Source organism: Corvus moneduloides, chromosome 18 (assembly GCF_009650955.1).
Source record: "Corvus moneduloides isolate bCorMon1 chromosome 18, bCorMon1.pri, whole genome shotgun sequence".
Lineage (NCBI taxonomy): Eukaryota > Metazoa > Chordata > Aves > Passeriformes > Corvidae > Corvus > Corvus moneduloides.
Window position 1 is genome coordinate 1,910,082 of NC_045493.1, and position 247,066 is coordinate 2,157,147.

Below are 247,066 nucleotides of genomic sequence, written 5' to 3' on the forward strand. Positions count from 1 at the left end.
AAATCCCATGGGTGATAAACCTCAGCACGATGGGTCCTTCCTCCACGTGGCCAAGCTCCCTTTTGGGATTTAACCTCCTGAAACTCTTATTCCCACCCTTCTTGCTCTGTTCATCCCCAATTCCAGCACCCTGGATGGGGATGGCTCCTTGCTCACCCCTTCCATGGGGGGGTTTGCTGCTGGAATGATCCCTCCCACGTGGGGATCAGCCCCTGAGCCCCCCCAAACCCCAAAACATTTGGCTGCTTCCCAGTTCATTTTGCATTTCCAGCAGTGCGTCCATGCTTTGGGAGCAGCTAGACCACGGCTCTGCCGGGTGGGAATGGCTCTGCCATCTGGATCTCCACATCATGGATCTCCACAGGGGTGCAGGGAGGCTCCGGAGAGCTGGGAAGTGGGAGAGATGGGAATTGCTTGGTTCTGGCAGCGGGAATTCCTTGCCCCATGGCCGGGCAGGCACTACCAGGGGCTCTCCCCAGGTCCCACCCCCCGGGCTTGGCTGGGAGCAAACCCTGCCCGAGGCGCCGGGAGGGAAATGGATTGATGGCCTCATTATCCCTGCTCCATCCCAGAGCTTAAATACAACACACCTGGCCCCGGGAGCTGCTCCCACGCCTCCCACGGAGCAGCACCCCGGGAGCGCTTTTCCTGGGAAACAACACCGTGGCCATCCCTGGATGCAGTGGTGAGTGGGATCCGGGCTGTGCTGGGCTGGGGGGGATGCTCCGGGCTGGATCCGCGTGTGCCAGGGGTTTGGGATGCTGCTGGATGGGGTGACATGCTCTGGGGTGGCTGTTGTGGGGAGAATTTAGGGAATGAGTGGCTGGGAAGGTTGTGCTGCGCTCCTGAAGGGAGATGGGAATTGTTGTGGATCCAAATACCACTCTTGCTGTGGGAATAAGGGGGGAAAGGTGAAGGGTTCAAATATTTGGGAAGCTGCAAAAACCAGCAATTTCCCTGGTGGGAGCTGCGTGTTCCTGCCTGGCTGCAGCTCCAGGGTATCCATCCGTCCATCCATCCATCCATCCATCCATCCATCCATCCATCCACCCCTCCACTGCTGCTGGAAATGTCCAAGCCCCTCACAAATTCAATTATAAAACCGGAAAAATGGCCTGTCCATCAATCACAGCCCCTTTTCCTACTGCTCCCTCCTCGTTTCCATGAAGCTGGTTGGTGTGTGGGGATGGATCCTGGGAATCTGGGATTGGGAAACCCCAGCTGGGGCTTCAGAACCACTGAACTGCTCCAATGCCACTGCTGGGAGGTGGCTGCTCAAAATTCCTTCCCATGGAGACTTGTTGGTTAAATAGCGCTGGGGCAGAACAGCAGGGATGGATTCTGGCTTTGGGAAAGGAAAATTCCAGATTCAATGGCTCCCAGATGGATAAAAGTGGAGTTTGGAGTGAGGGCACGCAGGGTTCCTGCTCTCAGGAGCTGTGTCCGAGTCACCTCGGGATGGGAAGGATTGTGTGAAGTGTGGCAGGAACCTGCTCTGGAGGTGTTGACAGCAGCGATGTGACACCCAAAACTATTTTTATTTGACTTGATTTGGCTCCTCGGAGCTGAACTGAGGCTTTTGGGCAAGAGAGCCACGGCCGTGTTGGTGCAATGGGCAGGTCAAGCTCATTTCTCCCTGCTCGGGGCTCTCGTTGGGGTTAAAATCTCTTCACTTTAAAGAAAAATTGTTTCTGGGGATGTTCAGGGGCTTTGCAGCAGAACCTGATGCTGAACTGAGGTGCAGCTCATCCTGCTGGGTGGACGCTGGATGGGACAATTGGAGGGCTTTAAAAAGGACTCCTTTAATTAATGCAGCAGCCCTAATTGTTCGGGCACGCCTGACTTTGCAGCACACGGGGCGCTGAGGTCGCGGTGAGGAGCCTGGATGTGCCTTTCTGCTCTCCCTCCCTTTGGAGCTGAGAAAAATCAATGGAAAACCCTTCCAAACGCCGGGAGAGCGCCGTTATCTCCCGATCAACCTCAAACAAAATCCCACTGCGGCGTCAAGGACTCCTTGCCCGCTCCGCTGGGGGTGGGTTAAAAAATCAACCTTTCCGTACAGACGGATAATATTCCTGTGGTTTAGGGCAGAAAGGCCTGGCCTGGCCCGGCTGGGGGGTGGAAACGCCCTTTTCCCTGCTCTGCACCTTTGGGAAAAGCATTTTGGGGAAGGGAAGGTCCCGACCGCCCGTGCCCGCGGCCCTGAGGGGCTGCTGGGCTCTCCCTGCTTTTCCCGTGGGTTGGATGTTTGGAACCGAACCCCAAAGCGTCTCCCATGCTCGCCCTCCTTCCCAACCCCCAGTCCCCCTAAACGCCCGAAACTCGTCTGGAAGCTGTGGTTAGGCAGGCGTGGAGCAGCTTCCAGCTGGGGAGATTAAAAGTTACTGAATAACCCAACTCCTCCGCCGGCCGCGGTGGCCGCGGGGGCTGCGGCCGGTGCCAGGTGCCCAGTGCCCGGCGGGCATTCCGGTCACCCCCAAGGCACCAGCGATTTCCCCCCGTCCCAACCCTGGCGAGCCACAGGGGATGTTCCGGCTGGGCCGATGAGCAGGGTGAGAGGACAAGGACACAGCCGGACCCGACGAGGGGCAATGCCACCGTGGGAAAGCCGGCGGGGAGCGCGCAGCCGGCTGGGCACGGCTCACGCAGCCCTCCCGCAGCTCCAGCGCCGGCTGAGCCCTTTTCCTGCCGCTGCCCAGCGCCTCCTCCCCTGGCTCCGGCCAGCCCCTGCCTCTGGGCGAGCCATGGCCTCGGTGTGTGCCTTTTGTTTGCTCTTCCTTTCGGGACCCGGAGCCCGGGGCGGAGGGAGCGGGGCCCCGGCCAGGCGGCAGCTGCGGCGGGGGCGAGCGGGGCGCGATGCCCGGTGGCCTCTCCGCGGCTCTCTCCGGACACAAGTAAGGCTGGGGGCGGCGGGGACACGCCGTGGGGGTGGCTCTGCGCGGCCCGGAGAGTGGGAATGGCTCTGGTTGCCAGCGAAGCGGGAGTCGCAGTTTTCCAGGATGGTTTGTTCGGGATGGGATCGGGGGGGTCTGTTCATCTCCCTGCTGGTCTCTCAGCCTGGGAATCCCAGGGGGATCATTCCCAATCTCCAACCCTCTGCCTGCTCCACCTGTTCCTCGCCTTGGACGCACCTTTGGCCCTGCCGGGGTGGGCTGGGGATGCCGTCAGCACCCGGAGCAGGTCGGCAGCTCCCTCCTGGCTGGGGTCTGCAGGACCCTTTTAGGCACCGACAGCCTTAAAAGCCCCTCCCAGGTCCACCTTGCTGCGCCTGGGGGACCTTCGGCGTCTCCTCCGTGCCACGGGCTGGCAGGGCCGTGCTGTGCTTTGGGTAAAGCACAGCAGATTTCGGGCACCTGCAGGGATGTGGGGTGCGGCTGTGGGGAGGGGAGGAGGAAAAACATCCAGAGGGGAAGGGAAGCATCTCCTGCGGGGACGCGTGCGCTCCTTCCTCCAGCACGGAGCTCATCCTGCGAACTGCGTCGGCACCGCAGCTGCTCCGGCTTCCTGGGAAGTCCTATTGATGCCAAAGCAATCCTGGAGAGGGAGGGGGAATGACTAAAGTTATCCGCGGCCGTGTGCGGCTGCAGATGCGGGGGTCCTTCCCCCCCTTCTCCCTGTTTTTTCGGGGAGGGGTTCCGAGCCTGTGATCAAAAGCTGGAGCTGGCGTCCATCTGCTTCTGACAACCTGAGCGCTCGCTGGCAGCTTCTGCATTCAGAGCCTTGAATTCCTCAATAATTAGGGGAGTTTTTTCCGAAAAAAATCCCCATCTGGGCTTTTTCATGATGGGAATGAAAAGCCAAGGTGGGTGTGGGAGGGGGCAGGTGGATTTTCAGCCCTAGCAACCCAAATCTTGAAATATTACATCAGCAGCGAAGAGGTGTAATTAAGTAGGAAACAAATGAGCCCAGCTAATCTGTTTTGCTTGTTTGAGCTTAGCGGAGTGCAGAAAACAAACAGAGGCTGAATGATGAATGAGACTTCTTTTTATTTATTTTTTTAAAGGGTTTTTCTTTCCCCGAGCCCCGAGAGGGGGTTGGGATGTGGGTCAGGAAACGCGGCCGCTCTCCCCCGCGGCTCCGAGGTCACCCGGACGTGGCAGCCGCGGCTCTGCGCCGCCGCTCGCCCGGTCCTGCCTTTAATTGCCCGCTCTGCCAAGCCGGGCTCCCTTGGACGCCTTCCCGGAGGGATGGGGATGGATCTCCGCTCTTCCCCGCGCCTGGGGTGGCATCAAAGCCGCGGCCCCGCGGGTCGCCGCGCGAGTGCCCTTTAACGGGGCACTGCCACCTCAGCCCGCCCTCCGCAGCGCCAGGAGCTCCCGCAGGTCCCCGGGGCATCGCTCGGCGCTGGGGTTTCTGCAGGGAATTGCTGCTTTTGGGGCACCCTTGGGTGCCAGAAGTGGGGGAGGCTGCACGGGGACCCCCCAGCCTCCTCCCCGCCCTCCGGCTGTCACCCCACGAAGGACAGGAGGACACGGCCCTGGCCGTGAGGCTTTCACAGCTCTTTAAACATCCCGGAGGGCTCCAGCAGCTTGAATGTGTCCCCGCCCGGCCGGGTCGCGGCATCTCCCCGCTCGCTGCCCCGATTCCCCCGGCGGGGGCTCGCGGGGCTGGGGCTGCTTTTGGGGCTGGCTGGGCTTTGGGATTGTTTTCTCGCCGCTCTCGGGCGCTGTCGGGCTCCGGCAGTGACACGAGGTGCCAGGAGCAGATGGCAGCCATCGGCCGGGCCGGCTCTCAAATCCCTGCGGCTTCTGGCACCGTGCTGGGCAGCGGCTCCTCGTAACCCCCTCGCTCCCACGCTGCTCTCTGGGAAAAAAATGGGGGGGTTTGGGCCTCTCCGTTGAGTATTTTGCATTTAAGGCCAGGAGTTTCTCGTTGCTGTCTCTGGTGTGATGCCCTGAGCTGGGGATGGCAGGGGAAGGAGTTTGTGGGTCTGAACCGCTGCCCATCAGTCAGTGGTGACAACGACCCTGTTCCCCCACCGCCCTCCTGCCAAACCTTCCAGAAATGGATTTAAAACCAGAAGAAATGAGCGGCTTTTTTGGCCTCCGAGAGGGCAGGGGGCTGCGCCACGGGCACGGCTGGGTGGGAACGGGGAGCCCGGGAGGGCTGTCCCTGTCAGCATGCGGGGTCACCGCGGGATGAGGAGCCTGAGCTCCTTCTTGCCCCAAAATCACGCGGCAGAGGAGAAGCTCCCCAAATGGGAGAGCCCCAAAACGCTGCACGGCAGAGGAGAGCCGCTCCCAGTGCGCCCGTCCTGGGCACAGCGTCCCCCCAAATCCCCCCTCGCTCGGTCCTGCCCCTTTGAAGCCTCCTCGATGGGGCTGTGCCCCACCAGCAGCACCCCCAGCCCTGCCCCAGCCCCCCCTGTGCCCTCCCTCCCCTCCCACCCCCGGAGCGGCCGGGAAATTGGGAAGCGGCCAAAATGAAACAAGTTTTCCCCTTCCCTCCTGGGTGACAATTTCAGCCCCGCGGGAGCTCGATGGCCACCAGCCAGCTCCCGAATCCACAGCCCCGAGGGGAGCAGCAGCCCCTGCCTCCCGCCAGAGCCAGCACAAGCACTTCTGTTGTTATTATTGCAATTATTATTCTATTTCTTGTCAATTCTGTTTCTCCTCGGCGAGGGAAAGGCTGGAGCGATTTATTCGCGGGCGTTGCAGTGGCTGCCTGGTTTCAGCAGCGCTGCCTCTTCTCTCTCCGAGCAATCAGAGCAGCTCTGGAAGAGAAAATTGAGCAACTCGGGAGCGGGCGGTGTCTTCCTCGCCGAGCGAGGCTGTTTATCCTCCTCGTTTGGGCTTCAGCGGAATAAATTTGCCAGACAACAATGATATTACCCTCGTCTCAAAGACTTTATCAATTTGCAGTTGTCTCTCCGCTGATAGTTTTTTATTGAGCTGTCTGAGATGATTTCCAAAGAGAGGACTGCAATTTCAACTATTAAGTAATTTGGGAGAGCAATTAGTGTGAATCTGGAAACTCCCTGTGTTGCTCCTGAGTAAATCAACCTCTCTGCGAGAGCGGTGCTGAAAGAGCCTGGGCTGATTTATGGAGAAGGGAGGGGGTTTGGCCAGGGAAACAACAAGGAGAGAGATCCTCGCCTGGAAAACTTTAATACTTTGGTGATGCCGTGGTTCAGAGGGTGCTGGGGATTCGTGGGAGCTGGGATTTGCTCCGGGGGCGTCCCCTCCGTGCACCCCCATCTTCAGAAGGATTCTCCGCTGCCTGGAGAGGTCCCGGTTTTGCTTCTGACTTGGTTCTCCCAGGGATGGGATGGAGAGGAGGGATGGAAGGGATGGGGGCAGGGAGATGAGGGAAGGCAGAGGAGATTCCATTTCCTCTCCTGGCCCAGGATTCCATGGGACTGGACCCAGCTCATATCTCCCAGATTTGAACTGGGAGAGGGTTGATTTGGATGAGATACAAGGAAGGTGCTTTTTAGGATGAGGGTGGTGAGATGTGGCTGCCCCTGGATCCCTGGCAGTGCCCAAGGCCAGGCTGGACATTGGGGCTCGGAGCACCCTGGGATAGTGGAAAGTGGCCCTGCCCATGGCCGGGGTGGGATGGGATGAGCTTTAAGGTCCCTTCCCACCCAAACCGATCCAGGACTCCATTCTCCGACACTACAGGACTCTGTCCAAGGCCTGGCTTAAGTGAGGTCTCACAGGAGCTGCTGTTCCTGATCCGCAGCACCGTTCCCCTCTCCCGGGAAGGGATCAGCTCCACTGGCCATGATTTCCACCTGATAAATCCCTGCTGGCAGCTCCCAGTGCCTGCCACATCCCTCACGGGTGGGATCAGCTCCCAGGAGGATTTGCTCCATCATCCCTGCTGGATGACGGGTGACACCTCCCTTTTCCCTGGGCTCGGGGAGCTCCCCTGGTCCCCAGCATCACCCAGGGGCAGAAGCAGCTCCGTGAGGGCAGAGCCAGAGGGGTGAACCATCCCAGCCCTCCTCTCCTGCTCCAAGGTCATCCCAGGGAAGGTGTTCCCGGCTGCAGTGAGCACAAGCCTGGAGAGCCTCCAGACGGCCGCTCCTGTTTGGAGCTTTTTCCCGGTGGCCGCCGCTTCCCCCTCCGAATCCCTCCGTAATCCACTAAGGGACCTCACATCTCCCTTTCTTTCTCCTTCTTTTTTCTGCCCCTAAAACAATTAGCTTGGCTCAAACCCTCTGCAGTCCATCAATTAATACGAGCTGCGGCAGTAAATTAAAGGGAAACAGGAACAGCTATGCTGGGATTAGGTCACTGAAACTATAAACTTTGGAACAAATCAGATTTCCTTGGGAAGGGAAATGGACAGCGGCGATATGTCAAGCCCTGAGATGAGACAGGCTCGGAGCAACTTTCCAGAGTCTCCCGACTTGGCCGCTGGATGCCAGAACTTCTTCCCCAGGGGAAGTTTTGGGTTGCCAGACCCCGTGGCTGCTGCTGGAGGCTCGGATGGCCAAATAAACAAACAAGGAGAGAGGGGAAACGGGAAAGGGGTGGGGACGAAGCCGCAGGGACGCTCTGGGTGTCAGGAGCTGCTGCCCCCTTCTCCCCCGGGGTGATGCTCTGGGTTGTCGTGCCCTGCCGAAAGGTCGGATTTGCCCATTCCCAGTTCTCCCAGTGCCATTCCTGTCCTGCCAGTGGAAGGAGGGAGCGGTGCTGGGAATGGTGCTCAGGGGGCCCTGCAGAAGGGCCGGGGGGAGGCAGCGCACTCACAGCTCTGGGCCAGCTCAGGGAAAAGGGGATGAAAACCCTCCCCAAAGCCACGGTGAGGGGTACCACGGGGATTTCTGGGCTGAGGGAATGAGATCCTTGGGCTGGAGCTCTGGAAGGGCTCAGGCTGCCCCTTCCCTGCCCATCCTCGCTGCTGGACAGGGGTCATCTGTCCTCCCCTCTCCAGGGAGGATCCAGCTGTGCTGGAAGGTCTGGAGCAGGGATTTGCACCCTCCCGGCAGGACAATCCCAGCCGCTGTGCTCCCATGAGCTCCAGAAACGCCTCGTCCCTTCTGGCCTCAGTTCTTGGCTTCAGGAGCTGCTGCGAGCTGAATTCCAGAGTGTCCGTGAGGGAAACTTCCCCTGCTCTCTGCATCCTCCCTCCCTCCCTCCTCCCTTCCCACAGTCTTCACCCCAGGCTTTGCCCTCCGGGATCCCTGCTGCCTTCACGGGGAGCTCCCTGGCGCCCTTCGAGCCCAAACTCCTCTTGCTGCTGCCCCCAGCACTTAACCCCTGCCCACACAGCGATTCCAGGGCCAGCCCATCCCTGCAGCTCCAAACGAAGTCTTGTTAACGCTGGAAAACCTCGGCTGGAACAGCGTGGGAGCTGCAGGGCTCATCCCTGAGAAAAACAACCCACCCTGGCCTTTCATTTCCTCCTAATGCTGCGTCTCAGCCATCCCCAGCTCGTTCAGAGCATCAAAGGTGGGAGCGCCGGGGCTGTGGGGGCTCCAGCACCTCCCGGGGCTCCCACCCCGCGTGGGGTCCGTGGGCATGGTCCTCAAGGAGCTCCATGGGGTGGGGAATCTGCCCTGGTGGAATTCGGGAAAACCGGGAAATAAATTCACGTTTTAACGGGAACCATCGGTTTATAACAGTGCAGGAATGCCGGGGGAAATGGAGCTGCTGCTCCCTGGATGGAATGGGGTCAGCGTCCCCAAAACCTGTTCCGTGATGGTTCCCCACAAACGCAATCTGCAGCCTGAAGCACTCTCTCGGGATGGAGCAGAGAGGGTGGAGCAGAGTGGGGACACCAGGCCAGGCTCTGAAATCCCTGCAGGGAGGGGAATTTGACGGGACCCTGGAGCTGATAAAGCTCAGAGCAGCTCTCACACGAGGGATGAACTCTCCAGGGGTGAATTCAGTTGATTTTAGCCTAATTATAATTAACACCCCCCTTCCATCCCAGAGTTATCCACCCCAAAAGTGTGGCCACCCCTTGCCGAGAACACACTTTGTATTTTATTTTATTATTATTATCAGTAGTAGTAGTAGTATTATATCAATTTATTTATTATTATTTCTTAATTATTATTACCATTTATTATTACTATTTACTATTGCAATTTATTATTACCATTTATTATTACCATTTATTATTACCATTTATTATTACTATTTACTATTACCATTTATTATTACCATTTACTATTACTATTTATTATTACCATTTATTATTACTATTTACTATTACCATTTATTATTACCATTTACTATTACCATTTATTATTACCATTTACTATTACCATTTATTATTACCATTTATTATTACTATTATTGCTATTTATTATTGTCGATAGATCCCACTCCGCGTGTGCTGAAGGATTATCCCGAGGCAGACTCGGGGGCTCGGATCTTTGGGTGCGTTTTTGCAGTGGGTGGCAACCCTTGAACCTCAACCCTTCAATTAACGTGTGCATTAATTATGTCGTTTCCTAACCTGCGCGTGGGCCCCGTGGGGAACGCGCTCGGATAAAAGCGTGGAGATCTGGGAAGGGTCTCTCTGTGGGTTTTGGGGTGTCCCTGGACACCCTAAATGGGTCCTGCCCTGATCCAGAGGCTGCTCCATGGAGAGTCCCCACAAAGTGACCACAGGGAGCGACCCCAGAGCTCTCGGCTGTCCTGGGGCCCTGCCGGACAAAGGGGTGCAGGGAATAAATCCCCCTTTTTCCCATGAAAATTGGTGCAGTCAGCAGAGGAGGGATGGGGTGAGGATGAGGAGTGATGGAGTAAGGCCACGAGAGGCCAGGCTTGGCCAACTTGGTCAAAAAATGTCCTGTTTTAGTAATTAATAGGAGTATTCCTATTTTATAGGAATATTCTATGGTAGGAATTTAATAGATTAGGAATTTCATGGGAATATCCCAATTCCTTTTGATTAAACCTCTCCCTCCTCTGAAAAACAGACAGTCCAGGCGAATCCTGCTCCTGAGTTTCTCGTTCTTTTGCCCACTTTTCCTGGTTCTAAGTGGGGACGGGGGTGGGAGGAGCAGGGAGGTTTCAGCCTCACCAAAGCCAAAGCTGCTCTGGGCTGTTCTGGCCCAGCATCATTTGGTGTTTTCCTCACCTTCTCCTCTGGATTAGATTTTCCCACCCTCTTAGCAAGAGCTGATGCCAGGAATTGGTGTGTCCAACCAAAAACCGCGCAGACTCCAAGACTGATGCCAGGAGAAGCTGAAGCAGCTTCCAGGAGCGGCACTTGTGGGATCCAGGGTGTTCCTGGTGTGTCCCACATTGACCTCCCCAGTTCACACCACTGCGGGGGAATGGACAGGTTGGGAGAGGTCGAGACAGCAAAGCTGAGTGGGATTTGCAGCTGGAGAAGCTGGGGTAACTCTGGGATAACTCTGGGGTAACTCTGGGATAACCTCTGCTGGCAGTGCCCACCTTCACACCAACAAATCCTTCGGCTCCCCTCAATCTTCCCTTCCCTGCATCCACCTGAATCGTGGTTTTCTGTGGGGTTTTTTTGGGGTTTTTGGGGCAGGGAGATGCCTGCAGGGAGAGCGGGAGGTTCAGACACCGGCTAATCCTGTTAGGAAGCCAGTGGTTATTGCAGGGCTTCCAGTGGGACCTGCTAAATGAACTGTAATTCTGTAATGAGATTTCCTTTTCCCGGCCAGACTAAATGTTCTTGGCCACTGGGAATAAGAGTTCGGGGAGAGAGGCGGGGGGGAAGAAGGAAAAAAATAAAGAGAGAGCAAGAAAAAGAGGAGGGGGAGCCTGGTTCAGCCTCCTCTCTCTTGGTTTCACCGAAGGTTTGAGGAGCTCTGGTTCTTGTGGCTCATTCCTGCACCCTGGGAGAGAAGCTCCGGGCCAGAGGCTGCCCTGAGATGTCCCAGGATGGGACCCTGAGAGCAGGAAAAGCACCTCTGAGGTGGTGTTATCACTCCAGAGTCTGGAGAAGGTGGGAGAGGCTTCTTAGGAAGGGGAAACAGGGAGACACGGAGAACAGCCTCTGGAGACGCAGGGATTTCTTTGTGGGAGAGTGGAATTAACACCGAGAGGCGTCCAAAGGGGGTTATTCTGGTTTGTAACTTCAGCAGGGAAAAGTCAGCAGCCTCCTGATGTGTGGTCATCACTCGGGGCTGGGGCAGCTCCGATCCTGTCCCGGTTCTTCCCTGGGACACCTTTGGCACTGGAGTGAGGCCAGGGCAGAGGAGAATGTGACCCCTGGCCTGGGCAAACTGGGGGGTTCAGGTGAAAATCCAGGGCAGGGATTGGGGCCAGCTCAAAGATCATCAGGACCCTAAATCCCATCCCATTCCAGACACCTTCCACTATCCCAGGCTGCTCCAAGCTCCAATGTCCAACCTGGCCTTGGGCACTGCCAGGGATCCAGGGGCAGCCACAGCTGCTCTGGGCACCCTGTGCCAGGGCCTGCCCACCCTCCCAGGGAACAATTCCTGCCCAATATCCCATCCAGCCCTGCCCTCTGGCACTGGGAAGCCATTCCCTGTGTCCTGTCCGTCCATGCCTTGTCCCCAGTCCCTCTCCAGCTCTCCTGGAGCCCCTTTAGGCCCTGGAAGGGGCTCTGAGCTCTCCCTGGAGCCTTCTCCTCTCCAGATGAGCACCCCCAGCTCTCCCAGCCTGGCTCCAGAGCAGAGGGGCTCCAGCCCTTGGAGCAGCTCCGTGGCCTCCTCTGGACTCCTCCAGCAGCTCCAGGTCCTCCCGGTGCTGGGATCCCACTGGATGCATCTCTCCCACAGTCCCAGTACTGGTCCCAGCGATGCCCCAGTGCAGTCCCAGTCTCTGCCATTCCCACATCCCTCCCTCCCTCCCTCCCCCATCCGCTCGCGGGTGTCCCCGATGGATTCCCAAATCCGTCTCTTTTCACCCTGGCGTGCGAAGCCTCCCTGGGGAGCAGAGTGGGGCTGGGAATGCTCCGTGCAGCCCGAGGAGCAGGGAGAGATCCAGCATTTTGTACCAGCCCCTTTCTTGCTCCATCCCGGTCGTGTCCGGGGTTTGTTCCTTTCCTTCCTGGTCTCTCTCGCTCGGATTTTGTCTCTCTCGGCGGCAAACAGGAGCTTTGGTTTGGCAGCCCCAGGCTGGGCTCCTCGTGCTCTGGCTGCTCCATTGGGGTGAGAGTTTGCCAGCCTCCCCCTGCTCCTGGTGGTCCCATGGAACCCCTGGGCTCTGCCTCTCATCCAGCAGCCACGTGAGGAACAACAGGGAAGTGCTGGGATATTTTTATTTTTCCCTTGGAAGTTCGGCCCCGGGGGTGCTGCGAAGCTGGGGGCTGACCCTGATCCTTTGCTTCCCATTTTTAAAATGGGAACTGGGGAGGAATTGGTTGTTTTCCAGCCTTTCATGGGGCAGTGCTTGGCTGGCCTGGTTATTTGTGAGGTTGTTTTTCCCGTTTTACTGCATTTTTACCTCCAATCCCTCCCCTGGGCTGCATGGATGGGCACCTCGCAACTCCCAACTTGCCAGCCCTTTTCCAGCCCATCAGCTGCTCCTGCTGCAAAACGCCCTGGGATGAGGAGGGGAAAATAACATTGCTAAAAATAACATAACAGAAAAAAATAAAAATAAAATAAAATAACATTTAAAAAGCATAAAATGAAATGAAATGAAATGAAATAAAATAACATAACATAAAATAACATTTTAAAAAAACATAAAATGAAATGAAATGAGATAAAATAAAATAAATAACATAAAAATGAAATAAAATAAAATAAAAAACATAAAGTAACATAACATAAAATTTAAAAATAAAATAAAATAAAATAAAATAACATAAAATAACATTTAAAAACCCCACAAAATAAAATGAAATAAAATAAAATAAATAACATAAAATAAAAAAATAAATAAAATAAAAAACATAACATAACATAAAATTAAAAAATAAAAAAAATAACATAACATAACATAAAATAATAAAATTAATTAAAAATGGAGTGGTTTGGATGCTGGCTCTCCTGAGCACCTCTCCTCCCTCCTGTTCCTGATTCTTCCAGAAAAACATTGTGGGGCTGGGTCTGTCCAGCCTGTGGGGCTCCACCCTCCCACCCAGGCTTTTCCCCAGGAATATTCCAGCCTGGAATGAGCCATCCCCAAGAGCTGGAGGGCGTTAAGGTGCAAGGAAAGCCTGGAAATCAAACCAGGTGGGGCCCCTGCCGTGTTTTCCTGGCATGGAGAGCCAGGATATCCCAGGATTTCACCTCCTCCCGCGGCGAACTGACCCGGATCCAGGTCCGGGCAGTGGGATCGGGGAGATCTGTGCGTGCCCAGCATGGAGTCATGGAATGATTTGGGATGGGAGGAACCTCACAGCTCATCCCGTTCCACCCACCCTCCGCTATCCCGGGTGCTCCAAGCCCCGTCCAGCCTGGCCTTGGACACTTCCAGGGATCAGGAATGCTCTCCCTGCCTAGGATTTATCCATGGCTGGAGGAAAACATCTTTTAGTCCCCCCCAAAAGCAGCTGTTTGGGATTTCTGGGCAGCACTTCCACCCTTGGTGGAGTTGCCACCACCCTGCGGATGTATCCAGAGGGGGAAATCCTCCGGATTTTAAACACAGGCACAATCTCCCTTCTCCAACAGCACCAAGATTTTGGAAGGTTTTGGGGAACTTTCTTTTTGGGGATCCCTTTGGTGTCCCTTTCCTATGGGAGCAGGGCGCATCCAGCCGGGCTTTATCCCTCTGCCTCATCCTGACAAATCCCGCTAAATTCAATGGGAGACCTCAGAAATAGGATGGGTTTGGGAGCTGTGGGAAGAGGGTGGCTGGAATGGGTGGGATAACTACAGGGAGCTGCGATTTGGGCTGAAATCCACCCGTGGGATCTCACAAGGGCATGTCAGGGATGCTTTGGACAAAATCTCCATCCACCTCATTAGAGATCCCAACCCTGCGCAGGGATGGGGTGCCCAGTGCTGGAGGGGCTCCCGGGGTGACCTCAGTGAGCTGCTGAGCCCCAGTTCCCCCCCATAACTGGGACCAGTCCTGCTCCCAGGAGCCTGGAGTCCCGGGGGCTGCACATGGGGTGGGATTTGGCTGTTGAACCTCTCCCAGGTGAACCCCTGAGCTGTGCCTGGAGGTGGCCAAAAAGCCGAATGCTGAGTTTTAAAATATTTTTTGGGGCCTGGCGTATCCAAACCTGCTGCTGGGGCTCTGTGCCGAGCTCTCCTGGCCGGGCTGGCGTTTGTTGGCTCAAAGCAGAGTGGGTTGGGACAGGGTTTCCTTCTCTTGGCTGGGAAGGAGCTGTTAAACACCTTCAGATTCCAGCAGTTTCAGTATCCCATAAAAGCCGTGCCAGAAATAAATCCAAATTCCTGGAACAGCACCTGCAAACCTCTCCTCAGTTGGTGGGAAGGCTGAGCAGAGGGTTTTTGTCAGGTTTAGGGAAGAAAAGGGGGGAATTCCCACAGCTTTGTCTCTTGAGTTCTTGTTTGTCCCCCCTTTTTTTTTGGGATTTGGGCTGGGAAAGATCCACGGCAGCTGTTTGGAATCAGCCAAACGGGGCTGAGTTAGAGGTGAGCCTCACTCAAGGCTTTTTTGTTGTTATTGTCATTATTGTTATTATTTTGCTGGGCTGTATTTGGGGCTGGGATTCACCTTCCCCCCCGTCACCTTCTCCTTGCTCTTTGCTGCTCCATCCCGGCTGGAAGAAGCCAGGATATGGAATCATGGAATGGTTTGGGTGGGAAGGGACCTTAAAGCCCACCTCATTCCCATGGGCAGGGACACCTCCCACCATCCCAGGGTGCTCCGACCTGGCCTTGGACACTGCCAGGGATCCAGGGGCAGCCACAGCTTCTCTGGGAATTCCATCCCAGCGCCTCCCCACCCTCGCAGGGAACAATTCCTTCCCAAAATCCCACCTAACCCTGCCCTCAGGAGGGGCTCACCGCTCTCTCCTCCCTGTGGGGTGCCTGAATTCCCTGTTTTATTGAGGTGGGAGCAGGGAACTGGAGCCTCCTCCCACCCCCACCCTGCGGGGCTGCACCGAGGGGCTTTGCTGCTGCGGGGTGGATTATTTTTGTCCTATTATTTTTGCCTCCTTGCTCCTCTTTAGAAACGAAGGACTCGGCAGCAGCTGTTCCCGTGCTTTTGGGTTTGCTTTGTGCTGGTTTTTGCAGCGAGGGCTGTGCAGATTTGCCTTACCAGGCTCGCCAGGCTGCTCCAGCCCTCGCCTCTCCTCCCCGGCCCTTTTTACCCACAGCCCCGGCTGACGCGGGGCCCTTTCCTGCGCTCGTCACCACCCACCCCGAGGTCCTCCAGTGAGAACTTTTCACTTCAGATTAAGGATTTGGAGCTTTTCAAAAGAGTCTTTAACCTACAGCCCTCAGAAATGTGTCACCTCATTGGGAAAAAAACCCCCACTAATTTAAATCTCTAAATTTCCTGTTTAAGGTTGACTCGAGAGTGATTTTCCTGGTTTGCAACTATGCCAAGAACGGATCTAAAGGTACAAAGGGGCCGATCGGGGGGCCCGATCCCACTGGAAAAGGAGCGGGCTGGAAATAGGGACTCAGATGGCACAAAATCCTGGGAACTGGCTGGTTTTAGCTGGCTTTAATGATCTCGATTCTGCTGATTCCAGTGGAGCCGCGGAGCTCTGCTGCTGCTGCTGCTGCTGCGAAGCATCTGCCCCGAAATTCCAGCTGCTGGGGATGGCTCAGCTCACACACTTGTGCTTCAAAACAGGGTTTGCATCTGAATAACCAAGGAGTGTCTCGAGCCCCTTTTCAGGCTGCCAGGCGAGGTTTTAAAGCAGGGTTTTTTAAAAATCTGAATTACACCCCGGGTTTACAAGGAGTCCTTGAACTTTGGGGCGTTTGTCAGCCCTTCAGCACGTCCTTAAAATGATAATGAGAGCAGTTCGGGTTTTGATGGGAAGGTGGTGGGGCTTGGGGCTGGAGGAAATGTGATTTTGAAGGGAGAGGGTTCGTATTTTGAAGTAGAATTTTAAAAGAAACGCGAGGGAAGACAGACGGGTCCTTCCCCGCCCTGTAACAGCGATGAAACATGAATTCATCCCCCTGGAATTTCTTGTTTGTGTGCTCCCATAATCTCATTTCTTTGGTGTCTGTATGAAGCTCGAGATAGTTGAATGCCAGGAGCCAAATTCTCTCGGACTAATATCTTTTTATTAGATTTGCTGCGTGCGTGTGCGCCCACGTGTGAGAGAGAGAGATCGCCCTTCATCGCCCACCTCGTGCCCTCGGCAGGGGGAGAGGAGCTCCCGAGGAATCCTTCCAGCAGCGTTTCCCAACTCTGACCCCCCAGGGCGGCGAGGTTTGGGACATAAAACTGGCTTTTGGTGGGGTTTGCAGGTGTCTTGTTGGATACTGGGCTTTGTGCTGGGGGATTTCTCGTTGTCACAGCTCCGCCTGGTCGCAGAGGGCTGTGACAGCTTCTGGAAGTGGGGGGCAAAGAGCTCCCACCCCAAAAATGTCACGGGGATGGACAAGCTGGGAGCTGGCCCCGGGATGTTTCAAAAGCGAGCTGCCCTGGCCGTGAACTCCCAGGTTTTAAGGATTTGATCAAAGCCCAGTTTTGCTCCAAACCTGGCTTTGATGAACCCCCGACCTTTGCCCCGTGCAGGGGGGACGATGCCAGAGAATCCCCCGAGCCCGCAAAGAGGGGATTGCGGAGGGGCCAGCGGCTCCCAGCCGTGGTGACGGTCACAGCAACCCTTCCCCAGCCCGGCAGAGCGCCCGGGACTTCCCAGGCTGTGCCGGGGGCTGGGGAAAAGGAAAGAGCGAAGGCTCACTGCCACCTCCAGGCAAAGCCCAGCATCGGCGCTCGCTCTAAACTGGAGCACAGACAGACAATCCTGGGATTTGTCCCAAATCGCCGCATTGGCAGTGCCAGACCCCCCATCAGCTGGTGCGCGCGTGTGCGCGCGGTTCCGCGGCTCCGAAAGCTTTAGTACAAATATGTTCAGCCCTTGCTTTAGTCCGCGGGCTTTAATCCCCCGCACGCATTTCCAGCCGCGTGGAAATAGCAGCCCAGTAACTCCCGAGCCGCGGCTGCCGGGGAGATTGTGTGTGTGATCCGTGCCGAGGCCACGGGTTCCTGAGGATCTTAGGGACAGCCGAGCATCCTGAGCGGCACATTCCCGGCGGATCCCAGCGGGCTGGGAGCTCCGGCTGAGGGATCCAGCTCCAGCTCCTCGGCACGGTCCCCAGAGAGAGGTGGGTGAGGGAGAAGGGCGGCAGGAGAGGGGGAAGAGCGAGATTGGCGGGGTGGGAAGGAAACTTGGGCGTTAAATGCTGGGTTTATGTTTGGTTTCTATCCCTAACCTCTGGCAGCATATGGCCGGCAGCGAGCGGCGCTGAGCGGCTTCCAGAGGAGAGGGGGAACCGGGCAGCAGCGCTGTGAGGGGCAGGGAGGCGGCTCTTCCCTCTCCCGAGCAGTTTTGGAGGACAACTCGCCAGGCAGCGCCGCTTGAATTTGCTCCCAGCTGTGGGAAAGGGGGAAGCAACTTGTATGGACGGGAGTGGCTCGGCTGGGCTGGGAATGGGGGGGCTTCTCCAGAGCTGGGGGCTGCTCCCTGGGGCTGCCCAAGGGGGATGAGGCGGGACGACAGGGACACGTTCCCTGGGGAGAAATCCTGTCCCCAGGCGCTTTTTGCTGGAGGGAGGAAGGTGCAGCCCTTTGCTGTCGCACCGGCAGCCGTGTCGGGAAGGGGCTCGCTGGTGCGGGTGTGCTGGGGAGGGGCTCGCTCCACCTTCCCTATTCACAGCCCAACCTCTGCCTCCTCAGTTGTTTATGAGCCTCCAAGCCTTCCCTTCCCGGCTGACTCACGGCTTCCAGCTGGAGGGAACGGCTACCTGGGGCTCCTCCCTGGCGCAGGGGGAGCACAGGACACGCACAGGCCGCCGGCTCCCTTCCAGCAGGGACACTTCGCTCCTGGCTCACCCGGATTTCCGGGCAGCAGCAAAGCTCCAGATGATCCCAAACCGAGCGTTGTCCCACTCGGTTTCCCGGGGGGAAGGAGGCGCTGCCGTGCCCTGTGGGGATGTGGCCCAGGGATGAGCAGGGCTCTGTTCCCTGGGATTCTGGGTTGGTTCTTGGGCTGGGATCCCGCCGAGGGTGGTGGGTGGGAGAGCTGCGCTTCCAAAGCCGTGTCCCGGAGCGGCACGGGGAGCTCTGCTCCCCTGGGTCAGCGCTTGGCTTCCTCTGATGGATCTGCCTCGCTGGCAGGAGGAGCAGGAGGTGCTGGTGGCCGGAGCCCGTGCCGTGTGTTGGGGTGGCTTTGGCGGTGCAGAGTCCCCTCAAACAGGCGACATCACAGGCACCAGCCCTGCGTGCGCCTGCATCCGCCCGCACCCCTATCCCAGGAAAACTGCTCCAGCCTCCCTGACCATCACCAGCCCACAGCGCCCTGCAGCTCTAAGGCTCCGAGCTGTGAGCCCTGGAAGGAGAAGGGTTTGGGCTTTTCCCAGCCCAGGCTGAGCTGCCCGTTGCCAGCCTGCGCCTGGGTCACGAAGTCCTTTGTCACCGGTGTGTGCCCACTCCTCGCTGCCCGGGGCAGCGTTCCCTGCCCGGTGGATCAGAGCAGATGTCCCTGCTCTTAGATGAGTCCTCCTGGCCCTAAATAGGCAGGATCGCGTTTTCATTAGCCCCAGACTAATGGGGGGCTACAGCCTGGTCTCTGTGAGGAGGGGCGGAACGGGGGAGGCAGCCCCAGTTCCGCTGCTGCGTTTGCCCGTCCTCTCCACCTCTGCACAGCTCCTGGTGCGCCGGGCAGGAGCGGGGCCGCTCCGTTCCCCCCTCGCCGTGGGAAGTTCTGTAATTGGATCGCCCGCTGTGCCGTGTGTTGTTTGCCTGCCTCTGGTGAGGCGCTGGGGCTGCCCGGGCTGGGTGGCACCGGAGCTGCCGGGCACCCACGGGCTGGGCGTCTTCACCAGGCTCAGGACACCTCTCCCTGCTCCAGTGGGAGCTGTCTCCTGGGTTTGGGAGGAGGCTGGAAACAGGTGAAGCTCACACCCCTGCCCGAGAGCCCGCTCGGTTTATATAATATTATATATCTATAATTGTGTGTTTGTTGTTACCATGGGAATGAGCACAATCGCAAAGGCTCGAGACTGATGTCAAGCCTGGGTCTGCTCTGGGCCGTGCTGGGGGCAGATAAAGAGTCAGGAGGGGAAATGAGGTGAGGAGACCCTTTGTTCTCTGCCACGTGTGCAGCCCAGGGGCAGCTCCGGCAGCTGAGGCTGTCCCAGAGCCGCCTGGATCCGGGCTGGGACGATCCCAAAGGAATGGTGGTGTGTGCCCTGGGCACCGAGCAGCCACGGGGGGCTTCCTGCTGGCAGGAAAAGAGAGGGGTTTTCTGCAGCATAACCTGCCTGGGAGCAGGAATGTGGGGGGCTGCAGCAGGGCTGGGCAGGGACCTGGGGACCTCTCAGCCCCTCCGTTCCCCCCGGGGCAGGCAGAGCCCCCCACTCGCCCGGGGCAGGCTGAGTCAGGCCCGCGGGGGGTGAAGCGGAGCCTGCGAGCAACAAGTGGGGCCCGGGGGGTGTCTCTGAGCTCCTTAATTGGTGGGGGAGTTGGGGGGGAGGTGGGCGATGCTCCCCGGCAAGGGAAGGGAGGGAGGGAGGGGGAAGAAAAGCCCCGCTGGAAATGAGGTTATATAAAAGATGTATGATTTGGAGAGCAGAGTGGCTCCTAATGAGGGCTGCACCGGCTCGCTCCACACCCATAAAAACCCTGGTTGGACGTCAAAGCGGATTCGTTTCGGTGATGCTGGGATAAAGGGGCGCAGCGAGGACTGGCTCCCCCCCTGCCAGCCCTGCCGAGTCCAGCGCCGCGCCGGGCTCCGTCCGTGCCGAGCCGCCGGGAGCGATGCGGGGCCGGCCGCGGGGCCGGGGCCGGGCACGGCTCCTCTCCGCCGCACGGTAGGTGCCCCCCAGCCCCGCGCCGGGCGCCGCTTCTCCGGGAAACTTTGCAGGGGCTGCGGGACCGTGCGCCCCGTCGGAAGCGCCGCCGCCGCCTCCGGGCACCGGGGCCTCGCCGCTCCGCCGTGCCCTTGGCCGGGGGAAGGGGAGGCACAGCGGGACCCCAGCCCTGCCGGTGCGGGCGGCCGGGCTCTGCGGAGCGGGGCACACGCGTGGGACCTGCCCGGTGAAAGCCGCTTTGCTGCTCCGGGTGGCCGCGCCGAGAAGCGGCTCCCACTCGCCCGCCACCCCCGGGACACGCTGTGGGTGTCCCCCCCGGTCCCTCAGCACCCCGCGAAGTTCCTCCAGCGCCTCCGAGCCCGGCTCGCCCCGTGGCCTCGCTGAGCCGGCTGCGGGAACCAGAGCCTCCCTCCCCCGCAACTCGGAGCAGCAAGTTGGGATGGGGCGAGGGGGCTGCACCGGCGGAGGGCACACGGTGTGCCCGGGCCGGGGGAGGGCAGGCAGGGACACGGGGACGGAGTGCGGGCGTGGCAGGCGGGCAGCGAGCCCGGGTCAGCGGGCACTTTGCCCGGGGAGGGCAGCGAACGGGGCCGGGGCGGGCGGGCGCCGGGAGCGGCGGTTTTCCGAAGTGGGATTAGCAGGGGCGTTTATGGGGAGGGCAAGGGGGCAGCTTCCGCAGAATTTCCGCCTGCCGGGGTGGAGGGCAGTTTTCCCCGGGGATGCCGTTTCCCGGGAGAAGGCGGTTTGGGGGCGGGAGGCATTGTCCCGGGGCAGCGGCGGTGTCCCGGGGGGATGAGCCGATCTCCCCGCCTCGCCAGAGCTGTCCCGGGTGCTGAACGCTGCGGCCGCCGCCGCCCGCCCCGAGCGCCGCGGCCCTCGAGCCTCCGGACCCCGACGGGGAGAGCTTGGGATTGCAGATGCCACCAAGCCCCGTGCTGGGCTGGGGAGTGGCTCACGCCACGTCCTGCCCTCGCTGTTTGCCCTGTCCCTGGGGGCCGGGATGTGCCAGCTGTCCCCAGGGTGTCCCCGCTGTCCCCGGGGCGCTGGGGTGGAAGCAAGACCCCCATTCAGCCCGGGTGGGGGGGAAGAGAGTCCCCAGCGAGGCTCCAGCCCTCGGGGTGTCCTCTTGATGGCTGGCTCCTGTCCTTTAGGCAGAGCGGGGACTCAGTCTGGATCTTACCCCTTCCCTCTGCCCGCCTGCACACCAAGGTCGCTCTGGATGAGCCGGGAATGCGGGCGGGAGCTGTTGCCGCAGGGATCAGAGGCGACGAACCCCGCTCGCCCTGTGGCTGCCTCGGCTGGGTTTGCAGCCGAAAGCTTTTGGTTCTCACTGGCAAAGCAGAGGGAAAAGAGATCTTTGTGCAGGCACATCTGGAACAGCTGGTGCCGGGGTGGGTGTGCGCTGCCCCGTCCTGCGCCGGGTCCCTGCCTCGGCTCCCCGGGCACCCACAGCCCAGGCGCGGACATTTTCTCCCAACGCTTCCAAGTTATGACTGTCGGGAGGGAATTCTGGCAGGCGACTTGACAACGCTCTGCCGAGTCCCCGAGGAGAGGATCCGCCTCTCACCGAGATGGAGGGGAAGCGTCTCCTTCCTTCCTTCCCGGGGGAGCAGGGGCTGTCTGGCGCGGGAGACGGGGAGATCGCAGGGGCAGCTGCAGCGGCCGGGGGCTCGGCTGCTTTAAACACCAGCTCCTCTTCCTCACCCACATTCCCGAGTGCCAGTGGCTCTGGCAGACGGGAATCTACAGGGATGATCACACAGACGCTGCAGGGAGGCTTTGGGAGCAGGGGGGGAAACCGCTCACCCGGCAATTTCTACCCGCACCTTTTGTCGGTTATCATTTTCTGTTCAAGGTCTCCGGTGGGGAAGCCTTATTTAAAGAATTCAGGTTTGCATCAGCGATTTCCTCCTCCCTCTCTTTCCTCCCAGCTTGTGTTTCCCAGAATATTTCCTTAAAGACGCCACAAACTCAGGCACAGACTCTGCAGTTCTGAAACGCGCCGATGTTTGCAAACAAACTCCCGGTGCGGAGCCGCTTCCCCCGCGGCCGTGGGGTTGGAGGGGGCAATTCCCTACTCCCGCTCTGGGAGAGGCATCACCCCCACTCTGGAGCCCAGGAGAGGGACAATTCCTGGTGCCCTCTGGATTCTGCTTATTCCCTCTGCCAGCGCGACGGCCGTGAGGGAGAGGCCATCTTAGGCAGAGGGGTTTGGGCTGAATCCTCCTTGGAATCCTCACTTGGAATTAACGTTGTGTGGCCGCTCATGGGGAGGGCTTGGTCCTCCCTCGCCCTCGGGGCCATTTTGGCCCTGTCAGATCTTTCCTCCCTCCCTCCCCCGCCCCGCTGCTTTGCTTGTGTATTTTGTCTTTTCCGTTTCAGTGGTGTGTCTGTACAAAGGCTTAGGAAATCTGCCAGATTCCCTAAATCAGTGCCTGAAAACAACTATTTTTAGTAACTGATAAGTCACATGAGCTCAGCTCGCACAGATTAGCATTTACCTTTCCCGAGTAACGAGGATATTGTTTGATACTTGTTGATACCATAAAATTTTCCCTAAAGATACCCAGCCCCGATAACGAGGAGCCGGCTTGGAGAGGCGGCTCCGAGCGGAGCTCAGATGCCTTTGTTCTACTCCCACTGCTCTGGTCGGTCGTATCTGTGCATTCAATCAAATCTATAGATGCAATCTGATCCCTCCAAAAATAAATGTATTGTGTCCTGAAGAGGCCTGGGAGCCACTGTCTGGCTGAGGCTGGATAAATCACGCTCGTTCCAAATGAGCCCTGATGGGCCGTGTGTGATAAGGGACCCTGGGCTGTCACCCTCCGTGGGGTCTGCCTCGGGATGTGGCTGTGGGAAGCCCAGATGTCACCAGGATGGTGGCTCTGGATGTGGAGCGCGGAAAGCTGCGGGTTCTGTGTGTGTCCCTATGAAAACGGGGGCAATGGTGCCAAGGAGACGCTTTCCGTGGCTTCTCCTCTCCGTGACGATCCCGAAATGATAACAAGATCTAGCAATGCCCTTCTAGGGGAGGCTTGTCTTAATCCCATTTTCCAGAGTTTCAGGCTTGTGTTTCCAGACGTGCTGGAAACGTGCGGCTCTTCCCAGCTTTCAAAAGCAGGGGAGCTCAGTGTTTTCCGAGCAGGGATTATCCTTCGTCCCCAAGGGGCAGCAAAGTGGAGCAGCACGGCTACATCTGGGACACCTCCCAGCTGGCCCTGGGGTGACAGCCTGCCCCAAATGGCAGCCGTGAGGAGCAGGGGCTTGAGCAACCAGAATCCTCTCTCGTGGCACAGGGAAAAGCTGTTTTAGGATAGGGGCTGGGGCTGCTTCGGCCAAAGGAGCTGTCCCATGGGGAAGGGGAAAAACCCCTGGTGGGGTGAGGATGATGTGGCTGCTGCTGCTTCCGAGGAACGGCCTCTCTCCCACCGGCAGCCCCTTTAGCAAAATCCAGGAGGCAGAAAATTCCACGTCGTCTCCCCACCTGAATCCTGCCGGAATTAGAGTCAGAGCCCTTGTAGGACAAGGAACGGGTCCCAGGAGGCCCCTGGAGAACTTCACCACCGTGGTTGGTACTATGGCAACAAGTGCTAGTGCAAAGCATGGACAGGAACTCGGGGGAACAAATCATCCTCGATTTTCCCCTGGCACATCCCTGAGGATGCCGAGGCAAAGAGGGCGAGAGCTCTGCCTTGGCTGCGTGTGCTGGATCCATCCGTGGGGGAATGAGGAATCCCGCACCGTCCCGCGTTGGAGAGGGGTGGTGACCACGCTCAGGAAACCCCAGAGCTGTCTCAGGGGCAGAATTCCACCGGGATCTGGCTGGGGGTTGGGGGCTTGTGCCGTGAGGAGCCCGATCTTCTCCCGAGGGTTTTAACCAGGGACATGAGTCACTCCTTAGAAAACCAGTGGCAATAGGATTTGCTGGAAAATTTAATGCCGTGCAAGAAGGATTTTGGGGTGTCAGCAGCAAAGGAGGGGACGTGAGTAGCTGAAAAGATCCAGGAGTTTATTCCTGGATGAACTTGGAGCCGGGAGCTCCGTCCCTGACTTTATTGATGCCGGCTGGCAGCTCCGGAGCTATTACAGCTCCAGCCAACCTGCTGTGATTTTTAAATTTTCTTTCTCTTTGTTTTTTTCCTAAATGGAGCCCCAATTCCCCTCTCGTGCTGCGATTGGATTGCCAGACCATCCATCAAGTGCCATTTTCTCATTTATTTCCTCCCTACCTATTTTGTCTTCCAGGACAAAGTGGCGGTGTGTTAACACTGCTCCAATTTGTCACACTGGAGTCACTGGTGTAATTCTCAGCCTCTCAGAAAATTGATGGTGGCAGAATCGAGGTTTTACAGATGGGCCAAGCCCTAATAAGAACATCAGTTTGATATGGGGCGAGCGGCAGAATTGACGCTTTTATCTAAATTCCGTTGGAGCCGCACACCACAGGAGCCGGGAAAATATTGCAGGAAACAGCAAAAGAGGAATGGCAGGCGTGGTGCAGAAATCTGCTCAGCCCTGAACTCCAAATTACAACAAAACCCCGGTTCTGGCAGCTAAAAAAAAAGGGGATTTTTGTCAACACAGTTGTCTTGGCAACATTAAAATGCATTTCGGGCGGTTCTGCTCGGGTTGTGTCGGATGGGGCGAAGGGGAGTGGGGTGAGGGGGGCTCCAGTAAATCACAGGGAGGTTTTGGGGTGGCTCTGCCTCCTCCAACGCTCCATGGTTAGGAGTGTTCAGGATGCTGGTCCGAATGGGATGGGATAGGATTGGATAAAATAGGGTGTTTGTGTTGGAAGGGATGTACAGTGATCATTTCAGCTGCCTGGAAATTCCAGTGGCTGCTGTGCCATCAGGGCTGGGCTTTCCTTGGCTGTTTCACTCTCTGGAGTGGGGATGGACACCGAACCATCCCAGGAGCTGGGTAAAGGTGCAGGTCCTGGGGCTTTGGGGCAGCTTTGTCCCCACAATGTGGCCGTGAGCAAAGAGCAGTGGTTTGTTTTCCAGTTTGTTTCCCTGATTAGAGGCCAATGAAGCCTCTCGGGGACTGGCCGTGGATTTATTTCCACCAGAAGCAAGGATTTATTTGATTAACTGCCCTTCCTGCAGGAACAGGGATGGTTTTGGTGGAGACATGAGGGGGTCTCCAGGGTGGAGGCCTTGGCATTGCATCCCTTTGGCAGCGTCCTTGCGGAGCCTGCTGGTGTCCAGCTCAGGTCAGCGGGCACTGGCACCGGGGCGGTGCGCAGATGGCAAAGTGCCTCGTTCCGGTCACTCCTGGGTGGAAATCAGGTTTATTGGGGGCAAAGTCACAGCCCAGCTGGAATAATGATTCCCAGCCAGATGGGAATGGGAAGGGAGAAGCGGAGCCATTGTTTGGCTTCGAAGGGAAAAGGTGCTCGCCCATCCTGGGTGGATTTTGGGAGGGCTGGGGGGAGGTGGGTAATTAGAGAGCGCTGGAGGAACATTGTGGGTTCCCAGGATTAAAGGGCCACGACAAGGGGACACCGGGCAGGGATGGAGCACGGAACTGCTGGCACCGGCGAGCTGCCTGCCAGGGAATCACTGGAATGTTCCATTTTCGGCGGCGCAGCCACGCAGGTTTACAGGAACTGTGCATATGTTGCATCCCAGCGCTCCTCATCCCATCCACCGATGCTCCGTGGGTCGTAAAAATTAAATGGGCATAAATCCATCAGCGCCGGGGTTCTTCCTCGAGCGCTATAAATCCCACGAAAACTAATTAAAGAGGACAATGGTGCCCATTTAAAGCTGGCACGCGGATCCAGGAGCCATTATCACCGGGAAAACAGGGCTCCAAATGGATTCGTGAGGCCGAGGGCAGCCCGGGTGGCTGCGGCGAGGGGCTGGCGTTGGGCACGGCCCAGCCTGGCACAGCCTGGCAGAACAAGGAGATTGTGTTAAAGCCCCCAGGACTGACTTCTCATCCACTTCGCCTTGGAAATCAAATCATCCCATTAACCTTTGTGCCGGAGTTTGTTCTTGGAATGTTGTCTGGCAGCTCAAGGAGCTTCTCGTGGGGTTAGTTTGTCGCTGCTGGAGGGGAGCCTGCTCTGCTGCTCTTCCCTGAAAGCCTCCACAGGGGGGATGTTCCCAGGAATCGGTGTCGGGATCGGGGTTCAGGCTTGCCTGGGGTGCTGCCCCTCTGCAGGGTTTGTTGCTCTCCCGTCGCTTGAGTGGGGTTTGTGCTTTGGAAAGGGCAGGGAAACTGAGGCAGGGGTGGGATGGCACCATCCCTGGAGTTTTACTCCAGCAGGGTGTCCCAACAGGGAGCTGAGCCCGGCTTTGCCGATGGATTTGCCATCTCCTGGCTGTCCTTTGGGGTGAAACAAGTGTTCCCACCCCAGTGAAACCCCGTTCAGTGCGCTCCTCTCGCTGTTTTAAGGAGTTAGACCTGACATCTCCAGCAGCTTTCAATGTCTGACCTGGCTCTGGGGTCCATAAATCAGAGTCCTCGTGGTGCTGGGAGGGAGATCTGGGAATCTGTGGGCTCCCAGAGCCCAGCACAGCTCAGCCCCCCACAGGGTTGAACTGTCTGGGTTCCATCCAAGCGTGTCCCCTCTGGAATCACACCTGGGACACGCCAGGAGCTGGGATGGGAGAGCCTCGACCCTCACTGGGGGAGTCTTCCGAGCGCTCCCAGGTGCCTCGCACCTCCCTGAACTTCTCCCTCTCCCTCCTCTCTCCAGTCTGAGTTTGTGCAAGACTTTCCAGCTGGAAAATAATCCGACTCAACGATCTTAAGATAATTGTCCAACGTAAATGATGCCATGATTCTGCGAAAATCCTTATCCAGCTATTCCCTAAAGGAGCAGGAGGCTGAGGGGCTTAGAGCCCCTGGCTGTCCTCACTCTCCTTGCCTGTCCCTCTCCTTTCTGGCCCTTTTCTGGCCTTCCTGACTCTGAGGAGCAGCAGGGAAAAAGGACAAATCCCTGGATGGGTGCTGAGGTAGCACTTAAAATCTGCTTTTTTCTTCTCATCCCTTTTGTAAGGAATGCTGAGGTGTTGGTGGGTTTGGGGACAGGGAACAGTGAGCACCTGGAAGTGCCGGTGTTCCCTGGGACTGCAGGGACACAAAAATGACAAGCTTTTCCCTGGAAATAGCTGGGAATGATCCTGGTGGGAGAAGAGCAAGGCACTGAACGCCGGGGTTCCGCAGCTCTTTCCAGCGAGCCGAGTAAGTCCCTCTGTAAGGTCGAGCAGGGCTGAAGGACATCCGTGGTCCCCTCCAGCTGTGCAGCATCTGCCCGTGTGCGCGGCTAGGAACGCCTGGCGGTGACGGGGACCCGTGCCAGGCCGTGCCCACGAGGGCTGTGCCCCCTGGGACGGGCACGATGCGGGCACAGACCTCGCCCAGGGTGAGGAATTCTGGAGCGCTGCGCTGCCGGTGGCGAATCCCGGGCAAAGAGCGGGGCTGGCCCGCCGCAGGAAGCTGGCATTCCATGCTCCCGTGGCGCTCCGGCTGCTTCCAAAGCCACCTTTGTCCCCACCTCGGCGTCGGGCGAGGCGTTGGGAATGAGTTTCTGTGTGACTCAGTGCCGTGCCTGCGTGTCAGGGTGGCGGTCACCTTGCGGCGGGGCTGGGGGAGTGGGGTCAGGAAAATCAGACCCTGGCAGGGAGGAGGGGGCTGCTCCTGTGATTCCCAAAGAGCCTGGGAAAGAGGGGAAGACTCGGCTGGGGTCTCTCTGTGCAAGCGGGGTCGGGAATGGGAAGGGATGGAGAGGTGGGGTGGAAGGAGAGGAACAGGATCTGTCGGGTAGAAGCAAATTCCCGCTTTCCTCCCCAAAGCCGGACCCTCCCTATCCTGCCCTGCTGCCCGAGCCCTGGGAGGGGGCACAGCCCATCCCGGGGTCCTGATCCAGTGTCATTTGCAGCAAGTAGCCTGGCAATTAGGGCGTTAATTAGCTCTTGACGCTGTGACTCGGTGGCATTTAACCCTTTTCAAGCTGCTGCTGCTGCTCTGCGGGGCCGAGTCACAGCAGGGGAAGGGCCACAGGGGTTAAACCCATGGGTTTGGGGCATGGATCTCAAATTGTTTTATTCCTAACTCGCCGGTAAAAAGCCCAGCCTGGGGTGAGCAACATTCCTCACATGGGGATTAAAGTGCCCAAGCGGCGCTGGTGTCACCGCCCTGCTCCTCAGATCCCCGTTTGTCCCATGCGGGAGCTGGAGGGAGAGTGGGGCTGAAGGTGCAGATGCTGCCCTGAATGCGGGCAGAGAGAAGAGCTTTCCTTGCCATGTCAGTGCCTCCAGCAGACCAAGTTCCCTCTGTTCTCTGCCCAAAACTCAGTCTTAAAAAAGAAAAGAAAAGAAGGTGCTGGCTCGATGCAAAGTGTCAGGGCACAGTCCTGGAGAGAGAAACGTTCTCCAGAGCATCTGAGAAACGCGAGGGGAGCGCGGGGAGGGCTCGCGAGCAGAAGTGATGGAAGCCGAGCGTGGCCGGGTAGGAACAAGGGTCCCATCAGGAGTCAATGGGATGTGACTCCCCGAGCCCTGCAGGGCTGTTCACAGCCGTGCCCAGCTGCACGGGGCTCTCCCGAGGGCAGGATGAACTCCCTGCGTGTTCTCCACGCCATGGTTTCCCTCCGCTGAAGCAGTTGGTGTGGGAACAGTTCGGAGCCGGATGGCGGGGCTGGGCCCGGGGGAGTGCGAGCGATGCCTCCTTCTCTCCGTGCCAGGCTGGAAATATGGGGAGAGGAGGAGCTGGGCGGTGATCCCTGCAGCCAGCCTTAAAAGCAGCTGCCTTTGGAAGTGTTTTCCTAACTCAGAGGGAGCTGAGAGGCCTCTTCCGCTCCCTCGTTCTGCTCGTGGCTGCTGCTCCTGCTCCTGAAGCCACCTCGGAGTGACAGCACGTACGGAACAGGTTTCCTCCCGGGCAGGGGTGCGCGTCCCCTGCCTGGTTCTCACCCATCAGCTTGTTGGAGGCTCTGGAGAACACATGGAGACGGGGATGCTCAGCCGGCAGAAATCGCCCCCGAGCTCCGCGCGGCTCCACCTGTTCGTGAGCCGCGCAGGGTGGGCAGAGCAGGGAGTGTCCGAGCCAGGCTGCCCAGCACTGCCCGTGCCCAGCGGCCCTCGCCGGGGCTCCCCCGCTCCCCCCGCGCCTCCCGGCCCCCGCCGAACAGATGGTGCCGATTTTCGCAGGGGGAGGTGGAGGAAACAAAGCCCGGAGCGCTGCGAGGCTGCAGCCTGGCTCCCAAACGCCGCCCGGGGGGTGGCATCTGTGGGGATGGGGTGCCTGTGGCGTGCCGAGCCCCGCGCTGAGCAGGCACTTGGCACCTGCCCTGCCTCACTTTTCTCCCTCCTTTGTTGTTTTTTCCCCCTCCTTTCCAGATAAAGGAGCCCGCGCACCGTCGGCGGGGATGCCGGTGAAGCGAGCGGGCTGCCTCCCCCTCTCTGCCCAGCGCAGGACCAGCGGCTGACTGGAAGCTGGAATGTTTCCCACTCCACGCGATGCCCAGCCCTGCCTGCTCTGCCCCTAGCCTGGCTTCCCAGGGGTGACATTCCCTGTTTTCTCCTGTTCCGAGAGCAGTGCCACCGAGCATGCCGCAGAAAGCCGCCCTGCAGCCGAAGCCCAGGGGAGCTTTCCAGTGAGTCCAGCTCCTTAAAAGCCAGAGCTGCCCCTTCCCACCCCGGCGTTGGGAAGCGTCTCCGACAGCGAATTCCCCTGCGCCCAGCGGGTGTTGAGGTCCTGGGGTGCAGGCTGGAGGAGGGGGCTGCCATGGAAGAGAATGTGCTCAGCGTGCAGCAGATCCAGCCCAACGTCATCTCGGTGAGGCTCTTCAAGCGCAAGGTGGGCGGCCTCGGCTTCCTGGTGAAGGAGCGCGTCAGCAAACCGCCCGTCATCATCTCTGACCTGATCCGGGGAGGGGCTGCCGAGCAGAGTGGCCTCATCCAGGCTGGGGACATCATTTTAGCCGTCAATGGCAGGCCCCTGGTGGACATGAGCTATGAGACGGCGCTGGAGATCCTGAGAAGCATCGCCTCCGAGACCTACGTGGTCCTCATCCTGCGCGGCCCCGAGGGCTTCACCACTCACCTGGAGACCACTTTCACGGGTGACGGGACGCCCAAAACCATCCGTGTCACCAGACCCCTGTGCCCGGCTCCGAAGGCGGTTGACTTGTCCAACCCAAGCATCCCCAGCAAAGAGCAGCCACTGCCAGCAGCCATGGGCTCCCTGTGGAGCAGGGAAACGGGGAAGGAGGTGGAGCCCATGGTCCACGTTAACGGCGTCGTTCCCGGCAGCAAAGGGCCGGACGCCGGCAAGGGCAAGGACGGGGCTTGTGGTCACTCCTGTCTCAACGGCGGCGTGGAAGACAATGAGCTGCTCAAAGAAATCGAGCCCGTCCTGGACCTGCTGAAGAGCAGCAGTAAGGACAGCGATGGAGATGCGCCCTCCAAGGTAGAGACACGGGATATAGAAGTCCAGGTGGACTGGTAGGTCCCTAAATACATTTTTTACCTTTGGTGAAACGTGCTGGTTTTGGCTCCCCGAGGTGCTGGTGAGCGCCTCTGCCCAGCTGGGTGCTGTCTGGCACAGCGGGGTGGAGATGGAGAGGCAGGGATGCGGAAAAGGGGGAAGTGGTCGATGAGGGGAAGATGAATGAAAAATTGGGAGGAGGTTGTGGAAGAAAGGTGTAAGCACGGGAAATTGGGGAGAGCAGGAATAAGGTCTCATGGAAAGCTGAGCTGTGGGATGTGGCGGATCACGGGCTGGGCTGGGATAAATTTCTGCTCCGTGTTCTCAATCCCAATTGTTTCAAGTTGATGCAAAATCCCGTGCCTCAGTTTCCCCACCTGTCAAATAAGGTCCATGGTATTCCTATCCTGGTGGTCCTGCTTTAGAGCTCTCCTGTAGAAATCCACCTGGATGAACTGCGGGAGAGGAGGCAGGAAGGTTGGACTGGCAGGGCACGGCGCTTCCCAGGAGAAATGAGTTTCCAAACCTTTTGGGAGAGGAGAGGGGAGCCCCGGTCCAGCTCCATCTGAAGCCAAGCCAGGGCAAGGGCAGCGGGACCAGCCTGCTGGGAAGGGGGGAAAAGCTTTTCAGGGAGAGCTCGGAAGGGCCAATCCCTGTTGAAACGCCAGGATAGATCTGCCTCTGCTCCTCCTAGAGCCACATCGCTTTTCCAGCACTTGTGAGCACGGGTGGGGACGTGGACAACGCTTGTCCCCCGCTCTCTTGAAGAGGCGGAAGTGGGACAGCTCCCGATTTTCCCCAGCGTTTCCCTGAGCAGCCCCCGGAGCCCTTCCTGCTTTACAAAGCTGTTGTTCGTAGCTGGATTTTTTTCGGTACCAGCTCCCTTTGCTCCTGGCCGTTCATTAGCACCCATAGGTTGCCTTTTCCTGTTGCTTTTCCCCGAGTCCCCAAACACGTTTTAGCGGCGTCAAGTGCTGCAGCAGGTTGTGGCCGCCCTCGCTTATCGACCGGGCTGGAAAAGCCCCGAGGGTTTGCTGGAGCTGGAGATCCGTGGCTCAGCCACGGAAAGGTCTGTAATTTCGAGTTCTCTGTAATTCCAAGTTCTCTTGCCGCAGGCGCTTCTTAGGAAAAGGGGGAAAAATAAAAAACGTGTTCATTTTTCTTGATCAGAAACAAGAGGGGAGAGCCACAGCGGGGTCCCCCCCGTGGGCTCCCAGCCACAGCTGAGCTCCCGCTCACTCCCATCCCAATCCCACCCCCACCCCCTGAGTTTCCCACTTTCCTTGGTTTATTTTCAGTTGTTTTCACGTCGTTCCTGCTCTCCCAAATTATTCCTGTTTCCCGTGGAGGACACGGTACCTCAAAGCTCGTTAGGGTGCTCGCACTGAGTCAGAGGGAAAAAATATCTGCTGTGCTCGGTGTCGGTGTCTGGGCGCCCTTCCTGCCATCCCCCCCCTACAGATACCTTCCAGGTCTTGTTGGCTTGGGAATTGTTGGGATTTGGAAAATCTGGAAATCTGCTGTGCAATGGGAGGGGATTTAACCCCCCGAGCCCAGCACGCTCTCCAAAAACCTGTCCGGACTGTGCATCCTTTAATCCAGCACCAACCCATCCTGGGAGAGCCTGGCTTAAGAACTGAGACCTTGACAGGGTCATGATTGGGTACAAAATGTGCAGGGGGGGCTTAAAAATCCCCTCTGGTTTAGCTCAGGGACCAGCAAAGCCCCCGGCGGACACAATCCCAAACACTGGGACTTTGGGCGGGGTGCAGCCTCGCCCTACAAACCCTGCTCCCCATCCCACCCCTGCAGGGTCTCCGAGGAAATTCCGCTCCAGCCGTGGGGAGGGATGAAAAACGTGGTTTTACCTGGAAGTTTTTCTCTTCAGGGATGAAACAGAAATGCTTTGATTTCACTTAAACTGAAGGACCTTGAAGAAGCAAAGTGAGGACTTCACCGAAATCTCAATCTCTTCTCTTTTTTTCACTATCCTAGCAAAAAAAAAAAAAAAAAAAAAAAAAATCTTTGTAATCTTTATACCTTGGGGTTGAAAATCCACTTTTCGGTCAAATTCTCCTGCTTGATGAAAAGCTGCAGCCTGGATCCTGAGGGAGAGGACCCAGGCTGGAGCAGAGATGTGAGAAAGGAGATTTACTGCAGGGAGAAGCCGTCAGGAGCTGCCGTGCGGGGCAAAGGGCATTTCTGAGGGATTGGGCTGCGCGTGATTCATCTGCTGGCCTTGGGCTCACGCAGAGCCGGGGCATCCCGAAGGTCTCCTGCACTCTCAAGTTTTCTTGGATGGCAGGAGAAGTGCAGAAAGGTCAGGGAATAACGGGGAGTGGATAGCTGGGGAGAGTGTTGGTCGGTGCCAAGGAAATGCCAAACAAACCCCAGCAAGCCCTATCAGATGGATGCAGCTCCCAGGCTTAGGCTGGGACTTCTCCAGGCAGGAACGGCGCAGGAATTGAGCTCTACCTACACCCAGGAGGGTGCAAAACCTTGCTCAAGGTTGGGCTGGACACCTCCAGCCTGGACCATTTGGCTGTGGATCCAGCTGGAGATGCTGGGTTTGGGATGAATGCTGGTTTGTCTCCTCTTTGCCTGGTGCTGACCTTCCCAGCCCGCAGCTCTTTGCCAGAGCCGATCCGGCTCACGGAGCTGCGGCAGCGTTCCCAGGGAAGGGCGCAAGGCTGAGGTTGTTCACAGGGAGCCAGAAAATTCTTGCTCAAGATGGGCTTTGGCAAAACCAATTCCAGCTACACCTGGTGCTTTGGGCTTCCAGCTCCTCTCCCCAGTGCCACTTTCGAAGAAAACTGGAAGGGAGTGTACAAGGAAGATGGGGAGGGACTTCTTATGGGAGCGTGGAGGGACAGGACACAGGGAATGGCTTCCCAGTGCCAGAGGGCAGGGCTGGATGGGAGATTGGGAAGGAATTGTTCCCTGGGAGGGTGGGCAGGCCCTGGCACAGGGTGCCCAGAGCAGCTGTGGCTGCCCCTGGATCCCTGGCAGTGTCCAAGGCCAGGTTGGACATTGGGGCTTGGAGCAGCCTGGGACAGTGGGAGGTGTCCCTGCCCATGGCAGGGGGTGGAACAAGTTCATCTTTAAGGTCCCTTCCAATCCATCCCGTGATTGATTGATTGATTGATTGACTCTAAGTTTGCTGTGGGGACACAATCGCTTCCTCTCCACGCCCTGCACCCATGGTCTGCATTCTCCAAGGAAATTCTCCTTGCTGCCTTTTCCTGCCACCCTGTGCCCTCGGTGCCTGCCCACGGCACGGCTGCGACCGCGGCTGCTCCTCGGCTCAGGCCATCCGCAGTCGGAAAAGGGAGCGTGGACGTGGGGCCCAAGGTATGATGAGAGCTGGCATTTCTGCCACGAGGCTCACCGTGGGCTAGGAAGCAAAAATAGAGTTTGATTCACTCCCTGCCAGCCAACCCAGGTCTGTTTTTCCCTCGGAGCTCTGGGGAGATTGTCAGGTCCCATCTTCCCTCCTTCCTCCCCCCCTCCCCACCGAGTTGCCAGGATTTATTTTCCTTCCCAGGCCTCTTCCATAACATGAGCAGCATGATGGAAACATGGCAGTTTCAGTCCAAACAGCAGCCCCGAGAGGAGAATAGTGCTGGGAGCAGGAATTCAGTTCAGGAAAGGTTTCGAGGTTTCAGGCTCCATCTTGCTTTGGAACAAACTCCATCATTTCTCTCCCTCCCACCTTCCTCGGCACCGCCAAAATCTCTTTGTGTCACTCAAAACATTTCATTTGCATTTCTGATCTCTCTTCATTCTTCTGCGCTTGGACACAAAACTTTAAAACCTCGGGAAGGAAAAGGTTCCCTGGGATTAGCACGTTTGTGCCATTCTGGAAATGGATGCAGGGAGCTCTGGCAGGGAATAACCTTCCCCTTCTCCCTCGGCCGAGGCTTCTTCCTCATCACCCTGACTCCGTCACTCTGACCCAGAGAAGCATTTTGTGCCTGCAAACCACGTATTCCACCTTAATATATCCCATGTTCCCCCCAAATATATCCCATATTCCCCCCAAATATATTCCATATTCCACCCAAATAAATCCCATATTCCACCCAAATATATCCCATATTCCACCCAAAATATATCCCATATTTCCCCAAAATATATCCCATACTCCCCCCAAATAAATCCCATATTCCCCCAAATATATCCCATATTTCCCCAAAATATATCCCATACTCCCCCCAAATAAATCCCATATTCCCCCCAAATATATCCCATATTCCCCCCAAATAAATCCCATATTCCCCCCAAATATATCCCATATTCCCCCCAAATATATCCCATATTCCACCCAAATATATCCCATATTCCCCCAAATATATCCCATATTCCACTCAAATATATCCCATATTCCCCCCAAATAAATCCCATATTCCACCCAAATATATCCCATATTCCCCCCAAATATATCCCATATTCCACTCAAATATATCCCATATTCCCCCCAAATATATCCCATATTCCACCCAAATATATCCCATATTCCACTCAAATATATCCCATATTCCCCCCAAATATATCCCATATTCCCCCAAATAAATCCCATATTCCACCCAAATATACCCCTCCCCCCAAATAAATCCCATATTCCCCCAAATATATCCCATATTTCCCCAAAATATATCCCATACTCCCCCCAAATAAATCCCATATTCCCCCCAAATAAATCCCATATTCCCCCCAAATATATCCCATATTCCCCCCAAATATATCCCATATTCCCCCCAAATAAATCCCATATTCCCCCCAAATATATTCCATATTCCACTCAAATATATCCCATATTCCACCCAAAATATATCCCATATTTCCCCAAAATATATCCCATATTCCCCCCAAATATATCCCATATTCCACCCAAACATATCCCATATTTCCCCAAAATATATCCCATCTTCCCCCCAAATAAATCCCATATTCCACCCAAATATATCCCATATTCCACCCAAATATATCCCATATTCCCCCCAAATAAATCCCATACTCCCCCCAAATAAATCCCATATTCCCCCAAATATATCCCATATTTCCCCAAAATATATCCCATATTCCCCCCAAATATATCCCATATTCCCCCCAAATAAATCCCATATTCCACCCAAATATATCCCATATTCCCCCCAAATATATCCCATATTCCCCCCAAATATATTCCATATTCCACCCAAATAAATCCCATATTCCACCCAAATATATCCCATATTCCACCCAAAATATATCCCATATTTCCCCAAAATATATCCCATATTCCCCCCAAATATATCCCATATTCCACCCAAATATATCCCATATTTCCCCAAAATATATCCCATATTCCACCCAAATATATCCCATATTCCCCCCAAATAAATCCCATACTCCCCCCAAATAAATCCCATATTCCCCCAAATATATCCCATATTTCCCCAAAATATATCCCATACTCCCCCCAAATAAATCCCATATTCCCCCCAAATAAATCCCATATTCCCCCCAAATATATCCCATATTCCACTCAAATATATCCCATATTCCCCCCAAATAAATCCCATATTCCACCCAAATATATCCCATATTCCACTCAAATATATCCCATATTCCCCCCAAATATACCCCATATTCCCCCCAATAAATCCCATATTCCACCCAAATATATCCCATATTCCCCCCAAATAAATCCCATATTCCACCCAAATATATCCCATATTCCCCCCAATAAATCCCATATTCCACCCAAATAAATCCCATATTCCCCCCAATAAATCCCATATTCCCCCCAATAAATCCCATATTCCCCCCAAATACGTCAGACCAGTCCCCAAAGCACCCTTCACCCGCTCAGCCCTCCCTGCTGCTCCTGCATCCCGTGGGGTGGGACAGCCCCTTCTCCTTGTGTGTGATCCCCCGGCCCCGGGGTGATCCCGCAGGAGATCCCAGTGGGACTCCCAGCACACCTGAGCTGTGCTCTCCCTCCGGAGAGGCCGGAATCCGCCAGGAGCCCCTCGGGAATGTTTGGGAAGGGACAGGAGCGGCGGTCACAGCTCGATGCTGGCGCAGTTCTGAGCCGTGCTGGTGGGATTTGGGAATGCTTGGATCTGTTCCCAGGTTGGATCTGTCAGTGCCCCCTCAAAGGCACTCTCCAGCCTCATTTTTCACAGACTCCCTGAGGCTCATTAGGCCCTGATCCCAGCACTGGGCACATCCCAGCCATGTCCCGACTTTCTGAGGCCACAGGATCTTCTCCAGATCATTCCACAGGTTCTTCCCGAGGATTTTGTCCTCCTCCTTCCGCGCTGTCCCACGTCCCCTCTCCCATTTCCCCTTGCTTGGATCGCCCTGCAGTTCCCACCCTGGGCACCCCGTCCCTGCTGCCTCTCCAGGGAGTGCATCCCAGCGTTTGGAGGTATTCCTTCTTCCAAACTCCCGCTTCCTTCCCGAGCTCTGCTCCATCTCCTGCGCCCTGCAAATCCCTTCTCCTGCCCCATCCCTCTCCCTCTGCCGGTGTCCAGACCTTGCTTAACCCTCCAGCGCGTTTTCCAACTGCCCCAGGAAAGGAATTTTCCCTTCTGATGATGCCACGCCCTGAGGAATGGGGTTTCCCATGGGGAAAAAAAAGGCGAGGCCAGAGCCGCTTATCCCGGCCCCAAGCACTGGAAGGAGGAGCACTGCAAGCGCAGCCATTCCCCAGGAAAAATCAGGGAATGAGGCAGGAAGAAGGAATTTCTCGCCTGAGGTGCGAGCTTCCCACGCAGCCCCAAGCTCAGGATTTTCAGGAGAAGGGCCGGGAAGGAAGGAGCCCATCCCTGGGCACAGCGCAGGGTGATGTTATCGGCGTCACCGGAGCGTCACCGGAGGTGTGTGTGGGCACTGCCATCCTTATCACCCATCCCAGCTGGGATGGCAGCAGCCAGGGCTATCTCTGCTCCCTGCCTGGGAAATCAGAGAGATCCTTGTGCCCAGATCCAAAGGATCTGGGTGACAAACTGACAAACTTCCCTTTTGCTCTTTTTTTAAATTTTTTTTTATTTTTTTATTTTTTTCCCCTTTAATTTCTTTTCGGAAAAGCTTTGGAGAAATTTCTGAAAGGGCTGTCTCAGCAACTTCCCTTCTGCTCCATCACTCGGAGCACTGCAACATCATCAAATTAGTCAAAAGAAAACAGTGGTGCCTCTCATTTCTCCAAACAGCCAGATGCTCTTTCCAAGGGGAGCAGCATCCCAGGCTCTGCTGGGCACCGGAGGGGGAGGGCAGGATTCCTCTTTCCTTTTTAAAGCATCCAATTTGGCTTTCAGAACAGAAAAAAAGCCCCTCAGACTGGGGTTTGGATCTCTCTGGATCCAAGAGATCTGGCTAAGAGGATTTAATGGATCTGGGAGTGGTCAGAGAGGGATACCTGGATCCTGGATGTGGCTTTTGGGAGGGTTCAGCCACTCGATGGCCTCCAAGGACACATCGTCAGAGCTGCTTCCAGTTCCTCAAAGACATCGAAGTGGGGATATTAAAAATCTCATGGAATGGTTTGGGATGGAAAAGACCTTAAAGCCCATCCCATTCCACCCCTGCCGTGGGCAGGGACACCTTCCACTATCCCAGGATGCTCCAAGCCCCGTCCAGCCTGGCCAGGATTTCTCCAAAGAAGAGGAGCCAGCTCCTCTCTCCCTGGGAAGCTCCCAGGGCAGATCCAACCGGGGCTCCCTCGAGGGAGCTGTGCCCTCCCCAGTGCCCACCGGAACGGCTCTTTGGGTTCTCCTGTGGATAAAACCCTTTTGGAAACCCTATCCAGGGTGTGAGCTCGGACACGGCGTGGTGGCTGTCCCCTCAGCCTCCTCGAGTGTGAGTGACACGTGCCAGGTCACCCTGTGCCTCAGGGGGCTCGGAGCAGCCACGTCAGGAGAGGAAAACAACTCATCCCAAAAAACCCTGTCGCTGTCCCAGCTCGCAAACAAGGCCCTCACAAGCAAGGGGCAGGAAATATTTGTAAAATGAAGCAATTGATGGGTTTTATTTTTACTTCCCCATCTGTGCTGGGGCTGGGGTGAGGCTCTGGCTGCTCTCAATGGGCTTTTCTCTCCCTGCCTCTCTCCGAAAGGACAGAGCCGGATCCTTCCGGGCAGCCTCATCCGGGGGAGGTCTGCGCTGGCTCGGGGCAGCCCCTGGCCAGGCACAGCAGCAGAACCCCCCTCGGCCCCCAGGTCACTCTGATGGCTTTGTCACAGCCACGCTTGGCTGTGCTTTTCCAGCAGAGCTTTTTCAGCTTTCCCAGCAGGGTCAGCCCCTCACTGCCGTGCTCACGCAGCCGGAAATCCATCAGGACCAGCAGCAGGAATCCCGCTCCTGCCACACCTGCAGACACGCGAGGGGACATGGAGCATCCAGGTAATTCCCACCTGGATGTCCCAGTCCCTCGGGATGGGGCACCTCGCTGTCAGGTGGTGCTCGAGGCTGGGGAAGGGGAGCAATCCCTGCTCCAGCAGAACTTGTAAATCCCAACCCACCCAAATTAGCACCCAGCTTAATTCAACATCTGGGATTTCTCCAGCTGCCAACATTTACGGCTTTGCTGCTGTGCACACAATGAGATCCCACATTCCAGCCCCTCCAGCTGCTGCTGCTGATGGATGGATCCCGGTCCCAGCTTCCCTCGTGCTGGCAGTGGCCCTGCAGACACCTCCCTGGGAGCAGCAGGTTGTGCCAGGCACCAGCATCCTTCTGGAGCTGCCTGTGGGACCTCTGGCTGATCCCCAGCTTCTCCTGTGCGCGCAGAGGCAAAGCCCGTGCCCCTGGAGAGGCCTCGTGGTTCTCCACTTCCCTCTGCTAAGCCCCAGGTTCCGGGAGAGCCAAGGGATTTCTCCCTCATGGATTTAGTGCTTCTGTCTGGATTTTGGGCCCCTTGTGAGGAGCAGCAGCTGGGGCTCGTCAGCCGCTGGAGGTGACTTGGTGCGCTCGGTGTCCCTGTGCTGACCTGGCCCCGCGTCCGCCGGCACGGTGGGGATCAGGGCAGGAGGGCAGGGATGTGCAGCCGTGGAAATGAGAGTTCTCCGGGAGATTTAACAGCTGGGCCTCGCTCGAAGGGGACAGCCAGGCCGGCTGCGTTTTCATCCTGCTAATTCTCCTCCGCCTGGCTGCTGGGGATTACTGGGATGGAGGGACTGGGCAAGAGAGCCTGGGCTTGCCCTTTGGACTGGGCACAGTGGGGTTGCGTGGCTCCTGGCAGTCCCTGGGATCCGTGTGGATTCTGGGATCTCTGTGGATCACCACCACCGCAGCAGAGATTGGGATCTGCTGCCTTGGGCCTCGGTGCTGCGGGTGGGGTTTCTTGTGTTTTATCTGATTGAAACCCTTTCAGGTGCTGCGGGTGGGGTTTCTTGTGTTTTATCTGATTGAAACCCTTTCACATCCTCCCAGGAGCCAGGTCACCCAGGAGCAGCTTTCCTGGCCTGGACGGGCACAGAAATCCCAGGGAAAACGGCCTCAGGGCACCTGTGCCTCCTCCCTTGCACCAAGGTGGCCACTTTCCAGTGTTTGGAAGGTGGCCAGAGCCCAGGGAAATATTTTGGCAGCTGAGCATGGCTCTGTAAAAGCAGAAAATGACAGAAAACTCAAAGCACAGGGAGACGCTCTTTAAATGAAGTCTTTTCCTTAAGCCAAAGGGCTTCAAGGACTGTGAAACTGAATTTATTTGTATTTATTTGTCTCCCTGAAATGGAACCAGGAGCATCCTGCTGGCGAGATTCATGCCCTGGGTGCAAGCGTCCCGCTTTGGTGAGCGCCCAAACCCTGCCACCATTAATGAGAAGCCTCATTACGGAATCCAGGGGCATCTGGAAAGGCTTTTAAGAGCTGACAGCAGGAGCAAAGCAATTCCAGAGGGCATTTCTTCAGTGCCTGTGCCCATCCTGGCATCCCGTGCCCCTGCTCAGCCCGGCCCAGGGAGCCCCTTCCCTCCATGGCCTCTGTGGTGCCACCTCCTGCCTCGCCTGAATGCCACGTCCCTAAGCCCCGCTTGTTTTCTCTCCTTGGCGAGGGCTCACATGGCAGAGGTTTTTCAGCAGCTGCTCAGGTGGCGTTTCAGAGCCTCTCCCACACCCCGAGTCGTGCATGGCGCAGTGAGTTACACCCGAGTTACACCGGAGTTACACCCGAGTTACACCCGGGTTACTCCGGTGGCACCGCGTGGGCCGGGGCAGCCGGCGCTGGGTGGGATGCCCTTGGTTCCCAGCCTTCCCCGCATCCCCAGCAATTCCAGGGGCAATCCATCCGTTTGCTCGACTGAAATCACTTCCACTCACAGCATCTGGAAAGGTCAGGGAGAGGAGAGAGAGCTCCTGGGAGCCTCCTGTTTGTTCTGGGGCTTTTTTCTCCCTCTTCCCTGCTCATAAACACCGAGCTGCTCTGCAGGCTCCTTCTGCCACGAGCTTTTCCAGCCTCCTTTCCCCAGCTCCTGTTTTCCCGGGGTTCCAGCTCGGGTTTTGGGGCGCAGAGGCTCTGTTGTGGAGCCAGTGTGGGCACAGGGTTCTCCTGCTGCTCCGAGGTGGAACTTCCATTGTGTTTGGGTTGTCCTCACCTCGCTGATTCATCGCCTTGGCCAGGGCTCAGCCTTTCCTTCCTTCCCGCGGGGCAGTGGCCAAGTTTTCGCTCCTGTGGGAAGCAGCGGGAGCAGGACCTGTGCCCGTGGTCCCAGCACCCAGCGACCCAAATGATTTTTAACCCTTCAGTTTCAGGGAAGGGGAGAACAACCCCCAGAAAGCTGTGCCGGCACGGATGGAGAACGAGCGTGTCCTGGGGGACCTGTGGGGGAAGAGCACCGTCCCCGTGGTCCTGAACAACCCCTACTCCGAAGCAGAGCAGGTAAGAGGCCATGGCTGGGGCTGCTTTGGGTGGGAAAACCAAAATTCCCAGCGTTGGTGGGAGTGTGACCCATCCCGGTGGGTTCTCAAAGTACAAAGACCCTGTGGGGACAATGTGTGGTTGATCCCAAAAGCTGGAGGTGACAGATCCCAGAGCCCCTTTGGGCCAGGAGCTGAAGCCCACAAGGTTCAGGCAGGGAATGGAGGTCACTGGAGAATGATGCTCTTCATCCAAGGGCTGACGTGGGATGGGAGCCCAGCCAGGGACCAGGACGCTGAAGCCTCCCTGGGGAATGTGATCCCTTTTGGTGGCACCAGGCCAAGCTGCATCATGAAAGGCGTTTGGATTCATCTGATGGTAATTGAATAGAGCACTTCAGAGAACGCGTTCCACGGAGCCTTTTCATCTCCTCACACTCCACGGCCATCAATTCTCAGGCTCCCTTGCCAAAGGGAGATTAACTCCACGTCTGTAGCACAGCCAGAGACGTCAGGCAGACCCTGCCAGGCCACTGAGATCACCTCGGGGAAAACATGACGTGCGTGAGCTCTGCCAGTGCTCGGGCAAAAGGGTCTCCCTGATGGGATTATCCAGGGCAGGACACGGGGAACGGACTGGGATCATCCCATCCCACCCCCTGCCATGGGCAGGGACACCTCCCACTGTCCCAGGCTGCTCCAAGTCCTGTCCAGCCTGGCCTTGGGCACTGCCAGGGATCATGGGGCAGCCCCAGCTGCTCTGGGCACCCTGTGCCAGGGCCTGCCCACCCTCCCAGGGAACAATTCCTTCCCAATATCCCATCCAGCCCTGCCCTCTGCCAGTAGGAAGCCATTCCCTGTGTCCTGTCCCTCCATGCCTTGTCCCCAGTCCCTCTCCAGCTCTGCTGGAGCCCCTTTAGGCCCTGGAAGGGGCTCTGAGCTCTCCCTGGAGCCTTCTCCTCTCCAGGTGAGCACCCCCAGCTCTCCCAGCCTGGCTCCAGAGAAGAGGGGCTCCAGCCCTTGGAGCAGCTCCTTGGCCTCCTCTGGATTCCTCCAGCAGCTCCAGGTGCTTCCTGTGCTGGGACCCAGAGCTGGATGCATTTTTCTTGGAATCCTGCATGGAATGATGTTCCCATGCACTTTTGCAGCCTCCCAGTGTCAGACACCCATGGGGGGGGTGGACATGAGACCCTCTGAGCTGGTGCTGATGCCCACTCAGGGCACTGGGATGTTCCTGCCCACGCTGCAGGGCTCTGACCAGCCTGGCCGAGTGCTGAGGTGCAGCTGGGATCCATTTCCACCCCGCTCTCAACTCAGGACCGTGGCCCTCAGGTGTCCCAGCAGCACAGCCAGCCTCAGGGTGGGCATCACCCCACACGAGTGGCAGCACCCCCGGGCCGCAGCAGCCACTGGAGGGATGTCCCTGGGCAGCCCCACGTCCCAGCACATGGATAATGCGGTGTGGCAGGAATCCCGAGCCCAGGGACAGGTCCGGGCTCCTCCCCCTTTGCCCCTGTTCTGGAAAGGCTCCGTCTCCCTGCCTCCTTTGCTAAGCCCCGTGCGTGTCCGTGTCTGCTGCCATAAGCACTTTATAACCTTCTGTGTGCAGAGCTTAATTTCTCTCTGTGTTGGGGCTGCCAAAACCGCCAGTCTTAAGCTGCTATTAAACTCTTTATTATTTTTTTTTTCCCCACTGGATGCGCAGCTTTCTTTTTATCCTTCTTATCCCCGAATCCTTACGCCTGCTCTTCTGGAAGCGGCGTGGCTTTTCCCCCAGCCGTTCCCCGGGGCTGTGTGCAGTCAAGGCTGCTGAACTTCTTTCAAGCAGCAATAAATACTATTAACACGGGGGAAAGTCAAGCCAAGTGGGAATTTTCCTTGCTTTTTTAGAGCAGGATTGGGTGGATTCACTTGGCCAGGTGCTGAATGCTCACTGAGGCTCGTAATGAGGTGCTGAAAGCCCCGCTAGGCATCGATCCCCATCCCTCTGTTGTTTTTTACGAAGCCACACCGCGTTTTTCGCTGCTTTCCCAGGAGCCCGATCCCCCTGGCCCTAAACCTGAAGATGCCGCGGCTGCACCAGGTCCTGCTTGAGTCCTCGGGGACTGATTTGTGAGCAGCTCGAGGGCAACCGGGAGCTTTGCGCCCGCGTAGCTCTCGGGGGAAGCGACTCGGAGCAGCTTGCGAGGGTGATTTGCAGCTGTCTAAAGGCCACACTCTCAGCCGAGCGCAGTTGATGCAGCCTGGAAGGAAAATGTCAGCATGGAAATAAATCCACGACCCGGCTGCTGCCGCTGCCGCTGCCCTCCCGCAGCCGATGCGGCTCAGCCGAGCGGGTGGAGGCAGGGTGAGGACCTGTAGAGCCCCGAGCGGGAGGTGTCCGCTGTCGTTCCGTCCCCACGGAGCCCCCAGGGCCGTGGGGCGCGTTCCCCTGCAGGAGCAGAGAGCTCCGGAGCCGCAAAGCGCCGGCGCTCCGCTCCCGGTAGATGCTGTTTGCATAACGCGTGTGCGCCCCGGCTGCCGCAGTTGTCGCCCGGTTTGTCCCGCTCCTGAGTCACCGATATCGCAGCTGCCTAATTAAAACATGAAAGGATCTCGCACAGCCTCCCTGGCACAGCGACGGGGAATATTTGGCTTCGGTTTCGGCGTGCAGGGAAGGCGCGCACACACACACACAGAGACTCACACACAGAGCTCCTTCCCAGCCTCCTCTGGGTTCTCTCTCTCCACAGCTGCTCCGGGATGGGGTTGTCAGACCTGACACCTCTGCTCCAGCCTGGCTGGCATCCCAGGATTCAGCATCCCTCTGCTCCGTGGCCCTCTCCCAGCAAGGGTTGTCGGGCACTGGAGCAGATTAATGAGGTCCCGTTCGTCCCTGGAAGTGTCCAAGGAATGTCACTCAGTGCTCTCTCTGGCTGACAGCTTGGTGCTCACTCCAAGGTTGGAATCAACCGTCTTCGAGATCTTTCCCAACCTTAAGGACCCTGTGATGCCAAGATTCCAGCTTGCCCTGCTCCTGCAGGGAGAAGACAAAAGGGAAAGGGAGCAGCTTTGAGGGGGTTTGAGGCAGAACATCTGCAGGCAGACGTTCAGCAGGCAGTGTCTCCCCGCTTGCTCCGAGGATGGGGACACTGCTCCATCCGCATTCCCAGCACGTTTTTGGGCCATACCTGCTCCAGCAAGAAGTATTTTAGCAGCACACCCTGTCAGGAGGTCAGAACTCCGATTAAAAAGTGCTGGACACAATCAACACTTCCCGCCTGGTGTTCCTGGTTTCTGTCTGGCAGGTGGAGCTGCGGGTGAGGATTGGTTCTGGTTGCATCTCTGAGCTGTTCTCAGCATGTTTTGCCCGTCTCAGAGAGCTGCTCTGAGCAATCGGGCTCACAGGGAAGGTGGCAGATTGTGCCCCTTGGTCCTCAGGGTGGGTCAGGGAGCACAGGATGCTGGTGGTGACTAAAGAATGATTTAATTCTCTTGGAAGAGTAAAACAAGCAGGGGAAAAAAAAGACCAGGAACTGCCACTGCCTTCAGTCAGGTTAGATTGCTCGAAATGGAAAAAAAATGAGCTTAAAAATAATGTTTTTCCAGGACTACATTGAGGAGGCTTTTTATTTACTGCTGGGTTTGAGCTCTAAATGAGGTTTTATATTTGGTTTCTGCAGAGAGGAAAGGGGAGGCCGAGATGTGGTTTGTGCTCTTTTGGCTTCAGGGCGTGGACTTGGACACACTCCTTGGGAAAATCATGGGATTTGTGACATGAGGAATGTCGGAGCCCCATGGCAGCACAGCCTGAGGGGCAGGGAGCAGCTTTTGGGAACTGCCAGGGCTAAGGAAGGTCCTGCTGAGGGGTCAGGCTGTAAATCCCTGCCTTCTCCTGCAGCCTCTGTCCCTTGCTCCCAGAATATGTTTTCAGAGCGTGGCATTACACTGTGAGCCTCAGGCTGCCTGAAATCCCTGTTTTCCGGGGAAAAAATGTCAGGAGATTATGGTAAAAAACAAGAACTGAACAAAAAGTCTGGCCAGTAGTGACAGCAGGGCAATGCCGAGGTGTCTGCTCAGCCCAGGCTGTGGAATCAGCCAGACATTCCCCGTGCTTGGAAAAGCAGAGCAATCCTCTGGGAAAGTGGGAACGAGTCAGATCTGGAGCCTCAGCTGCTCTGTCATCCCTGTGGCTCCTGCTGCTCTCCCTGCTGAACCAGGAGCTTCTCCTACCCTGGGTTGGTTCTTTGCCTGGTCCTTCAGGCTGAATTTGTGCTGCTGCTGCCAGTCTGTGACGTGAGCCCAGGACCCTGAAAAGGAGAGTGATGCTGCTGAAGGCAGTGCCAGCTTCAAGGAAGCTTCAAGAAAACCTCGCAGATTAATTCAAAAGGGACACCAGCCCCAGGATTCGTGTAGGAAGGGACAGCAGATCCAGTCTGGGCAGAGCCTTGAAGAGGTGCCAAGCACAAGCAGGTTTGGCCAGGACGCTCTCAGGCGTCCCCTGGAGAGCTGCAGCGACAGCACCGTGGTGCCAGTGATGGAATTCCATCCCTGGGTGAGATCTGATTCCTAGGAGAGAGATCTCTGCTTCCCAGAGGCACCACAGCCTTCCCTGTCCCCACTGGCAGGCACCGGTGGCTCCTTAAGCTTTGAATGCTTGGGGTGAGTAAGGGCCATGGCAGAAAATTGCGATTTTATCTGTGAAAACGTGCAAAAAGAAGCACCTGTAACCAGTTCTTCTCCTCACAAGTTCTGTGCTGGCTGGGGCTCTCCCCGTGCTGGCACAGAACTCCAGGAGTGCTGGATGGGCCCATCCCAAGGCAGAGAGTCAGGGACAAATCCCACTACTCGTGATTCAGCAGCACCCCCGCTGGGATAATTTATCCACCCTCATTCCTACATCTTCCAGCGTTGGTATCAAAGGAAAACTTGAACACAACATCCTCCCAAGTCACTTCCACCCCTGATTTCAACTCATTCGCCACAGATTTGGCCGTCCCATAACCAGACACCACTTCTTAATTCCACTGCTCCATTGTGGGATCCCAAATAATGCCAAATACCGGGATAATGCACCTCGCCTGGCTGTGCCAGCCCCGGAATTCCAGCACAGGTCCTGTGTTGCTGTGACCTTTTCCTGGATTTTGCCGGTGTGTTCTGACCTCGTGCCGGGTGTTCCCTCTTTTCCAGCCGCCGCCATCCGGGCGCCAGTCCCCGACCAAGAACACCCTCAATGGGAGCCCTTCCAAATGCCCCCGGTTCGTGAAAATCAAGAACTGGGAGACGGGCTCCGTGCTCCACGACACCCTGCACCTCAAGACTGCCATGGTGAGTAGAGCTGGTAGGACCGGCCAAAGTTCCCTGAGCATCGTTGAGTGGATGGCGGCGTCTCCGAGATGGGTTTACCCGGGAATGCAGAAGTGGAGGAATTCAGTCTTGTCTCCAGGAGGGTTGGAATTTCAAACCTCTGGTGCAATAAACAGGGAGAGAGGGAAATCAATCTGGGATAAATAAGGAAAAGCATTTGACTTCATGCCAAGCCGGGGTGTGAATCCCATCTCTCCAATTGTCCGGACTGGGGGGGCAAGAGGTGACTGCACCCGGCCTGGCTGTCATCCCACAGCACCCCCAGGGAGCTGGGAATGTCCCTGTGTGTCAGACACCCCCCCCCTCTGTGTCGGCCATCGCTGGCTGCCCCGGCCCAGCTCAGGTGACCACCGGCGCCGCGGTGGCTCCAGAACATTCCTGTTCCCTCCTGTCCCCTCAGGCCACGGCGTGCACCGAGCAGATCTGCATGGGCTCCGTGATGACCCCCAGCCCCCACATCCGCAAGTCAGAGGACACCAGGACCAAGGAGGAGGTGCTGCTCCTGGCCAAGGACTTCATTGACCAGTACTACGCCTCCATCAAGAGGTGAGTGCTGGTGCTGGAGGCCTGAGGCTGCTGCGGGGGCCGAGATGTCACACGTGTGGCCTGCAGAGCTGCCTCCAGCCCTGGGGCCCAGCACAGGGAGGACCTGGAGCTGTGGGAGAGAGTCCAGAGGAGGCACCAGGATGATCAGAGGGATGGAGCAGCTCTGCTGGGAGGAAAGGCTGGGAGAGCTGGGATTGTTCAACCTGGAGAAGAGAAGCTTTGGGGTGACCTCACTGGGGCCTTGCAGGGCCTGAAGGAATCGACAAGAAACATGGAGAGAGATTTGGGACAAGGCATGGAGGGACAGGACACAGGGAATGGCTTCCCAGTGCCAGAGGGCATGGATGGATGGGATATTGGAAGGAATTGTTCCCTGGGAGGGTGGGCAGGCCCTGGCACAGGGTGCCCAGAGCAGCTGTGGCTGCCCCTGGATCCGTGGCAGTGCCCAAGGCCAGGCTGGACAGGACTTGGAGCAGCCTGGGATAGTGGGAGGTGTCCCTGCCCATGGCAGGGGGTGGAATGGGATGAGCTCTAAGGTCTTTTCCAACCCAGGTCATTCCATGGTCCCATGATTCCATGATTCCATGATCTGGTCTCCCACACCTGCGAGTCACAGCACGGGGACACTCTGGTGCTCCTTGAGCAGCTGCTTCTTCAGTGGGGTCTCACTCCTAGTGTTTGTTGTGTCTCTGTGCAAGTCGCTGCCCTCTGCCCCGGCTCCTCGCTCCCCTGTTATCCCAAAGCTGGGATAACCATCCGCACAAGCCCTGTGTGTGCAGGAACAAGGAATTCCAGGTGGAGAGCAGCAGCATTCCCTGCCCTCCGCCTGACCCGCCACCTCCTCTGCTCCCAACCTGCACAGATCCGGCTCCAAGGCCCACATGGAGAGGCTGGAGGAGGTGACCAAGGAGATTGAGGCCACTGACACCTACCAGCTGCGGGACACGGAGCTGATCTACGGGGCCAAGCACGCCTGGAGAAACGCGGCGCGGTGCGTGGGCAGGATCCAGTGGTCCAAGCTGCAGGTGAGCACCAATCCCACTGGAAATATCCAGGAGATTCCTGCCAAAGGGTTTGCTGGAGTTTGGGAGAGGCAAATCCTGCTCTCCAACCTCTGGGAAGCACAGCACAGGTACAGGGGCAGGTGTCCAGCACGCACGGCTCCCCTCGGCAGATTTGGGATGTTGGCAGGAGCTGGAAAAGCGTCTGTGGGGTGGGTGGAGATGAGGTGGCTGTGTCTGAAATGGAAGCTGGTGCTCCCAGGGGACGTTTTCCAAAATCAGATCCTGCTCCAATCCATCTCCCTTGCTGCTTCCAAACCTGTTGCTCCACCTGGAGAGAGGCAGCAGGACACATTTGTCCTCGGTACTGAGATCCAGCAGGAGAGGGTTTGGCTCAGTGCCCTTTTGGCAAGGGAAACGCAGAACAGGGCTGGAATCCGTGATCCCTAGGGAATCCCTTGGTGCAGGGATGTCCTCTCCTCCCATAACCTGGAACAAATCCAGTGCTGCTGAGCAGTTCCTGTGGCTGCTCCACACAGGGAATGGGCACAGCCCCTTCTGTGATCCTCCTTCCTGACCTCCCCATGCTTTTGTGGCTGCCCCTGGATCCCTGGAAGTGTCCGAGGCCAGGTTGGACAGGGCTTGGAGCAAGCTGGGCTAGTGGAAGATGTCCCTGCCATGGGCAGGGTGTGGAATGGGATCCTCTTTAAAAGTCCCTTCCAACCCAACCCATTCCATAATTCCATGATTCCCTGTCCCCCAGAGCTGTCCTGTTCCAGCTTTGAGTGCTGATCTACAGGAGAAGCCGGGCAGAGTCCGTAACAGTGGGGGGATAAGGCAGGCATGGCAGCAGGTTGGGAGCACGGGAACGAGGAGGATTTTGCCTGAGCAGCAGATGAGTCACCTCTCCAAAGCAAAAAGGGCAGCTGGATCTGATATCCACATGTTCCAAAGGCAGGGAACACATAATTATGGGGCTTTAGATCCCTGAGAAGCCACGGTGGTGCCTGGAGTTCTCCATGTGCTGTGTTGCCTCTGCCTGGCTCTGCCCCGGGAGCTGGAACATCCCGCAGGATCCCCACGACTGCTTCCCTGTTTCAGGTGTTCGATGCCCGAGACTGCACCACGGCCCATGGGATGTTCAATTACATCTGCAACCACATCAAGTACGCCACCAACAAGGGGAACCTCAGGTGAGCCACCAGGGAGTCCCAGGGTTTGTGTCCGAGGGCCTCTGGGTGTGTGACAATCCAGCTCTGGGCCAGCTGGAGTTGGCTCTGGGCCACCACACAGCCAACACCATTCCTGGGAAGCATTAGAGGGACCTGATCAGGGCTGAAGGAGTCCTGCTGGTCCAAGTCTCTCTCTTCTTGCTCCCTGTGGGACCTCAGAGGGCAGATTTCCCCGTCATTTCCCCTTTCCCTGTATTCTGCATCCAAGGCAGACTGCGGACTGCTGAAACCCCTGTTAGCAGCCAGGAGCTGGCAACACCCCGTATTCTGGAGCCGCGACGTCCTCCAGTGTGACAACTCTTTGGGGCTCACTCAGGCCACACCCAGAGGTGGTGGCAGGTGGGGACAGCACCTTTTCCTCCACTCCTGCTGCTCCTGGCATTCGCCAGCGCTGCCTTTCCCTTGCAGATCCGCCATCACCATCTTCCCGCAGCGCACAGACAGCAAGCACGACTTCCGCATCTGGAACGCGCAGCTGATCCGCTACGCCGGCTACAAACAGCCCGACGGCACCATCCTGGGGGATCCCGCAAACGTGGAGCTGACCGAGGTACCCAACCTGCCCTTCCCGGGGCTGCTGGGGACACACAGGAATGCAGAGGGACGAGGGGCTGGGTCAAGCAGGTTGGGATTGGCCAGCGCGGCGCCGCGGGGTGAGGTTGGCTTTGGGTCACCCTCAGATATTTTTCTGGGAATAAAGGCTGGGTTTTGTTACTTTTCTGCTTTTCTCACCCATTTCCCCATCACCGTTACAGACACAAGCCGTGATCTACTGGGGTTCTGTTCCAGGCTCATATTTAGCCCAAATTCCCCTGACCTGGCTGTGGGTGGGCTGGGACGGGCCACTCCCTGTTGTAGCTCCCTTGGGTGGAGGTTTTTGGTCAACCAATCCTGTTGAGATCCATGCCCAGGAGCGTGCAATTCCCTGCCCACAGTGCCTGAAGAGCAGGTGAGCTGCTGGGACATCAACCCTGCCTTTATTTTCCCCATAGATCTGCATCCAGCAGGGCTGGAAGGCGCCGTACGGGCGCTTCGATATCCTGCCCCTGCTCCTCCAGGCCAACGGCAACGACCCGGAGCTCTTCGAAATCCCGCCGGAGCTCGTGCTGGAAGTGCCCATCCGGCACCCCAAGTGAGTCAGGGGCAGCCCCAAAACTGCCAGAGGGGATCAGCAGGGCTGAGCTCCTCTGGTTCCACCTTTGCCGTGGCTTGGGGGCTTCACCCAAGACCCTCTCCCAGGTCCTCCCTCCAGGAAAGCTGGCAGGGCCGGGAAGGAAGTTGTGTCCACGTCTCAGGGCTTTCCCTCATATCCAGATTGATTTTCTTGGAAAGTTTCCCTTTCCTTGCTGTCTCCCAGGCCTTACACCACTCTGTAGTCACTTTGTCCTCATAAACAGCCCCAAAGGGAGGTACTGATGGAAATGTTCTGCTCAAGTCCTTCACCCTGGCGGCAAAGTGACCGCCCCCATCCCCCTGCCTGCATTGGGCAGGGAGTTCCCGGCTGGTTGACGTTTTTCCTGGCAGGTTTGAGTGGTTTAAGGACCTGGGCCTCAAGTGGTATGGGCTGCCAGCTGTTTCCAACATGCTCCTGGAGATCGGGGGCTTGGAGTTCTCCGCCTGCCCCTTCAGTGGTTGGTACATGGGCACGGAGATCGGCGTCCGTGACTACTGCGACAACTCCCGCTACAACATCCTGGAGGTAATTCCTGGTGCTCCTGGAGGGTGAGGAGTCACTGGGGAGCAGGCAGGACACTGGGAGGGCGTTGCCTGGAGTGGGAGAGCGCAGGATATCCCCTCTCCTGCAGCCACGTGGGCAAGGGTTGGAAAAACCTCTGTGTCCCATGGGGCCAGCAGGTGTCCGACACACAGCCCATGTGATCCCTGTGGAGATTCCCAAGGAATCTTAGGGATCAGCAGGCGCCTCGGTTGAGGTCAAGTGCTGAAACATGAAAGGGTGCTGAGATGCTTGGTGGCTCCTCAAGGACCACCTGAGCCTGCCCTTGGGGAACCTCCAGCTGGTCCCACGGCTCAGGGACTGCCCACACTGGGAGAGACCAAGCCAAGCCATGGGAAGGTCTCCATGCAGGGGATGTGGATCCATCAAAACCTTCCAAGGAATGCTGAGTTATTCTTTAGAGGGGCTCCATCCCTCCCCAGTCTCCTGAAACCCAGTGGGGTGGGAGCAGTGTGAGTGTCCAGCTGCTCCTGGTGGCCTTCTCAGCAGCGTTTGGCCACCTGCCCCTGCTCGGGGTGGGGGAACGGCCATGCTCCTGCCATGGAGAGGGAAAGACAGGATTTCTCCCCAGAGGAAGGCACAACATCAGCCCTTCCCTGCCCCGTGGGTGCCGTGTGTCAGCCTGGGCCTCTCCTCTGGGTTCCTCTGCCCAAGCAGACATCTCCAATCGTTGGGTTTTGGCCATTAAATGCCTCCCCTCCTGCCGTGTGTTGTTACAGCAAGTGGCCAAGAAAATGAACCTGGACATGAGGAAAACCTCGTCGCTGTGGAAGGACCAGGCCCTGGTGGAGATCAACATCGCTGTGCTCTACAGCTTCCAGGTTCCTCGGGACGCTGCTTGGTCTGGGCCGGGCTGGAGGGACACGGGGAGTGGGTGGGACCAGCGTGGAGACATCCACCCAAGGACGACTGGGCCTCCCTAATGTGGGCTGCTGCAGTGAGATCTAATCATCTCCGTGCCCTGGAGGTTGTAAAACAACTCTGCCAGCACCTGAGTTCTGCTGGTCCAGAGGGAATATCCCGATACAGGGAAAACCCAGCCCTTCTGGCTCATCCATGAGGCAGGAATCAGCCTGGGTCCTCCTCCAGCCTGCACTTAAGGGCTGAGCAACAAAACCAGTCCTTGGCAAGCCAAGCTCAGAGGGTGGGAGTCCTTCCCAGAGCTGGGTCCGAGCTGCCCCATTGGAAGAGCTTCCCAAGGTTCTGAGCAGAGGATGCTCCATCCCATTGATCCCATCTTTGCTCGGCCCAGGGCAATTAATGGGGGGAACATAGGAGCCTCCTTGGGAAGACCAGGGTCAGCAGCCACCTTGGATAATCCCCAAAGGTCCTGTACGACCATGGGAGTGAGGAATATTTGGGACAAACAGCTCCAACTGTAAAACTTTGGCTTTTGCCCTCTGGGGTGCGTTGACAGCTGCTGGCTCTGCTCTCTTGTGCCCCGACAGAGTGACAAGGTGACCATCGTGGATCACCACTCGGCCACCGAGTCCTTCATCAAGCACATGGAGAACGAGTACCGGTGCCGGGGGGGCTGTCCCGCCGACTGGGTCTGGATTGTGCCGCCCATGTCGGGCAGCATCACCCCGGTGTTCCACCAGGAGATGCTCAACTACCGCCTGACGCCCTCCTTCGAGTACCAGGTGCTGGCCCCGCCTTCGCCTTCCACCCGTGCCTTGTGGCCACGGGCGGGGTGGGCGTGGGAGCTCGGGAGGTGCAGGAAGGAGAGGGACACCACCCGATTCCTTCCCAGGCTGTCCCTCAACTCCGTGACGAGTCCGATTGACGTTTCACCCTAACAGGGTGTAAGAGTGGGGTTCTGCCCCTCCCTGGGAATGTGGGACCCCTGAGCTCCCAACTTTTTAATCACACGGAGCTCCTTCCCTTCGGAAGTGCCTAATGGGTGGGGGAGGGAATGGCCTGGAAAACACCTCGATCCCTGCCTTTCCAGGCTGCAGGACTGAGGGGATGGCTCCTGCATCCCTGCCTTTCCAGGCTGTATCCCTGCCTTTCCAGGCTGCAGGACTGAGGGGATGGCTCCTGCATCCTGGGGATTCGGCAGCGGGACAGGAGCTCCTGCCCAGCAGGCCCAGCAGGGATCAAATGCTGCTGCTGGAGCATTTAATGCTCCAGCCCACGGGAAGAGAAGTCCCCGAGCAAACCCTCCCTGGTTATGCAGCCATCCCTGCTCCGGTGCTTTCCACACAATGTGACCTTTAGTCAAGAACCCTTAAGGAATAATCACAAAGCAGGAGCAGTCTGTTCACTCCTGTAACCAACCCACCAGGCCCCCCGGTGCTTCCTGGCCCTGATTGCAGCCTGCAAGGGCACGGAATGAGCTTCTGTGTGCTCACTCCTGGCTTCAGCTGCCTCCCCTTCCCCAAGGGCCTCTTAGGGGAAAAAAAACCTGTGGCCAGGGTGGAGGGAAGGATCTGTTTCCATCACCTCTCCCCTTCTGGCGTTGCTTTCTTTTTGCCTGTGGCCTATTAACGCTCCTCTCGAGAGGTGACAGAGTGGTTGGCCAGATGCTGTTACCAGCCAGGAGGCTTTATTAGATTGCAATTTTCCTGGGCATGTTCCATTGCCCAAAAAAAAGCCCCTTGAGGCTCCGAGGATCAGAGGGGAGAGGGAAAGCAGTGGAGTGGCAGCTTTTCCTCCCCTTCCTGACTGGAGGAATTTAACTCTCAGTGCCGTGGATGCTGCATTTCTCTGAGCTCTGAGCACTCCCCACCACCTGATCCCTGCTTTTCTCTCTCCTAGCCGGACCCCTGGAACACCCACGTCTGGAAAGGAGTCAATGGGACACCCACCAAGAAGAGGGCCATTGGCTTTAAGAAGCTGGCAAAGTAAGTACCAGCAGGCTCTGCAAAGGCCTGGAATGTTTGGGGCTGGTCCTGGATTTAAGCACCCTATGGGTGTGTGCCTCACCCCATGGATGATGGGCTGGACTTTGGGCCACTGGAGGCTTTACCTGCCATGAGGGACATCTGGGGACACAGGCAGCCCTTTGAACACCCCCTTAGGCCACCGAAAGGGCTGTGAGCAGGTGGATACCAGATCTTGGGCATTGTCTGTTCTCCCGAGCTGTTCATTCTCCAGGAAGGAGGTCTTAATGCTGGGGGATGGCTTTCCCACTCTTTGGGTGTTTCCCACTCTGTGAGGGAGTTTTGCCTGTTTGTCCTTCCCTTGGAGCAGGAAGATCCCTCCCGTCCCTGTTCGGGGCTGTGCTGGCACCAACGAGATGAAACTCCCGTCCATATTCCTGCTTTTCCCAGTGACTTTTCCCCTACTTGAGGAGCACCTGCCTCCAGTGCGTGCCCAACCCTCCCAAACACCTGCTTTGGAAGGAAGGGGGGAGGTGGGAACGAGGAATCTCCCTGCAGGTAGCAGATGGATCAGGGCTGAGCTGGGATTCACACTTCATGGTCAGTTGACCCCTGGCAAGGGGCCACACCAGTCCCTCTTCCGTGCCAAGGCTCCTCAGCAGCAGGGACACAGGAATGAAGTGCAATTTGGACCCTTTGGCTGATCCTGGCCCAAATTCCTCCCCTGTGGGCCATTGGCAGAGAGGAGCTGCTGGTTCCGTGGCAGCAGAGCCCTGGGCCAAGGCGGGAGAGGGCTGGGTGTGCCCTGGTGATGGTGGCCAGGCTGCCAGGTGGCCCTGGCTCGTCACAGCATCTCCCCACGCTTCAGTTTCCCCGAATCTCTTCCATCAATTTGTTCCCACTCTTCAGCTGTCACCTCCTGCGAGCTGTTTTCCGTGGTGCATCCATAAAAAGGCTCAGCAGCTGAGGAATGTGCTCCTGCAGCTGACGCTGGGGCTGGGTGAAGAGAGGAGGATTCATGGAGTTTGGAGGAAAAATGCTTTTATTGCTGCGTGCCCCGTTGAGGGATGGTTTTGTAAAAACGTGAGCGTGGCAGGTAATTTAAAAAACAAAAAATCCCCGTCGTTCCTGATGTAGGGAAAGGAATTACCTCGGTAATTCACCATTAATCCTGTCTGGATCTGAGCTTATCAGCCGTACAAGAGGCAGCCAGAGCCCAGAGCCCTGAGCGTGATTTGGTGCCTGCTCAGACTCAAAATTCTGGCCAAATCCGAGCCTTCAGCCCTGCCCCTCCCGCCCCATCCCTGCCCTGGTGCCAGTGCGGGTCCTGGGGCCAGGGGGCACTGCCACCGTGGGGAAGGAAAGGGCAGGACCGCGCTGAGGAGCGGGGACAGCAGCAAACAACTATTCCTGAGGCTGACTCTGCCGTGGAGAGCAGCTGCCGGGGGCGGGCAGGATAAACCAGCCGGGGGGAGTTTCTACCTCTACTTTCCTACTTTTCTTCCTCCCTAAATGATTCCCCAAACCCAGAGCATTCCTGGGCAGGCGGGGCAGGGGGAAGCTGAACTTCTCCTGCCCAGTGTGACCATTCCAGCTGCAACCTCCATTCCCCACAGCTCATCTGGAGGGGATGCAGGAGTCCTGCTGAACTCAAAAACGCGGGGCAGGGGCTGTCAGAGTGAATCGAGCAGCCCTTCCTCTTGCAGAGGCCACCAGAGATGCTCGGTGCTCCCTCAGCCTTCCAAAAATTGCCTCCTTTTCCCTGTTGCAACATCAGCCTAAATCCAGACCTGATGGAGTTCTGCCTTTCTGGTGGCCTGTTTAGGAAAAATGAAGATGTTCTGCATGCAAGGAAAAACGGTGTTGAAGTGATTATGAATGTCCCTAAAATGACAAACCCACAACCCTTGTCCCCATCACGGCGCTCCCACTGGTGCCACCGACAGGGAATCAGCGTTCCTGGTGCTGCATCACCCCGGCCAGGAGCAGAGAGAGGCTGCTGACCTCGCTGGGCTGCTGTCAGAGCTGAGCCAGTGGGGAAAACTGGAGGAGAAGCAGCCAGTCACGGCTTCAGGCTGGGGGAACAGCCAGCTGGGCACAGCCGTGCCAAGGCTCGGGTAAAGGTGGCACCCCCTGGCCTCGGGAGAGCTGCTCCTGCCAGGGGACTTCACGGTGTCACCGCAGTGCGAACCACAGGCACCGAGACAGCTCGGTGTGACCTCGGTGTCCCTGGGCTCTGGGGGATGTGTGGAGCAGGACTGGCCAGGGCGGCTCCTGCAGAACCCAGCTGGGTTTAAGGGATGGAGGAGCTGCTGTTCCTCCTGGAGCTCCAGCTCTGCTTGGTTCCAGCTTTTCCTTCGGCATTACCTGCCCCGAGTTCTTCTCCTGCTTCTCTGCCCCTGCAGAAATACCACCCCCGTGCCTGGTTGAGCATTTTCCTCCTTAAACCCATTTATTTGAGCTCTGTGTGCAATTTCCCTCATCTCCTCTTCCTCTCTGACAAGTCAAGCTCTTCCAGAGCTTTCCAAATTTCCCAAAATTGACGGTGCAGCTTTTTAAGGCAGGCTGTTCTTTTAATAAGGAATGAAAAGGTCTGGGGTAGAGGCACAGCCGAGGACCAAGCTCTGACTGGGATTTGTTCCTGCTTCCCAGGGCTGTGAAGTTCTCAGCCAAGCTGATGGGCCAAGCCATGGCCAAGAGGGTCAAGGCCACCATCCTGTACGCCACGGAGACGGGGAAGTCCCAGGTCTACGCAAAAACTCTGTGCGAGATCTTCAAACACGCCTTCGATGCCAAGGTATTGCACCAGCTCCCGACTTGTGACGGGCGTGAAATCATGGGTGTTCCAAGGAAATACATGGAAAACAGCTGCCAAGGGCCTTCAGGATGTGACCTTGTGGGTCTGGGTTGGAGCCTGCACAGGGATTCTCCCAGCTGATTTCGTGCAGCCATTGCAGCACCTGTTTGCCCGTGGTCCCTTGGGTGGCAGCTCCAGGGCTGCCCGTGTCCCTCAGGGCTCCAATTCCCACCCTCCCCATGCAGAGATCTCAGGGATGCACTGTTCCCATCCCCAGGAGGCTCCCAGCTCTTTGTAACCTCCCTGTGCTCCCAGGTGATGTCCATGGACGAGTACGACATTGTGCACCTGGAGCACGAGACCATGGTCCTGGTGGTCACCAGCACCTTCGGCAACGGGGACCCCCCTGAGAACGGAGAGGTAGGACAGCAGCGAGGGGTGGCTGCAGCAGGGGACAGCAGTGGCACAGCAGCAGGAACAGCCTCTTTCAGCTCAGACTGAGCTGGAGTGACCCAAACCAGGTCCGGGTGCTGTACCTGCCTCCAGCCTGCCCTGGAGCAGGGACATCTCCTGATTCCCTGCTGGGAGGCAGCCAGTGACCCCCTGCCAGTGTCATGCTGAAGGTGACAGTCCCCTGGCAGGGGGCTGCCACCTCATGCAGCCCTGGGCAGCTGGGAACAGTGAGCAGGGAGCAGAGCCACGGCCCAGGCTGTGCTCGGGGCTTTGTTTCCTGCAAAACCTGGCAAAACTGATGGCCTTTTTTACTCTTTTTCTGTAGAAATTTGGCTGCGCACTGATGGAGATGAAGAATCCCAACTCCAACCTGGAGGAGAGGAAGTAAGAGCACTCCAACCCCTTCCCCTCCCACTCCAAACCCCAGCGTGCAGAACAGGTTCCCTGCCTTCATCCTCTCCCAGGGGAGTGGGAAATCCTGAGGCAGGTCTCACATTTGCAAATATCCAGGAATGGGGCCTGCCTGGAGAGCCAGGGAATGGAGAGGGTGGAGGTCCCAGGAAGGACAAAAGCACAGAGTCAGGGGTGCCTGTGGATCCCTGCTATTCCCTGGGATGGCACCTTAATGCTTCTCTCAAGAGGCAGGAACCTATGGCAAAATAAGTAAAAGTAGGAATTTCCCCCAAGTCATCGATTCTGAGAGCCAGGGCCTGTCCAGGAGACACCAAAATAGTACGAGTTGGAGGTAGAAGGGAGTTCCCAGCCTTGCAGATGTAGGTGGGGGAGGGCTCGAGAACCAGATTTAGCTGCAAGCATGGTGTGAAAAGATTTCCAGGGAAAATAAAAGCCGCGATAATCCTGTGATGTTTGTAACCGGTACCTTGGAGACGGAATCTGGGATTGCAGAAAATCCCCCTTCACGGGAAGATGAGCTTTGAGCATCTCCGTGCGGATCCCCAGGGGGCTGGGAAGGGAGGGCAGTGTGAACAATCGTTTGGGGTCTCCTTTTAGCCGTGAAGGATAAAATATTTCCCTGAACTGGGACACAGCTCCACCCTGGAATGTCTCCTGAGCTACCAACTGGCACAGGGCTGCTCCTTAATTAAGGACGGAGCAGCCCTGGCCGGGGATCCAGGGCGATTCCAGCGCCCTGGCCTGCAGCGGTGTCACGGGGCTGTGGAGCGGTGACAAACACGGCGGGACCGGCCCGTGGCTCTCTGGAGCTGGCCCTGCTGCAGCCCCAAGTGCTGTCCTGGCCCAGCCGCCGGATGGGTCCCTGCAGGGCTCCCCAGCTGGAAACCCCTCAGGTTCCTGATGGCCTCAGGGGGGACAGTGATGGAGCAGGACGTGCAGGCTGCCCTGGAGGGCTCTGGATGGAGATAGGGGCAGTCCACACGTGGTTCTCACTCCAAGGATCTTCTCCTTGGGTGCTGCCCAGGGCCAGTCAGGAGATTGGAGGAGTTAAAAGCCCCTGAGCTCGGTGCTTGCTGTCCCAGACACGCCAAAGTGTGATTTAAAGGCTGGCAGGAGGTTCTGAGAGCCAGGCAGGGACACCTTCCACCACCCCAGGGTGCTCCAAGCCCTGTCCAGTCTGGCCTTGGGCATTGCCAGGGATCCAGGGGCAGCCACAGCTTCTTTGGGCACCCTGTTTTTGCGATTGCCCCAACCAATATCCAGCACCTTACTAACATCGAGCACGCAAAAGTCCTTTTGCCATGAGAAAAGGAGACCTGGAAGGGACTGTGAGGGGAAGAGGGACAGTGTCAGCCTGGCAAAAGAGATCTGGAGAGAGCAGTTCCTGTCCATGCACCTGCCCACGGACTCCCAGCTCCACCAGGGAGTGCTGAGGCCCCTCAGGGTGGGGTGGCCTCTCCAAACCCCAGTGTCACAGGACCCTGCCAGGGCTCTGCAGCCCCAGCTCTCTGTCCTGAGCCCTGAGGCTGTGCTGGGGTTGATATTTGGCTCCTCACGTCTTACAGTGAGGGTTTTCCAAGGGTTTTCCGAAGCATTCCTAAGCTATTCCTATTCCAGGGCCTGCTGTTCAAATGCAGCCCAGCCTTCAGCAGCCATCCCGCACCACAAGGACCTTCTCATTCCAGAGCAAGCTGCTGCTGCCCCGACGTGGGGAACTGGGGCTTTGTGTCCATCTGATCCAGGGGCTTGTGCTGCCCTGCACAGCACCTGGGCTTGTGGAAAATCCCCCATCACTGGAAGATGAGCTTCGAGCCTCTCCACGCAGATCCCAGAGGCTGGCGAGGGAGGCCACGTATCCCGGGGTAACCCGGGGCGAGGGCACGGCCCAGGGACAGCGGAGTGGAGGAGCAGAGGAGCGTGGAGGTGTGGGAAGAGAGGGGGAGGCTGAGGGGCAGAGGTGGCACCGGGGGCGCTGTGACCCCGGCTGTCACTCGGCTGCGGGGCCGTGCCGGCTGCGGGAGCTGTGCCGTGACTCATGCACACACCACTGCTCACTGCTCTGGCTGTAAATTTAGAAACTCTTGTGTGGAGCAATTTTGGAAGATGGTTCAATTCAGAAATACTTCTGCTGTTGTCAGATTTTTTTTTTTTTTTTTCTCCGCTCCCCTTCCCCCTCCTCATCCCTTCTTCTCTCACTGTGTTTTTTTTTTCTTTATTTCCCACTTCCTGTGAGTGAAAAAAACCCTCAGAATATCTCTTCAGACACACACCCGACCTTGTGTGCTGCCAGGGAAGGACAGGTAGAGCCAAAGGTCCTGGCAGCTCTGCGTCACTGGGGACAAGGTGGTGGCCAGCACCTGGGTCAGCACAGGGGGAGGTGACAAGGACCTCCTGGAGCATTCCTGCTCCGGCTGGGGGATGCACAGGGGTTGCTGTGGCTTTACCCGGGCAGGGAACACATTCCCCTGCTCACGGAGTGGTGAGCCCTGAGCTCTGGCTCGGTGTCCCCCACATCTGGGTCCCCTCTGAGCACGAAGCCAGGGGAGAGCCGCGCAGGTGACACCAGGGTAACCCTGGGTGCTGTCGCTGCCCACAGGAGCTACAAGGTGCGGTTCAACAGCGTCTCCTCCTACTCGGATGCACGGAAATCCTCCAGCGATGGCCCCGACTCCAGGGACAACTTTGAGAGCACGGGGCCCCTGGCAAACGTCAGGTACAGGGGACAGGGTGGGGGGACAGAGCAGGGGCTGGGGCTGCACAGAGCCTGTCGCTCCCACCTCACCCTGAGGTGTTTTGGCCATGTGCACACCCCTCCAGGCTGCTGTGGGCGGTGGTGGGACAGGAGGGGACACGCCAGTGTCCCTCCCAGCTGGGCAGCCACAGCCGTGCCCCCTCTCCGCAGGTTCTCCGTGTTCGGGCTGGGCTCCCGCGCTTACCCCCATTTCTGCGCCTTCGCCCGCGCCGTGGACACGCTCCTGGAGGAGCTGGGCGGAGAGAGGATCCTCCGCATGGGAGAGGGGGATGAGCTCTGTGGCCAGGAGGAGTCCTTCAGGACCTGGGCCAAGAAAGTCTTCAAGGTAAGCGGGGGCTGCCCTGGGGCTCCGGGGAGAAGCAGGGGGCAGAAGGGCAGAGTTAGAGCTGGATCTGAACCCAGCCTCCTCTTCCCTGCACCGGGACACTCCAGCACCACCTCAGCCCACAATAAAGAGGTTTCCACATTTTGGCGGAGCTCTGGTTTGTGCTGACCACCCAAAGCCACCAGTGTGTTGAGTTCCTGCGTTATCCCAGATATCAGGGAAGGAGAGCACCACGAGACGTGCCTGTGGTATAGCCCTACAATTCTGGGGACTCCTTCTCCACGAGGGTTGGGACAAGGGGGGTCAGCGGGGGTCAGGGAGGTGCCTGAGGGCCTGGTGTGTGCTGCAGGCAGCGTGTGACGTGTTCTGCGTGGGGGACGACGTCAATATTGAGAAAGCCAACAACTCCCTCATCAGCAACGACCGCAGCTGGAAGAGGAGCAAGTTCCGCCTGACCTACGTGGCCGAGGCCCCGGAGCTCACACAAGGTACAGGCGGGCTCACCTGGAGGGCTCTGGCTGTGGGGCAGATGGGCAAGACACAGGGGCAAAGGGGCCAAACCCCCTTTTTGTCTCTGTTAAATTCCCAGCATTTCAGCCCCACCTTTCCCCCCGTCCCAGGCCCAAGGAGTTGCCTGTGACAGTCCCAGGCCCCTCTGGCTGGTCCCTGTCTGTGTCTGTAACAGAGATGTTTGGATAGGACCTGCTCTCCCTCCTCCTGACCCCGTTTTGTGAAGCGAGGAGCTGGAAACTTGGGATCTTTCCAAGCTTATTTTGTCCAATGCTGCTCCATGGAGCATTGCAGAGCAAAGGCAGGTCCGGCCCATGGACACCTGGCCCCTCAGCACGGCTCCTGCAGCGCAGGATCTGCCGCACCGGCTCAGCTCTTCCCAAATCCAGACGCTTTGCTGCCAGCCAGGTGGCACTGGCAGCGAGAGGAGCCTGTGGGCAACGTGAGGCCACAGCCCTGAGTCTCATGGGGGTGGTTTCGGGGTCCTCCTTGATCACTACAAAAAGGGACCCGTGCTTGGTTCTCCCTGGGCGTTTCTGATCCCTCGGGCTGGCAGGAGGGAGGTCAAACCCCTGTGGTCAGCTCTGGTCTGAAGGGCTGAACCCACAATGATCCTACAAAAGCCAGAAGCGTTGGCCGTGCTCCGCTGAACTCCTTCCCCGGCTCTTTTCCTCCTCAGGACTGTACAGCATCCACAAAAAACGCGTCTATGCAGCCCGGCTCCTCACGCGCCAGAACCTGCAGAGCCCCAAGTCCAGGTAGGAGATGCCGCTCTCCCGGGAGCTGAAGCCACACAGGGTGCACCCAAAACAGTCCTACAAACGGCCCTTGAGCCCCGGATGCTCCATGGGATCCGCTTTTGGGCAAATCATGACTGGAAGCCACTGGAGGGTGTTCCCGGCCTCCATGCACGGTGAAATCCCTGCTGGTGCCTCCCTCAGCCTGTGGGGAGCTGGCTGGCGTGGCAGCAAAGGATGGATAAAATGGCTGTGCAGGAGGTTAAACTGGTTTTTCCCCTTTTAAAAAGGGAGGTGAGTCAGGGGGTGCTGCAGTGTCCCTTCTCCCTGCTGTGACCTTGGTGACATGGCCACCACAGCTTGGACGCGCCACCACCGCTGCCCAGCGCACCCAGCCAGGGCTCAGCGATTCCCTGAAGAGTTCCCCCAAACCTCTTTTTCCTGCTTTTCCTCCTTCCCCTGCAGCCGCCTGACGATTTTCCTGCGCCTGCACACCAACGGGCACCAGGAGCTGCAGTACCTGCCCGGGGACCACCTGGGCGTGTTCCCAGGGAACCACGAGGACTTGGTCAATGCCCTCATAGACAGGCTTGAAGATGCCCCTCCGGCCAACCAGCTGGTGAAGGTGGAGCTGCTGGAGGAGAGGAACACGGCTCTAGGTAACCAGGGAGTGCCCGTGGCCTCTCTCCTCCTTTCCCAGCTCCTGAAGTTCTTGTAGCTCCTTAGGGAGAAATCCCCAGGGGGGATAATTTTCCGTCTCCCTGCCGTGTTGGCCCAGATTGGGAGCACCTCTTTCATCCCTGCTCTGCCCAGAGCCATTGCTCGTCTGCACTTGGGAGGTGGAGCAGGGGTTTGAAGGGTGGGCAGGCTGCTGGGGGAGATACTCCATGGAAAAATTAGAGGTGTTTATGTTCCCTTAGAAAGGGCAATGTCTAGGACTGGGAGGAAGAGCAAGTGGATCTTGGGGGGCCATCCCAACACCGTATTTCCAGGATAAGTCCAATTCCCTACTGCCACACGCGGTGTAACTGGAGATGGAAAACCCTAATCCAGTGTCTCCAGGGGGGAGGAAAACCAGGATGTGCCCACCTCGGCCCTGCTGCTCAGCTGATGCCAGGCTTGTGCTGGATTCCCTCCGGGCAGGTGTCATCAGCAACTGGACAGACGAGAACCGTGTCCCACCCTGCACCATCTTCCAGGCCTTCACGTACTACCTGGACATCACCACCCCTCCCACGCCGCTGCTGCTGCAGCAGTTCGCTCTGCTGGCCACCAGTGACAAGGAGAAGAAACGTCTGCAGGTCCTCAGCAAGGTAAAGAGCCCCAGGTTCTGCGAGGCCCTGGGGACAATCACAGCCCCAGCCAGGGCCTTTTCATCCCACACCGTGTTAGGCTGAGTCCCTACCCCTGAGCAGGGCTGGGGGTGCCTTCACCGCCACCCAGCTTTGCCACGGACCTGGTGGGATACCACTCGAGGCACCTGGAAAAGGTGGATCCGGCAGCTCTCTCCTCCCTCCCTCTTTCCCAGGGCTTGCAGGAGTACGAGGAGTGGAAGTGGTCCAAGAACCCCACGATTGTGGAGGTGCTGGAGGAGTTCCCCTCAGTGCAGATGCCCTCCACGCTGCTGCTCACCCAGCTCCCCCTCCTCCAGCCTCGCTACTACTCCATCAGCTCGTCCCCGGAGATGTACCCAGGAGAGGTCCACCTCACCGTGGCCGTGGTGTCCTACCGCACCCGAGGTACCGTGCCGGGGTCGGGGCTCTGGGGAAAAGCAGCAGCAGCAGCACAGGGGCAACCCCACAGAATCTCCAGCAGGGAGATGATGATATTTGAAAGCCTTTAACCAGATTCCCTCAAACCATGGCACTGCTGTCCCATGTCGTGGAGAGTGGCAGTGCCAGAGATGTCACTTGTGGGGCAGGTACAGAATCCAAGCTCCATGCGGGATTCTGTTTGCCCACCCCAAAATCCACATTCCTGGTAGCCAAACCTCTGCAGTGGTGCAAGGACTGATGTGTCCAAGCATGGCCGTGGTGGAGATGGACACAGCACTTGTGTGTCCAAGCACGGTCATGGTGGAGATGGACACAGCACTGGTGTGTCCAAGCATGGCCATGGTGGAGATGGACACAGCACTGGTGTGTCCAAGCATGGCCGTGGTGGAGATGGACACAGCACTGGTGTGTCCAAGCATGGCCATGGTGGAGATGGACACAGCACTGGTGTGTCCAAGCACGGTCATGGTGGAGATGGACACAGCACTGGTGTGTCCAAGCACGGTCATGGTGGAGATGGACACAGCACTGGTGTGTCCAAGCATGGCCGTGGTGGAGATGGACACAGCACTGGTGTGTCCAAGCACGGTCATGGTGGAGATGGACACAGCACTGGTGTGTCCAAGCATGGCCGTGGTGGAGATGGACGCAGCCCTGGTGTGTCCAAGCATGGCCGTGGTAGAGATGGACGCAGCCCTGGCACACTGCAGGACACAGGGAGGACAGAGGAGCTGCCATGGAGGGTTTGGGTCAGGGAGCATCACGATGCTGCTCCTGCCAAAAAGGTCCAAAGGAGAGCTGGGTGCTCCGTAAGGATTGTGGGGGTCCAGCTATGGCAGGCTTGGGTCCTGGGTAGCTCCACAGAGGGATCCAAGCACCAAACTCTGCCACGTTCCTGGAGAATGGATGCTGAGATGTGGAATGTTTCAGGGAGGGGTTCACGCAGGATGTAGCAGGGAGGTAGCAGGGAGGGCTTTAGGAAGGAAAAGGCTTTAGGAAGAAAAAAGTCCTTGGGCAATGTGCCATGGACAGACCTACTTCCCTCGCTTCCCAGATGGAGAAGGACCCATCCACCACGGAGTCTGCTCCTCGTGGCTCAATCGGATCCAGACAGATGAAGTGGTGCCCTGCTTTGTACGAGGGTGAGTGGCCCACACAGGGCCAGGGCTGAGGAAGAGGGCGTGAGGCCCCTTTCAGCATGAGCGCTCTGCCCTCAGGTGTTGTCACAGTGGGAGAGAACAGGGCTGGGTTTGTGAGCAAATGGTTCCCCTCTGGGAGAAATTCCACACGAAAACTTCACATCCTGGGATTTCACCTCATTTTCTCCCCTCCCTCTCCGGGAGGTGGCTCAGCTGGCTGCGGGCAGAGTTGGGGGAACACCCAGCTTGTGTTTAACTGGATCTCTGATGCATGCAGGGCGCCCGGGTTCCACCTGCCCCAGGACCCCCAGGTGCCCTGCATCCTCATCGGCCCCGGCACCGGCATCGCCCCTTTCCGCAGCTTCTGGCAGCAGCGGCTCTTCGACATCCAGCACAAAGGTGGGGCCCTCCTGCTCCTCCCCTCCAAGAGATTTTGGGAACCCTGGGCTTGGGGTGGAGGGAGGGGGGTCCCATCCTGCCAGGGGTGTCCCAGCGGATCTGCTGGCGGGTCTGGAGGGCGGTGGCTTGTGGGAATCAGGTATTGGGGTGCTCTCCAGCTGACTGCTGTCCCCATCCCGTCCCCAGGGCTGAAGCCTTGTCCCATGGTCCTGGTGTTCGGCTGCCGGCAGTCCAGGATCGACCACATCTACAAGGAGGAGACGCTCTTTGCCAAAACCCAAGGTGTCTTCAGAGAGCTGTACACGGCCTATTCCCGGGAACCGGACAAACCAAAGGTGGGCACAGCCCCGGGAACGCCAGGCAGCGCTGGGTGCCCACGGGGAGCCAGCAGGGTGTGGAGATTCCTTGGCACAGCCGTGGTCACTCACCCCCAGGGCACATAAATGTGCAGGGCTGTCCCTTCCCAGTGATCAGCATTCCCAGGGTGTGTCCCCATCCTGGTGCCAACCTGAATGTGTGCCCAGGCTGCTCGGGAAGGGAAGGGAAGGGAAGCGAAGCGAAGCGAAGCGAAGCTGTCGCCCGGTGGGGTGGCCCAGAGCCAGTGCAAATCCCTGCCCCAAATCCCCGCTGGGACCTGAACAGGCCTGGCAGACATGGTGCAGGTGTGCCCATGCAAGAGCAGAATGATGCTTCACCGCTGTCCCCATCTCCTTTTTGTCACTATGGGTGCTGTGAGGCACAGCCATGTCCCCCAAAGAGGGGTCACCTCTCCCTGCTGCCCCAGGGCGGGACAGGGCTGAGAAACCGGAGCTAATCCCAGCTCCCTCCTCCTCCTCCTCCTGGTCTCTCAGAAATACGTGCAGGACGTGTTGCAGGAGCAGCTGGCCCAGACGGTGTTCAAAGCGCTGAAGGAGCAGGGAGGCCACATCTACGTGTGCGGGGATGTCACCATGGCCGGGGACGTCCTGAAGGCCGTGCAGCGCATCGTGCGGCAGCAGGGCCAGCTGTCGGCGGAGGAGGCTGGAGCCTTCCTCAGCAAGCTGCGGGTGAGTGGCGTGTGCAGCGTGACACGGCCGCCACCTGCGTGTGCCCCGCCGGCACCTCCTGCCACGGGCACTGCACCTGCTGCCTCCTCCCGCCCGGAGAGGTGACGGCTGCACCCAGCCAGGCTCGGGAGGGTGACACTCCGGAGGTTTGCGTGCGCAGAGAGGTCACTCTGCTCCCGTGAGGAGCGTGCTGAGCGCTGGTGCAGCGCTGCTGGGCACCCCCGGCACGGCTCGTTCGCCCTGCAGAGTCCCTCCGTCAAAAATCAGATTTGTCAGGGCGTTTTGTGGGTTCCCTCTCCGAAGGTCTCTGTCTGTGTGCCCCTGGCCAAGCACAGATGGTGCAACTGAAGCTTAAATGAGCTCAGTTTGGGACACAGGCCCGAGGAGGGATGCTGGAACAGCTCTGCTTCTCCCCAGGAGGAGAACTCAGCACCATTCCCATGGGATTACCCTTTCTGAACCATGTTCCCAATTCCATCCAGGCCCCACGGGAGCCCAGAGCCACTGGTTGTCCACAAACTGGCTTTGGGCTGCTCGTGCCCCTGCCAGCCGGGAATTTCCAGCAGCTGAGGGGGTCTAACACACGGAGCAGCTCCACTGTGCCCCGGAGTGTGACCTTGGCAAGGCCATTCCACCTCCTCCGTCCCACCCGTGACAGACCCCAAACCCTTCTCCGTGCATTTGGTGCCTCCCCACCACACGGGGTTTTGCTGGGGCCGCCACCAACCGCTCACAAATTCCTATTTTCCCCTGTGCCCCTCTGCCACCCTCTCTCCCAGGATGACAGCCGGTACCACGAGGATATTTTCGGAGTCACCCTGCGCACGTACGAGGTGACAAACCGCCTTAGATCCGAGTCCATCGCGTTCATCGAGGAGAGCAAAAAAGACACGGATGAGTGAGCGGACGGGTTTATTTTAACCCCTGCAGTCGCCTCGTGGGCTGAGGGATGGGGAAAGGGTGGGAAAGGGTGGGAAAGGGTGGGAAAGGGAGCTTTAACTTTTGTGCACATGTGGTCCTTAGAGCAGAGGCTGAGGAAGGAATTTTGCTCTGGAAGCCTCTGGAATAGCTGTTGCCTCTCTAGGATAAATCCCCCCAGCTTCCCCATTTATTGCAGCGATGTGCTCAGGCCTGCCAATCCCATCCAAAGGGGATGTAAAGGAAAACAGCCCTTCCCACTGCCTGCTTCCAGGCTGGAAAAACCCATGGGAAGAGGTGACTCTCCCCAGCTGCAGGGAGGCCTGGCTGGCTCCAGGTGTTCAGCTCTCCATGCTCGTTCAGGAAAGATCCAGAGATTTTTCTCCCTGCTGTTGTAAAAACAACCAGAAGTTTAAAAAGAAAAAAATAGAAAGAAGAAGAAATCTTGACATTTGCTGTGTTTGTTTCTGCTCTACCAAGTGCTGCCATTTGCTCAGCTTGGTCATGGTGGGATTTTCCCTGGCTGAGCAGAAGGATTATTTAGGATAAAAGCTGGGCAGCTGCATGGATCTTGCTCCTTGTGCTGGCCCTCGGTAGCCTGGGGTGAAATCCCTTCCCTGTGTAGCGCCTGCAGTGGGTTTCCCCACGACCCTGAGGTTTGGTAGGAATTTTTCTGCAAGGAATCACATGCTCCAGGGTCTGGGCTCTATCAGAATGCCTCAGTTTCCCACCTTCCTGCCCACCTCACCCAGCTCTGTAGACTCCTGCCCAGCACATGGAAAGTCCAGGTCGGGATGATCCCAGTGCTGTTCGCTGCTCCCTCTAAAGCTGGCCTTTCTCCCCTTTCCCTTGCAGGGTTTTCTGCTCCTAACTGGACCCTCTGCCCCCCGGGGGATGCCAAACCAGTCCCAGCACCTGCTGCCCCCTCCAGCTGGAGGGCACTGGGTTTTGTATTTCACGGACACGGTGGCTCCTTTTCCACGGGGAACTGCCCATGGAAAGCGCTCTGTCTCTCGTCCTGTTGTTGTGTCCTGATGATGATGATGATGATGACGACTTTTATTTCCTTTTCTTCCTCTTCCTCTTGCTCTTGTCCTGTGGCCATTTCTTTTCACCTCCTTCCTTCCTCTTCCCTGGATTTCCCCACTGGAGTTTGATGGCTTTATAACCTGCAGTGGCTCTTTCCAGAATTCCACATTTCCCCTCCTTCCCATGAGGGTATTTCGCAGCTGCATGAAATCACCACCTTTGTGATCATTTCTGGGCATTTTTAGGGGTGAGCAGAGGTGGCAGGGGCTGGGCAATGGTGAGGTCTTGTTGCTTGTCCAGAGCTGGGGGTTGTTCCTGCCAGGCTCCCTCTTTCCGCAGCTCGGGGCTTGGCTGAATCCTTGTGTTTTCACGGCTTTCCTTTGGATTTGGACAAACCTGGGCTCATACCTGAGGCTGGGGGCAGATGATGTGCAATGCCCTCGTGCCCATGAGTTATCCCCCCCCAAGCAGCCCAGGTACAGCTGTGTGGTTTTTGATCTGATTTACGCCTCACAATTCCTCCTGAACGGGCTCTGCGCTTTGTCTCCCTTTTCCTGCTCCCTTTCCCTGCCCCCTGTGAGCCTCTCCTTTTGCTCAATCCCCAACTTTTGCTGCCGTGGAAGTTCTCCCACACGCTCTGAACGCACAGGCTGATGCGCAGGCTAAGGAAAAGCTCCTGGCAGTGACTTCTCCAGAGGGTTTGTCAGGGAATATTCCATCTGCAGCCAAACTCCGAGGGCCTGGCTGCACCCAGAGCTCTGCACGCCATGATCCCTCTCCCAGCCATGAGGATGGACAGAAGCAGCTCCAGCTGCCAGAGGAACCTCTTGGGAACAAAGGCAGCCCTTGGAGGGGGATGGAGGCTCCAGGTCCTTGGCGAGGATGTGCCAGCGGAGCATCCTGAAATCCCAGAGCCATCAGCTCTTAGCACACTTCATCAGCACCTCTGGGACAGCAGATCCCAGCCCCTTCCACATTTCAGGGAGCAGAAAGTGCCACCATGGAGCGACCTGCCTGCCAAGAGAGACACGTGTGGCATTTTGGGGGTGAGCCAGCCCCCTCTGTGCCACCTGCCAGGGCCACGAGCTGTCTCAGCCAGGACACCTCATGTGAGAAGGGAGGTGAGATCAGCTGCAAAGGTGCCGGGCTCTGACACGCTCACACCTCAGCCCTGCTGCAAAAACCTGGCCCCAAAAGCAATTTGTTAACACAACCACAGGAAGGCTGGAGAAAACAGAAAGCCTCTAACAGAGAAAAGCTGCCTGCAAGGGAAAGAAAACATGACCTTGTGTGTCCTTCCTCCTGCTGCACCCTGAAGCATCACAGAATATTCTGAATTGGAAGGGACCCACAGGGACCAAGCCCTGCTCCTGATGGAATGGCCCATCCAGTGGTTGAACCTCGGCGTTTTCAGCACCCAACTAAGCCAATCCCAGGTTTGTCCTCCCTCGCTGCCAGCACAGGGACAGCAGGACGTGCCCGCAGCTCGTGCTGGGGGCAGGGGTGCAGGGTTGGCATCTCGAGGTGGCAGCTGCTGATCCTGCCCTCCTGCCCCGCTCCGCTCAGCTGTGCACGGACGCCTGGATGGAGCCGAGCACCTGAACTGGCAACTGGCAGATTGTCCAGGAGCTTTCCCAGGGCTGAGATCACCTGCCCTGAGCCAAAGGCAGCACAAAAAGAGCTGCAGGAGGTTTGCTGCTCTCCCAGCCCCTGGAACGAGCCCCACTGGCTCCCCCATCCCAGGCTGTGCTGTTATTCCCATCCTCAGTCAGGATCTCCTGCCCTCTCCACGGGCTGTGACACTTCCTGCAGTTTCGAATCCCTGAAGCTTCTCCAGCCCAAAATCCAGGAGCAGAAGGGCTCCAGGCATTGGAAGAATTTGAGATCCTGCTCTGCTGAGCATCCGACACGGGATAAAACGAATAAATGCTGCCACAGTGTGGCCGGAGCTGAGCTCGCTGCGCTGGCAGGGCTGGGACACTCGGCCGGCTGGGTGGCACTGCCTGGGGACTTGGTGACCTGGAGGTGAAAGCGGGAGAGCACCGGGCAAAGGGCAGCTCACCCCTGCGGGTTGTGCCCCAATCCCGGGGCGAGCAGTGGCATGGGGGAGCTGGGTCCCTTGGCTTGGGATGTGTGAGTTTGGGAGAGGTCCTGTCTGGAAGAAAACCCGCTGGCCCCAGAGCTGGGAACACGCAGCAAGCTTGGCCCTGACCCCCCACCCTGCGGCTGCAGAAACAAAGCTAAAATCAGAAGAGAATCGGATTCATCCTCTTCGTTTGGGAAATTCTGGCTCCGGCTTTGTGCTCTGGTCCTCCTTTAGAAAAGGGGTGACCTGAGGAGGAGGAAGAAGAGGAGGTAGTGCCCAAAGAAGCATCCCTCTGTCTTCTTCCCAGCTCACGCCGTGGCGCTGGCAAGTTTCTGCCTCCTGTCCTGCCTCCTGCCCGCTCTGCTGAACCATCTCCCATCGGCAGCCCGTGCCTCAACTGGATTATCCCGCTTCTCCGGCACCCCGAAGCTCGCCGCCTCCGTCTCCCCCCAGCCGGAGCCGCCGGGGAGCCCCGCAGGGAAGCGCAGCCCTGCATCCCGGGGCTCTGCCGAGGGCTCTGGGCCGGGCGGGCAGGCACAGCTCCACCAACACCGTGGGGCTGAGCCCGCCGAGCCCTCGGGATGGGAAATGCTGGTCTGAGCCTCCTCGCCTGGAGCCGGAGGAGAAACCCCCTCCCCGCCAGGAAGGTCCATGAAGCTAAAGCCCTCCAGGGCTCCGAGCTGCCTCTGCTCCCGCAGCCTGAGCGGGACCGCTGGCTCCTCACAGGCTGCACCGCTGGGAATTTCGAGTCACTGTTTGCTGTTGAGTCAGTCTCAGACGTCTGAACTGCTCCCCTTCATCCCCTCCACCTGCAGGGGCTTCGCACTCCCCTCGAGCTTCATTTTCTCCCACGGCAACGGGGGAAAGAACCTTGTGGATGTGCTTTGTTATTCCCGAAACGCGGCTCTTCCAGCCCGGACTCTGCTCGTCTCCTGGGGCATTTCTGACGTGGGGGCACAGCCACGACATCTCTGCTGTAAACACAGAGTGAGGAGGGCTCTGCTCCCGCCCAGTGCCCTGAGCAGCTCCAGGGTGTCACACACGGAGGGCTTGTGCCTCTGGGGCACTTGGGTGACAAATCTGTCCCCTCTGGGTGCCTGCTGCCCACCCCCTCCTGTGCTGGACTGATGGACACCCAGCCTGGCCACACTCCTGAGGATCTCCCCCACCACCACCTCCCTTTTTGAGCAGCTCTGCTCCTTTTCGCTCTCCAGGTGTTAAAGAGACTCTCCTCTGAACAGGAGGTTTGATTTTCAAGACGCTACCAAGTGGATTTTTTTGCAAAGATTTTAATTCCTAGGTCTTTCAAGCATCCGCTGAGAGTCCTTCTACGGATTTGGAAACCCATGGGAAAAGGTTCCGTGCGTTCCCGACCTGCTGTGTCCACCAGCAGGGAAAAACCACTCAGTGCAAGGGTATCCAGTGCCTGTGGTGTTGGTGATTTCTGAGGTTTCATCTCCCAGGAAGGACTGGCGGGGAGTTTGTTGTTGTTCTGCTTATGAGAGACAACGGGAAACCAGTGAGACAATGGGAAAACAATGGGACAACGGGAAAACAGTGAGACATCTGCCTCCAGGAGTGGCCTCACAGAGCTGTCAGCTCCCCGTCGTGGCCTGAGCTCGTGGCACGAGAGGAACTGAGCCAGTCACATCCAAACTGGCCAGAGAAATGGGGCCTGACCCCGGGCTGCCCATGCTCCCCACCCCCTCTGTGCCTGTGTGTCCCCAGGGGGAGCAGGGACGCTGTTCACACCCTGAGCAGTGGGATCTGACGTGTCTGGGCATGGCCAGTGATCCTGCAGGGTGTCCTGGGCCAGGAAACCACGGCCCCGCAGGACAGGAGGTGGGAAGAGACCGGACAATGATCCCGTGTCCAGCCTGTGGCTGCTCCCGTAGATCCTTTCCTGTCACCCCATCCCGGCTGTATCCCAGGCTCTCTCTGCCACTTCCCTCTGGAGATCCCTCCTTCTGGGCCCTGCCTGCCCCGCTGGAAGTGCTGGTGCTGGGCATGGACACGGACTCACAGTGCCTTGTGCTGGGGAGGGAGCGTGGCCCTGCTCCTGCCCCTGACTCCGTTTGGCACGGGCAGGGAAATTCCCCCTGGGATAACTGGGAGCAGACTCAGCCCTGCTCAGCCCCATCTCCCCGAGGTGGGCTTTTACAGGGGGCTGGAGGTGGGGAGAGGTCACAATGGGGGTGCAAACCGGGCCCCACGGGGCTGGGAACTCTCCCTCATCCCGGAGAGCCCGTATTGGTTAAACTGTGGGGGGAGAGGTCGTGTTTGTGCTCGAAGCCCCATGGACTTGCACCAAGCCCAGGCCAAAGCTGCTGCCTCCTGAATTCTGACTGAAGCCGTTCCATTGCCCTCTGAGGGCTCCCACCATTTTTTGGAAGGATAATTTTATGCTCGGCACTAAATTCTGTTGCTGCTTTCACCAGGGACTAGCTCTCAGCTTCAGAATTGCTCTGGTAACTCTGCAGTTGCATTGATAGTTCCAGAGGGGAGCCCAGTCCCTTCACAGAACAGATGGAGACACATTTTCAGGACCATTCCACTTTGCTGTAACTCCGTGTCTGTTGCAACAATTCCTTCTGCTGTAACAGGGGGAGCAAAATTTGGCCGGTGCTCTTGGAAACCTGTAACCCTGAACTCGGACAAAACTATGGAATCCAAGTCCTCCCAGACCCAAAATGCCTTCCACACCTGCTGGCTCCAGTGGCACTGGGGATTTTGGCAGCTCGCGCAGCAGCAAATTCAGAGTATTTCTGCGTGTGTCAATCCGCGCTTGCACGTGCCTGCGATGCATGGCTCCAGCAGCCCCCGGGAAATCTCCCCTTTCCCAGGGAGATCCCAGCTCCAGCTTCTTCCATGTGGCTGTGGGTGCTCAGCAGGGAGTCAGGGGAGTAGGAGGAAGTTGCTGCTGCAAAGCACTTGGTTCCAGAAGTGAAACGGAATTTAGGAGAGGTCAGAAATCAGCCTGCTTTAGCACAGGGAAACTCGTGGAACATCCAAGCATTGCCATGCAGATCCACCTTTTTTTTTTCCCCGCTGGGAAAATCAAGCAGACTGGAAACTCCTGGCCTCCACCCCTACAGATGTTTGGCTGTGAGGAAAGTTTGAGCCCTGGAATCACAGGAATAAAACCCCAACAGGTTGTGAGCCCACAGCTGGGCAGTGGCAGCTCTTGGGCTGATGCTCTCCTGCCACACTCATCCGTGTCCTGCCCAGCCAGATTTTGGGGAGGGAGGAGGGAGGAAGCGCCTCAAAGTGAGCAAATCAAACCTGTGGGTCAGGCCCTGGGAGTTCCTGGTTTATCAGGAGCCTATAGGGTAAAGTTTTGCAGCTATTCCTCATCAGTGTGGTGAGGAATTGGGCAAGGCACCAGGGATTTCTCTGGCATCCATGGGCCAAAGCTTTCAGAGCTGTTCTGGAGCTGTGGAAAAGCAGGAAGGCAGTGCTGGGATGCGGGGCAGCTCCTGCCCAGCTCTCTGCAGGGCTGGCGCAGAAATCTGTCGGTGAAAAGCACCAGGCAAAGTATTTTCCTTCCAGGGGCGTCCTTAACACCTGGAAAATTGAAAGGCTAAATACTGGAAAAGTTGATCTAGGAGAGGAACTGATTCGGGGCTTCTTTTTGTTGCTTTGTTTTCATGTGTTGGTTTTGGGGTGGGCGAAGCAAACAGAGAGCAAACAGCCAGTGTATCAAATTGGGATTAAATCAAACGTTCTGTTCCTACAGTAACTGCTAGCGGAGATTTTTAAAATTTATCAAGGGCAACGAAACAGCCTTAATTAACTGAGACATTAATGCTCCTTGCTTCTGAGCCTGCTTTTGCGTTCTCCTCTCCGTGTGATCGTGGCGTGGAATCCTGTCTTAACCAAACCCACCTGCCAGTAGCCCACAGGATGCCCAGGAACGTGAGATGGAGTTGGAGAATCTCCCTGCAAGTGAGGTTCAGTGCGAAATCCCCGCTTTGCTAAAATCCTACAGCACAGGCAAATCCCCACAACTCCCAGGGTTGAATTCCCACACTCTGCTGCCTCGAAATGCCTTTAAAAACCCCGGGCTCTGTGTGCTTTGTGAGTAGTCTGCAGCTTTTCCAGAGTGCACACACAATTCCCCAGGCAGAGGATGAGCGGAGCGGGATGACTTTCAGCCGGGCCTCGTTGCTTTTTCGATTGCACGGAGTTAAAAACACGGCTCCTGCCAGCTGCCCGGGGAATTTGATATTCAGTGCCAATTAATTTTTGTAATAGGAGCAGGGATTTATCCCCTCGGCTCCCTCAGTCTCAGACTCAAAGGTTGGGGGTGGATTCTTTAATTTTCCGGTGGCCTTTTCCTGAAGAGCAGCGGTGCCACGATGAGGACGGGGACTGGGCTGGGAAGGGTGGCAGCGTTGGGGCAGGCAACTCCCAAATTTCCCAGTGTGAAACCTTCAGCTTCGGGTAAATCCTGCTGGGCTGCATGGGACTCCAGGCCCTGGCTGCTCCCTGCTTCTCGCTCCCCTCAGCACCCCTCACGTCACTGTGCCTTCATTCGCTCGAGGAAACGATGCCATGATTTGAGCCTGGCACTCTCACTTTGCATCCCATCAAACAGCTCGGTGTGTGTGGGGCAGGGGGAGCTGATTCTGTAGCTGTTCGTGTGCGATCCCGAGGTAGGTTCGTGCTGAGGAGCCATGGGGTGGGCCGAGCCCGCCTTGCGTGTCACCCTACCAGTGCTTTAAGCAGCCAGAAACGTGGTTCTTCCCCTACCTCTGAGCTCTCAATGCTGCTAAAATCTCTGCCGTTCGTCCCCTGTGCTCCAGCCCCTCTCTCAGACTGACTCTGGCTCTGTTTGCAAGATACCCACGTTGTTCTGAAGCATGCACCTTCTCTCTGTATAGTCCCAATCTTCTGATTTTATGGAATACTTATGCCTGTTTGCATTACAGTCAAAATAAAAATAATTAAAAAAAAAAAAAGCGAACTAAAAGCTGGCAGTCCCTCTCTTCTCTCTGTGTTTTTAACACCGGGAGGCTGCTCGAGGTCTCTGCTGATGCCTTGGCCTCGCTCTGCTCTGCCGCCTGCAGTGCCAGGGCAGAGTGAATAGCGGTGGCAATCAGCAGCCCCTGTTCCCCTGCCAGCCAGAGACGCTGCCTTGCGAGGTGGCCTGAGTCACAGCCCAGCCAGGAGGGCTGCCTGTGTGCAACCCTGGGCGAGTTTTGGAGCTGGAGCCTTGGGAACACGGCAAAAGCGCTCCGGGCAGGGGCTGAGAGGCCTGGAAATGGCAGAGTGGCCAGGGAAATGAGGCAGAAATACGGACGTGGCTTCTCCCGTGGGAAAACGATTTTCCCGTGCAAGGGGGATCCTCCCAGCACTCGAAGGGGGCTTACTGAAAAAGAGGGAGAGCGATTGTTTTACATGGGAATGGCTTCCCACTGCCAGAGGGCAGGGTTAGGTGGGATAGTGGGAGGGAATTGTTCCCTGGGAGGGTGGGGAGGCCCTGGCACAGGGTGCCCCCTTTGGGTACTGATACACATTGATAGATCTCCTTTGATATTTAAATATTCATAGCGACATTTAATCTCTTTAGATACTTGTACCTATTGATGAGGTCCTTCTGGCACCTCCTTTTAGATATTTATACCCATTGATGAGGTCCCCTCTGTGCACCCCTTTAGATATTGATACACATTGACAGATCCCCACTGTGCCCCGTTTCCGATATTGACACACATTGACGAGGCCCTTTTTGGCACCCCCATTTCTGATCCTGACACACATTGATCCAATACTGATACACATTGATGAGGCCCTTTTTGGCACCCCCAATTCCAATATTGACACACATTGACGAGGCCCTTTTTGGCACCCATTGACACACACTGATGAGCCCCTTTTTGGCCCCCTTTCCGATGCTCACACACACTGACAGATCCCCGCCGTTCCCGATACCGATCCCACCACAGACCCCTGCGGCTCCCCCGTCACTTGCCAGACGCTCCCTTAGCCCGCTCTGCGCTCGCCGCGGCGGCCGCACTTGGCGGACGCTCCCCGGGCCGCCCCTCCCCGGAAGCGCCGGGCGGCCCCGGAGCGCAGGTAAACAGCCAAGATGGCGGCGGAGGCCGCGGGCCCGCCGGGGCCCGGCAGCGGCGGCGGCGGCAGCGGGACGGGCCTGACGGACCTGCCGGGAGAGCTGCTGGAGCTCATCCTCTGCTGCGACGTGCTGGGCGCCGCCGACATCGGCCGCGTGTCCTGCACCTGCCGCCGGCTGCGCGAGGCGTGCCAGCCCCGCGGCAAGGTGTGGCGGGAGCGCTTCCGCCTCAGGTGGGCACCGCCGCACGGCCCGGCCCGCCCGGCGCGGCGCGGGCTCGGACGGGAGGGAATGGGCACCCGCGGGGTTCAGGGGCACCCGCGGGGTTCAGGGGCACCGGGGGTGATCGGACCGGCCCGGCCTGGGAGGCTCGCGTGTGTCTGGGGTGGTGGAAGTGCCGCCGCCACCTCCTGATCCCTGCGTGTCTTCCCGGCTCCGTGGTGAGCTCCTCAGGGGCTGGATGAACCTGCCGCGGCCTGGGTGGAATCATGGAGGCACAGAGAGGTTCGGGTGGGAAGGGAGCTTTAAAGCCATCGTTTCACCCCCTGCCATGGGCAGGGACACCTTCCACTGTGTCCTGCTTGCTCCAGGTTCATCCAGCCTGGCCTGGAACACTTCCAGGGATGGGGCAGCCGCAGCTTCTCCGGGCAGGTGTCCCACACTTCTATAAGGACTTCTGCAAGGCTGCCTTCCCCCCTAAATGCCGTGAGGAGGGATCAAGCTGAGCGTCCTGCTTGCAGGGGATCCCCCTTGGCCAGAGATCCGTCTTGCAGCCCCTTCCACACCCGGGCACGTGGATCCCCTGCATTCCCAGGCCCAGCCTGGGCTCTGGCAGTGGAACCACGCACTGGGCTTGTGCATTGGCCTCCCCGACCCCTCCAGGAGCTTCCAAAACAAAGGCCAAGATCTCTGTGGTCCCAGGACTGGTGCTGGACAGCAGTGAGGTGTTTATTTGTGGGGATTTGGGGAGAACTGTTCTTGCAGATACCCAAATCCTTGGGATGGGGTTTTGCTGCTGTTGAGTTTTGTTTTCCCCAGGGGCAGCCACAGGGTGCTGTGCTCTGTGAAACCGTTCATATTTTGGCTGGGGATGAGGGCTGGGTGTGATTCTGTTGATGCTGTGCTGGTTTCTGCAGTCCTGGAGGCACCTCCACTCATCCCCGAGGCTGTCCAGCATAGCACCTGCTGATCTGTTACCTGCTTTTGTCTGTTTTGGCACAGGAAAAGCAGCAGAATTGCTTTCTCCAACTGCCAGTTGGCTCCTGAAATCCAGCACAGCCCAAATGAGGGGATTATTCCCTTTTCACGGGGGGAAACAAAGCTGCTGAACGATTCCAGCTTCCCCAGTCCACCAAGCCATGGCTCTGGCATTGACTGTCACCGGTTCCGTGGCTGGAATTCCTGCAAGTTTCACCCTGGTTGGGATCCAGCAGCTGGAATGGGATAGGGTGGGGGATCAGCACACGCTGCTCTCCTCCTCTCTCCTTGGTAATGGAATTTTTGGCAGGAGGTTTCACCCTGACCTTGCCATCCTGGTTGGATTCCATTGTGAGCAGTGGCACTTTGTCTTCCTGAAATTCTCACTGTCCTTTCAAGCCCTGAAATTCTCCTTTCTCACCCCAAAATGAAGGACGGTGAGGGTTATTGTGAGGTGGCTGCATCTCAGCAGTGGCTGAAAGGCCAGGGATTCGTCAGGAGAGAGGTTGTTACATAATGTGAGGTTATTTGACTTTGTTTTGGGAAGGAAAATTGCAGGGGAGTTTTATTATTAACTAGCAGTGAAATATCTCCCAGGTGTGGTTTGGGCACTGTCATAATTTTTATACAGGATGGGTGATTTCAGTATTTGGTCTTTTATCTATTTAGCAACTTAAATATATACATATAACCTGAAAAAAACCTAAGGCAATTTAGGGATATAAACGTTTGGCCTTCTAATTATTTATAAAATTAAATACATATATCAATATATATTTATATGATCTGAAAAGAACCTGAGACAGCCCATGGAGCTGAAGGAAAATGTTTAGTATAAACCAGTAATGATGAACAGCATTTCAAAATGTGGAATGAATGCCCCAGCAAATGAAAAGAAAACCCCTTTCTCTCAGCTTTCTTTCCAAAATATTTCCATCTGTGCTGATTCTTGTTCATGTTTCTCACACAAGTGATCTTGGTGTCTTCACAGCAGCAGGAATTGCAGTGCTGGCACATATTTTATGGCACAAAGCTGTGTTGTGGCACCACACACCCACTTTATTCAAAAAGGTGCTGCTAACAGCCCCCAGAACATGCCCTGAAGTTGGATTTTCAGCTGAACCTTGAAATTCTGAGTAAGCTGTGAAACGTGTGGACTTCTGAGTCTAAGTAAAGGAGGGTTTTTTTTTTGCAATAAAGCTGTGAGGTTTGGGTTGGTTTTTTTTTCTTCAAACAATTATTTCTTGTCTCAAAACCAAACTGCAAAAGCATTCAGCTGTCACGATTTGACTTCAGGGTTCTGTTTTCCTCCAGTAGATGTTGCCACCAGCAAGGGCAGTGGAGGGAGCTGTGTTTAGTGCAGCCTTTTAATGAGCTCCCCGAGGTGGTAGGAAGAACACAGGACAAAGAACTCCCCTTCTGTTCAGTGCCAGGTTGGCTTCCACATGATGCTTCTTTGTGGTAAACTCTTTTAATTATAAAACTGAAGCATTTAGGATGTTTAGATATTGCAGTCCTGGAGTGGGAGCCTCTGAAGGTTTCAGGAGAGCTTGCTTTTAAATAATCATTAATGCGCTTTGATGTCTGAGGTAATTCTATACAATTCCTTTAAAGCTGGGCAGTGTCTGGGCACCGGCTCAGCTCCTCAAGTGATGTGCTTACTTAAGTTTCACATTCTGGAGGTTCTCAGGGATGTGAAATGTTACTGCTGCTGTTAATTTGTCTCTGTTTGTGCAGGTGGCCGTCCCTGCTGAAGTACTACAGCCACAGTGACAGCGTCAGCTGGCTGGAGGAGTACAAGGCACGGCACAACGCGGGGCTGGAAGCCCAGAGGATTGTGGCTTCCTTCTCCAAAAGGTTCTTCTCAGAACATGTAAGTCACCCTCTAGATATGTGTGTGTGCACCAACCTGGCACTTGTTTAATGTAATCATTCATGGAATCATTAATTGAATCATTAAGGTTGGAAAAGACCTCCAAGATCGAGTCCAGCCACTGAACAGTGTCCCTAAGCACCACATCTTCACATTTTCTGAACCCTTCCAAGGACAGTGATTGCACCATTCCCCTAAGCAGCTTGTTCCAATGCTTGACAACCCTTTCAATTAGTCAGTTTTTCCTAATACCCAACCTAAAGTTCCCCTGGCACAGCTTGAGGCTATTTCCTCAACACTGGCCGAGCATTCACATCAGCAGGGGATATTATTCTTTAAAAATTCCTAAACCATTCAAAAGTTGTTTATTTCTCAGGGGGTTTCGCCTTTTTAAAAATGTGTTTATTTAGTCTTTGTTATTATTCATAGTAGGAAAAGGTTTTTCTTCCCCCAGAGGGTGCTGGGCACTGCCCAGGCTCCCCAGGGAATGGGCACGGCCCCAAGGCTGCCAGAGCTCCAGGAGCGTTTGGACAGCGCTGCCAGGGATGCCCAGGCTGGGGTTGTTGGGGTGTCTGGGCAGGGCCAGGAGCTGGGCTGGATGATCGCTGTGGTAGCTCAGGATATTCCGTGATTCCACAATAATTCAAAGATTCACCTTCCTTGGTTGTGATCAATACTTTCCATTAGTTTCTCTTGCACTGCTCTCCACATGAACCGTGCAGTCAGAGCTTTTGTATTTCCAGACTTTGTGTGAAAATGCTGCCCAGGAGGGGGGGAAGAGAGTTCCAAATCCAGAGGTGTGTAGAGTGCAGCATGCTCTGGGATTGCATTGAGCCCTAAAAGCTCTTTGCTTTCTGCTGGGAGCTCAGCCCTGGCTCTGGGAATTCTGAAGGCCGCAGAGTTTGTTGACACAAAGCACAGCTGCTGAGCTTCTCTGCAGCCCTTGTGCAAGGACGGGATCTGAGAGCTGCCACAAGCCCTTTGAATTCAGGAGCAAGGCACAACAGGGCCACTCAGTTGCAAAGTGTGTTTCTGAAGTTCTCCAGCCGGCCATGACCCCAAGATAGTTTTGTGTTCAGTGGGGAAAAGGTGAAAATGTGGTGTCTCACACTGACTTACACATGAAACAGGAGTTACTTGGCTGTTTGCTTAGTAGGTGCCTGTAGATTTTGGCAAGCTGAACAACTGGGTCAGCCTGGAATTCTGTGGAAAAAGCATAAATGCTGCCTGTAACTTTGGCTGAATTCAAAATTTCACACCAGAGCCACTAGACAGCCCCCCTTTTATGGCTCCTGTGCCAAAATGGTGTGCAAAAGGAAGGCAGTGGGGCCAGGTGGGTGTTTGGTGTCTCCTGGCTGTTCTGTTTTGCAGCAGGCAGGCATTTGTCCGTGGAGAATTGGCAGAGCATTCACTGGGAGAAGAAGCTCCTGGATTCCTCCTGTTTTAATCACATATGCAATGACTTTGGAGAGACCATTAAGCAGTGCCCAAAGGCCTCATAATGAGAACCATCTCCTGTGGGGCCAGAAACTGCAGCTTGATTCCCTGCTCAGAGCTGGGAGAAAGAGCCTTTCAACCCATATATGAGCCCATATCCTATAGCGAAGAGCTTGAAAGGCAGGGCTTTTTTTACAGTTCAGCCAAAGTTTAAAAAGTAATTCTGAGTTCTGGAAGAAAATAGCTGTTCTGAATATGGATGCAGAAGTGGTTGTTGCAAAAAATAAAGGCTCCTGCCTCTTCATTCCTTCACCCAGGATTAATCTCCTGCACAGGGCGGGGGTATGGAGAGGTTCAGTCAACCACAAGCAGAAGTTGATTCCACCTTAAAATCACTTCCAGCTCGTGCCCACCCTGCATGAGATGTGATTGTGCTGGTCCTTAACTCAGCATCAGAGCCCTAAATGCTGTAGAATTTGGCTGAAATTGCTGTAGGATGTTCCTGGGGCTCTCAGTGGAATAATGAATCCATGAGGACAGAACTGTGAGTTTGTGGCGGGCAGGACATTTTTAAGATCTTTCATAAATTAAAAAAGAAAAAAATTTGGTTTTGAGTCTTTTAGTGACATTCTGGGAGAATCTGTGGTGCTGTGCATAACTCCCTGTCTGCTTTGGCAGGTCCCCTGTGACGGATTCAGTGACATTGAGACTCTGGGCTGCCCGAGCCATTTCTTTGAGGATGAGCTGATGTGCATCCTTAACATGGAAGGAAGGTAAGAGAGGGGTGAGAACTGGCAGGGATTTCCCTCTTTCACCAGCTCCTGGAGAAAAACACTGTGCTTAATGCCTGACCTCAGCTTCTGCCCTTGGTCACTCATTAAACAACACCCCCAGGCTTGCCAAGGCCTGATTTCAGGACAAATTGAGTGTTTCCAGAAAAAAACATGGAAACCTTGTCCCACAAGAAGAAAATCCTCTGGCTTTGTGTTGCTTTTTGTTGTTTATTTCCTTGCCAGCTCATGGCATTTCTTGGGACATGTCCCATGTACCCTCATCTCTGCCTCAGCAGTTCCCTCTTGTTCCTTTCTGCTTTAAGCCTGGATTAGTTTGCTGAACTAATTTGCAGAGTGAGGCCAGAGCACCAGAGGGAAGCAGGAATCCTTCAGGATCGCCACCATGAAATTCCAGCTTTTTCTTTCCTTTCAGGGCTGGAGTAGGTTGGTACAGTTTTTGTCCCCAAATAGGAAGAGAGTTGAACTCGGCCACTGCAGAATTTGCAGGTCTGTAAATTACTCAGACAGCTGGTGAATAAAACTCCTGGTTTGCATCTGCCTGGGTAATCTCATCACCTTGATTAACACTGTGCAAGATTAGTAAATCACTGCTTTATTTGAAGGTTTTTCTGCTGGTGCCACCTAACCATGCTGGGTTTGGTGTGGTACTGGGCTGTGATAGATTGCTCTTAATGGGGTCTAATAGCCTTGATTAGAGGGACTGGTAATAGAGCTTGAAAAAACCCAACTGGAATGGCAATCATCTCATTTTTGCCTTTTCCCATCCGTTTTATTGCCTTCTCTATTTGAGCTGGGCCTGAGCATCTCTCATTTGACAACTGGTTCAAAAGCTTTTGAGGCTTTGCACTGGCCAAATGCCTCCCCATAAAGCAGAATTGATGCTAATTACACCCTGATTAAGCTGTAGTCATTGCCATTCAGGAGCATTAGGCTAAATGATTTCCCTGGAAGATATCCCAGTAAAGCAGTTGTCCCTATTGAGGATCCCAGTTTATTGGAAGAAGATAAAGTGTTGTGAGGTTTGATTGCCCTGCTGTCCAGGAGGATGGAGAGGCCTTAGAAAGTGACAGGGCTTTCCTATAAAAAGTTGTGGAATTGTGTCATTTACAGACCAACTGTTGATCTCTTCCTGCTTTTTCTGAGCTACAGAGTTGGTTTTCCTCTGGGGAATTGTGTTTTTCGTCTGAATGCTGTTGGACTCACATTCATGTCCCTCATCCATCTATTTTTAATGCTGAGAGGATGCGTTAGGGTTGACTCTGGAGAGATGCAGTCAGACAGAGGGTAATGTTTTATGAATAAAGTACAGGATTTTAATCAGATATTCCTGAGCTCCTTTAATTAGGATCTGCGTTGTTTCCCATGATAATGCGTCTTCTCAAACTTACATCTTGGTGATAGGATGAGAATTGGAGATGATAGGAGCAAGGTTTTGCAAGCTGTGTGGCTTTTTATGATAAATTCCTCTCAGCATTCCCTGTTGGGTTGACTTTCAGTGACAGTGCTTGTGGAGCAAACCAATAATTGAAACCATAAACTTGTGTTCGCTGGAAAAACCAACTGTTCACCTGTTGAGGGCAATGCTTCTTCTTGTGTCTAACTGTGCAGGAAAGGTCTCACCTGGAAGTACTATGCAAAGAAAATTCTCTATTTCCTGCGGCAGCAGAATATATTGAAGAACCTGAAGGAATATCTGCAGCGCCCCACGGAGCGGCAGTCGTTCCTGGAGGGTAAGTCCTTGGCAGAAAGCCCAGCTAGAACACCTAATGACAGCTCTCCATCATGGTTTGACTTGCAAGGAGCCTGCCCTGCTTAGATTCCAGCAAGCCCTTGGCTCATGGCTCAGAATTCAGGCTGGATTTTGGGAGTGCCTGGAATCCTTCCCATCCCGTGGCAGCGTTGGTTAAAATGTCAGGATGGCATTAGGTGCTGTCCTTGCTGTGTGTGTGAAGGATCACCCATGGACAGCTGAGCTGGGAGGCAGGAAATGGTGAAACACTGGAATCTTGAGCAGGGTGCTGAGAAAAATGAGCTGTAGCTCGACATCCTTCCTAATTACTGACACTGCAGCTGTGGCCCCTGGGCTGCGTTCAGCCGAGCTGGTTCCCAGTCAGCTCCCTGCTTTCCCCTTTCCCAGGAGCTCCTCAGATCAGAGCAGGGAGCAAGCAGAGGGAATTGCTGAGCACTGTGAGTGTCTCAGGAGCTGAGTGCTGGACTTTGATGGGAAACAGATCCAAGTCCAGTCACGTGGTGGGAGGGCACTTACACCTGCTGAGAAGGAAGAAAAAGCTCTTTCTTCTGCTTCTTCTGCTCTTTGTGTCCTCAGTCTGGTGGATTATTCTCCTTCTCAATCTTCTGAACAGCTCTGAAGCTGCAGGTGGCTGTGGAAGAGTCCCTTCCTCTTGCTACACACTCCAAGATGTCCCAGGAAAGAGTAACACCAAAGCAATAGACTTTGAAGAATGGGCTGTTAGGGCAAGAAGGGACAGCAAGAAGTGGCCTTTTCTAGAAAAAACCAAATTAATTATGAGGCTTAGTCATGTGTGTCACAAATACGTGTAATTTGTCCGCCGTGGAGGTGCCTTTGGAGCACCAGCTGGTAGTTTTTTGGGAATTTTCACCTGGTCAGAGCACAGGGAACACTTCGGGAGGACAGAAAGGAGCCACGGCTCGGGGCCCTGCTGAATTCCTTGATTTACAGGCCTGTCATGGACATGCTGACAAAGCCCTGTAGGAGGCTGGAAGAGGTATGATCCGTGCAAAATCCTTACAGCTGATCCCAAAGATGGAACGCTAGGGAGGCTTTGGAAAGAGCAGTGGTGCCAAGGAGAAGGTTCTGTGAAAAGGAAGTTTTTTCCTGCAGAGGCTTGGGTAGGAGGAACATGAAAGTTTGTTCTGTTCTGGTTTGTGTTGGGAAGATGGAGAGCAGGTGTGGAGGAGAAAGATGGATGTAGCAGACGAGGAAATGATGAACAAGGATGATACATGAGGACATGACAGGGAGAAATCAAAACTGAGGCAGTTTGAGTGAAGCTGGGATTGTGTCAGGCTCTGAATGAAAAGCTCTGTAGGTTGGGAAGGTGCCAGGGGCTGCGGTGTGAGCACAGAGCTGGTCAAGCCTGGTCCAGCAGCATTCCTGCTCAAGGTACAGCTCCCTTTCAGCGTGGGGGAGAGGGGAATACTGAGTTCAGCTGGTGATTTATCGTGTCAGCTTATTCTGTGCCTTTTGTGTGATAAATCCAGTAGATGACTGCAGGTTTCAAACACAGAGCACTGCCGTTCCGCTGCAACCGCTCGCTGCATGCCTGGAATGTGGAGCAGGCAAAAAACCAAGCAAAGGAAAAACTCAAGTCCTGTTTCTTATGTAGTTTGTTTTTTCCAGGTGCTGTTTTGATTGATCAGTACTGCAACCCCCTGTCAGACATCTGCCTGAAGAGTGTCCAGGCTCAGGTGGACGATATCACAGACAAAGTGCGCAAAGTGCTGCGGACCAAGAACCCCAGGCACCCCAGCTTGGCTTCCAAGGCAGGTACTGTACAGAAATGTGCTTTCCTGCAGGGCTCTCCTGCACCTCTGCACGGCTGAAACAGCTCTGGAATTGTGGCAGCTTAAAGAGCTGTTGTTTTTATCCCCTAGCAAACAAAATTCTGACATTTACTTAAGCCATCATTCAAGAAACAGCTGTTCAATAGCCCAGGGTTCAGTCCATCTGATGCTAAGCAAAAAGAATTGGGAGGGGAATTGGGTTTTTTTTTCCTATTTGTCCCTGAAATCTTAATAGTCCTGTTATTTGTAGTAGAGCTGTGGGACTGGGAAACAATCTCTTTCCTGCCAGTCTCAGAAAATCATGAATAGGAAGGTGCATGTTTATCATCTCCAAAGGTCAGGCAGCATCTTGCTCCTTGGTTTTATAAACTGCGTCATTTCTGGCTTTCGAGGAAGGACTGAGCCTGTCCATGTGAAAATTGCATTGCATAAGGGTTGAGTGCTCTTGTTTTCTCAGTCTTTATTTCACTGCATGTGTGTTTCCAGGAGAGGTTCTCATTCCAGAAGTGGAACTTCAGAGGCAGGTGCTTGATGCCATGAACTGTGTCCTGTATGAGCAGCTCAAATACAAAGGAAATGAGCTGGATTACTACAACTCCCTGAATTCCTACATTCACCAGGTGTGTGTGTGTGTGTTAGGCAAAAGCTGGGAGGCTGCAAGGCTTTATTTGTAGCCAGACAAATAATTCTCTGTGAAGAGCAACTCTTAAATAAATACGTCATTCTTCAGTGCATAATCTGTCGAGTTCTATTTTCTTTTGTGAAATCCACCCTTGAAATTGATGTTTTTCTTAAATCCCACCTGTGTTTTTGTCACATTTTTCTCCCGCAGGTTCTGATCCGCAGGACAGGAATTCCCATCAGTTTGTCTGTGCTTTATTTAACAATTGCCAGGCAACTGGGAGTCAGACTGGAGCCTGTCAACTTTCCCAGCCATTTCCTACTGCGGTGGTGTCAAGGGAAAGAAGGGTGAGTGACCTGCTGAGCTCTGAAATTGTGCCCACAGTGACAAAAACCAGAACACATTTACAGCTCCAGACCTGTGTGAGGGTGTTGAATTATTTTCCATCTGCCTCTACAGAGGGAAAAATCAGACCTCTAGAAGAGTTTTCCTAGAGCTCAGCTCTGCTGCTGCTGAATGGTAACCGATTTCCTGCTCTAGACCTCTGTGAGAATGTTTAATTGTTTTCCATCTGAAATTAAACAGAGGGAAAGATCAGATCTTCAGGAAGGATTTCCTGAGCTCAGCTCTGCTGCTGCTGAATAAGAACAGATTTCCTGAAGTAACAGTACCCATGAGGTGATGTGAGAATTATGGGAAAGAGAGAAGGTACCAGGTAATCTCTGTTTAGGAGGGAGCTGAGGAGTGAAGGACCCAGGGAAGAACAGGAACAGCAAATCCTGCTCTACCACGAGACCCTTGATCACAGTTTGGCCTCTTTGTTGCCTCTTCAGAAGCACAGATATTTTTGACTACACCTACATCGATGCCTTTGGGAAGGGGAAGCAGCTGACAGTGAAGGAGTGCGAGTACCTGATCGGGCACCACGTGACAGAGGAGTTCTATGGAGTGGTGACTTCCAAGGAGGTCTTGCAGCGGATGGTGGGGAATCTCCTGAACCTTGGGAAACGGTGAGTTGAGGGTCATCTGGGGGGAAAAAGGACCCAGGGTACAATGTCTCCATATCCAATATTGCTGCTTGCAAAAGGTGTCACTCAACCCAGGAGATCCTGAAAATTCCATGTGTCACAAGGCATTGGCTGGGTGCTTTTAATCATCTGAGTGGAAACAACAATATTTGGTAAAACTGGTTCTCTCAAGAAAATAGAAAAGGTGTTTCATTTTCTCTGTGAAAAGCTGACAGGGACCATCCACCATCGCTTAAAAGCAGAGCCTTTTGTTACCTTCTGGTAAGCACAACCCCCATGTTCCAGTGAGCATTTTCAGAGATACTCTTGGTGTGTAGAACATTATGTTTTGTTTTCAAATGCTCCTGATAATCCCTTTCCCAAGCAGCCGTAGACAGACTGACAGGAGTGAAAGGATTGCTCTAGGTGTCAGGGGACCAAAAGGAAATGGCTTGGGGAGTGAATTCTCTGTGTGGGATTATCTGACCAAGGAGAACAGCAGTGGGGTGGGAGGGCAGAGTTCAGGGATCAGTTGTGGATCGCTTTTCCTTGTCGCAGGCTGGAGTGGTGAGTGACAATCCATGCTGGAATCACTGTTGTGAGCATGCTGTACCTGCAGCATCATTCTGGGGACTCCCCCTGTCCATGGGGGTCGCAGAGCCTCACAGCTGAGTTTCCTTTCTGCTGGCAGAGAGAGCACTGACCAGTCCTACCAGCTCCTGAGAGACTCCTTGGACCTGTACCTGGCCATGTATCCAGACAATGTGCAGCACCTCATGCTCCAGGCCAGGTTATACTTCCACCTGGGAATCTGGCCAGAAAAGGTACCTGGGCACTCAGGGGAATGTTTTTGGGTAGGCTGAGCACTATTAACACTGGGTTATTGATTTTGCGCTGTGTCAGCCTGCATTCCAGTCTGCCACGAGTTGTTTCTGTAATAAATGCAGTTGGAGGAGTTCTCACATTGCAGGGAGTCAGTTTGAAGCAGGAAGGGTGGATGATTCTTGCCTGCTTGTCCTAGGGGAGACTTGGGGGCAGCCTTGAGTCATAATTTATGATTTACAGCTTGTCTTGCCACCAAGCCCGTGGACTGTGAGTTATAAGAGCATCCTGTTTGCTCTGTGCCTAAATTGTGGTGAAGCTCTTGCTGGGCTCCTGGAAAAGGAGCAATTCCCTTATCAGAAAACTGCAGGAAGTTATCTTTTACAAATAAAACCAAAGCTGTTCTCCCAACCTTGGCCACGCAATCTGTGGCTCCTGTGAAAAAGCAGCTTGATATTCCTGACCTTGGAATTCCTTTTCCTTCAGGGTGACAACTCCAGTCCTGTTATCTTGGGAGTGTGGGAAAGAAGGTGCTGAGATTTCCAGGTTGTCTGGGTCATCCAGGGCTTTCTCTGAATCAGGGGCACAGCCTGTAACTCAGAAAAATCTTAATTTCTTTAGTGTGTCACGGCAGCAAGGAGATGTCCCTGCTCAGAATTCCCTGTGCCAGTTCCACCTGTGAGGTTTGGGAAGGGGACAGGAATATTGGCTGGACAGCTGAGCAGAAAGCAGAGCTCTTCCCACCAAATCAACCGGAACAGGACTGCTGGAGAAGCTGCCTCCTTCCCTTTGAAGATCAAGCCGTGCTAAGCTTGGCCTTCCTTTCTTGTGGCAGCAAATTTTAGGGTCACCACAGAAATACCAGCACCAAGAAAATTGTGTGTGGGAGGGACTCACTGAAATGGCTGCTGGACATAAACAGGGAACTGGAAGATCTTCCTGCCCCTTTCTGGCACTCAGGGATGTGTTTGGAGAGCACCAGACGTGGATTTACTGCCCCTCAGAACACATAACCCAACCCCAGGGCTGAATGCTACTGAGTTCTCTGCACCAGCTGCAATGGAAATGAGCAAATTTGGGTTTTTCGGGATTGCATCCAGTCATTCCAGGCTGTCAGGCAGGATTGCAGCTAACCAGAGAGAATGCTGTGTCTGACAGGACAGAATGTACCAGCTTTGACAGGCTCTGCCAGATTTATGGACAGGAGTAGAAAATCTTAAAAGACCTGCAGAGCTGCACGTAATGTTGCCCTAAATGTTTGTAAATAACAGTAAATGAAATTCCCAAGAATCTCTGGCAGCTGTGGTTACTTCCTTCCCCTTCCTTTAGGATTTTTCAGGATTTTCACATCATTCTTAATAGAATTGAAGTGGCCAAGGTGCCTGAACTGTGTTTCTTCTCATAAATTACTCACCTGTCCCTTATTTAAATTGATTTTCCTCAGTTTTTGGCTGCTGTTCATGCTGAACAGCCTGAGATTTCTATTCCTCTTCTGCTGCTACTCTGAACTTAATGATCAAACCTGTGATCAAGGAGACAATCCTTTTGCCAGGTGCCAAACTGTGGCAGATTTTGGGACTTGAGGTATTTGTTGTTGAGGCAAATGTGTGTCTTTTCCCAACATGTTTACAGGACAGATTGGGTTTTTTTTTCCTTGCTTTTACCAAAAAATTAAAGTTTGCATTTCCTACCTCTAACAAACTCTGCAGCAGATGCTCTGATGCTGTGCCAGAGGGTGTTGGGAGGCTGGAATTCTGGATCTGCAGGGCTTGCTGCTTTGTGTTCTTCAGTCATCCTAAGACAAGCAGCTTTTCTGTCTTGTTCACCATTCCCTGGGAAAGCATCATGGAGGTTACTTTCCTCCTGTGCTGCCCTATTTTTGCACCTCACAGAAATGCTGAGAAACTCTTTTAAGTTAAAATATTACTTCTCAAGAGCAGCAGAAGTCACCTGGAATCACTTCCCAGCAGCATTTTGGGACATGGAAACTGCATTCTCATAGCCAGAAACCTTGAGAGATGGTCTGTGGTCACCAAATGGGACATGATGAACTCACAGGGCTTTGTTTTAAGGAGCTGCTGTGCTCTCCGGTGCCTTTCCTTGGAAGCTGGGAGCTTTACAAAGAGAAAAGTAGAAATGGGCTGTGAGGAAGAGCTCCTTGGGAGAGTATGGGGATCAGGAAGCAGCTGTGTGTAGGGGGATCTCAGGCCTGGGCGCTTACACCCAGCAATGTATCTGGATGTATCTATAGGTGATGTGCTGCTGCAGGGCTGTGTCCTGAACCTGTTTTTGCTGTGGTTTGGAAGGTCCTGGACATCCTGCAGCACATCCAGGCCCTGGACCCATCCCAGCACGGGGCTGTGGGGTACCTGGTGCAGCACACCCTGGAGCACATCGAGCGGCGCAAGGAGGAGCTGGGCCCCGAGGTCAAGCACCGCTCGGATGAGAAGCACAAGGAGGTTTGCTTCTCCATTGGGCTCATCATGAAACACAAGAGGTGAGCTTGGGGCCTTCCCCGCAGTCAGCTCTGTACCAGCAGAGCAGAAGGGTTTGTGCTGACAGCAGTGAGACGTGCTTTGGTGCCAAGGAGGAGTGGGAAATGCCAGGCATGTGCGTCCGTGCTGTGCAGGAAAATGGGAGCAGCTCTGTGAGTGCCTGGAGAGAGCAAATGTTTGCACTGCAGAGAGCTTGGCTTGTCTGAGTCACCCTGTGTCACACAGGTAACATCCCCACAGCACAGAGCTCTCCAGGAAACAGCAGCAGTCACTTAATGAGGCACTGCAACAGAGTCAGCTTCAAAATCGATTCTGATATTCCCAGGACAGTTTGTGGATGTTTCCCTGTGCTCTCATTCCCTGCTCCTGCACTGCACAGAGGCTTTGTGCTCCTGCCTGCACTGCTCTGCCAGAGAGCCAGGCCAGACATCCAGAGCATCTTTTAGGGGCATCAGCAGTGACAGCTGTAACACGTCCCAGTTAATCCCTTGAGTACTCTGTGATAGCAGTGGCTTGGTGTCCCCGTCTGTGTGGTGAGCACTGGAGTAACTGCACAGCCCAGCAGGGTGGGTGAGCCCTCCTTATTTCTTGCTTCCTCCTCTGTCTGCTGACTTCCAGGCTCTTTCCCATTCTCTTTTCTTGCTCACATCTGGTTTTCCTTTGTCTTCAGCTGTTTATTCCTGTCTGTTTATCCAGTCATTCATAGCCATTTCCCTCCACCTCAAAATATAACCTCAAAGTCTTTCTGAATTGTTTTTTTTTCCCTCTTGTTCCTCTCCTCCTTATGCCAGCTCTCAGGAGGTTCCTGTCCTGTTTGTGCTCTATTAATCTTGAGGAGAAAGAGCTGGCTCTGGACTTTTCACAGCCTTTGTGTGCCATTTCTTGAATCAGGTATGGCTATAACTGTGTGATTTATGGCTGGGATCCTGCCTGCATGATGGGACACGAGTGGATCCGGAATATGAACGTGCACAGCCTCCCCCACGGCCCCCACCAGCCCTTCTACAACGTCCTGGTGGAAGATGGCTCCTGCAGATACGCTGCCCAAGGTGAGCAGGAGCACTCTCTGTCCACATCAGGACAAAGGGATGCTTAATGGATTCATTAAGTGTGATTAACAAGGGTTAGAAAGGTGGAGGTAGGAAGGAAATGATCCTGAGTCGTGGCCTGCTCTGTTTGCTCTGCAAGGAATCAGCACTGCTGGGAATGGACATGAAGGACCCACTCTGGTGTGATCTCCTCTTACCCAGAAGTGTTTTGGACACTCTCATGGTGTGAACCTTGACTGCTGCTTTGAAAGAAATAATTCAGGCTGAAGGTCTGTCAGCAGCTCCTGACAGCTGTGCTTGGACAGGACCTGGAAATGGGGTTTCGTGAAGGGAGCACCGAGGAGCTGCTGGTCAGGACATGGTTCTGGCCACTGTCACATCCCAGGGAACACAGATAACGTGGCTTTTAGTGCCACTTTTAGCCAGAACAAAAATTAATGTCTCTTCACAAGTGCAGAGAGCTTTAGAAGTGTCTGTGTCACGTGTGCTTTATGCAACAAACCATAACGGGAAACTCTTGTCTGATGGTTAGAGTGTGTGGTTGGGAGACAGGAAGAGGTGTTGAACTGAAGTTCTAAAGAAAATTACAGAACAAAAGCACGCCTGTGACTCTGTACATTGTAAAAATGTTCATTTTTCTCACGTTTGTGTTCCCCCTGTGACACGGAGGTCTCATCCAGGCAGGCCAGCTCCACAGCCCAAGTGTGTTTGGCTCAGGGGAGATGTGGAAGCTGCTGGAGGGAAAATGCTGACCAAAATGCCCTTCCCCTGGGTGCTCCCTCAGGTTCTGGTCCCCTGGGTGTGACAAGGGGTGTGACAAGAGGTGGTTTTACAGGCAGGGACACTTCTCCCTCGGTAGATTTAAAGTGCAGGTGTTTCCCACTGTCCTGAGAGTGGCTTTTTTATATTCAGCAGCCCAAAAAGATGAAGTGGCAAAGCCTGATGGCTCAGATCAGGCAGGGCTTGGCCTCTCAGAGAGTCTTAAAAACCAGAAATTCTCGTGTGCTATGGGTTGATATTGAAATACTCATCTTGGTAATTACCTAATCAGGTAATTGTCCCCAGAGCTGCTGGGGCTGAGTCATCACTTATCTTTTATCTAATGATGTGTAAACAAACAGAAGCCTGGCTGGTCCCACGGTGCCTTTCAGGGTAGGCTGACACTGTTATCTCTGTGTAGGAGACACTCTTATCGCTGGATCTCTGGGGCATCCAAGAGTCCTGATACTGCTGGGGGAAAGTGAAGAGTTTGTTCTTGCTGCCTATTGATATCCCCTCTAAAACACATCCTCAGGTCATTTGGGAAGGATTATTTCATATCCTCCTGACCTGACTTTGGGGAGGGAGGGAGTGAGAGTTTTTTGCTGAGAGAATCCTAAACAAATCTTCATGTGGAGTTTAATTTAACCAGCTCAGAAATAACACCAAGCTTATTATAGCTAAATGTACCTCGGTTTGAGGCCTTCCTGTAAATCTGTGGGTTGAGTGTAGCTGGTTCCAGAACTCCTGTGTCATGCAGGGAGTTTGGTACCTGTCCACTCTTGTCTCTGTTTTGTTTGCTTTGTGACAGCACAGGAGAGAGGTCTCTGGCTCCAAACTGCTCGTCAGCACCCTTGGGAGGCTCCCACCTTGTGCTGAACTCGCCTGTGTCAGCCTCTCCCCCCTGCCATCCCTGCAGCTCCATCCCATCCCTGCAGCTCCATCCCATCCCTGCAGCTCCATCCCATCCCTGCAGCTCCATCCCATCCCAGCAGCTCCATCCCATCCCAGCAGCTCCATCCCTGCAGCTCCATCCCTGCAGTTCCCTGAGCACAGCTCCCAGCTCAGCCATGCTGCTGCAGAGCACTCAGCAGTGCAAATTGTTTTCCGCAGTGGTGCAGTATCCAAAAAGGTCCTTTGCAAGCCTCCAGGACTGCAGCAGGCTGCTGAGGGATGGAAAGCTCTGGTGCTGCTGGCTGCACACCCTGACGTGCAGCAGCTTCAAAGAGCCTGCATGGATTAACAGGAATCCTCTGCTCCCTGTAATGAACTGGATTTCAGAGACAGATTGTTCCTGAATGACATTCTCTGCATCCCAACTTGTTCCTGCCCTGCCCAAAGTCAGCCTTTGATGCTGATGCAGCTTTTTTTTTTTCCTAGCTTATACTACCTGTTTTATCTGGCACTGCTGGAAAAAAAATGACATCATTTGGGGAGTGCTGCAGGGCTCCTGCCTGTGGGATTGACTCCCAGTCCCTGCTCTGTGCCGACACTGCGGAGCAGAGCAGCCCTTGGCCAGGGTCACCTTTGGGGTTCAGTGTTTGGGGGTCACCTTTGGGGTTTAGTGGAGTTTAACCCTTGTGCCTAATCAGGTTATCTTGTAGGACAAAGGGGGAAAGAAGCTGCTGTGGGAAGGAATCAACGTGTCCTTCCTAGGGACTTGCACTTGACTTGGGGAAGTTTGGACTTGGGGAAGTTTATTTTGCTGGAGGCAGGGCTGAAGACCAGGCTGGGCCTTGGCATGGTGGTGAAAGCACAGGCTGAGGGAGGAAGCTCTTGGCTCCTCTGCCAGGACAGCCTTGTGCAGGTGGGCTCACCTTGGGGCATTTGAGGGGAATCTCTCCTAAAACTGGTCCCCCAAGGGCCTCGTGAGGGATCAGAGGAGCAGAGCTCAGTGCAGCAGCTTCTCCCTGTGCTCCCAACCGAGTCCTGGGAGTAGCAGAGTGGGAGCAGCATCCTGCTCCTCCAGCCTAAAGCCAGGCAATCTCAGGCATAAAACACTTCCCACATCCCTGGTAAGTGGGGTCATCAGGAGGTGAGGCTCTATGTGAGCACTCACACTGACTTGCTCTGCACATTTTCCTGGATTTGGGTTTTTTTCTTTAAAGCACCAGGAACTGGTGTTTCTAGAGACAGAAACAAGGCCTGGGAGAGGCCCAGGATTGGCTGCCTTGCAGCAGCTGTTCCTGTGGTGGTAACTGATTCCTTCCTTCCCTCACAGAGAACCTGGAGCACAACTCTGAGCCTCGGGAGATCCCTCACCCCGACATCGGCCGCTATTTCTCCGAGTTCACCGGCCTTCACTACCTGGCAAATACCGAGCTGGAAATTCGGTACCCAGAGGATTTGGAGCTCACTCGAGCCACGGTGCAGAAAATTTACAGTTCAGGCAAGGAGTGAGTGCCAAAGGCAGCCTGGGGACAGAAGCAGCTGGAGTGTAGCTTTACCCTCTTTGCAGAACTTGCGTGGGAAGCAAGTTTGGTGACAATCCTTTGGCTTAATGCATTGAAAACTGCATTGAACTTGGAAAGTGGTGCTACAGCATCTTCCCGTTGTCTGCCTGCCCAGCCTGGCCCAAAGGCACAGGGACACTTTGGTACTTGAGGCCCAGCAGGAGGTTCTTGCAGGGACAGCCATGCCAGGAGTGTTGTCCTTCGGAAGGATCCGCACGTTCTGCTTGTTCTGTGGTGGCCTTAGAAGGTCAGCACAGCGAGATCCTGGTGTGGAATATGGAGGACCCCCCTCTGACAGGAAGTTGCTTGTCCTTGCAGTATTGTGGGATTCTTGTTTGGCTGTGTCTGTCTGGTTTGGTTTGAGTGTCTATCCCATGCAGGCGATAGTTTTTGAAGTCTCTCGCGTTTCACTGTTGTCTTCTCCGGTCTGAATTTCTGGGTCAGGTATTGCTTCACCTCTGTAGTCTGATTGGTCCTACCTAGAGCTACTGTCCCAGTCCTAAATATCCTTCTGGGCCTGGCAATATCCTTATGGGCCTGGGAGAGAGTTCCAGCCACAAAACCAGCAGCAGTGAGGCTCGTGGTGACCCTGAGGGCCAGGTGGCCGCTTGGCCGATGGCAGAGACTCCGAAAGCAGAAGAGGAGCTCCTGGCCCTTTTCCACACCTGCTGAACACACCCAGCCCCTGTTCTGACCTTGCTTTCCTGTCTGTCCATCGTGTGTGTCCAGGGTGGGATCCGTGGCACAGCTGTGAGTGTTCCCAGGAGGATTTGAACCCTCAAGGGAATGTGTGGTGGGACCTCGAGGGCAGCGCTGGAATGACTCCGATGGACGCGGAGCTGCCGCTCGCTGCCATCTCCAAGTTTTTTCTCCAGTAGGTATTTATGCAATAGAGGGGAATGATGACTGGAGCCTGGCCATCCCTGGAGTCAGCCAAACCATTATGGAAGCAAGATGTTAATTCCTGCAGCTTGAGGCCTTCTTCCTTCTTGCCAAAAGAAAACGGGATTCTGAGGGAGCGCAGACTCGGCTGCCTGCGAGGAAGGAGCTTTAGCAGCTCGAAGCACATGAATTTTTAACCTTGACTTAAAGGCCCCGACAGAACCACTGCAGAAGAGGTTTTCCTCTGGGCTCAGGGGCTGTGGGGTGCAGAGTGACACGGTGTTTGTGCATATCTTTGTGGTTTCTGAAGCAATGTGTGTAGAGTAGCTGCAGCTCGTGTCTCCTGTCACTGTCCACTTGCAACACGGTAATTCTTCTCTCCGAGCTGACAATTAGGGCCCTGTAGAGGTAGGTGGATGCTCTTTAGTCTCTTATGCACTACAGGTATCTCCACATGGAATCACAGCCCTCCTCTCCAGCAATGCCTGCCCTGCATGTCACCTCCTGCAACCCTGAGCACTGGTTTGCTGTGGAAATAAATGCTGCGAGCCCAGCGCTGTGGTGGTGGTGGTCTGCAGGGGTCTGGGGGCTCCAGGAGGAGCAGCCTGTGGGGAGAGTGTGAGCAGTGCTGAGGGGCTCTGCTCCAAGCAGAGCTGTGTCTTTAAATAGAGTCACAACCCCAGCATGGTTTGGGCTGGAAGGGACCTTGAAGCTCCTCTTGTTCCATGGACAGGGACACCTCCCGCTGTCCCAGGTCTGCACTGACATGAACTTGGAGTGAGGGAGGAATTGCCATTGTGAATCAGGGTAGGGAATCCTCAGGCAAAAACCTGAAAATCCATCTCTTGTTCTTGAGGGTTGGAGTAGACCCCAGCCCTCCAACCCGTTCTGAAAGCAGATCCCAAAAGATTCCTGGCAGGGATGCAGGGTTGGGAATGGGGGTTGTGAGTCCCAAGGTAGCTGAGAACAGGCAGAGCAGAGCCTGGGTGCCCCATTCCCATTCCCAGCTGTCAGCAAGATTCCTGGGGTTTTGTGCTCCCTTCTGTTGACACCTGGGAATCGCAGAGCTCGCGGGAGCCCTGGCACGAGGAGGAGCTGCCCGAGTGCCAGGTCCAGCTGTGCCATAAAAGAGCCACAGGAGCCACAGAAAGCACCCAGGGCTCCTCTGAGAGCTGCTGCTGCTGGCCAGTGCTCACCAAGCCACCGGGAAAGCTGCTGGCTGCCCCAGGGGTCCCAGAGCAGCCACCAGGGCCCTTCCCGTCCCTCTTTTGGGGCCACTGCGTGTCCTTACCCTGAGAAGAGCCTGGCCCAGGAGGAAGTGGGGAGCTGTTGCTCACCACAGATTTCCCCACGGCTGGTGTGGCCTGGGGTGCAGAAGGGGAGCGTTCTGTGCAAAGGGGATAGGCTTGGCAGCCCAGCAGCCCTGGAACGAAATCCTCATCCCTCTGGCAGGAGTTTCTGGAGGAACTGTGCCCGCAGACAGCTCTGCCTGCTCTGGGTGCTGCCCATGTCCACAGCCCGGGCTGTGGGTGCTGGGGTCACCCAGAGCACCAACACAGCCTGGATGTGCCAAATTTGGAAAAGACTGGGCTGTTTCCATCTGTTTTCCACACAGCCTCAGGGGCCAAGTCAGATTTTGGGATTTGAGACCAACCCGAAGGGAATGGTGCGTTCCCTTTTGTTTCCCATTTGGGGAGGGCGTCCCTGCTGCCTCCAGTGCTGCTTGCCGTGGGTGGAGTCTTTGGTTTTGGTGAGCAGAAACTCCCCTGTGAGCACCTGCTGCTGTGGGAGGAGGCCTCAGCCCAGCGCCCAGGGTGGCCAGGGAAAGCTGGAAAGGCCCCAGGATCCCTCTGTGTCCGTGCTGGAGCAGCCTCTTGGAATGCACAGGGGTTCCCACAGGCTGCACATCCACGGTCCAGCACGGTGGGGAACACCTCTGTGAGGTGCTGGGGTGACATTTGGGGTTTGCCTGTGCCCCCTCCCCTCCTGGCAGCACAGGCACAGTCAGCTTCTCCCCAAGAAGACAGCAGTGGATCCCAACAGTTCCTTGTGTCCGTGAGTAATGGGCGGATCCGTGATGTCCGTGTTAAGGATGGTGCCGATGCCGTCCGTCGGGATTTGTCCTGTCCTGTCTGTGGAGCTCTCCCAGGAAGGGTTGTGTGGCTTTCTGGAGAAGGTGGAATTGCCTCCCTTCTCTCCCACCGAGTGCAGAGCCTGGCCAGGTTCCTCCTGCGCATCCCTTGGGAGCAGGGGGTGAATTCCCTGCAGTTAATGCCGTGCTCTCCCTTCCCTTTCTGTGTCACCGGCCACCTGTCCTGGGGACAGAACAGCCCCGGTGTTGTCATGTAAAAATCCGGAGGGTGAAGGAAAAAAATTCAGAATGGGGAAGAGGGGGCTGGGAAGGGGCAGGAAGTGAGGAGTGGTCACTGGATCGTAAGGAAAAGCCAGGGCTGGTTCCCAGCTTTGCCACTGGGTGTTGGCACTCAGGGATGTTCCAGGCAGTGCCATTCTCAGGTTTCCTCCGGCAGGGAGCGAGGCCCGGGAGCAGCAGCATCCCTGGGAGCTTTGTCCACCCTCGGAGGCTGAGGTCTCGATGTGCTGCTGCTCCAGGCCAGGCTCAGGAGCTGCTCGTGCCCTCCAGCAGCACAGGGGCAGGGAGGGACAGCTCCTGGATCCTCCTGGGAAGCGCTTCCAACCCCTTCGGACCTATCCCGACACACAGGGACACACTGAGAGCGCCCTGAGCCAGCCAAGGGCAGGGGGTGAGGCCTCTGGGACAAACCACGGCAGTTTGTCTCCAACCTTTGCAGGGAAACCAGGACCCTCCAGGCCAGGCAGCCCTGCCGGGGGGCAGGGAGAGCTGGGACATGAGGGGAGGGGAGGGAAGGGCTGGAGAAGGGTCCCTGGGATCTCCTGGTCCCTTCCAGGCCACCTCCACCTGCACACAGCTGGCTCCAGGTACTGTCCTGACTCCTGGGCATCCCCCAGGGATATCCCGGCTCCAAGGGCCCTGCCCCACTCCCTGGGGGCTCTTCCCCCACGGAAGGGAACAGAGTGCTGCATGTCTAACCCCCCTCTTACCCTCCTCCTCCCGCTGGAAGTACCTGGGCTGGCCAAAATTCCACATTGGATGGAAAACTGCTGGCCCAGGAACGGAGGGTGAGGAGCCCTGAGCCCCAGGGCCCCCGACACTGACAGCTGAGGTTGCAAGATGGGGACATCCCTCCTTTCTCCGTTTTTATTTATAAACAGGTATTTTCCTGGACAGCTGGAGGCTGGAAATGATTTCATTCCTTTCCTGTTTGTATTTGGCTTTAAACAAATAAACAACACTGACTTGCTACCTACTGCCGCGGTGTGCTGTGCTGTTTGAGCTGCCTCCCAACCCTCTCCTTCCCTCCTGGAAGGGCTTTGCTCTTCCCCGCGCCCGTGGGAGGGTGACGTGTCCCTGCCAGTGCCAGTCTGGCAGGGAGGGCGATGGTGACAGAATCCCCCCCCTCTGCACGGGGCTCTGCCAAAACTCCCTCCTGGGCAAGACCCTCCCCCCTCCCTTTGGGGGTCCTGGGTCTCCTCTGTGCATCCTCCTTTGTCTGTCCCCATCCAGGGTGGCACAGCCCGGGCAGTGCCAGGGCTGGGGCAGCCGCGGGGCTCAGGTGGGAGCCGCTGCAGGGGCTCCACGGCGAGCCCCCGGCCCCCATTCCCGCGTTGGGATCCAGGGGGCAGCTCCGTGCCCTTCTCCCAGGGACCGCCCCAGAGCCGCGAGCGGGGCACAGCCGGGCTCCAGGTGCCACCAGCCGCTCCGGGGCTGTCCCCGCTCCCAGCGGGTGCCACCCCCGGCGCTCCCGGCGCTGCCTCTGGGCGGGGGCGCGCAGGGACCCGGGGCCGCCGCGCCGCCGCCGCCTCCTCGCCGCGCCCGCCCTTAAAAGCGGCGGCGGCTCCGGTGCAGCGCCCGCGGCGCCGCTCCCGGCACGGCCCGGGATGGGCTCCGCGCACTCCGTGCCCGCCGAGATGCGGGAGCTGGCGGACAGGACGGGCTGTGAGTACCGGGGACCCGCGAGCACCTCGGCCGGGCGCTGCCGCTGCCGCCCCCCGCCTCACCCCGGCCCGGAGCCTCCGGCCGCGCTGCCGGAGGGAACGCGGGGTGTCCGGCCCCGCAGGGGACACGTCACCCGCGGGGGTGCAGGAGGTGTCACCCGGGGAGGGAGGGAGGGGGGTGTACAGGAAATGTCACCTGGGTGGGCGGGGGGCTGCAGGAGGTGGCGCTCGAGCAGGGAGGGGGATGCAGGACGTGTCGTGTCACCCGCGGGGAGGATGCAGGAGATGTCACTCGGGGAGGGTGCAAAGGTGTCACCTGGGGTGGAGGGAGAGCAGGATGTGACACCCGGGGGATGGCGCGGGGACAGGGGATGAGAGGAGAGGGTGTAGGAATGTCACCAGAGAGTCCCCGGCGCCACAATGCCACGAGCCGGGACGTCGAGCGGCCACACGTGCGAGCCCCGGCACGGCTCTGCCCACCCGCGCCACCGGGGCAGGGAATTGTCCCCGCACGGCTGCTCTGCCCCGGAGCCACCGGGCCGCGGCACCTCGGGGCTGTCCCGGGCCGCAACCGCAGGGGAAGGAGCAGGGACACGGCCCAGGGCTCCCCGCAGGGGTCGGGACGTAGGGCGGGGTGGTCGTGTCCTTCCTGGGAAGCGTCACCGCTACAGGACGTGGCGAGCTCCGGGCACGGAGATCGGGGAGCTCCCATCCGGATCCTCCGGCTCCGGCCGTGCTGAGCGGCTGCGATGGAGCGAGGGCTGAGGGGCCGCTCTGCCCACGGCCAAAGCGGGGGTCGAGAGGGTCCAGTGCTGCTGCTGCTCCTGGGGTCACATCTCCTTTCATCCCTTCTCCTCCTCCCCCAGGAAGGGCTGAGCCCCCCGCACCCCACTGAGCACCCCGGGCTGGACTCAGGAGCTTGGGGAGCCCGCGGGGTGCCAGCCTGGCAGCCCAGGATGGGAGGAGGTTTTTGGGGTACCCCCTGGCCCAGGGACCCTGCAGCAGCCCCTCAGGCACAGGTGGCACCTGCCCCGGTGCTCCGTGAATCAGCCCCAGGAAGGGTTGGTGAGGGCAGCACCTAAAAATCTCATTGGAACCAGAGCAGGGAGGGCAGAGGGAGTCCCTGACTCCAAGCCACGACTGGGGTGCACGTCCTGTGCTCCCGGTGGGATTCACAGAGCTCCCACCGTGCTGTGGCTGCTACCAAACCCCCTGGGAATTCAGGGCATCTACAGCCCTGCTGCTGCGGTCCAACCTCGTGCGGGGCATTGCAGCCACCCTCGGTCCCCTGGGAGGAGCAGGGACAGGGCAGAGCCACCTGGACGTGCCCATGGCCCGTTCCTTTGCCTTGTCCCTCCTGGAGGGGCACCCTGAGGGGCTGCTCGGGGCACTGGGGCCGGTTCCCCTCCCTCCCTCCCTCTGTGTGCTCCATCCCAAAGCTGCAGCAGCGTCTGTCGGGGGTGAAGCGGCTCTTCCCGGGATGCTGCGGCCATTCCCTACACCCAGGCTGGTCCCACGGGGAGGGCTGAGCCCCCCAGTGCCTCTTTCCTGTGGGATGCCCTCTGCTCAAGCAGCACAAACCACACAAGGCTGGGAACAGCTGGCCCAGCTCCCTTTGGTTTAAATCCTGTTCTCCCCCCATTAGCGGAGACTGCCGTGCTTGGACACGGGCCTGTAGCATCAGGATGCTTCTCAGGGACACGAGCAGCCTCTGCTGCCCTTGAGCCAGCCCTTCTTCCAGCAAAGCTTTTGCCTTTTGTGCAGATTTTCCCTTTTTTCCTGGAAAGTAGCCGAGCGCTGCCACCTTTCACAGGACAGAGCGATCCTGAGAGACCTGAGAGGTAGACCTGGGATTAGGGAAAGAGGGAGGAAAAGCCTCAGCCAGCCTTGCAGGGCTGGCCCAACCACGAGCATCCAGCCACTGACCCCAGTTCTTGTTCCTCTTGGTGCCTGGGACATTTTTCTGAGAGATCAAAGCTTTCTGGTGTGCACCCACATCCCAGATGCTGAAGGCTCGGTGGCCCAGCTGCTCCCATGGTGACAGCGATGTCGTCAAAGCAGGAAGTGAAAGGTCACTGCTCCATGGCCAAAACTGGAAAGCAAAGTCCGAGAAAAGTTCCCATGAGTGCAGCAGAGCAGCAGCCAGGAGAGATTAGGGGAGAAAACATCCAATGGATGAATCAGTGAGGCCTGGGCATCATCACCTGGGGGCCAGTGGGGTTAAGGGGGGTTGAAGAAAGGGGGTTTGAAGCCCGTCCTGCAAAGGTGCTGCCGGGGATCCGGGCAGGCCCAGGGCCCCAGGACCCGGCCCAGATGGGTTTCCAGGCTGTTATCAGAGGTCTGTGGAGGCTCAGCCTCGCTGATCAATACCGTTGCTATTTCCAGGCTGTGAAGCAGCAGTCAGGAATGCAAAGGACATTATTTAAACATCATAAAAGGCAGCTCGGGAGGCAGCGAAGCCCAGCTCCGACCCTGCTGTCTTGCAGCAATTAACCCTTTGCAACCCCTCAGTGATACTTTAATGTGGTTTTCTGTCTCTCCATGATGCCAGGGGTGGCTGATTTCCAGCAGCCAGGGCAGCCCTGCTCCGTGCCGGGCCCCAGCCAGGGCTGCAGGAGCCTGTGGGTCCAGCTGGTGCCCAGACAGATTCTCCCCCAGCTCCAAAGCACTTCCCTGGCTCCTGGGAATGGCCCCTGTCAATATTTGCACAAGAGTCAGGCCCTGGGGGGGTTAGAGCTCAGTTACAGCCCCTGGGGAACAGCTGGGGAAGATAAACTCACATGTGCCGGGGCTTAGGACAGCGAGGAGGTGCTGCTGAGCCTCAGGCTGGAACCCCAGTGCTCGTGGGGCTCAAAGGGAGCTGCTGGTCCCCCCTTCCGGCCCCTGCCCCGGGATGGGGTTAGTGCATCCCTGCGGCAGTGCCCACCGCGAGGCTTTGTGGCTCACCCCAAGCAGTGGCAGCAATTTCAAAGCCAGGCGTTGATTCTGGGGTGCTGCTGTGCCCCCTCCATGTCCTTCCCTCTTCTCTGGCCAGGGGCAGGTCCCTGCTGCCAGGATTGCTGATCCCAGAGCTATTCCCTGCAGCAGCCATGGCAGTGGATGTCCCGGGGCAGGTCAGGATGGTGCCGACAACCCCAAACAAAATGGCCAAGCCAGTTCCAAGGACTGACCCCAAGGATCCTGACCTGGGGACTGGGATCCCTCTGTGCCATTCCGTGCCATGCTGGGCCAGGGAATTTCCTGCAGACCAGGACAGGGGATAAAGCAGCCCTTGGCACCACCCTGCAGCCAGCACGGGGCATGCAGGGACACAGCCGGGCCTCGTGGGGCTGCATGGGGCCACCAGAGGGGAATGGGGTGGCACAGCTGTGCCCAGGACCCTGCCTCGCTGCTGGGGGTGTGGAGACAGGCACAGAGGGGTGTCCCGAGGGTCCCCTGGGGCTCAGCCCCTGTCACCTCTCTCCTTTGCCTGGCAGTCACCTCTGAACAGATTGAGCACCTGCACCGGCGCTTCAAGCAGCTGAGCCAGGACCAGCTGACGATCCGGTACGGCAGCTCCAGCCCCACGGCAACTCCAGCCCCACGGCAACTCCAGCCCCACTGCAGCTCCAGCCCCACTGCAGCTCCAGCCCCACAGCAACTCCAGCCCCACAGCAACTCCAGCCCCACTGCAGCTCCAGCCCCACTGCAGCTCCAGCCCCACGGCAACTCCAGCCCCACTGCAACTCCAGCCCCACGGCAACTCCAGCCCCACTGCAACTCCAGCCCCACGGCAACTCCAGCCCCACGGCAACTCCAGCCCCACTGCAGCTCCAGCCCCACTGCAGCTCCAGCCCCACTGCAACTCCAGCCCCACTGCAACTCCAGCCCCACTGCAACTCCAGCCCCACGGCAACTCCAGCCCCACTGCAACTCCAGCCCCACGGCAACTCCAGCCCCACTGCAATTCCCGCCCCACGGCAACTCCAGCCCCACTGCAGCTCCAGCCCCACTGCAATTCCCGCCCCACGGCAACTCCAGCCCCACTGCAGCTCCAGCCCCACGGCAACTCCAGCCCCACTGCAGCTCCAGCCCCACTGCAATTCCCGCCCCACGGCAACTCCAGCCCCACTGCAACTCCAGCCCCACTGCAGCTCCAGCCCCACGGCAACTCCAGCCCCACTGCAACTCCAGCCCCACGGCAACTCCAGCCCCACTGCAGCTCCAGCCCCACTGCAATTCCCGCCCCACGGCAACTCCAGCCCCACTGCAGCTCCAGCCCCACGGCAACTCCAGCCCCACAGCAACTCCAGCCCCACTGCAGCTCCAGCCCCACGGCAACTCCAGCCCCACGGCAACTCCCGCCCCACGGCAACTCCAGCCCCACTGCAGCTCCAGCCCCACTGCAATTCCCGCCCCACGGCAACTCCAGCCCCACAGCAACTCCAGCCCCACTGCAGCTCCAGCCCCACGGCAACTCCAGCCCCACTGCAACTCCAGCCCCACGGCAACTCCCGCCCCACGGCAACTCCAGCCCCACAGCAACTCCAGCCCCACGGCAACTCCAGCCCCACTGCAGCTCCAGCCCCACTGCAATTCCCGCCCCACGGCAACTCCAGCCCCACTGCAGCTCCAGCCCCACTGCAACTCCAGCCCCACTGCAGCTCCAGCCCCACGGCAACTCCAGCCCCACTGCAGCTCCAGCCCCACTGCAGCTCCAGCCCCAGTGCCGGGGCTGCCCAGAGCATGTCCCCCCTTCCCTGGGCTCCCAAGGGTGCCAGTCCAGGGCTGTGATTCCGAGCGTCCTTCCCCGGCCGTGCTGAGGCAGCTCTGGCAGCGTGGCCTTGCAAATAATCCCAGGAAAACCACAAGGACGCAGCGGCCTCGGAGCTCTGGCAAACACCTCATCACCCCCCAGCTTTAAAACCAGTTTTGGGGAGGGAGCAAGCGGGACCTGCCGCTGCTCTTGTTCTCTCCGGGGTGGCTGCGCGGGGAATTGGGCACCTCGGGAGAGCTCCGAGCCCCCGCTGCTGCTCCCCCCCTGCCGGGGGTGATTTCTTGCCTCATTTGCTTTATAAATCGTGGAGAGCAATGACCAGCACGGGCTCAGCACGAAGCCGAGGGGAGGCTGGACAGCAGGAGCTCCTTCCTGTGCCTTGCCGAGCCCTGTTTGAGGCCTTTAGCCCGGGAAAACCCTAAAAATCATGGCAGAGGGAGCCATGCAAAGGGCCCCGGCGTCATCCTAAGGGCTTCCCAAAGACCCGTTTTAGTGGGACAAAATCCCTGAGCACAGACTTACTCCCAGTGTGAATGGCAGCAAAAAGGGGTTTTTATCCAAAACCTCTTTGTTTTTCCACGATTGCTTTGGAAGGAAGGGGTGGGGTCTCCCGGTGGCTGTCGGAGCCCCTCCCTCCTCCGCGGGTCCCTCACGCTCCGGGCTGTCTCTGTCCCTTTCGCAGCAAAGAGAACTTTGACAGCATTCCCGACCTGGAGTTCAACCCAATCAGAGGGAAAATCGTCCACGCCTTTTTTGACAAGCGGTGAGAACCCCCCAGCACCCGGGGAGGGATGATTTATCCTCTGGAAGCAGGATGGGGCTGGGCAGGGATCTTCTCCCCAAAGGCTGGGGTGGAACCGGGTGGAAAATCAGACATTTAAGCTGAGTCTTAGTGACAAACCAGTCCTAAAGCTTTGGGGGGGCATGTGATGGGCTTGGGAGTGGGTGGCTGGGGGATTCCCATCACCGTGGGCTCCGGCACCCCCAGGAACCTGCGGCAGGAGTCGGATGGGCTGGCGGATGAGATCAACTTCGAGGACTTCCTGACTATCATGTCCTACTTCAGACCCATCGAGATGAACATGGATGAGGAGCAGCTCGACCGGTTCCGGAAGGAGAAACTCAAATGTGAGGCTTTCCCAGGGCCTGGGGTTTGGGGCTGGGGTGGGAAGGGTCTGCCCTGACCCTGCCACGCTCCTCTCGTCCCTCCCAGTCCTGTTCCACATGTACGACTCGGACCACGACGGGAAGATCACGCTGCAGGAGTACAGAAATGTAACGCGTGGCCCCTCCTGCCCCGTCCCCCCCAATTCCCTGGCCTGGCGCTGACCCTCTGCCTTGCAGGTGGTGGAGGAGCTGCTGTCGGGGAACCCCCACCTGGAGAAGGAGTCAGCTCGGTCCATCGCCGACGGGGCCATGATGGAGGCAGCCAGCATCTGTGTGGGACAAATGGTGGGAGCCTGTGCTGGGAGCTGCTTCCCTGCTCTGCCAGGGCCCCACTGAGGGGCTGTGGGGGCATCAAGAATGGGGCTGGAAGAGGTCCCTGCTTCCCAGGGCACCTCCCCTGTCCCAGAGCTGCTTTGGCCAGGGATTGGTTTTCAGGCAGCAGCTTCCAGGGTGGTGTTTTCTCATGAGAAGAGCCCAAGGGGGATCAGCAAACAGTATCCCATAAACTCCATCCTTACTGCTCATGGAAAAGGCTGTTCCTTGCAGCCTTGGGGGTTTGGGGACCAATTCTGGGCTGGCCATGGGGTACAGGGCAGGGCCAGCACTGGGAACCCACCTGTCCCTCAGCCCCAGGGGACAGCCCTGGGCCACCCCTTCCCACATCACCCGGGGCAGCCTCAGTGTTTCCTCTCTCACCACGACAGGGCCCGGACCAGGTGTACGAGGGCATCACCTTCGAGGATTTCCTGAAGGTCGGTGATGTCTCCACTCATGTCCCTGGGAGGAGGGACTGGGGTGGGCAGAGGGACCGGGGTGGGCACAGGGAGCTGGGTGGGCACAGGGAGCTGGGCTTTGACCCTGGCGCTGCTCAGCCCCTTCCCCTGGCAGATGTGGCAGGGCATCGACATAGAGACCAAGATGCACGTGCGCTTCCTCAACATGGACACCATCGCTCACTGCTACTGAGGAGGGCAGGAGGAGGAGGATGAGGAGGAGGAGGAGGAAGAGGACCCAGCAGCAGCTCCATGTCCTGGCACCTGGCTCCCAGCTCCATGGCTCTGCCTGTGCTGGGGCTGCCCTTTGCTCTCTAGAAACATCAGAGGCTTTTATCTGTAATAAAAGATATTTCTCTTTTTAGTCCTCGCTGAGAAATACTCAGTCCATCCATCACTCCTTGGTGGAGTGTTTCCCTGAGCAGAAAGCCTCCACAAATCCTGGTTTCCCCACAAATCTGGATTTTTTAGCCTCTGCCACACGCTGCTCTGGGGAAGGAGCTGCCCAGCTTGGACTGATCGATCCCAGGCCGTGGGGACAGGCAGGGATGGGGATGCTGAGGGGCAGGAGGTGAAGGCAGCACGCTCAGCCCCTAAAAGGACAACCACATCCCACTCTGCATCCTACAGTGAAGGTGATGGCAGCGACACAAGGAATATTCCCAGTTTAATCCCAAACCAGCACCCCGGGCTGTGCCTGCCGGCCAGAGCCAGGCAGGAGGAGCCCGGAGCAGGCAGCAGGGACGCGGGGACGCGGGGACGTGGGCTCCTGGCAACCAGGTGGCTCCTGCCCCCACATGTTCCCGCTAGAACAAGGCACCGGAGACGAGGGGTTGTTTACTGGTATTAATAACTGGATGGCTCCAGGCGGGTTTCTGTCTCTAAGGCAGCCTGAGCTGGGGAGGGAGGGAGGGAGGGGGAGAAAAAAGGGCAATGGCTATTTTTAGAAAAGCAGGGAAGCTTTATTTGTTTTATCAAAAAATAGCTTCCCCCGGTGACACGAACACGCGGTGGGAACAGCCCCGCAGCGCAGCCGGCAGCGGGAGGGGCTGCAGGCAGCGATGGGTGCGGGGCCACCCGGCCCTGCTGTCACCCCCTCCCTCCATCCCTGCCTCAGGGCAACAGCGCTTTTTCCCTCTTTTCCACCTTATTGGGGGTCTCTGCTCGGGCACCCCCACACCGAGGGCGCAGTGAGGGCTCCCCTCCCAGGCTCTGTCCCCTCCGAAGCCCCCGGTGTCGGTTCGGAGCTGCTGGAGCTCGGTGCGGAGCAGCTCCCGGAGCCGCGGCAGCGGGACAAGGACCGCGCTTCCCTGCCTGGAGGGACCTGCTCTGCTCGGCTGCACCGCGGCCGGCCCGGGGCTCAGCCCGGGGCCGCGGGGACGGAGCTGGGAATGTCCCACAGAGCCGTGGGACGGCGCTGCCGCCGCCTGTGGGGTTGGTTCAGGGGCTGAGGTGCTGGCAAGGGGAGCTGGAGCCGGGCTGGGTGGGAGAGCCGGGGATTGGGAGGGGATGGAGCTCCCGGCTCTCCCAGAGGAGCCGTTCGGGCCCTGCAGGGCTCCTGGTGCTCCCCATGGCCCGCTCTGCGTTTGCAGGGCTCTGGGATCCCCTCCTGCTCTCCTCGGGCTCCTCTGGGCACCCTCGGGCATCCCCATCTCCCGGGCGCCACATCGGCATCGCCCGGGCAGGGGAACCTCCTCCTCCTCCTGCTCCTGCTCCTGAATCTCTCATCCTGCCCCTCCTCTTCTCCGTGCCAGACCCTCCGTGCTCCCTCCCCACCCCGTGCACACGAGGGCACAACATCCAGCTCCTCCCCAAATCCTCAGGTTTCCGCAGCCGAGCCAGGCTCCTTTCCCTGTTTTCCCACTGAAATTTCCACACAGACACTGCGGGACCATCCCACTCCCTAATCCAGCTGCAAGCTCCGTGCTCCCAGTCACAGCGCTGGGTGTCTGAAAGGTCCTTTTCTGGCCCTAGATCTCGCAGCTGGGGCTGCAAGGGTTGCCACAAGATCAGGGTCCCACTCCCCCTCCACACCCCAATTTCCTTGGAGGAATCATCCAAGAGGATCCACACCAGCAAGGGCTGGGTGTGCCCTGCAGTGCAGGGAAGGAGAGGGCAGGAGGAGTGAAGGGGATGGATGAGAGGATAATTATTATCCCTTGAGCTAATTAGCTGCTCCCTGGATATTCTGTTAAGTGGCAAGGAAAGTGTGGGAGTTTGGGAAGCAGAGGAAGGGCCCAACACAAACTGGCTGCGGCGTTCTCTCTTTGCTTGTGTTGGGAATTCTCTGCGGGAAATGGGATGAGGGGAGAGCAGGAGGGAGAGGGAAGTTAAGGCTGATCCTCAGCCCAGCAAAGGAGCCCCAGGGCTGGCCAGGAGCATCACTCCCACGGCAGGCACCAACACGGTGTTGATGTTGCACACAGCAAAGCCCAGCGAGAGAAGGAGAATAATCCTGGAAATCACAGGAAAATCTGGCAGAGCCCCGGGAAACCTGGCAAGGGCGACACTTCTGCTGCAGCAAAATCCTGCAAAGTGTTCCATAAAGGATAATGGTTCTGCTGTGGGGCCAAGATGCCAAGCCCTGGGATGTGGCACAAAGCTCCGTGGCAGATCCCAGCAGTGGTCAGCAGAGGGTAATTGGAAAATTGAAGCTGCTTTATTGGAAAACTCCAGGGAGGCTGATCAAGGCTGAGCAGCATCGGAGAGAGCGGCAGCTCCTGGGATTGGAGAGGGGGACTGAGTGACCCCAGCACTGAAGAGGGACACTGAGTGACCCCAGGACTGCAGGGCAGGGCCTCGGGGCAGGTGGGCATTGGAACAGAGGGGACACAGCTTGACCCATCTCCCCACTGCTCCCCCTCATCCGTCAGCCACGCTGGAGCTTGGGGATGGCAGGAGAGACCAAACAAGGGGACACCTGCCCAGGGAGGGAGGGAAGAGCAGGAGAGCAGGAGGCAGCACAGACCCCACAGCCAGGGAGCCGGCAGCCACTTGCAGCTGGTATTTCTAAGCTGAATTTTGGGGAGCTCCTCGTTCCTTTGAGGGCACTGTCCGAGGCAGTGACAGAGGAACCCCCCACCTGAAGCTCTTCCATGAAGAGGAATTTGGCCCTGAGGCTCGAGGTCCACATTTCTGGATAAAACTCTGCCAGTGGTACAAATCCTGACTCGGAACAGGCTCTTTCCCCCGGTTTCTCTTGCATAATCCACCAGTACTTCATCTGCTTATGGGGTTTGCAGTCACTGCTGCCCCACCTTCCCCTCCGGCAGCAGGGACCAGTCCCAGAGGTACCTGAGGGGACAGGGAGGGGCTGGGAGGACACCAGCTCCAAGTACCTGGAGGTTTTAGGGCCATCCACAGAAGCTGGAAATGAGCAGGCAAATGCCACTGGAGGAAAAGAGGGGGCAGAGAGGACATGAACAAGTTCTTGCACCACTTCAGTGCCCCTGCGTTCACCCCTCTGTGACAGCAGCTGGGACAGGGAGTGACAGAGGAGGGCAGGGCAGGAAAGCAGAGGCTCGGTGGGAAAGGCCACAAGGTGGGAGAGAAAGGGAGTTCAGAGTCCCTCTCTGTACAAAGAGCACCCCCTGCTCCTCCTCCCACCACTCCCCAGATCAGGAGAGGGATGGCAGCCCCCAAAACCCCGAAATTGCTCTTCCCGCATTGCCAAGGTGATTGAGGACACAAAACAGAGGCAAGAAGCACTTTGTGGGGCCTGTGCTGCTGGATTGACCCAGGGTCAGAGGAGGGGCACTGGGGATTTTCCAGCAGGGCTCTGCAGCTGTGTCCTTCCCACCAGGATGGCTGTGCCAGACGCCCCTGGAGCTGCTCCTGCGGCCACAGCTCCGGAGCCGGGCACGGCTGGGGGTGTGATACACACACAGCTCCCCTTTGATCCCACATTCTCTTTGGAGCAGGGATCCTTCTCTGGAGGACACAGACATCTCTTTGTAGCTGAGGATCGCTGCCACCAACAACAGACACTAGAATTCTCGAGGCTTTTCATGCCGAACTCTGATGCCTTTGGACTCTTTAGCTGTCCCCGAGCACCTGGCCTGTCTGAGGGCCACCAGCCTGGCAGGTGGCACCAGTGTGAGCCCGACCTTCAGCCTGACCTCTGCCAGCTCAGTCCACACTGGTCCAACGTGTCCTGACTGCAGCTCCTCCACTCCAGCCCGAGCCCATCCAAGGCAAATTTGTCCCTTCTCAGTGCCCACCCCTGACCTGTGGGACACAACACTGGGCCCCTCCCGGCCACTGACCCGTACCAGTGGGCTGGGAAGCTCCAAGCGGCTTCTATCCCCAGTAAAGGTTGGATGGCGACCCCATTTCTGCTCTTGAAATGAAGGAAGAGGCTCCATTTCAGTGCCCCCTAATCCCAAATCTCAGCGGCCTCGCTGGTGGTTGCTCCACTCCAGCACAACACTAATGAGCAGCCAGGGAATTGGGACAACATCCCTTCCCAAAAACTCCCGACACTGGATACTCTCCAGCAGCCTGAGCGCCCTCATCTGCACGAGGAGTGCACACAACCCTCTGCCATGGTGCAACCTTCCTAAATTAACTCCACACCCAGGGAAAAGGCCCAAGGGACCACAGCCCTGGCAGAGCTGCATCCAGACTGTGAGCTGTGGGGACAGAGAGTTCCACCTCTGCTGGAGCTGGACTTGTACCCAGAAAGCAAACACCTGCTCATGCAGGTGCTGCAAATGCCCTTCCCAGCAGCTCCAGGACCTCCACATGAGCAGGAGCAGAGGGAGAAGGAGGAATGTGGAGGTTGACTACGGGAAAAGGGGCTCACGTGGGCACCACACGAACTTATCTGTTCCTTGCAGCAGGGAGATGAAGGAGGAACAAAGCTGTTCCCAGATAATGAGGCGAGATAAGGAGAAGGGAGAACAATGACATGGGAGCTCTCCCGGCTCAGCACATGGCAGAAGTCACAGGGTTGGAGCAACCCCCAAAGTCATTTATGCTACAGAAACCATTATTTATTTGTCAGGTTTCGGCTGAACTCTTGTCCAAACTGTGTATCCGTGACACTTCCTGCTCTTCCAGGAATGGAGGGAGGGAGCTGGCTTCCCAGAAGGGCAGGGGAATAAAAAAAAAGAAGATCAAAGCTTTATGAGAGATCAAATTTATTGGTCAGACAGAATAGCTTTGCCCCTTGCACTTTTTGCATATCCTTCACATGGGAAAAGGTAACTTAAATACCTAAAATGTGAAATTTTGGCTTAGGGGTCATGGGAAAGGAAGGAAGAGCTGTGAAATGCAGCTGAGGGCTGCCTCAGTGACTGGACAGGGCTGAAGTGCCAGCCCAGCCCCTCTCCCGCAGGTCTGGGCACATTCCCACACCTCTCCCCAGTACTCGGCACTGATTCCACTAAGCCAGGAAAAAGGTGCCGAGTTAAAACTCAACCTCAACTTAAACAGAAGTGACACAGCTTTGCTTTGCACCAGTGAGTTTTACAAGGGCAAATCACAATAAAATCATTTTACATCAGTAAAAAGATCCATGCAGGACTGGAGCTCTTGTTCCCCAAACTGGTTTTACCTGTCAGTACTACTTGGGCTTAAGGCAAAGCCTCACTCCTCACTTCCACCTGAACAGCACCTCCTGCCCTTCACCTGCCGCTTCCCCACAGCTTTGGGGCTCAATACCCAGGCACGGCACTGCAGCCACGTCATCCCTGCTGTTCCATGATCAATTCCCAGCTTGGAAGCAAGGACAGCACTGGAAACCCTCCAGGTGCTGTGGAAGGACATGATCCAGCAAAGAACACACCTGACAACCTGAGCCAGCCCTTTGTCCCAGTGAACAGGGGGCAGTTCACCCGAAAAGGCTCAGGAACAAAATCCCACAGACAGAGGTACATATACAATTAGAAAACATTTAATCCAGGATTTTAAAGAATTAAAAAAATAATTTACTCTAAAATAATTTTGATGTGTGTGTGGCCTGCTGAGTTCCCAAGCATCCAGCCTGGCCTAGGGAACCTTCCCCTCCCTCTCTCCATCCCAATCCCTCTCCCAGCCACTGTAACCTTTTGTGCATGGTCCTGTCCTGTTCCCAGGCACATTCCAACGCACTCCAAGGAAAACAAAAATGAGCAGCTCATTACCAGGAAAGACATTTCAAACATGTGGCTCAGCACATGCTTTTCCCGAGTCCTTGGTGATTCTTTTCCCTCTTGGGGTAGGCCAGAACTCCTCAGAGAGCTCCCAGCCTCCCACCCCTCCAGTGTCCCACTCTGGCTTCCCGACCAAGACGGGACCTGCAGCATCTTTCCCACAAGCAGCAGGAATACTTTTGTTTACCCTGCAGTGCTCCCTTTCCCTCCTAAGCCTCTGCACTCCACCAGGCTGGACCCCTGGACATGTCCAGAGAACACCACATTCCAGAGGGATGCTCCAGAGCAGCCACGCTCTGTTTGGGTTCACATCCCCAGGCCTTTGGCAAATCCCAGCCCACTGGTGCAGCCAACACCAACTTTTGGGTGCTTGTCCCACATGGATTTTCCTTCACCCGTGGCCCTGACTGGCCCCAGAAGCCGAGGGGTCCCCTAGATGCTGTCGTAGGGCACCGCCAGGCCGATGTTGTAGTTGTAACCTGTCAGCTCGTCGTAGGAGGAGCGGCAGATGGGGAGGACGCTCTCCACAGCCAGCTGGTCCACGGAGAACTCGTAGCAATAAATGATCCCTCGGTACCTGCACGGAAAACAACCAGCACACACCATGTCACCTCAGTGGGAAAGCAAACAGAGGTGGAAATCACCATAAAAATCATCTGAACTGAAAAAGGCTGAAAAAACTGATAAAAACCCCCATCCCTTCTGCGGGAGGCTGAGCACTTTTAAGCAGGAAAACTCCCTCCTGTCTCCTCCCAGGGACCCAGCAAGGCTGGGAAGGGCTGGTGAATCATTCCCTCCAGCCCTGCAGAGACGTGACTGTCATCTGCTGAAACATCTCCAGGCTCTCCAGCACGGGGGAAGATAAATACACTGGTATTTGATAGTTCAATTAGCACTAACAGCCATTTGAGATGCAAATACCAAAACCTGCAGCTTAAATGCCAGCAGTTTTCCTTTAGGAGGAGACAGCATTACTAATATTTCGAGCATGGAGAGGGCTGCATTCCCTGCCTGGCTTCAGTGGACTTTATGTTCCCCTGCTGAGAAAAAAAAAACATTTTTTTTGTGCTCAAGCGAATCAAGAGCCAATTCATCGCTTGTTTTGTAAACCTTACCCTTCAACTTTTGTTCAGTTTTATTTTTTTGCTGCTATACCCCCTCTGTAAGTGCTCTGCGTGATGACTCAGGTGCTCAGGGCGCTATTTAAAAACAAAGCACATTGCTGAGGGCTGGGTCCTCACTTGCGGTGCACGCTGGGGTCGTCGTCAGTGATGCTGGAGCCTCGGGGGTTCTTCTCCTCGGGGATGTTGGCAGTGATCAGACTGTGGGAATTGAACCACACGTAGCGGACGGGATGTCTGGAAAACAACCCAGAGCACGGGGTGAGGGGCCACCTGCACCGGACTTCCAAAATCCGAGTGCTGGGAAAGGAACGGCTTTGGATTAAACACGGAGTGGTTGAAATCAGCGGCCTCCCTCCGGCCGGAGGCTGGGAACCCGCACCTCTGGCTCTTCCCGCCTGGAGCAGATCCCACATCTTCTATCCCCATCTAGTGGGCTCTTCCCAGAACACACGAGGAGGCCAGAAAATACGCTGGAAAGCTGACAGGGAGGGATGGATGCGGGCTGCGCTGGCTGCTGGCTGCCCTAAGGACTGCAGCGCTCCCGGGAAGGGCAGGATGCTTCCCAAAACGAAGGGGAAGGACACCCCACACACCCATGCGCTGAGGTGGCTCAGAAATGCACCACAAGGCACAAGCTAAGAACCACGGAGTGGGAAGGGACCCACAGGGACCATCCAGCCCACCCCAGGCCCTGCACAGACACCCCAACAGCCCCAGCCTGGGCATCCCTGGCAGCGCTGTCCAAACGCTCCTGGAGCTCTGGCAGCCTCGGGGCCGTGCCCATTCCCTGGGGAGCCTGGGCAGTGCCCAGCAGCCTCTGGGGGAAGAACCTTTCCCTGCTCTGCAGCCTGAGCCTGCCCTGGCCCAGCTCCAGCTGCTCCCTGGGTGCTGTCCCTGCTCACAGAGCAGAGATCGGAGCTGCCCCTCGGGAGAAGTTCCAGCTCCCTGGGGAGGATCTGAGCTCAGTGTTCTCTGCTCCAGCTGAACAAGAGCCCTCAGCTGCTCCTTGTGTGGCCCCTCCAGACCCTTCCCCATCCTCGTGTCCCTCCTTTGGACACCGAGGTCAGGTCTTCATTCCTTTCCCTCTCAGTGGTGAGTACCTAACCCCAAACCCCAGAACAGCACTTTCTGTTCAAGCAGGAGTCACTTCTCTCCTCACATGAGGATGGCTCATCTCCACACCCCAGATGTGTCTCCTGTCACCTCCCTCAGCTCCTGCTCCTGTTTTCCATCCCTGCCATGGGGATAACAGCACGTGCCTTATCTAGGAATGCCTTTTGATTGGAGTGATCCCTTCTGATTCCTCTCTAGATTAAGCAGTGTTTTCTACATGTTTAATCGAATGGCTTCGCTTTGAGCACACCCCCGAGCTCAGCCCTGCCCTGCCTGCCCCCTCCTGGAGCACCACTAATGAGCATGCCAAGGAGACAATCAATGGAATATTGTCCTTAATGCATCAGCCACATCACAGCAGCCTTTATCATTCCCAGGGTCAACACAGAAAGTGATACCTGCTATTAATCAATGACAACTCCAGCCTGAACTTCCCTGCCTGTAAATACCTCATCTAGCTCCTCTTTGGGGAAGATGCATTAAAAAAAAAAAAAGAAATCAGGATTTATCTGTTCATTTTATGGATATCACTCAGACTTACAAGGGGCTAAATCCTCGAGTCTTTATCCAGACAAAGTCCGGGAATTGTGCTTTGATCAGGAAATCTTCATTTAGCTGTACAAAGTGTCAGCTCCAGGATGCTGATCTCTGCTTGTACTTTCAGTGCTGTGCTCCTTGTGCTCGGTACAAACTGGTGTTTCAGTATTTAAATGAGTGTAAATGCTTCAATCCTCACCATTGAGGGAATGTGTGGATGAGGTGAACAGAAACGCAGGGATTGTGCTGGATGCACTGGATGGAGACAGCCAGAACCAGTCGTTCTCAAAACAGCCAGTCCAGCACTTTAAAATCAAGGTCCAACAACTAAACTGAGGTTGGGGATGGGGCAGGGAGAAGTCACTGACTGAACTTCATGGAAAATCCAGGGGAAGCAACTGAACACCGACTGAAACACTCAACTAATGAGCAGAAAGGCCATGACAGCTGAAGGGCCCCCACAGAAACACACAGCGCTCCAGGCGGGGAGGCACCCTGTCCCCAAACCACACAGAACTCCCAAAAAGTCCTCTCATTGCCACACTCCTGCCAGCCCCGATAACTCCCAGGGCCCAGCTTCCCCCCCAGCCCGAGTTACCTGGCGTGCATCTCCCAGAGCTTGGTGCCCATGCGCTGGTCCCACACGCACACCAGGCCCTCCTCCCCTCCGCTGATGATCTTCCACTCGTCCATCTGCACCGCAGACACCCCCAGCTGGTGCGCGTACAGGGAGCACGCGGCCTCGCCACGGCGCACGTCAAACACCCTCACCCTGAAGGGAAAAACAGGGATAAAACCAGCTCTGGACATGCAGCCTGTGGGTTCTGAGAGCACAAGGACTTGGGGGTTATGGAAATCCATCGGGGACAGCAGCGGTGCCACTGCTGCTCCAGGGCTGGAAGAGCAGTAGGGCCCATCCTTCTCACCACTGGATTTTCACCCTGACTTCTGTTACAGAGATCTTTTCCAGGCAGATTTCTCCCACCACACAGGAGCTCTCTGAGTCTTTACAGCTCCTAGGACCTAAAGAGGGCTCTGGGCTCTCAGCACAGGAAGGACCTGGAACTGCTGGAGGAATCCAGAGGAGACCACGGAGCTGCTCCAAGGGCTGGAGCCCCTCTGCTCTGGAGCCAGGCTGGGAGAGCTGGGGGTGCTCACCTGGAGAGGAGAAGGCTCCAGGGAGAGCTCAGAGCCCCTTGCAGGGCCTAAAGGGGCTCCAGGAGAGCTGGAGAGGGACTGGGGACAAGGCATGGAAGGACAGGACACAGGGAATGGCTTCCCAGTGCCAGAGGGCAGGGCTGGATGGGATATTGGGAAGGAATTGTTCCCTGGGAGGGTGGGCAGGCCCTGGCACAGGGTGCCCAGAGCAGCTGTGGCTGCCCCTGGATCCCTGGCAGTGCCCAAGGCCAGGCTGGACACTGGGGCTTGGAGCAGCCTGGGACAGTGGGAGGTGTCCCTGCCATGGCAGGGAGGGGGACTGGATGGGCTTTAAGGTCCCTCCCAAACCACTCCATGATTCTATGAGTCCACAATATGAAATAAAAGTGAAATTGGAAAAAGCTCCTCCCTCTGTGCCTCCCAAACCATCGGCAATGCCATGAGGCATAAAACACCTGTTTTGGGCACACTGTTAACACATCCCACCCCTGGTACAAATCCACATCCACTGTGGAGGAGGCGTGGTATTATCAGGATCAAGGAAAGGATGATTCTTGCCAAGATTTCAGAGGAGATTAAATGTGTGGCAATTCAAAAAAGACAGGGAATTACAAGTTTGACTTAATCACCAATACTAAAACAAAGCACCCAGCAACCAGGATCTGTTTTGACTTCAAAAATGCAACTGACTGTGGGCAGCTTTTAGGACATCTCATTTTCAGATATTATTGACCCCTCAGACAAAGCATTTTGAAAGAGAAATTAAGTGAACACTCAGCCAGAAGCAGAACTACAGAAAAAGAGTTTAGGATTCCAACCACTTCTACAAGGCCACAATACCAGTTAGAGCTAATGGTGTTAAGTTTTAAACCTGGCACATATCACAAGGGAGTGTGGGGTTTGATCCTTATTTATCACGACTGAGAGCTAAAGCAAAGCACATAAATGAATAAAAAATGCAGCAAGTGAAAACAGAAGGAAAGGGGAAACATTGAGCTCAGATTTGAGAAGAAGCCAGAGCAAGTTCCTCCCAGCTGATGGCTATCAGGAACAAACCCATCAGGTCCACATTAATTCCAGAAAAGGCCAAAACACACTTGTTCCAACACATTAACTGCACTTCGTTCCATACCCCTGCTACGATCCTAATGGTGCTGCAAGTCCTTCCTTTCCCCTTCTCCAGCGCAGATTGCATCATATGATTTTACAAGTAACACATTTCAGGGGCTGAGAGAAAAGGCAGCAGAGCAGTCCAGAGCTCCAGCAGAGCAGCATCCATCTGACACAGAGGAAAACACGCTGGAGCAGGGCGAGGGACGCGCTCCGCGTGGAACGGCCCAGCCCAACAGCGGGAGCAGGGCAAGGATTCCTCGCTTCCCCCAGCTCCAGCACAGAGGAGCTCTGGCCACAGCCCGGGGCTGTGCTCTGGGTGTTTGAAGGGCTCACTCCTGGAGCTCTGGCCACAGCCCGGGGCTGTGCTCTGGGTAAGGACAGGGCCTTTGGAAGGGCTCACTCCTGGAGCTCTCCCTGATGCCCTGTGTGTATTCTCACAGCAACCAAAGCTGCTCCTGTTTGGAAAGCACAGCTGGAAGCCAAGATCTGAGCCCTGCTTATTCCATGAGCAAGCACCCAGCTTTCAGGCAGGTGTCGGTGCTGGCACAGCCCTGGAAGAACCAGAGGCACTTGTGCTGCTCAGATGTGCCTTAAAGGAAAAAAGGAACAGTGTTTTGCCAATCCCACGTGATGCCCTAACACAGACCTGGCCCAGCATCTCCTGCCTGGACAGCTGGGCTCAGTAGGAGCACTTCAGACTCATCCCAGCTCCAGGGAGGTGCTCTCATGGCCAGGCTTGGACCCTGCTCTCAGACTGCCTTGGGAGTGAGCTGCCTTGCCTTCAGGAGAGCGTGGAATACGTTTGGATCCACACCTTTCTGGGTTTGCCATGTGTTTGCTGTCCCAACACTCCTCACCACTCCAGCTCCCACCAAGGAAAAGCAGGATCAGCACATGCTCCCTGCTAGGAGGCCTCTTGCCAGAGCAAAGCACAGCTCAGGAATCAAATCAATCAGCAGTGCTTCAGCAGGAATTTCTGAGGGAAGGACAGATTTTACAGGTCCTACCAAAACCACTTCATGAGCATTACTTATCAAATTCATGGTTTTGAGTAGAGCAGATTCAAGGGAAACTGGGTATTTAATTCAAGCAATAAGTGTTCCCTCTGGCCAGCAGCAGCCTGAGCTCCCATGGCAAGGTCCCTGTTTAATAAACCCACTCCATAATATGGCCGTGGAGATCCCAGTCTTGTTCCACGTGTGGATGCCCAGCACATCACACGAGGATTTGACCTCTGAAATACTCTGGTTCTGCCTCCTGGATGCCAAACTTGTCTTCCAAACTATTAATCCCTAACTCCTTGCTGTTCTAGTGACATCCTTGAACTCAGTCAGTGCTTGAGCTGAAAGGCCCAAAAGCTTTCCGGAGGGGAAGGGCACAGACATCTACTCTGCTATAAAGGGGAGGGATATCAACTCCAGCTCCTCTCCTGTCACCATGCAGGAGATCAAAACCAGAGGTAGTTTTACTGGGGTGCTTTGGAAAGCCAATTATCTGCTTTTAGAGGGAAAAAACCTCCCAGGGATTCAATTCCACTTGTCAAACTTCAGCTATTTCCTTTCTCCTCCTTGCTGAGAGTGCGAGGTTTGCTCGCACTCCCTATTCACCGGGAAGGGAAAAAAAAAAAAGCTGTTTGACAAAATAATCATTTTTGCAAGCTGCTGCACTGGCGGGACAGAGGCCTGGGATTTGGCAGAGGGAAGTACCCGCCTTCCAATCTGATCCCAGCACCAGAGCAGAGCACCACCTGCAGCCTGGTGCCCAGTGTGGAAAGGAGGAGGGAAGGAAGCAGGAGCCATTAGAGACTGGCTCCTGGCCATCCCACATCTCCTTTGGTGCACTGGATCAGACCCCACAAACGACTCGCCAAAAAAAGGAAATCTAAAAATTGGACTCAAAGGGTCTTTTTAAGCACTTTAATCCTTTCGCACTGCCTGTTCCCAGCGCGGCCATTCCTGGCACCAGACACTGAGCTGGGAAAATCCTACTCCCCAAGCCAAGGAGTTAAAGAGAAAGCTGCTAATCAGCTAAATAGAAGCTGGAATCTGTTCATATGAAAGTCTCTTTTTTTCTCCGTCACCTGAGGGACATCACAGTGTTCCGAAATACACTCTTGACATCATTTGGCAGCCGGGCCCATCTCATCCTCTGTGATTCATCCCTTAGGTTATTTTTTTAATATCAGAAAGTGAGCTTTTAAATGCCAAACTCATTTTGCGGGTGGCGGCGGGGAAGTGGAAGATATTCCAAGTGGTCTCGCTGGGCTGTGCACCAACTGCGTCCACCAAATGGCTCCGAAAGCTCCTCTTCCCGTGGAGCTTCCCCAGACAAAGCACACTGACAGCCACATCCAACTATTACCTAATAGTTTGTTCCTCAGCTTCATGGAAACATGAGAGGAGAAACCGATTCCAGCAGGGCCAGAGGTAGGACAGGAAGCTGGAGGTGGGAGACCGGAGATGGGAGCACCTACCTTCTGTCCTTGTTGCCTGCCACCAGCATGTTGGGGGGACTGTTGTGGAGGTTGACACATGAGAAGTCACCTATGGAGTTGCCCACCTTGGTCACGCACTGGTTGGTTTCCAGGTTGTAAAGAAGGATCTGGCAGGAAGAGAATAAAACACCTCAGAAACTGCGCAGGAGCACCATGACAATGTTTTGCTGCAGCACAAAGCAGAGGTGTGACCACCAGAGGTGTTCTGCAGGACTTGGTGTGTAAAACAGAACCAAGAGACAGAGCTATCCCCATGAAGAGAGGCAACAACACCCTCAGAAATAAGGAATTTATAAGCCCAGTGGGATCCAGCAAGAAGCAGTATGGCCAGGTACAGCTCCCAGGCAAACCACACGGGACAAATCTCTCAGGCTTACAGGAAAAGCAAAGAGTTTCCTCATCAATGTTAACATTTGACAGAGCAGTAAAAGCAAACAGCAGCAGCCCTGGGGAGGTTTGGACAGATGGACAGTGAGAGGCAGATCCGGTCAAGGGCAGCAGGAACTGCAGAGCAGAGCTGACCACGGCCCTGCTGAGAGCCTGGGTGCCCTCACACACACAGGGAAATGTCACATCTGAAGTGGCAGCTCAGATGGGAAAGGCAGAAAAACAACTCTGATTTTAGGCAGCATCCGAGATGATTCAGTCAGAGCCTGCATGCGAAGCACGAGCTGTTCCCCGGCCGTTCCCACTCCTCTCCTCAATCAGTTTAATCACAATTGCTGTCCTTCCTGTGGGGCCAGATGAGATGTGTCTATTTGGGCCTTCCAATTTAGGAGAACAAGTATTTTTAGAAACAGAAAAATGCACTGGTCAAAGCCCAGTGGAGCTCAACGCTGCACCTGGTCTTCTATAACTTCATAAAGATGATTAAATTTCATGGTGATGCTCGTTTAAATTAAAAGAAACCTTGTGACCATGAAAAGAGTTAATGGTATTGGAAACATCAAAAAAACCCTACAGCTTCCATGGCAACATCAGCGTGGCCATGTCAACGTCACATCAATATTCTTTACTTCTAATTTGCTGATTACAGCCACGTGCAGCTCAATAAATATTGCACTATCTGGATGTATTAGCTCAACATTTGCCAGAACAGCAGCACTGATGCTGCCTGGCCTTTTATTTCCTATCTGTGCCATTTTAGAGATCTGAAAGGTGAATTAAGAGAGCAGGAGAGGATCATTTGGTGATGGAGAGCGAAGCTTTAAAAACCTCGAGGAACAGGGCAAAGAGAGGCAGAGAATTTGCAGGTTTCCTCCACCTGCCATTTCTCCCAAGACCAGGCAAATTCAGACATATTTCAGCACCCTATCAGGATCAACACATCCACATCCAACTTCCTTAGGTGTTCCTAAGATTTATAATCTCCAAACTAGCTCTTTGTGGAGCTGTCGCAAAAACCATGGCATTTTTCATCCTTAAGACCCAAAAAAACCAAAGCAAGGACAGGGTTCCCTTTGCAGGGAAATTTAGGACATAAAAGTAAAATTGAAATAAAAATTAATTTAAACTTCCACCCCAAGGAAAAAGCTGCTACAAACTGCATGGAAATGTTAGTGTCTGAGCTAAAAAGCAGTTTACAGCCTGTTCTCACTTCAGCCCAGCTCCCAACAGCTCAGTAACCAAACCCACAGATAATGATGTTCTGGCAAAGGCACCTCCAAGGGTTTTCAGTGCAAAGGAAATTAATATCTGTGCCTGGCAACCCAAACTTCTCCTTGGAAAGTCTGGAACAAAAGACAAAGTCAATAAACTGCTGAATTCAGCTGAAGAACAATAAACGATGGGGTCAGGAGCGATGGATTCCAGCTCCCAGTTGAGCCCTTCCCAGCTGGATGTTAAAACTCCAGAGGGGAGAGGGCCAAAAGCTGCTTTCTTAAAAGTCCCCTGGGGCTGATACTTGCAGTGAACATCCACAAACTATTAATTTATCTAAACGACCAGAGCTCCCATCCATGCCATAAACACAGGATACATACTTGAACATCCAGTCATGGCCATGAAAGGCTGGAATGAAAAATTGCTTCCACGTAGCACTGAAAGATTCCCCTGTTTTCCACATCTTCTCCTGCCCACAGCCCTGTGGCAAAGCTCACAGGTAACACCAGGTGGAAAAATGACTTATTTCTTCTCACATTGTAGGTGGCCACCAATTTAAAGTGTTTGCATCTCACAATCTATAAGAAAATAAAAGTTCACACCCACAAAAATGGAAGAAAAGCTTTTATCATCTTCTCCTACCCCCTTTAATTCCTTCTCTCCTCATGCCCGTCTCTATTCCTTTAAAGATTGTTTATTTTAACAATCAACAGGATTGGTGGTTAAAATAAAATTTATTTTCAATTTTATCATGCACAAATATCTTACTAACCAATTAGCTCCATCACTGGAAGAGTCTCTTTGTGCTCTTCAGTATCCAGGTTTTGTCTATCTCAAAATTCAACCTGTCTTGAGCAGTTTTATGGCCTGCAAATGAATTTCAAACCTTTATCCTCCCCAGCTGATAAGTAAAGAAGCTAAAAGCACTCAGAATGCTGAAGTCTGAATAATAATTTCCTGGAGACAGGGCTTTAAAAGCACACTGATGACAATTCTGAAGTTGCTGGAACACCTCTGATGGGCTCTCCTGCAATATCCCAAGGCAAGAAGGATTTTCCTTACAAAGGCCAAGGAGAGAGAATGGAAATACCTGGTCAACAGGGACTTGAAATAAGGGCCTGTGTGTTAAAGGGCAGATAAAGCATAAGGTCTCTGGGAGGTTTATAATCCTATAATGCACACTGCAAAGGGATTACCCTTTTAAAGGTATTTATAATCCTATAATGGACACCCAAGCCCAGTGACCTAATAGGTACCAAACTGAGGGAAGTGAACCAAGAGCATTTGGGTGTGAAATGAAGAACCCTGGGATAACACACTAACGAGCAGCCCTGGCCCCACTGGGATCTCAGGGAGGAAAAGCTTTAAAGAGGCCGTGCAGCCAGCACCGGGATCCGATGCCCCAAATAAGAAGTGTCACCTATTAACACCGGCCAAATGAAAAGTCCAAGTTGTTGGCCAAGAGCCAGGCAATCTCCCTGAATGCTTAATAATTCAACAAGCCAGGAATAGCCAGAGCACCTTCAGCATTCTGTTTAGTTAAAGACCACAGAGATTAGCAAACACATTATCCATCTCCGAGGCGATTCTCTCCCTGTTACAAGTCCCTTAACGACCTTTACCATCCCTCCCTCTCTCTCTCTCTCTTTTAATAAGGCTGAGCAAATGGGACTTCATTTTAGCCCACTGCCACAGACTGGGGGCATTAATTATTCATGCCCATAGTCTCCCCTTTGTTAAGGCAGTGCATTAGACTAATTCCCCTCTTTACTGGGCAACTTGGGCACGGCTCAACCTGGGCTGCTCTTCTGGGAGGGCTGCGCCGGGAACGGCAAATTCACAAGCCCAGGCACGGCAAGAAAGGAAAAGTTACTGTTCTGCACAGAACTGCAGAGCAGTGGGTACAGGGCACTCTCTTTAAATGCTGTCCAAGAACTCATGAAAGATGCCTGAAATTAATTCCCAAAGAATTAAAGGCTCTGGAGCCAGAAGAGCTGAGCTGTGAGCTTTGTTACATCTCGCAGCTAAGTGAGGTCAAGCGTGGTCGATGCACTCTGCTTGAGATACTTCCAAGAAAAACCAAGGAACTGAAGGAAATGCTGCTGATGGAACTCTTCCATGCGTGTCCAAAGCCCCAGCAGGTGTTCTGGGATGCTGCGTTGTCAGAGATGTCTTTTTTGGATGGAACATTAAAACAACAAATCCCTGAGCACTTGTTATCAAAGAGCCTGTGGTACTTTCAACAAGAGCTGGGGTGTCCATCCCACTGTCCTGGCTGGGAGCCAGCACACGCCTGCTCTGGGGGAGAGCTGCTTTCCCTTTCCCTTTCCATCCCCTTCCTGCCTCCTGTCCAAAGGAGCAGCACGGAGAGTGAGCTGTGGCTCAGAGCTGGGTGAATCCCTCTGTGTGTGGGGTGTGTTTGGTTCTTATTTCGATGCAGTGTTGCAGGGAGGATCATAAATATCAGCAAAAAGCATTTTGTAAAACCACATTCAAACCCTACATCCTTCTCCCCACTGAACAACACACAGGATCCATTAAAGAACCACTTTTTCAGAAAGAACTGTCCAGGATTGAGGTTTCTGTCATTTTAACTAAAATAAAACCACCCTGAGCTGCTCAGAGTGGCAGAGGATCAAGCAGCAAGCCTGAGAACAGAATTTACATTTATTTTCAGATTATGTTTCTCCCCCTTTCCTTCTGTCCAGCCCTCTGCCAGTTGGAAAAAACACTGCCTGAATACACACAAATATTGCCAATGAAAAAAAAAAAAAAAAGTCGTGAAATTCCAAGTCCACCATAAATAAAAAGGGATCTGGTTTCTGCTCAGGTCAAACCCATCCAATCCAGAGGGTACCTACAAAAGCAGGAATATGCATTTGTGAGGGAACTCATCAAATTAACGACAACATATGGTCCACACTGCTGCAAGTTTGGATTTTATTTCTAAAGGAAAAAAAAAGAGTATTTTTAAAGTTTACAAGCCCCAGGGGCACATTTTCCCGGTGCAAATGTATTGGATTGCCTACTGTAAATATGGCACATCACGCTGCAACAACAACAAAAACAATTTGCCTGCTAACAAATGCAAGGTCAGCACGCTGATACTTGTGCACACAGATAAGTGTTCTGGCTCCATAAATTTCAAGATGAGCTAAGATTTAAAAGGAGCAGCTGAGGGAGACAGACAGACAATCAGAGAGGAAGAAAAAGAGTAAATCAAACACGAAACAGCCAGTTAAAAAAATAAATAAATAAATAAATAAAGCAGTTAATATCCATGAATAATGGATGTTTGATTTAAAAGCAGTTTACTCCAATATGATGTAATTTTTGACAATCAGCCAGAGAGACTATTTTGCAAGTTCTTGCCAGATATAAGTCATTGTGGGGAGCTGAGAACACAAGCACTTCTCTGAGCATGTGGAAAATTGACTTTCATGCCATCCGAGAGGTGACTTTTCCCTGGCAGACGCATGCGCTGGGCACCGCCTGAAAACCCAAAACCAGCAGAGCCCGCACAGCTCCCGGCAAATCCAGCAGGAAAAGCAGCTCCCTGCTCCTCCCCATCCAACACCTGCTGCACGAGTCACACACAGAGCTACAGACAAGTGGAGTTTGCTTTTCCCTTTGAAGTTTCCCTGTGCCTGGAGTTGCAGAGCGAGGCTCCAGGCTGGTGGCAAGAAGGGGAGCCAAGCGCTGTGCCGGCGCTGCCAACGCACCTGCAGCCCTGGGCACTGCCAGCCCCCGGGGCTCTGCCAGCCTGGGATGGGCTGGGATGTGGGCAGATGTCTGCTAGGACCTGGAATGGGGTCACCAGGCTCGTTTGACTCGTGGCTGAAGCCTGGGCTAAGAGCTCCAGGGCCCATGGGGAGCACGTTGTGCTTACCCACTGAACCACCCACGCACTCAAAAAGTCCCTCTAGCCCAGGGACAGGTTTTCCCTAACCTCAGAGAAACCTTATCCCGTGGAGAAGGGAGGCAAGTTGAACCTTAAAAACTGAATTAATTCCCTTGGTTTCATCACCTGGAATATTCGTGGCACATCCTAGCAGCTGTGTTTTCCAAACCTGAGGCACCTACCTAGGCTGCCATGCCAATTTTGAGGCACTCCCACTATTGTACAAACAGGGGAAAAAAGCAGAATGTCATTCATGTCAGCCAACAGAAAGGGATTTGTTGATTATTTAGTTCGTTTTTTATTCATTTATTTATTTTAACTTGCAAAATTATTCCTGATCATTTCTTCGATCAATAAATCATGCAAAATTTCGACAAGGAAAAGTTCTGAACTCTCTGCTGGTCTCTTTTTCTTGTAGTGGCCAACACAGCTCAGCTCCTTGGAGAGTTTTACCTCTCTGAAGTGGTACCAAGAGTTTATAAAGAAAAAGGTATTGAAAACACCTTTCAACACCTCCAAAGATCTGCTAACACCCTGCAACTCCTCAAAGAGAGACATTTGGGCAAGTTCCATCTGTTCAGGCACCAGTAAGCCCTGCCCTTCTACTAGTATGAAAACAAGAGTCCATAAAGATGAATTTGTTGAAAATTGGGCTATATACAACGGTCACAGGGGTTAACAGAAGCGAAAACCCCCACATTTTTAAACAAGGAAAAACTACGATTAAAAAAATGGAAGTCTCTGGAACTCTGTGAGAACTGGAGACATTTGACATCAGGAAAGACAATGCAGCTTCTCAGTCAGAAGGATTTTAGTTAAAATAAAGTGCAAAAAAGATGTTAAAGCTTCTGTAAAGAAGCTATGACCTAAATATATCATCCAAAAATGACTGTAAAGTATGAAACTCAATTTAAAGGATTATTTACTATTGCCAGAGAAGCTGGGGATGCCCCTGGATCCCTGGAAGTGCCCAAGGCCAGGCTGGAAGGGGCTTGGAGCAGCCTGGGACAGTGGGAGGTGTCCCTGCCCATGGCAGGGGTGGCACTGGATGGGCTTTAAGGTCCCTTCCAAGCCCAGCAATTCCATGATTTCAAATTTGTTTTCACTCGTTATCAGTTCCCAACAGTGGTTAATTCCACTGGATGCACTCACACTTCCAAGCAGCTGAAGAATTCCACGGAAACACCAAATCCAGGAGCAAACCCAGGCAGTGTTTCACGGCTGCTGAGAGGAGCCAGGTGAGCTTGAACACCTTTCACCAAGTACAAGCCAACCAGCAGCTCCAAAGAGCTGCAAAAGTGACAGCATTGACAAGCAGCACCCAAGAGAGCTGATCTCGACACATCCACAGCCTTCTGCCTCTGAGCTGGAGCTTTAAACCATCCCTTCCCTCCTCTCTTCCCCATCCACCAGTCCTGGGACCAGGTTCCACAAAGCAACCAAACCCACAGCTGAACTGTCCCTGATAATAGCTGTAATAGAAATTCTCATGCATGCTGTATGAAGCTGCTTTGGTGGAAAAACCTCCAAATCCTCCTTGGTTCATTATCTTATATCCCCCCCAAGAACTGCTGAGTACGTTAAAAATTTTGAGCAGAATTTGAAATACAGGAGAAAGTTGTGTTTGAGGGTTTTCCCTCCCATCTCAGGAGAATAAACACCTCTAAATTTCATAGAAATAATCCACAAAGCTCATCTGAACTACAGTAGGAGCCCAGACTTACCTGACAGCAGATTCAGGGAAGGTTATAAAGGCAACAGCTATGAGAAAAGCTTCAGCCACATCCAGATTGCATCAGAAATCAGACGAAGTCAAGCCTAACGTTCATCCTGCTGCCTCCTTACGAGGGTTAGATCCTGACACAGAGAGGACCAAGGCCAGTCTGTGGATTTAATCTCCCCCATGGTGTTTAAACCCAAAATTCCAACAGGTGACTGCCCAGCCTTGGTGCTGGTGCTGCAGCAGCTCTGTGATCACGGGGCTCCCAACTGCCTGACATGGGGGATGTGTCACTGGCCTGACATCATCCCTCAAGGAATGTCCCCTGGATGCCCTGGGAATAAGGATTTCCCCTGTGGGTCGTTATCTGGGTTATTTAATTAGCCCGGCACAAGCCTAGATGGGAACACAGATCTCAGAATTTGGAACTTAAGGGAAATGATGTATTTCATGTTGAATTAACAGAGCTGAAACAACGAAATCTTTCACAGCTTGACTTAAAAAAAGAGCTCCAGGAGCACCAAAGCAGAAGAACTTTCAAGAAACAGCATCATATTTGGGTTGTCTGGTGCTACTAAAGTGCAAGCTGAACTTCTCAGGGATGAAGCATTTCTGTTTTCCCCTCCATCCTGCACGGGTGTCTCTCATCTGACAGGAGCCAAGTCTAGGCCACGGATTTGATGTTTTCCTCCTCTCCGACATAAAAGTTCTCACAAAATTTATGCCTCAGATCTCAGCTCTGCTGTCAAACACGGCTAAAATTAGAAAACGATTAAAAAAAGAGAGAGGGAGGGAAAAGATGGTTTCCCTAAGTGTTTTCATCGGGAAGCAGGTTACTAGGCAGGGATTGCGAGAAGAAAAATAATAACCCAGAGGAAAACAAAGAAAGCCCCAAAGTGGGGAGAAACACAGGCAGCAGCCAAGGGGGCTGGAATCCTGCAGGATTGCATTTCCAGGAGGGAGAGCTCTCCCAAAGACAGATTGTCACCGTGTGCCCAGCGTAATCAGCCGCTGCAAAGTCCCTTCACGTCTGGGCGAGGCCGGTAATTATCATAATAGACATTAGTAATTAATTTCCGGCGTGATGTCAGCTGGAGCAGCAGTGCCAAGGCAGTGTCCTTGTCACACCCCCCGGCTGTCTGGGCCCATCTCCCTGATTAGGATGCACCAGGCTTAATACAATCTGCCAGCAAGAGCAGGGCAGCTCAGGACTAATTTAGGAAAGATGTCCGGCTTTGCTGAGCGGCACTCGGGGCCTGGGGAGGTTTCTCTGTTCCTTTAGGAGGCACAGAAGTGATCACTGGGGTAATGCCCACAAATGAGGAAATTTTACCTCCTGACCTCCCACCTCCGGAGGGAAAAGAGCTGGATTAGGGCAGCAAAGGAATTAATAAAGACAGCACAGCTTGCAGCATCTCAGCCCTCGAGGTATTCATGGTGAACAGGGATTTTAAGGGGAACGAGATGAGCTGGACACATTTGTTCCTAACTGAGGAAGTCCTAAATAAAGCTTTCCCTTTCTAGTCGCTTGCCAAGGAAAATCCTGCGTTTTCACACTGCAGACCACACTCCTTTCATCTGGGTGCTGCCCTTCTGCTTCCTTCTCCACCTGCCTGAAGCACCCTCCTTCCCTCCCTGCTGACAGCCTGAAGTGTAACACAACAAGGGAATGCAAAGGGAGTGGAAAAGGGAGGCAAGACGCAGGAAAGGGACAGGAACTCTTCCCAAGGCATCTGGAAGCAGCTCTCTTCACAGCCTGGGCAAATACTCGAGCACACAACACAAAAAGCATCTTCCTCCTAAGGGTGTTCATATGCCTGACACTGCTCAGCATGTCCTCACCAGAAAGGCTGAGGGATGCTTTGGGCTTTTGGGTTGTTTATTGGGGTTTTTAGGTGGGTTCTTTGAGGTGAGTTCCCCTGATGCCACTGATGCAGCATAAGCTGACTTGGGCCTTGCTGAGGAGCAGAGGTTGCAAAGTGAACTCAGCTGGCTGAACAAGAATCCCTCACTTCAGCCCACAGAAGAACACAAAGAAGCATGAGATTATTGCCTTAAATTGTCTTCTCTCTCCTGTCAAAAGCTGGAGAGCGGGGAAAAAAGCCCTCAGCACGCACTCTTTTTTCCTTAATTACAAAGGTATAAAAATCTTATCAAAAACCAATTACAATACCTGGTTGGGCTCATTCAATAACCAGCCAAAGGTTTTGATGCCAAAGGCCGCTTCATGAGCAGACACATCGAGGCAGGTGACAGGCTGACCATAGACAGAGTGGAGAACTTTGCCAGGATCTTCTGCTTTCAGGAGATAGACAATGTCCTCTGCAGCTGCCACTGCCACTGGGCTCCCCGTGACATCTGGAACCAGATTAAGGAAGTTGACCTAAAAAGAGCAGACTTTTTATTTCTATTACAGTCAAAAATTCTTTTGCATCACTACTGCCACATGCTGAACTGAACCAACTACTCACGTGTGTCCTGAATCACCTCAATTATGGATTAATTCCACACAAAGACCAAGTACCAAGCTCATTTCTGAACTTTTGCAAGTTTAGCTCCTAGGGTGAAATTCAGCTCACAGTCTTTCGAACGAGCCCATAAAGAACCCAATTAATCAGAGCACATTACAATTAAACATCCCAAAACATCACCTCAAAGAAAGGAGCAAGACCCAATGGCCTCATCCTGAAGGACAGAAAGCCTCAAGGTTAAAGCACACAAAGCAAATATCATGGCTGGAATGTGAATAAGGTGCTCCAGAAGAGGAAACACATTGATATAACTGATGTTTATTGTGCAATCATGTAAATACACCCTAAATTAACACAGAGGCATCACAGCTCTAGGACAGCCCAAATGTCAGACCCTAATCCTCTGTCCCAAGAGCACGCGGATGGTGCTCTTCCCATTTCAGTGAAGATAGGGCTGGAAAGTTTCCCCGTGGGAAGGGTTTAAACTTCGTAACAGCTGATTTCTAACCCAGCCTTGAAAGAGAGTGTGGGGTCCTGAGTGTCTGTGCCATGGAGCAAACGGACTTGTCACAGCACACAAGTTAAATGGATCCAACTACAGTGGAGTGGGTGGTGCTTTTGCTAGAAAATCTCTTCAATTAACAAAATCCCCCAATATTTTAAGTACTGACTTCACTTGAGGGGGGATTAATCAGGAGTGGTTAAAATTACTTCACACCCTTTAACTGCACAGCTTCTTCCTACAGGAGAGAGGCTGCAAGACTCAATTATTCCTACACACTTCCCCTTTCAAACAAATGTTGATACTCTGAGACAAAATAAAACTTCAGAGAATGAGTTTTAATTACAACTCTCAAAACTTCAGTGACAGAAGGTGCAACCTAAAGAAGCTGCACGAGTAGTTACAGCTTCACAAGTGCCACTATTAGGCTGCCTGCAATATCCTGCCTCAGAATTAATCAGATAGTGTGGATCTGGAATGAGACCTGGAGTTTCAGCTCCAATTCTACGCGAGAAAACTGATTTACAAAATGAGCCAACTTAGTTTACTGTTGACAAAAAAACGAAAAAAAAAAAATTAAACCCAGCCAACCTCCTGCACCATATGGACTTGTGCTCATTTTCACTCCTAGTTTAAGCCAGCATTTCACCCTTGCTCTTCAGGGATGGAAGGCTCATCCCTTAACCTGCTCCGAAGTCAGAGCCTCAAGCTGACAACGCCCTTATCTAGTTCAGGCTGGAAGACTTTCATAAGATCCATCTTAACCCTACCAAAATAATTAGTGGAGCAGGAGCTGCTGGAACGAAGCAGAGTAGCCTGGAGACTCACCAATTTCTGGATTTCAAATGTTCCTGGGGTTTGCCAGAATCCTTTGTCATCGGGGCTCTCCACCTTGACCTCGAAGCCGGACGCCGTGGCCACCGCGGTGCCGCCCGGGGCCAGGGCTAAGGCCTGGATGCGCTGGTTGTGCTGGAAGTGATGGATTGGCTCCCGCCCCAACAGCAGGCTCCAAACACTGACAGTCCCTGCAAAATGGGCACTGGGGGTTAGCTCAGGCTTTGACACAACTTTCAAACAGCTGCAAATCGATCTGGTGGAACAAAGGGAATAGACAGGGAAGAGATGAGGGCAGGAAATCGGAACTTCAGGATGCTGTGGTTCCTCTGACCACGGAACAGGTTCTGAGGAAAATTCATGTGCTCTGGCCTGAAGCTGAAGGAAGAGATGTACAGATCGGATACTGGGAAGGGATTGTTCCCTGGGAGGGTGGGCAGGCCCTGGCACAGGGTGCCCAGAGCAGCTGTGGCTGCCCCTGGATCCCTGGCAGTGTCCCAGGCCAGGCTGGACATTGGGGCTTGGAGCAGCCTGGGACAGTGGAAGGTGTCCCTGCCCATGGTAGGGGGTGGGATGGGATGGACTTTAAGGTCCTTCCCACCCAAACCCATCTGTGATTCTGTGATTCCAGGCTCTATTGCTCTGTAACTTATTTCTAATTTTGGACTTTCCAATAACATTAATACCCACCTTGAGGAAGACTCTTGACTTCTTTCACACTTCCATGTTTGGAGATCAGATGTAAACAGACACCTGAATTTTTGTTCTATTATACAGAGGCCCTGAATTACCCCAAAAACCAGTGAGGAAGAACCCACACTCAAATTTTAAGTCACTTTGATGCACAATTCACAGAATCACAGAATATCCTGAGCTGGGAGGGACTCACAGGGACCACCCAGCCCAGCTCCTGGCCCTGCCCAGACACCCCAACAACCCCAGCCTGGGCATCCCTGGCAGCGCTGTCCAAACGCTCCTGGAGCTCTGGCAGCCTCGGGGCCGTGCCCATTCCCTGGGGAGCCTGGGCAGAGCCCAGCAGCCTCTGGGGGAAGAACCTTTCCCTGATATCCACCTAAACCTCCTGACACAGCTCCAGTCACTCCCTGGGTCCTGTCTCTGGTGACCACAGAGAAAAGCTAAAGAATACAAATCCTAAAGAATAAAGGAGTGTAAGTCAAAAGACAACATATTTGTAATTGCATTTTTGCCAGCCTGGCTCCCCAATTCTCCATTTAAAAGCATCATAATCGGAGTAAGAGCAACCTGAGGCAATCAGGAGGGAACAGAAGGGAGCTGGAGCCTTCTGGGCCACCTTTGCACTGAATTAAGGAGAAGCAATCTTCCAACGTGACAGGCAGGGCTGGAGAAGCCTCCCTTGCAGTGGAGCACGTTAATGATGAAATGATTAATGGCAGCTCTTCCTTCAGAAGGAGACATAAAAGCCCTGACAGACAGCTGTGGATGGGCACCGCTGCCAGTTTGCAAACACTCCTCCTCAGTCCCAGAGGAGGTGAAGCAAGAGTGTGGTAATGAAACTGCACATAGTGAAATGGTAGCTAAATGAGTTTAAATTGATTTATGTTAGCTTTTGTAAAGATTATTTGGTATCTGGAAAGTGCTACCCATGTGAAATAATGCAGATAATCCTTAAGATCCCTGTCTAATGGCACTCCCACTGAATATTTATATTCCTCACCATGGGAATGAGTACCATAATGGGGACCATTTTTGTTTTATTAGGGATGAATATTTAAATTAATCTGCTATTTGCCTAAACAATTAGCCGCCTCTGTTTGTTTACACAAAGCCAAAACTGCAATTAGGCTTCCATCAAAAAGATAAGTCCCGACTAAAACTGTCCCGACGGAGTCGTAAGGGCTCAGAGCAGAACTTCCCAAAATTACTTCTTAGCATAATGGTAATTATGTTAATTGCTTGAAAGGTAAATAACTGCTGAACTGGGTTTGCAAAGCAGACTGGTTGCACACACTCAGCTTAAAACCAGTTAACAAATCCAAATGGGCAGCACAGGCTCCATCCCCTCCACCCCACACCAGGGCTGAGCTGAGGCACCTCTTCCCTAAACAAAGGGATGGGTAAGAGAGAGATGATTGAACCAGGCAAAGATGATTGAACCAGGCAAAAAGCCCCACGAGCGATAGAGTGACAGCAGAACATGGGTGTTAGAACTGGATTTTCGTGTCACACCACGGATTTGGCTGCCAGGCTCCTCCAAGCAGGAGGATTTTTGATTTTTCTTCAGCAGTATGTTTATCCCAGTTCAAGACCAGGTTCATGAAGGGGGAAAAGCGAAGCTGATTTGTTTTCAGTGAAGCCTTTTGTTTACACATCTCTGTGCTGAGCATTTCAAAGGTCTGACAGTGTCTTAATGGATGAGAGTTCTGGAAAATAACAAAAATACTCTGACCACAGGAGCAAACTGGGAAACCCAGAGCTCAGGGTTCTGCTCTCTAACTTTGGGCAACAAGTCACTAATAATTATTATCATTACTATTATTACTATTACTGTTATTATTATTATTGCTGCACCTCAAACATGACAAAGAGGTGACAGAGAAATAATAAAATGCAATAATAAAACTGCTTCAAGACAGGTACTTTTTTGTTTTTTTAACCAGATATTCAACAGCAAAATCTGTCCAAAATAAAAGGTTTTAACCAGGCAAAAACAGAGCGTGAAACATCTGATACATGATATGGGCAACACATTCCTGGTAATATAAGAAAAAAAAAAGTGACTTGTAAGGTCCCAAATTCACATGTAATGAAGGAGCACGAAGTAAAGAGTAACAAGGAGAGTTCAAAGAATATCCTGAGTTGGAAGGGACCCACAAGGATCGTGACAGAAGGAAAACAGAAAAAGCAAACACTCCACTGGATTTATAAATAGGTAAAGCTGCTACGAGGGCTAAAAGTGCTGCTCAGAATATTCTGCATTTCACTACAGAAACAGCAAAAGGTATTTATGGGCGTGCAAGTCTTTGCAGCAGTCAATCATGTTTGGGTAAGAGCAAAAAATCCTCCACCATTCCAGTTCAGGTTATTAGTGTGGCAGCATAAAAAAAAATCAGGCTAAGATTTAGCAGTGCAGATGAGATCACTGCTCTCCAGAGTCTGTCTTCCTGCCTCCAGCACTGCCCAGTGCCTCATTTCCACAGCAAGTCCTCTGCTAAGGTGAAGTTAAGGTTGCAACCATACGTTATCTGTTTTTTATCTTGAATACTGGAATCTTGAAAGTGTTAGAAGGTCATTAAATCAAAATTATAAGCAGCACTTTCACGGCACGCTAAAATCTGCACCATAATCATGATTATTCCAACTGAACTCCAACAATAACTCCCCAAAATTACTCAGAATTATGAGCAAGCTGGAAAATCATCCTGGCTCAAGAGAACAAGGGCAAGAAGCTGCTGCTGCTGCTGTAATGCTGACACTCGACATGACAATCACTGCACCAGCCTTGTTTATACACTCTGCCCCAGATCCGACAAAAAAGTCAACTCCCAACCCAATATATTTTTGAACTGTGGCCTGATGAAAGGTCCATTGATTGCAATTCCCTCCAGGTTGGAAGGTACTTGGAGAAAACACTGAGCATGAGCCTGTTGTGCCTCAGAGAGTGCAGTGCTGATCCTGACTGATCGCCCAATTTCGGCAGCACCAGCCAGCCTTGCACAGCTCTTGCTGTGTCAAAGGTGGGGGGCTGGAGGCTCCTCTCCCTCCATCAGCAGGGCTGGGAGCACAAAAGGCATCCTGCAAAAGCAGCTGTTACATCTATTTCCCCTCAGGTTTCTCTCTGCATTTGCTACAAAATTAAAACAAAACCAACTATCTCTCTTCCTGTAAAATCCCCTAATCCTCCGACAGGGAAAGGCAGCACAAACACAGAGGCAAACAGAGTTAAATCTCATTTGTAAATATTATCCTGGCTGTGTCTGGCAGCGTCACAGAGCCTGTCTGAGCCCCTCCTGAGCTGGGCACAGCACAGGGCACTGCCCACCTGAGCTGCCTGCTCCAGGAGGTTGGGATGGGAGGGCTGGATTTGGGCGTGGAGGATCCCAGCTCAGATCCTGAAGTCCCATTGCATCAGCTCTTGTCTGTTAAAACCAGCATTTGCTGTCAGCTAGGGGCTGCTGCCAGCTTTGGAAAAGATGTAAAGCAATTTACACGTGCGTTATCTGAAAAATAAATTTAAAGAACCAGAATTTTGTCTGTGCTGGAGCACGGAACCCAAACGTGCTCGTGGTTTTCACACTCATTCACTTCAGCTTCTAAACACAACTGCGTGGGAAGGCCAGAAGCTGCTGAACTCACATCATCTCCACGATGTTTGTCCTGTTTCAGAGTTGTGGTCTTGCCACTTCTACCCCGATCTGAACAAAATAAAACTCCTTTTTACCTTTTGAAAACTCTTGGACTTGATGATCCTTGTGGGTCCCTTCAACTCAGGCTGCTCTGTGATTCTATGGCTCCTTAGAGGTGTTTTTTTTTTACTCCAAAGTAGGAACATTAATTTATTTATAATTTTCAGCTATATCATATCTCTATGAAGTACAAGCAGTATAAGAAAAGCATGGGTGGAAATGAGCAGCGGCCTGGAGTATCGAAACTTCTTATTGTGAATTCTGAGTTTTCCCTAAAAACATTTCTACTCAGAGGAGCCAATTTAACCTTAGCAGACACTTGAAGTTCATTAACCAACAGTTTACATTTAATTTTTACTTCCAGCAGGTACTGAGGGTACAAAGCAGTGAGAGATTAGTGATAAGATCAGTGATAAGAGCCTTGCCTTCACCCTACCATTACCACACCAGTTCCCACCAAACGCCCCCAGATTTTACCTCCACCATGTGATACCAACCCTGGGCAGTCCCTCAGAGAAGGCACAGACCCTATTTCATTCCCAGCATGGGGAATGGGATGACTGGGATGGGAAACCACACTCTTGCTCACCCAAACCAAGAGGTTTGCACCCACAGCCACCAATGGCAATAAATAAATAGCCCAGCCCCTGCTCCTGTAGTTTCCTTGTAACACTTTTTCCTTCACTCCAGCCAGCCTAGAATGCTCCCGCTCTCTAGGAGCACTCAGGGCAAGGCACCAAACCCACCACTCTGCAAAGAGGGTACAGAAGGGACAACACCCCCAGGCAGCTTTAGGGGCATCAGAAAGGACAAGTGCACAGAATTCCAGTCCCAAAAAGCAGCGCTGCCAGAATTCCCCTCCTGGAGCCTGCGGCAGGCAGCAGCACTTCTGATCCCTGCAGCAACCACCTTCCCTTGCTCCATGGAGTGGCTCTGCAGCTTGTGAAGGGCCACCAGCTCCTCACAGTGGGTCTGAGGGGGCACGAGCAAGGCAGCAGGACCGTGTCCCCTGCCGTGGCTGCACCAGGGTGGCCGTGGCATTTAAAGGACAGCAGGAAAAAGTTCTGTTCTCCTGTTGCTGCACGTTGTTTTCAAGTCAAACCATGAAACTCCAGAGCGCAGGGGGGAGAGGGGTGGCTAAAGGAGACTGCTGTTTCCCAAAAGCTGTGGCTCCCAGCCAAAGGCAGGCAAGCATGGAGCAGATGGAGTCCTGGCAAGGCCTCTCCTGTCCCTGCATTAGCAGCATCTGCTCATTACCCAGAACCCTCGCCTGCTTTATCTAATGCTCCAGGAAAAGCATTTTGATTTGATTCATTTCAGTTCGGTAACGTGCAACACAATTAGTGGTAAAATCAAACTGGAGCACTGCCAGTGCTGACAATAGGAAACAAGGCAGAAGAAATATGAGGCCAGTGGGTTGGAATTCAAAAATCACAACTGTGGCTCGAGTTGCCAAGTCCCGTTGCCCCAGGTGTACATCCAGTGCCCCCACTGAGCGCTGGCACAGGCACAGGGAACTTCATTTGCTCCCCATCCATTTCTCCCTCCTTCCCCTCTCCTTGCAGCCTGTTTCTCCGAGGCTGGCGCCGTCAGGAACATTCACCAGGAGCCACAATCCCATTTTCCTTCAGTGCCACCGTGGAGTGACAACCCACTTTGGATAGGGGCATCCCGGGAAGACAAACCTGTCTCCTTGCTCTGCTTGCTGTGCCTTGGGAAGGGAGCTGCAGGAGCAGAGCAAGGCAGGCTGTGCCTGTCAGCCCTTCCCTGGGATGGGGTGCCAAGGGCAGCGCTGCGGGAGCCCTGCTGGACCGGGAGGAGCCGATGCTATCGCAACGAGCCAGGGATCCGCCAGGGAAGTCTAGACTCTGCCTGACAGCACCACCTCCAACACGAGCAGATGGTTTCTCTGGGTTAGTCAAACTTACAAACAAAGAGGAAAGGGAGCTGGAAAAGTACAACAAAGAACAATCAAACACATTATCTTCAAAGCCGCCCGCTCCCTCCCCAAAATTTAAAATAACTCTCTGCACCAAAGTGTAAATATGTGCTTTCGGCTTGCAGTTAGTAAACACTGCTAAAATGGATCTTTTTATTTCCCTATTCCCATAGAAACTAATCTATTCTGACCAAGGCTTCTCAAATCAGAGTCACTGCCATATCAGAGAGCCTATTAAAATTTCTACCCAAAAGAATAAAAGATGCCGAGCTTTATGCAAACTAGTTCAGTCACAGCACTGACAGCAAGGGATATGACAGGCAAAAAACCCAGACAAATTATTAGATTAGTCAGTGGGAAACTAGAAAACAAACAAAAGACCCTCTGCTAGTCATTGTTTGGCTCACTGGAAAAAAAGCCAGCACTTAAAGCTGTGTTATAATTTCCTATGACTCAAGTAAATAATATTAATAACACCAGATTTGCTGTTGTCAGAAAATGTTGCCTATACACAATTTTTACCCACAGAAAACCATCCCAGTATGATCCAAGCTAGAAAAACAGCTAAGGATGTTGAGAATCTTAAAACACATGAAGCATTTAATTTACTTTTAAAAATAAATGTGTGGAATAGGGATTTTGTTTGGATTATCCACCTTCTGCTTTGTTTTCACCTGTACAAACGCCAGGATCAAAGACAGTATGTGTACAAAGCTCTCTAAGTGTACAAATATTCTTTATTTATACCCAAGGAGCCATTTTAAGTGTTAAATTATACATTTTAAAGAAAGATGATGGGACTTGAATTCTGCCTGAGCCCCTCATCTTAGGATCCCAGTCAGCCAGCACTGTTCAAACCTGGCTTTTTTAATTGCTGCTCCCACATCCAGAAGATGTTGGTCTCTGGCTCTTGTTGTCCATTATAGAAAACCTCTAAGGATATTTAAAACAATGCATACAACCAGGATTTTATGAGGGTTTCACTAAATATTAGGTCAAAGCTTCATTTCTTTAAATCCAAGTATATAATAACAACCCAGCACTGCAAACCAACACTTCAGTGCATGCACACACCACGCCAAGAGCGAGAGGGACGGGGATTAATCAGACATCCAAGTTTACCACCATCCCCATAACAAAGCTCTGCAGCACCCTAAGGGAGTTTTGGCCAGAGGAGAAGGCTGGTGGAAGAATATTTAATATTTTTATAGCAAAACAAGTTATTTGCTTAAGATAGCTTGGCTGGACTACAGCCTGGCACTCAAGCTTTGTGCAGCAGCTCCAGTAGGAATTAAAGCTCAGTTTTAATGGGTGCTATGTTCCAATGCCTCCTCCTAATGCATTTAGGGTTATTGGCCAACTTTCTCACATAAAAGCAAGTGTGTGCGTGTGTGTGGATACACAGGATTACAGACACACAAAAAGCTGAGCACAGCTGCTTCATTTTCGTAGAGCCTTTTTTTTTGTTGTTGTTGTTGTTGTAATAGGGAGGAGAGTTGTGGTTGCTCACCGTCCTCGTAGGCTGCCACAGCCAGGGAGCTGTTTATCCTCACAAAGGAGACGTGTGGCGGGGCTCCAGCCCCTCCAGGGCCCGCCACTGCTGCCAGCACGGGGGCTGTGTAGTCCCAGGTGCGGGTGTCCCACAGCCTCACCTCTCCCGAGGTGTACCTGCAAAACAAGGGCACTGCTCACCCCACAGCATCTGAAAAGAGATGGCTGGAGCAGAAGGGAGGAAGACAAACGGGTTAAAACAGCTCCCAGACTGATCCTCCCCCCGTCCTCTGTGCACAAACCCATCAGCTTTGCCCATTTTAGTCCCATTTATTCCATGTGGCACCGGCTCTACCAAGGCAGGCAGGTGAACTGAAATTGGAGCTACAAGACCAGGAACAGCATGGCCATCAGGACCAGAGAAGTCATCCTTCCCCTGTACTGGGCACTGCTGAGGCCGCACCTCGAGTGCTGTGTCCAGTTCTGGGCCCCTCAGCTCAGGAAGGACGTGGAGGGGCTGGAGCGTGTCCAGAGAAGGGCAGCAGGGCTGGTGAAGGGCCTGGAGCACAAGCCCTGTGAAGAACGGCTGAGGGAGCTGGGGTTGTTCAGCCTGGAACAAAGGAGGCTCAGGAGTGACCTCATCACTCTCTACAGCTCCCTGAAAGGTGGCTGTAGCCAGGTGGGGGTCAGGCTCTGCTCCCAGGCAACCACTGACAGAATAAAAGGACAGAGCCCTGAGCTGCGCCAGGGGAAGTTTAGGTCGGACATCAGGAAAAAATTCTTCACTGGAAGAGGGATTGGGCACTGGAATCGTCTGCCCAGGGAGGTGGAGGAGTCGCCATCCCTGGAGGTGTTTAACAAAGCCTGGACGTGGCACTCAGTGCCACGGTTTAGCTGGTGAGGAGGTGTTGGGTCATAGGTTGGACTTGATGATCTCGAAGGTCTTTTGCAGCCTAGTTCATTCTGTGATTCTGTGAGCCACACAACTGAGCTACCACTATCAATATTGCAACTAACACACAAGGAGAGCCAGGCTCAAGAGAAAAAACATAATCAGGAACAAGCCTAAACTACGTCATGGCAAAACTTCAGATTGGTTCTTTTCAGTCTTTCAAGATTTGTGGTGCTGGTTGTGTTGAACCAGAGCGTTTTCCTATGTCCATACAAGCACCCACCCAACCTATTGCTCTTTATAGAAAGAAATTTCTTTTTACAGAAGAAATTTCTTGATGTCTCATCAACAGATCACCCTACTTACATCTCTGAAGACTAATTAATTAATTCAACTAAGTGCTCTCATTAGAATTAAGGCAGCAGTTCTTTCATTGCAGAAGGCTCACCAAAATATCACAAAAACTGTAGTTAAACATCAGCTTGTCAATGAGGAAATAAAGAAGCAGAGCTAAACTTTCCAGATAATAGTGAATATATCTGAGTGAATGAAGGTTGTTACACAGCAAACAACACATAAACTGCCCTGGGCCATCCACGCCCTCACAAGAGACTATTAAAGGAAAAACAATCACAGGCAAAGCAGAGAAGAAGCTGCTTCTACAACAGGTCAAAGACCACAGGTCAGTAATTATTTAAGGCCAGTTTTGACAAAACTGTGATAATTAACACTGTCAGATGTCTTCCTCTGCCACAGCTCACACTTGGATTCTTTTGGAAAATCAAAGGTGCTTCCTGCTCTGTCACCTTTGTTGTTCCATCCTGCTTTTTGGGGGCAAAGTATTATGAAAGAACAATTCTTACAAGCCTGAGAGGTCAAGTGGTTGGGAATCTGGCTGTGCTGCGCTTAGAGGAAAACAAAGCAGTTAATTACACAGGACAAGAAGGAAAGGAAGGTTCAGCAGATGTGGGACTTGCACACAGGTTTCCCAGTTCTCTGGGCAGTGCCATGCCCGGGGCTCCAGGTACTGGGAGCAGATCACTCCCAACAAACATCTCCTGGTGGAAAGGGTCCAATCTACAGAAGGGATTAAAGTGCCCAGGGGGGTGGGGAAATCTGTCAGGCTGAGAGAGATGCACATTAATCCCCTGCACCGCTCAGGAAGAGAGGGAACCGTGTCCTTGTCACCTGCCTGCTCTGCTGGGCTTTACAGGGGAACACGCAGGGAAATGAGAGAACAGGGTGGGACACTTCTCCCTCTTCCTCCCTCTGCAAACGAGGCCCAAACCCCCCTCTGAATCCTGCTTTCATTTCCAATTTACAGCAGCACAGTCTAAGAAGAACAGACCATGAAGGAAACTTCCCCAAAGCAAAATGCTTCACGTTGGATCGGACACGGAGTGCGGATCAGCTCACAACAAATATCTTCAGTTTGCAAAACTAGAAAGGGCTCGCTTTGCTTCAAAATCTGGAGAAAACCCACAACAGGACAGGTGATTGCACAGATCTGCTGCAGTCCCCTTCAACAAGAGGCACACAATGTTTTGGAAGTGTTTCAATTTTGAGCTGAATTTTGTTTCCTTATGTTAGGGTTGGTTGGGGTCGTGTTTTCAAGCTTCTCCTGACTGCCAAGAGCAGCAGATTCCTCCCAAGGGAAGCCAAAATACTCTTGTCACTGAAAAGTGAGTTTCAGGGGAGACATAAAACACTGGTAGAATGGATAGAACTCAGTGACACAATATTTGTTTTCATGTCTAAATAAACAAGGAAGAACAGCATCTCCTCCTAGTGTAGCTCTCACATAGTCCAGGCTGGAGATGTAAAAAGAAAGAGATGGACAAAATGGCAGGAGAAGAAGAGAGACCCAGGGCTGGATAATTCTCAGGGCACACTGCATCTGATTTCCCTACACAGCACAGAACACAAGGGACCCACCAAAAGTAACAGTGCAATGACTGCAACCCTGGAATTAGAGATCCAACATCACAGTACCACAGCAAACCCTTCAATTAATTTTATCTCAAAATTCAATCAAGTCAAAATTTAGTTTGAACCGTTCTTTGTTCACTAAGAGCCACCTGAACCACCTCTAAGCCAAGCTCAAACTGGAGCAGCACCACCAAACACTCCTGACCATTAATTTGAAATCAATGTAACTCGAATTCTGATGTGTTTGTGCTGGGACCTGTGTGTTTGGCAGGCTCTGCATCAGCCCACCCTGCAGCCTCCTCCTCCCTGAGGGCTCAGCACATGCTGGAGAGCTCTCCCTCCAATGCCACAAAGCCGCTGTGCTCTCCCAGCCCTTGCCAGGACCTGCAGGACACCAGAGCTTGTCCACTTGTGCCCCAGTGGGCTCAGACACTGCCCAACCATCCCTGAGAGCATCCTGGCCTTGGTGCTCCCTGCAGTCCTGTCGTGACACAGACCAGGGAGACTCCATGTGCCAGGAGAGCCCTGCAAGAGCCCACCAAACCTCCCCCGTGGCTGTCCAGAAATCCCCGCAGTGCCAGCACAGGAGAAGCTCCTCAGGAGGGTTCCTAAGGCTTCCTGCATCCCTCCTCCCTCATTTCCCACCATTCCCACCCTTTCCAGTGCAGTCCCACGCAGCAAAGCTGAAGGATTGGGAGAGATGTTCCACAAGACCATGGTGGGAACACAAGTGGAGCTCCAGGTCTGGGCAGGGAACCAGCCTGGGGAAATGGGAGACATAAACCAGCTCCTCCACTGCCCATTTCCAGTGTGCACTGGGCCTGCACCAGGACTGAACTGGAAGAATTTCAAACACAGATGAATCCAATTCAGGAGGAGAAAAAAAAAAATTTAATGGTTCAGCTCGCCGCTTTTAATGCTGTTGTAAAGAGCACCACACTTTCAATTTGTAACCACAACAAAAGGCTTTCAAACTATTAAAGCATTGCCTTGCTGTAAAAAAATAAAAAGGCTGCTTTATTGCAGATAATTGGCAAATCTGCCCTATCAATAGAGATGGCTGGAGAGAAGAACACACTGCACTATTTCTAGGTAATTTCAAAATCTCTATTCATTTCCCACCACAACTTTTACATTTTGTCCTGAAAACTTCATTGGGATCACTCAATGAAATAACCCCAGATGCAAGTCCTGCCCAAGAACAAGCACAGCACTCCAAACCCCCTCAGTTACTGATTTTTCTACCAAGATGGCAATGAAATGCCCACTTAGCTTTCTGCTGGAGTGAAAAAAACACCCAAACCACCTCAAAGCTCCCTTCCTGTTTAATACAACAATGAACACACATCCTATTTGCTCTGCTACCAAGAGCTTTCAGCTGCTGCTGTTTTCCCCTGATGGGTGCCATGAGCTGATTATTGCAGGGGCAGGTAAATACTCCAACACCTGATACAAGACACTTGCACTGAGCACACCCAGCAGACCAACCCCAAACCCTAAAATAACCCCCATAAGAGACCACACCTGCTTCATTTCATTTAGAAAGGCTGTCCAAAGCCTTGCTCTCCTGAGCGCAACAGGGAGCAACAAGAAGCCTGTTGCTCACAAGGCCAATCTCCCCCTCTCCTGATACCCCTTCCCTGATTCCTTCCATCCACACCACACCTGGCTCCCAGCTCTCCCTACTCACAGACACATTTCTCCTTCTCTGATGTTCAACAGAGCCTCTCCACCCAAGTAACTCAGCTTCTTTGATGGACTCACATTCCACTCTGCCCACGTTCTTCGGAATATTTCAGTATAGACACATGAGAAGCAGGAGCAGCAGGAGAAAAGACAAGCTGTATTTTTCTAAATATACTTCTCCTCAACGAGCCAGTTCTGTGGTTCTGGACAGATATGGATCTAGCTGTAAAAATTAGCCTGGAGATTCAGCTTAAGCTTTACAGAGATGCATCAAAACCTTGCTGAAATGGAGCAACAATAGGTGGAATGCACATGGCACAGAAAAACTGGAGAAAATTAAATTCATAGACAATAAAAATATCTACTCACTAAGCAAAAGCATTCTGACTACTTTTTACTGGCAGTAATGACATGAACATTTTGCTCGTGCCCTCTCACATGAGTGGAAGCAGAAGGAGCTGGGGGTTAAAAGCTGCTGCTGCCCCACCATGAGTATCTGGGAAGCAGGTGGTGGAGTGCAGAGCACATGTGGGAGGAAGCAGAGCTGGAGGCTGGGCACGGCTCTAATGAAGTGGTGCTGAAGAGGCAGACGATTTCATAAGGAGAAAAACATCAGGAAACTGGTCAAAACACAGAATCTCATCTGAAAAAGCTCCACTGTGTTGGATAGCAATAGCCAGAACAAATTTGGGGAAGAGGAGGAGGGGGAGGCTGATCTCTCTCCAGAGCCCCAGATGTCTTTATGGTTGCCTAATGACAATTATACTCAACCAATTAAGACACTGCTATCACAGTTGCATTGTTAGTAAGCCTTTGGCCCTGAGTGTTGATGGCTGTCTAATTAGTGTTTGTGCAAAGTACAACTGCAACTAATATATAAACTGACAAATACACAAAAGAAAAACTGTTAACAGGAACATTTTCCAAACAGTCGAGACTCTGCTCGTTCAGTCCACGGCAGCAGCAAAGACAAACTGCTTTCCTTCATGGCTGGGGTACTGCTGGCACTGCAGAATTTCACTTCCAACCTGAGGGTCAACGAGACCCTCACTGGGTTTCTGTTCAGACAGGATGCTGGTGCCACTCACTTTTGGTGTTGCCTCAAGCACATCCCTCCAGGGCAAGGCTGGCTGCACCAAGTTGGGCTGGTCACCAAAGACTTCTCATAAAGCACATCAGAAACCAGTTTACATTTTCCATATTTTCTCTAAAGAAATTATAGCAAGGAAAAGGAAGGAGAAAGAACCCCCTTTGTTTCACAGTCAGGTCTGATTTCCAGAAGGCAAAGTCTGTTCAGTTTCCAGATACCTGCGGTGATCAACAAACCAAAAAAAAAAAAACCCCAACAACTTTGTTTCAGGCAGTCAGTGACCATCTGTTAATACTCAAAAGATCTTATTATGAAGTCCTTACAATGTCAATGCATTTTATTGAAGTCAGTAGGAATTTTGCTCCAGTAACAGTCTCTGTTTAAACAGATGCCTGTTGATAAGCAAGTCAAATAATGAGTATTTTGCATTGTCTTGCTCCAACAAGCACCTCAGAGCTTTCATCCTTATTCCACCAAAAGCAACTCTCCAGTCCTTCATGTGTTTAATTAAGGTATCAGTCAGTTCCCCCCTCAGCAGGATCAAGAATAAAGCCCAATTAAACATGCAAACCCAAGCCCAAACGCCTTCAAGTCGGTTCAAATTGCTCCTGAGCTTCATCTTCTCTCCAAGGCCCAAGTGAGGCAGTGGTAACTCAAATGTCCAATTTCAAAACACCTCTCCATCAGAACTGTGGCACGTTGGGAGGTACCTCAATCACAATTAAAGATACTGGAATTAAAGGGATTCTAGCACCTTCTTTGTACTCCTCTGAAGTGAGGGATAAATGATGGACTGCTTAGAAACATCTACCACAGGATGAGGTGCCTCAAAGACTGGAAGAGGTGAAAGTTCCCAATTCTCCCTGTGTTCTCATTCCCAGGTATTTGGATACACGTATTTTGCCAACTGTAACCAACAGGTAGCTTGGCTGAGGGATTCCTTAAGGAAAGGATTCAGGAAAAACAAATGGTAGCAGAAAAGAACTACTTTACGTGGCAGAAAGGAATATAAATAGAACAATGGCCAAAAATAAAACACAAATGGAACAGGGAAGAGAAAATTTTCTGTTACATAGCAGAAAGCTACACCATAAAACACAAGGGAAAACAGATGGGGGTAAACCAAAACCAGAGTTTTAAACAATCCTAATGCTGGTAGAAGAATGCAGAGTAGAAAATTAATCTCCCTGATTTCATCCAAATGTTCTTTTGGGTTGCTTGATATACGAGTGCTGCTATGAAAAATGTGACTAATGTGTCCCAAAATGGATCTGGAAGCACTTTTAGATTTAGCATGTAGGAAATCCATTCTGAGCATCCTCATGATCAGTTCCCAAACTCTTCTGCTGAGAACCCAACTTTCCAATTTACCAACCCACGCCCATCTGTGGAGCCCTCACAGAAATGGAGCTGCAGAGAGCTTCTACCTTCGTTTTCAGGGCCTTATTTAGGAAATTATCACTCAAAAAAGTGGGTTAAGCTGCTGCAGTGTGTAGTTCTGTTATGTGTAACAAAATTAACATTTCACCATCCTCACTGCCTCTGCCTCACCTTCTATATTAAGTGCATGCAAATGTCATACCAAGGGAACAGAAACAAGCCAAAGGGTTGTATTGTAAGGAAAACAATTTAATGAACATTTATAGAAGCAGAAATTAGAAAAAGCCAAACTGTTTCTAGTAATTTGGTTTTTAAGGCCAAAAATCTCCCATCCCTTAGATCTAGGTTCCAGTGGCTTGCATCAGCCCAGGCCCATTAATTAAAGCAGCTTCTCTACCAAGGAAACAAATTACTGTGAGTACAGGAGAAAAAAATTATCTTTTCCACAAGAATTCAGGAGGAATTATGATGGAATTTGGGAACGCTCAGCTCCATCAGCCCTATTATGTCACAAAGGACAAACAACAGCTAAAACAATAGCTCCAGTAGCAGACAGAGGTTAGAAAACACCATTTGAGGACGCTGTAAATAGATCTGTTTGCTCGTTGGAAGGAACACAAACTGCAACACGCTGCAAGCAGCAGAGAGGAGAGGCAGCACCTGAACTCCAGGCACTGCTGGTGACAGCCCAAAGAGTAAAAACGAAATCTTCAGGAAGCTTAGTAGAAAGAAGGATGGGTTTGTATGGCCTTAGTAGAAAACCAGGATTTACAAGCTCAAAATTACTGCCTGTGACTGAGAACACTGAAGGCATCACTGAGCACATCCCTGCAGCAGCAAACCCCGCAGGTAAAGCAACAGCTCAGTGGCCAGGCAGGCTAGAAAAGCAGCTTCCACAAAGAGTCAGCATCAGCCTTCTACTCCCGGTTTCACCTGAAAGGCTCTTTTTCAGGAGCTGACAGAAAAGCCAACCTGGCTGTCACTTAACACAACCTCACCCAAGTGCCGTCTGTCACCCAACCCCTCTGAACCCGTGATGTCATTCCCGTGTGCAGCCTCCAAGGGTGACTCACTTGGAAAAGAGGCCTGACACTGCTCCTTAACAGTGGTGAGGATGAGTGAAGAGAGCACAAAAGGTTTGGGGAAGGCTGAAGAAAAAAAGCAATTATTGTCACCTTCTGCTTTATTTGACATCTTGGCTCCCAGTCCCTGCGAGGGGAGGGAGAAACCTAAGAAAGTTGTGCCATCATACGAGTGAAATTTAAGCAATTAAACAAGGCAGGAGTTTATTCAGGCTTTTGGAAGTCTTCAGTTTGTTAACTTTGATTCATTTTCATTACTAATTAATATTTTGGTTTCCTCAGGTCTGCACACTGAATTAAGATGCAAGAGCTAATAATAAATACCTTGAGAATAACCCACAAGCCCTATAGCAAAAAATCCAAATTAGATGAGAGTTGACTGAAGTTTTAAAAAGTGCAGTGAAGTATTTTCAAGCCTTTTGGGCTAGTTTCACACATCATTATGAAACTAAAGAGAGTAGCAAACCCAGCTTCTAAAAAGTCATTTGCAGGTCACCTTTGAGCAAGAGGAAAGTGGAGTGGGAGGTGATGGAAGAGAACAAAGGAACTCACCATAAAGGAGCAGCTACTTGTGTGTAGATGTTGCTCAAAATGACTTAAACTGAAAGGCCCAAATTGTTTGTGAGTGCTCCCACAAGACTCACCAGAATGAAGACAACTGCATAAAATCATTTCAGCATTTAGGATGTCAGCATGAGAAATAAACGTCCAGATTTCCCTAACTAACCACAAACGATATTCAGCAAGTTCTTCCTTAGCTTCTCATTGCCTTTATCAAGCATCACTTGGGGAAACACCACCTGTGCCAGGTGTGCTCCACCCTGAAAGGGGAGGAAATGTGACTGCTGGTTTATCAAGGCAATCAGCAGATGAATCTCACCAGCCCTAACTCCTCAAATCTCAAGGAAAGCTGGCAGTACATAGTGGGGAAGGCGGAAAACATCTGAAATTAAAATTTCAAGAGAAGCCAGGGCTGATTTCCCAGTCTGTAAGAGGTGCAGGGACTCCTCACAGCATCTGCTAAACCGGTTTGTGGCCAAGCTCTTCACTAACAGGCCACCACTCTTCCTTCAGTCAGGGAAAACTGAAGAAAAAAAAGGAAAAGCTGATAGTTTATAGTTCTGGGTCTTGGGAAGGGTGGTCTGACTCTAGGCCTCTTCTGTTTCTTTATTTTCAGAGCCACCAGCAGCAGTAAAGCCACCGTGCCCTTTCTGCAAGCATTAAAAAATTAACACATCCCCCTCACGCCCACTTGGTGTGGTTTTAGGGGTGAGCCGTAAGGGGACAGAGGCACCACCAGCACAAGGCAAGGTCAGCACAGGGCTCAGGAACAGCCACAGGTGAGTATTCCAGAGCCAGTCAGGCAGCAACAGTCTCACAGCATGCCACGGACATGTCACACCTCGGGATCCTCTGGAACGACAAGGTCAAGCAAGGACCAGATGCATGTTCTGAGATCACTCACTGTCCAGGAGGACCCAACCTCTGACTACATTGCCAAGAATACAAAAAAGTAGCAAAAAAGTAGCAATTTTACTGTCTGAACATGCATTTGCTCAAAAAACCCCAGATAAATTCAGATTTTAGTACAAGAAAGTGAAGCAATCCAGGGATTCTGTATGGCAAATGACAGCATCAGACACAGTGAGCCTCATCACCAGTAGGAATGTCTAAAAGCCAAGCAAGCAGCTATATAATTGCTTTAAGTAAGCTCTGACTTAGGGCTGAAACTCCATTTGAGTCGAGTATGAGGGGGAGAACATCATCCCTTTAGAGAAGATCCTTCGAGACGTGTAACCGTAGAAAGGCTGGCGAATACAACATTGATTGGGAGTGAGGTAACCACAACCACCACTGGCTCAAATGAAAAGGGATTCAGGGGCTGACCCAGAAAACAAGCCTCGTAACCACTGGGATGAAATTTTAATGACAAACACAAGAAGCTCTGCGTGCAGGCCAGATTGAATTATCTGATGTCAGGCAGCACCCGCGCGGCGCTCGCACAAAGGGGAGCTGCTCGCAGCCACCTTCGACTCCCAGCTCAGGTTGCACTTAATCAATCCTTCATACTCTGCCATCTCCTGGCTTCAGCTTGGGCAGCAGCGTGGGGAAAAGTGGAGAGTGCATGGAACAGGGGCATTTCTCTGTGTAGTGTGTCTTTGCTTCCTTCACAGAGTAATAAAGAGCTGCTCCTGAACGCGTTTGAACTGCGCCTCTATAAATCACACCCAGAGCTGCTGGTTTAAGTCACTCTGCCCACAACCTGTATCAATTCCCTTGCAGAAAGATTCAAAAGCTCTACAGCAACTAAAATAAAAATGATTCCACTTTGCAGCAGAATTTGAAGCAGGACAGTGAAGATGACAAGATCAGGCCCAGCAGAGCACGGGTTCAAATCAATCAGTGATTCCAGGCTTGGTCCAAGATTCCCAAAACACACCAGCCCCAGCATTCCTGCTCCCTGCACCTAGAACTCCTCTCTCCAACCAGCCCAACTAGAACTTAATCTGGCTACTGCCAGAAAAAGAATTAAAGATGTTTCTATAAATACATCAGCAACAAAAGGACTGCTGAGGAGAATCTCCATCTTTATTGGATCAGGGAGAAACAGTGACAAAGGATGAGGAAAAGGATGAGGAAAAGGCTGAGGGAATTAAGGCCTTCTTGTCCTCAGGATACCCAGGCTGGAAGACAGGGACAGGGAGCAGAATGAAGTCCCCACGATCCAAGGGGAAATGGTTGGGATCCTGCTGCAGCACTTAGGACACACACAGTCCCATGGGGCCGGATGGGATCCGCCCCAGGGCACTGAGGGAGCGGGGCAGAGCTCACCCGGCCACTTCCCATCCTTTCCCAGCAGGGAGGTCATTTACCCAGGGGACTGCAGCCAGCTGTGATGCCCAGTAGAAGCTGGGCTGGAAGGAGGATCCAGGGCAATACTGGCCTGTCAGCCTGAGCTCAGTGCCAGGGAAAGTTGTGGAGCAGAACATCACCAAGGCAAAGTGCTGGGTCCTACCCTGAGCCACTGTCACCCCACGGAATGCTAAAGGCTTCGGGAGGAGTGGCTGCACAAGGCGGACAAGGCTCTGGGGGTGCTGGTGACAGCAGCTGGACACGAGCCCAGGTGTGCCCAGGTGGGCAAGAAGGCAAAAGGCACCTGGGTGTCCCAGGGCAAAGCACTGGGCACCCCTGGGGCACCTCCAATCCTCTGTTCAGTTCCGGGCCCCTCAGGACAAAAAGGACCTTGAGGGGGTGGAGCGTGTTCAGGGAAGGGAACGGAGCTGGGGAGCGGGCTGGAGCCCCAGAATTGGCTGAGGGAGTTACGACCAAAAAACCTGCTGAAAACTGAGCAGCCCTGAGCCTCTGGTGCAGCAACTGAGACACAAGAAAGATAAGTGATGTCCCAAGCCACTGCATAGAAAAACCTTGGGAAATGCCCCACAATTCTGGATTAGCATTTGCAGCACCACTGACTTCCCAGGCCCTGCAAACTCACAGCCCAGCTTAGCTCAGACACACAAGTCCCTCTGTAATCACTGATTATTCCCATGCAAAGCTGAGCACACAAGTGTTTGTGAAACTGGAGAGAGAACCATTAAACATAACAGATAATTGATATTTATACTGAGAGGAGAATTGACTTTGTAAACCTCAGCTATTAAATTACTTCTTCAGTACTGAAAGAATGCAACAGTTTGCTATTGATCACCAGATTCATTACACTTTTATGACAAGTTTGAAAGCACAATGCCATTAAGTACAATTTTATAAGCTGGGAGAGACAGGGGATGGTTATGGTTGGATTTAAAAAATAAAAACACAGCAAACAACAAAACCCCAACAAATTCCTCAACATCCTAAATACTTCCCAAGTGCACATAAAATATTTCCCTGCACAATTTGCTGATGTCCTTGGAAGTTTTAGTTACAACTTGAAGTCCCCTTGTTTGATATTTACCATTTATCTCATTAAGAGACAAAGCAGAGTGAAGGACAAGCACCAAACAGCAAAGAATATAACAATTTTTGTGTTCTAATACTCTAAACTTTTCATTTACTAACCAGCCAAATTCAAACAGCTGAATTCTGATTCCCCCATGTTGTTTTATAAAATACATGCTCACAGCTTCATAAAGAGGTAATTCATTTTTCAGAGAAATCACTGGAAAGTCATTTAAGTGAACACTGCTTTTTCTAAAGGATACACACATGCAGCTTTTCCCTCAGTGGTCTCTTACCTGCTCACCTGTTTTCAGGAACCTGAATTATTTAATTTACCACATCCCTGATGTAAATTCACCAAGAGAATCAGGAGATACTGGAGGAACCAGACAACCAATATGAAAAGAGCGTGTGGAACCATGTGAACCCAGCTTCTGTAATACCCCAAGCTAAACCATGGACTATTTGAGTTTAATATGAGATTAATAACCTTTGTTTATTAATATTTAAAGAAATGTAATTTAATCTGCATAACTCCTATCTGCTGCATGTTTGGATATAAATACAATGGAGAAAATGAAGGAAAAGAAGAGCTGGAGGTTTTGGCAGCAGCATGGAGACAAGTGGGGTTTGCTGTCTGATGGTTTAGGTTTCTACTCTCAGCAGTCCAAGAGCACTCAAAAGCATTTCCATGGATGAAGGCTTTCAAGGCACCTTTCCTATAACCAGTCTGTGAATTTTAAAGTATTTTAGAAGTAGTTTTCTCTAATCCCACAGCATTAACATGAAGTGCTACCATAAACCATGGAACTCTGGTACACCAAGGACAGTGTCCCAGCTCCCCAGGATATCATAATTTTTATTTACTCATGGGATTTCTGGAGGGTTGCTAATTACGGAACCTGTGAAATTCAAACAGAACACAGTAAAGCCTCACACCTATTGAGAGAATCACTGCAACCTCTTCCAAAAATTTGTGAGGCTCTTAAAATCTTATTTAAGAGCCTAAACCAAATGACTAGCTAACATTAAATCAAGGTCCAGAAAACTTCTGTATTAGGAAAAGAGAAGTTTGAGTTTACCTATTTTTGGGTGGGTTATTTTCCTCCTAGGTTGTCTTTTAAGTAAGAACGGAGAAAAGTAACAGTCCTTCTGAAGTTATTTTTGTGTGCTGTGACAAGATATCCTTGTGATTAAGAGATTTTTATGGAAAAACATTTAAAAAGGGACATTTTTCAGTAGATTTGTAAAATGTTTCATACATTCTGGGGGGCTTCCACAGCAAAACAATAGATGGAGTTCATGAGAAAACACCTGAGCTTTTACAGGGACTACTTGTACATGAGATCACTTTTGAATAGTTCCATAAAAATTTGAGCTGCTGAGATAAGTTGTAGATAACCATCCTTATCAGTCACTTCAGGACAGCCTGTCTCAGGAACTGCAGGTGAATCCATTCTTATGCTTCAAACAGGTGTTGCTTTTGAATTTGCTAAAAGAAGCACCTGAGATTTCAGATGGTGAACATGGAGTGGGCATCACACAGCCTGGCAAAGGTGGAGCGAGCACTACACAGCCTGCTAAGGATGGAGCAAGCTTTACACGCTCTGGTAACAGCGAAGTGGGATTTACACAGCCTGGTGCAGATGGAGTGGGCATTACACACTTTACAGAAGGTGCAGGGGGCATTACACACTCTATAAAGGGTGCAGGGGGCATTACACACTCTACAGAAGGTGCAGTGGGCATTACACACTCCGTTAAAGTTGCAGTGGGCATTACACACTCTATAGAAGGTGCAGGAGGCATTACACACTCTACAGAAGGTGCAGGGGGCATTACACACTCTATAAAGGTGCAGGGGGCATTACACACTCTACAGAAGGTGCAGGGGGCATTACACACTCTGTTAAAGGTGCAGTGGGCATTACACGCTCTACAGAAGGTGCAGGGGGCATTACACACTCTGTTAAAGGTGCAGTGGGCATTACACGCTCTACAGAAGGTGCAGGGGGCATTACACACTCTGTTAAAGGTGCAGTGGGCATTACACGCTCTACAGAAGGTGCAGGGGGCATTACACACTCTGTTAAAGGTGCAGTGGGCATTACACACTCTATAGAAGGTGCAGGGGGCATTACACACTCTGTTAAAGGTGCAGGGGGCATTACACACTTTTAAAGGTGCAGTGGGCATTACACACTCTATAAAGGTGCAGTGGGCATTACACACTCTGTTAAAGGTGCAGGGGGCATTACACACTCTATAAAGGGTGCAGGGGGCATTACACACTCTACAGGAGGTGCAGGGGGCATTACACACTCTATAAAGGTGCAGTGGGCATTACACACTCCGTTAAAGGTGCAGGGGGCATTACACACTCTATAAAGGTGCAGGGGGCATTACACACTCTACAGGAGGTGCAGTGGGCATTACACACTCTGTTAAAGGTGCAGGGGGCATTACACACTCTATAAAGGTGCAGGGGGCATTACACACTTTTAAAGGTGCAGTGGGCATTACACACTCTACAGAAGGTGCAGTGGGCATTACACACTCCATTAAAGGTGCAGGGGGCATTACACACTCTATAAAGGTGCAGGGGGCATTACACACTCCGTTAAAGTTGCAGTGGGCATTACACACTCTATAGAAGGTGCAGGGGGCATTACACACTCCGTTAAAGTTGCAGTGGGCATTACACACTCTATAGAAGGTGCAGGGGGCATTACACACTCTATAGAAGGTGCAGGGGGCATTACACACTCCGTTAAAGGTGCAGTGGGCATTACATGCTCTACAGAAGGTGCAGTGGGCATTACACACTCTACAGAAGGTGCAGTGGGCATTACACACTCTATAGAAGGTGCAGGGGGCATTACACACTTTTAAAGGTGCAGTGGGCATTACACACTCTACAGAAGGTGCAGTGGGCATTACACACTCCGTTAAAGGTGCAGTGGGCATTACACACTCTATAAAGGTGCAGGGGGCATTACACACTCCGTTAAAGTTGCAGTGGGCATTACACACTCTATAGAAGGTGCAGGGGGCATTACACACTCTGTTAAAGGTGCAGTGGGCATTACACACTCTATAGAAGGTGCAGTGGGCATTACACACTCTGTTAAAGGTGCAGTGGGCATTACACACTCTATAGAAGGTGCAGGGGGCATTACACACTCTATAGAAGGTGCAGGGGGCATTACACACTCTGTTAAAGGTGCAGTGGGCATTACACACTCTATAGAAGGTGCAGGGGGCATTACACACTCTGTTAAAGGTGCAGTGGGCATTACACACTCTATAGAAGGTGCAGGGGGCATTACACACTCTGTTAAAGGTGCAGTGGGCATTACACACTCTACAGAAGGTGCAGGGGGCATTACACACTCTGTTAAAGGTGCAGTGGGCATTACACACTCTATAAAGGTGCAGGGGGCATTACACACTCTATAAAGGGTGCAGGGGGCATTACACACTCTGTTAAAGGTGCAGTGGGCATTACACGCTCTACAGAAGGTGCAGGGGGCATTACACACTCTGTTAAAGGTGCAGTGGGCATTACACACTCTATAGAAGGTGCAGGGGGCATTACACACTCCGTTAAAGGTGCAGTGGGCATTACACACTCTATAAAGGTGCAGGGGGCATTACACACTCTGTTAAAGGTGCAGGGGGCATTACACACTCTGTTAAAGGTGCAGGGGGCATTACACACTCTATAGAAGGTGCAGGGGGCATTACACACTTTTAAAGGTGCAGTGGGCATTACACACTCCGTTAAAGGTGCAGTGGGCATTACACACTCTATAAAGGGTGCAGGGGGCATTACACACTTTTAAAGGTGCAGTGGGCATTACACACTCCGTTAAAGGTGCAGTGGGCATTACACACTCTATAAAGGTGCAGGGGGCATTACACACTCCGTTAAAGGTGCAGGGGGCATTACACACTCTACAGAAGGTGCAGGGGGCATTACACACTTTTAAAGGTGCAGTGGGCATTACACACTCCGTTAAAGGTGCAGTGGGCATTACACACTCTATAAAGGTGCAGGGGGCATTACACACTCTATAAAGGTGCAGGGGGCATTACACACTCTGTTAAAGGTGCAGGGGGCATTACACACTCTATAGAAGGTGCAGGGGGCATTACACACTTTTAAAGGTGCAGTGGGCATTACACACTCCGTTAAAGGTGCAGTGGGCATTACACACTCTATAGAAGGTGCAGGGGGCATTACACACTTTTAAAGGTGCAGTGGGCATTACACACTCCGTTAAAGGTGCAGGGGGCATTACACACTCCGTTAAAGGTGCAGTGGGCATTACACACTCTATAAAGGTGCAGGGGGCATTACACACTCTATAAAGGGTGCAGGGGGCATTACACACTCTGTTAAAGGTGCAGTGGGCATTACACACTCTATAAAGGTGCAGTGGGCATTACACACTCTACAGAAGGTGCAGTGGGCATTACACACTCCGTTAAAGGTGCAGGGGGCATTACACACTCTGTTAAAGGTGCAGTGGGCATTACACACTCTACAGAAGGTGCAGGGGGCATTACACACTCCATTAAAGGTGCAGGGGGCATTACACACTCTATAAAGGTGCAGGGGGCATTACACACTCTGTTAAAGGTGCAGTGGGCATTACACACTCCGTTAAAGGTGCAGTGGGCATTACACACTCTGTTAAAGTTGCAGTGGGCATTACACACTCTGTTAAAGGTGCAGTGGGCATTACACGCTCTATAGAAGGTGCAGGGGGCATTACACACTCTGTTAAAGGTGCAGTGGGCATTACACACTCTATAGAAGGTGCAGGGGGCATTACACACTCCGTTAAAGGTGCAGTGGGCATTACACACTCTATAAAGGTGCAGGGGGCATTACACACTCTATAAAGGGTGCAGGGGGCATTACACACTCTATAGAAGGTGCAGGGGGCAGTGCCCAGCCCGGTGCTCACCCGGCCATGACGACTCCGTCGCAGGAGTGGACGTCGCACAGGACCCTGCCGGGCTCGTAGCGCAGCTGGCTCACGGCGCCCACGCGGTTCTGCAGAGAGGACACAGGGGTTGGTGCTCCCATTGCTTCACCCACCAAACTTTGCTGCTGGGAAACTCCCAGCTTTGTTCCTGCTACTGAGAGAAAACACATCTATCCCAAAAACCCCCCAGCACCTTTCAAGTGGCAAAAAGGAGCTGCAATACACACCACCAACTCTCCTCTCCAACTTGCTTGAGCCAGGTTGCCATTTTTCCACAGCACCTGGGTCCCTTTAAGGAAATTCCCTCCTACCTTCCAGTTGGTTTTCAACATGTGTTCTCTGGCTCTGCAGTTTTTGAGGGCAAGCTTCCAGCAGGAATGGTCGGAGATGCTCGTATCCAACAGGTATCCCTCCTCCTGGCACAGCCGGTACCACAACACTTCGTCTTCTGCAAGGATTTTCCATGTCCTGCTGACCTAGAAATCAAGGTTTTTATATGGATCTCTCATAAATTTTTAAGTAAAAATTGGATTTAATATAAAACATTAAATAGCATCTGAAATATAAATATATAAATCAACACAGGCCTGCACTGAGACGAAATTCTTACTTAAACAAATATATTTGTTCACTCTTTATACAACTGAGTGAATAAAAACCCCAAACCTTTAACAAAAGGCTTGTTTTCTGTGGGTTCTTTGGGAAGTAACTGAGTTTATACTCATAACATGGACACCAGCTTAGTGGCCACACTGTCAACCTCCAATATCAGGGTACTGGAAAATTTTGAAGGGAAAAGCAGCAAGCAAACAATTAGGATGGAATTGTGAGCTTAGAGCAAAAAGATGAATTTATTTTCATATTTGTAGCTAAGAAACCCTCTCAGATCACAGCACCATATCTCTGAAGTCCCACTGACAATGCCCGATTAGGGCTATGACATTAGTGATTTATAACCTATTGTATTACAGTATGCATAAATAGGAATGAATTATTAAGTTTTTCAAGCAGCCTCAAGTTGCTGCCCATTCCAGAGAGAACAGCTTCATCACAATCAATTGTGGGCTCAGAATTAAAGATTCAAGAGGTAAGAGCCAACTTAAGTAGCTTTTTTTTTTCCCCTCTGTAATTCTTAATTTAAAAAAACAGACGTAACCAATGAAAGCCATGACTGGTGAAAGCAGCAATCAATTGTGCTCTGTTTCTAAAAAGATTAAAACAACCTTCTGAGACTGACATCATTTTTAGTAAGTTACAATTAAGCATCTAATGTTTGTTTCGGTCCCCAGATTATGCCAAGAATCCAAGCCTCCCATGGACACAAACTCTCCCAGGACCTTTATATTTATTTGCCATTTCTTCCATAGTCACACACACACATAAAATGTTTAATATGATGAAAAAAGGGGTGATCGGAGTCACCTGCAAGTGTTTTTAAGATTTGAGACCTACAGAGAAGAGCGGTGCTCAAATAGGAATATCCAAATGCAGCAGAATGAATGTTCTTAATCACCCAGAGACCTCGATGCAAATTGGCAGGGAGAAGACAATCCCCTTCCATCCTCTGACAAAGGAAACAACCTGCACAGGGCAAAAACAATGCCCTGAAATGACAGAACCAGCACTGAGGCTTCTCCAGCAATACACATCACCCTGGCACCCAAAAGCAGTGCCGAGTGCTCCTGTCCCTAGACGGACACACTCAGCAATATCAAAAGCACCAAAAAGAGGCAATCCCAAATTCAAACCATTAGGAATTTGCTCTCAATTTGATTTGAAAGTAGGATAAATATCTGTATTATTGCTCCAAGAATAAAAAAAGAAACCTAAACCAGCTTTCTGCTGATACACCAGAAGAGCAGCTGTGGAGCAGGAGAGGAGCTCCCCAGGCAGAACCTCTGCCCCCTCCCCAAACAGCAGCACATTTTCCTGACAGGGACAGGCTGAGCACACGCACAGGGAAGCACAGCCAAACCAGGCCAGCTTTTGCCTGGCTTTCCAAAATAAAAATCAAAAATAAACACACACCTTTGAGTCTGCCAAAACAGACAATATTGCACAGACCTTTCAAGTTTCAAGGTCTTAAAAGCATTTTATAAAGACAGTAAAACAAAAGAAAAGGGGGGGGGGGAGCTACATAAAATCTCGACTGCCTTTTCAGCTTTCAGGGGGAATAAAGATCCTATCCTATCCTGATTTTTTTTCAATCAAATTACAGCGAACCCTGCTGCTTTACAAGCCTGGATTTCCAAAGAGTCCCTAACCCAGCCTTTTCTTACAGCCCCAAACTCGCATGCCAACCCCTTGTAAAACCCCACTGAGCGAGGCTCAGCTGCACAAAATCACTAATAAAGAGTCTCAAGCATTTCACTTTACAGCACCACTGTGGGCTGCAGCATTAAAACCAGCCGTTGGCTTCAAGTCAGCTTTATTAGATCTGCTTGACTTGGAGTTTCAGGTGAGGCCCCCAAAGCCAGGGCGTTATGGCTTTATTCACGTGCACCCAAACGCTGGGTGTTGGAGAGGAGCTGAGATGTGCAAAGCTCTTGTTAAAACTCTTTCCAAATCTAAACTACACAGAAACTCCAGCAAGGATCAATGACAACATCTTACAGACTTGTTTATAGATCTGGAGTCCTGACTTCAATTTTGTCTTCAGTGTTCCTATTATCTTTTTACAACTGTTCTCAGCAAAGAAAGTTTGGGTTCCCCTGAGCTCCACATAGGGACAGTTTTATATTTTATAGTTCAGCAAGTAATAATGTTCTGAAGGACTTCAAAGGCTTTTGCTGACATAGGCTTTGCTATTTGGTTTTGTCCCTGGGGGTATTTTTTCCCCTAAAAAACCCCACCTCTTCCATCAAATTCAAAATTTCTTCTAATCCCATCTAAATCAACTGGCCCAAATCCTAATGAAGGTTTATTCATCCCTCTGCATCTGATAATGGTTTTTATTTCACTAGGTTTATTTTCTTCCCCAGACACACAAAGGCAGAGTCAAGGCTCATTTGCTGAGACCAGGGGCCTCAATTAGAGCTAGCTGGACTTTGAGCTCAGTACAGCAAACAGTGCCAAGGAGTGTTTAATCCAAACCCATTCTGATGGAAGCTGCTCATCCTTTCTGCTCACAGCCCTGAGCACAAAATGGGTTGGGCTGGAAAGGACCTTAAAGACCATCCAGTCCCACCCCTGCCATGGCAGGGACACCTCCCACTGTCCCAGGCTGCTCCAAGCCCCAATTTCCAACCTGGCTTTGGACACTGCCAGGGATCCAGGGGCAGCCACAGCTGCTCTGGGAATTCCAGCCCAGCCCCTCCCCACCCTCCCAGGGAACAATTCCTTCCCAATCTCCCATCCAGCCCTGCCCTCTGGCACTGGGAAGCCATTCCCTGGGTCCTGTCCCTCCATGCCTTGTCCCCAGTCCCTCTCCAGCTCTCCTGGAGCTCCTTTAGGCCCTGCCAGGGGCTCTGAGCTCTCCCTGGAGCCTTCTCCTCTCCAGGTGAGCACCCCCAGCTCTCCCAGCCTGGCTCCAGAGCAGAGGGGCTCCAGCCCTTGGAGCAGCTCCTCCTCTGGTCTCACTCCAGCAGTTCCAGGTCCTTCCTGTGCTGGGGATCCCAGAGCTGCAGGTGGGGGTCTCACCTGAGTGAGGGAGAGGGGCAGAATCTCCCCTGCTGGGGGATCAGCCCAAGGCAGGGATATCCTTATCCATCCATTTCTCTGCTCTCTCTGTGAATCACAAGGAGGATGGATGACTGCTTCTACCCATGAACAACCTTGACGCAAAACCATGCTCAAAAAAACACATTCAAGTTTCTTTTGTAAATGTATAAACATTAAAGCCTCAACAGTTTGACAATCCCAGAAGCCCTGGAGGCAAGCAGATGAAACTCTTGATTTATGCACGACAATTCACTCCTAAATTCCTAGAAACAGTCTCCCTTGCCCCAGATACATACACAATTCCTGTGTTGGTAAACACTTCTAAACCTTCTCTAAGATGAAAACCTAACAGGTCATGGGAATTTCCCACTGATCTGTTCAGAAACAGAACTGCCAAAATTCAGTGCTGCTGAATTCAGACACATCCCCTTATCCCAAAGCTGACACCATAAAGGCCAGGTCCCCAGGCCATGGGTAAAATTAATGTACCTACAGCATCAGCCCCAAATAACCCAAGGACACTTCAGGTTGTCACACTTGTGGTGTCCCAAGGGATGGTTTTTCCTTTCCCTCTACATCCCAACCAGGAGGAGGGAGTGACTGTTCCCAAACCTGCTCATGCTCACAGCAGAGTCACTCATGGCACAGATATTTCTGCCAGTGGTCTGAACACAATCAAAAGGTGCTCACAGGGGAAAATTCTGCATCACTCTGGTCTGTTCTGTGCTACATGAAGCCCTGGATTTCCTCCTTGAATTCCAAATGTGGGATATCAGCGGGGACTGGTCTGGTGAGTGCTACTGAATGTCAGCCCCCTACTGCAGACCCACCAGAGCTCAGGCACTGAGGACACTGCTATTTACAGGCTTTTGTAATTCCAGTGCCACACAGACAGGTTGTGTTTTATAGGCCAAATTCCAAAAATCAAAGAAAAGCTGTGGGGGAGCGAGGGAGAGGGAAATATCAAGGTGAAATTAAAGTTCTCCAGACAGTCTGTGGTGTGATTAAATCTCAGAGAGGCTCTGCAGTCAGGCTCCTTTGCTGTTAGCTGGTTACCAATTTGGCATAAAGAACTAAGCAAACAGGTTTTCTCCAAAGGCACTCACATGGATCATGATGCCAATTCCACCAACTGGCCCAATTTCACTGAAATCCCAAGGCACCTTAATAAAAAAACCCTTTCTAGGATAACGCCATAAAGCAGCAGGGTTTTCCATGGAACAGAAGAGGGCTCCCCCCCTTCAAAAACAAAACCACCAAGAGAAAAATGAAAATGCTATTTATTTTTATGGCTCTGCTTTTTATTTGAACACTTAAAAAGAAGCCAGCTCTGCACTGCATATTCATCTGATTGGGAAAGCCCTGTAAAACACTGGGCACTTGCTCAGCTACCTGTCAGCTGCCACAAAGGAACAATGACTTGGGAAGAGGAGAATGAGAAATGTGGAAAATTGTGTCAGTGTTAGAACACATCTTATGAGAACAGGTTCAAGCTAAAAAGCAAAGTGAAGGAGAGAGAAATCCAGTGCAGCCCCAAGCACAGGGAAAAGGAGCAGCCCTCCACCAGCCAATCTTTTCATTATGCCATGAGGTAAACTGATCATGCCTAAAGAGGGAGGAAAAAGAGAGTGAAAGAATAAATTTAAACTAATCCACCTCAAAAATGCAACCCTGTGCCATGTCATGGGCTGTGACCTTTACTGATGGCAGTACCTCAAGGGACAGAAACGTGAGCATATCTGAAAGCTTCAGTGTCCTGGACAGCATCGAAAAATAATCCTAGAGAATTTTTTCCTCTGCAACAGCAGCCCTGCACAGGGAATTAATTCTCTTTTAACAGTCCCCGTTCCTAAAAGGCATTAGCAAGTCAAAGATTTAAGCAATAGCCACTTGTAGCTATTTAACACCACAACACACTCACACTGAACATTAAATGCCCAATTTCCTTTCGAAGCCTGGGCCATTTGCAGAATATTTCTGTTTAGTTTATCATCCTCAACAGACCCTGTCTGTCACTTCTCACTTTTCACACATTAACATTTTCCTCTTCCACTCAAACCATGCCTTACACTGTTTGTAACACAAAGAATGGCTTTGGTTAGATTTTTGTGAAGTTGCAAGATGTGCTTGGTATGTAAGAGTTAACGAACACCAACCTGGAACCCAAAACAGTGGCCATGGGACAAGCTGGAATTATAGCCACAATATTCTGCTTGACTTCACAGGGTAATCAGCACTTGCCAATTAAGTTTGCTTTGAAGACTCATTCAGAGAGGGGGTTCATCATTCAGTGTGTGAAGAAAGGAAATAAAAGGCCCAACAGTGTGGGCTGAACAACCCCAAGTAGAATGCAGTGTGAGTGTTTCAGTAAAGCTATTGAAGAGACAGGCAGTTTACAACTATACATAAATTACAGACCATGCCTGAGTACTGACTGCTGAGAGCATTATCTGAAAGTATCAGAAAATAAAAATACAAACCCCTTGCAGGGCTGGGGGGGAGGAAATCAGGGTCATTCAAGAATTTAGCCTCACGTGAAAATACTGTAGACAAAAAGTTACTACTCCAGTGTCTGTGGTTCAAATCTCACACTGGAAAGTGGGAGGAGCAGCTCCTGCCATGCCCTTAGCACTGCCAAGTGCTGAGTTCTAAATACTGCAGCAAGACACTCACTTGAATCAAAAATGCTTCTAAACACACTCACTTGAATCAAAATATCTTTGCACTATTTATTTTTAATTTTAAGGCTTTGCTTCTGCCCAAGCCACAGATGTTTTATTTAACTCTGCTCAAGTGCAGCTGTAAACCCAGCTCATGTACCATTACTTTTTCAATATTCAGCTTTGGAACTGTTTCCTGTAAGTGAAAGCACAACCAGCTGAGTTCCTTGGGCTACCACCCCCCTGCCCTACATCGAGGTGCCTGTTTTTTCACCATTTCTGCCAATTTTTAGCGGTATCAGAGCAGCAAACTGCCAGCAGCGCTTACCTGAGCACACCTTCCCAGCTCAGCCTTGCCCAGGTACCGGAATATCTTCAGTGCCAGCTCGTAAGGCAGCTGGACATCAAAGAAAGGAACCTCATTGATTTCATTCTGGAAAGGAAAAAGGAGAAAATAATTTGTGAGGCTTCTTTAACAGAGTCTGACAGCAGGAGAAATTACCATGGTGTGGGGAAGCGATGGTGAGTCCTCAGTGCCATCACAGCTCCATGAAAACATCAGGAGCTATTCTGCCTCTCCCCCCTTTCATGGCCCTTCAAAGGGCAGAGAAAGGCAAGACACCAGTTCTAGTAAAACAGTTTGGCGAAGGTTTCAGTGCCAAAAAGACCCAATAAATAAGCACTTTGAAGACATATGCCCATTATGAATTTCACTTACAAGATTTCAAACCCACATGATGGAAAAATGAACAAGCATTTTAAATAAAACTTAACAGAGATGATGTTAGTTTCTTTCATTAGTAACATAAAAATGTCTTTTTAATATGAAACGTTCCTCCTTTAATTGATTGAGCATCTCAAACAAAAATTTAAAGCCAAATCCATCAATTTAAGCTAACAGCTAAATGCAGCACACAGATTTTTCCTAGATGTATTTTGTTTGGTTTAAGTACATAATTATTACATCTTCTTTCTGCAGTTATCACAAGAAGATTTGTCTTCTCTCTTATACTGTCTGGACATTCAAAATTTTTATACTATGTAAAAGAAAATGAGTAAAATCAGCTGATTCTGACCATTTCTATGCATCAGTTTTGCTCTCTGATGTTTTCTCTGGTTTCTGTCTCCCCCCCAAGTGCTCCTGATCATTGTCTATCAATCCTCATGCACAAAATTGGCTGCTCAGTTAAAACCCAGCTCCACTGTTTGCCTTCAGAACCTCAGGCAGATCTCAAAGCAGGATCATCTCCTGCCTCTTGGCACTTCCCTAATCCTCACACCCTTGTTTCTTTGTTGGTCTCTTCTACAACTACTCCTTCTCATTCAAATCTGGGCCCTTTGCAGCACCAAAGTAGAATATAAAGGATATTCTGGGTTTATTTAAAGCAGAGTTACTCAGGAAAATCACTACATAATGTGGTGGTGTGGTTTTTAATGCAAAAGATATTCTACACTAGACAAGTGTTTAGACAACACAAATACGAGCAACGCTCCCACCAGGTCTTTTTAGCAAGAAAACATCACTTTATACACACTTGAACCTCCCACTTGTTCTAAAGTTACTTAAAGCAGGACCTGCAGCCAACCTTGCTGCTCCCCTCCCTCCGTACCCCCAGTCTCCCTGCACAAACAGCTCCTTTTCCCTCCTCTGTGCACCAGGGCCGCTGGCTCCACTCCCCGCTGCGGATCTGCAGGAAGACTGTTTTGCTTTCGTGTGCTTTAAATCCCATCCATTTCCAACGGGGACACCGAAGGAAAACACAAAGGGAACATCTCCATGGCCACATGCAGGCAGGCTCCAAGCTGCCCAGATGTGATCCCGCTCGGATCCAGGAGCCACGGAACCGTTCTGGAGCCACAGGCTGCCCAAACAAATAAGAGGAGCCATTGGGCAAGGATTATTAGCTCCAGGCTTATGAGCTCAGGCACGGACCCACTGTGGATGTGCTCCTTCCAAATTGGACTTGACTCACGTCCAAGCAGCAGATCCTGGGCTGTCTGGATGCACACAGAGGTCTCACTGGAAGGACTGAGGGCCTGCAGACACAGCAGTGCTGACACAACACTCAACACCAACGGTGTTTTAAGGAAAGGTGGGGAAAAGAGCAAACAACAGCTATGCAGGCTTTTTATCAACTGATCTGCAAGATCAAGCAGTTTATACCCTGCTTCAAATAAACCCAGAACTGCCTTTTTTTTCGACTTTCTTGCTACAAAGGGTCCAGGTTTAAATGAGGAGTAGCTGTAGAAGAGACCTACAAAGAAACAAAGGAATGGAGGTTAGGAAAGTGCCCAGAGGCAGGGGATGATCCCGCCTTGGGATCTGCCTGAGGTTCTGAAGGCAAACAGTGGACATAAGAACACAGCACAAACTCATACTGATTCCATTCTAATGCAATCCTAACATTAGGGACAGATCCAGGTGTTCCCACAGCCCAAAAATCCCAGCAGCTTGTCCTCAGCACAAGGAAGCAGGGATGTTAAGTCAGCACCAGCTTGTCTAAAAGTCCACTGGAATGAATCCAAAACTCAAATACAACCAGCCCCTCTGAGACAGATTCGGGCTCCTGTGTGCTAATGGAGCACTAATTCTGTAAATGGATTAATTTGTGCCTTGCAGACAGAAATTTAATCTGTTCCTTTTAATTTTTTAAAGCAAAGAGTAATTAGTCATAGTGAGGTTAGTGAGAAATAAGAAAATGGGCTTCCCCCCTAGTTTTCCTATACTGTAAATAAAATCTCCATGGCATTGAGGATTTACCAAAATAACTTCTATCTGGTTCAGAACTGTATTTAAGACTATTTCCAAATTAACTCCTTTATTTAAAGAATTAAAGCTTGTTTTCTTACTACGCTGCTGTGTCACAAGGCAGGATATCCTTAATTACTGCACTTGCATCAAACTGCCTGAGTAAACAACAAAAATCTTAAAGAGGAAAAAAAATATTATTTCATAGAGCCACGGAATATCTCGAGTTGGAAGCGACCCTCGCGGATCATCGAGCCCAGCTCCTGGCCCTGCACATGACACCCCAACAATCCCAAACCCTGTGCCATTACATAGGACCAGCAGATTTTGAAGGGTTAAAACTTTATAAGAGGATATATATCCAGAAGCTGAGGTTATAAACAAGCACAGAGGAACCCAAATTCAACGTTGCCTTTGCTCGCCGCCTCCCAGCGACCCCTCAGCCGAGCCCCCCTGCGTGCTCCGGTACCGGCCCCACCGCGGCCGCCCGCCCCGCCTGGGGCCGGCCTGTCCCGGGCACAGCCCCAGAGCCGCCCCCGGCCCCGCGCAGCCCTACCAGGTCTCGGATCAGCTGCCCCAGCAGATCGTCCCTATCGCTGGCTCCGTCCCCCGCGGGCTCCCCGGCGGGCCGGGAGGGCGCGGGGCTGCGACGGGCCGGAGCGCCGCCGGCCAGCAGCCCGCGGGCCAGCGCCAGGTACCCGGGCTCGGCCGGGGGTTCCCGCGGGGGCTCTCCCGGCCTCTCCGGGGGCTCCTGAGGGGGCTCCTCCCGCCGCCGCCGCTTCGCCCCCCCGGCCCGCTCCTCCCGCCGGCGGGGCCACTCCCGCTCCGCGGGCACCGCGGCCATGGCGGCGGGGCCGGCCCGGCGCGGCACGGAAACCGCGCCCCGCGCCCGCGCGTTCCGCCGCCACAAGGTTCCGCCGCCGCCGGGACCGGGGCCGGGGCCGGCGATGAAGCTGGCCTTGGGGCCGCGGCCGTCATTTTGTGGTCTCCACACGAGGACCGCGATGGCGGTCGAAGGGCCCGGCCTGGCTCTGGAGAGCCGCGGGCGGCCGAGCGAGGCCGCGGCGACGGCAGGGTGGGTCTAGGGTCTGGGTTCTGCTGGGAGCCCTCAGCCCCCTCAGCCGTGGCCAGGGTGAGGGCAGGGTCCCGCTGGGCACCCAGAGCCCCGCTGGGCACCCAGAGCCCCCTCAGTCGTGGCCAGGGTGAGGGCAGGGTCCCGCTGGGCACCCACAGCCCCGCTGGGAGCCCTCAGCCCCCTCACAGCCATGGCCGGTCCGGCGGGGAGAAGCCGCTCCCACGGGAGGGTTGTTGCCCATGGAAGTGGCCGCTCTGGGTGGCCGATGTACCCCGCTTAGACCTTTTTTTCCTTTCTCTTGGCCAAATCTGAAGCCGAGCTGGTGGGCAGGGGTGGCCCCACCGCTGCCGTGCCCACTACACCCGCTGGGAAGGTGTTTTGCTGCTTGAATCACACCCACGTCCTGCAGCCACCACAGGCCGAGAGCTGCCACTTTGGTGGCGTTTTGGGGAGGACATGAAGTTGGCTCAGCTCCAGTATCAACACACCTTGGTGCTCAAAGGCTGCGTTTCAAATGATGCTGAACCGCGGCTGTGGAGATTCTTCAGCTTCAGCCAGTCCAATTGCCCAGGGGAGCAGGGAGGCCATGAGTATTCAAGTCTTCAGCATGATTCCTGTGGAGCCCTCGAGGAAATAAAATAGGTAAGTGATGTGTTGGTGTAAGCCAAACAGCCGGTCCTTCTAAAACAGCTTGTAAAACACAGCCCTTGCTCTCAGCAGCAGCTTGTGCAGTTGTACCCCTGCCCTGGTGTCCACCTCTACCTTCCTCACTGGCCACTTGCTGGTTTCTCTCCTCTGCAGCTTGTTGCTGCCTGTGCTGTTTATAAAACCCAACTTAATGAACATGAACGGGTGTCCAGGGAGAACCCAAACTACCTCGTTTAGGGGAGGAGGTCCTGTATGTAGAAACCCTGCAAAAGACAGGTGGGTGAGGGCTGGCCATATCTTGGCCGTGTGTGCTGGGACCCCAAACCCCCCTGTCGTGGGCTGATCTCCCAGTGTGGGCAGCAGGGGAGGGGGGGATTCTGCCCCTCTGCCCCACTCAGGTGAGACCCCACCTGCAGAGCTGCCCCAGCCCTGAGGTCCCCAACATCAGAATTACGTGGAGCTGCTGGAGTGAGACCAGAGGAGGAGATGCTCTGAGGGCTGGAGCCCCTCTGCTCTGGAGCCAGGCTGGGAGAGCTGGGGGTGTTCACCTGGAGAAGAGAAGGCTCCAGGGAGAGCTCAGAGCCCCTTGCAGGGCCTAAAGGGGCTCCAGGAGAGCTGGAGAGGGACTGGGGACAAGGAACTGCAGGGGCAGGATACAGGGAATGGCTTCCCAGTGCCAGAGGGCAGGGCTGGATGGGATATTGTGAAGGAATTGTTCCCTGGGAGGGTGGGGAGGGGCTGGGGTGGAATTCCCAGAGCAGCTGTGGCTGCCCCTGGATCCCTGGCAGTGTCCAAAGCCAGGCTGGCCAGGGCTTGGAGCAGCCTGGCACAGTGGAAGGTGTCCCTGCCCATGGCAGGGGGTGGGATGGGATGATGTTTAAGGTCCCTTCCAGGCCAGACCAGTCTGTGACTATGATTTGTTTTCCCTGTAAAGCAATCACTTGGAGGGACTTAGATGAGGGGTCTCCCTGGGGTGCACATGCTGGTGAGCCCTGCCAAGGGAGGGATTGCAGAGCAGGAGCTGGCCCTGCAGCGGGATGTGGGGCTGCTCCAGGGAGGGTGGATGGGCTGGGAAGAAAGAGGAGGGTCTCCCTGGACCCCTTTGAAATTGCCAGGAGGTTCCCAGCAGCTTCTCTGCAATGCAGGGGGGGAAACAGGGCAGTTTGGGGTGATTCCTGCCCCACAGGGAGCCCCCTGTGTCCACCCAGGGCTGGCGTGTGGTGGGGAGCCCTGCCCGGGGGTGCCAGCCCTGCTCCTGTGCCCTGGCAGCTGGGGAGGGCCCGTGTGCCCCGGGTCAGTGCCGGGGGCTGTGCGCTCCTGCCTCGGCCACCCGAAATGTGATCCGAATCCATAATGCTGAGGGTGATGAAATCGGCTCCGGCTCTGTGTAATCCCCTCACTGCCCCCCTGCATCTCCTCGCTGTCCCCTCCTCCAGCCCACAGTCATCTGCAGCCTCGAACTGTCCCTCTATCCCCACACTGTCCCCTCTGTCCCTCAGTCCCCTCTGTCCCCACACTGTCCCTCTATCCCCACACTGTCCCCTCCATCCCCATGCTATCCCCTCTATCCCACACTGGCCCACCTTCCTCACACTTCCCCTCTATCCCCAAAGTGTCCCTCTCTCCACATGCTGTCCCCTCTATTCCACGCTGTCCTCTCTATCCTCAAACTGTCCCTCCATCCCCACACTGTCCCCTCTGTCCCACCTTCCCCCACTGTCCCCTCTATCCCATATTGTCCCCTCCATCCCCATGCTCTCCCCCCATTCCTATGCTGTCCCATCGTACTCCCAGCCTGGCTTCCAGAATGTCCCACCACATCGTCCCACCACTGTTCCCTCCACTCCCTGTCCCACACTGTCATTACATCCCCACAGCGGTCCTGCAGCCCCGTGCGGTCCCCTCCATCCCCACACTGGCCGTCCATCCATCCGTCCATCCGTCCGTCCGTCCGTCCGTCCATCCATCCATCCATCCATCCATTCCCACGCTGTCCCGTTGAACTCCCACCCCATCCCTGGATACCAGAATGTCCCAACGCAAGCACTGTTCCCCCCACTTCCCCCAAGTCCTTCCATCCCCACACCGTCATCTGCATCCCTGTGCTGTCCCTCCATCCCCACACTGTCCCCTCCATGCCCGCCCTACCCCCCATCCCTCTGCCGTCGCACTGAACTCCCACACCACCGCTGGACACCAGAAAGTCCCACCACACCACCGCTGTCCCCCCCCCGCCCCCCATCCCCGCGCCGTCTCCTCGCTCCCCCCTCTCCGCCCGCGGCCGAGCACCGCCCCGCGGGGGATGATGTAACCCCCCGTCCCCCCCGTGTCCCGCCCGCGTCCCGCCCGCCGCACACTCGGCGGGCTCGGCGGCGAGCGGACGCAGCCATGTGCCCGTGCGCGCTGCGCGGCCCCCCCGCGCCCTGCAGCCCCTGCGGCCCCGGCCGCGCCGCCCGGCCCGAGGCCGCCGCCCGCCGGGTCGCCGCCCGCCTGCGCCGCCTGGGCGATGAGCTGGAGCAGCGGCGCAAGGCGCGGGGCCGCGGCCCCTCGGCCGCCCGCCGCCTGGCCGCCGTGGCGGGGCTGCTCTGCGCGCTCACGCCCGCGGCCGCGCTGGCCTGGCTGATCCGCAGGAGGAGCCTCTAGGGAGAGGGGCGCTGGACGGAGCGGGGAGCAGGCGGGACGCGCAACAGGTGGGCGCGGGACGGGACGGCCGACGGGGCTCGGCTCGGTGCGGCGGGGGGTCGGCACGGGCGGCGGCAGCGGGCGCGGGGGGCTCGGCTCGGTCCGGCCCGGCGGAGCGCGCTGTCCGCGGTACCCGCGCCGCGCCGGGCTGCGGGGGCCGATCGCGGCAGCGCACCGAGCCACGGGCTGCTCGTACGGGCGCTGCCGGGTCGCACCCATCCCTCTTCCTTATCCTATCCCTCTTCATCTCCTTTCCCTCTCTCCTCCTCTCCCTGGACTGCCGGTGCCAGGTCGCACCGACCTGTCGCTCTCCCCTCTCCCCCCTATCCCCTCCATCCCCACTTTCCCTCTCCCCAGGACTCTCCAAACAACCCTCTTTCCCCTTCCCCAAACTTTCACGGCTTCCACGCCTGTGGCTTCCCTCCGCCCGCGCCACTTGTGCTCTCGTGGGGCAGTTTCAGCTGCATGCCCGGCAGCGGCGCGGGGGGAGGATCCGAACAGGTCCGTGTTGCCCCAGCTGCCGGTCCCGGGAGCTGGAGGATGCCCCGCGCACCCGTGCCTCCCAGACCTCCAGCCCTCTTCTGCGTGGAGGAACTTTCCCTGCGTCCTGCCATTCCCTGGTGAGCTTTAGACCCACGGGTGCTGTGGGGCACCCATCACTAAAGTCACTGGGTAGTGGAATGTCCCCACTGGACTTTGCAGTGGGGCAGCCTGAGACATTGGCTCTGTGTTTTGGATAATGCCTTGCCCACTGCTGGGGGTTCTCCCCGAGGGGGGTCCCAAGCCAGTGGCCAGGAAAAGCCCCCAAGCCCAGTTACTGCTGGTTCTGTGCTCCAGAGCCACTGAAAAAACGAGCAGCAGGGAACCAGGGCATTTCTGGTCCTGTAACCTTCGTTGTTGTCATCGTGGTGACAGCTCCGGGGCTTGTGGCGACAGCTCTGCATCCTCAGCCCTGGGAACACTCAGGGATACTGAGCATACATGGGGTCACCTCAGGCATTTTGGGTGCTCTGGAATGCTCTTCGAGTCGTGGATTTGTCACCACAGACTTAAGGAGCATGGGTTCCTCTTTTGGGTGCTTTAAATTGCATCATAAACACCCCCTCCCGTGTCTCTCTGTGTTCAGGGAACAATTTCAGTGCATGTCTAACTTTTCACTGTGCACTGGTTTCCCACCAGCTTGGATAGGGTAGTGTGGAGGGGAAGTAGGGTTATCAGAGAGTTTAAAAATGAGGTTTTCCAGCAGGTCTGTGTGTTTGCACTGTGTGTTTGTGCACTGGGGGGGGGGGCATTGTTGTCATCCATCTGAGCCACAACTGCTGTGTCTGGCGGGAGGTTCCTCTGGTCACCTTTGGAAAGCTTTCTTTGAAACAAAACCAGAGCAAAACTGCGGTGTTTTGATGAATCAAAGTCTCAATTTCTATAAAAGCAGGCACTGGATGGTGCCTGCAGGGCTGTGTCCAGCAAAGCTCTCAGAGGTGGTGTCAGTGGTGTGGGACTGTGGTCAGGAGCAGAGCAAACACGTCTCTCCCTCCCCATCAGTTTGTGGCAAGTTTGGTTCCAGTGTTTGGAAGCAAACCCACCCGTCTGGCTTGCTGGCCTCTCTGAGCTCAGAGGTGAAATCCAAGGGGGAACTGCAGTGATCTCCCTTATCTAATGTCTCAAATGTCCTTTCCTTTCTACCAAGCCAGGGAATTTCCTCCCTGCCCAGTCTGGGACTCCATCCCAAGCAGAGAAGGTGGCAGGTGAGCAGGGCTGGCAGAGGGAGCCTGTTAGCTGGCCCTGGTGATCCATGCACACACTCAGCCCAGACTTCCTGGCAATCCCACGAGGCCAAAGCTGTTTGGAGTCTTAATTTTTGTGAAGGTTTATTGGGCAGACACTATTCTTTTCCCCAATCTCTTCTGCTGTTGATCCTGGAGTCCTCACTTCAATTTCTGCCCACCAGTTGCTTATAAATGGCTTTGATGAGAGGCTGTGGAAAAGCCAAGCTTATCCCGGGCGCCTCCGAGGCGAATTCCATGGGCAGCACCTCGTGCCCGCAGCTTCAAGGGCTGCCACAGACAGGAGGTGCTGAGCTGCCTCCAGATGCTCTTGGACACAAATACAAATGTCAGGCTGAAGGGGAGCTCCCGGTGTGTGATAGGAAGCAGTTTCAGGGATAAAGGTGCGAGGTGTGGGGATGAACAGGCTGGTGACGCTCTCCTGGCTGTCCCTGTGTGCAACCTGTCCCGCTCCTGCCACGCTTCTAAGGCACAAGTGACCAAGCTGCAGATGAAAATATAATGCAAGCTCAGAATAATTAACTATGTCATCTACACCTCAGTTCCTGGGTTATTCTGGCCATTAATAATCTTTTCATCCTGAGTAGTAATTTGCTCCCACCAGTGGAGGTTTCTGACTGTCTGCAGAGTCTCGGAGCCCCAGTGATAGTGCAGCAAGCTGGGTTAGCCTTGCAGATGAGGTAAGACAGTATTTGATTACCCCAGCAGAGTATTTCTGAACAAAACAGGCATTTTTCTGCCATCCTCAGAGAACTCTGCAGTGACAATAACATTGTCCTGCAACAAGCTGGGAAGCCCAGCCTCTAAACACTTGTGATCTTGGGATTTCATGGAAGGGCTGGCAAGAGGAGAGTAACTTGTACAGTTAATGAGTGCCCTGCAGAGTCAGCCTTTGTCTCGTGATCTGGTGGTTGCAGAAGGAATGGAGAAAAGAGGAAAAGGCCAGTTTCAGCTTGGGTTATTCCTCGAGTTTCCCTCCTGCTTTTTCAAGAGGCAGAATGCCGTGAGTGTACGTACTGCTTCTGAGGCAGAAGGTTGGTGCTTGTTCCCTCAGCTCCGTGTGGCTTCACACAACAGCACAGCTCAGGGAATAATCCTGTGCTCCAGGGAACCTCTCCTGCTCTCACAGCCCTGGGTGATGCCAGTGAGAGCAGGATTAGGGCCGCTGCGTGTGACCAACTTGCATCTGTGGACCGTGCTTGGGATTTGGGGATGGATGCTTTGCAACTGGCAGTTTTGTGATATGTAATCTGACATCACCTTGAAACATCCAACCAGGGCATGAAGTATAGTTGTCAGGTGCCAGTTTGGCATACAGTGTCACTTGTATTGCGCTCTGTTAGTTCAGGAGTGGCAGTGTATTAAAATCAAACCCTACTTGTCCCTGCCAGCTCCACCAGCCTGGTTCCATGCCCACTGTGTTGCCAGGAATTCCCCCCACTGTTTGCTGCGAGGTTCATGCAGAGCCACTCTGTCCAAAGTCTCAGTGCAGTTAATTATCTGTATTAAAACTGGGTTGATAAGATTTCTGGAGGTGTCCCACTGAGCTGTGCAGGAGAGCAGAGCAAACGAAGGACCAGAGGCAGTGGAGATGCAGAGAGCTGGTTCTGCACCAGGACAAACATCCAGCCTCGTGCACCCCGTGTGTGTCCCTCAAACAAAGAGGCAGGCTCTGTTGTTTATCCTCCTGGATGAGAAAAAAGCCAGCCCTTCCCAGTGGCAAGCATCCTGCTCAAAAAAGCCAAAGGTCCCCGCCACCCTCGCCCCAGCCTGACAGTTAAATTGCATAAAGAAAACCTGCAACGTTAACTCTCCTGATAAACAAGCAGCAGAGTTTGCACAAGCAAACAGCAGCCCAGAAATGGCTCATTCCACAGGTGGACGGACCGTGGCCAAGCCGGACAGTCTCTGTGGGAGGACTGGATCCCCAATGTATTTTTGTACTGTCTGGGTTCCCTGGTCTTTCTCAGCGAACATCTCCCAGACACACCGTTCTTCCCAGTTCTTCCCTAGTACTCTTGAACCCCCTCCTAATTGTTTTTTGGTCTTCCAAGTTCCCCTTCCATCTCCCGCGGAGATGCTAATGAAGTGTGAGTGTACACGGATGGGGCTGCTTGGGAATTTGACAGGGCTCTTGCCCAGCCCTTGTTCCCTCATTAAGCTGCTGCTGCGTGAGGACGGAAGCGATTGTGCCTCGTTTTGTCCCTGCCTCCAGCGTGCCCTCAGCGATGCAAGCCCCTGGATGTATTTTTCCCTTTCAATATATCAATAACTGTTATTCAGTTTATTAGAAGTGGGACGTGTGCCAAGTGAGTGGCCCGTGTAATCCCTTTAAATGGAGCAGTTCCATGCTGACACAGTAGCCGTGAGTAGAACTCCTTTTTCCAGCTGCTGCTGGAGCCGGGAGCTCAAACTCTGCTCTGGCTTCGTGCAGGTGCTGCCCAAAGGTGGCTTCTCCTCCTCGTCTCCCTGAATAAAGATCAGTCAGAGAAGTGCTGAGATGAGATGCAGGACCCCCTACCTGAGTCGTTTCATGCCCATCCCACTCAGCATCCATGAGGAAAGCAGCTTGTTTTTTTTTGGTAAACGCCAGCTTAGCGAGCTGTGGGATAAGGCTGGAGAATTCCAGATAATTGGGAAGTAAGGCTGCCTGTGTGTGTTAAAGCACCGGGATGTGGCGAGGTTGGCTGAGGTGGTTTAGCAACCAAAGGGATTTGTTGTCTCATAACCTTATTGCTCCATTTGTGCAATGGTTGAGAGCAACAATCTGAGCAAAATCTGCCTCTCCCTAAATGCCCAGGCAGAGAGGGGTACATCACCAAAGGGAATGTCAGTTCCCATGAAAAAATTTCAAAGGAAATGAATTTTTTCTTATCACTTCCATCCATGTTTCCAATAGACACTGCAGTTTTATAGGAACTCAGCCATAATTCCTTTTATTTTATGAGTAAATTAAAATGTTGATAGTTGTGGACAGTTTTCCCCAAAGTTTCAGCCTTTTAAGAATGACACATAAAATAATCAATTTTTCAGCAGCTCTGCAGAAGGGATATGCTGGCTCTCTTTCCAACTTACTATCCACCCCAGGACAAATGGGATGTAGTTTGGCTTTCCTCAGCCTTTTTCAGACCCAAAGTACCAAATTTTGCTCTGTCTGCTGAGTGCCTATTGTGGGAAATTTGGAGTAACTCCACTGGAGTCAATTGGGTTGCCCTGGATTTACGGTGCTGTAAATGAGATCAGAATTGGCTCAAAGTATATTCCATTAATGAGTCAGATACTGGCAATGCAGCCAATATGCACCCAGAAGTGGCTTTAACACAGCCTAGGATATTCAAAATTGGTTTATTGAGAGATGGGCTCAGGGCCAGGATTCTGGGGTTCTCTTTTATTCTTTCCATGAAATTCACCTTCCTGCAGAAGGCCAGCACGAGGCTGATGCAAAACTTAAGAGCCATTTAAGCCCTTAGAATGGGGCTTGTGAGATGCATAAACATTGTGCTGAGCTCTTTGCCTGCCCTGGAGCAGATTTATCACTTGGAGTTCAAGATGTTCTAGGATTTATCAACTTTTACGGGTTTTTATAGATTTTCTATACGTTAAGTGACACAGAGAGACAGTTTGTAAAATACGGTGACACCACAGATGATCTGTAGCCGGCCATGGGTGGCACAGCAGGACAAGGGTTCAGAGCTTGGCAGTTGGAGGTGCTGCTACAGGAGAAATAATAAATAAGGATTAAATGGTTTTGCTGCTGAGGAAATCCTTTAATCAACTCCTGAACTCTTTATTCCAGTGTAACTTGAGTAAATATCTCACCTCTGGAGTGGCGGCAGCCACATCCTCCTGCTTTGTACAATGCCACACTCACAGCCCCGGCTGTGCCCTGCTCTGGGGAATTCTGGCATCGTGTGGGGAGTGCAGGTGCCCCAATCCTCTTCTCGTGGTGTTTCCCAGGTCTGGAGAAACCCGTGGTGCTGTGTGCCTGTCCCTAAGCTGGTGAGGGATACAGGAAGGGCTGCGTCCCGGGCGTGCAGCTCCGGAGGCTGAGCAGGGGCGCATTGCAAGCCCTGGGCTGTCCCTGACAGCTCTGCAGTGACTCTGAGCCCAGCTGCTGGTTTTGTGTAGCTGTGTTTGTCCCTTCTCACACAGCAAACACCTCTCCTGTTTACCTTCTGCCAAAAAAGCCAAGCAGCTCTGCTAAACCCCTCTAGGATACTGTGGTACTTCCAGAGGGCAGGTGAGATGTGGGAGATGGAGCACGGAGGTGCAGCAGCGCTGGGATGGGGCTGGCTGACAGTCTTGATCACGGCCAGACTGGAAATGTGCTTCACCTGTGGATGATTCACCCCAGCCTTCCTCCTTCCAGCTATTCCCACTGTTGCTTCAGGTTCCTTGAAACTAGAAAGCAAGGCTAGGAATGAGGGAGGGAGAGGCTGGAATTGCCACATCCTGTGTGCAGCTGGCAGGAATTGGGATAAAGCAGTCGTGGTTCAGTCTTCTGCCGAGGAACCAGAGACATTCCAGGTGGCTGGAACAGGGAAAGGTCACAGCCCCAAGGCTGCATTTGGGCAACAGGGTGGGATTACTGGGGTGTCCTGGAGTCAGGAGTTGGACTGATGATCCTTGTGGATCATCACACTCCCACTTGGGATACTCTGTGATTCTGCTCAGAGTCTGTGGCAGCACCAGAATTCACCTCGTTCCCTGGAGGTTCAGCTCATTCCAAGGCTGCCTCCTGCCACCTTCCCGCTGGCATGACCAGAACAGCAGGAAGGGAAGGGATTCCGGAGTAAGGCAGCTCAGGATCTGCCCCAGAGCTGTTTGCCAGCCCTGATTACGCTGTGCCTTCATGGCTGCTGCAGTTGCACCGTCAGCGGCTCCCCCTCCCCTCTCCCAGCCGGTGAAGTCACCTCATCCCAGCAGCCAGTGGAGATTTCTCTGTGCAGGGTTTTATAGGATCACTCATTGTCCCAGCCTGCCAATGAGACATCCATGGGATCTGCCCCAGCAAGGGCTGCTGTCAACAAACTGGGGGCTAAATGCTGGGAAATGGGAATTTCGTAGCAGATGCCCCTTGGGCACCTCTTCTGCTAATTTGCACCTAGATGGGTGCCTTTCTCTGAGCACTTTATTAATTAAGGCTCGCAGCCCACCTGTGAGGCAAAGAAGTTATTAGTGCCCTCATTTTCCAGCAGAACTGAAAGCAGTGGTTTGCCCAAGGCCACAAACCTAATCAGTGGCAGAGCCAGGAATGAGTGAGTTCTTCCAGTCTCCTGTGATACTCCATGCACCCCACTGCCTACCTGGAACAAATTTAATGGCTTCCCTAAAAGTTCACATTTTTGTTAACGTGATGTAAATGAAGATGGAGCAGCCAAAAGGAGCCTTGCAAGGAGGAGAACTCCCAGAAATCTGCAGTACCCAGGGCCAAAGGCATCATCTCCTGTCTGAGCCACAAAGCATCCTCCCCATAAATTCCACACCTCTTCTTGTCTGCAAATTTAGTAGGAGGGTTCAAGCATAAATTTAAAAGAAGCTTTTATTGTACCCAGTGCATCAACATAATTAACACCCAACCCCATTCTTTTGCTTTCTTAGGCTGGAGCAAACCCTGTGCCCTTGGAGAAAATTGTTTCCCCTTTTCCTCCAGGGAATCCAGAGCCTGAGCAGCAGCTGTGAAGAGTGGAGAGAAAGAAAGAAGTGGGAGATGCTGGAAGTGCTTTGGGCGACATGAGAAGGAGGATTTGCCCGGAAGGAGCTGTTCAAGGGCCCAGCAGCAAACCAGAGACACAAAACCTGCTTATATATAGAAGAATGTAACCCTGTGTATGCAGACGTGGACGCGTGCATGCCTTGTCGAGAGCGTAAGCGACATTCCCTGTAGATCGCTGCTGTGAGCAGCCCTGCTCCTGCAGGCCGAGCCTTGGCACTGCTGCTGGCCCTGCTGGACACCACCCACTGCCCTGCTGCCCCATTTATGCAGCAGGATGAGGAGGAATCTCTACACCCAGATTAGTAATCCTGAGAATTCCAAACGTGCTGCAGCGAGGGCATGGCCCAGGCATGGCGGGGAGCGGGTGCGGAGCAGCTCGGACAGCAGTTTGTGTGTGTAAATATTCATGCTCTGGCACCAGGGGAGAGCAGCTTTCCTATGACTTTAGTTTCTCTGGTGCTACATTTAATATTTGTCTGGGGCTAAACTGCCTCTCTGTGGTGCTACAGTTTCCCCAAGAGGATGTTCTGAAACGTGGGACAAGGAAAGATCTATTTTGGTTATTGATATTTATACACAAGATAGCAAAAAATAAGACTTGTTGAGAAGGTGCTATTTTTTTTCTTTCTTTCAATCTCTGCAGAAACTAAGACAAAACAAATAATCTACCCCAGAACTTTATAAAACTCCTTTTCTTTGGAGCAGTTTTCTTTTTATTTTGACAGTGTGGAGCTTGGGAAGCAGCAGGCACTGAGGTGGAAAGGACACAGAGCCCTTTCCACTGCAGTGTGCACATCAAAGTCTGCTAGAGCAGCACTTCCTACAGCTCCAGAGCTGGGAATTCTCCTGCATGGTGATTTATTCAGTCCCAAATCCTGTGAACCAGGGAAGAGAACTCTTATCCAGACTGATCACTAGAGCAGGGGATAACAGGAGAACTTGGCCTTAGAAGTCAAAGGGCTTTTTTCAGTCTAGTACTGAGCACTTTTTTCCTTGCAGCCAAAACTACCTGTCAGATTTCGGGTACCTTCCACATACAGCAGTGACTGTGCACAGTTTTTTAGAAACATTTTTCCTACCTTCAGATATTTGCAACAGAAAATCGACCCTGCCATGGCAGGGAGGGCATTTTCAAAGGCATAAAGGAATGTCAGAACCCGATTTCTAAAGGAAATTTGGCTCCTTGTCTTTTAAAAATACTTCCCCCCCCCCCCCCCGAGCCCAGCCCAGGAAGAAGCCGAGTGGCCGCTGTGTCCAGTCAGACCCTGCATTTGCCAGTGCTGCAGAAGAAATGTTTCTAAGCAATCTGAAAGCTAAATTCTCCCTTTATCAAATATTCACCGCAGTGTTTGGAGCCCCTGCACACATTTTCCTGGGTGTTACTGATCCGAGTCCATTCCCAAACAGCAGCAAGGGCTCTGCTGGAAGAGCAGATTGTTCCTAGGGAAGAACCTTGCCCTGCCGTAGGTGATGTGCAGTGTTGGGAGGGGTGGTGTAGCTCCGTGTAGTTTGTCTGTCCATACCCCTGGGATGGTCTCAGAGCCACAGGGACCAGTGAAACATTTTCCTGCCATGTTTGGCCTGATGCTCAGTAATCCTCAGCATCCTGAACCCCATCCCAGCTCAGTCTCCTACAGAAACAAGGACAAATTCTTCTAACAAAAGGAGGAGCCTCAGCTGATCCCAGCAGTGCTGCCAGTGCCGGGCAGAGCCTTAAAAAAACCAGTTTCTGGAAATCCCTGGAGTGTGGGAGTGAAATTGTGTGTATGGAACCGCACAAGTCCCACTTGAACAGGAACCATGGATGTGACACTTGGCTCTAGGGGACACCCCCTGCAGCTCTGCCCTGCACATCCTCCCCAGGCCTGGGACAGGCCCGGGGCTGGGTCACATCCCTCAGAGGCTCTGCCACAGATTCCTCACCTCTATCAGCTCTGAATGTAATAAACTTCTCACCTGGAATAGGCATTATTCCATTTGCCCTGTGCACACAGCTGGCACTGCCCTTGGCTCTCCTGCTGTCCTGGCTGTTGGGGGCTGCTCCCAGTGTTTCAATTCTCTTGGAACAGCACAGCCAAGGAAAAGGAAAGGAAGTTCTGTCCTTGCCATTGAGGCCCCACCTCGGGAGAGCCCTCAAATCTGTGATCAGCCCCAGTGCAGGGATTGGCTGACCTCCCTCAGTCCCAACCCTCCGTGGACAGGCTTGTCTGTAAAAATTCCTAAACCTCAGAGCTCCCAGGGGATTGCTCTCCTCAGGGGCTCCAAACAGTCAGCAAAAAATGTTAAAGACTTGTCCTGCCCAGCTTGGAACATCTGTGGTGCTTCCCACGTGGAAACCAGAGCAGGTCTGGTACCCCAAATCCTGCTTTGTTCCTGGTTTTCTTCACTTCTGTAGTTCCAAACCGGATGTTTCGCATGAGCCGAGGGTGAAGTTGTTTTGTAGCCAGAATTCCCTGTACAGAACTGGAATTCCTTACTCGAGGGTACGGATTTGTCAAAGCCTTACATTTTGTGGTGTAATTGCTATCCTTGAACGCCTCCATTTTTGACAAGGGGTGGTTTTATCCTTTCTACAAGATCTGCTTTGCCCCTGGTTGGTGTTTGCATGGAAAGGGAAGGGTGCTGTGAACTCCCTGGAAATTCCCTGTTCCGTCCTGTGGGCAGGAAACCGGCACAGTTCCCCTCTGGCCCTTTTGTTTTCTCACAGCAGCCAAGCAATCCCTGGGTTTGGTCAGCTGGGAAGGCTGGGGAGTGCTCTCCAGACGGGAAAACAGAGCCCTCTCAGGTTTCAGCAGCGAGGAGAGCGCAGTTATGAGCTCATGGTCTGCGCACAGCACAGCTGGCAGGGAAGTCTTCATGAATCTTTAAAGCAGTTCTCTGCCGAGACAGCTCCCAGCACAACCTGGAATTCCATATTCCAAGGTAAAAGCAGCCTGGTGTGGGCTGCTGATCAGCTCCCCTGCCACCTGCTCACACAGCTCCTTTGGCCAGGTGAACTCTGGGCTGCACCAGCGACTCCTGGGTTACACCAGGGCAGGGTTTGGCCCATGAGCTCCACATTCCTCCCTCTTCCCCCTTAGAATTATTTTCCACAGGTAAAGAAGCGTGGAATGGGACCAGGCCTCCTGCCACACACCCCGGTGTGCCCAGGAGGGGCAGCACCCAAGGCAAACATCCAGCAAATCACGCAAACCAGGGAGCTGCCACTGGGGAGGGGTGAGAATCCCATCCCGCTCCTGCTTCAGAGCAGGGAGGCAGGAATTCCTCTTTGAGCCAAGCCCATCGCTAAAGCAGTTCCCTTAAATCCCAAACACTCCTTGACTCAATTTCATCTGATTTGTGAGTTTTTGTTTCCATATCACAGTGAAGTTATAAAGGTTTTAAACCCTCAGCGTGAGCAGAAGCAGTTCCTGCTATTGAAATTCATCACATACTGAACTGGTTAAACTGGTGCAGTGTCTGTCCACAGACAGCATGGAATGAGGCACTTCCCAGCTGGAAAACTGCACTGCCCTGTGAAAATGGCCCTGATGAGGACAGGATAGCACATCTGCCTTAATACTCAATTCTCCTACACAGCATCTGTCCCTGATCTCAACAGGAGCCTGGGATGTATAGAACAGAACTTGAGGCTCCACATCAAACCCTGGACACACACTGTTGTCCCTGTCCAGCCCTCCTGGCTGTATCCCAGCTCCCCAGCAGGTTCACAACTTTCCTTGGAGCCAGTTTGCTCCCAGCAAATTTGATTTTCAATCCAGGCATCAAACTCAGCCTCATTCTTGTGTAACTTTGCTGTGTGTGAGCTGAACTTTCCATCTCATCACAACCAGTGAGGAGACTCTGGCCATGCCAATTCCAGATCCAGGGGCTGAGGGAACTGTAAATACCATGGGAATTGGGCTCCCTTAGGCCCAGGCAGTCTGAGAGGAGGGGAGGGATCCTCACCTGCTGCTCCTGCCTTGGGTTTCTACACCACAGAATACAAACAGGTGAATATTTTTCCCTGACAATATTTGAGTACAGGAGTGAATTTTGATGTGACTTCAGTGTCCACCCCGTGGAAATTACTGGAGTGCTTGAATTTCCCAAGGTTTTTAATATTTACAGGGAGTGACTCTCGAGCTTGATAAATATTCACTGAAAGCATCTGAGGATTAAATGGCCATTATTACTTACACCTTTATTAGTTACACCTGTATTAGTTACACCTTTATTAGTTACACCTTTATTAGTTACTCCATCAGTAGTTAGAGGTGGCACCAAGCAGAGCAAACCCAGCTGCAGTGGGATTTAATTCCCTGGGTTTTTACAGCACCCCTTTTCCAGTCATTCACCACAGCTTATCACAAAACCCTCCCCGTCTGTCCTCGTTAGTCCTGAGGCCACTGCGAATTCCCCAGTCTCTCCCGGGGCGTTGCTAAGGGAATGGCAGGCAGGGAATGCCCAGTTCCTGGCATTTTGCTGATCCAGTACCACTGGGATTAACTCCAGCAGGGTCACTGTGCAGGTTTCCCCCTCACCAAAGCAAGGGCAGGGCCTGTGCTTGGAGTTCCTGGAGCTCCAGGAGGCTCCTGGTCCTGGCTGGATGGGGCTTCTCTCTTTTGTAAAAGGAATTTCATATGCTGAGACTCTTTGTACATATTTATAAGGAATTTATTAAAAAAAAAGAAAAATAACTGTTCAATGGCAAAAAAAGGCTCCGGGTTTTATTTCCTCTCTCAGAGGAACTTCCTTCCCCAGCCTTCCCTGCTTTCCCATGGAAATCAACAGGCTCCCAGCAGCTGTTACTGGAATGGAAGTTCCCCTGGGATATTTTCTGGTCCAAGTGTCATGTTCCAGGAGAAGGTAGGACCATCCTCCCAAAAAACCCCAAAACTTTAAGAATGCAAACCCAACCTTTCCCTTTGGTTTCCTGCCTTATCACCAAATAAAGCACTGATTCTGAAGCAGTGTATCCCACGCTCTCTGTAGAGCTGGGCTCCTACTGACCTTTTCCTACACTCTCCAAACACATTTTCCAGGAGCATTTTGGAAAAAAATTCAGAATGAGAAGTAGCTTTTCAAACAGTTTGAAAGCAGGAACACAAATCCTTGGTTCATTGGCACTGCAAAGTGACACTGAAGCCTTTCAGAAGCTCCCTGCCCATGGAATCCTCATTTCCCCTTTTCCTGGTGCATATTCCAGGCTATCACACATCATATTTTTATGCCCAGTGAAAACCTTGCTTTCTGCCTTTCTGAACTCTCTCCCCCATCCCAAAGATGAGGGAAGCTATTCCCATTGCAGAGAGCAATGAGATTCCTTGGCTTAGTTCTCCACTTCCACAGGATGCATTTGACAAGGATTTGACATCGCTTTGTTTTGGAAAGTAAAGCTTCTCCTCCTCTGCTTCCCTGAACCTCCCAAGCCAGATTTGGATTTTCCCCAGCTCATGCTCTGCCTCTCACCATTCCTCCTCAGCCACACTGAACTGGTATTTCCAAAGAAATGTGGAGCCTTAATCCTGTTCCCATCAGCTCCCGTTTGCTTTAATCCTTCCCCTGTGGAGTTTCCACCAGCACAGACTCAGCCTCATTCCCCCAGGAACCTCTTCCCGCTGATGGCTCAGGTGGGGCTGTCACCTTGAGCCATTTCCATGGCAATGAGCTGGGAAGATGCTGCTGTTCCAAAGGGGTGGGAGCAGAGGTCGTCTGGGGACAGGAAAGCTCCAGAACAAACAGCAGCTCCTTCTGAGGGCTTGTGCTGCTGGAGAACCTCAGCAGAGACCTCGGCCACAGGGGTGGGGTTAATTCCCGTCAGGGACCTCCCTCCTCCAGGAGCTCCTGCTGAAGCTCAAGGTTCTGGTTTTCCCTGGAGAACCCAGGCAGGTCCTGGCTGAGGAGCACAGGGCAGAGACCCTAAGTTTGTGAAATGCTCTTGGTCAGGAGCTGGATTTCCACGCAGACAAACCCACCTTGAGTTTAACCTTCCGCTGCTCTCCCCAGAGACTGGGAAATCAGGAGTCTCATCATGAAAATTAAAGAAGAAAAACATTCCCAGGGAAAGGAAGTGTCATTTCCAGCTTCACTGGTGTGGTCCTTCCCAAGTTCCCTGTGATTTTCTTAAGGTGACAGCATGTGCCATTTGTGGAATCAATTGGAAAAACAGCTGGGAAATGACAGTTCTCCAACTGAAACTTTGGACATGAGGTTCTGAAGCACTGCTTGGGAAGAGTTCTCAGAGGTGCTGTGTAATTCTGTAAAGTTATGGATTCAGGGAATGCAGGGCCAGGTAAAGTGAAGCTCCTCAGCCAGAGCACAGCTTTGTTCAGCACGTGCAGTCACAGCTCCCCTGCCCTGGACACGCAGTGTTTGTCCATACTAAAAGGACAGGCAAATAGGAAACATCCCAAACACTTTATAACCATGTAAGCTCCAGAAACGTCCTGGAGTTTGCCATAACACAACCCACACCTTCCCTGCCTTTGAAGGTAAAGTTTCTGGCCAGTCACAATTGTTCTGTTGGCTCAGAGCTGGAAGAAAGATTGAAACAAAACCACAGGCGACTAAACAGGGGCACAGGATCCTGGGGTTTTCCAGCTGTTCCTGCTCTGTGCCCTGGTGAGCTGTCCTGCTGTCAGTACACCTGGAAGTGGGCAGAGGTGGTGCCGTCCTTCCAGCAGCGCAGGGTCTCCACGGTGACCGAGCGGCACAGGGGACACGTCTTCTCCCGGTCGAACCACAGGCACAGGCACTCCTCACAGAACACGTGCTGGGGACAGAGGGACTGTCAGCAGCAGCAGGGAGGGAGCCACAGGACGTGGGACACAACCCCCAGTTTGCCAAAGCTGATGGTTTATTGCTGGTCTGTAATAATAGCACTAGAAAGAAACACTCCAAAGGCCTACAACACCTGGGCTGACAGGGTTTCCTCTACCACATTTCCATCCTCAGTTCCCTGAGTTATTGAAGTCCTTAGTGAGCTCCAACGACTCCTCTCTTCCCCCTGCTCCTTGCATTTGCTTTATTCTGCTCCCAGTTTCCCCTTTTCCACAAATGTCAGTTTTCACCCCTTATCTCCTCCTCTCATTTCTGCACTGACCCCTCCCCGGATTCTCTCCAGCACACACCATGCAGTCCCAGACTGGAAGGACAGGAAAAGGGCAAGGAGGGAACATGAGGAGCTGTGAGAAGCTGAGAACTCCTCCACACATGTGAAGTCACTCCTCAGAATCCCAGCTCTGCCAAGCAGATCCCAAAGCAGCTTCTCTGGGCCTTCCAGCTCGGAAACATCTGTACAGATGTTCACAGGCTAAGAGGCACCTTTGATGCACAGGATGGCTTTAATTTGATAACCCTGTTATCAAAAGGGAGTATTAAAGCTACCCAGCCTCCCCAAGGGGCAGGTAAAACTCTGCTCACTCTAGACCCAGGATCTGCACTGCCCATTCCAGTCCCTGCCCCACAAGGCTCTGTCCATCCCACAGCCACAGTCACCCCAAGAGTGGCTCAGCTGCCATGATCCAGGGGTTATCCAGGGCAATAAATATCCACCAGGAGCCGGATCAAGACCCAGCAAATGACTTCACAAGTTCCCAGGCTGGCTGTGCCTCTCCCCACTGCAGGAGTTCACTGAAGGAATGCCAGCAGGGGAGTTTTGGGGTCTTACCTGGCACATAAGGATCAGAGGTTCCCTGAACTCTGCCTGGCAAATGGCACAGATGTCTCCTGCCTCACTGCACTGCTGGCTGGTGGCACGGACTCCATAGGTCTGTCAGGGAGAGGAGGGGAAAAAAAACCCCACGTCAAAGGATTGGAAGGGTAAATGTGCACAGAGACACTGCTCTTCACCCCCAGACTTCCCACAAGGACACCGGAGTCGTGTCGCTCTTTGGGGAAGGGGCACAGGGGGAGTCTGGAGCTCTGTGCTCCCTGTTTGCTTTTCCCCTCGAGCTGACTCCATCTTTTAGGGCCTCCACTCGCACAGCAAGGATAACGGAATTTAATGAGCTCAACAGGGAGCTGAGAGCATTAATTCAGCATCATTTGCAGGGGTGTTTAGATGGGGGGAGGTATTATTATTAGCAAGTAGACAATAGAAGAAAGAGTAACAGCAGCAGCACCCACAGGCTGCCCACTTTCTCTTTAGATACAGGGGAGGTAAATATTGCTTTTCTCACTGTAACAGATTTAGGGGAAAGAGAAACCTGCTGAGGGAAAATGACCAGCCCAAGCCCAGGGAATAAGCAAGATAAGCTCCAGCAAACTTTGATGAGGTTCTTTTCCTCTACAGTCTTTGATTTTACCCTTTTAAAATGTAAGTCACGGCAGCAGATCTAAATATCAGCCCTGTGGAATGCAGTGCCTGGGATAATTCGTGTGTCAACGGCACTGCACACCAGGCGCCACAAAGTCCTTCCCACACTTGGCGCTACAAAGTTTTGTTAGCTCCTTGCAGTTGGATTAATCCCTGTTACACAGAGCTTCCAATCAGACAGAACAGGAACAATTTCTCACCACAGCTGGGGCAGGGCAGATGTCAGAAAAGGTTCCTGACATCCCTTCCAGGAGCCCCCAGCTTGTCCAGCCATGGAGCAGCTTTGTTTTCACTCTGTAGTCCTGATACACGGAGCAAGTTTCAATTTTATCATCCAGCAGGGACAAGGTTCCACCCCTGAGACTGCTCCTCTCCATTTAACTCCTTACCTGGGGGGTGCAAAGGACCTTCAGTGCCTTCCTGACACTTCCCACACGGCCACAAATGTCAAAAGACTGCAAAAAAGACATCCCATTTTAGATCATTTTCACAAAACCTCTGTGTGCGGGTGTGAGTCCAGAAACTCGGCAAACTCTCTCCAAATGGATACTCAGAGGGAAAAAAAGTAACAATTGTGCCAAAAAAGATTTCATGGTGATCATGAAATATGTAGTAAATGGGAATTGACAGTGGGGAAGGGTGGCCAGAAAAGCTTTGGGAGCAGCTGACTGCAAACTGGGGACTTTACAGGACACAAAGAGAGGCTGGCACCAGGCTGTGCTGGGGACAATTGTCCACCCCACTGAGTAGGGAAGGGCTAAGATGGACCCGTTCCCATAGGAAAGAGGAGGGAACAGGAAAGCAGAAAGGTAAAAAAACCAGGGGAAAACAGTTTGGAAACCTAATCCACTCCATCGTCTTTATCTTCCCTATCTGCTGGCAGAGCACAGGGAAAGACACTAAACTAAACAAGATGTGGAAAGTACCAGTGCAAGGAACAGCCCTGCATCAGCTGGGGCTGGTGGCCCAGCAGGAGCTTTGTCTGTCACCTGAGGGCAGGGGAGGCTGTGATGCTGCAGGTGCAGAGCTGGAGCAGCACTGCAAAGGCACAGAGAGCTGCAGTTGGCTTTCTGTTGTTTATGATTTTTGGTGATTAAGTGGGCTCACTGCAGGGAATGCCAATGAGATCATCCTGCAATGGATGTGGAAGCAAATGAAGGCACCAATAATGCTTCCAGTCAGCACAGAGAGGGCTCCCAGTAATGCTTCCACTCAGCAGCCACCACTTGAGGCTGCCCACTGCCTCAGACGTTCCATCACCTGACAAGGATGGGGATCAGCCCTTTTCCACAGTGCAATTCCCAGATTTTCCTGGTTGCTTTGCTTACAGTGTGACTCCAATGCCTTTGCTCCAATGTCTCCTCTCTCCCAGCTCATATTCCCCTCTCATTTCTTTCCCTCTGCATGTTTCAGAGGTCCAACACCCATTTCTTGCCCATGCCCTGCCTTTTGCTACACCAGCCATTATTTTACAACTGCGTTACTCACAGGGAGTGCTTCTGCTCAGGACAGGGAAAAAACACAACCTGGATGCTCTACTTGGGAACACCTGGGACTTCTCCTCCAAAACCGGAGGTTCATGGCTACACAGTCCATGTGGAACCATCACCACAGCTCCCAGCAGCTCCATGCAACCTCTTGGAAGTGCTCCTGCCCTTTGTGCAGGGGAAGGGGACACAGCCTCAGCCGAGCCCTGGATTTCTTCCAGGAGCACAGAAGCTCTCAGTGCCAAATTGGCTTCTGTGGTTTTTCTAATGTGGTTTGTGGCTTTGCTAATGTGGACTCCTCTGGGGATATTTTCAGTATCTCAGGCAAGGAATTGGAGCTGTAGCTCTGGTGACTGTAAATGGGATGGGCACACCCAGTGCTCCACACTCTGCACTGGGAGAGGGTGCTCCCCCTTTCCTCTCGCTTCCAAGTGAAGTCTTGGTGTGCAGAGGGCTAAGCCTAACCTGGACACAAACTGTCCAAAATGAAGCTGCTTTTCCAATCTAGATCACCCTGACACTCCCTATAAAGGCTTCACAGGACAGAAACATCAAGTTAACCCCTAAGGAACTGCTCCCACCTGTGCCAGGGCCTGAGGAGCCTCACCTGGGCTCTCTTCCCACAGCCAACCCCTGGGCCCAGCAGCTCTATTTAAGCTCAGCCCTGGAAGTCATAGCTCATGGTTGAGCTGCGCTCTGAAAGTACTGGTGTCCAGTTTGGCTGTGCCTTGCTCCAGACCCCACTGCTCTGGCCACCCCAGCACCTGGAGTGACTCCTCACCCTGAGCCTGCCTCATTGCTGTGGCTCTGCCCTGCAGTTGTCGGACTGTGTCTGACCCTGGCTGAGGAGGCCCTTGCCCTGTCAGCTGTAGTTTTGAGCTTGGCTTCCCTTGCTCCAAGGAGCAGAAGTCCCCACCAGCATCTTCCCCCTCTGAGGGCTTCTCCAGGTGTAGAAATGGCATGTAGAACTGCATCCCTTTTCCAGGTGTTATTTTTGCAAGCAGGGACACAAGAAAGGTCACGAGAAATTTGCTCTTGTATGTCTGTGGTCTGCATGCCTGAGCTGCCAAGCCAGAAGGGCAGGGAAGGGCTGGATACCACCGTGGGTCCAGGCAATGCCACCTCTGAAAGAGCCAACAATGCTCTCCCACAGCACGGAGAGAAGAGCAGGAAAGAGCTGAGGATGGAGGGGAGTGCTGCACTGGCCTCACGTACTCCTGTTCTGGCACTGTTTGCTCTGCTCCTGGCTTGGTCTCAGACCTGCTGTGACCAAATCACTTCACTGGCCATGACCTCCTCTGCCTAATTTGCTCAGAAGAACTGTAAAGTCCTCGACAGGAGGGGTTGCATGACCCTATTTCCATACAATACAGAGCTACACTATAATTTAGCATTACTCTGCTCCTCTGAGCTGCTTCCAGCTTGGATATATTATCTATTCTTTATTTTCCAGTCTGCTCCTGCAGAGCCACAGGCACAGACAGGTATCTGGGATGGAGCAAGCCTGGCCTTTCTCAGAGGGATGGACACCACAGCAGTAGAAATGTAACTATTTCTAGACCTCAGACCTGGCACTGTTCTGATTAAATCACACCTACTCGTTTACAACTGTACAGACTCTATGCTCTCAACATTCTTATTTTTGGGGGAACATTAACCTGTCCATCACTTGTGTCAGCCAGACCAGGACCCAGAATGGGGCAGAGCTGCCTGTTTTATCCAGGCAGGACTTGGATGTCCCTCTCTCTGCTGCACTCAGAGCTGTGAGTGGCAGAGGAAAGCTTAGAGACAAACATGTAACTGTCTGCAGCCTGCCTTTGTGTGACATCTGGAGCCAGCCAACACCTCTGCCAGCACTGCTCCCCCAAGGCCAGCTCCCCTTCTCCTGCAGCCTTTGCAGAAAGGGATTAACGGAGCAGCAATGACTTCATGAGTCTGATGCAACACTGGTGAGCAGCCTCAGATCCTCCCCCAGCTCAGCAATGCCCACACGCTGGGACAGCAAAATGCCTTTGGCTGTAGCACGTGGGGCCCTCAGCTGCTGCAGTTTCCTGGGCAGGGACAGCCACAACCCAAAGGTGCGTTTGTCCCCTTCAGCTGTGCTGCTTGCCCTGCTCCTGCCACACTCCCCAGGGGTTGTTATTGCGGCAGTGCTCACCTTGCAGAGGCTGTACATGATGATCAGGATTCCGCCCAGGAAGTAGCTGCTGGATGGATCATCTCCCATGATGTATTTGTACCACAGCTGGATGGGGACAAGGGAGCGGAACAGCTGGCTCAGCTCCTCAATAATCAAATAAAACTTTCCCTGCAAGACAACCAGGCAAGTGAGGCATGATTATTATCAGCAAGTCAAAAGGAGAACATTTAATTTGTGCAGGGCTGGTGTTCACTGATCACTGCACTGTTAAATGGTGCAGAGACCATATTCATGAGATGCAGCTTTCTCTGCAGCCACTGAACTCTGTGCCTAGAAAGGATAAATATCCCTTCATTCCTCCATAGGGCTCTGTCACTGACACAGCTATGCTGCATTCTGGAATTTTAAACTTTGCAGTGGGTTATGGACAGGCAATAAATTGTGTATCTGGACAATGCTGCAGAAAAGCAAAGGTTAATATGGGATTAATATGATGTAAATTGTAAACGTCATTATTTGTGAGAAAAGGAAAGCAAGTTCGATGTCTTTGACCTTACACCCCTTCTGAAAGTACAGGGATTAAATGGAAAGTGACCCTAGTCTTCCTGACAACTTTTTAGGTAATCCCAAAGAATCAAATTAATTATGTTTGCCAGCATCCCTGCCCTTCCACTCAGGCGTGCGTTGGCTCTTGGGCAGTGCACAGATAAAGACTGGTGCTGAAAATTAAACCCTCGGGGCATTTAAAACTTGAAGAGACCGAATCTTCCTGAAGACCTCAAGGAAGGAAAGGTGGGGAGGGGGAAGTGTGCTGGCTGAAATCTTCTCTCTCAAAAGAGACTCAAAGAATGGGCAACATCCTTTGTCAGCCTTCACCAGAACCTGAATAAAAGTGTCTAATTTAGGGCCACCCCCAGCCCTATCGAGGGTTTGTTCTGTCCCACGCTGTTTACAGGGACAGCTGGTGGCAAACTGAGCCCAGAAGGATGTTTAATCTGCAATGACATTATCTGGACTGAAAGATTTGGGTTTGTCCTGTCAAAATCCTTTTATTTGCTAAGCTCCTGGAGAAGGGGAAATTCCCCTGGAATTTTGCTATGTTGTCCCAGTTAGCTTTGTCATCAGTGATGTCATCGCAGGCCAATCACTAATTGGTGAGGTGGGGATGGGGATTAAGTCCTCGCAGCCGGGCTAGCAACAGCCAGCGCCCTTCCCCGGGGGCTCGGGATGAGATCACTCGCAGGCCATCCTGCTGCTCCCAACAAATCGAATCCTTCGGAGAGCTCTGGCACGCTCATGATCTCATATCCCCCGGGACACGAGTGAGGTCACACCAGCGGTTGCTAACGGACCCGGGCTGCTTTCCTGCTCTGCCCATCCCCTCCTCCGCACTAATCCCAGGTGGCATCGCAGAGCAAACGCGTAACAACAACAATCTGGGGTCCTAAATGCGAGCAATTTATTAAATTAGCACAGAGGTCTCTCTCCAGCCTCGTGCTTCGATGCAATCATCGTTTATTTCGGGAGCTCCTGTGGCAGAAATGACAACGCTGTCACCGTGTCCCTCCACACGGCTCTGATGAAAGCTCCCAGCAAGCAAAAGGCAGCAAACTTTGCTGTCTCCAGCTCGTTCCTCTCACCCACCATCCTTCATTGATCCTTGCTTCCCCAGCAGCTGGGCTGGGACAGGTCACTGCTTGCTCTCCCATTGCATCAGACAGAGCTGCTGCATCCAGCACCTCGGGCATCAAGGCTGGAATTCTTCTACAACACAAGTTCTGAGGCACTAAAACACCCGAGTCCACAGCGAGATGTCAGGAAAGCTAGGTCCAAGGCAGCCCCAGAGCACAGACAGGCTGTGGAGGTGGCAAGTGGCAGCAAGTGATAAACTTCAGCATCTAACCACAACTTCTCCAGCCTCCCCACAGCTTTCAGAATCCCCTTCTCTAAGGCAAGTCTTCAGTTTGCAGTGGTAACTGCAGGGTACCAGGATGTTTTAGCAGGTAGAAACTTGGTCACAGCCTCCCAAGAGTGAAGTTAAGTTTTAAAGGATGCATCCCTCCATGCAGCCCCTTAACAGCACCCACCTGACTATTAAATGTTGATAAGTTTAGAGTGATTCCAGCTGGGAGAGAGGAATGCAAGGGCAGCTGAGCATCACTTGAAGAGAACTAGAAAGTTCTAAGTCTTGTTAGGCATCTCAGTGCACCACACCAGCCCCTTCGTTAAACTAGGAAAAGTGCCAGAAAATCCAAAATAATTCTACAAAGAGCTGCTGCAGAAGTGAGGCCCTCCTTCTGAGCCAGAGGCTTGGAAAATGAGGACTGTTCCCTACAATTTCAGCAGCAAAATGCAGATTTCTGATAGCAGCAACTTACTGCAGACAGCACCCATCAGGGGTAAGCACACTCAACATACCTGTCTGCCACTTCTCAGCTTTGTTATCTCTTGGCTATCTAGGTTACATTTTTCAAAGTAAAATCTTTGTCTCAAGCTGTATTTTGTCTGAAAAAATCAGCTAAAATATACTGGCTTTTTTTTTCTTCAAGATTAGCACTGCATGTTATATGAAGCACAAATATAATTATTTCTCCTGTGCATCTGACTTGGCACAACAGCTTGAAATAAGGCAAGACCTGTCTCTGTTAGGTGACTTTTCCCATGTCATAAAAATCCATGTAAATCTGGGAATTTTTTCTGGAATGCACTGTAGAGAGATTGAACAGCTCTCTAAGATCAGCAAAATCTTTCTGGCGAGCCTGTGAGCCAGCCCCAGTGCAGGACTGGACTGTGCACGAGCCAGAACTGCAGAGATTAAATAGGATATTACCTGAAATTATGGCTCCTAATTAGGGTAAGTTAGGTAACAGAAGAAAAGCTCTGCTCTCACCAAGGGTTAAACCTGACCAAGAAGGGAGAAGGGCAGTGCTGGCCCTGCTTCCTCCGAGTGAGTTCTGTGAGAGCTGCTGCTGCTACTGCTGGTATCAAACACTTCATTAGCACACGTGGGGAAGGGCTGTGCTGGGATCTAATTTTAGCAGCTCTGCTGATGAGCCTCAGATACCACATGGTGAAATTTTGATTCCTTTTTTTCAATGCTCAGTTAAAAAAGCAAGTCTTGTGTATAACCCTCCATTTTTCTGCACCTCCTTCACCACATACAAAGACTGTTTTTATACTTCAAATCAAGCACTTATTTTGAAAGAGGAGAATTCAGCATTTTCATACAATTGCACTCTTCCTTCCATTCATGCAGTATTTCAGTCTGTAATGCACTGCCTATTTTTGCACACTGAGCATGTAACTTCTTGGTATTTTGTTATATCCTCACTACTTGATGGCAGATCTGCATCTGATCCCTTCTTGCCATTTGAGCTCTGCTCAGAGGAGCACATCTCTAAAATTTCTTCAGTCCCTTTACAACATCAGCACTACAGAAAACACTTTTAAAACCCCCTTATTTTCACGTTGCTGGCTGACCTCAGGGATAGCTTTTCTCTGCAGTTTCTAAATAAGAACTTGAGACACAGAAAGACAAAGGTCAGGGTAAGGCTGTTTTGGTGTCCAAGCTCAGATGTCTGGGATCAGACTTTTTATAAAGCCCTTCATTTTATAGATCACATTACCATTAAAAGCTGAACCACTGACTTCATTTTGCAGCTCTACCTACTTTTCTAGGATCACACAGGAATTATCTGGCAAAGTAAAGGACAGGATTTAATTCTCCAGTGTAGCATTCAACTTGAACTTGTAGAATGTTCTTACAGCAGTTTCTTTGTTTCCTATAAACTTCCCAGTTGCTGCAACAGCTTCTTTCAGTCTTTCACCTTCATCCTTGGGGTGTGGTGATGGAGGGAAGAAGTCTCACAGAAAAATAATGTGGAACAGTATAATTAAAAATTGAATCCCAACCTAGACACAGCAAAGGGGGCACATTGCAGCAGCAATGCTAATTCCCCCAGAGCCTCGCTGAGCCTCCACTGTGCAGCCTCTTTTGACATAAGGCTTTGCCTCAGTGCATGTGTGCCTCCCCACAAGGAAACAGAGAGGCACAGCAAGGATTGACACAGCGGAATTAGAATGGGGGATGCAAGGCAAGTGAGAGAAGTTGCAATGAGGCAACTGCAAGGTGTGATTAGCACTCAAGGGAAGCTCCAAGTCTCACTTGCTCTGGTGCCAGCAGCATTAGGGCATATTCTGAAACAGGGAGATGCTCAAAAAAACTTTGGAGACCTGCTGGCAATTTGGATCAGAGGAGAGCAGGCTCTGCTGAGATTCCAGGTCATGGTGCCAATAGATAAAGTGTTGGATAGGAGCAGTAAACAGCATTGTGGCACGGAGGATGCTGGTGAAAATCCATGCAGGACTAATGAGGAGTAATGTCAAGGTGGGACTAGAGGGGAAAATGAGAATTTTAGTTAGCACACAACACTTTTGAAAATAACATCTTTCATATCTTAAACTGGAAAGTTAAACTGGGAAAGCACTTAAGTGCAATGAGTTGTTTAAAGTTCAGTAGCAGTGACTTGCAAAGCATGTTGAGGGAGGGGGACAGAGGAGTCTCCACTCCTCAGTACCTGCTCTTATGCTTCAGTTAGTTTTTCAATTTTGTAAATAATAAATCCCACACTTCTGACTCTGGGACAGCACATCAGTCCCAGACTGCAGCAGGGAAAAGTCCTTGCAGAACATCCTGGAGTTCCCATGGCTCAAGAGGATCCAAGCTCAGACTGCTGTCCATGAAGAGTGAATGCGTTTGTGAGCGAGCTCCCCCAAAGAGGATCCAAGGTCAGAGAGGAGAGGGGAATGAGAGGATGGGCTGTCACCTGTCTGTGAACACCACTTCAGCCACACTGTGAGGGAAGAGCAGGAATAACTTCCATATTGCACAGCCAAGGACCGGGAACATCTTTGCCTGGCTATTTTTTATTAAACATCATCTATGTGCCAGTTCCCAGTGCGTTTTTTACTGCTTCTGTATATTTAGAGGACTCAAATGCTCCAAGAGCCTTTTTTTTTTTACCCCTTAGGACAAAAAAAAAAAAAAGGTGCAGCTTCAGAAGGAATTTGGAAATTAATGTGCCAGGTTCCATGGCAGAGCTGTACCCATCTATGGCAGGAAACATGATGTGCCCCTGAAGAAGGTTTTTGGTCCAAGGTCCAAGTGCAGAATTTGCAATTGCTGCCACATCCAGGCCAAGTTTTCTCTGACCAGACTTGATGAGATAGTACTTTGAAAATAAAAAGCACTAATAAAACAATCAACTGAAAAAAACAACCAAGCAAATATTTTCAGAGCTGCAGTGAGGGGCCAATGTCAGCATTCTCCTGCATTTTCACTCTCCTGGAAACGCAGTCCCCTGTAACTTGGCTGCACACCTGTATTGAGCATGCAGAGAAAATTCCTTCTTAGGGCCTTTCTTATGTATCAAAACGTCCTTGGTATCTTTGTCCCCTATAGAGATAGGGATACAAATATCAAAGAACTTGGGATAACAGACAGTTCTTTTTGGTTTGGTTTTCTTTCTTCCTCCCCCCATGTTTCACTCACTTCTCCAGCCCAGATTGCTGACAACAACATGAGGAGGGGATGGAAGACTTGCAGGCACCTGGGATTTCCTAAGTGAAATCTTTGGCAACTGTGTCTTTTTATTATTTATTTCCTTATTTTGAATTCCACCCCCCTCAAGCTGTCATTCCTTAGCAGTGAAAATGAAAAGCTGCCATTGATGTGTGTACAACAATGGAAGCCTCTGCAGGCCACATGGCTCCTGCAGTTTAATTTACTTTAATTCATTTAATATTGAACCAAATGATCTTATTTGCCTTTTTTAATGGAGAGCCTTCAGCATGCAGGGTGGGAGCCAAGCCCCCCCTTCCAAAGGAATGATGAGCTCAGCTGTTATTGAAACTTGTACCCAGCTCGATGTGCCTGGCACAGCTCGGGGGGAGGGAGGGGCACCTCCAGTCACAGGTATGATCCTTCTCCTGGAAACTCCACAGGCTCCAGAGCTGTGAGGTCAGTCTGATGCTGGGGTTACCTTCATCTTCCTGCTTTTCTCTCTAGTTCCCAAGCTCTTCCTTCCCTGCATTGATCCAAATGTCATCTTGGACCAAAAGTTGCCCTTCCTTTTCATACTAGGAACGCATGACCCAGGTGCTTTGGATGGGGAGAACTGAGTGTTCTAACCCAGATTTTTCATGTGTTTACTTTCAAAATGAAAAGATGCATCTTACTGATGTAAGCAGAGCTTAGTGCTATTCACTATTTTCATTAATGATCTTGATGGAACAGAGTAATGTATAGCTGACACTAAACTGGGAAAGGCTGTAAACGCACCCAAAAGAAAGATTATATTCCAAATTCATCTTGACAGACTGGAGAAATGGTCTGGAAAACAGGGAGGGAATGAAGACAGTCCAGAAGAGGATAGTAAGATCTGGAATTAACAATCTCTGAGAAAAGACTCCAAAAATTGTTGGTGTTCAGTCTACAGACAAGAGTGAGGGGGGATATGAAGACTGATAAATAAAAACAAAAACCACACAGTATTGAGAGAAGACCAAAATCCCAAGGAGAAGCAGGAAAAGCCAGGCTAGCTTTGCAAGTGCCTTTGAACTTCCAAAATGAGGAAATTCTGAAGAGCCAGCTCAGAGGCTGAGTGCAGGATGATTAAAGTTCCCCACACCCCATCCATGGGCAAGTTTTAGGATCTACTGCTGACTGCCAGCAAGAGGGGACTGCAAGGGAGCTCAGGATTAAATCCCTCTCTGCTGAACTCCACCCCTCAGGGCACAGCAACCTCCACTTCAGGCCCTCTATTAGGGGAGCAAGAGGCTGCTGTTCTGAGTAGTTATATTGGCACAAAAACTTCTCACTACATATCAATACACATCTTGAAAACATCTAGCTCTACTGAGTTAAATTCCTATTTCTCCAGCAGCCTGTTAGCATTAAGTGACAGCCACCCAGAAGGTCATAAACTCCAAGCTGGCCTTCAAGCAGAAATACTACTAGGAGGACATTGGGAAGAAGAGAGTAACTTTGTAACTGGTAAGTATTCACACAGCAGATAGCAAAACACTTGATAAAAATTTTGGTCAAAGTTCATGTGCCTAAATTGCACTAGAAGTGTTCTAACTGAGCAAAAGCTTCCATTTAAAACCCCTCATCTGCGTGGCACTGTGCTGGCCTGCAGCAGTCAGCTGTGTCGCCAGGCTCAGGGAAGGAGCTCAGCTATGTGATTACCAATTACAATTTCCACGGTGTCCTGTGGTTCTCCTGGAACTCTCCCATCCCAGTTTGATCTTGCTTAATTTGTTACACCAGATTTCATCCCTGGCTGGCTTAATGGCTGCAGTGCAGAGTGGGGGAGAAAACCAAATCCAGATCTAGTGGTGGGTAACAGCAGTCTCAGGTGTCAGGGGACAGTGAGACCATCCACAACATCTGAAGACAAAAAGGGGCTTAAAAAAAGTGAGACACATTGCTCTCCAGAAAAAGGTATTAAAAATGAAGCATCTGTGCTCTGAGTCATTATAGGCCCTTGACAGATGTGATCCTACCAGCCTCTCACTGGAGCTGCAAATAAAGACCCCTTCTCTTTCTTCTCTCCCGACAAGGATTAATGAGTACTTGGGATGGCTCTCAGACAAGCAAGCAAAGGCTGTGAACCTTTTCCAACACTGCAATTTATCTTGGGAAGACTATTCACATCACTTCTCCCTCCCTCCCCAGGCTGGATTATGCTCTGACCCAGCACATTAATCTCCCAAAATATAATAATAATAATAATAGAAGAAAGAAAAAAAAAAAAAGCTGGACAATTGCCAGAAATAAATTAATAACCACCTTAGATAGCCCTGCTGTGCAGGAACAAACTGCTCAACTCCCCTGCCACCCATGTCATTTCTAAGCAAAACTATTCCCAGTTTAGATACCCGCTGAAGTGCCCTGCCTGAGACTTTCAGCAATTAATGCTGGTACCTTGCATCTATAGAGTGCCTTTCATCCCAACAGCTGCCAGAAAGTTTCTTTACTGAATGCAAATAATACACATTGCTACATTTGCCACTGAAATGTGGATGCTACATGGGAGTGGAGGAAGAGGCAGCATGAGACATCTGTAAAAGTAAAAACATATCAAAAAGTATTTTAAGAGAGAATGTAGTGTGAAAGTTTCAAGTTAGACCCATTCTACATATGGTTTCATGAACATTTAAATATGTGAAGCATTTAATTAAAGTATTTCTTCACCCATGGTTAGAACTGGTGCTGTCTTTTGTGGCATCTGTAGCTTCAGTTTAACCCAGTCACTTCTTTGACCCAAGTGGCAAGTCAAAGAGACAAATACTTGCAATTTCTTCCCATGACATGAAGAGGTTCCTGCTTTAGAAACACAAATTTAAAGAGATTACTCAGAAGACAGGACTTAAGGTCAATAAGAGAAGCAGTTATCTGGCTGCTAGAACCAATTCCTCCTCAAAGAGTTCCTACCTCACCTCTCTAGACTTTAATCATTGCTGGTAGTACCGAATCCTTGCTCAGGCCTGTGACGGCTCAAAAACCAAACTTCGATACCCAGGTGACTTTCTGCCAAAGGTTTATCGAGAGATTTTAATATTTTTATTATTCCATCCATATTTGGCACTGGCACAGGGTGCCCAGAGCAGCTGTGGCTGCCCCTGGATCCGTGGCAGTGCCCAAGGCCAGGTTGGACGGGGCTTGGAGCAACCTGGGACAGTGGAAGGTGTCCCTGCCCATGGCAGGGGATGGAACTGGGTGGTCATTAAGGACCCTTCCAACCCAAATCATTCCACGATTCTCCGATTCCACACTGCACATGTGTGGTAAAGGTATCAGATTATCAAAGACAAAGGTTTGTGCATCAAGAAGAGTCTCCTACCTTTGACTTGACAGCGAGGATGATCTTGGGCAGGGCCACGATGAGGCATTTCAGGGCAATGGTGAGGTACTTCAGCACAAAGTCTGCGATGCCTACGATCCACATGAGGTCGAAGAAGTCCAGCCTGTCCAGGCTGGGTTTCAGGAATATAAGGCTGAAAGGCACGAGGCACCACAGCTCAAATACCACTGAGGAGAAGCTTGCTCAAGCTTCTTGTATCCACTGCTGGCTAGAGAGAGCCTAGAAACTCCCCCGAACTTCAGGGAAGTTCTCAAGGGCAAGAGGAGGAAGACACGCAAATTAGACCTGTGGTTCCTGTGGGCCTCTTGACTTTGCTCTTGCCCACTTCTACTGAGGCCAGCAGGTTTGCCCACTATCACAAAACAGGACCCAAACACCTATAAAGTCTGCTTTGGAAGACAGCAATCTCCATAACCTGCCTTTCCCACTGCACCAGAGCCTCTGGTGTGCTGATAGTGCCCTTAGTGCACAGGCTTGCTCCATGGGATCTGGGTGTAAAAGCTTGTCCTGGAAGTCCTGCCCAGAACAGTCCTGGTTCCCTGGGGAAGCGAACACCCCCACACCCTCTGAGGCTCGTTTGCCACAGGGGCACAGTCCCTAAAGCTACTTGTGGACATGAAACAAAGTGGTGACACAGGAAACTCTGTACCAGACACAGCAGAAAGGTCAGAACTTCACATGCGTCATGCTCTGACAGTGGCCACTGCCTGAAGCAGAACAAGAGCTGGGCTCTGTTAATACTCTTACCTGAACCAACGGTCCAAAAAAGTGATGCCCCTTACATAATGTCATTTACTGGGCTGAACATTTGCTGTTTAAAAAAGTGGAATCTGGGACAGCAGAATTTCATCCAGCAATGTGCACGAGCTACTGACTTGAGCAATAATGAGAACAAGACCCTTCTCAGGCTGAAAAAACAGGATTCACCTTCAGGGTATCTACCTGCTAAAGCCTCATGGTAGAAAGCAAAAACTAAACAGGAAAAAAAAAAGCAAAGTAAAGTAACCAACCCAACATGAAAAGCCTGAACATGAATTTAAAATACTCACAACACTGGCACAGCACAACAGGTAAAATTACACCCTAAAAACAGAAACAGAATCAGAGACTTTACTACTATTCGTGCACTAGAAACAAGAAAAAAAAAATCAGGAAATGAAAAATAAGCCAGAAGGAAACAAAACTGAAGCAGCCATTTCTAATTTGACAAGCCTGGGTTGTAAACAGTCCCAGGTCCCCACACAGCAAGCAAGAGATACACCACCCTGAGCATGACACCACTGCAGCACTCAGGAACAGGGCTTTTCATGGAGGTGTGGCCCAGCCTGTCCACTGGTCACAAGCCATGCTCTAAACTGTCTGTAGGATGGCCCCAAATTGCTAAAACCCCTTTATTTTAGACGATCTAGCCTTTATTTTAAACTAGACCCATTCATGCTTTTAACCTTGACCACCTTCTTAGAGACACACTGTTACCCTGTGGTGCAAACAACTATCACTTCCACACCTTTCTGCCATTCCTGTTCCTTCCTTTCCACTCCCTCCCACAAGCTCCATACAGTGAATCCCATGGCTTGGCCTCCCATCCAGACCCACACATTCAAGCCCTGCAGCTCTCCCCCTTTCTCTGCTTCCTATCTGTCATTATTCCTATCTGCTTTATAATAAGCAGGGACAGTGCTGAACCAAATCCATTTGTACAGACCTTCCTGTATTTGAGAACTAATTTAGCCAGGATTTGAAAGGCAAGGCTATCTTAACTACCTCAGATCCAAGTGCCTCCAAGCTCTGAGAACACTGGAGTAAAACACTGCTATTTCTTTTCCTGACCTAGACTCAAAGCTTGATAGACTATTATAGGAAGAGGAAAATCAGTGGGTCAATTCCTTATCTGCCTCTGACACCTGCACTTTATGTTCAGTTGCAGTGGTCAAAATGGGAATTCAGAGGTCCCTCTTGAAAAGGATCCACCGTGTTTTGATATCATCACACCCTGGCCCATTTATACACTGCGTATGCCCTTTATTGATAGGAGCACAAGCCACTGGTAAAGTGGCACACACATTCTTTTCCTGCACTGAAAGGTATTACAAAGATGTAACAAAGACAGCAGATCCTTTAGGCACACACGCTTCCTCCCAAAGTGCGGGGAAAGGGGGGTTTCCCTCTTCTCCTCCCTGGAAATTATCACCTGCTTCCATCCTGTACAACGTAAATTTTGCCTACCTGTTGTAAAGCTGCTGAGAGCTGAATGTGTAAAGCAAGTACAGGGTGTTTCCAGTGAGAAAGGCCAGGATCCAGAAGACAACCAACACTGATCTCTTCTCCTGAGCAAGGAAAAGCAGCAGAGTTACTTCAACTCGAAATCTCAAGACTTGAGCTCAGCCTTCAACTGCTGAAAAATCCAACCCAGGGGATGCAAATATGTACCAAAGAGTTCAGTAATTAGTTTATTCTCACAGGACTAAGAAGTAGTCTGCTAGGTAAGGACATATATAAACACAAGCAGAAATGCCTCTCACTCAGTTAACCTTTTCAATGAGGTAACTTTAGAGAAATTAATTAAAATAAGCTGGTGAAAACAACAGCCTTACTTGCAGAATGCATCTTCAAAGTTGGGATCTTTCTTGGGACATCTAAAATCTTCTGATATTTAAAATGCAGTATGACAAGCAGATTAAAAAAAGTCCATTCCACATATTGTCCTAAATTCTGAGCTGTCACCTGGTTGGAGTGACAATTCAAGGGGTCAAAAGGATCAAAGGGGTGTTTTAGAAATAGATCCAAAGTCACTCAGTGGAAGGCTTAGCTAAATCAAACATACCCCATCACTACAGGCAGCACATCTGGGTGTTATCCTAAAGCATTTTGGAACGTGCATTTTTGATTGACGAAATAATTAAAGGTCAAAAGAAGTGGAAATTTTGCATTTCAAAATACATGGAATGTTACAGACAGAAGCTGGATGGCAGAAGATACTGTCCTGCGTCTCGGCCCTCAGTAAGTTTTGGGGAGTAAATTTTATTCCTGAGAGGAAAACATCCACCATTTTTCTGCTGGGCTGATTTACTAAGAAGGGAGGTCTCTAGCTGTTCAACAGCCAGGACTGTTAAGATGAGATTTAAAGCAGGCAGATTAAGGGACACACTGCTGGAAGGACAGAGGTGCAGAGTGCAAGGCAACAGCAATCTGTTACTGGACTGTGCCATTTATCTGTTCATTCAGCGTTGGATCACATTGATTCCACTGCTGCTGGTAGATACAAGTATGCACCTGTGCAACTCATGTAATTTTAACAAAAAAGCAATTCTAGCCTTGTGCTTTTAGTGCTGTTGAACTGTTCTCCTGACACAGAAGATGAGAAGACCTGAAAAGATCTGCTGGTTTCTTTATATTCTAAGCATATTATGCACAGAGCATTATAAAGCCACTAGCAAGCAATACATCTACGAAATCTTTCAGCTGAACATCTCAAAACATTATCTAAATGCTAATAAGTTAAATCTCATCATTAACAAGTCAAATAGGCTTCAGCATCTCTGCTGTACATAATGGGAAACCAAGGTGCAGAGAAGTGCTGGAATAGGCACTGCCAAACAAAGGCAGAGGGAGATGCAGATTACAACATCCCTGACCTGTCCTCTGTTTGTTTGACTACGCCACACTTTCACAAAAAAGCAGGAGAGAAACTGTGGGAGAGCATCCATGGGGAGAAGAGGAAGAAGACAGATCTGTCCACAAATAAATGCACTCAGCCCTACACTGCAATTAAAGGGTCAACACGGATGATATTTTGTGCATGGAAAATGTTTCCTGGGAACATAAGAAGGTAAAATGCTGAACTCACCTTCAAAGCAACCTGTTCTCGGAGCGTGGAGTTGGCGTAGGCAAAGGTGCTGGCCATGCCAATGCACACAGCAATTCCTGCAGGGAAAGGCTCTGTCAGAGTGTAACTGCTGCTGCTGTTTGACTTGATTTCACAACTGCCAGCAAGACACGAGCCTCACCCCTCTGATCTCTTCTGCACTACACAGAAATCTTTGCTATCACCAGTGTAAGCTCTCCTCATCTCTCCTAGAGAGAGCTCTGAGGGAGAAGCCTTGGTAACATCCTCAGCCTCACAGGAACGTCAAGGAGAAATCAGGAAAAGGAACAGAACTGGTACGCACAGGAAACAGATGGATCTGACCCAGATGAAAACAGCTTGGACTGAAAGTAGGGTGAATTTATCACATGCATTATCCCATGCATTTGAATATGTTCCCTTCGTGCTAGACTCCATCTGGACACTGCCACATGGATAAATGTATCAGACATCACAGCCTGATAAAGCCTCCTCTAAACTCTCTAAACACAGTTCAAAAAGGATGGATGCTCACCAAGCTTGTGCTGGAAACAAACTTTAGCCAGGAGGATCAAGATGAAGGGAAGTCCCTTCTGCAGCCAACCAATCACAGCTTTTAGCTCAGAAAGAGCTGGGGCTGGAGTTCCAGCCTGTTCCTCAGTGCCCTCCTCAGCGTGCCCGTGCCGGTCCCCCCCTGCCATGTGCAGCAGAGAGGAGCCCCGGTGGTGGCCATGGTGGAAGTGATGGGACGGCTGCCGGTGGTGAAACGGGGCTCCCTCAGCTCGGCTGGCCCCCTCCTCCCTCGGGGCTGGCATCTGGATGAACACTTCCCCACCTCCGGCTGAAGAGCCCAGCACCAGCCCGGACTGGAAGGGCGTGGCTGTGATGGTGCCCGAGGGGATCCCGGCCAGCCCCGAGAACAGCTGCTGTGGAGAGGAGGCTTCAGCCTTCAGGCTTTCAAAAACTCCACTTTCATCCACGCTGGTTTCAGAACTGACCGTCTGGCTCCGGTTTCTGCAGTGGGCAGAGATTAAAGCGTTTAAATAAAAATGAGTACACAGAACTTCGTGGTGTTTTAGCCCAACCCTGACTGCAGTGATTCCAGAGTTCCTCACACACTATCAGAACAAGAAGGTCTCCAGATGACAGATGCTTTTCTCTCTACCCGCTGTCGGGAAGTTACAGCTGCAGAACTAGAGGCCAGTAACCAGACTCCTCAGATGAGATCAGAGAACCTCTGCAGACCTGACCAAAATGCATCAGTTCCTTCACCCAAGGAATGAAGCTCCCAAACCCTGTTTACTTTTGGAGAAAACAAAGAAGTAATACACCCAATACCAAATCCAATATCTTCTATAATGATTTGAGTACTTAAAGAAAAACATACAAAGCCCCATGGAACTTGCCACAACACCACCAAGTCAAGCCATACTATAAACAAACAAATTAACCAAGCTAATTCAAAGCAATGAGTTACCCCCAAAATCTTCTGTCTTTATTTAGGGACAATCACTACCTGCCCACTGATGAACTGCATCAGCAAGAGACAGAATCATCAGGGGAAGAGAAGTGTTGAGAGCTGCCTATGTGTCCTTCACAAAAGTGAAGGATGTGCTCACGGGTCCTGACAAATTCTTTTATTTTGATATTTTTTGCAAATTGGACATGGATGTACCCAAATTACTGGGCACTGGACAGAACTGGTTCTGGCACTGATTCTGTCCTGAGTGTGTTGGAATACACCCAGATTACAAAAAGAAAGTACAAATATCTTCATCCTAACAGCAAAAGACAACAGCTTTTCTTCACTAGAAGTCAATACAAGGAAAGTTTAGATGAGAGGGAACAATGCAGGCAAGGAGTAGAATAATCACCAGGCAGTAAATGCCTGACAGACAGCAAATACTTCTCTAACTTGAAGAAGGAGAGCAAACAATAAATAAACCTCAGCAAGAGGCAAAGCCCACAAATAAGGCATGTTGCAGAGCTTTGGTCCCTCTTGATTTTAATCCTGGGAGATCTCTTAACTTTAGGAATAGTGGTCACAAGGCCCTCAACCCTCTCTCCCCCATGGGTTGAAAAGCCTCCCCAGGCACTTACAGGGCACAAAGCACTGCTTTTCACCTCCCTCTGGGGACAGATTCAAACCTCTCCAGGCAAACCTTCCCACTAAGTAAACTCCTAATAAGGCTTTTTAGAGCTGCACCCCATTCCCACCATCTCTCTGCAGGCTTCAGCAAGGAATCAAGTCAACAAGACATTGCACACCTCTTTCTGGTCCAAAATATTCATCAGCCGGGTCTTCAAATTCACACCTAACACTACAATTCAGGGGTGTATACACAACTCACATCTGGGAATGTAACAAACAGACTGGGTGGAACACAGTGTTACAAATAAAGACACAACTATTGTTTGGAATAATATTACCAGGATACATGACTGTGCTTTCAGCAGGAAGGAATTAATCTGGGACATATTTAAAAACAAACAAGGTTTGTTTGTTGAAATTGTGAGGCTGCTGAAGTTAACAAAAGTGAAGACCAGCGGCAACAGCATTTCCTTCTACAGTTAGAAAAACTTCAGCCTCTGTTCCTGACAATATGGATTTACCCTGTTGAAAATCAGAAGCACCATGCAGAAAAAAACTGAAAATGGCTTTTTTCCCCTCTGAAATTAAGAATGGTACCATGCTAGCAATGGCCATGACATAAGGCCTCAACTCTAACTGCAAAACCACTATAGAAAATAAAATATTTGCTAATGATCTTTCACCTACAATCTCAGCTCAAACAGAGCAATGAAATTCCTTAGTTCCATCTTTATCTTGGAGTAATTAGATTAGTTTCTTCTTTAGGGAGAAAAAAAAAAAAAGTCATGCTCCAACTCTGGGAAAGCACCAGGGAATATTTAGTACCAGAACAAACACAGCAGCAAGGCTCCCTTGCTGCTGTCATAATTACAGAAACAAATTAGAGGTATTCTACTTCTAAATACTCACATACGTGAAGATAGATACAGACTCTGGGAAGATGTAGAGGGTCACCCAAACTCTTTATAAAACACTAAATCAGAGTAGTTGGGAGCTTCAGACCAGCAGACTTTTTAAACACCTTAATAAGAGAAGTGTAAATCGTTCTTGTTCACACAGGTCCATCCCTGCACACCGATGGCGCTCAGGTTCCCCACAGGGCTGTGCCATGAATCCCTCCTCCAGAGCTCCAAGCATCCTGCCCATGCTAAGCCAGCTGTCTCCCAGTTGTGCCATACTGGATCATCATCCTGAAACACTGTGGTTGGCAGCAATCAATAACTTATAGGAAGGAGAAAAGTAAAGCGGGCTCTAGAATCCCCAAACTTGAGCAGAAAGCCTGGCCACACCACATGCACAGGAATTTGACGTCTTTCTCAATTTTGAGCTTTCATCTTCTAAAACACCCCCTACACTTAAATCAGAACACTCCTCTCAGGAGAGAAAAATGGAGGAAAGAAGAAGGGGAAGGATTTACCTTTCAGGAGGCACGTTGTCAGTGTTGCTGCTGTGCCGCCTCTGCATTTTCCTCAAAACCTTAAAACACAACACGCTCAACATGAACCCTGTGGCTCAGCAAATCCCAGTGTGGCTACTGGCACAGACCCTGGGGGCAGAGGGCTGTGGGACCCACTCAGCTGGGGACATGGCTGGCAGGAATCATTTGCTTCTGTGACAGAGCACCTCGAGCTCCCATTTGTTTCTCAGTACACTCGCAAAGAGACAACTTTGAACGGGAAATGGGAGCACATGGGTCTCCAGGCTGGGCAGGAATTAGTCAGGTCCTCTTCTGCAGGACGTGGCAGTCACCAGGAGTGTACAGCTGTGGGATGGCATGTCCTGGCAAAGAACACGGGGACATCTAACAGTGGCTCTCGCTGTGACACGACTCAACGCCCTCGTGGGAAATGAAATCCCGTCTTCTACTTCTGCAGAAACTTGCTTTGCAAAGCAAAACTGAGAGGGAGGAAGAAAAAGAAAATGTGTAAAAGAAAATGTATTTTTATGAAAAAAATACAATTAGGTCACGACAATATTCTTTTAAACAGGCAACTTATTCATTTTAATCTACAGAAATGCCATCTGCAAACTCTAGACAATGGCTCCAGACAACAATAGCTACTTAATAAAATGTAAAGACTAAAATCTAAATACTCTTGAATATAAAAAGTTATAACATTATTTATAACATTTCATACCGCATGATAATATATAGACAAATGTGTAGCCCTATACCTGTACTGTGTAAAGGCACAATGGCTCTGGGAAGGTTTGCCAGCTGTCTGAAAGCACAGTACCTGAACAACAGCTTTATCCAGAGGTGAAAGGTGCCAGCCACACTGGGAGAGACGGAATCCCAAGAGTGTGCAGACATTGACAGTTGGAGTGCTTCAGACAGTCCAAGACAGTCCAAATTTCAAACTCATCACAGGTCCTTCAAGCCAATGACTGTCAAGCACCTGGCCCCCAGTGCTCACACAGGCCCACCTGGAAGAAGCACATGCAGAGAGTCATTTTCAGCACAGCACAAAGAGTTTTACCCCTCCATCTCCCTGGGAAAGGCAGAGAGGTGCAGGAACCCTTGGTGCTTCAAGCCCTGCCCATGTGCATGATCCAACAAAGCTGTTTCCCTCTCAGATTGGCACCTGCATCCCCGGGAGTACTCCCAGAGTTGTACTCTGCCTTCGTTGTGCCCATACATATATTCATAAGTGTATTTATATACACATGCACATATATCATAATATATATTTTTATATATACATCTATATATACACATATGTTCATATATATGTGTACACATATATATTCACATATCTATGTACACATAGATGTATAGGTATAGGTATACATCTATTAATGTATACCTACATACACATCTATTAACACAGTCCTATACATATACACATATATACACACACATGTATATATAGGTATACATATATGTATATACATATACCCACACACACGAATCTATTAATATGGTTCCATACATGTAAATACATATACACGTCTCTATATATGCATACACACATATACATACATGATATACCTATACAGATAGCTATACATAGGTATACACACATATATATCTATAAATACAATTCTATACATACACACACACACATATATGTACACACACACACAGACATAAGCGAGGCCTTTTCTTCCGAGTAGGCGGGGAAAGGAGATCCCACGGTTGGGATCCGTGGCGCAGGGCCCTAGCGGGGCGGGAGCTAGCCCAGCTCAGCCCAGCTCAGCCCAGCCCAGCTCAGCCCAGCCCAGCTCAGCTCAGCTCAGCTCAGCTCAGCTCAGCTCAGCCCAGCCCAGCCCAGCCCAGCCCAGCCCAGCTCTGCCCTGCCCAGCCCAACCCGGCTCAGCCCGGCCCGGGCCCGGCGGTCCCCCCGTGCCCACCGGCTCGGCCCCGCTTGCGGCGCCGGTCCCGCCCCCGCCCTCCCGGCGCACGCCCGGCCGCGGCTTCCGCCTCCCCCGCCCGCCCGGCGGAAGCGCTCGGGCCGCGCTGGGGCCGCGGCAGCGCCCGGGGCTCTGCGCTCCTCGCTGCCGGCTCGCCGGTGATGCCGGTCCCGGGCCGGCGCTGTCCCCGCCGGTGCTGCCCCTCGTCGCGGCGGGCTGAGCCCCCGGACCTGCCATGGTGCCCTGCGGGGCCGTGCTCTGGCGGCGGCTGCTAAGGAAGCGGTGGGTCCTCGGCGTCGTCTTTGGGCTCTCGCTCGTTTACTTCATCACCAGCACCTTCAAGCAGGTCAGTGCCCGCCCCATCTCCGTCCCCATCCCCGGCCCCGGCTCCGGCCCCGGCCCCGGCCCCGGCCCCGGCCCCGGCCCCGGCCCCGGCCCCGGCCCTGACACGCCGCGGGGAGGATTAAAACATCCCTTATCCCAGGCTGACTTTTGTTCTTCAGGTGTTGTCATCGAACTCCTGGATTATGCGGCCGTAAGAATGACGTTATAAATCTGTAATAGATGCAAGAGTTTAAAATAGGAATGCCTGATACTGTGTTTGACAGCAATAGTTGTTTGAACCAAAACTGGAAAAAGAAAATCTCCAATGGGTTTGGTAGTTGTTGTATCTCTTGCAGTGGTAATTCCACTGGCAAAGGGCTCAGGAAAGAGAAATATGTGCAGTTGTTATTTAATATAACATATACTACTTTTGTGGTTGTAGTAACTGAGTTCAGCTGCGTTAGCTGATCCTCGGTGAGCTTGAATACCCTCACGTTACTGGACTGCGTATCTTCCTGTTGTGTATACTACCAAGTAGTAAGTTGTTTACACCATCAAAGCTGGAGTTTCCTGTGCTGTGGAGTTTACAAGTACTAGGCATCTTTAATCCTGGGAAAGCACGTGGCTTGAAGTGGCAGAAGGAACTTGTCTGTTTGGTTGCATTCCTGTTTTTCCTTGCAGGAAGAAAGGATGGTGAGAGACCGGAATCTCCTCCAAGTGCAGGAGCATGAGCAGCCGATCATGTGGAAGGTGAAGTTCAGTTCGGGAAACAGCAGTCAGCTGAGTAACCAGTGCAGGAACTCTGTGCAGGGGAAGCTCCTCATTACAGATGAACTGGGTATAGTTGATACTAAGAATTTATTCTAGATATGGCAGTGCTGAACGCTGCTTTGCCTGTCTGACTGCTGATGGCACTTTCCTGTAACAACTCCTCGTTATTAAGGCATTTTTACTCGGCCTTTGGCCTTGTCTCCTCTGGCTGGGTGAATTTCACTGTGGCTGCAGATGTCGATGCTTTGGTTCTGTGCACACCAGACTTGGGTCCAGCAGGCTCAGCTCAGGCCCGGGGCTGTGTGAGAGTGACTGTGACCTCACTAAAGTCAAAGAATTCCAGTTACCTTTGCACAGAACTCAAACGTTGACTCCTGCTCAATTTACTGTAGGTGCTTGCAGAGCTATTTGTGTCTCCCTGCAGTGTGCTCCTACTGTCAGCAGGGTTAGGGAGAGTAATTGAGGAAACCTTATTGGCCTTGTATGGAGGCAGCTCAGGACTGGTGTAATTAGTGCTCTGTCACAGTTAACAAGCTCATCTGACCCTTGTAAACCCAAGGTTATTAACTACTTGTTCTAAGTGGTAGAAGTTAAAGACTCTTTGGTGTCATGCACCTGTGCTTGTTGCTTAGACCCTGGATCTTTACTGACCACAAATCAAGGCTGTAGAAAACCCACCACATCTTTTGTGATTTGCATCAATGTTACATTTGGCACTGCCTGACTCAGGCTTAGTGCCAGTTCATAAGATCTCTCACAGTCTAACACTGTAGTAGTACAGTTTCCATGAGAATATACACCATATTTCTACACCATTAAGGATTCCACTCAGCAATGAATATTGCAGCTATCCTGCATGGCTAAATCTAAGTCTCTTCATGGTGAACTGTAAGAGAATTATCCAGACACAGACCCATTGAAAAAATGTGTGTCATTTTTTTTTCCAATACAATCAGTGCCAATCCCCTTCCCCTTTCACAACAAGGAACTATGCCCAAAGAAAGTCAGAACTTAAATATTCTGCATTTAAATAGTCATACTGTATATACAGCACATATTAGAGTAGGATATAATAATTGTGCAGATAACACTCTGCTGTTGGAAGCGCCACTCTCCATTTCAAAGAGTGGCTACTTAGGACTGAGAGGGATCATAATCTACTAAATGATAAACAAACCTGTTCTTAAGTAATGTGATTCTTACTACAGATTTTTGTAGAACATATGGAGGAGCGTGCATTGACAGTTGTTACTCCTGTTGCTGTTTTCCAGGCTACATCTGTGAGAGGAAGGACCTGCTGGTGAATGGCTGCTGCAATGTGAATGTGCCCAGCACAAAGTTGTACAGCTGTGACAGCTGCCTGCCCAATGGCTGCTGCAGCGTCTACGAGTACTGCGTGTCCTGCTGCCTGCAGCCCAGCAAGGTACATGGGCATTCTCCTGCTTTCCAGGTGTTCTCAGCTGCTCGGGTTCCTCTGTGGCTAAACGTGCTTCTTTGTGAGGAGCTTTTTCCTTAGACGGACAGTTCCTTTTCTTGGAAGGATGAGGAAAGCCTCCAAGGACCATATGCCAAGCTACAAATAAAGCTTTAACAAAATTCATCCTTCCCACCTTTGGGAGGAAATGCTGGGAGCCTTGCAAAGTGTTTCAGCTTCAGGGGAATTGCATTTGCTGAAGGGAAATGATTGCAGAAGAGTTACTCCAGCCAGTATTGGTTCTGTAACTGGCACTTCCCCGTATTCTGTGAGCATCTCTTAGATTCTTTTCCTACTGCTGGGGTTCTGAGGCATTAGCCTTTCAGTGCTTGCTAGAAATCCTGAGTGGAGTTGCTTACTATTCCTCTGATACCTGAGCTGTGTAGGTTAGGATGGGCTTTGATTACTCCTTGCTGAAGTAGAGCATTTCTGGTTTTTGCCTCCTGTTTGCTGACCACTTTAGCAACATCTCCTGGAGCGGTTCTTGAACCGGGCAGCGATTGCTTTCCAAAACCTCTTCATGGCAGTGGAAGATCACTTTGAGCTGTGTCTGGCCAAATGTAGGACTTCGTCACAGGTAAGGAACAAGCACGTGTCCAGGGCCCAAAAAAGTGCCCTTGGAAAATGGGGCTCAATCCTGTGAATGGCTGGTGTGTCATGTTTGTATGTACACGGGCATTTTCCTAAAAGTTGAAGCTATGGCTGAGAGCCGGTCTGAAGGCAAAGCACATAATTAGAGCAGGATGAGTTGCACATTCTCTTTTGAAAAGGGGGGCTTAACCACAAAGAGACTGAGTTCAATGACCAGTGAAGATCTCGGATGAGTTCTGGGGAAGATCTCATTAATATGAAAGCAGTGAGAGCTGTTCCCAGTAGCCTCAGAATGCTATTTTATGGTACAGTTGGAGACTTTACCATATACTGACAATCATCTGCGTAGCAAGTTGAAAACTATGTTGTAATTTTTTTGCTTATTAAGAACAGAGGTGAACTTCTGTTACCCATGTGATTTTATTAGAAGTTTTTGGTCTAAGTAAGCATTGGCCCTTTTAGAAAGTGCTGTTGGCAATGTCCTGCAGCTTCAGTATTTCATGTAGCGATAGGGGTGGACTGCAAACAAAGGATAGAGTTCCAAATGTCTCCAAAGTTACTGGGATTTTTTTACCCATAAAATCTGAACTCTACCTTTTATCAAGAAAAATGCACACATCTCAAGTAGCAACTTTACTGTGCTCTGCTTGCTTAGAACATTTGATGATACTGCCTAAACATATCTAATTTTTTTTTTTTATTATTGAATCTGTTCCCACCTACTTGGGTATTCTCCTCAAAAGGAGGTTCTGGTTAACATTGCTCTTTTATGGTTAACTGGCTCTTCTATGCTGCCAATGCAGAGTTCTTTGACTCCAAAGATACTCTGATGTGTAGAAGAATTGGGGACTTTTTTTGCATATGCATAAATGCTGTGGGTTTTGTCGTTTGGTGAAGGGATGCCTTGTTTCAATGTGTGTGTATTGTTAAAGCTTCTCCTCCTCTTCCTGGCAGAGTGTGCAGCATGAGAACACCTACAGAGACCCGATTGCCAAATACTGCTATGGCGAGTATCCCCCAGAGCTCCTGCCTGTTTGAGAGCTGCAGGATCTGAGCAACAAAAGGAAGGAGCTGGAGACTTGAATCTGGAAGAACAAGACAACAGCTGTTGCTTTACCAAAGCCTCAGTGTAAAAAGCTTGTCTTGTCTTGTCTGTGGGGGCAAACCCAGAGGTGAACAGAGGAAGTAAGGAACTTAAGTTCTTCGGGACTGAATCTTGCTTTCTTCAATTTATTATGCACCTGCTTCAGAGTGCTAGTACTGTGCTACAGTGCCAGTGCATTCTTTGAATACTTCCTCTAAATTTCAGGAATCACAGAGTCGATCTAGGCTATAGAACATCGTGGGAAAAATATCTAATGTGTCTTTGCAGCTGTAGATGGAGGTTCAGTTGTGTCTCTGCATTCCAGAGACTTTCCAGAGTGACAGTAGTAACGGGAGGATTTTTCCTTTTAGAGAGCAAAGCATGCCCACTATGCTTCTCTCTTTGGAGCCCTTCTTGATGTGCATGGTGTACACTACATATGTAATTATGAATTATTTATTCATTTTATAGGGGTCACTGGCTGACAGTATTTATGCTTTGCATAGCTAGTTGTGGATGCCTTTCAGTCCCTGCTTTGCTATGTCAGCTGGAAGGGATGTTTTAGATCCTGACTAAAGTTGGTAGGGGTTTTTTCCTCCTTAGTCTAAAGGAATTATATTGGGATTTGTCACTATAGTACTTATGTTGCTCTTAGGGAGTTTAAACCATTCAGAACTCCAATGGAGTTGTTCTTCTGCCAAAGTCCCATCGCACAAGAGAAGAGCAGGGATCTGCCTAGGATGGGATGTTTATTGTCTCTGAACACTTTCCTTGTTACTCTGGAACAGTTTCCTCAAAGAGGAGTCTAGTTTTGTGAGCAGCTCTTTGCTGGTCCTCTTGCTGACACGGAGCAGGGATGATTTGTTTGCTTGAACTTGTTCAGGCCTTGGTATTTCAAGTGTATTTCACTCCTGGTTGTGCAGGAGGCAAAAGGGTGGAGTTGTAGGACTTCAGTTTAATGATGTCCTTGTGCATGAGGTATTTAGAACATCAGAACATGGTGCAAACCCTCCTTTGAGGACAGCTGTGTTGCATGAGCTCAGCTGAAGTCATGATGCTTTTGATTTGCTATTGGACATACTTGACATACTCTGGAATTGTGGCCTGATCAGAATGACAACAGCCTTGGTTCTCCACAGTTGCTCCTAGCTCTCTAAAGTTGCAATTTCAACTCTGTCCTTCTAAAGGCCACACAACACAGAAAAGGTGGGTAGAGAACCTGTAAATGCTGACTAAATTTCTGCTCCCCCTGCAAAGTCCAAGTGCTAGACTAAACTGAGCTGTTCCTCTCTATATGCAGAGCCTCATTTCTCTTGTTTTTATCCCATTCATCTCCCCCATAATTTTGACTTTGCATCTGCTTGCTTAAACTGCATAAAGTAAAAATGAAATAAAAGCGTAGAAGTCTACAGAGGTGTTGAAGATAAAAACCACGAAAAACAAACAGTGGTGGAGTATCCTGCTGCAGATCTGTAGAATGCTACTGCAATTGCATATGATATAAAGACTACAATGCATATGGTACTACGTATGGTAGTACAAGAAGTAGTACCAGCCATCTGATAAAATCCACTTGCATTGCTTTTGTTGTTCTTTCCTAGAAGTCATCAAGTGAAATAATGGCTCCATCAGCAGATTGTCTTGGAAATCTTGTTTTTCCAAGAGCTTGAGAGCTTTAGCATTAGCAATTTATCCAACTGAAAACTGTCTCCCCTTTGCTGCCATCCTATGGCAACTTGCTGCAGCAGACATGGTACAGTGTGAGGATGCAGTGTGAAATGCTGTCTTCAGAGGGTAGCAGAGGTTGCTTCTCTTTTCAGTGTTAAACAGATTCTTCACCCCTTTCCAGCACTTCGTAATCATTTTCCCTAGGGAAGGCCATCAGCTTGGTCTGTCATATCATATCATTCCTGCTGAGACATATTCCAGCACTTCATGTGTTTGCACCATGGCTGATGAGGTCAAGATGCTGATGGCTTGCTCTTGCTTTCTTTTCCAACTTGATAATAATTCCTTAGCAGGTGATACCACTGCGTGAAGCAGTAATTGTAAGGAATCATAAGAAACATTGTAATTTGGACAACTTTGTGGGAATTCCTGTCCCTTTTCTCTCCTAGAAAAACAGGATGTGATCAGAAGTGCATTGTGACCATTGTCCATCCAATGGGACAGAAACTGCATCCTCCCTCCTTGGTAGTTGAGCTGTTCAGCTGTGTCTGTACTACGTGTTAAATCATTAAAAATTTGTGTTCCAAAATACTGCCTGTTCTCATGTCTTTCTTTGAGCTACAAAGCAACTGTACCAAAATGTAAGTTTGAAGAATGCAGTGGAGCGGAGAAGGACTTGAATATGTGTAAAAAAGGCAAGCAAGTAGAGGCAAACAGGAAATCGATTTCATTTTAATCTAAGACAAGAGCATGCTTCTATCAATGATTAACAGAAAGGTCAGGCCCTTTGCAAAAGTGGATTGAGCAGGGGAAGGAATGCAAATGATTGCTTCATGTTGGGAAGATAAGATGAGAAATGTCAAAATCTTTGCTTCCTGATAATACTTCCATGTGGTTTAAGTGATGTCCATCCCTCTTGCAAGAAGTGTGGTGATTCTGTGGGTGTCTGACATCTCCTTTTTATTTGTCAGCTGAGAGACTGGGCTGGTTGATGCGTGTTTGGCAGCAGATTTAATGACAGCATCTGATGGAGCAAGTAGCTCTGCTTATCTGCACTGAGGTCAGCGCTGGGGATAATTGGATGGGTTCTGTACTCCCTGATTTCTGTAGTTTGCAAGAATATTAATGCTAGTGAAAAATGGTATCAGTTGACATTCTCTACTGCTTCTCGAGGATGGCACATGGAGAACTGGATAAAAATCCTTCCTGTCGGGCTGGAGTGCTGAAATGGCAAATGCAGACCTCTGACTTGAGGCCACCACTGAACAGTTGATGAGTTGGGATCATGTTTTCTGCATTCTCAGAATCTCTTTCATTGCAGTGGCAATTCTTTGTCTCCAGGCTCTGATTGCTTGGAGAACTTTCTAGCAAACTATACTGGAGTCAATTTCTGCATATAAAGCATTAAAGCACAGCAAATCCTAAGCATGAGTCTTTGTTTCGATATTCTTTTAAAAAGCAAATGCTTTTTTAATTTCCCTCATCATTTAGCTGGACAGACTTGAGCTGTAGGATTTGTTCTGTCTTGTGCTAGTCACTTAAGTGCAAACACAGTTGATCCTTTTACCTAGCACCATAATGCGATATTTGTTCTTCAATTCAATTCTAGTCAAGGAGAGGTGGGGGAGGAGGTGAAAAGGAATTTTCTAACTCAGCAAGTTCCACAAAAGATGGAATTCAGCAAATTATCAGTGCTTTAATAACAGCCCTCTGCATTTCTTTACAACCCGAGGCAAACAACTAACTCTATGCAGAGGGGGGAAATGCCAACTTCAAAACCTGCAGGGAATGATGGGAAAGTACTTAGTTCTTCATTTTTGATGCGTGTCTAATTAAACAGACAGCTCTATCTAATATTTTTGGTCAATTAAGGTCTGACTTGTAGCAACATGCACATTGTCTACATGATGTTTTCCATTTTGAGGCAGTTGTACAGCCACAGATTTTTCTTAGAAATCATGGGTTAGGTAGATTAGAAGTGAATGTCTTAAGCAAGAATTCTCACGATGCCTTCAGATTGAAGCACGTTTGTTGCTGTGGTCTGCTGTTTCAGCTATGGTAAAATAACATAAAACTTCAGAGTAGAGAAAATGAAGAAATTCATTCTGGCTGATGTCTTGCCTCATAGAAGCTTTTCTATTATGTGTTTCAATTAAGGAGATAGAAGACCACAAGCTATAGTTGCAAATGGAATGAGAGGCAAGTGTTAGGTTTTCCATGAATGAGATGGCAATCCCTTTCTACTGGTAATAGTTGAAATGAAGACTAGCACCTGATTTCTTGCCAGTGTAATGGAAGCTTCCAAAAAAACCCAGCTCTCATCTATCCCATGTGTATTCCGTCTCTCTGCATGCACCTACAGAATAAGGCACACTAAGAGGAATCAAGGTAAGTGGGAATCCTGTACCATGGCCAGCATTTTGTTCTTGTGCTGCCCAAAATCTGTTTCGATTTTAAACTTCTCAGAGCAAAAAGACAACATTTGTTGTTCCTACAACTTCGGATCTTGGCCTCACCTGCAGCCTTTAATGTATCAACTGATAGGAATAGTACCTGTCTTACAGAGATATGAAATATCACCTTTTGAAGAAGTGGGATAAGGTTGGCTTTAAGTCACAGGTGTGACATGTTTGTTTGTTTAAACACTGGAAAAGTAGTAGCATTATTGACATTATCATATGCAGAAAATGCATCCCTCAGCTATGTCAGATGACACTCCCTATGCTTTATACACATCTTCAAACAGAATAATGTAGATTAGCTGCAAACTACAGTTACAGACCTGCTTGGTAATAAAAGCGGTGCTGTCTGAGGAAATAAACATGTTCATACTTGGATGAGCAGGGTCCTAATTTATCTAAATCACCGATGTCTTGAAAATACACATTCAATTAAAAAATTCCAATCCTCTGTAGTAGCAAATGCATATGAAAGTATGAGTAAGCAAATGTAAAATACCTCTTCTGATCTCTTTTTTTTCTGCTCAACGACAAGCTCACCTCTAGCAGCATCTCAGCCGGTGTAGCAGCCAGGAGCTGCCAGCAGAGGTTACCACAGCCTTTGGATAAAGGCTGGTCCCCGTCCATGGAGCTGGGCTGGCACATGGCCCCTGGAGCTGGATTCCCTTCAGCAAAAGGCAGGCGAACGTACGACTACAGGACACGAGTCATTACATTGCTGCAGGAAAAAGCATGGAGCGTGTGTCTGGAATTCCTCCTGCACCTTTGGTTTGGCTACCAAAAACAACCTACAAAATAAACTTATTTGTGAGGACTGCCTGGGTTTTAAACCTCTTGGATGATCTTGGGTGCTAATGTGGGAAAAGAGACATGAGAGTGGGGTAGTCTCATTGATAACTGAGTAGTAGTAGTAGTAATAATAATAATAATAATAATAGTAATAATAATAAAAAACTCGGCCCGAGTGAGGCCACATCTGGAGTATTGTGTTCTAGTCTGGTCTCCACAGTTCAAGACAAGGAGCTACTAGAGAGGGTCCAGAGGAGGCTGCAAAGGTGGAGAGGGGTCTGGAGCGTCTCCCTTATAAGGAGACACTGAGGGATCTGGGCCTGTTTAGTCTACAGAAGACTGAGAGGGGATCTCATTAATGCATATAAATGTCTCCGAGGGATGTTAGAGGATGGTGCCAGACTCTTTTCAGTGGCATCTGGTGACAGGAAAAGGGGCAATGGCCATAAACTAAAACACAAGCGGTTCTACCTCAACACGAGGAAGGATTTCTTTCCATGGAAGGTGGCAGAGCACTGGAACAGCTGCCCAGGGAAGGTCTGGAGTCTTCCTCTCTGGAGACATTCCAAACCCACCTGGACACCTGCCTGCGTCACCTGCTCTAGGTGACCCTGCCTGGGCAGAGTGGTTGGACTAGGTGATCTCCCAACCTGTTACTCAGTGATTCTGTGAACAACAACAAAAATAGTAGTAATAATTATTATAGTACCCCTGACCCTCACAATAGAGGTAGGAATTGGGTAGATTTGCCCAGCAACTGCAGTCTGGGCTGCGATGGTGGCTCTCCTCGCACCTGATGGGGCACTGTGGTGCTCCCTGAGGGTGCCGGGGACTTCCCATCTTTTTTCCCCTCACACACTCCTGGCCCTGTTTCCCGCTTTTTTCCCCTTACGCCCTCCAGTCCCATTTCCCGCCTTTTTTCCCCTCAGTCGTCCATGGGCCCCATTTGCCGCTTTTTTTTCTCCTCATGCACTTCCAGCTCCCGTTTGCCATTTTTCTCCCCCTTGTGCATCCCTGGGTCCATTTCCTGCCTTTTTCCCCTTGTGCACCCCCAGTCCTGTTTCCCACCTTTTTTACCCCTCACACACCCCTAGCTCCCATTTCCTGCCTTTTTTCCCCTCAGACACCCATGGGCCCCATTTGCCGCTTTTTTTTCCCCTCACGCATTCCTGGGTCCGTTTCCCACCTTTTTCCCCTCACGCATCCCCAGGTCTGTTTCCCGCCTTTTTCCTCTCGCACCCACAGCCCCCATGACCTGTCTGGCGTGGGGCTGCGGTGATGAACCCGTCGTGGGACGAGGCTGTCAGACAGGACGGGGTGTGTCACCCTCGGAGCGGTGTCCTGTGGCTCGCGGAGCTCCATGACCATGTCCGGACCCCAGCCAGGGGCTGGAGCGGCCCATGGCCCACCAGGGAGTGCCGAGGTGAGTCTGAGGGAGGCGGCAGCCATGCCCCGCTGAGATGCTGCCTTGTCCCTGTTCCAGCTGTAGCTTTGCTTACACTTCCCCTCACTGCCTGCAGTCCAACAAGCCCTCTGGGTTCATGTTTGGTTAAAAGGCCTTATTTTAACGTGTATTTAAATGTTAACCTCCGTGTGGGGCTCAGAACTGGCACTGCCCTGTGGGACGGGCTCAGCCCCTCAGCCTGACTTCTCTTTTCCCAGCCCCTCATGGATGTGAATTTGCTTTGAAATCTCCTGCCACCCCTAAAGCTGCTTTCATTTTCCTCCTCTCAGCTCACTGGATGCTTTAGTTTCTCTTTTTCTTTTCTCCTTTCATCAGGCCCCTCTGTCTGTTCTCCCTTCCCCTGCTTTGCCTTTGCTCTGTCTCAGCTGTAGTTACTGAAGGCTGAAACAGGAGAATGGGAATTCTTCCTCCTAGAGATAATGTTGCTTTTTTAAGAAAAGCACTCCTCCTTGCTTTTGATAAAAGAGGGAGTGTCTCCTTTTTTCCCCCCTCCTCAATTTCTCTTCACCCCTATATGAATCTGGTGCTACCTGTGGCTTTCCATTGTCTCAGTCCAGCTTCACTTTGTGTATTTATGCAAAATTTCATACTGTCATGGTTGCAGTCTGTGTTAAAGGCACACCCATCCAAAGTCTCAGGAGAGAAAACTTGTGTTTCTCCACACCTGTGCCATCTGCTGGGCTGGGAATCAGAGTATGAATTTTCCCATTTATGTTGCATTTGCCCCTAAAAATTCAGCTCTTGGACCTGGATCCCACTGAGCAAAAGCATCTCAAATATATGGATTTTTCTTTGAAAAGCGTACATTTACTTTTTCAGCCACAGGAGTTCTAAATCTACTTGAAAGTTACTGAAAACCCCTATGTTGCTAAAGAAAGCATTTGTCCTCATTCCAATACCCCAGCCTGCTGCTAGCAGCAGATGAGGCTTGCTTGCAGGAGATAAATGATTTATGGAAAGGTGTGCATGCTATCTGATCTGAATCTTTACTGTGATAAGTTTATATTTAGAACTTTTTATAATACCAAAATAGCACCAGCATCAGTTAAGCTTTTTTTCTTTAGTAGGTACTTAAAATTTTGTTGTTATCTCTAAATGAGCCCAGGTAATTTGTGCTCATGACCCTTCATCCTGATGCATGGAAACCCAGCCCTAAGCTGAAAAGTAATTATTTCTTTTATATATATATATATATATACACACACAGTGTTCTCCTGCTTTGCTTAATGATGTCTGGGAGGACTAGTTCTCAGTGCTCAACAGGCTTTTTTCCTGTCCTGCTATTTTTAAAATTCAGGCTGGGTTCTCCCTGCATCTTGTATATCCCTGTTTTTGAAAGCTTGGCAGTTGGAAGTGAAATGATTTACTGGTGATACATGAACTCAAACAGCAATGTCAAACGTCGAGAGTTCTAACATTAAGTATTCAGCAATTGCGTGCCAGGTCCACTCCTAAAACCATCTTAAATTTAAAAATAAGTGGGAATGTGCTTGTTTGTCATCTGAAGATGGACCAATGAAGTTTCAAAATTCTGAGTTCCTCTTTACAATTGTAGAGGTTGAGTTTTTTCTTTCTTGTGTAAAAACTACATAACTATCTTACTCCAGCAGCTACAACAAAAAAGCCACGGATGGTCTCAGACCCATGAAAACATTGTGGGAGTTGGCGACTGACAGCGACTGCAAGACGAGTGAAATAAAAACCAAATTTCAACCTATAGCGTCTTAGTTGTTTCTGATTATGAAATGGAAATGCCTTCAGGTTTGAGGGTGTTTTTGGTACACAAGTAATACTCAGCTACAGGGGATGTATTAAGAAGCTGCAATTTTTATAAAGTCAGTTTTTCAGATCCCAAGTCCTGCAACTTAAAAAGGGTGCAGTTGGGGGTGGATGGAATTCCTTTGGAGTTTATTAAGCGCTGTAAGCTGAGTAAAGACTGAGAGCTTTGGACCTCATCAGGATTCTCCCTGGCTTCCTGCCAGCTGGCTTGCAGGTGAGTTCCATGTAAAGAGCTGATATATTCTGTCCTCAAACCCAGAGTTTGCTGCTGAAATGCTGCAAGGGACCAGGCTGCTAAAACAAATTAAGCTATCTATTTGTGAACATTTTGTGATGTTACACTGTATGCACTTGTCACAGTGCTGCCACATCAAGGTTAGAGCGAGAAGGTGACTAGCTGGCAGTCACTTAATCAAAGGGAGCTGTTGATGTCTCAGGTAGCCCAGGCAGGGTGAGGCTTGCATGCTCCATTGCTTTTAACAGCCAGATAATGAATATGCTTTCCAGAATTCGTGTTTCTCATAGGGGAAGCAGCAGCTGCCTGTGATCTGTGTCGCTGTCAAAGGAAAGTGAGATGTAGTTAATTCAGGACTACACAACAAAGACATATTGATCAGGGCTCTTCTGGCTCTGGTTGGATTTCTGCAACAACAATTACTAGGACAATGCAGCAAGCTGGGATGGCAAACCCAAATATGCTTTGTTTTACCCCAAAAAGCATGAGTTACTACCACCAAGATTTGCTGCTGGGCATCAGCAGGTTCAGAGCAATTCTGCTCCAGAGGGTCAGTAAGACACCGAAATCAAGTGAAAAGGGCACGTCTTGTTCACGTCATTACAAATGCACCTCATTTGTAGCTACAAGTTAAATCCGTGGGTTCGGTACAAATAGCTTGCAGTGCGTAAGTTCCACATGATTTTAAAAAAAGCAGCCCTGTGTTTATGGTATCTGGATAAACTCGTACAGAGCTGCTTACAGAGGTACTGAATGTTGCAAGAATTACATAGAGTGAATGTATACATTATGTTTCCTCTGTTCCAGCTCTACTTGTAGTACTTGGATGTGGATGATTATGTGCTATATATTTACTAGAGTATTGCAGTGTATTTTTTTATTGCAAAGCTAAAAATCCTCGTGTACTGGTTTTGTAATAAAAAATGTAATTACTATTTTTATTTCTGCAGAGTTACCCAACTCATTGTCTGCCTTCCCACTTTTTCTTCCCGTTAGTTTCCCCTAATAGCTGCGTCTGCTTTTCTTTTGTTCATGTGTTGTGCCGAAGAAAAATGGGCACTAACAGGTTTGCTAATTACTATAAAAATCTTCCCAGCCTTGTTCAGTTCAGATCATTCTATTAGCTAAAGTAATGGAGTGCAGTGGCATGATGGTGCTCTCACTTTTCATTGTCTGAGGTCTTTCTGGTGCAATATATTACTGGGATTGTATTCTGGGGCTGTCACAATAGCTTTTGATTTCCCACACCTGCTGTTTTGTTTTATCTCAACATTTCCTTTTTTACTACTGCTTAATTCTCCTTATCCTTCCTAAATGACTTTTAAGGGCACAGGACTGTTTGCCCCTTACTTCCTCAGATTTTCTGGGAATCAGTAGGGCTGAGGATTGTTGTGCTCAGTCCCTTGCAGGTGGACCTGTGACCAGTGTCAGGGTGTTCACATCACTGCAGCAGCTCCTGGCAGTTTTCAGCTGTACTATTTTACCTAAAGGGATGATCTTCACCCTCACTGCAACGTTTTGCTCCTGACACCTATTTTTCCTTGCCTATCAGCATTGTCAATGTCATCTTTCTCAGCAGTATTTACAGCAGCAGACTTTTGTCTCATCACTCTGATTATATTAGCTCCAGTGATTGTACTTTCACCTCATTACTGAAATAAAGTTAACATTAATGAGAGTCATGCAGCTAAACCTCTGCTCACCTCTCCGGAAATTTATTCTAATGATGAAAAGAAGATGCATGTGGATCTATTTAAAAGCAAGCCAGCTTTTTTCCCCACCCCCACTTAGCTACCTACCAAATTCAGTGTCAAATAAGGTCTTTTGTTATTTTAAGAGCTGCTGATGCAAAAGAAGCCAAATACATTATACAACATTAACAAGGACAAATGGGATTGGTTGAACACTGATTTATGTACTGGTCTGCTACGGAGTTCCTTTATGACCCAAATTTCTTTGTTCCTGCTGCTTCAGGAAAGGGTTTTCTCATATCTGACTCTCACAGTAAATTAGCCATAAAGCACTTGGAGGTCCTAAGGGATGTGCTAGGAAAGTTCAAGATACTATCAAGGGTAGCAGTAATCACACTTCTAAACAAGATGAAGCATTGAGAGTTATAAAGTGTTTATAGAAGACACAGCAAGGCTTTGAGCTGAAAGCAGCAATATAATTTAGATAAGCTAAGTTCATGAGATCAATGTACATGCTGCAGGTGCCAGGCAAAGGGGCTCATGAGATCTTTTACTGACCAGAATTTGGATCTATGATAAGAGCAGTACGTTTGTCATTGGTCACTGCTAGGGAAGCCATATGAGTAGAGAGAGTTTGTGTTTTCCTTTGTTCGCTTGTTAGTTAAGGTTAGAGAATAAGAATTCACTTTTTATTAAATCTTACAAGCAGCTTAGCCCTGTCTGAGGCCACTGCCTGCTCCAGCAGCACAGGTTACCTAGAAGGATAGTAATATAGACTGAAAGGAATGCAGTCTTGGAGTCAACTTAATTGTTTGATGTTTTCCTTAAATTTTATCTCTTCATGTATGAAACTAGGCTGAGCCTGGTGTGGTTGAAGAGGTCCAATATTATTCTTGCTAAACATCTACATACCTTCAGAAAAAGATAAAAGAAGGGTGTTCACTCTATACAATATTGTGAGCAAAGAAAGCTTTTTGTTCAAAAATACAAAGTTGTGTCTTATTAGAAAATACCACTGGCCTGTACAGTAAGTGTAGTATTTTAAGCACTAAGTGTTCTAAAATGCTGCCTTAGGCTTTCAAGGAGAAAAGTAATTCAAGAATTACCAAAGCATGGTTGACTCAGAAAAGGGAGTGAAATAGTGCTGTACTGATAATCACGCTTTGACCTATTTTGGATTCTGGGCTGTAGAAATATTTTCTCTCTTCTGAAGGTTTGTGATTTTGACCATGGAGTTTACAAGGAAGAATATGTAGACTTGTCACCAAAAGAAAAGCTTTCTAAGAGGAAGGCTGTTTAAGTTAGCCTTTTCAAATGTCAAAATCCTAAACAAAATAGATTAAGTTGGATAAAGGTAACCCTTTACAAAGGTTGATGAAATAACATTATCGCCCTTTGGCAGCGAGAGAAATTGAAACACAGCGTTTAGGAGACATCGGTCTTGTCAGACGGTGCAGCAGGAGTGGGCTGGGGCACAGCATCTGCAACTGGTCCCTGGATCACTGTCCTGCTCTGCCCTCTGGAGATTTCTGCCTTCTCTTTCTGGGCTTGCTTCTGTTGTGCCTGAAGATAGCACTGACTCATGTCTGGAGCCACAAACTGAGTGTGTCAGGTTGAAATGTGCCTTATGAAATGATAATACGTATTATGTTAAGTTTGAGAGAGTTTAACAAGACGCTATCCTAAAGCAGTTTTTCTTACAGATGTAGATTAAATGAATAAGTAACATGAATTAACTAATTTTCAGCTCATGTTTCGTGGTCATTCCCACTGCTCCTGCAGCATTCTTTTTCAAAAATAGTCCATCAGCTGCAGGTATTTATTTCACAATTTGTTCTTTTTCCTTTATGTGCACATCTCCTCTTCTCCCACCTGCTTCCCAGCTTGGCTTTTCCTCTTCTTGGTGCTCAGGAAATGCCAGTGTCTGGTTGAATGAGCTCTGCTATAAATCAAAGTGTCATCACTTAGCTGGTAGAAGTGATTTAATTAATGCGTCATGCCTTCCCCAGAGCCTCTCCCCACCTGACTGCTAATCAACCTTCATCAGGAGGAAAATGTGGCCCTTCTTACAGCTGTGCAGGAGAGACTGAAGGAAAGACAGTTAATTGCAGCTGCCAAGATCAGCCTTGTCACTTGTCTCTAATCTGTTGTCTGCTTCTTGAAATACTGCTGTCCTGGTCCCTTACAAGCCATGCTTAACTCCATTCATACAGAAATGATCCAGTATCATTCCAGAGATCACTTTCTGTCAGAAAACGTATTTGGCAGATGACATGTTTAAAGGCAGCCTATTGTGCATGGCAGTACTGGAGCAACTTTTACAGCCTGAGTGCTCTTTTAGCTGGAGGGAGCAGTTTATGTGTGAACATTTCTGCACTTCCAAGGTGGTGCTGTGCAGTTAGCACTGTGGATTCTGAGCCAAAAAATTGTTGTGCCAGTATGGAATTACAGGGCAGATGTTGTTAGCAAGTGGTCCCCTTTGTCAGCTGCTGAATAAATACTTGATGGTTTTATCTCAGGTAAATATGTACCAAAATGATAAGCTCTGTACAAGTCAGAGCACTTGTCTGTTTCAGTTTGGTGCCTCCACCATTCAGGGCAGGATCCGTGGTAGTGGGAATCTCAGATTCCATCTGCTGGGTAATACAGGTAGAAGAATTTAGGGAGTGTCTTTTTTGTGACTATTCGTAGTTATACAGGCAATCAAGAGAAATATGGGAAATGGCACTTGTGGGAAGCAGTCATTTTTTTCTAGTAGATGGAATAGGAAACTGAGAGTCAAGATTCCTGCTTTCCAGGCTCGACCACTCCCAGGTTGCAAAATGACCATGAGAAAGACACTTGAGTAGTTTTTATCAGGGTTTGCCCCAACTGTAATGTTTGTTGGAGGAGAACATACTGTACTTAGGATAGGACACACTCTGTTCTCCCTTCAAACACAGCCAGTGCTATGGAAGCAGATGGGCCAGGGCCACCTTTTGTGGAGGGCAACGAGGCTCATCAGTGAGATGGACAGCAGTGCACCCAGAGGTGCTTTAAGGTCCATAGGCTGTTGGGATGACAGAAGTGCAATAATGATAATTTCAGCTGTAATACTGCAGGTGCTGGGGAGTACCTCTGCTTGTGGAGCCCAAGAGGGTGTCTCAGTGTGGGTTTTGGGGTCACCTTCAAAGGGCAGCGGGAGAAGGACTTGGCCCCCACTACCTCCCAGTGTGGGCTAAAAGCTGCCACAAACTGTATAGGATGTGTGAGCCACAGTGGGTCACTTTTGATATCCCACCACACTCTGATGGTGCCCCGTGGCCCGTCTCAAGCGCACTCAGCCTTTAGTCCTTGCTGGGAGGGCCTGTCAGAGCCAGCCGGACTCAGTGGCCTGGTCCTGGTCCTCGGCCTGTTGTGTGACAGACAGCACAGATGAGCCAGCGCCGAGCTCCAGGCAGTGGCACCAGTTCAGTCCCAGCTCTGTGTCCTGTGTTGCACCAGTCGGGTGCCCCGAGCTGCAGCCTCAAGGTTGGGTGCTCTCAGTCTGACCAGGGTAATTACCATTATGGCTAAGCAGCTGTTTCCTTTGTAAGTCCATCATTTTGAGGGTTCATTGCATGGACATAAAAGTCCTCTCCAGGCAGAGATTTGGCAGACAAAGCCCAGCCAGGGAGCTGTTTCATCATTTGTTGGTTTGTTTATTTTTGCATCTGTTGGGCAATTCTTTGGGTATTTTGTATACAAGGCTGCAAAAGATACAGCTGCAGTAATTTTCAGTTGCTTACCATTAGGCTCTTCATTGATCTCTATTTTTCTATTGGTCACTTAGGATTCAATTGAAGAAACAAATTTGTATTTCTATATTAAAAGAAAGAACAGCATTTCCAGACACTTCACTGATTCCCTGGTTTCATATGTGCATTGTTTTACTCATTCCCACAAACTCTGCTGCTCTGATTGCGTATTGCTGGTTCTGTTGTTTTGTACTAGAGTAGTAGACAGTGTTCACTGCATAGCTTTGCTGCTAGTTTTATTCTTTCCCCAGCTTTTTTTTGGACAGAAGTGAAAATCCGGAACCAAGCTGCTTAAATTTCTATCTTTTTGGTGATTTAAATTGAGAAGAACTTTTAAAGTAGTGATATTACTGTACTTTCATCCCAATGCAACTTGTAACAGAGTTCATGCCTATTGAGGAATTCACGTTTAGGAAATGCTCTTGAATATAACATCTTTAAATATGATCTCTGAAGGGAACTGCATCCTCAGGCTTTCTGAAATTCCTCAATATCCCTTATTTCTACTGTTTAAACCACACCTGAGCTAATTTAAAAGCAAGATACACAGATACCCACGGCCACCAATGCCAAATAAAACTGTCTTCCCTTGTAGGATTTTGCTTGGGGCCCAAGACTGAATAAGTGGCCTTGTTGTAAGGACTGTGCAGCAGGTGAGTGAATGGAACCATGCTTTAGCAGATATTTGGAAACTAGGGAATTCTGTAGCTGGCAAGATGCTGAGCTTATAAGTGCTGTACCTGTGGTTTTTCTCCACTTTTTTTCTTCTTAAGAAGCTTTGACACCACCTGATGACTTAAATCAGACTTGTCATCTGGCCAGTTTTCATCTTGCATTGAAAAATATTGGAATGTATTCCTTCAGAGAGGGGAAAGGAGCTGTGACTGTGTTTTCATTTCACACTTGTAGTTCATTTTAGCGCTCTAAGGGTCCTGTCTGTGACTGAGCAGGTCACAGAATCAGGAGGCACACATTGCATTAGCTGTGCTGCCCTCTAAACCAGGAATGCCATCTTTTGTGAGCGTTGTGAGCTCAGGCAGTGTCATAAGGAGGGGCTGTACTCTCTGTCTGTGTGTGAGGTGCTGAGGAGGGGCAAAGTCAGTAATTCCTGTATATCGTTACCTCGCTGCCTTTGGACAGGGACGGCGTGACCTGCAGACAGTGTGCCAGGGAGAGCAGAGCCCTGTGCCCTGTCAGGCCCCTTCAGCTGGGTCTGCTCCTCCTCTGCTCACACCTCAGGAAAATTGGCTGTTGCGCAGGAGAGCAAAACTCATGTTTTCAGAACAGACCAAAATTCTGTTACTGCTCTCATGACAAATGCAGTGTTAGCCAGCCCATTTCTAAAGACTTTCTAATTCATTTGGTTTAAGTAAAAATGTCTTGCCAAAGGCTTTCTATCCTTTTTCCCCCAGAAAAATTGCTTTTTGATGAAATGAAAAAGTAACTTTTGATTTAAGAGAATTTCTCGGGAGGAAAAATGGTAGCCAGATGTTTGACAGAATGACAGAATATTCTGAGTTGGAAGGGAATGGCCCATACAGGGACCAACCCCCTGTCCCTGGTGTCATTAGCACCTTGCTCCCTCTAACCAGCAGAGCTAATCTCGGGGTCACCATTTCAATGTAATTAAAAACCGAAACCTTGAAAATATTTGGCATTTTTTTCTTAAAACTCTTGTGTGATGCAAATTTTTTTAACCTAATAGAAGACAAGCATAAAAATAAGCCCCTTTCAATGAAAACAACTCAGATCAGTAGATAATGCACGAGAGGGTTGGATTGGGAGCCTGGTGAGAAAGCTACCTTTATGTGGGGAGTGGAGGAGAAGAGGACTGTCATTTCTGAAGGTATCAGAAATGCAAGGGTTTTATTCTCTTCTGTGTTCTGCCTCTCATTCTCATTTTTGTGTGTGTATTAAGTGGCTCTTGCTGAGCTTGGTGTTGAGATGTGTCATTGTGATAAATCACCTTTTACTGGAGATTATATTTTTTCTTCAAATGAAGCTGCCAGCAAGACACATTTTAACAGTTGCAAGTGACTGCAACATTTTCTGTCACCTTTTCTCTTTCTCCCTTCAAAATATTATACAATAAATTCTGACTTCATTCTGTTGAGGACTATGTTTTCCAATAGGAGGGAAAAAACAACAGAGGTAGCAATTAACAACTGTCAGCACTAGTGAAGGATCTTTATACATGCATGAAAATTGCATTTTCTCCTACCTTGCTTCTACTTGAGGAATCCCAGCCCTTGCAGCATTATCCAATGAAGTTCTCCAGGATCCCCATGGAACAAGGAATCATACAAAAGTTCAGAGTTGCCTGGGATCAAATTTCAGAGTCATGGTGTGCCTGTAAAGAATAATCATCAGGTGTGTTTTGCCAGCCATGTGAACCCATGTTGTCAAGTTTAGACATCAGATATCAAGGTCATACAGTGCCTTCAGTAAATTTACTAACTTTTAACAAATAGTTGTGCCATTTTGTCTTCCCTTCAGAACCGCAGAACTTTGTTGTTATGCTGATGTCACTGTTCTTACCCCCTAAAAATTTTGGAATGAATATAGGAAGTAGTGTATCATATTTTAGCAAGAAAAGAGTAAAATGTTTTCATTACACTAAAAATAATTTCTAGAACTTTGTTATTTTTTCAGAGCTAGCAACTGGGAGATAAGATATCTGGAAAATTGTCTTGAAAAGTCTTATCACGGTCATCAAAAGATTACATTTGTTTTGGTTTTGTCAAATTATTAATTCGTTTTGACATTTTTGAGGAAATAATTTTGGCAATCCAAGTCACAAATAATAAGTTGTACACTCTTAATGCCTTTTGGTGTGCTTGACAGTCACTTCAAGTGTTACAGTCTTATTTCTCAGGAAACAGGTGGTTGAATCGCAGCTGGAACCTTGAGGCTAATCAAAGAAACGGGAATTAGTTCTTCATAGTTATGTAAGGTAAAACATCACCTCCTTCTGAAGGTGGCTGGGTCGCTCCAGTGTAAGGTTAAGTCACTCGGTCGGAGGAGTGAATGGTGACACTGGTCAGGATACAAGCTGTCCAGTCTGACCCCAGCTGGTCCCTCTCTCTCAGGACTTCTCTGCTTGGTGCCCTGCTTTGGTTTCTTTGCTCTAAAATTTCTGAACTCACTTCCGTTTTTGTTTTTTCTCCAATTGTTACTTTCAAATGAATTCCACATCATTTTGCCCTTGAAGTCCATTTATAGCAGTGGTTGTGAGTGAAAAATCTGTGGTGTGATATATTCCCATCTGAAAATCAATCCATTTCAGAGTTCTCTTATTATTTCATTCAATTCTTCCTCCTTTATAAACTTTATATTGCTAGTGGATACTCTCTGATTTTTTGTGGGGTTTTGGTTTTTTCCGTCTTGAAACAGATCTGAGAAAACACCAACATTACAATAGGCCCCACAGAAGCTTCTTTTTTGCATGCGACCTGGCCAGATTTCTCTTCTGTTTTTCTAGCTGAATTTCTCATATTTCAAAAATTAATTTTTTTTTGGAAAAGGAGGGGAAAATAGGTTGAATTTTCAGAGCTAATTTCCAGGTGTTAAATGCCAAATCACAAATGCCAGACACCTTATTTTGTCAATATCCTGTGAAGGTCAGTCATATCCTACACAAATAGTGACTGTATGCCAGTGTCTTGGATAACTCCTGAGGCAGTTGTAGCAAAGATAACAGATAGGCACATTAAATAGTCCCACCACGACAAGGAGTGCAGCTTGGTCATGGACGAGAGCCCCATTCCTCTGTGGTTACTTGATAAACACTTTTAATTATCAGCATTGTCATTTGCATAATGGAATTGTACAGCTGGCCACACGCAGCGAATGGAGTTGCCACATGCTTTCCCAGTACTTGGCACAGGCAGAATTCCTGGAAGAATGCTGGCTCTGTCAGAGGGAGGGGAGCAATTGCCCAGCACAATGTAGGGGCTGCCTGCTCGGGAGGAAGGGGTTAACTGGGCTGGACTGGGAGCTCCTTGGGCAGCCCTCGGGCACCAATTTGCTGGCCTGTATCATAAACCACTTGCTGTTGGTTGCAGGAACCTACTTGAGGGCAAACGGTCTGTTTTTTTCTTTGCCACGATTCAAGCTTAATTCTGGGGAATCAAGAGAGCTTTTTGACAGAGATCCAAGAAACTGATGCAATGGTCAGCTGCGCTTCGGTATCCCGTGGCTTTGGCTTTGGCTCCAGCTGGAGTGTAGCAGAGCTGAGCAGATCCTGCATTTCAGACTCTCCTGCAGCAGTGCTGAAATCAGAGCAGGCTGTGGGCAGAGATGGATGCCTGCTTACCTTCAAGGCTCCAACACAGCTGCGTGGATCAGCAGATGGCACAGTGCTGCCAGCCATGGGCCACAGACAATAGGAACTGCTCTTCTTCCCGTGCTGTTCCAGACGGGAGGCCTCTGAAGGGAAAATGGAAATGCTTGTTTTGCAGTGGTCTTTCCAGCTCTGCCTGCCCTGCACTTGGTTTGCTCTTCCCGTCTGGGAGACACTTCCCCCCCCCATGACACCTGATTCAAGACGAGCATAGCCAGCCTTAGTGTGTTGTTTCATGATTCACTTTGACCTTGTAATATACACAACCCTACTCTTTAAGCTATCACCAATCTCAAATGTAGAATGAGACTTAACAAATAGCATGATTTCTGACACTTTGTGGAGTTAGAAGTGAAGCTTTTGGGCTACAGAGCCACAATCAGTGGATGACATTCAGAGAGAAGGAATGCATCAGAATTAATCTGCTCCATCTGGGGCAGTCAGAGCTTGGCTGCCAGTGCAGTAAGAGTAAACAGGATTGCATCTTTGAGAATGACACAGTATTTGGCATAAATAAGTTTTAATTTCATCCCATTGCTGAGGCAGTTAACGCTGTCCATCACAAAAACCTCCTTAGGTGCTGCTCCTCTGTGTGAGTGGGTGGTTATAGAGCTCCTGTACATGAAGAAGCATTGGCAGCTTGGGATGATGGAGCTTAAGAGAAATGAATTGAATTTTTGGTTATAAAAATAGAACTTTTACTTATGTCTTCATGGTATCAAGAGCTTCCCAGCGGGAATCCTTTCCTTAGTGATGTGAGTAAAGAGAAGGGAAGAGCCGTGTGTCAGCTTGTGCTGACCTCTGCCATCAGCAGCCCCAGGGTGCTCGGTGATACACCTTGGGGATGTCCTCCTAGTGCCGTGCTGGACACAGAATGAGTAGTCAGAGTATCTCCAGGTTCTGACTAAGGGCTTACAGATAAGAATCATGAATTCTGAGGAAGGATTTGGGAAGTCAGTCAGCTCAAGAACAAATCCCCTTCCCAAAGAGCTGTCGTTATTTTCCAGATACAACATTTTTATAGGACTATCAGAGTATTTTACAGAAAGATTTTCCTCTCACTCATGAAATACTAGGAATTGGTTTTGGTTTACATTTTTTCTCTGATTCCCAAGTGCTTACTAAATGAAACAAGCAGCAGAGGATGAATATTCTCATCAATCATCTTTTCTTTGTTTGTGCTAGTCAAGACTTAAAAATCTTCTTTAGAAGAGAAAGGAGGAAAACTCTGGAGGCTTTTTTTAAATCTTACTTCAAAAGCAGAGGCTTCCAATTTAAGCCCCAAGCCCCATAAAGTAATTTTGTCAACTGGCTGTGTAGTGGCATAAACCCAAGAGAGACGGCCAGTCTGGGAGGTTGTCTCGTCCATGGACATAGTTCTGACTTGGCAGCATGAGCTGACCCCTGGAACACTCAGGGCTCCCTCACATGTTTTGGAGGGGATGTTCAGCAGCCCCAAGAGCTGTTTGAGTTTTCATGTCACACAAACAATTGCAAACACCCCTTTTGTAACCACAGCCCTGAACACTCTCTGAGGTAAGAATGCTACAGCAGACCACTCAATATATTATTTTCCACAGAAAATTCCCTGCTACTCTCCCTTGCTAGATAAAACTTCCAGTATATCAGGGTTTTCTTTTTCTTAAATGATTGCCAAGTTTAACCAAAAGTATTTTTTTGTGAGCACATCTTCAGACAACCTCTTGGAGCCAAAACCTCAACAAACACTGAGGACTCTATAATATGAATTTACACATTGTCTGGAACATCCACTGTTTTGACACAAAGATAACACCTATATGACAGCATTTGGAACAGAAGGTTAATTGTGTGGTTTCATCACAAATTGCAGCATCAAGGAAAATAGTTGTTAAAAACAGCTGTACCTTGCAATGAAACAAAAGTAATAATTGAGTATTCCAGGGTTTGCTGTTGAGGCGACAACCTAAATTTATTAATGACCTGGAAAAAATAGACCATAAGCTTTCAAAATTTGTGGATAAAATCTATGGAGCTTGTAATGTCCATGCAAAGATAAGTAAATCATTGGGACAATCATTATTACAGAAGATGAATTTTCATTTGGCTACGTGTCAAGTATTATGTGCAGGCCAAAATAAGGCATTTTCTCTGTAACATGCTGGTGGACTTTAAGCTTCCCATTTCCTCTAAGGAAATATTGAGCAGTCTGGGTAAATATTTAATTCAAAAAATGTCCTCCCAATGAGCAGAAGCTGTAGCAGAACAGCTGGGACACCCTGGAACATTGTACCTGGGCCAGGGGGAAAGAGAACAGGTGTACTGCCACATCAAATGTTTATTTTAATATTCTGTGACCTAAGATTTCCCATAAGCCTGGCATTTGTTTCTTATTCAACCCATATATTACAGTAGTATTGCTCTGCCTACTCTCTCTTTTACACTGCCAGAGCTTTTGGCGCCTGTGTAGCCATAAATGCCACAGAAATTTAAGTTGCAAATGGGCAAAGGGACGTATCACAGCAAACGGAGGTTTGACACGTGCGTCTGTGGCCTTCAGTTCCTGCCTTGTGCACAAAACCCAGCTGTTTTCCTACCAACGCAGCATGGCTCTGCCTCGTTAGGTTGATTTCCCAGCTTAAGGTCTTTTCCTCATATTCAGTACATGTTATGTTATGCCTTGGCCACTGGTCATCACCTTTATAGGACCACAGCATCTCTCTGTCCCAGTGGCATAGGGTTGTTCTGGAATTATATAGGAAACCAACCTTTCCCAGAAGCTGGGGAAAACCAGATTTGTTCCTGCTGAGATGATGATTCTGAACTTTCAGTTTTTTATAACACAGTAAAAAAATTATTTACATTGCTCAATGTGTCATCAGTTTCTCATCCACACTTGCTTTTCTCTTTCCCTTACATGCTGCAGAAACACTGGAATTTTAGCCTTTTAGGGACGTGAGAGTTGCATCAGAGACAACCCAAAATCAGTTAACACTTCATTAAATACAATCCAGCATCGTACTAGAGTTTCCATAGACAGTTTGTGTAAATCTTCTGGGACCACAGAAGTGTCCTTTCACTTTTTCTGTAGTGTTATTCTTGGATTATTTTATCACAGCTGATGAAACACATGTTTTAAAAATGTGTTTGTGTACCAATATCACAAACCACGGAGGCTTTGTAACTAGTGATCTACAACTTGTGCAAAAGTATTAAGCAAAGCTCTCAAAATTCACAACACACAAGAGTTTGTGGCTTCCTCATTTCCTTTAGTTTGTGCACTCTGGTTTAAAGCAGTCTGGCTTTTTGGCAGTATCTCAGGTAAGCAGCAGCAACAGTGCCCCTATAGCTGTACTAAAGTTCTAAGCATGGGAAGGGCTCAGATTGCCAAAAATCTATGATCTAGAGAAGCAAATTCTCCAAAATACTTCTAGGCTTTGGTAGCATTTCTCAGCCTAATCAAAGATGAGAATAAACGCAAGCTTTCCTCTAATCACTTAGAAAACCATCTGTAATGTCCAAAAGGTCACAAAAGGAACCCGTGAGAAGTGATTGGCATGTGCCTAAATATATTATTGTATCCACTGGGGAGCAGGTGGTAAAGGAAAGAAAAGTAAAGGACATAGGGACTGCTGGATGTTATCTTTGCAAGATGAAACAATATTAAATAGAGGGGACACCAGAACATCAGGAAGGAGTCTGAAACCAGAGCAGCCATTCTTATCACTAAACTGGCTTTGCAATAAGCATGGCTGTACAGTCCTATAACTCCGGACTCCCTACTTGTTACAAACCCATATCTTAGCCCTTAGAAAGAGTTCTTCAAACACTCAGTTTCAGAAATACTTATAAAACTGCATGCAAGACACCAGTAAAACCTGCCTGTGTTGCCCAAGTGCACCAGACAATATCCCTTTAAAGCACTGAGGCAGCTAGCGATGGCTTAACACCGCGTATAACAGCAAGGGTGAGGCATTCCTAAGGCAAAGACTGTCGTAAAGTCTGTAACTAAAAACCGACCTTGCTTTGCATTGCCCACAATTTGAGCATTGATTTGCAGAACCCAGAAATATAATATGAAATAGGATTAATTTTAATTTCAATTTCTGTAAATAGGCTAACTTTAGGAAAGTAATTGAGGGACTTGGCTTGAAGTTTTATAGCTGCTTATAGCCAGCCAGATGTGGTTTAGGGATCTGCAGATCTGCAGCTGTAGGTTTAGCTACAGGCTTATTGATTTTGGGGAAGATCCCAAATGAGTTCGTAGTTGTAGGAGTGCCTGCTCAGGCCATGCCTGATGGCAGATGATCATCCCAGAGTTTCCTACCAGCTGGCAGCCTGAAGCTGAAGCAGCACCTCTGTGAGCAGTCATCTGACAGCAGCCAGAAAGGAGGGCATGAGATCTGCTCTCATTATCAATTAGCACTTGGGATACTTGGGGCATTAGTCCCTGCAAACAGCTGGAATGTCTGCTAGTTAAGGAGTCTTCCTAGAAATCCCTGTTCAGCCACCGTGGAAGAACTGATATTGCTCTAAGTGTGTTTATCATGAACCCGAGGCTCAGCTTCCTTGGCAATCTCCCCCTCCCCTGTTCACCCAGCAGCAAGCACGTCATTTCCCCATAGGAATCTTATTCCAGTTAATCCAGCGACCTGGGTTCTTTTGTGCTGTTCAACTTCAAGTGCTCTTAGCTTTACTGAACGTGTCTGTACTGTTTTAAGTGTCCGCTAAATTCCAAAAGCTGTTGTGCTGTGCCTGCTGCAAATGCTTGGATATGATCCAAGTCCTAGTCTGGCATTTAAAAGGGATTTTCCAGGATGTTACAATTCACCCAGCACTGTAACTGTGCCAATCCAAAAGCTTTGCTGCCTTCAAAGATACACTCCTGCATGCAGTAAAAGTGTGTTCCAAGGCCCACAAAGCATTAAAAAGACCAGCTCAACCAGTGGCTTTATTGGCATAGACATTGAGCTCTCCAGAGCTGCTCTCTCTAAGACACTCTCTCTCGGGCTGTGAGAGCTGTTCAGAGTTCCAGTGCTGCTGTGTGTACAGAAGTTTCTGTGACAAAGCACATCCTTGTGTCTGTTCCTGCATGCATGTGCCTGCCTAGAGAATTCCACATGAAGGAGGAATGCCCACGTCCTTTTTTCCCAGTAGGTCACATCATCCAAACCCAAATATACAGATCCTCTCTACACTCTCAGTGCTTCCATGGAAGAAAGGGGAAAGAAAATGTGTGGGTGCAGCTCTTTGAGCAATGTGTGGATCTGTTTATCCTGAAAATGGACAAGTCTATAGCAGCAGTGACATGACACTGTTAGAAACTAAATTACTAAATGCTTAAAAGACAGGGTGAGTGGGAGATAATATATTTAGCAATAATTTAAGTAGTGCTGCCCTGGACTGAGTGCTCTACTCTGTCTAATATAAACAGAACTGTAATGAACAAATTGACCCTATCTCTGCATTTAGTACAAAACTGTCAAAAGTGAAGTAAAATATTTACTGCTGAAAAGCTAAAACAAACCAAACAAGAATAATTCTTCAAAACTGCATTTATGATTTAAACCGTGCTGTTGAAGACACTGAAAATTTGACTTTGTTCAAATGAAGTTGCCTTGTACTGATTCTCCAGATCCCAAAGCTGCCCTTTGTTATGGACCTAAATTACAAGCTTTAAGCAAATACAAGATACTGTGATCAAATCTAAGGTGAGTGGCTGAAATATAACTGTCTGGTGCTAAAAGGCCAGATAAAGACACTTAAAGGAATATGCCAGACTCAAACTGTCATGGAATGGTTTGGGATGGAAGGGTGCTTACAGCTCATCTCATCCCACTTCCTGCCATGGGCAGGAATACTTTCCACCATCCCAGGTTGCTCCAAGTCCTCATCCAACCTGGCCTTGGACACTTGCCATGGATCCAGGGGCAGCCATAGCTTCCTCTGGGCACCCTGTGCCAGTGCCTGCCCACCCTCCCAGGGAAACAATTTCTTCCAAATATTCCCATCTAATATCTACACTCTGGCAGCTCAAAGCCAATCCCCATCGTCCTGTCACTGCTTGCTCTTTGCAGAGTCCCTCTTGAGCCTTTCTTTCTGCCCCCACTACGCAAATTCTGGTGAGCCCGAATGTTTTAAACGTGTTGACTACAGTGCTCAGGGTGATGGCCAGGGATGAGTTTTCCTGGCTGGCTGAGCCGTTGCCTACACTGAAGGTTCATGGTTATTCCGGAATGCTGGAGCGTCTGCGGAGTTTGGAGCTCCTGCTCCGTTTGAATGGCACAGCCCTGGCTCACAGGAGGCTGCAGCCTATCCCGAGCTCATTTGCCCTGGCCTTGCTGGTTTTATACTGTTAAGCTACAAGTGTTCCATGTCCCAGTACCAGCAGCACGGACAGCAGTGGTTAGCCCGGACAGATGAGCCTGTTCTCTGAGATATAATTAAAGTGCTGACAAGCTCAGACACAAGACACATAATAAATTAGTTATAGGACCTGAGTAAGAAGGATGAACTCTGCCGCAAAGGCAATTAGACAGAATTTCAGCCTTGGGACCACTTCCACACGTTCTTGTGTGCTGGGAAATCACATATAAATTTTATGTGTCTTTAGCAAAACTGAGAAATTATTAACATAATATTAACATAAACAGATATAAATTTTTAAGTCCAAGTGAAATCTAGGAAGGTTGTTGCAATAGCACCTGGTTTTGATGGCGTTGTCATTCTTCTGGCTTTAGAAACAAAGCAGCAAGCACAGAAATGCTCTTAATCTGCTCCTATATAGAACAACTGGACTTTTAATTACTGAACTGATATTTAAACCACTCAGCAATCTGCTATTAAAAACCTACCAGAACTGGGTTTCACAAGATTGCTTCTTCAGAGGTGATAAACGTGCTGGCTGTATTCAAGTGGTTTTCAAGCCCTGCAATCACCACAGGAGCTATTTTAAATGCTGTATTTGCTAGTTTTCGCATTTTGCCATTTGCTCCTATTTTAATTTTTTTGGTGTGTTTTTCATCCCTTCTGGCCACATTCAGCTTGTATTTAGCATATCCATTCGTTTATGTTGGAGGATAAATTTACTCATACAAGCCAGACAAATGACTGGATTTTTATAACTTCTGTTTTAAACTCCATTTCATGGCAGGTGGAGAGGGCTGGGCAGGGTCCTAGAAGAGCTGCTGACCCTTAAAGAACAGTTATCATTTCTCTAGCAGTAACTCGTGACTTGTCTTCTGAAAGGAATTGCCTACTGTGCTTTAAATAACAAGGGACATTGTTATATTTGCTTTCATATATGCTGCTCAACAGCTAAGATACCGAATAATTTATTTTTTTTTCTTACTATAGAAGAACTGAAGCTATTTTCCCTACTGGCCTGCACTGCAGTTCAGCTCGGTTATTAGTGTTAAAGTAAGGAAGCTATGTAAATTTTAGACCTAAAAGAGCAAGAACAGAAGATGTGTCAAGAATAGAAGTATTTCATATTTGACAGTGTCACTGAAATGCACCAATGTCTAGGGGAAAGAAGGTGATGATGGAACTGCCATGCTGTGAACATTGTCCATGGGCAGAATCTTAACCAGGAATCTGGGGCAAGTGGCTATTGAAAATTAAATGTACCATTGGATCTTCGGTGTCAGAGCAGATGGGGCTTCAGCTTCTCAAATCTCAGCCACATAATTTACAAGCCAAGCAAAAGTGTAAGTTGCAGAAGAAGATTCAACATGGAGAAAGACACTATCAAGCACAAAGCACTTATTTGTAAACCTGAGCAGTGCACAATTTGACTGAGGAAAAACAATGATGTAATCAAAATTAAATGGAGTCCAGGACATTACTAGGATTAACATCTCCATTGATTAAATGAGTTGCTGACAGCAGCAGCAGTGTTGCTGGGCTATCAGTCTTGTGCTCTTGCTTGACATTTCAAAAGAAAATGATGGATGTCACCAAGATTTTTGCCTTTATTCATATGATGTAAGAGATTCTCTTTGATGGATTTCAGATCCATCGGGATCCTTCTAGTTTAGTAGGATCCTGAGCACATCAAAATATTTACCTCTTATCTTAATTGGAGGCAAGTTTAATTTGTTTCTTCTACTGTGTTTCCAAAAGCAAGGGCTTGTCTACTTGCACTTTGAACTAAATTAACAAAAATCTATTTTGATTTATTCTGACAATTATTTCAGTGCAAGCCTGCACATAAATATCTTCTTTGGCCATAGCATCTTAAAACTGACTTAATCCTAGTTAGTGTGTAGATGAGTTTTAATTGCCATCCTCCACAGTGCTTTTGCAATGCTCCATGTTTTCCATGCATTTTGAAGGCAGTGCAGCTGGACACTTGGCTGTAGCTCACCTTCCAGGAAGTCATCTTCTGCTCTGTGCCTGGCACAATCATCCTTCTTCTGGTGCCAAAGCGGAGGCAGCGGCCGTGTGGCTGCGTCCTGGCACAGGGCACAGATTGTCACTGACTTCTTGTGGAATCCAGTAATTGCCATGGAGCTGGGCCAGTCAGACAAGGGCACACTCCATCCCCTTTGGCCCTCTTCTAAGCTGTTCTAAAACCTCTTGGAAAGAAAATGTTCAGCTGAAAATGAAGATAGGTATGGCTGCCTCTAATTTGGCCAGGCTTCCCACACTTCCAGTACAGCAAGAGCCCTGTGAGCCTTAACAATTAGAAGAAATTAGGATTTACTGAAGTTGGTACTGACAGCCACAGCTCAGTTTGGGAGTGTCTGGGTATCCTTAGGGGAGTCTGCTGAAGGATACCTGTCTAGCTGCTGGGAAGTGACAGCAGCATCACAGATGTCAGTGTGCTGCAGAAAGTCTCTGGGTAATGCTTCCTACTCGCTTTCCATAATATATCAATGTCGCTTGTGTTCTGTGCTGCAGCTTGATGAGAGCCTTGTCCAAATTGCTGCTACTTTTCCTGGCTTAGGTGGAGGCTCTGGTCACAGGGGTCATGAGAAGTATGTAAATGGGGTCTACATGAGCCAAGTCCTTAGATTGGCAGGTTTCAGTGCATGGAAACGTCACCTGTCTAATGGAAGTTAGAGGTGTGCTAAAAAGGTAGAAATTACAGCCTTATGTATGTGTGTTCCCCAAAGGTTAAGGCTGATTTGGAGTTTGATCCTGTGCTCCACTGACCACTCAAGCACTGGGTCACTGCTTCCTCTTTCTTGTAACATCATCCACAGCCTTCTTACCCGTGCCTAATTCTCCTGCTCTTCCACTCTTGTCCATTAGAGTCCCATCTTTAAAATCTACCTTCCCAGAGAAGGCTGTCTGGCAGAGATGGCCAGAGGACTCGGGCCACCCTTCCCTCAGTCTCCCTCCTTCCTGTTAAGTACCTGTTACAGAAATATTCCTTCTGAGGGGTACTCTGTGTGAGGCTCCTGCAGCCTGCCAACCCTGTCAGAAAAGCAGGACGTGCAGCAGCCAGGTGACATGTGCACAGCATCTCTTGTTCCCAGGGCTGAGGAGGTGGTGGTGTCATCCCTAATGCTTTGAACTGCTTTGCCTTGCTGAGGCTATAAGCTGCTCTTTTGTCCAGACACCTCAAAAGCCAGGCGGGAAGCAAAAATACGTTTCCAAAGATACGAACGTGGCATCACTAGAGGGCATTCCATGCCTCATCCCAGCCACAGCCCACAGCGATCCAGGGTCAGTGCAGGGGCAGCCCAGTGGGGTCCCTCAGCTCTGTTCTGCTCCCTGGGCTTTGTCTGCATGGAGGTTTCCTACAGATAAAACTGATTGATAAGGGTGCGGATTTTCCTTATAAATTACTCATATTGTGTCCAGTCTGCACTGTAAATGTTATTGTGTTACAGACTGTTTCTGTTTCTCTTCAGGAACAGTTGTGGGTGTAAGTTTTCAGTCTTATTCCAATGGAAATAGATCTGTGTCCATGTACACATGTGTAGGATGGCAGGAGTGTTACCATTTTAACTGGACTAGAATAAATAAGGCAATACAATATTTGGTCTGTACAAAAGATTACACGGAATAAAAGCAGCCAGGTCAGCAGGAGTTTTCTCGCCTGCGTTTACTCAGTTTACTAAAACTGAAAAGAGTGGAATTTGTAAGTGAGGAGAACCCTTTCTGCTTCCAGCTTTCAGTGGAAGCAGTCAGGACCACGCCGCTGCATCCTGAGCACAGAGGTCTCGAGCATTGTGGCCAAGAACACAGTGAAATGTTTGAAGTGGAACACTTGAAAAAAGCCCAACCAAAAATAGATACGAGTAATGCAGCAAGAGGGAAGGGGGAGGGTGAAGACAGCTTCATTTTTCAAATGTCTTTGTTGAGACAGTAACTGGATACAGAAATCCAAGTCACATTGGGATTCCAAGAGTGCACATCTGCCTTCCAGCTCTCGTGGTTCCCAGAGCAGTGTTGTTTAGCTGAGATCTTTAGAAGGGGCTTATATGGTTCTGCCTGTGAAGGCAGATTTTAAGGTTTACTTTTGGGTGCCCTGAAGGAAATGAATGTCTGTTTGCTGATATTGAGCAGACTATGCTTCAGTGTGGACCTATTTCTACACCTTATTGTTCTAAAACAGAAATACTAAATTAACTTTTACCACATAACTTTAGTAAGGTCTGCTCTACAAAGAAGCAGTGTCCAGCTCTGGCTCCAGTGAGACAGCCAGGTGGGGCCACTGTCTGTGGTAGCAGCTACTCACTGAAAGAGTTGCAGAAATAGAGGATCTTCAGCAGAAATTCATGGAACAACCTACTATATGTGTCCCACAGAGGCCCAGGTAAAACCTCAGCTGGTGTTAGATGGGAATCTGATCCCTGAGTAACCTGCCTATGGGAAGCCATTAATGCTGCTGTCCTGGGCTCTTCAGAATTTCTTTGCTGTAAATCCCCACTAAGTCTAATTCTTTCATACCATGTAACCCTATGTTACCATGCCAAGGTTTCTCTTAAGTACAAGTTTGCTTTTAAAAGAATTAGCCAGACAGGAAGACTTTTTCCTAATATGTGGATATCTACGTCAAATAAATTGCAGCAGGCAAACGTTTTCACATGAAGTTTTGGACAGGTTTGGTTCTCACATGAAGCCTCACCACAACTGTATTTGCTTTCTTTCTGTTCTGTCTTTTCTACCTTTACATAATGGTCAGAGGACTGTACAGAAGGAACCCAGAGAACTTTCCCATCCTGTGCACTGACTCCATATCCCTGTGTACCCTCCCTCATGGACCCTCACCTTCTTCAGGGCTTCTCTGTAGCATTTCCTATCCACAAACAGGGGCCACCTCCAACTTTGCATAGACTTTCCAGTCTTGGGATCCCTTGCTTTTGCATCCTCTGTTACGCTGTTCTCCAGATCATACAGATCAACTCCATTTATTTCTAGAGCCACAGCAAGCCTTAGCAAAGGCAAAGGCTGGAGCTCTGTGGCACTTCTTGGCAGGAAACTCTTTGCATAAACACCACCAGGACAGCACCAGCTGAGCTTTCCCCTTAACGCCTTGCAGAAGCAGATTGAAACTAATTGTATTTGTGGTTAGTTTTTTTTAAAAAAAACCCATATTTTGAGAATAAAGTTTAGTGCCTGCACACACACACACTCACTACTGAATTATTTTAAAATAGGAACAGAAAAAACCCAGACGAAATAGAGGTCAAAGAGATAGTAAAGAAGGGATGAATGTCTTTCTGTTCTGTTCGATTTTGAATTCAGGGAAGAGCAGGCAATGCCCAGATTCAGAAAAATGAGTGTTGTTCTCTAACCCAGTGTTAAAGGTCCGAAGTCTAAAACTGATTCTGGGAGAATTTAAAGATACAAGGGGAGTAAAGTGCTCGTGTTTTCTTTTCAAGTCAGTAGGATTTGAGTTCCATTCTTACTTGTGCCTCTGAAGTCTCCTTCTCCATGTTTGTAGCAGCAGGAAAATTCTAGGAAAAGCTTGGGGGACTCACAGGGATTATCAGACAAGGATGCTTCTGGAGCAGCTCTGGCACTACACATTCTATCACACTTCTGTGCCTATCCCCAAGTTAACAGAAATATGTGTAAATGTGAAACCTGAGATGCAGCTGTATCCTGCATTCAGAGGTATTTTCTCTTTAACGAAATAATTTTTTTTTTTATCTTGTTACATGCTTTCCCACTTTATGGAGAGGGGAAGTGATAGCTAAAAATTTGGTGGCTCCTTAGCAGGTTTCTTGGATATAAAGACAGCTAAGTCATTCACACAGGCCAGAGCTCAGGCATGCTCTGTATCTGTTTTGTGCCTGGGGAAGTGTTATGTTTCCATGTGTCAGTGGTGAGATGTCTTTCTTGTGTAACAATTTAATGTTACAGGTGAGTGCATTCAGAGCCAGGATTTCCTGCAAGTTGTCTGTGTAGCCCTGTGTGGGTGAATGAGGACATCACCACAATAAGGCCCTGGAAGGCATTTGAAACAAAGGCCTTGTGTAAATGACTGTATAACCCAGTACATCCCATTAGAACAAAAAAACCCCAGAGTATGACGCGTTCTGGTGGAGAGGCAAAGGTCCTGGAGAGATTAAGTGCTTCCCTGCTCGGATGGTGGAAGGCCATATCCAGGGAATATGTAATAACTGACATAGCAACAAGCAGTTTGGGATAATAACCACGTCCTGCTGTCCAGACACTTCACACACAGGGCACCAAAAGGGTTAAAGGTAGTTGTTCTCAGCAGTGTTTGGCCTGGCTGAGGATTAGAGCTTATTTTAGCTGTTCTTCCTAAACATAGCAAAGGTCACGAGGGACCAGGCTTTGTTGCTGAGTCTTATTGGCCTTGTTCCTTGCAGGGGTTTTGCAGGAGGACAGGATTGTCTCACTTACAAGGATAATAGATGACAAGCCTGGTGCTGATTAACCTCATTTTAATTGATAATTAATTTTAAACCCTATTTACTTTCCCTGGAACAGCTGAGACTTCAAGGGAATCGCAGCAGAGGTGAACAAGAGCTGAAATCTCCCCCAAGGAAATGATACAGGCAGGAAGGAGAAAAGACAAAGCTAGATGTGTATTCAGATTGTCAGTTTGGATCTTCATTAAATTTATTGCTTCTGCAAATGGAGCCTCTCACCTTGTGCTTACTATTGCATTTGCTTCCTCTGCAAAGGCATCCCAGTCTTGTAATGCAGAGATGTCTAGACCCCAAAAATCTGGGTCCTGCTTGCCAGTTAGCCTTCTTTTTGCTTTATTAGAACTCCTTTTGCCTCATTTCTGAGCTTGGCAACTTGGTAGAGGGGCCTGCTGGCCACGTGGGAGCATCATTTCCTTTTGTACTTGAAGAATATGTGATGCTCCATAGATGTTCAGTAGCGAAAGCTTGAGAATGTGTGTAAAAGGTCATTTTTATTCACGACCCAACTGTTTGCACATTCTGGACTTCATTCTGCAAATCAGAGCCTTTGGGGATTAACAGCTGCATTAAATTTTCTAGCAGCACACTCCTGCGGGAGCTTTCCTTATCACAGTTAAAATCTGAAAGCCACAATGTCTGCAGTCTGCCCTTCACAGCACTGCCTGGAGAGGGCTCACAAATCATTCTACAACATTAAGGAGTTAATTCCTTAAACACCTTTGAGATGCATGTCATCCTTATGGCATAGGCTGATAAAATGGAAGTCTGAGTAATTTATTCAGGGTCGCATAACATCTATGGCAGAGGCAGCAACTCCTCCTGGCACTCAGAACTGCTCTGAACTTATTTCCAGGACAACGTTCCAACATGGGCCGCATTCTGAATTACATTTTGTATCAAGATTGCAGTTCATCCCTCTGTAGCAGCTATGGCATTGCAGAATGTCTGCTCAGGGGAATTACCAACACCATTTACTCGGTTACGTTTGTAGCCTATTCAGTACCTTCGTCCTCCGTCATAGAGCTGTTTAAAACAATGCAGATAATTTAGTCTGAATTTACACAATCTCACTTGATAGGTATAATCAAGGTCTATTCTCACAGTAACATTCTGAGGTATTCACACACCCTGAATACGAAATGTCACCTGTGACATCTCCCCTGCCTTTACTGAGCAGAGCACCTCTCTGCTGAGCAGAGTACTTCTCATTCAGGTGACGTGAAAAACCACCACTCTTCTGAGTCCTGGCCTGAGTCCCCAGAGTGACTGAGGTCTTAGACTGGACAGTTCTAGATGATGCGTTTGAGCCCCAACTTCACGAGTCCTTTGCATCTGTCACACCACATAAAATGGGGATATTTTCCTGCTGTCAGCTCTTATGGTAGAGCTCCGTGTTTGTTGGTAGAGGACACTGGGATACATGAACAGAAGGAATGTGGAAATTCTATTAACGAGGGCAATTTAGTTTTAATAGCTGCTAAGTGAGCGCTGGATCTGCTCAGGCAGAGACAAGTTATTAAAGGTGATAGTACAATGATGATCAGAGCAAGCCCCTGGCTACAATCTTTCCTGCATTTAAAGTCATTTCAAGCATCAGGATCTCACTGTTACAACTGGCAGCACAGGTGGTTTACCTGTTTGCTTCCACACGTGTTGGATTTCCCCAAGCTACACCTTCCATGGGGGTTTTCAGAACCTTTTCTTTCCTTCCTTTGCCCCCACCCCTTTGCACTGGAAGGAGAAAGATATTTCCCCTTTGCTTTCTTCCTAAAGGCTGCAATGTATTTTTAGCTGCTCAGGATGTCTCCAAATAACGCAGTGACTCTGAACTTGCATTGTCAGCCTTCCCTGTAAAGCCCCTCCTGGGAGGTTTATGGCTCACTCTCCACAGCTTTGCTGATGCAGCGTGTAATGTTTATACCTGCAATCAAGCATTGGCTGAGCTGCAGCCCAGTGCTGGCAGCTCTTTCCTTCTCTCTCTGCCCCCCCTCTTCCCTTGCAACTCCCCTCTGGTGATACTGGATTGATAAAGTGCGTACAGTGGTGATTGCCTGTATAAAAGTTAAAAAAAAAAAAGCATTGCTCAATAGCCAGAAAAACTTGTATGTGCTCTGCCCAGCATGGATGAGATGGACCTGGGGGTCTGTATTTCTTTTTCTAGATGATTTATAACGCCTTCCTCCCCTGCACTGCTGTTTTCAAGCCATTTAATGGATTTTGAGATTTAGCAGATAAGAGGTTCATCTACAGTTTAGAAACGGCTTTTCTTTTAAAAAGAACACAAAGGCTAGTTTCTTTTTGGGAGGGGGAGGCCGCGGGGGTGGGGGGGGGCTGGTACTTAACAGATCTTTTCCCCAAAATATCTCATGGCCTGCGGTTGCCTCAGAACTTCTTATCAGAATTTTTACCAACCAACAAAACTACCTTGAAAAAGCACCTTTCAAACAGGGGCCTCATCTAGATGGGAAAGTGAGCCTGATCCAACTGGAGCAGGATTCTGAAATAACTTACTTAAGCATTCACAATGCAGAAAACTTTATTGCAATTTAAGAGGGTCTTACTCATGCTTAGCTTTGGTTTACTGTGCATTCCCAGTCCATGTTAGCTAAACCAAAACAAACATATCATACAGGCTTTTGCCAGCATTTGACTAAATGGGTCTGAAGTCGCTCTTTACTTAAATCAGTGCAGCTGTGGTTGAAAATAAGGCCAAATGCATTCAGTTAATCATGAAGACAGTGCCAACAAAATGCATGAAAAAAGACATCATGCACAATTTTCATGATTAATGTATCTACAAGTTCTCAGTTACAGGCACGGAGATGCAAGTGGAGTTGAGTCTTGAATGCCATGGAATCAAGGATGTCACTGGTGTGTGCATTTGTATTTATTTGAAGTCTCCCTGAATGGAAGAGCACTTTATTTTATACACAGTTGTACTTTATACTTTATTTTGATACTTTATTTTTACACACAGTTTGCCTATGTTCAGTGTAAGGAAATTGTAGATACCGTGCAGCCGTAAATTTGGGAGTCTTCCTTCCTCCCTTTTTCTTTCTGGGATATAGTGTAGCATCTAAAAATCAGGTTCTGCAGGCAGCTGTATCTTGTGAGGTTTGAGTATGGCTTTTCACTTGAAAATGTACTTCAGGACTATATGAATCTCTTTCAAGGTCTCAAGAACCTCTTCCGACCACCCTGTGATCCCACCCAGATCCCCTCTGGAAGTGTCTCATTCTGTGTAATTCCCACCTATCAGTGGAGTTCACTGTGCAGTTAAAAGCTGCTCCAAACCGAGCTAATTTTGTTCATTTATCCTTGAGGATTCATGCTTAATTAAAATGGGCCTCAGGGAAGTATGACTATCTTAATTTATCCTTTACCAGAGAAAATGTTTGAAGGCCATGATTTTATGCAGATCCAGACTCACTTATATTAACAGAAGATACTTTTGGTTACCCAACTCCTTTCTAGGCCACTATCTGGGACTCTTTTTCTGTTTCATTGAATTTACAAAGTAGCAGCAGAGGCGCTGAATTGAAGGTGCATCGCTGGAAACACTGCAAGGGGAAAAGTAGTTAAGCGTATCTTTGTGATAGAACTCAATCAGACTTCTGTTTTTATGCTTCCAAGTCAATATAGAGCTTAAATCAACATACAAAGGAGGGGTTTGACCCTTATCCACTCGTAGCAGTTTGTGCTTTATCTCTGACTTGGGCTACCACACTACAGTCAGCCTCCAGCTTCTTAAGTTTCCATTTATTATTTATTGCAAAAACTCAACTTTAATATGAATTTCATCTACGAATTCTTTAGTTCCTTGGCTCTAAATCCTGTTATTCAGCTGTCCCTAACCAGGATAGGTGGTTAAAAGGTTGCTACTTCACAAGTGTGGCAAATGTCCGCTACCTGCCTGTTTTCTTTTACATTTTACCCCCCTGAAAATAGAACTACCAGCAGCCATGTGAGACCTGGCCACCAAACCCCATCATCCACTTGGGATCTAAGTAGGGCTCAGAATGATCTTTACCCAAGACAGAAAATATTATTATGTGGTTTCTTCAATTAGAGTTTAGTATTGTGCTCTCTCCTAATAGTGCTGGAGCAATTGTTCTTCGCTGCAGTTGCTTTGCAGCGTGTGAGTGTTGTTTATCAGCTGCTGTATTTTAAATATGCGAAGGACAGACATACGGTTTTAGTTCAGAAATGCTCGTTAAAAGCTTCCTTCTAATCTGAGGTTAAATAGAGAGTTCAGTATATGTGTGTCTTAGAACGAGCCTAACATCTGTGAAAATGAAATAACTATTTCTCCAACAGACTTTTGGAGCAAAATTAGCTTTTAAAGCACATAAATAAGCTGGTAGGTTGCTTTCTTATTTATCAGCCTCAGAATAATGAATTAGTAACCTATACTTCTGTGTTTGAACAGCGAGGCCTTGAAGAAGAAAGAACTTTTCTCTCCCCAAGTTGTTACTTTCAGGTAAGAGAGAGCTGTCATAAAGCAACTTCTCTTTTGTTCACGTTTTCAAACAATTACTTTATGTTTTTTTTCATTTGTCCCTATTCCATCTCTCAATAATATGGCCTATTTATCTTGAGACATATTTTAATTACAGTAAGATTTGTGTCTACTGCTGTGTAGCTTCCTCAGAGTTGACAAATTTGGAGAGAAGCTTGAAGGTGAATCACATTGCAGGACATCACTTTGAATTTGCCACTGGGGAATGAAGGGAATGTGCTGTCTAGGTAGAGCATGTCTCAAATACTCTGTGGGTGCATCAGGAAGTTTTGAAAACCTTTCCAAGCAGCGACTGCACAGCCAGGGATGTTTTGTTGTGAGGAGCCAGGGTGTGGGCAAAATGTCAAAGGTGTGGCTTGCTCTGCCCTCCTTGCCTTCAAGCACTGAAGCTTCATTATGTGACTCAGGAGCTACGTGTGTTGCTGTTCACATCAAAGCTGCTCACAAAAACCACACAGCACTGACTCCAGCTCCCAGTTCCTGGCAAACTCACTGTCAGCTTGTGTACGAGACTGTTCTGAAGGGAACCTTCTTTTTTTCTTGAGTTAGGAAGTGCTGTACAAGAATCCAGAAATTTTGGTCTAAAACGACAAGAAGAAAAAATGCTGCCAAAGAGGGATCCTTTGAAACTCTGGCTTTGTAGAAGTAAGGGTAAAAGTGTCCGCTCTAGGAACCTAAAGCAAGTTTGATCCCATCCATGT

The 247,066-nt window shown here is 51.2% G+C and overlaps 6 protein-coding genes and 1 long non-coding RNA gene across 13 annotated transcripts; 5 read left to right on the plus strand and 2 right to left on the minus strand.

Moving 5' to 3' along the window:
* Nucleotides 1-2,362: 2,362 nt before the first annotated feature.
* On the plus strand, nt 2,363-71,722 carry NOS1 (nitric oxide synthase 1). Of its 4 annotated transcripts, none has more exons than XM_032128234.1 (29): nt 2,363-2,894; nt 29,194-30,300; nt 41,011-41,143; nt 46,291-46,428; nt 46,868-47,013; nt 47,876-48,038; nt 49,116-49,207; nt 49,655-49,796; nt 50,239-50,378; nt 50,771-50,945; nt 51,701-51,802; nt 52,430-52,624; nt 53,742-53,827; nt 56,459-56,603; nt 56,919-57,023; nt 57,382-57,440; nt 60,067-60,183; nt 60,373-60,547; nt 60,897-61,035; nt 61,737-61,815; nt 62,260-62,453; nt 62,938-63,107; nt 63,323-63,533; nt 64,624-64,711; nt 64,986-65,107; nt 65,294-65,442; nt 65,959-66,153; nt 66,933-67,051; nt 67,927-71,722. In XM_032128234.1, the coding sequence occupies exons 2-29, from the start codon at nt 29,582-29,584 to the stop codon at nt 67,940-67,942; spliced, it is 4,314 nt and encodes a 1,437-aa protein (XP_031984125.1). In that variant the 5' UTR covers nt 2,363-2,894; nt 29,194-29,581; the 3' UTR covers nt 67,943-71,722. The 4 variants fall into 4 exon arrangements, with proteins under 4 accessions (XP_031984125.1, XP_031984123.1, XP_031984127.1 ...); XM_032128232.1 differs by lacking the exon at nt 2,363-2,894 and adding an exon at nt 16,801-17,131; XM_032128236.1 differs by lacking the exon at nt 2,363-2,894 and adding an exon at nt 16,801-17,131 and having other exon boundaries at nt 41,017-41,143.
* Nucleotides 71,723-76,262: 4,540 nt separating this feature from the next.
* On the plus strand, nt 76,263-95,748 carry FBXO21 (F-box protein 21). The gene is made up of 12 exons (XM_032128241.1): nt 76,263-76,492; nt 79,194-79,329; nt 81,445-81,539; nt 83,169-83,290; nt 84,943-85,089; nt 85,593-85,726; nt 85,939-86,075; nt 86,562-86,738; nt 87,427-87,559; nt 89,864-90,054; nt 90,944-91,101; nt 94,082-95,748. The coding sequence occupies exons 1-12, from the start codon at nt 76,278-76,280 to the stop codon at nt 94,258-94,260; spliced, it is 1,824 nt and encodes a 607-aa protein (XP_031984132.1). The 5' UTR covers nt 76,263-76,277; the 3' UTR covers nt 94,261-95,748.
* A 3,352-nt stretch (nt 95,749-99,100) lies between these two features.
* TESC (tescalcin) lies at nt 99,101-106,290 on the plus strand. Of its 4 annotated transcripts, none has more exons than XM_032128245.1 (8): nt 99,103-99,231; nt 102,707-102,776; nt 104,669-104,749; nt 105,053-105,114; nt 105,200-105,261; nt 105,331-105,438; nt 105,858-105,905; nt 106,042-106,290. In XM_032128245.1, the coding sequence occupies exons 1-8, from the start codon at nt 99,174-99,176 to the stop codon at nt 106,117-106,119; spliced, it is 567 nt and encodes a 188-aa protein (XP_031984136.1). In that variant the 5' UTR covers nt 99,103-99,173; the 3' UTR covers nt 106,120-106,290. The 4 variants fall into 4 exon arrangements, with proteins under 4 accessions (XP_031984137.1, XP_031984135.1, XP_031984136.1 ...); XM_032128243.1 differs by having other exon boundaries at nt 99,104-99,231; nt 104,975-105,114; XM_032128246.1 differs by lacking the exon at nt 105,200-105,261 and having other exon boundaries at nt 99,101-99,231.
* Nucleotides 106,291-111,050: 4,760 nt separating this feature from the next.
* On the minus strand, nt 111,051-168,476 carry FBXW8 (F-box and WD repeat domain containing 8). Its single transcript, XM_032128335.1, is given in 13 exon segments — nt 111,051-112,637; nt 113,302-113,418; nt 115,433-115,606; nt 119,579-119,706; nt 128,996-129,205; nt 130,624-130,820; nt 138,464-138,621; nt 155,422-155,510; nt 155,754-155,918; nt 162,091-162,195; nt 165,068-165,450; nt 165,453-165,758; nt 168,383-168,476. Coding segments are annotated over 13 exon segments (2,271 nt in total). The 3' UTR covers nt 111,051-112,492.
* A 315-nt stretch (nt 168,477-168,791) lies between these two features.
* On the plus strand, nt 168,792-181,462 carry LOC116453077. The gene is made up of 2 exons (XR_004243670.1): nt 168,792-168,924; nt 176,302-181,462. It is a non-coding gene; the product is annotated as an uncharacterized LOC116453077 (long non-coding RNA).
* Nucleotides 180,616-206,613, minus strand: RNFT2 (ring finger protein, transmembrane 2). The gene is made up of 11 exons (XM_032128132.1): nt 206,560-206,613; nt 205,443-205,632; nt 204,623-205,101; nt 201,649-202,127; nt 201,117-201,193; nt 199,496-199,596; nt 197,249-197,402; nt 188,361-188,510; nt 185,105-185,170; nt 184,068-184,169; nt 180,616-183,170 (listed from the first exon to the last, which is right to left on the minus strand). The coding sequence occupies exons 3-11, from the start codon at nt 204,703-204,705 to the stop codon at nt 183,036-183,038; spliced, it is 1,347 nt and encodes a 448-aa protein (XP_031984023.1). The 5' UTR covers nt 204,706-205,101; nt 205,443-205,632; nt 206,560-206,613; the 3' UTR covers nt 180,616-183,035.
* Nucleotides 206,614-206,655: 42 nt separating this feature from the next.
* LOC116453072 (UPF0454 protein C12orf49 homolog) lies at nt 206,656-213,062 on the plus strand. The gene is made up of 5 exons (XM_032128127.1): nt 206,656-206,905; nt 207,565-207,721; nt 208,926-209,077; nt 209,592-209,705; nt 210,674-213,062. Exons 1-5 carry the CDS (start codon nt 206,795-206,797, stop codon nt 210,755-210,757), a joined length of 618 nt encoding a protein of 205 aa, XP_031984018.1. The 5' UTR covers nt 206,656-206,794; the 3' UTR covers nt 210,758-213,062.
* The last annotated feature ends 34,004 nt before the right edge of the window (nt 213,063-247,066 follow it).

What these genes read in the sequence shown, in the direction of transcription:
- NOS1 (XM_032128234.1), top strand. Translation starts at nt 29,582, where the DNA reads ATGGAAGAGAATGTGCTCAGCGTGCAGCAGATCCAGCCCAACGTCATC. An exon ending in CTGTGCTCTACAGCTTCCAG is followed by an intron (nt 51,803 to 52,429) that starts GTTCCTCGGGAC and finishes GTGCCCCGACAG; the next exon opens with AGTGACAAGGTGACCATCGT. An exon ending in GGGCCCCTGGCAAACGTCAG is followed by an intron (nt 60,184 to 60,372) that starts GTACAGGGGACA and finishes CCCTCTCCGCAG; the next exon opens with GTTCTCCGTGTTCGGGCTGG.
- TESC (XM_032128243.1), top strand. Translation starts at nt 99,174, where the DNA reads ATGGGCTCCGCGCACTCCGTGCCCGCCGAGATGCGGGAGCTGGCGGAC. An exon ending in CAGGACCAGCTGACGATCCG is followed by an intron (nt 102,777 to 104,668) that starts GTACGGCAGCTC and finishes TCCCTTTCGCAG; the next exon opens with CAAAGAGAACTTTGACAGCA. An exon ending in CCGGAAGGAGAAACTCAAAT is followed by an intron (nt 105,115 to 105,199) that starts GTGAGGCTTTCC and finishes CGTCCCTCCCAG; the next exon opens with TCCTGTTCCACATGTACGAC.
- LOC116453072 (XM_032128127.1), top strand. Translation starts at nt 206,795, where the DNA reads ATGGTGCCCTGCGGGGCCGTGCTCTGGCGGCGGCTGCTAAGGAAGCGG. An exon ending in CCTCATTACAGATGAACTGG is followed by an intron (nt 207,722 to 208,925) that starts GTATAGTTGATA and finishes GCTGTTTTCCAG; the next exon opens with GCTACATCTGTGAGAGGAAG. An exon ending in AATGTAGGACTTCGTCACAG is followed by an intron (nt 209,706 to 210,673) that starts GTAAGGAACAAG and finishes TCTTCCTGGCAG; the next exon opens with AGTGTGCAGCATGAGAACAC.
- RNFT2 (XM_032128132.1), bottom strand. Translation starts at nt 204,705, where the DNA reads ATGTTGAGCGTGTTGTGTTTTAAGGTTTTGAGGAAAATGCAGAGGCGG. An exon ending in TCATGTACAGCCTCTGCAAG is followed by an intron (nt 185,171 to 188,360) that starts GTGAGCACTGCC and finishes TCTTTTTTGCAG; the next exon opens with TCTTTTGACATTTGTGGCCG. An exon ending in AGGTCCTTTGCACCCCCCAG is followed by an intron (nt 184,170 to 185,104) that starts GTAAGGAGTTAA and finishes TCTCCCTGACAG; the next exon opens with ACCTATGGAGTCCGTGCCAC.
- FBXO21 (XM_032128241.1), top strand. Translation starts at nt 76,278, where the DNA reads ATGGCGGCGGAGGCCGCGGGCCCGCCGGGGCCCGGCAGCGGCGGCGGC. An exon ending in ATCCTTAACATGGAAGGAAG is followed by an intron (nt 81,540 to 83,168) that starts GTAAGAGAGGGG and finishes CTAACTGTGCAG; the next exon opens with GAAAGGTCTCACCTGGAAGT. An exon ending in GCGGCAGTCGTTCCTGGAGG is followed by an intron (nt 83,291 to 84,942) that starts GTAAGTCCTTGG and finishes TGTTTTTTCCAG; the next exon opens with GTGCTGTTTTGATTGATCAG.